At 25.9% G+C, this 262,345-nt stretch overlaps 5 protein-coding genes across 7 annotated transcripts; 2 read left to right on the top strand and 3 right to left on the bottom strand.

The window, feature by feature from the left end:
* Nucleotides 1-21,276: 21,276 nt before the first annotated feature.
* On the top strand, nucleotides 21,277-65,344 carry LOC136981766 (gamma-aminobutyric acid receptor alpha-like). The gene is made up of 10 exons (XM_067278140.1): nucleotides 21,277-21,706; nucleotides 52,135-52,289; nucleotides 52,374-52,471; nucleotides 54,240-54,307; nucleotides 54,464-54,684; nucleotides 55,479-55,561; nucleotides 56,953-57,087; nucleotides 60,971-61,123; nucleotides 61,275-61,558; nucleotides 64,955-65,344. Exons 2-10 carry the CDS (start codon nucleotides 52,213-52,215, stop codon nucleotides 65,261-65,263), a joined length of 1,428 nt encoding a protein of 475 aa, XP_067134241.1. The 5' UTR covers nucleotides 21,277-21,706; nucleotides 52,135-52,212; the 3' UTR covers nucleotides 65,264-65,344.
* Nucleotides 65,345-67,627: 2,283 nt separating this feature from the next.
* LOC136981768 (gamma-aminobutyric acid receptor subunit alpha-6-like) lies at nucleotides 67,628-80,820 on the bottom strand. The gene is made up of 9 exons (XM_067278141.1): nucleotides 80,708-80,820; nucleotides 73,151-73,323; nucleotides 72,388-72,455; nucleotides 72,086-72,306; nucleotides 68,781-68,863; nucleotides 68,577-68,711; nucleotides 68,357-68,509; nucleotides 67,998-68,281; nucleotides 67,628-67,924 (listed from the first exon to the last, which is right to left on the bottom strand). Exons 1-9 carry the CDS (start codon nucleotides 80,755-80,757, stop codon nucleotides 67,628-67,630), a joined length of 1,464 nt encoding a protein of 487 aa, XP_067134242.1. The 5' UTR covers nucleotides 80,758-80,820.
* Nucleotides 80,821-87,328: 6,508 nt separating this feature from the next.
* LOC136981743 (gamma-aminobutyric acid receptor subunit alpha-1-like) lies at nucleotides 87,329-111,841 on the bottom strand. Its single transcript, XM_067278099.1, has 9 exons — nucleotides 111,797-111,841; nucleotides 101,016-101,119; nucleotides 98,607-98,674; nucleotides 92,708-92,931; nucleotides 91,814-91,896; nucleotides 89,657-89,800; nucleotides 89,434-89,586; nucleotides 87,711-87,943; nucleotides 87,329-87,628 (listed from the first exon to the last, which is right to left on the bottom strand). The coding sequence occupies exons 2-9, from the start codon at nucleotides 101,092-101,094 to the stop codon at nucleotides 87,329-87,331; spliced, it is 1,284 nt and encodes a 427-aa protein (XP_067134200.1). The 5' UTR covers nucleotides 101,095-101,119; nucleotides 111,797-111,841.
* A 3,207-nt stretch (nucleotides 111,842-115,048) lies between these two features.
* Lcch3 (Ligand-gated chloride channel homolog 3) lies at nucleotides 115,049-134,686 on the top strand. 3 transcript variants are annotated; one of them, XM_067278095.1, is made up of 9 exons: nucleotides 115,049-115,179; nucleotides 115,326-115,429; nucleotides 116,584-116,651; nucleotides 116,747-116,967; nucleotides 123,327-123,409; nucleotides 124,681-124,812; nucleotides 127,309-127,461; nucleotides 133,755-133,975; nucleotides 134,084-134,686. In XM_067278095.1, exons 1-9 carry the CDS (start codon nucleotides 115,121-115,123, stop codon nucleotides 134,456-134,458), a joined length of 1,416 nt encoding a protein of 471 aa, XP_067134196.1. In that variant the 5' UTR covers nucleotides 115,049-115,120; the 3' UTR covers nucleotides 134,459-134,686. The 3 variants fall into 3 exon arrangements, with proteins under 3 accessions (XP_067134196.1, XP_067134199.1, XP_067134198.1); XM_067278098.1 differs by having other exon boundaries at nucleotides 133,755-133,979; nucleotides 134,084-134,144; XM_067278097.1 differs by lacking the exon at nucleotides 127,309-127,461.
* A 10,337-nt stretch (nucleotides 134,687-145,023) lies between these two features.
* LOC136981745 (gamma-aminobutyric acid receptor subunit beta-like) lies at nucleotides 145,024-236,051 on the bottom strand. The gene is made up of 8 exons (XM_067278105.1): nucleotides 235,613-236,051; nucleotides 234,529-234,614; nucleotides 232,346-232,413; nucleotides 226,014-226,240; nucleotides 201,956-202,038; nucleotides 167,461-167,598; nucleotides 163,343-163,809; nucleotides 145,024-146,366 (listed from the first exon to the last, which is right to left on the bottom strand). The coding sequence occupies exons 1-8, from the start codon at nucleotides 235,696-235,698 to the stop codon at nucleotides 146,103-146,105; spliced, it is 1,419 nt and encodes a 472-aa protein (XP_067134206.1). The 5' UTR covers nucleotides 235,699-236,051; the 3' UTR covers nucleotides 145,024-146,102.
* Nucleotides 236,052-262,345: the final 26,294 nt, after the last annotated feature.

The raw sequence follows: 262,345 nt of genomic DNA on the forward strand, positions 1-262,345 counted from the left end.
TAAACATTTCAATAAATAATTATCATCACTATAAATTAATTAATTAAAAAACTAATTTAACTTTATTTTTAATGACAATAAAATGGTAATAGATAGTAAATAAGTTGTAGATTTTGATTGTAAATTTTACAAACTAATCAATGTTAGTGTTTAAAAGTGCTTATTTTAAATATAAACATAAAAATTTACATAAGATTTATATAGAAATATAAATAGAAACATTAGCATTCATTTGCCTTCAGATGGGAATGTGTAGGAGTTTTTTTCCATCATAAACAATGAATTAAATCCAATTCGATCCATAAAATTCGAAATTTTATCAATTTGAAGAGGCAGAGGACTGGAAAAATAGTTAAATACCTCTAAGATTAAAGTAACTTTCCTGGTATATTACAGGAGAGCTTAACAATAGTATCCCTCTGCTTGCTTAAAGTAACATAATTTATTTTAATTTTAACATTATCCAATGCTTTAATTTACACTTTAACAGCTTTCTGGTGTTAAAAAAGTTTGTTTCATACCTCACATTTTACAGTTATTACACAATTAATCTACATACTTCAGAGTGAAAATATTCGAATTTAGAAATTGTGTAAATCTAAATTTATATGCAATCTTGTCTCATTAAATTAATAATTTTCATATTAGATTTTTCTATTGTAAAATTATCAAAAAATGCGTTGTAGTTTAAGGGGGATAATGCCATTTAGAATTATATTTATTTAAAAAAAAAAGTTTAAAAAATTCACTTGTACTCATCAACTCACCGATGGATCTGTTTATCACATAATAATTGTTATAACATAATTATCATGTTAGCACTATGACCGTTTTGTACTGTATTTTATACATTAAGCACCAAGTACTACAAAAATCATACTTTCGAAGAAAGGAGAAATGCTTGTTGCTGGACTTTCCCTAATAATTGCTACCACTATCTTTAAATGTGTCAGAATGGTTCGGGAGATATGAAGGAGGTAGGGCCATATCTCCCGAACAAATGGCCCGATTTTTCTGAAAATTTCTAGAAACGTTCCCCCCTAATACACAAACTTACCCGAAAAATTTCAGAAATTTTTGACAAAAGGCACGGGAGTTATTAAGCTTTGAAGTGCGTGAACAAAATCACCCACATACACTAATATCCATACATCTATTTCTCCCCTCGACTTTTCAAGGTCCCCTGATCTAAAAATATTAAAATCTTGGTCGGTTTTACTATACTTTCCCTCAACTGGGAAAGTATCAATAATAACTCAAAAAAATTTATTATAACCAATGAGGTTTAATATAATTTTTAAGTGTTGATCGATTTTTATAGTTTTCAGCAATTTAATAGTAATTAAAATACGATTTTTTAATGTTAATTAAGTATTGGATTATCTTAAATTGAATTTCTCTTTAATTAATTTTATTAATCGCTCTTTATTATTACGTCTATCGTTGATTGACAGCCACTCCACCAATCAGAGAAACAGATTTATATTTTCTACGAAGCTCCTAATTTTATTTTAGAACGTCAACCAAAAACATTTTACTTTTAAAATTAAATTTTTAAAAAATGTAAGTTAATTTATTAATTTTTTTTGGAATTTGACATTTTAAAGAATGAAACCAATTACTTTCTTTCTTTAAAAAAAACAACATAAATTTAGTTACTATTATTATTATTATTATTATTTTTGGGGGGATTTTTTTTCTTGTCAGTGATATAGTTTTTATATTAAATAAATGAGATATAATAATTTGTAAGAGAGATTATTTTTTGTAGTTATGGAGTTAATCTTCAATTATATGATTTTATTTTTGCAGGAAAAAATTATCGCTTCATTAAAATGCCAATGATGCATTCAACTGAAACAATGATAAAAACATCGACTTGCATCGATAAAAACTAATTCAGGTGATTTTTAGAGTTTTTTTTTTAAATAAATAGTTGCTGAAATTATCATATTGATATGAAGCGAAAAATAAATATTTTTAAATTAGATATCGGATTATACAGTGATGAACAGACTGTTTTTCAAATACCCTTCTGATTTATTAATTTATTAGTGCTTTTACCAGGCTTGTAAGACGTTCAATGATGCTATTTTTGACTAGTAATTTTGTCTGGTAGTATGTTAAATTTTCTCGCTTAGTGCTATGTACAGTTCTACTAAACCTATTAATGCTTTTGTCCACTTTTATGATGATGTATATTTCTAATAAACTTATTAATTTAATGATCCTGTTTACATTTCTTCACTATATAGTGTTCCTGACTTACAGAAAGTTAATGCTCCTGTATCGTAGAAAAACTATTAATGATCCCGTCTACTATTGCTGAATAGTAGATTTCTAGAATTCTATTAATGCTCCTGCCAAGTAGACTTACTAATAATCTTATTAATATCTTTGTAAAATACTATTTCTGCCTTGTAGTAATATTCCTCATGGGCGCCAACGTAAAATATTATTGGGGATCTGATAGATTCAGACCTTCCAATAATAATTTAAATAGAGTCGAGCATTGGCGTAGCCACGATTTTGTTATGAGGGGCCTAGTAGAGGCTGTAATTTTCTGGGGAGGGGCACCAGGTTAACTGGGGGGCCGTGCCCACTCATGCCCCTTCTTGGCTACGCCCATGGAGTCGAGCCTCCTAAAGTATAAACGAGTTCCGACCCCTTAAAGTTGGCAGCCATTGTTAATGATCCTATTTGCTTCACTAGTGCTATGCTTAGTTGAATATAACCCGGTCAGTTTGAGTTGGAAAAGTCTATGTCAAATGAAAGGGATGGGAAGAGACATATGGAAGTTGACACATGGACCTGATCTCTTCCAGCTGTTTTTTACAAATTTTATTACTGTGGTCCATCTGTCAACTTCCACATGTCTCATCCCATCCCTTTCATCTGACATAGACTCTTTCAACTCAAGCTGACTCATGTATACTCTTTCTCTGCGCGTACTGTAATTAGTTATCAATAAGTGTTGCTGTTTATGTTCTTGATAAGTGTTCTTACATAATATATTTATTAGTAAACCTGTTATTGCACTTTAATGGCTAATAATCCATCAGACAAGTGTACTTCAGAATAGTATTGATAGTTCATGTGCCTCCTCAGTTAACTACTAAAGAATCACTTGAACTACCAATAAGAAGTCAAGATGTGTACTAAGAAGCACAAATATTTCGCTAGTAAAATTTACTAATATTTTCTATTCATGATAAAAACCAGATATTTCGGTATATCGGTCAGGTTCTCCAGTTCAAATAAAAATTTACATACCAATTTATCCAAGAGTTAAATATGACAAATCTCCCTTGAAATGTTGATTTAGTAAATGTAAATGTAACGTCAGTAAATATATTATTTGACTTTACAACCTCGAAAATACATTGCGTAGAATAAACGATTATAAATGTCGAAATTAATAATTTTACTTCCTGTAATCGCAATATCGAAATGAATTATCACACGACTGCTTGTCTTCGGAGATTATTTTCAACCTGTAGATCGCGACTTCCGAGTGATTTTCGTAAAATAACATTTTTAAATCTTGTTTTTTTTTTAAAGAGAAGTAAGAAACGATTAAAATCGCATAAAGTAATTAAAATTGGATAATTTACTAGCATTTTGTAGCGCGAAAGATCAGAAAGTATAGATCGACAGACAGACAAGAAGTACCAATATAAAAGCGCTTTTTTTTTACAAATAAACTACTTAATAACATCATTATCTAGTAGATTAATTACATTAAACAATTAATTAGCGTTATCTCATCGAGGAAGAGTCCCAAAATCCCTTTTAAATGAACATAAGTCATTAAAGATAGATTGACAATTATTGCAGATAAATCTATTTTGCCTCCCTCTATTCATTTATTTTAGTGAACAGTAACGATAATTATGTACAACTGACTTGTCAGTTCAGTTAACTTAATAAAACCAAAAGCCAGTTTGACCTAATTTCTCACAATAGGACACATTCAACTAAACTTGGTCCTGGAATCTAGTGATTACTATAGATTCGATTCCCATATTGTTCTCTATCATATTCTAACCATTTGTGGTGTGTAGGTGGTTTCTAGTGGAGCAGTTTAAATTATTCTCTATGTGACGCGTTAATTAATTACATAAAATCCATAAAATATAATTTAATTAATTAATTTGATTAAAGAATATCTGAGAAGTATGCTACAAAAACTGGTGTACATCATACACATATATGTATATGAACTTGTGTAAACGCATGTACTGTGTATATATAAGAGCATGATTTTATTAATAAATGCATACGAGTAAGTGCATTCATGTTCATATACAGGACGGACGAGAGGGAGAGGTAAGGATTTTTTCCTGAAGAAAACTTTGGTGTCCAAATGGTTCTTTATTTCATTTATTCAAAAAACCCTATAAGCTCTCGACCCGCCTACTCATATTATGCATATATACTGTACTTTTGTATTCTGCATACAGATTGCACACAATTTAAAAAATTAATTTCTTTAAAGGTATATTATATACATATAAATGTATACATGTATACATTTGAATGGCATATTGACATTTATAGTTTTATATTACTTTGTGGCATGTTTACTAATGTAAATGAACCATATAAACTAGTAAATTCTATATTAATTTACTTGATACATTAATAATAATAAACATGTCACAGTGTGTACGTTTATATTATTTTGTTGTTTGCTGAACATCAGTACAAGTGTATATATGTATGTGTGTGTGTATATATATATATATACATATATATTAGTGAAGTATGTTTACTAGCACTAATGTATATAATACATTAATATAAATATATATACATCAATGCTATATAACACACTAGAATGATGACACGTATAATTTACAGTCTGATCCCACTTGAGATATGACACATGATTTCATCTACCGCCCCCCTACCCTTTGACTTTTAATTGCCAAAATTTAGTAGCATAAATGTCTCATATATAGAATATTAATCCAGAGAATCCCAATAGAAATAATTATCAAATTTCAAAATTTTGGTTCATTCCATCCTGAGATATAATGAAAAACATGCAGATATCACACGCACAAGTGCACACACCACTCAAGCAGGGCATCGAGAGCTTGTATAGGGCCAGTGCAGAGAGGCCCCCATTTAGCCTCTTGTTTTTGAACAAATAAAGTACATAGAATGTTTCTGTATTAATAAAAGGCAACTTTAAATATTTTATTTTCTGTTAGTAAAAATAACGTTATTTTAAATAGGAATCCATACAGGGCTCTAGATTTCTCCGGCCCGAGTAAAACTCCCCAGCATCCCATGATACAAATACAAAATTTTGTATGGAGTGCGAAAAAATATTATAAAGCTTAATTTATTCATTTTCATGTATTCTATGCATAGTATACATGTTAAACAAACAGCACGTATGTCAAATACAGCACGAGTAATTATTTATTGTAACATCGTCACAATGCTCTCAATTTTAGTCCCTGTACAATACTTACTTTTCCTGTTTACAATACAGTCATGCAGGTCATCTATCTAATTTAGTTCGGGAAAATTTCTAAATTAAAATCACGTGACTTCTGGTCTAAACCGGAAGTTTATGTACTGTTACTTGGGGCCTGCTACCGCTTTGTTTTCCGTATGTGGTCTCAACTTTTATCTATCTAACTCCGTTCTAGAGATTAAGGAAGGACAGACAGACAGACGGACGGACATTAATGGGAATTTATAGGTCTACAATTTTTGAAAATTTCCGCCCAGTTATAAACACAAGCACATACATTTACTTAAACATTAAAAAAATATATTTCAATCTAAAAAATTAGGAAGAGAAAGTCATTAAAACTTTATAATATATAAAATTAATTTTATAAAAACACTTCATATTTTTTATATCATTTTTTTATTAATAGAAATTACTTTCTAAGAAACTACATATTTCCTAAGAAAACAAGTATCCATAATGGAAAAAGATTTTTTTTTTCGTATAAATATTTTTAATAATTACTTTTAACTTAAAATTAAATGAATCTATTAAAAAAATTTATATTTTTTTCGAAGAAACTAAAAAAAAATCATTAAAAATTTCTCTAACTCTAAAAAAAAAATTATTCTTTCTTTATTGATTAGTGAAGTGGAGTGTATGATTCGATTTATTTAATCGATCCAAAAACTTTAAAGTGCCAAAGGTATTGTTCATGAAAAAAAAAAATGTTTTTTGAAGTTCATCATCTTGATAAATTCTATTGCCATTCATAAGTTTGTATACAGTCAAAGTATTTATATATTCACTTCAATAAAGCAAGTAAAAAAAAAAATGTTTAAAAATCTATATTTTATTTAATAAATCAACATTTAGATTATGCGTGTGTGCGATTTTTTAGAAAAAGTTTCTTGATATTTTTACAATAACTCCAGAAATTTTTAATGGGCGGTTCGTCTATTATAGGGCCGCCTTATAGGAACACAAGTCGTGAGTTTGCACCTCGCCAACGGGCTTGTCACATGAGGTTTTATTTAGATTAGTAACACCTATAGAGGGACCAATTTCCCATGGAAGGTCCTTTCAGGCGGCATCCCTCCTTCGGTAGCAGAGACGTCTTAACTCGTGGGCACGATGGACAGTTTCCCGGGGTCCCACGCTAATTTATGTACAGACCAGAATTTAGCAATAATTTTCCGAACATCCGCCGGTTGTGTAGGTAGGGCACAGTGCACTGCTTTGTCCGGGGGGGCCTGTAATCCTGTTAAGATGGCCCTAATTATCAGATCGCTCGTGTCACGTTATCATATACAAACAAGCTAATCGTCATTGGCGTAGCCAGGGTTTTGTTATGGGGGCCTAGTAGAGGCTGTAATTTTCTGGGGAGAGGCACGTGCCCACACATGCCCCTTCCTGGCTACGCCCATGCCAATCGTCTCTAATATTTCAGACCCCGAACCTCGTCACTTCGTCAGGTCCCAACGTGGGCCTCGTTGAATCTTCGATGGATATAAAAAAAGGACCTATTAGTGCCACATGGCGGTAAGAGTCAAAAATAAATTTTTTTTTACTATTCTAACATTAAGTTTTATTATATTTAATTTATTTTCTAATTTTTTTGCTTTCAAAAAATTATATTTAACATATAAAAACCCCCGAAATTGAATTTTTATTTAATAAATCAATATTTAAATGAATTTGTGTGTGTGTTTTTTTTAAAGAGAAATTTTTTTAAAAATATTTAATATTATAAAATTAATTTCTGGATATTCGTCTTTCAAAAAAACCTTCATATTTAACAACAATAGTGATTATTGAATTCTAAAAAATCAATATATAACGTTTAAGCGTTATTTGAAAATAATAAACTTGATCAATATTCGTGTGTTCAAATGATTTGATTAACGTCTACAATCTCTAATGTCAGAATAGATTAAATGCTCCCCATTCGAATAGAATTTTAATGATGCAATAAATTGAAGTAGACATCTTTATCATTCATGATGATTAGTAAATATAAATCTTACAGAACATACACTCACTCCTGTGTTTTTTTTTTGAAATTATAAATGAGGTGAGTCATGTTTTTTTAAAGGTGTAAACATAATGAATGATGTTTATGAAACTATAAATATACACATACTAAGCAATATTTTTTAATTGGGCTTCAATTTTTAAATTTCAGATCTATACATTCCCACTGTAGTTGACCAGTCTGTTTGTCTGTCCTTTGATAATCTCAAGAATGAAGTTAGATAGATGAAAATCGAGGACAGATTTGGAAAACTTGGGGGTTGGAGGTCCCGATTAACTATTCACGAACGTCTAGTCTGAACCAGAAGTTAGCAGTCGACTTATGCCGGTTATCTATCAGAAATATGATGTATATGGACATGACACTAATAAAATCCACATCATATATGGAAAGCTCGAAGGTTCGTTTAACTATATACAGTACGAACTTTCCGTTTGGACCGGAAGTAACGTGATTTTTTTTTAGATTAAAAGAGGATTAAAAATTGCAGTAGCGCATTATGAGAAGTCACAATAATTTTGTGTTTTTGAAGTTGCGAATACGTCGAGGGGCATTTATGAATACAGTACTTTGAATTAAGACCTTGTATGGTCCATCAATGGCCAAAGCGGTTCAATTCCCTAAACACTGGGAGTTCAGTCTTGGGTTCGTGCTTCTCCAGGACGGGCTGGCCATGTGGAGTTTTCCGGGTTTTCTCCACGTCTCTAACGCCTGAATAGGGACCAGTTACCCTTACAAAGACCTCTCGGAAGGCATCCTCCTCTAGGCGGATCGCCCAAATGTTGCGTTGCCATAACTTAATAAAAACAAAAACCTTGTATACGGGGTTTGGGAGTTTAATTCTTCCAATTAGGGAAAAATTAAAACTTAAATAAAATAAAAATTAGCATATTTTTTGCCCTCTCTACGCGTGTTTTATTATCAGTTTTGGTTCTTTTAGCTTTTTGGGCACTAAGATGGCCTTTTTTCATAACCATCGCACGTTCAGCCATGCCTGTAATGGTAGCGATCGGGTGGTGAGGACGAGGGATGACATATTCGGGACAGACTTTTCCCATGAAAAGTTTCTCGTTCGCATTTAATTGCAGATTCCCCAGAGCAATAGAGTGACGCCTTAACCGCCTACGTCAACTTCCATTCTTCCTACTCGGTGGTATTCTAAATAATGCAAAAACGTTCAAACCCTTGGGTAGCCAGTGCTAAATGGTGGGATACCATAAAAAATATGGACGAAAAAGGCTTGAGTTGAAAGAGTACAAGGGGCGTTCTTCTGTTTCTTTTTAATTTTTTTTTGATTCTTTCCACTCCGTGGGCACTAAAAAGGCAGTTTTTTAATAGCAAATCCAGCATGGGTTCGGCCAGGCGGCCCGTAATAGCGCAGCCGGAAAGCGAGGGACAGAGCCTGATATATCCGGGGAGGACCGCACCCAAAAAATTTGTGGGATTTTTCGACCTTCCCCTGATTTTTTCTGATCCCCAGAGCTATAGGTGAACGTAATTTAAATTTTTTAGAGTGTAAAGAATAAATAATTTAATTTGCTGTAAGGCCCCAATATGTGTTTCTTCCAGACCGGCGCACATATCTCCTATTAATAGAAACCACGGAGGAAACTTGTAATCGGCTGCTGGTATTATACTATCAATAACAACAGCTATTTATACAACAAGAGAGAATTATAACTCTAATCGTAATTTCTTAAGAATTACAAGAGTAATTAGAAATGCGGGATCAAATAACTCATTAAGCATAATGGAAATGGATAAATCTGACTGAAAAGCTGAAAAATGTTAGCAACTGATTATGATTATATGAAATAGCAGGCGAGTACAGCATCCGAACTACCAATACTAAAAAAAAGTGCACAACTTACTTTCACTTTCTTGTAGTTTTTTTCTAGATATGAAGGAACTGCAAGAAAGTGGGTTAATTTGTAATTAGCAAATGACTTAAAAGAGTGTTGGGGAAAGTGGCAAACATCATTCTTCTCTGATTTCGACAAAATTGGATAAAGCTAGCGATTACTGTCAATACTTGGGAATATCCAGGACGAGATGGTATGTTATCAGACTATTGCTATGAAAAACAATGTACACAATAGAATTCAGTTTGGTTATTCAGAAATTAATGTCTACAATTTTATCAATCCATTCTAACCCAGCTCTTATTTTAACTAAATATAAAAACACCTTACCACTGGGGTATTTAAATGTTCTTTACAAACGTTTTTCGGCTCTATGAGCCCTGAAATTTGAAGGTAAATTTGAAATGTTCGATGTTGTTCCGAATTCGAACACAGTTTACTTGAGGAGGGCTGTAAGATGTTTTTTTTATTTAGTTACAATTTTATCGTCATGATAATTATGGGATTATTGGATGAGATGCAAGCTGCACCACAGAATCGACGTATCAACATCAAATAATAAATCGTGCCGCCTTGAAAAGATTGAAACCAATGGAAGGATTCACAATGGCTCCAACAGGTGTCAAGATTTTCTTAACAATTAACAAGATCATCTTTGGAAATAAGAAAATCTTATTTACCAAGAAGAACAAACGAGAATAACTATAATCATAAGAAGGAAATTAGGAATGTAAAACAAGAAGACATGCACCCGGTATTCTCTAAACTCGAGATTGCTGTTTGAGCATAATACGAAGTATCAGTATTGACAACAGATAGCCAAAAAACTGATTATTGTTGTGCCACTGGCCATTGATAGGCTAAAGTGAATGAAAACAGTGTCTGGATGCAGCTGTGAGGCATAAAAATCATAGCTGTAATGCTTACCTTTCTTTATGTAAATGAAATGGAAACCTAGTTATCTTATAAAGAATTTCATATTTGAAATAAAGAATTTGATTTGGAGGTAATGCTAAATTAGGAATTAAAGAATTAATGAAAAATGGAATAAATATCATTGCCGAATGATCGAAGACATAGTCGTATCCTCAGAATATCGGGAAGAAAACTTTTATTTTAGTTCGAAACTCTGTATTGTACAATACATTGCAAGAATGCTCTCGTATGAAGTAACAAAAGTTGCGTATGAAGGTAGATAATTGAAAAATGTTACTTACGAAACTGAAAATGGACTTGTAAAACATCTGGAATTGCTAATATTTAAATTAAAATATTGCAGAAACAATGCTGTATATATTGATACACTTACACTATTGATATCTATATCTATTCTATTGGTATTCAAAGTATCCATACTTATTGTCTATCTTTTTGGCCAGAGGAACAAATGACAGGGTGTACCATAAAACAGTGAATGTACACAAAAAATGCTTAAGTTGGAAAAGTACAGAAGGCATTCTTCGGTTTGTTTTTCATTTTTTTCTTTTCCATTCATCCTGTGGGCACTCCATTCTCTTTTAATCACACTCAATCTGTGGGCGAGGCCACAATGGTAGCGGCCAAATAGAGGAGACCAAAATATTCGGGTAACACCACACACAAAAAAATTCACGCTTGCTTACCCGAATTCCATTCCGGATCCCCAGAACAGATAAAAAATAAAAAAAATAAATAATAAAAACTCTCAATTTTATCTTGGTTTATTACAATATTCTATAACTTATATTTATTTTGTACCCATTTAGTATCTCTTTAGTCTATTCTATTGTGTTCCTCTATATTATAAAAATGAATAAACTACGTAATTGTATATATTATTAAAACCTCACCCTTTAAAAATCCTATGGGTGGGCTTGCATTGAATGAATTTCTAGAAATTTTAGAATTGTGCACAATTGAATTGAAGTCGAAGAATACTGTCTAACTGCATGAATAAGTTGAATTATTTTTGTTAGTTTTGAAGCTATCGATTATTTAAGTGTTTTTTTAAGAGCTGCGAATTGCTTTGAATGGGTTTTTTTTTAAAGCTGAAAACATTTGGATCGACGTTTTAAAATTATAAATATATTGAATAATTTTTCCAAAACTGTGAGATAGTATTTGTAATTTTAGTGTTGCGAACACACACGTCGCTCCTAAATCAACCAGAGAGTAATTTAAATGTTTTTTTTTTTAAATTACAAACGTAATAAATGAGATTTTTGAAGCTATAAATAGATAAATTAAGCATTTCTTAGATTCACAAATACGTTGAATGATTTTTTAGAGCTGAAAATACAATGAGGAATATTTTCTGGAGTTGTGAGCACGAGCACGTTGCCTGATTTTTTAACATCTTAAACACAAAAGTAGTGTTTTTTGAATAAAGAAGCGTTATAATTGAAATTGACTTGACATTTTAATCATCGAAAACGTATAAAATCAATTAATTTATTTAATTCTTCAAAAAATGCTGCAGGAAAATTTTAGATCAAGCAGAAAGAAGTTGTAAAAAGAGCGAAATATATTTATTGAAAAAGTGTATTTTTAGATAAATATCTTGGATAGAAAGGTTTATTTGATAAACTCTTATTGGGTAACAAACCGTTCAGCTATTCCCACTTAATCAATATTATTTGATTTGGAAGAGCAAAGATTAGGATAGGATTTTGTCTTTTCCTAAGATTATTTGTAGGACTAAACGAAATTCACTTAATGAAAGAATTAGTTAAAGGATAATTAGGACAGTTGTATTTATTTTCTCGCTATTTATTAATAACGATAAAATAATCTTTTATTTTTCTGTTTGTTAATAAAATGGTGCCATGTCTTATTAAAATTAAGTTAATTACAGTACTTAATAATTTATGCTGTAAAAATCTATTCAAAGTTTATAAAATTTAGTAAAATTGAATTATTTCAAAATTCATTATATATGGTGGAAAAATTTACTTAAATAAATTCTTATTCAAGCTTCTGAAGAAAAAAAATTTGGCATCAATTATTGTAATGACTTTCGAAGAGGAAAACAATAGTATAAGCTATTGTAATGATCTTCAAGAGAAATTTTAACTATATTGAGTACTGTAAATGCTCTTTAAGGAGGAAATTCGATGGAATCAACCTTTACAATGCTCTCCGAGGAGGGGTAGTGGCATCAATTACTGTAATTCTTTGTAAATAGAAAATTTTAGTGGTCTCAACTATTGTAAATATTCTTCAAAATGGGAAATTTTAATAACATAAACTACTGTAAAACTATTAAAAGAGAGACATAATGGAATTAATTGTCGCAAAAAGTTAATCTAGAAATGTCAAATACTGTAAAAACACTGCAAAGAGAGAAATTGTAGTGGTATCAGATATTATAATGCCATTCAAGGATGAAAATTTTGGTGTTACCAAATAATACCAACTAATTCTTCAAGTAAAATCTCTTCAAGTAGGAAAATTTCATTGGCATCAACTATTGTAAAATCCATTTCAAGGAGGGAAAATTTACTTTAATAAATTAAATTAAAAGTTTAAATGTAGTTAAATGTAAAAGCTTTCAAGGAGGGAAATTTAGAAATAGCGACTATCACAAAATTAAACATTAGTAATTTATTTTCCAAAGTTTTAATTAAATAAATTATAATATTAAAGATTATTAATACATTATAATGCTTTAAAATTAGCTTCAAAACTTAATTTTAAAGTATTTTAAGTCCTCAACCAGTAATTTGCGACCCCAGTATATACGTATTGTTTTCTCAGGTTTTCAGTATATTTTAATGAAGTTTTTACTAAAAATCGGTTACGAAACGTTTAGAAAAAGTCATTATATTCGATAAAATAACATGATATATTCAATAAAGACATATTGCATGAAGTACCTTCCTCTTCAGATCAGCTATGGACAATGGAAAGATATATAATTATTTAAACTTAGTGTACTTAAAAAATTAATAAAATAAGAATATTTTTAATTGAAATTATTTAATTTCTTACATAAATTCACCTCAAATTATTTAAAATTTGAAATATATGTTTAGAATTGTGTGAATCATTATATGAAAAATATTGGAATAATGGAAAAAAAAGTACTTCCTATACTTTTTATATGGATATTCCAATATTAAGTTAAAAGAAATCGAACGTGAAATTTCGAACAAGTAAAGAAGAAATCCTTCAGTTTGAAGTGAATGGGACATCGATTGATGCTTGTTATTTCAAGACATGATTTGTCTTTTCACTTTGTAGGTATCTTTGAAGATATCGCAAAGTAATGTCAATCGAAGAGGAAATATGGCAGAAAATTCAACTTCTTTTCTACAAAAATTTGAAACCTTTTGAAGAGCATCTCTTATCTTTAACAATCTGATGTTAATCACCCTTTAAGGTTATCATCTAAAAAAAAAAAAAAAAAAAAAAATCACTATTAAAAATTTTTAGTAAATTTTTTCAAGGATATTTTTGAAAATTGGCTATACTTTTCTTTTAATTTTATCTAAAATATCTTCATAAATTTATTTTTAAAAAATTAAATATTCTAGAAAATAAGTTGATTTTTAAGTTGTTTAATAAGAAAAATGTAGCTTAATATTAAAACTTTTAAAGAAATTTTACTCTAAGAAATTCATATATTTTCAAAAGATTGGTTTCTTATGAATTCAAAATTTTCTAAAAAATCATTAAAAAAAATTGAATTCTTCGAAAATTTTTTAAAATTTACAATGGAAAATATATTTGTTTTCTTTGATAACTTATAAAAAAATAAATTTATTTAGGTAAAGTTTTAGGAACTTTTAGCAAGTCAATATATAGAAATTAGGAATTTTTGAAAGTAAAATTTCAAGTTTTCCTTAAGTATTAAGAATTTCTTCGTAAAAATTTTTCAACATTAAGATTTTTCTGAAATAGTTTGCGTTTTCTTTAAATTATTATGAAAAATATAAAGATTTATTTAAAGCATTTAAAATAAAGAAAAAATGCTAGAATTTCATAAAAATAGAGAATTTTTTCGGCTAATGTTACTCTTGGTGCCAAGATGGCGGCTCGTCTCTGATTCCAGCAAGGAAACAGTGGGACGCACGCTTTAACCTAACCTAACCTATTCTAATAATTTGGTTGCTAATAATTATGGTAATTTATTAGAATAGGTTAGGTTAGAACGTGCTTCCCACTGTTTCCTTGCTGGAATCAGAGACGAGCCGCCATCTTGGCACCAAGGGTAACATTAACCATTTTTTCTGTAAAAATGCCTTTCTACAAATGAAATTTAAAAAATAAAAATTCTACAAGTGAAATTTTTAGAAATTTTTAAAAAAAATTAAATTTTAAAAATTTCTAAAAACTAAAAATAAATTTTTCTTCGAAACCAAAAATTTCACTGCGAAAATTTCTTTAAAATATTTTCAAAAAATTGAAAACGACGAATTTATTTTTAAAATTTTATTTTGAAGGTTTATTGGCAATGTTAAGTTTTCTTTATAATTTTTTTTTTTTAAATAAAAGAAATCTTTTCTTAAAAGTTTATTGGAAATGAAAAAAAATTTTTTTCTAAAAATATATATTTTTTATAAAATTTCTAGAAAATGAAAAATGTTTTAGAGAATTCGAAAGTTTTCTCGTGTTAAAGTTTATTACAAAAAAAAAAAAAATTATAATTATTTTTGAAATTGTAGAAGATTTTATCTTAAAATTTCTTCAAAATAAAAATAATTTTTCTCTCTAGAAATTTCTTGAGAAAAATCACAAATTTTCTGTGAATAAAAATTTCATAAAAAATGAAAAATTGTTAAAGGAAACAAAGCTGAAAAAAAGACTATAAAAAATGTGAAATTTTAAAATAATATTGTGTTTTTAAACATAAAAAATGTTATTTTCTATTTTTATTAAAAGAAAAAAAAATTGGATTTTACTGTTTTATTAGAAATTTAATTTTTTAGAAAAAAAACAATAAAATCCTTAATAAGTAATGCGTAATTTTCTTTAAAACTTTCTCTAAAAATAAAATGAAATAAAATTTTATGTTTATTTTTACTAATAACATTTATCAGAAAATTAGGAACTTTTTCTAAACAAAAAACAAATCTCTTTGGAAAAAAAAACAAAACATTTTTTAAAATTTTATTTTGAAAATTTAGTAGAATTTTTCGAAATTTCTGCGCTAAAATTTCAATTTAGCACAAAATTTCTTTAAAGTAAAAGTAAGAAAATTCTTTTAAAAATATCTCCAGAAGAGTGAGAAAAAATTAAATGTATTTAATGTTATAAATTTCTTTTAAAAATTTCACTCAATAAAATTAAATTTAAAAAGTAAAATAAATAAATAAATAAAACGGTTGAAAATGCCTTAAGAATAAGCTTTTTTTTCCCAAAAAATTATTTCTATTTACAAGAAAAAATTTATCTGATTTCCAAAAAATTCTTTTTTAAAAATTTTTTGGAAATCAGATAATATATTCCTATTTATATATATTATATCGAGATGATATAATTTTATATTATCAAGAAATTTCCGCGAAATAAAACGAAATTTTCCTAGAATTAATTTACAAAAAAAACGAAAATAGTTTTAAAAATTAATTATTTTTTTTTTTTTGTTCAAAAAGCACAAAGAAAATTTCTATAAAAATATTTTAATAACTTTATATATACATAAATATATATTTTTAAAAAGAAAGAAAATTCTGTTGGATGCACCTGTTGTTGACAAGTAACAACTTCAATGACACAATCTAATATTTACTCAACTTACCATGTTTTTTTAAAAATCTTTTATTATTTAAAAAAATTCTGATTACTTTGTATTAAAAACAAAAGAAATAAAGTTTATTTTTAATATATTTTTTTCGATAGTTTATTATCTAAAAAACTTATCACCTACTCGAAAAAATCCATAAACAAACAATGGGAAGCAATAATTACTTTTAGTTATTGCGTTAATTGAACGTTAAATTAGAATGCCTTCTAGTACAATGGTTATTGATAAAATGTATTGTTATATACCCATTTATCTCTATCGATTGGTGTAACATGAACCCCCTAATTGGCTTTGATTAATGCCAACATGATCATTTTTCTATAGCAATATTGGTGATGCAATCTCATTTTATATCCTAAGGAAATGTTACTAAAGATGCTTCCATCATCCAACTTCCTTTTTAATAATCTTCCATTGCTACCCTAGGGCTAAGAATTTGACTCTTAATCGCTTACTTTTTTTCTTCTTATGTTTGCCTTTCCTGCTATTAAACTACACGATAATGAATATTTTAGTTGAAGAAAATTCACCCAATACTATTATTTCTAATGAGTACACGTACTTAGAAATGTAAACTTCATCCAATTTTATTGGGTCTAACAGATGACAATTTCTAAAATTCTAAGCAATTTTCACTTTCCCGGCTATTATATAACAGAGGTAAAGTATGGCAACCGGTTAAAAAATGACCCTCCCTCCAAGATTTTTAATTTTTGAACTAAGGAAACCTTAAAACGTGAGAAATTCAAAAAAAGCTAGGGTTTTTTTTCTCCTGTATGTAGGGGTATTAGCGTGTTTGTGTGAGGGACACTACTTTTTCACTCACTTTGAAGCTTAATAACTCCTGAGTGTTTTGTCGAAAATTTCTGAAATTTCGCACGAACGTTTGTATATTAGGGAGAAATATTTCCAGAAAGTTTCAATAAAATCGGAATATTAGTTTGGGAAATATGCCCCCTCCCCTCCCGAACCAACCTGAAGATTTAAAAGGTAATGGTAGCAATTATTAGGACAGAAAGGTCCAGGAATATTTTTAGAATTAAAATAATAATTTAGAAATAATATATGTGCTTAATTAAAATGTAGAATAATAAAAGATATTCTATTTTAAATTTATTTATATTTTTTGATGTTTTTAGAAGTCAAATATTTAAAATTTGAAACTTCGCTGCAATCCAACTTTATCCTATCTTGAAGCTCTCCAATCATCTTTCTTTACATAGGGGATGCAAAAATATGTAGGATTTATCTACACTGGACTTGAAAACTCTGTTTTTTTTTAATATGTCAAAAAAACACAACATTAGTAAGTAAAGAAAATATTTGCTATGCTTTATTTAGAGATGAAATGGCTAAAGATTACGTATAAATATTTTTTAATCCTTATAAAAAAACTTTTCGTATATTTTAAACATTTTTAGATGTTTTAAAATTAATTTTAGACTCTACTAATTCTCAAAAATAATCAAAATATACATAGAAAATTATATTAAAAAATTTTATTTAGAGTCTAAATGGTCGAAGAATAAATTTGCTCTTTAAATTCCTCTAAAAATTCTTAATAACCTGTATAAACCGGTCTCTTACGGTACCGAATATTTTATCCGTTTAGACAGGTTTCCGTTTTAAACAGGTTTTTTCCACAGAAAATTGCAGTAACCCTATAAATTTCCCTTATATAGCAGGTTCCTTTCATTAAGGTTCCGCTTTAGACAGGTTTTTACTATATATATATATATTAATTCTTAGATATTTTTAGATTAATTTTATATTTTTCTAAGCTTAAAAATACATCGAAAATCACGTTAACTATATCATAAAATTAGAATGTTTGAAAAGCACATCTTTGTATATAAAATATATAAAAATATATCAAACAAATTTAAAATATAAATTAATTTAGAATTAACGTAAAAATAAAAATATTTAAATGCATTTTTTAGTGATTTTTATGAGATATAATACTATAATAAGATGTGTTTAAAGCTGGAAAATCCTGATTTATTAAGCATAAAAATTATACATCTGGTCATAAAAATTTACAGATAAGAACAGTTTTATTTTTAGAATTTTTTATTATTATTATTATTATTTTCTAAGAGTAAAATTATTTAACTAAAACTATAATTATCATTTTATATATTTTGACATTTTATAGCTATAAAGATTTATAATAAATGTAAAGAAATATTTAAAAACTAGCGTTGAAATTGTATAATAAATGCTAAAAATAAAACTTAAAATTTCTAAAAAGTATTTTTTTAAAAAATGTAATTTTTTATTTTTTAAAATTATTTTAATGCCTTTTTTAAATATCAGAATTTTTTTTGATTTTGTATGCAATAAATTCTGGATTTGAAACATTTTTTAAATAATAAAATAAAAAAAATTATTTAACTTTTAAATTAATTCCAAGATTTTAATTTTTAATTTAAAAATTAATTAAATTATAACGTTAAAATTAAATGCTAAAATGTTGTAAGCGTAAAAAATGCAAAATTTTTTGGAAGAATTTTTTGGACTTTATAATTGAAAAATACAAGAAATGTTTTGGATTTTATAATTGAAAAAATACAAGAAATGTTTTGGATTTTATAATTGAAAAAATACAAGAATGTTTTGGATTTTATAATTGAAAAAATACAATGTTTTGGATTTTGTAATTGAAAAAATACAATGTTTTGGATTTTATAATTGAAAAAATACAATGTTTTGGATTTTGTAATTGAAAAAATACAATGTTTTGGATTTTGTAATTGAAAAAATACAATGTTTTGGATTTTATAATTGAAAAAATACAATGTTTTGGATTTTGTAATTGAAAAAATACAATGTTTTGGATTTTATAATTGAAAAAATACAAGAATGTTTTGGATTTTATAATTGAAAAAATACAATGTTTTGGATTTTATAATTGAAAAAATACAATGTTTTGGATTTTATAATTGAAAAAATACAAGAAATGTTTTGGATTTTATAATTGAAAAAATACAATGTTTTGGATTTTATAATTGAAAAAATACAATGTTTTGGATTTTATAATTGAAAAAATACAATGTTTTGGATTTTATAATTGAAAAAATACAATGTTTTGGATTTTATAATTGAAAAAATACAAGAAATGTTTTGGGTTAAAAATTTCTGTTTATTTAATATTTCAAAATACTGTTTAAACTTTCAAAAAAAAAATTCTAGTTCATTTTTAATCTTTAAATCATCTAAAAAATTGCTAAAAGCTAGGGTCCAAGTGTAATATTTTTGCCATAGGCTCTAGGCTTTTTAACTAATAAAAACAAATTTTTTTAAAGAAATTCTTCGTATCTATAAAATCTTCTGTCGTGTTTAAACTCTTTTCTTTATAACACATCAACACGACAGATATAGAAATTTTTTTTTTTTTTAAAGTAAGAAAAGCTCGTCCTATATGTCTGTCGTGCGTTAATTAAAAGAATTGCTTACATAATAGTTTAATAACAGAGATTATAGCAAATTAATGAAGAACAGGTTGTTAATAGGTTAATTGACTATATTATTGCGTAATGACTATGGTAATGAATGTACGTTTAATGAAGTTATTTTCAGTAATTTGATAACGAAAATGGAGTTGAAATTTAGTTCCGTTGGCAAAATAATAAGTTTATTAAGAAAAACAAGTAATAAGTAAATGTTATTACAGGATTTTATCTATTTTAAAATGTGTAAGCATTTCTATTGCTTTCGAAATTCATCACTTCTTGTTCGTTCGTTTGTCTATCCGAAACACCTTTTCGTAATTATGAAATAGATACATTAAAAAATTTTTTCATCTCTTTGTCTGTTTGTAAATTTACAGTAAAAGTATTAGACGATGGAATTAGTGACGATATATACAGAAATGGCCTTTATAAAGTCAAATATATACGTAATTATTTAGGAAGAGTTTAGCCATTATGTTTAAGAAGTTACACTTGAAAATTTGTCTATATTATTAAGTAGCCACGTGTTTATGTTAGTTTTTTGTGGGGCATCTCTTCCACGTACTGTGAGTGTTGCGTTTGTGTTTAGACCTTTTCTAACCATTAAAAACTATATACAATATCGACTTTAAAAATTATTCTACAATTAATTTAAATGTTGAGCCATGTTTTTCTTATTTCTCGGGGCATCTTTCCGTTCACTATAACATTTATTCATTCTTAAAAATGATCGAAAACTGCTAGAAAGTCACAATTTGTTTGTTTCCTCAATTTAATTCGACAACAAATAGTTTTCGCGCGTAACAATCTGACTCAGCTTATCTTGCTAGTGATTTGCATTATTGATGAATAATTTCACAACGAATAAGACTGTTCAATAAGTTTTAACTATTTGAATAAGACAAATATACAATTAACTATTGTGTCGAATATCCACTCATTTGAGAGAATTTGACAGGAAAAGATTTAAGTTGTACCTAGTTTCCTATCCTTATATATCTCACCTTTTATCTGTTAATAGTTGCATTGTACATTTAGTTTCACTTCTGATGTAATCAATCTGGCTTATCCTACTTTTCTTCTTCTCCTTGTTCCCAATATAGCATTATCTTATATAAAAAGCCTTTATGCTATCTCCATTCTCTTAGCTTAACATATTTAACATGTTATAAACTAAATAAATACATTTCTGGTTTGTTACTATGGTATTATAGTCGTATGATCCACTTAAATGCTACTCGAGGTAGCAATTTTTAAGAAATTATTATTATTATTTTTTTTTTTATGGAATGAATAAGACAAAACAGTAACAAAACGTACAATGAACAATATATTAATAACAATAATCAAATAATAATAATGTTCTTATTAAAACAGAGAATGTGCTTTTTACATGGAATAATGATAGTAAATAAGACAAAACAATAAAAAGTAAACAAAATGACACAGCTACAGATAAATGAACCACAGCAAAACAAAAAAACGGACAAACTAACAACGCGAAAACAATACAATAAATAAATAAACAATACAGCAACAACAATAAATAAACTACACAGAAACACTATAGCAATAACATTAATTTGCTATTTAAATTGTTTATTTATTTATTATTGTTGTGTTGTTTCCTTGTTGTATTTATTTATTGTTATTTATATACAAACGACAACAACAATTAAAGAAACAACACAGTAACAGACAAATAAGACAATAACAGAGAGCAACACAACAGTAAACGATACGATTGTGCACGTTATATTTATAGGTGATTACACTCTTTCATAACTTTCAGCGGTGTTAATAACACTTGGACTATTTTATCTCAAGAATTTCTGGAAATATCGAAAGGAAATGATTGCACGAGGAATTGACTTTATTTCTTACAGAGATTTTATTAACTTCAATAATTTGATATTAATAGTTAAGAGTAAATAACGAGCGAATGAATGAATGGCTGTTGCTTTCAACAGCACCTCCTACCGGATAAATTTTGCAACGGAGCAGTGCTGTGTCAGCCGCGGGACAGGGAACTAACAATTCACTATGGACATTATTGGAAAGGAATTACGCTTCCTCTACCTCTTTAATAATTTTTTAATTAATAAAAAACCTAACTAATGGAATAAATGGATTGATTTTTCAACAGATAGTTAATAAGTAAGTAATTAAAAATGAAAAAAATGTAGTAACTTAAATGTAAATTTATAAATAATTTTTAAATATTATACAATATATAAATATATATAATAAATTAAAAACAGTATATTTATTTTATATTTTATAGATTTTTCCTTGAAATTACCATTAATCACTAAATTCTTTACACTATAAGTAATATAAATGACTACCTTTCCACTAAAAAAATTTACTTTTTTAAATATTTTTCAAGTAAAATATATTTTTAAATATTATATAATATATTTATATATTAAAAATTTATTTTAAATATATTTTTTGTCGTAAACATCATTAATTATTGAATTCTTTACACGGTAAACACTATTAATCCCTGCTTTTTTTATACAGAAAAATGTATTATATATATATATATATATATATATATATATTTTTTTTTTAAAGTTATTTTTTAAATGTTATAAAATATAATAAATAAATAATATATTTATAGGTTAAATATTTAGTTTAAATATTTTTTAATGAAGAAACCTAATAAAATAAATAACAAAATTTTATTATTATATTGCATAATAATAAACTTATATTTATAGAAACTAATATAAATAAATATAATAAAATTTTAATTTAATAATTGCTTATTTTTATTAAATATAAATATTTATTTTATTAAAAATAATAATAAAAAAAGAAATAATGTTAACTTTTTATTTATTTTTTAAATATTACTTTAATTCTGATTAAAAATTTTTTTTAAAAAAACGTTAATTTAATTAATTTTTCGCTTATTTTATAGAAAAAAAATATATAAATTGAGTTAATAATTATATACAGAGCTAATTTAATTGATTTAAATTATTTATTATATCAATATTTATGCTTTTATAGCTACTATAATAATACATATGCAATAATGTATGAGCTGCTATTGTATAGATATTTATGTGCAACAGTAAGTATGCTACTATAGTTATTACAGTAGCATACTTACTGTTGCTTTGTTGTTGCATTATTGTACTGTACGTGCCAGTATAGATACTTATATTTCTACAATTATATATCAGTGACGCATGTGTTACTACACTGCAACAATACATATGCTATTGTATATATTTATACAACTTTATACGTGCTACCATAGCTATTTATAGTGCTACAGTGCAATAATATATGTGCTATTATGAATATTTACTCTGCTGCAATGCAATAATTTAAATGCTACTATAGTATAACATATTGTATTATACTACTATAATACAATAATTTAAATGCAACTTTAATGCAACGATATACAATGCAACAATTGATATGCTATTGTAAGTACTTATACTATCGTAGCACAACATTATATGTGTTATTTACTTACCTTTGAACAATGGAAACTGACGGGAGTATAAAAAATGGACGTTGTACAGTATATAGGTGGGCGTTATTGGAGGTTCGACTGTGTGTACCACTATAATATAACACACATATATACTTCCACAGTACAACAATATTTCACTATTGATGCTACTGTAGTAACATATTCCTAGTTTCGTGCATAGAATAGATTCATACACTAAAAATAATATTTACGGTTGCATGGTATAATGGGATGATCATGATGATTATATACTCTAACAATACTATTTAATATGACACATAAGCTAGTTTTATATTGTAGTTTATAGCAAACATAGTATACGGACGTATACAGATTTATTTACTGTAAATTACTTTACACACAAATAAACATGGGTTTATTTGTAATTATGATAATGATGCATATATCTGTATCAGTATCTGATATACTGTTTAAGTATACCTTAAGGATATTTTTAGAAACTATAGATTCCAAAAATATGATTTTTTTCTGAATTTTTAGATGAATATATTTCGATGGCTGTATATATTATTCATACTTTATACACGTCTGTTATACATATTTATAAACAAAAAGTTGCATAAAAATTACTGTTGAAGGACATTCAATAGTGGTTTAACTATGTAAATTTAAGAATGATTTAGACGGCTCATTATTTGCTCAGAAGTATATTTGCTAATAATATGAAAACTCTAAAATAATTCGGTTCATAGTACGAAATTTTATGGAAAGTGATGTGTTTTGATAGTGCTTTTCACTGTTTGAATTATTTTTGTGTGTGCTTTTGACGAATTTATGCTTTATATAAGCATATTTAATACAAAATTCATCAAAAACACGTACAAATTACTGAAAAAAAATCAAAAATTTACCAGAAATCACTGTCAAAAACACTACTTTCTATAAATTTTAGTGCTTATTCGATACTAATTTAGTTTATTTGAAGAATTTATGGATTAAATTAGCTTATTGAACATAATAATTTATCAAAAATTCAATATTTATAAAAAAATCAACGATCAAAAATACTAATTTTTAGGTAATCTTTTACCACAAAGTCTTTATGAAATACTCGATTTTTAACAGTTTAAAATACACTACACTAATAACTCTACTGTATTTTTTTTCTCACTGACTTTATTGATCACTGATTAAAATACTGATTTAAATATAGTTTTAAAAAAAGCATAGTTAGAAAGTGATTTGCTTTTCTACGATTGCTGATAATGCAAATCAGTTTTAAAACTGATTTGCATTATCAGCAATAACACCGGCAAGAAGTATGGAAGTTTAATTACGATTCAAATACTTTTCATTATGTCGTCAATTTATGCAAATTTCTAACATAAATGTAAATTTTATAAAAAAACATTAATAATAACTTAATTAATATTATGCTACTAAGGTAATAAAAGAAATCTTAACATTAATTTGTAAATTGTAATGAGATGAGTTTCGTTGCATGGCAGAGTAATTTATAAAGGATTGCTATTTCGTACGCACACATTTAACATTTTTATACTGTTATAGTAACAATATTTTTAATATAAAGTTTTAAATATGTTGCTGCAGGCTTTCAAAATATAACAGGATACTTTTGTGATGCTATTATTTTTGTAAACAGGGTTTAGAATAATGTTATATCAGTATAACAATAAAAATTCTTGATATATATGATTCAAGTCTTTTATTAAGGAATCGGATGCTCATATTTTATGAAGAGTGCAGTACTACGCTACTGTAATACTATATTGTACACTATACTATACTGTATTTTACGTTATACTGTACACTGACTGTTATATTATACTGTAAACTATATTACTAAATTAATACTACTTAGCAGTGGTTATATGAATTTACGATTTTATGCAAGTATTTTATAATATACTGTTAATCTTTTATGAGTCTAGCATTTATTGATGCTACTGTAGTAATAAAAATTTCGTATATAAATGTACCGACGTTACTAATACACACAAAATAATAGTAATCGTTAATATAATATAGTATTTTACAAATTACTTAGCTTCAGAGATACTATAAAAGTAAAATACTAATATAGTAACAAAAATTATTATGTAAGTTTACAGATACGCTGTAAATTCCTTACAAATAAAGAAGTGCTTATAAAATTTGAATTAATGTCGTTACTTATAAGATGATGCTAATTTTAACAGCATTAATTCGTACTTCTATCGTAACAGAATTAATTCATACTATTATTGTAATAAAATTGCTATTATATAGTTCAAAAATGAACAACAAAAAATAACAAAATTACTTTTAAAATGCCGTTAAAATCAACAGCACTTTATAGATAACAGCATTGTTTATACTACTATAATATCAAAATACTGCTGCAGTAATAAAGCCAAAAGAAAATCCTATCAGAAATATCATTTACAGACAATAATTTCTGTAAAACGAATTTGAATTGATCACGAATATAGGCCATATAAATACATACACTTCATATATATCTTTTGCCTTGAGGGAAGGTTTCTTAAATTGAATGCACCCACTCTTCTTACACATTTCTCGATATATTTTTTATGTTTATAGAATTATTTACAATGTATACTTCCTTTATAAAGATAAAAGAACATAAAAAAATTCCAAGATTTTTTAGAATCGTTCAAATAAAACCGAGAAACTGCCTGGTGACAGTGGGATGCAAATGCTTTTAACACTAGTTTATGAGCTTGAATGGCATGTGGGAGGTTTTTTTTTTGTAAAAAATGTATTTTTTTTTAGAGGATTTCTTTATTTTGGTATAACTTCGATGATTCAGCAGACAATTTGTGAGATCAGCTCTAAGAAAAGAATGAAAATTATCGATTAGGATTGAAAAAGATATAGTTGTAGATGTTGATAGAATGGTCTAGGATCAGGTATCGATACAGATGAGAACTTGAAATGAGCAAAATAAAATTTCAAATTCCGAATTTTCTATTGAAGTTTTCTTTTCCCTTTCTTCTAGAAATTTTTCTCTTTTCAAATTAAAGAAATTTATTCTAGAATCTAACGAAACTGAAATTTTATATTAAATAATGAATCAGTTTCTCACATACAATTCTTCTATTGTATTGTTTATTTTTCTAGATCTAATTCTAGATAATTCTTGTATTTTATCGTTTTACTTTTTATATTGAATTCTGGATAAATTTTTTAATAAAAATTTCTCTTTAATATCTATAAAAGCCGAAATTTTAGATTAAACAATCAACCTTTTTTTTTATATTTTTAACATTTTATTGTCTACTTTTAGATTTAATTCCGGATAACTTCTTCAGATGTTTGAAGAAAAAAAAAATTATTCTAGAATCGAAAAAGACAGAAATCTTTAATTAAACAATGAAACTTTTTATATTTTAATAATTTCTTTATTTTATTGCTTATTTTTCACACATTTTTAAGCTATAAGCAATGAAAATTTCTAATTAAAATAAATTTTTTTAAATATTTCTACTGTTGATTTTTACATTTTGAATAATATTTTAGAATCTAAAAGAAATAGAATTTCAGATAAGTAGTGAAATTTTTATATTTAAAATAATTTTCTTACGTTTTAACGTTTATTTTTTAGATTTAATTCTTGAAAATTTTAAAAGATTTTTTAATCAAACAATTCTTTCGTCGCATCTAAAAAAATGAAATTTTAAAGAATAAAAAAATAAAATAAAAGTAAGCTCTCTTCATTCTTAAATATTAAAAAAAAATGTTTTTAGAAAATAAATAAATAAATAATATAAAATTTAAACACATCGAAATAAATTTTAGAGGATTTTTAATAAATATATTTAGAGTTTTTAGAGCTTTATTTTATATTTAATTTTTAATTTATTTAAAAAATCTGATTATAAAATATAACTTAAATGTGTTTAAGTTTGTTTCCAAATTAAAAAAAAAACAAGCAGAAAGTTTTCAGAGATGATAATTTTTATATTATCATAAGTGATTCATTTAAACTCCAAAACTTTCAAAATTCTAAATATAGATATTTGGAATTAGAGCCAGAAAATTTCCTTAAAGATCAAAGAAGAAAACAATAAAATTGAATTTAAATTTGGTCGTAAAAATAATTTTAATATCTAAAGACTTCCCTTAAAAATATTATTAGAATTCCAAAAAAACACGATTTGAATTTTGGCTTTTGCTTAACGATTCTCAATACTTTCAATATATAAATACAGATTTTATCAAAAAATTCTAATATTTTAATTAAATATCTAAAAAAAACTTCCTAAAGTATTCCAAAAAATAGATTATAATCTTGGTTTTGTCTTAATAATAATTCTCCGTACACTTTCCTGTAAAATTAATAAATATTTTAATAAAGAAAAACATTAATTTTTTAGACTAATTAACAAGTGAAAATGGTTGAAACGAATGTAAAAAATTCTTATTATTATCAAAAAAATCTTTATTTTTTTTAGATATGTATTTTATAAGTAATTTTAACGACGTGTAAAGTCCATATCGATCGCGATCAAGATGGAAATCTGCCTCTAATCACTACACTTTTTAAAAAGGAATTATCTATTAAATTGATTTTTAGTAATAGTCAGCAATTCAGAGTTTAAAAAAAATCACCACTTGATTCAAAAAAGTCAGCATATTTAAGAGGATTTTCTTAGAAAGTGATGTGTCAATAGAATATAAGCTGAATTTTGCTAGAGTTATCTATTTATTTTTTATTTTTTCATAACTAATTTACATAAAGTTTGTGTTTTATGAGAAAATTTTAAGATTTAGAATTTAAAAATCTATTTAATTCGAATTTAATTAAGTTTTTTTTACTGATATAACGCTTTGTATATTGTCACTACTCACAAGAAGTCATCAAATATAACTTAATAAAATTTATATTTTTTAATGTATTTTTATGGATTATTTTAAATTTAGGACAGATATTAATTTGTTTTCTTAGATTTACAATCTAAAAAATTTATTAGAAGATTACTTAATTTAGATTTAATCAAGTTTTTGTACTCTTATATCGCTTTACATGTCATCTAGTTACAAGAAACCATGGAATAAAACGTAAAAAATTATTTTTGTAATGTTTATAGAATAATTTAACATTTATACATGATTAATTAGTAGAACTTGAGCATATAACTGCTTGTACCAGGATTGGATGAGAGATATCCTTGATGGCTATACCTGGTATCTCATACAATACTGCCTGTGTTCGAACCCAAAGGATAGATATCCTTGACAGATAATGGTTATGGCATCACAAGTGAATTGCCTATAGGCATATTTCGCAAGCCAAGAAAGTTGATGAAACGTTACGCTTCTTCTTTAAGTAACATGGATTAGCATTGTCCAGTCAGAAGATGGCGCCTAGAGTAAGGCAGAATTTCGGTTTCCATTATATTTTTCGTATATCACTAACTGGTCAGGGTTTCTGTAATGAGTACGAGTTTGAGCATGACTGAAATCCGATAGCATGCCATGCCATAATACTTGGTGCCAGAGCTGCATGGCATCAGAAATATATGTTTCCATCAATCCCCATATACATCAGACTAAACAGTGAGTTGTCTGAAAACACTTGACCAATCATTGTTCTAGTCTATATTTTTGGCACCACTCTGACGTCGATAGTGTAGGATCGAAATAAGTCACAATAACGAAAAGCTTGAAAAGCTTTCTTTGTAAAACAGGGCACACAGACATTTCCTGATGTACTGTTCTACTGTTGCCCTAATGTTAAAGATTTGACTCTGAGGTCTGTCAATGTCTTACAAGTGCCAGTCTTGTGCGACTCAAGTTTCGATGTCCTAGTTTTGTCATACTTGAAGTTCCAACATCTGTAATATACTATACGTTGGGTCTCTCATGCTGCAGTGAGACATTGTTAGTCACTTGCAATGCAACACACTGGTTCGGGTGATGCAGTTATAGACATACAATCCGTGCAAATTATATTTACACTTATGCTAGAATAATTCAGTGAATGTGACTCGCACAGGAATTTCGCGTATGGGCTGTAGCATGTATCTATGCGTGAATCTCTGTTTTAAACTATTCAGAATGCTTTTAGATTTAATATAACTATAGAATAATTATTAAAGAGTCTCGTTATATTGTTTTATCATTAAAAAATACTCAAATATTTTACATATTTAAGGTTACGTAGGACTCACTTTTCTCTTCCTTTCTCTCAAGAGCAAGAGCTTCTCTTCTTGCAAGAACGACTTTACTTTTTATAATTTGTGTTTTAAACTAAATATTCCTTAGAATCGAATCTAGAACGCAATATTCCTTCTCATAAACTTAAAATTTATTAAATTAATTAATTAATTCTCACAATTAGAAGTAATTTAACTTACACTCTACTGACGCAAATTATCTATAGAAAACTACTCTTTTAAGTAATAAAAATGCAAGAAAAAACGTGTGTATAAATGTTTATAAATTAAAATTTACACAATTATCTTTAAATTAAACTAAAAATAACATTTTAAATTTATTTAAAATACTTTAAAACTAGCGCTGAAGTTTATATCCAGTAAGCATACTCTAGTACTTACTGTCTACAAGCACTTAACAATAACTTAAACTAGTTAATAATTGTGTAATGGTGTAATTGAGTGTCATTTATTTAATTTGAAATTTTGACAATTCCAGACACGAACAAATTGAAGTAACTTTAGTAGAACTTGTCGCTCGGAGCTTCCAACAAAAACTTCTATGACGTATCTTAAGATTTTAATGACAAAAATAACTTCAAAAAAGTCACCACCCCTTACAAAAATATCCCGTTTGATAGCTTCAAATTATGTGTTATTTTGAAAATTAATTTTAGAAAATTAATTCATTAACTTGAGTGTTAAATTAACAGACTTTTTAGATTCTCTTTCCTTTTTTTCTTTAATTTTTTTTATTGATTTATGAATTTATTTTTCAGAAAATTATAAGTTTAAGTTGATTTTTAGATGATAAAACATCTTAAAAAATAATAATTTTTTCGAAATATTTTCTTAAAAAACACAAAATATAACTTTACTACGCTATTTCGAGGTGTCCATTGTTGGGAGGTGATCGTTATTGCAGGTTTTACTGTACACATTTAAAATAACTTACTACAGAAAACGCTTTGTGACAACGTTTATTCAGAAATATCTTACTGTAAACGTTTATCAAAAAAATATATTTAGAAAAAAAACGTTTTTAGTAGATTATTTATAGATTTATAAACGTTTTATGTCTGTATTTAGCGAATTTATAAACGTTTTTAGGAGATTTTACAGGGAAAATTCTTAGTAGATTTATTTCTGAATAAACATGAAAAAAAACGCTTTTAAAAAACAATTTAAGACGTTTATTTTACGAAATATTTTTCAAATAAAACATTTATTCAGAAATGTCTTTATAAAATATATTTGTTAAACGATATTTACTTTAAGAAATATTTTATTAAAAGCTTATTAAATATTATATTAAATGTTTATTAAAGCAATTATTTAAAAAGTAAAAAAATATAATTTAATAAAATTTGCTAAAATATTTCCAATAACGTACTTTGAAAATGCTTATTACGAATGTTTTTAAATACAGACGAACCTCCAATAACGGTCAAGGACCAGCTCTAAACAATGGAACGTTTGTTAAAAAAAAAAAAATGCATACAAAATAATATTTTGCACTTAATTTTCTTCGAAAAAGATAAGAAATTCTTGAAAATGGCCGCTGTTTGGAGGTTATTTTGTATATTTTTTATCCAGAAAAATTCCTGAAAATTCCAGAAAAATTCCAGAAAAAAGGACGATTTAGAAATGGTCGTTATTGAAGGTTTAACTTGTAAATAAATGTTTTTTAACATCGTTTTTTAACAGTTTTACTGAAAACGTTTTCTACAAACATTAATTAATTTTACAAAAAAAATCATTCAGTGAAATGCTTACTATAAACATTTATTTAAAAACATTTTTAAAAAAAATTCTTTCGAGTATTTTGTAGTAAATGGAAATTTTTTAAAAAAATTAATTAACCTTAAATTTCGAAATATAATTTTTAAAGAATAAACATAGAAATAATCATATTTAATTTAGTAAAATTATCAATTTTCTATGATTAAATTCATTTAAAAAATGTTTTTGATGATTATATTCTTAATCATTTAATCTTTCTTTCTAATAAAAAAAATTAAAAGTCTAAAAAAAAAATTTTTTTCTTACATCAAAATATAACTTTTGAAAGATTTTTTTAAATCTTCATGTCATCATTTTGACACTAAATTACATCAAAAATTATATATAAAAAAAGTACAAACATTTATTAAAAATTCATGAACTTTATTACATAAAAAGTTCGTCAATTTATGTAATAAAAAAATTTTTTGAACTTCGAATCTTCTAAAAAATTTGTAATTTCTAGCTTTTACGTATGAATATTAATAATATAAATAACAAGCTATTATTTATTATGACAATGTCACAATGCTCTCAATTTTAATAGTGTCTTGCCCCTTTACTGTACATCATACTTTTCCTGTTAACAGTAGTGTCATGCTGGTCATCTAACTAACTCCGTTTTCGAAATTAAGGAAGGACAGACAAACAGACAGACAAACGAATGACACTGAAAATTTATAGGTCTACAATTTTTGGAAATTGCAGCCCAAATATTTATATTATTATCTTTTCCTAGCATGTGACATGTACTGGATCTAAAACATTAGTTTTTAGTGGAGTATAAAAATAAAAAATGAGTTTTTAGAGTTATTGGGCTGAAGTTTTCAAACCTTGTAGACCTATAAATTCCCACCGGAATCTGTCTACATGTCTGTCCTTCCTTAATCTCAAGAACGGAGTTAGATAGATGGAAGTCGAGACCGAATACAGGAAACTTAGAGGCATGAGGTTCTGATTAACTGCACGAGAACTTCTGATTTTGAACGGAAGTGACATTATTTCAATTCAAAATTTTTTCCTGGAAGGAGTCAGATAAATGACTGGCATGACCCCATTGCTAACAGGAAAAGTATGATGTACTGTACAGGGGCAAGACTGTATTAAAATTGAGGGCATTGTGACGATATCACAATAAATGATTTCTTGTTTATTTTATATAATTTAAAACATCCAAAATTAATGAATGAATATAAAATAAACGTTAAATTATTATTTAAATGTTGAATAAATCTTATAAGCAGATAAATACCCTTCCTATGAATGCTTAAGGTTCAAAAACATATTTTACTGAACAATTTTTTATTAATATAAAATGTTTTGAATTTCTTAACTTATAAAATCTCATAATTTATAATTTACATATATAAATATTAATAATTAATAATGTAAATACATTGATATAGTTATTTTATACGATAAGGCACATGCATTTACTCTTAAAGGATCTAAAAAAACTAGTTAAAAATTACACGTCAATTAAATCATTTTTAAAACATTTATTTATAATCTAAATTCTTAAAATTAGTAAATAAACATAATTTCGTTGAACAAATCATATATAAACCTTAATATTAACAAGAGATGAACACATTCCTTATGCTATACCTAACCTAGGATAAACAAAATACTCCAAGGTATAATTTTGGATAATTTAAAGCTTAATAAAGAACAGAGTATAAATTTAATTGAAGTATTAATCGAATTTAAAACAAAATCTCCATCTAACAAGGAATTTCGTTAATCCTATTGTCCACCTGCTTCACGATACGATCAAATTAATTAACATTTACGTTATTGGAGTTAACCTTCTACTTCGACGCTAATTTCGATAAAATTAAGAAAACCAGTTGTACTAATTTTGGTTAAAAATGGTTCCAAAACCTGTAAAAAACTAAAATAAGTCAGTAATTTAATTTTCTAAATTAATTTTATTAAGATTTTCAACTGTTTTCTACATAATTTCATTAACAGTAGCATCTTCTTTCCAGCATCCTCTTGATCTTCCGCATCTTTTTTCCTACATCAGCTCTTGATCTTTAGCATTATTTTATGTTAAAATTATCAAATAAATAAGTAAACCAATTATATTTATATTATTTTTAAAGATTTAAGCTTTTTAAAGATGTAAATTATATAAAATTTGAATAATTATATATATTTAAATATTATTAAAAAGAAATTAAACTGTCCGATCCATCTGCGGACTATTAGAAAACTTGTTCTACTTTTGTACATTATTAACTTTTAAGTTTAAAATTTGTAATTTTTATATTATATACGAAAAATTTAAATAATCTAAAACTGAAAATAAACATCATTAATAAAATAATTTTTTAGAAGAAAAAATGTTTTAGAAAAAAGAAGCAATTATTAAGAATTGCTATAAAAATGAATTTTATAGGAATTTCACGGACCTTTTTTTTTGAAGTTTTGTCTATAACAAAAATGTACAATTTTATATTTGAAAATTTTACATTTAAAGTGATTTTTTTTGAATATTTTATATAAATGAAATTCGAATTACCAGTGTGATATTTCTATATAAACACTCACCAATCTTACCACTCTGTTTCTGTAAATTTCCGGTTTAGTTTGAGAATATACAAACAAACGTCCAGACAAACAAACAGCTAAATGAATACTAATAAAGAAATTTAAATCTCTGGTTTGAAATTCTAATAAAGCTTCAATATTAGAACTTTAAAACTTATCACCTTGAAAATTTTAGCCTGGAGGACAGACACACGAACGTAAAATCCATTAAAGTTTATTAAAAGCCAGTAATATGGTTCCTGATTGGAAAATAATATGTAGAATAATACTCTCCAACCAATAGATGGAGGATGACTTCTGTATACAAAGCGAGTGTTTACTTCTCTAGAAGTGTAGCTCGCGAGCTCTTAGTTGAGAAATTATTGTAGAAAACATCTCTAGAACAATATTTTTGACTTATAAACCCGGTTTAGTAGCATAAAAAGTTGTAGAATCGTGGCAAAGATGGATTCGCGAGCTACTTGAAAAAAATGTAAGCATATTAACTTGCATGTAAAAATGACAAAATTTCGAGATTTTTATATAAATTTTTATATTTTAATTATAAAAATCCTTAAAATTTACAATTTATTTTATAGATTTATTATTTGATAAGTATCAAATATTAAAGACAGACAAGCATACAATCAGACGAAACTTCAAACAGGAGAATGACAATTTCACGTGTTCATTATTATAAATTTTAGAGTAAATTTATTGTAATTCTCTAAATATAACCTACTTAAAACTTTATAACGTGTAATAATCAGGGTTAGGAGTTGAATATTAATTAGAATTAAAGAATTAAACTGGACCAATTAACTTAGAAAGTTACAAAATCCCCCCTTTCAAGTAACACAAAGCGTGTTTATTTTATTCGATTTTTTCAAGAATTATAATTAAAAACTAATCATTATTCTTCTAGAAATCACGTAAAAATCTTCTAAAAATAGCAAAAATAAATTGGAAACTTCAAAAAAGTTCTACAAAAGTCTCTTGTTACTCATTGTAAGACCCATTGGTACAGTCAGCAGCACAGATTTAATAGCAGATAGCACATAAAAGTGTTGAGAATAATGAGACCGTCCGGTTGTCTGAACGTGTTAAAATATTCGATTGTTTTATCTCAATTAATTTAATTAACCCAGAATACTCGAAGCATTTTATTGAAAGAGATAGAAAATTGTTTTTATTTATCATTAATTAATATTAATAAAATTAATAAAGTTTTAAATATCTCTTTATCTGAAAAAATACCTTGCACAACAAGATGGGATGTTATTTAAATTAAAATTAAAAAATTCGAATCTTTTTTTTATATATATATTTTCTGATGGTTAATTAACAAGCTGATAAGCTGATAATTGACTTTCGATAACGGTTTTTATCTTGGATAATTAATTTTATATAATAATTATACGACTTTTATAAAAATTTACATGTCATTTTTACAATTTTTTCATTGTTAAATATATTCTAGAATTAATTTTCTATTTTTCTTATATATATTATATACAGACACGTGTATTTAACTTAAATATATACTGTTATTCTTAGTTGATTGACTTTATAAAGCTCTAGAATAATGTAGTCTTCAGTAAATCGACTTTACGAATTTATAGTGACGAGCTGTCAACCTAATTTAGTTGCTGAGAAACTCTGTTCCATTCCAATCACCTGTACAGTACATCCTGACTGTGTGTCAGCTTATTTTATAACCTGAACGATCTGGAAAAAAGTAGATAATTTGAAATCTCGATTTAAAAAAAAAAATCTATAAAAATAAATTGTTCTTTCTACAATCATTTTCTGATAAAATTATTATTTTATTTTATTTTATTTTTTTCCTTTATAATTTATTTTATAATTTTATTACAGATAAAATTTGATCTTCAGTATATTTTTTTTGAAACGAGAAGTATTTTTTGATGTTTTATAAAATAAAATTTATTTAATTAAAATAAATTCATTTTATTAGAAGTGACGTTGGCTTATTTGAAATTTTTCTTTGATTATTTAAGAATTTGAAATGGTTCTAGAGAACATGTTTTTGGAGGTTTGAAAGCTTGAAGAACCTCCTTTCAAACCTAAAGATTTCAAGTGAAGAAGAGGTTTTTCAAGGTTTAAAACCTCAAAAATAAGGCTCAAAAGCTTATGAGGATGTTGAACCCAAAAAATTTACCTCTAAAAAGTATGATTGATTCAAGTGAATAAGATGCTAAACTAGAGAAATTTTATACCTCTAGAAATGAAGAGGAAACTATTTTCAAAAATATATTCTTTAGAATTTGAGTTAATTTCAAATAATTGTGTTTGGCATCCAAAAACATTACTCTTCTCTAGAATATAGATTTAATTCAACTTTAAAGAAGAATAACGTTTTTTTAAATACAATATCCTCTTCACTTCTAAAGGTAAGAAATTTTTCCAGTTTAACATTTTATTCACTTGAACCAACTAAACTTCCAGAGTTAATGAATTGTTCAGCTTCAGCATCTTCTTCATTCAAGCGAAAACAACATCTAGAGATTTATAATTTTTTGAAGTTTATCATCTTTACTTGATCTACATTAAAATTCTACATATGAGAAATTATTTTGAGAGGTAGCATTTTCGTTTGAACTAAATCTAACTTTAAAAACAAGAGAATTTTTGAAGCTCGCCATACTCTTCACTTTTAGATATAAGAGGTTTTCAAGTTTGGTATCTCCTTCCTAGTTAAATCCATCTTCCAGAGATGAGGAATTAATACGAGATTAATATTCGATTCATTCCTTCATTGGAGCTAAATCCAAATTCTTGAGAAAAAGAATTTTCTAGATTCAACATTCTTTTCACTTGAATTTTTAAACACAGAAGTTGAGCATCACTTGAAGTGAATCCATTTTTAAAAAATATAAAATTTTTTACGTTTACTACATATATATTTTTTAATTTATAAAACTAGATTTCAATTAAAAAAGAAATAATTTTAAGTAAAATTAATTAAGTAGTAACTCTGAAAACAATTAAAGGTAATTAAACAAATTAATTTTTATTAAAAATTCTATAAATCAATTAAAATTGTTAAGATTTAAATTTTTTATTTTTCAATTGAAATTTAAAATTATTTTAAAGATCTTAATTAATATAAATTAATATAAATTTACATATTATTTATTTATTTATTTAAGAAAAAATGTCATTAAATAGGATTAATTAAAAATAAAACTTTAAAAAATGATTAGGGAAAAATATAGAAATTTTTTTTTTATAAGAAATTAAAAATATATAATTTTTTTTTTAAATTCGAAAGTAAATTAATTAAAAATTAAATTGTACAAATATTAAATGAATTTTTAGATGTAAAAGAAAATTTGCATTAAGAAAATTATTTATATAATCTATATCTGAATAACGGACATTGACGTAAATATAAAAATGGCCGTTGTTTGGAGGTTTTTCTGTATACTTTTGTATTGTTTAAGTAAAGTTCCTTAAAAAATGGCGACTGTTTAGGTGTGGTCGTTGTTAGGAGGTGGCCATTGCCGGAGGTTCGACTGTATATTTATGTATGAATTACAATATAAAATTTATTTTAAAGACACAGGAAAGAGACACGTTGTAAATTCCCGCGTGCTTGACAAACAGTAGACACGTGCTTCAGGACAGAACGAAATTTCAACACAGAAGGAGCACATGTTTGTATCTTCCTTTTTGGCTGCAATTTTCAAATTGCAGACATATAGATTCTCACTATCATCTGTCTGTCCATCCTTCCTTAATCTCGAGAATGGAGTTAGATAGATGAAAATCGAGACCAGATATAGAAAGCTTAGAAGCCGGCGATCTCTATTAATTAACTATATAAGAACTTCCGATCTGGTCTGGAAATCATGTGAGTTTTTAAAATTAAATATGATTAAAAATTGCATTACTTGTTTGTATGAAGACGTGTTTAGCAGATGGAAGACATGTTTGTATATTCCTTGTTTGTTTGTATGTCATAAAAATATACAAGCTTCAATATTCCATGTGATAAAGAACATAAATGTAGTTTCAATTTTCTTATATTGGAGAATGCAGAACAAACACTACTAGTTGCTTAACTTTCCCAACAAAAACATTTAAAATTGTGGTGGCGCCATCTGTTACGATATTTTATTAAAAAAACTTTTTATATTATTAATTTTTATAAACTGGCAAAAAGCCAAATTATGAGGATAATGATGTATAAAAAATTGTAAATGCTAATAACGAGTAAAATCGCCATTAAGTCTGACCCCACTCGAGATATGACACGTGACCCCCTATATATTCTCCACCTTCTTGATCTTTACTTACCAAAATTTAATAGCATCACTCTCCCTAATAAACAAACCTCCCTAAATATTTTCAAAAATTTTCGACAAAAGACACAGGAGTTATTAAGCTTCGAATTAGAGGAACAAAAACAAAACCCCCTAAACGCACATTAACATACATACATACAGAAAAACTCCGAATTTTTTCAAAGACACCTGAGTCTAAAAATGTAAAAAACTTGGGTTGTCATTTTTTAACCATTCGCTATACTTTCCCTCTGTTATATATAACAGCCGGGGAAGTAACGAACACGTGCTTCATTGTTCTACATAAATTTAAAGTGTATTGATGTTTTTATTTATTAAAATACAGAAAATACTCGAATCAAGAAGATAGATCTACATAAACTATAAGTTCACTCGGTTCTTTTTTTACAGATATAAGTAAGAGTCAATACTTTAACTCCTTACTTTGAATTGTCAATAAATAACATACAAAAAGTAAATAAGCAATAAGAATCGAAAAGTTTACATTGTCCACAGATAAAGAGATTTGTAAACAGGATCAAGATAAAAGTAGCAAAAATGCTACAAATGAGATCACCTTTCCTTATCTGCAGCTGCGATTTTCACGTACTTATAAGACAAAATACATGATTTGATGGTCCAAATAACATTTGTTAATTCTCACCAATCTTTGCATGAGTTAAATTTAGCAAAAAAAAAAAAAAAAAAAAAATTATACTAAATGTAAAAATATATGTGTATGTTATGGGCGTGTTTATGCGGGTATACTTTTTGTGTTTTCATATGGTTTTCGTTTCTTCGTTTAGGCATTTGTACAATACCTGTGTTATGTTTAGGTATTTGTACTGTTCCGTATTGTTTTTAGGTGTTTGTACTGTACTGTATTGTGTTTAGGTATGTGTTAACCTGTGTGTACTTCTTTGTGTATAGATTTTCTGCAAAAATATCAATCTAGTATGAATAATATCAAAAATAGAAAAAAAAATCCAGTTTAATTAGTATTATTAAATTAGTTATTAATTACCTAATAAACAAATAATTTATTTATATATTTTATATGAAAAAGATTAATTTTAATATTATATAAAGTGATATGCTACGGCTGACTGATTAAACGATTATGTTAATTATTGAAAGTTTTCGAATTAAGCAATTAGAGATTGCATATTTTCAAATGCAAATTATAATTTGTTGAATAAATTTAATAAGTTAATAATTATTAAATTTATAATAAGATTAATTTTCGATTTTATTTTCTTTATAGAAAGAATAAATGAAGTGTAACTTGTTAAAATATTTTAAAACATTTTACTATATTATAAATTTGTTTTAAAAAATTTATTTTAATTTCTTCTAAAGTAGACTTTTTAGTTTAAAAAATTTAAATCTAGATTCGTGTTAACACGCAAAAATTGGACTGCAATTTTAAAATTGCTAATCTATAAACTCTCACTGGCTTCTGTTTGTCTATTGTCTGTCCTTCCTTAATCTCCTCCCTCTTCTGTCCTTAAGAACGAAGTTAGATAGATAAAAAATCGAGACCAGATATGGAAAGGAAAGGGGCAGGAGGTTTAGATAGATGACCTGCATGACTCCCTTGTTAACAGGAGAAGAATGATTTACAGGGGCAAGACACTACTGAAATTGAGAGCATTGTGACGATGTCAAAATAAATAATTGCTCTTATATTATTTAAAATTAACAAAACTTTCTATTATTATATTAAAAATATATTGTGAATAAAAAGAACTTCATTATAATACTACTGTAGATATTTAGGCTGCACAAAAGCCAGTTAACAAGGTTAACTTATTTTTCAATATATATATGCCAATTGACTTTTTGGCCACTGTGTATATATTTATTAACCATATATTAAACGTGTATTTTTTGAAACAAAAAAAAAATAATATTTTGGAATGTTTTACTTACTTTTTAAAATGTAAATTATTAAAAATAATGGAAAAATATATAAATATTTATATAAAAATAACGATTTAAACTACTTAGGATAATAAATGTGTGAAGTGTAAAAAGTATTAGTGGTTAACCAAAAGAAGAATAAGAATAAAAGATCAAATAAAGCTTTAAATAAGATTTTCTCAACTGCGTTCTTATCTCTCAATCACTAAAATATATCTTAAGGATTTATTGATTCATGATCTTGTATAATATCGCATTTTATATAAGCTCTCCTGAAAGATAAACTCGTTTGCTTTTTTAGATGTTCAGAAAATTCGTATTTTTCGAATGAATATAAAAATATATCAGAAAAAAAATTTTATATGAATTTAAAGATTTCAAAGGTTTATTTCCCCCCGATATTCATTTTTTGAATTCTAAAAAGTTCTACAAACGGTTTTTAAATCGTAAAATATGAGTTTTTAGAAACGAATTTTATAACTTTTTTAGGCGAATTGAGAAGAATATTAATTTTTACATATATGAAAGCATTATAGAGCTTTTTCATGTATATTTTTTAATTGAAATTAAGAGCTTTCCCCTGTACATCATACTTTTCCTTTAACAATAGGGTCGTGCTGGTGCATCCAACACCTTTCAAGGGAAAATGTTTGAATTGAAATAACTTAATTTCCAGTTTACACTGGAGGTCTTATATACAGTTAATCGGGCCCTCCTGCCCCTGAGGTCTTCACATCCGGTATCATCTTTCATCTATCTGACTTATTTCTCGTAATGTGAGTTGCTAGACGGACGTGACGGTCAACATTGTGGAAGTTAGCTGATACGTAGTATACTAAAATACAATTGTGTTAAAGGAAGAAGAATATGTACGACGGAAAAATAGTGAAATTGGCGAATAGGTTATCACTGGATTTGATTATTATATTGTTAATAATTGCTGGAGTTGAGCCCAATCCAGGTCCTTTCCCTCGTTCCCCACAGCAAACAAGTCATCAGGATATGCAAAAGAAGGGGCGTGGAAGACCTCGGAAAGAAAGCTCCAAGGACGAGGAGAAAGAAATCCAACAGATAGAAAATTTAAGTATAGATTCTCACCAAATAGAAGAAGAGAATAAACAACCGTCTGTATTCACAAAAGAACCAACAATTCATGATTATTTTGAACCAGTGAATGAACTGGAATCACAAACTGCAGTTAAATCTCCATATACATTGCAATCTATTTACGAGTTAATCCAGGATAATTTTAGTCGGTTAAACATTGAGATTCAATCAATCAAATCTGAGGTAAATACATTGAAAGAAGAATATAAGTGTTATAAAAAGGAATTGACGGAAATTAGAAATAAGTTACAAGAATTGGACAAAAAATCGGAAATTAATGACCATCTCAAAGGTATGTTCGAATTTGAGTTTGATAAATTAGCAAACGAAAAGACTAAAAAGAATATAATTATTATAAATTATCCATTTGCAACATCAGACTATTTACAAGAAATAATTTCATTTATTAATAACGAATTAAAATTAAAAAACATCGAAATAGAAGGATTAATTAAATTAAATAGCAGCAGCAATAAACCTATTGTTAAAATAATCTTAGAGTCTATAAATATAAGGAATTTAATTCTTAAAGAATTTTGGAGTATAAAACCGAACTTAGTTGGTGTAAATGAGAAAAAAATAATTTTCACGGCCGATTTGTGTAGAAGATCGAGGATAAGAAAAAAACATTTACAGGCCAGAATTAAATTAGAAAAGTCAAATAATGAAAAAATAATAGTACGAGATGATTATTATATAAAAGATAACTTAGTTTATACGTATGATATTGCCTCAGATAAGATCATCCAATTAAATCTTTTTTTAGGAGATGCTGGACTGCGGAGATAGGGCAGGAAGAAAAATTAAGGTGTAATATATCTAATCCTGATTCTATTGTTAATAATTTACAGTTGGTTCAAAATTCTACCATAAATTTGGCCGATAAAGTCAATGACGTTAATAATAATAATCTTACATTTATAAGATACACTAATAATGTTAGAAATAAATTACTTATTGGTTTTTGGAATATACAAGGTCTCCGGGGGAAAATGCATAGAAAATCAGTGAAAGAGTATATAAAAATTCAAACGATATGTGGCTTCACCGAAACCTGGATAGTCAACCTAAGTAAAGAAGATGAGGAGACGTTAAAACGTGAAAACATGGTGTTGTTCAGCGGAGCTCAGAGGAAGTGTAGAACAGGCCGTCCAGCGGGTGGATTATTGTTGTTAATTAAGAAGTATTTTGGTAAGCTATTTAAATATTGTATCACAGACAAGTTTATTTTTGTTGTAATTGAGCTTGAACATAATATCAGTATATGCTGGGAAGAGTCGCTTGTGGGAATTGTGTTAATTTATCTGGCACCATCTTCAGATAAAAAGTTAATATTAAATGAAGTCCAAAAAACTATTGATCAGTGGTCTAATGTTGTCAATTTATGGTTGATTGGAGGTGACTTCAATGCCCGTATAGGTGAGTTAATGGATACAAAAAGTATCAAAAGAAATAATATTAATAACAAAAGAATATCCAAGGATAAGACTGTTAATGCTGATGGTCGAATCCTTTTGGATTTTGCTCAAGTAAACGAGTTTTTTATATTAAATGGGAGGCTTATGGGCGATATTCCTGCCGAGTTCTCCTTCGTCTCGCCAATGGGAAAATCAATTGTCGACTACATCATATGCTCAGAGTTTTTGATAGAACAGTGCAATGCACTGTCTGTATTAGACAAAGACGATTCTGATCACTTCCCGGTCCGGTTGGAGGTAAGTGGGACCATAGAAGATCGAAACGGGGGGTGCAGAGCTTCCCAAGCTAGTAACGCTAATGAAGGAATAAAATTGTCGATCAACAAAGTCAAATTTTGCAATGAAATTATGAAAAATATTAATGATGTACTACTTCATGAAAGAGAAAATGATCCGATTGGAAATTACAATCTGTTAATGGCAATATTAGACTCTTATCGGTTTAAGAAAAGCTCAGGTAATAACGCAGCCAAATATAAAAACAAGTGGTTTGACAATAAGTGCTATTCTTTTAAAATTAGAAAACAAAAAAATTTACAAAAATTTAGAAAAGCAAATACGGAAGAAGCATTGAAAAAGTATTTAAACAGTAAGAAAGCATATAACAATCTTGTGAAGGCAAAAAAGAAAAGGTATTATTCAGAAATAAGTGATAAGTTGATTGCGACCAGAGACACAGCGTCGTTTTGGTCGATAGTTAATGGCTTTCGAGGTTTTAAGTCAAAACACAAAGATTCTATTCAAGTGTCCTACAGTGATTGGCTTCGCCATTTCAGCACTTTTTCAGAAGTGTATAAAAGTAAAAATAGTGCAAAGAAGGAAATAACTAGATCATTTCAAGGTACTGATTTTGAGGAAGTGATTACAGTAGAAGAAATACAGTACTGCATTGGGAAGTTAAAAGAAAATTCAGCTCCTGGGTCTGATTTAATTTCTAATTATATAATTAAAAACTTTCCAATTGAGATGGTTAGGTTTTTAACTCGACAATTCAACGGGTTTTACACCCGAGGAGTGATACCAGTCTCATGGAACGAAGTAACATTTGCTATGATATTTAAACATAGTGACAGAAAAGACCCAATTAATTACCGCCCAATTGCTCTGTTGTCAGGGCTGCGTAAAGTTTTTACGGCCGTTCTAATGTTGAAGTTTAACAAGTGGATAGATGAAAACAACTATAAGAATGAAACTCAATATGCGTATATTAAAAATGGAGGTACTCAGCTGGCCATCTTTATTCTGATAGCAATTGTACAGTTACAGCTAATGAAGAAAAGACGAAAGGTCTTTGCACTTTTCGTGGACCTGGAAAAGGCATACGATTCGGTGAGCATCACCGGCTTACAATCGAAAATGACATATTATCATGCAAGTGAACGACTAACAGAAATTGTCGGATTGTTGTTCGGTAGGTACAAAACAATAGTCAAACAGAACAATATACAGTGGCCATCGTTTGACTCAGCCAGAGGGTTATTGCAAGGAGACCCCTGGTCTCCTTATTTGTTTAATTTTTTTACGTTTGATTTAAATAATTGTTTTGAGAACGAAGATGATGGGTTTATAATAGGAGAACAAGTTGTTCATTCGTTATCTTACGCGGACGATATAGTCATCATTGCCCCAACTGCCGCGGCCTTGCGTAGGAAAATTCAACTAGTGACAAATTATTTAGATGGCTTGAAATTAAAAATAAACCCAAAAAAATCCAAAGTCATGATATTCAGGAATGGTGCTAACCTACCAAAAAAGTATATGTCGTTTTTTATTAATAATGAAGAACTGGAAGTAGTTCAGGAAATAAAATTTTTAGGTATCATCTTGTCACCCAGTTTGTCCTTCAACAAACAGTATAAAAAAGTCATCGCTGAAGCAAATACTTTAATAAATAATATGATTAGATTGTTTTACAGAGCAAAGATAAAGAACATCCAAGTTCATTTTAGGCTGTTTAACTCTATTATAATGAATTTTATTGGCTATGCGGCCCCAATTTGGAGCCTTACGAACTTTCAAAAACTAGAAGTGATCCAAAACAGGTTTATACGCAAGATTTTTTTGTTGGATTACAACACACCAGGTAGCGCGTTAAGATTGGAATTAAGTAGGTTTAAGTTGAGTGCTACCTTAATAAGAAGATACATGAAATTTTTATTTAAAATAAGAGATGCCCGCAATCTTTCCACTGTATTATTATACCAATTGTATCGAAAGTCTTTGATTAAAGGACAAAGCACAAACTGGGTGTCACAAATTGCACAAATTTTAAAGCGCTTTGGATATTCTGTTACAATATTCCTAGATTTACCTGAAATAAGTGAACAACATTTCCAAATGTTGATACAAAACGTGCTCGAAATCTCTTTATCACAAGACATAGAAGATATATTTATAAGAGAGAAAACTAATTGGTATAACGTAATTCTTGAGTATCCATTTATTAATAACTATATGTTAACTAACCTGGCGTTTAATGTCAAAAGATTTTTCATACAACTTAGAATAAATAAGGAATTAATATTAATCAATAATAATTTCATTGAGTTTTCCAAGAGTATCTGCCCTAGATGTCATACAATAATTTCAAAATTTCATATGTTTTGTGGCTGTAAAGATGCAAAGAAACTAGCACATAATCTTGACTTGCATATGTTAACAAGGTGCACTGATGAAAGAGCAATGTATGAAATATTCCATTCAGCCAAGATAGACATAATTTATAGATTATATAAATATGCTCACAAATTTTTTAACGTAACAATTCATTAAAGACATAGGTAGCATTAATTAATGCTATTTTATGTTTAAGAACCAAGTGTGTGAAGAAAGTTACAAGTTGCAGTATGAGTTGGAAGGTCTTTAAATTGATGGTATTAAATACTTACAATCGGCAACCAATGTGCTGTATAATGCTTGGTTTGATTTGTATTATTGGAGTATTTTTTAGTATTAATAACAAGAATTGTTGTCAAAACATCCTTTGTAACTGGCTCCTGCCTTATTACGAATAAATTTTGGATTATTATTATTATTATCTATCTGACTTATTTCTCGCAATTAAGAAAAGACGGACGGACGGACAACATTGTGGAATTTATTAGTCTACAATTTATTCAAATTGCAGCCAATAAAAATGGATAATAAATAGTGTTTTTAGAATGAATTTTTAGCGATTTTTATGACTTTTTAGAAGAATTAAGACGAAAATATTAATTTTTTTTACATATGAAAGCATTGTCGATATTTCATTTATATTTTCTGAATTGTAAAAAAAATTTTAAATCGAATAAAAATGGATATAAAATAAATCTTAATTGTAATTTATTAAATTTAATATAATAAATATTTTTTAATTGTATTTAATTAAGAATAAACGATACGTTTTTTAAATCAAGATTTTAAATTTTTATTTAAATTTTAAAAATGTTTAAAAAATGTTTTTATTATATTCTACACTCAATTTATAATACTTTTTATGATAATTTTTGTAGTGTTTTTAACTTATTGGATTCATTTCTTTGGATTAAAATATTATTTTTTATTAAATAAATCCAATTTTATTATTGAATAATTTCATTTTTTCTTTTTTTGAAAATTCTAAAAATTGAGTAATTGAAATTTCCATAAGATTAGCGTAAAAATAACTTAAAAGAATTATGATTTTTTGAGTAGATTTTTTGATAATATCCTTAAATTTATAAGAACATAAATTTTTTGGATGTTTGAAAAAACTTATTTTCTTGTTGGGCTGCAATTTTCAAAAATTTAAGCTCTATAAATTCCTACTGGCATCCATTTATTTGTCTGCCTGTCTTTCCTTAATCTCGAGAACGGTTTTAGATAGATGAAAGTGGAGACAAGATATGAAAAGCTAGGTGGAAGAAGGCCGCGATAAACTCTACATGAACTTCCAATGCAAACAAAAAGTCACGTTATTTCAATTAAAACATTTTTCCTGAACGGAGTTAGATGACCGGCCTGACTCTCTTGTTAATAGGAAAAGTATGATTTACAGGGGCAAGACAGTAGTAAAATTGACAGCATTGTGACGAAAAACTGCAGCCTGACATTGTGACGATGTCACAATAAATAATAGCTAGTGATAATTTCAATTAGAATTTATATTTTCTGAAGGTGCCTCTAGAAGATTAAATTAAACCAACAGTGCCCGAGTGGATAAAATCACTAAACACTTGTAGTTGATTGTGGGTTTGCGCCTCACCAATAGGGTTACCATGTGAAGTTTTTCGGGTTTTTTCACGTGTGTAACATTTATATAGGGATCAGTTTTTCGTAGAAAATCTTTACAGGATTATTTAATACGATCTTGTCTACCTGCAATAGACCATTTGTAGGTGAAAGGATTGGCTTCTATCCAGGTTTTGTACTTTAAATATGGTACCAAGAAAATAGAAAGTTTTGAGAGACGACACCATTAGATTTGTACACTGCTAATGTCAATGTTCCACTTTTTGTAGGATTTAGAAATTTTCAAATATTTAGCCGAATACTGAGTTCTCAAAGTACATGTGGCCCATAATTCAAATTTCTTTATTCAGACCCTTCTGTAGCTGTAATTAATGAGCGGATTGACACCAAATTTGTATGTAGACTATGCGAAGGATGCAAATTTCAGTTTGCAAAAGAAATTTAGTTCAAACGTTCTAGGGGACGTTTTACAGAAAACCAAACGAAAGAAAATAACAAAAACGCATCTATTCGTTCCGCAAGGGACATGCCTTTTGTAGAGGCTGTTTACTAATGTAAGAAATGTTGCACCCCCATTGTTCAGACTTAAAAGGCGATGAACAGTGAGTTGTACAGCTGACCGCAATTGCTCTTTAGTGATGCTTCGCATGCGCATGTTAATACGATCCTTTAAGTCTACCAAACTTGCACCATTTTGAAGATGAACCATGTTCCAAATCATGTGCGCCAAAGTGTTCCTGGCAAAAGTTTTGAACTAATTTTTTTACGAAATCCTTTTCCGCATCCTTTTCATAGAAATTGTGTCAATTTGCTTATAGGTTACAGTTACATCGTGTTCTAAATAGGGATACTTTAATTATGGCCACTCGATTTTTTATTTGTTTTATTATTATTATTTTTTTAATGTTATTGATGTCGCGTGAGAATGTTTGTCATTTCTGTGAGCTATTCCGTATGTTTTACTGTAATAATAACTGAAAGCCGTGTTGTAGATAATTGATGCTCAGTGATAAGCTTTTTCACGTTCCCTTCATCTAAACTGCCATTTCGTAATATGACAAAAATGCTTTATTTCGATTAGTTGGATTATTCAAGATTCTGAATATAGTAGAACAGCATTCTACATTAAATTAATATTCTTGAAATCAAGAATTCGAGAACAAAGCAGCTTGAAAACAAGTTTTACATTCAAGAAATTTTCTGCCTTGAGGCTTTGTTTTCTTTGAATTTCATGTGTTGTAAATGAAAATTGTTAAGTACTTAGAATTAATTCACATTAACGTAAATTATACAAAGCTTCGTTTATTAATTTTGTGTTTTTTAAACATTTTTTTGATATTTTAAAAATTTTTTCTATAAAGCATCAACAAAAGTAAAGCGCCCATCCCAAAACTCGTTCGGTCCATGAAGATAAATTTTGCAAAAAACCAAAATACTGTTCGGCATTTATCGTAGTATAAATGACACGTTTACACTTCTAACAACGGGTATAAGTTAATTCTGAAACACAATATAGCTCACGAGCTTTATATCGAGGACTGAAGCTCCTCGTGGTCAGATGCCTAATGGCATCATCTCGGTTTCCACGTATCTGCCGCCCTCCCATAACCAAATTATAGCCACGACAAATAATATCAGGCAAAAAAGACTAGGATGTTTGGCAGAATTCAAGTTGTGTCTGGAACAATGTCATAGGGAAATCCAACTGTTGATCAAGACAAGATACTTGCCACCAAAATTCTTAGACACACTTAAAACTCATTCATTCTACGGAAGAACAAGTTTTGATATTAAACTCATATATGATATAGAAAAACACATCAGACCATTATACCGAATACTCATTTTGGTGTTTTATTTACCCGTAGACGTCATAATTATAGAATTCATCGCACATATAGATATGCGAAAGCTGTTTATTTGTCTTTGTTTCAGCTAAAACATTACTATAGAACTGCTCAGATGACTCTACAGCGGAATATTTCATAAGTTTTTCTACACCTTCTGCCTTTTATTTTGAAACATGATTCTCCTCAGGCAGTGGAAGTGCATAAGACACAAATACGAAGTATAGAAACTTCTGTTTCGGTCCAGTTATAAAATGAACTGACATGGTGAAGTGATATTGTGGAAATTTTTACCTCTAGTTTTTAAAAAATACCTGTAAAAAAACCTTTGAATATGGTGAAAAATAACCCAAAAACCTTTCAATGCGATGAATAGCACCTCAAAAACCATTGAATATTGTAAACAGTACCTCCAAAAAACTTTAAACTACCATCGATACTGATTCGGATTAAACTTTATTTATATAAACTCCTATGCTCAGAAATCTCATAAACTAGATTTTATTTCACAATATATCGTTTATATTGTTCTCTTTTTTGTCAGAAGTTCTGTAATCGACTGCAAATCTTTGTTTTAAACGAATTAAATCTCTCTTAAAATACATGATTATCAAATTGAGGGATGTTTGGATGCGATATGGATAAACTCTAAAAAATTCTCATAAGATTAATGTTTATATTATTTATTTTTAATGCTTTATACTGTTAATTACACAATTAAAATGGTAAATAATTATAATTTTAACTTCAAAAATTAAAAATAAATTTTTTTTTGAACATTAAAAAACATCTAAATATTTTAATTTATACGAAAATATGTAAATACAAAGAGGAATACATTGGATTCATACATTGAATATAACATAGTTCCCAAAAAAATCACTTATAAAGTATTTTTTGTTACTTTTAAGGTTATTTTTTTGATAAATATAGAAAGTTTTAATGTTTATTTATTTAAATATAATCAATTTTTGTATTAATTTTCTTATATTTAACAAAATTCTGAAATGTACTTTTACGTAGGTGAAATTGAATTTTCGCGCTTGGAATAATTTTGATATTTTTTGAAAATTTTAAGCATATAAATTGCTCGAACAGATTAAATTTGTATAAATTCTATAAAAAATCAATTTTTTAATTAAAAGAAATATAAACTGAAAAGAGGAGGGAACACTGTCTTCAAACATAAACACCCAAACCTGTAAACAACGGCCGCAGATAGGAATATATATAAAACAAAAATGTGCATTGTTAGGAGGTTTTTGGTATGCTTTTTAAAACGAATGCTTCTGAAGAAATGGCCTTCGTTCAGAGGGTATTTTTAAGCTTTCAAAAAAGAAACATTTCCGGAGAAATGCTCGTTTTTAGAAGGTTTTTGGTATGCTTTTTAAAACGAATGCTTCTGAAGAAATGGCCTTCGTTCAGAGGGTATTTTTAAGCTTTCAAAAAAGAAACGTTTCCGGAGAAATAGTCGTTTTTAGAAGGTTTTTGGTATGCTTTTTAAAACGAATGCTTCTGAAGAAATGGCCTTCGTTCAGAGGGTATTTTTAAGCTTTCAAAAAAGAAACATTTCCGGAGAAATGCTCGTTTTTAGAAGGTTTTTGGTATGCTTTTTAAAACGAATGCTTCTGAAGAAATGGCCTTCGTTCAGAGGGTATTTTTAAGCTTTCAAAAAAGAAACGTTTCCGGAGAAATGCTCGTTTTTAGAAGGTTTTTGGTATGCTTTTTAAAACGAATGCTTCTGAAGAAATGGCCTTCGTTCAGAGGGTATTTTTAAGCTTTCAAAAAAGAAACATTTCCGGAGAAATGGTCGTTTTTAGAAGGTTTTTGGTATGCTTTTTAAAACGAATGCTTCTGAAGAAATGGCCTTCGTTCAGAGGGTATTTTTAAGCTTTCAAAAAAGAAACATTTCCGGAGAAATGGTCGTTTTTAGAAGGTTTTTGGTATGCTTTTTAAAACGAATGCTTCTGAAGAAATGGCCTTCGTTCAGAGGGTATTTTTAAGCTTTCAAAAAAGAAACATTTCCGGAGAAATGCTCGTTTTTAGAAGGTTTTTGGTATGCTTTTTAAAACGAATGCTTCTGAAGAAATGGCCTTCGTTCAGAGGGTATTTTTAAGCTTTCAAAAAAGAAACATTTCCGGAGAAATGGTCGTTTTTAGAAGGTTTTTGGTATGCTTTTTAAAACGAATGCTTCTGAAGAAATGGCCTTCGTTCAGAGGGTATTTTTAAGCTTTCAAAAAAGAAACATTTCCGGAGAAATGGTCGTTTTTAGAAGGTTTTTGGTATGCTTTTTAAAACGAATGCTTCTGAAGAAATGGCCTTCGTTCAGAGGGTATTTTTAAGCTTTCAAAAAAGAAACATTTCCGGAGAAATGCTCGTTTTTAGAAGGTTTTTGGTATGCTTTTTAAAACGAATGCTTCTGAAGAAATGGCCTTCGTTCAGAGGGTATTTTTAAGCTTTCAAAAAAGAAACATTTCCGGAGAAATGGTCGTTTTTAGAAGGTTTTTGGTATGCTTTTTAAAACGAATGCTTCTGAAGGAATGGCCTTCGTTCAGAGGGTATTTTTAAGCTTTCAAAAAAGAAACATTTCCGAAGAAATGCTCGTTTTTAGAAGGTTTTTGGTATGCTTTTTAAAACGAATGCTTCTGAAGAAATGGCCTTCGTTCAGAGGGTATTTTTAAGCTTTCAAAAAAGAAACGTTTCTGGAGATATGGCCGTTGTTCGGAGGGTTTCGACTGTATGTAAAAATTCTGCATTCAAATATAAATTTTAATTCTGTTAATTACTAATTTTCGAAATTCAAAATATATAATTTTTTTAAATTTAAATATTAAATTTACACTGTTAAATATAAGTTTTAAATCTATATTAACAATATAGAATGAATTACTTTTTCCGAATTTTTAGATTTGTTTTTTTTTCTGACTAAAAAAGTTAAGAAATTTTTTAAGAATTAAAAAAAAGCAAATTTATTTTATTCTTTTAGAGGAAAAAAATAAAATAAAAACTACAAATTTATCTTCTTATTAAAGATCCATTAAACGGTGAATTTTTTGATCATTTTTTCAGAAGATATTTTTATTTCATTTTTTGTTCCTTCAGCTGAAAAACTAAAAATAAAAAATAACAAATTTTATTGCAGATTTTTAAAGATAAAAATACGAAATAAAAGCATTACGAGCTTCATCCTCTGTCTAAAAAACACATGCTTAACTTCCTACTATAAATCCAACTAAACGATAAATCTTGATGATTTTTAGAAGATATTGTATTTTATTTTTGATATTTTACTTTAAAAAAGTAAGAAAATAGATTTGTTAAACGTATTTAAGAAAAAAAATAATACAAAAAATCGCAAGCTTAACTGCCTATTATAAACCCACTAAACAGTAGATTTTTTTAAATAGATTTTTTTAAAATAATTTTTTTAAGAAAATAATACAAAAAATTACAAGAATATCTTCCACTAAAACGGTAAAATTTGTATTGTTTTTTTACAAAATGTTTATGTCTTGTTTTTCGTTTTTATTGATTTAAAAAAATAGTAAGAAAAATTTCCTATTTTCCTATTCTTCTTTTATACTTATATATATATATATATATATATATATATATTCTTTATTATTTTATTGTATATTTTTTAAGGAAAAAATAAAAATAAACTTATTCTCCTATATAAATACAAATCACAAACCTATCTTCCTATTATACATTTACTAAACGATAAAAAAAATATTTTTTTGAAGTTATTTACTGAAGATGAAGAAAGGATGCACCTCTGATTCATCCAGAGGAGATCTCTCCGATTGATATACGTTTCTAACATGCTGCTGGCATCTAATTTTCTAGCTCTTTATATCCATGTCGTATATCTGATATTGATATCACTAGTTGGATTTAGGTAAATAAACCAACGTGTAAAAGACCTTAATATCTAAAAAAAACACCATATAAAAAGTCAATTAATTGTTGTTTTTTTTTTTAGATTGTGCATATCAGAAAGTGCATATAATCAAAACATATCCGAATTATTAGATGGTCTGATGCATGGATACGATTATCACTTACGTCCAAATTTTGGAGGTGAGTATAGAATTATTATTATTACTTTTTTTTGTATAAATTTCAAAGAAATGGCTGTAGAAGACGTCTCGAAGTAAATCAAATAAAGCTGATGTAGGCTGGATTTATTTTAAATGCTCTGTCAGCGATTTTCTATATACTTGTGTACCATTAAGTAAAATCAATCCCGTGTTCATGTACTCATGAACATTCAAAGTTGAATTTCGAATGAATTTAAAGTTCACTTGAAATCAAAGAAAAGCTTTAAAGTTTAAACTAAGAAAGTTGTTTAGTTTAGAACAGTTAAAAGAACTTTAAAATCGATACCGAGTTGAAATTTTCTTCCTTCTTTTTTTTTTTGGAAGAAAGTTGGTCAAGTGCAAGGTCAGTTTCTCTCCTGAAAACAGTTGAACCCGCTAGTTCTAAACAAGCTTGAATTTTTTAATTCTCTTCTAAAAGGAAACTTAAATTTCGATATTTTTCTTCTTAAAAAGACTTTAATTTGATAACTCGTTTCTAAAAACACTCAAAATTTATGTAAATCAAGTTTTAATTCTAAAATACTGTCGTCTATCCGTCTGTCTGACCTTTCTTAATCTCGAGAACGAAGTGAGATAGACGAAAGCCGAGACCAAATATGGAAAGCTTATGAGCAGGAGGTCACGATTAATTATATACGTACTGCCGATGCAAATCGGAAGTTACGCTATTTTAATTCAAATCTTTTCCCCTAAAAGGACCATGTGATCAATGGCCAAAGGATACATGACCAATATGTCTCTGTTGATAACAGAAAAAGTATGATATACAGGGCTTGTTAACAAAAAGGTATGATGTACAGGGCAAGATACTACTATTTGAGGTGGAGAGCATATAATATATTTTCTTCTAAACATTCTATTTTTACTAAATCTAAAAATCAATAGTTTTAGAAATTATTATTAATAGAAACTAAAAAAGCATGATTTTTTTATGATTTTAAGTCATGTTTACAAGCTTAATTTATACACAAACACGCCGTTAAAGTTTGATTTGTGTGAAATTTTGACTTTTAGTAAAGAATCTTCGAGATAAAATTTAATTCTTTTCTAAAATACTATATCGTTTGATTTTTTAGAAGAGAATTACAATATTAAAGTTAAGTGTTTTTTTAAAAAAATTGGTCAATTCTCTTTTAAATCAAGATTAAGATCAAGCTCAAATCTCCTCTAACAAAACACTTGATATTTTTAATTCTCTTTCTAAAAAAAAATTCTTGATCTTCTTCACCTTTTTTTTCTAAATAATACTCGATATTTTTAATCCTTCTATAAAAATACTTGATTTTTAAATTCTCCAAAATTCTTGACGTTCTTAATCCTTTTCTAGAAATATTTTGGCTGCAATTTTGAAAAATTGAATAGAGCTATAAATTTCCACTAGCAACTGTGTGTCTGTCCTTCCTTAATCTAGAGAACTGAGTTAAATAGATAGAAATCGAGACCAGACATGGGAAGACTTGGGCAGTAAGCCCTGATTAACTATATACGAACGGTTTGAAACGGAAATCACGCTATTTTAATTCAAAATATTCTGCTGAACGGAGTTAGATAACCGGCATGGCTCTACTGTTTACAGGAACAGTATGAAGTAAGGGGAAAGACACTAGTAAAATTGAGAGCATTTATGACAATGTCACAATAAATAATTGTTCGTTGATATTTCGTTAAAGTACCTAAAAATTGCATTTTTTCACATGTTGAATCAATTATAGAATGTTAATTCGAATTACTAGACTTAAATTTTTCAGGCCCACCAACAAAAATATTGATTGACATCGAAGTTCGTAGTATGGGACCAGTTTCTGAGATTGATATGGTAATTATTTTAATAATTTTTTATTCAAAAAAATTATTTTTAATTAAAAAAAATACGTTTAATATTTATTAAGCCTAATTTTTATATCTTTAATAAATATTAATCTTATTTTTTTTTAAAAAAAATCTAATTTTCTTGTTTGTTTTTATGTAACAGAGTTACTCTATGGACTGTTATTTTCGTCAGAGTTGGGTTGATAAAAGATTAGCATTTAAGGGCACCATGTCTACTTTAGCACTTTCCATTTCCATGTTAGAAAGAATTTGGAAACCAGATACTTACTTCTATAATGGGAAACATTCTTATCTACATACGATTACCACACCAAATAAATTCGTTCGTTTACATCAAGATGGAAGAGTTTTGTATTCTTCAAGGTTTGTGACGATCAATCTAAAAAATTTCCATAAAAATACATACATTTTGTTCTTTAATCTATAAAGAAATGAAGTGGTCTATGGCCTTTATGAGGAGCCATGAACGTGTCTGTAGGATCTTGCAATGGATTTACAAACGATCTTTTTTTGTTAAAATATGTATAACCGGAGTAAAACTTGTTTAAAATGTTTAGATAAAAAAAAGAAATTAGTTTTTGTGTAAATAAGTTATATGTTTGAGTAATGGCTTTACTAGAATTGCTATAAGAACTTCAGTATTAGCCATTAGACTTCTAAGAAGAACCATGAAGGAACCTAAATTTAAAGGAAACGGTTGTGATTATTTGAAGAAAGCCTGAACCAGGTGAAAGGAAATTGAGTTTATGGCTTCAATGGGCCTGTGACGAGTTATGGTCTATAAGACTGTGCCACGTGTCTACATGAAATAATCCCGAGTCAGATAAAAAATGAAGAAATCATGAGTCTATTGGGTAGTGTCTTCTGTAGGCTTATATGGAGTCGTGATCTATGGGGCTAAAACATAGTCTAATTTATATTAAAGAAAACCATAATCTTTTGTAAAGCTTGTGCGAAAAGCATAATCTTCATTATATATGCCCATAGTTTTCACGATTCTACGCACAGCAAACGAAAATTTACATAGAAGCTCATGGTCATGAGATTCTATGTAGTTAGGGAGAGATACGAGGGAGAAATGTGCCTATTCATTCAAGTTCATGGTTCCTTAACATTAAATAAATTTAAAAATGTGTTCAAAAGAATATTTTTTCTAGGTTAACAATTAGAGCAAGTTGCCCCATGAATTTAGAAAATTTTCCAATGGATAAACAGAAATGTCCTTTAGAATTTGGAAGTTGTAAGCAATTTATTCGACCTTGTTTTTTGTTAATAAATAAAATAATACTGATTATAAATTTACGTTTACGTTCTAAAATAAATTAAGTTTAAAAATTTATAAATTTATGTCTTAATGAATAAAGCAAACAACGTAAAAGCGCTTTTAGTTATTGTTATTAATAAATTTCAATTAAATATAATGTCTAAAAATGCTTGTTTTAATAATAAACAATGTGGAAAATATTGCTTTAAGGGATAAATTAAGAGTTGATGATAATCTTCGCACGTTTCATAAATATAAATTGGAACAAATTTCCTGTACAGCATAATCAAATTAATGATACTTTCAATACATTTATAATCAGTTTATATTGCTTTAGTGTTTGTGTATATTTATATATATATATCTTTATTAAATTTTTTACTAGTTTATGTTATATTTTTGACATTTTTCTGTTGGTTTTTATTAATTAATTAGCTATTTTTTGTATTCGTTTGTGTCACTTTTCCTGTTAACACTACTTCTTAACAGTTTGAGCTGTTTTTTTGTATTTGCGTTACATTTATTAGTGGAGTATGTTACTTTCCTTACTAGTTTTGCATTACTTTCCTTACTAGTTTGTGCTACTCTTTTTAACAGTTTGTGTTGCTTTCCTTATTAGTTTGCGATCTATTTTTTCCTACAAGTTAACGTTACTTTTATTAATTTGCACTACATTTATTGCCAATTTGACTTACATTCCTTACCAATTTACTTCATTAATCTCATCATTTTGCGTTACTTTTTTTTAGTGAATTCCCTTTAAATTTCTCGACAGTTCATTTTGTAAACACGTTAATGAAAACAAGTAAAAGAAAAATCACATATATAACTACAAAATATAATACTAACTTTACATTTCTTACCGGTTTTCATTAATTTTCTTACACTTCTGATTACACTTTTTGGAAAAAAATCTGCGTTACTTTTCTTATTATTCCAACACATTTCTTATCGGTTTCATCAAGCTTCTCATCAGCTTGTGTTACACTTCTTATCAGTTTTAGTTATAATTCTTATCAGTATGCACTATTTTCCCTCATCACTTTCTTCCGGATGCTGCGATTATGGTCAGGAGTCGCATCCAGCAAAATGAAAGAAGAAAGTGGATGACGTTAATGACAACATCCAACAGGTAAAAGAGAGTAATCTCTGCCAACTAACACCCATCACAATGATAAAAGACTACAATTCTCTTCTTAATTATCTCCATCTCATCACTTCATAGAATGCCTGCATGATGTAGTTTTCTAGCTTCAAAAAAAAAAAAAAAAAAATTAGATTTACTTACTCTTAGAACTTTCACTTGTAATTTTCACTCTTGTAACTTAAGAATTTCTTTTCTTTTTGTATAAATCTAATATTTTCAGTTGGTTATGCCTCAAAGGATGTTTTATACGTATGGAATCCAGCAAGATCAGTAGTGACAGCACCGGACATGAAAATGTCAATGTTTGACTTGATTGGCACACCTTCCGGGAATCAAACAGAAACGATGAGGAAAGGTGAGATTACCTCAAGTCATTTTTTAAACTTTAAACTTATCTCGAGAGAAAGAAAAAATCTGGCAAATTTGTTAAAGAAAGTTGGAAGTGAAATCTTGATGAAGATTTTTATTATCGAGTATTAAAAAAAAAGAAAATTAATATGGGTAATGGTGATTACGTGTTGCTAAATAATCACTATTATCATCATCAATCGTACATTTTCATTACGAAATATCACAACTTAAGTTCTACTAAAGAAAAAAAATCAAATGATGCATCACTAATCATCATTATAATTACAATTTTTACTTAGTATTTATGATGTTTAAAAGTAATTAAATGATTATCCCGTTATCTAATCACTACTCATCTAAATTACCGATAATAAGTACTAAATCATCACCATCGTCATCATATATTATCATGGAAGGACAAAACAAATTTGTTTATTTGCTTGTAAACCCCTTTTTAGTGAAATTATCACTACTTAATCATCATCGCTATCTAGGAAAAAAGAATAGGATGATACATCACTAATCATCATTATCATTACAGTTTTCATTTAATGCTTATGATGATTAAATAGTAATTAAATGGTCTACACATTATCTAATCACTATCCTAATTATCGATAATGTATGTTAAATTATCATCATCATCATCATCAGCATCAATCATACATTATCTGTGCAGTATATTGTTTTATTTTTCTTATTTTTTAAAGAATCATTTGTAAATCTTCATAATATATTCTATAATTTATTAAATTATATATTTAATTTATATATAATCGTCTACTGATGATGATCTATAATTTTTATAAATACAAACTATATTACTTAAAATTTATGCATTTATTCATATTAAATGAATAATTTAAAGGTAAAATATAACCTTTTTAATTATTTATTGTTTAATATTTAATTACTAAATGTAGTGAGTAATCGTAATTAAAGTGTCTCTTTAGCAACCCAAATGCAATTAAATCTAGTATGGTGGCATTTTAGTACATACAGACATTTCCGTAAAACAAACAATTAGTACAAAAATTCACCACTAGAGCACTTTTCGCACTACCAGCAACGAACGTTTCATTTGTATAAGACAGTGTTATACAGAAAACTTAGCGATGCATGTGATACTGCTCAATGTACCCATTCTGAGATATATTAATATATTCACAATGTACTGTACAGTACATTACAGTACTATCAGAATGGGTACAATAAACTGTATTACGGTATGTTTAAGGCCGGCCATAATTGATTCTCTGATGATTTTCACATGCACTATGATACTGTCTTTCAAGGCTGCGAAATTTGCATCATGTCTTCGATAAACTACAATTTTTAAGTCTTTCCACTAACAAAAATCACACACGGATTAAAATCTATAAAACAAGGTGATCGAGCTGATATTGTGTGGCAGAAACTGTCGTATGCAGCTCCATATGGCATGAAATTTAATCCAACTGTTCGCTGTTGCAGTTGAAGTACCATAAAAAGGTTGAGCATCTTTCAGTACATCTGGGTCTTTACAGAGCATTGATACTTTTAAATTTTGGTGGTTAAAAGTTAAAGGGATGGGAAGATAGAGGGGTGTCATGTCTCATATCTCTACAGATGTCGGACTTCACGAAGATGTTATTCGTTATTAACATTTACAACTTTTTTTTTTTTTATAAAATCCATAACTACCTCAAAATTAATCTTTTGCCATTCGATAATAATTAAAAATATAAAGTTTTAAATAAAGGTGTCTTCTTCCAGTAGTGAGACTAATGATATTTATCATGTCTTTCTTAATTATCCGCAATTAACAGAGACCAAGATTAAAATAGTTTACTTTATTTCACTTATTTAACAATGCATTTCGGATTGGTAATTTTCCAATTTCTTTTTAGGCACAAGCCTTTTGTGTCTAAGGTTTATGTCTACAATATAACGAACAAAAGATTAGTTCGTGTTAATATACTTTTGTTTTCCAAAATAATGCATATAGTGCACAATTTGTACACATCCTAAGGGTGCAGTTTCTACATATCAGTCTGTTTTACTTACATGTTTTCTTTGTCTATTTTTGATGGGCAAATGCAATACTTCTTTCATTTTCCACAATTAGTAGTTCCTTATTACCCCTTAGAAGGATTTTAACTTAACAAACCAACTATAACTATAATAAAAACACAAGAGAACTACTTATATTCTGCAAAAAGAAAAAACACTGTCCGAAAAAACGTACTGAGTATGATACGGATCAGACTGATCAGAGTACAATGAGTACACTGTAAATAAATATATATCATATAGGTGAGAGTAAAGCCCTTCAAAACCTGGCTCGTAATTAGATTATAAAAATATTTTTATATTCAGGGTTAAGTACTACACTTACCACTTTAAGGTTGCGGTAAAAAACGAACAAGGATACCGAAAGATTCCCCAAAAAATTCCTCCGAAGAGAAAGGTCTGAAGTCAACATTGTACACGGAACCTCCTAATTCAAAATTTGCCTGAGTCCCATGAAACTATAACGCGCCACTGCCCATATGGATAAGTATACACCAACTTTCTTAATACAATACCTTCCAGATTGTCTCGGGATATATCTAACTACCGTAACACTACACTTGTACTACTGGAGCCTGTAATATTATTTATTGACTACTCAGCAACTTGATAATTAATCTTCAACGACTTGTGAAGTGATAGAATTGACCTCCCAGACGTCCAGTTCCCTCGAATTGAGTGATCACTCTCCTGAGAGCTTGTTGAGTCAATCGACCATTGACTCAACAAGCGCTCAACAGCAAAAAGTGGCCATAACTGCTGAATATCATTCTTATCAACTTTCTATGACAATGGTCCTCATTCTAATCTTTGCGAAAGTTTAGGCTGAGGACCATTGATAAGAGCAAGCACTTTTATACACAGAACACACGTATGTTTATGCAAAACACCGCTTGTTCGAAGTGCTAAAAGTGCCATAGTAGCGCGTTTTAGTACTAATTTTGTTCTATTGGGGAAATGTCTTACACGTATCCTGAAATGTTACTGTATCAAATTTATTTTCATTTGGACTGCTAAATATCTGTTAAATAGGATACTTTAATTAGGATTACACGATATTAATTATTCTTAAAAGTTTTGTTTAAGCTTATAAATTTACTAAAGATTATTTAAATAAATATCAATTTATTCCTTAAATATATTTTTAGCTTAATATTTAAAAATATTGTATACGCATTTTAAAATATATTTATAAGTAATATAACAAATAACTGGTTTAATTTTAATTGCTTACTTTTTACTTTAATATTAATAAATTATAATTATAATTTAAAATAATCACTAACCAATCAGAGACGATATATACAAATTTTGAAATGAAGAGCTCTTATTGGTCGGCATAATTAATTAGATACATTTTTATAAAATTAAAAAGTTTTAATAATATAAAAACGTAAAATATATTATTTAAATGGTTAGATTTAAATATTAAAAAGTTTCCTTTGAATTAATTTAATTTGTATACACAAAAATTGTTAACATAATGCCAAAGATAATCGGACTATATAGAATAAACTACTCGAACGTCATTTTAAACTGCTCAATAATAAAATGTCACATTCACCTGGTAAGGAATCCTTCAGCAGGTTTCCATATTGTGTCATAATTGATCAAAACTCTCCAGCAATATAACACACCCGTGACAACAATGCCTGTCACGTACAGATATATTCAGAAAATGCAAACATAATCTTTAGATCTGCTTTACTACAAATCCTTCAAGTTCAAAGAGTTGTTTTTACAATGTTTTTGCATCGCTAGTCCTCTTGTAAATACTTAAAAGACAAAAAACCCTCCTCCCTGTACTTAAAAAGAAAACTTCCTTTATTTTACAGGTTCTTTCTCTGTTCTTCTGGTAAGCTTTCACTTACAACGTCACATGGGTTACTTTATCATTGAAGTGTACGCACCGTGTATCATGTTAGTTGTACTTTCCTGGGTGTCATTTTGGATAAATCGTGAAGCTACAGCCGATCGGATAGCTCTAGGTAAGTAAGTAATTATTAAATAATAAAATTTTGTATAAATCTATCGTATTAATATGAAAGGATTATAGTGTAATCCTTGAATTATATTGCCAATTGAATCTTATAAGATTATAATCCTACGAGATATTAACGTAAATTTTGCTATTCCCAGGTGTGACAACAGTATTAACAATGACTTTTCTGGGTTTAGAAAGTCGAAATGATTTACCTAAGGTGCCTTATTGCACAGCATTAGACTTCTATGTTGCTATCAGTTTTGTCTTTATATTTGCTACTATAGTAGAGTTTGCTATAGTTCATTATTTTACAAAAATTGGTAGTGGTGAATATTATTTTCCACCCGATTCCAGTTCGGAAGATTCCTCTGGTGACGAAGAACACATAACAATTGCTTCTCCGGGACCTCAAACCTCGAATGAATCTTCAGAAAAAATTGCAAGTTCAGAATAATAATATTTTTATTTTTAATTATTTAATTTTTCTACTTAATGTTAATTAATTTATATACTTTTTAATCGTAACAAGTTAAATTCCTGATTTAAAATAATCATTAACCAATCAGCAAAGATATTTTCAAATTTTGAAATGAAGCGCTTTTATTGGTTTATTTAAATTCATAAATTTATAAATTACGCGAATGTTTAGAATAATTCTTAACTTAAAAACTTTTAAAATGAATCTAAACAAATTTAAAATAATAATTAACCAATTAGCGACGATATTTACAAACTTTAAAACGAAACGCTATCTTATTGGTTAGTTGAAATTAATAAACTACGCAAATTTTTATAATAACCAATAAGATATTTATTTTATGTATTTAAATTTCCAATAACCAATCAGAAATGACATTTACAAATTTTAAAACGAAACGCTCTCTTATTGGTTGAACTAAATAAATATATTAATAAATTATGCAAATATGTCTGAATAACTAATTAGCTATTTATATTGAAAAATTTAGACAATTATTATTAATTAAAATACAATTTTTTTCAAGAAATGTATCAAAATAAATTTGAAAGAAATTTATGAAAACTTTTCCCAGGTTTTTTAAATTATTTTTTAAACATTTTTTTTAGAATTTTAGAATGTAAAATTCAGAATATCTTCTTTATTCTTTTATGATATTTATCTAAAACCTTTATTTTAATTTATTGATTTCAGCTAAAATCTAAAAAATTGATGATTAAAATTTAACTAATATTTTATCAAAATTTATTTATAAAAGTACAAAATTAAATCCTTCTTGATTTAAAATAAAACCTTGAAGCATCAAAGGGATTTTTAGAAAACCAAAAGTTTTGAAAATTCTTCAAAATTAAAAAAAAAAATTTGAAAATCTAAAAAAATCTTTTCTCAAGCTCAAACTTTTCGAAAAATCCTTTCGATTCTTCAAGAACTTTTAGCAAAGTTTGAACTTCAGGAAAGATTTTGAAGAAGATTTTCAGGATTTTTCCTGAAAAAATCTTGAAAATCTTCTTCAAAATCTTTAAATCTTTTTCAAAAATCGTCTTCAATCTTCTAAATTTTGTCAATATTTGTCTCTAAAAAAATCTTTTCAAAATGTTTTTTACCATAATTTATTTTAGAAAAACTGAGGAATCTGTTTACTCGAAAGTATTTTAGTTGATATTTGAAGAGATTTTATTATAATTTTATTAGAATTTATTAATATTTTTAGATAAATAGTAATTTTTTTATTATATTTATCTAAAAATTTTAATCTTATAAACTTACATCAGCCGAAATCTAAAAAATACACAAGTAAAATTCCAATATGATATTTTTTCGAAATTTTTTTTTAAATTTCAATATTTTTCTGATAAACTTCGAAATAAAAAAAATAAAAAACGTTCAAAAGTCTTGATTTTTCAATAAAAAAATTTTTTTTTAAGATTTCTTAGAAAATTGTTTTATTAGACATTCATTAAATATTTATTATATATATTATATTTAGAATGATATTAGTTTCATTATGTTCAGTTAGACGAACGATAATTCGATTTTAATTATAATTCAGAATATGTTTAAACGTTAGAAAATGACTTTGTATCTAGTTGTAAGTTTATGATTAATTAATGAGGCATTAATATAATTACATAACATGAATTTAATGTAATATTCAAATATTTAAACATAAACTAAGTTAATTTTATCTAAAATATCTTAATGTTCTTATACTAGTAAGTTTTATATATTTAGCGAAAAGATAATGTTATATAGTTTATATTTAAATGAGAAAAATTTATATAGAAATGGGAATTATTGTTGATAGATTTTAATAAGGCAATTTGATTATATTCAAGGCTTCTCATTTTTAATATATATTTTTTAAGGCTAAATTTTTAGGTAATAGCTTATTTGTAAGGTTAATTACTTTTAGTTACTTTTATATATACATAGATAATGAGCTTAATTACACATAGATTTATTAAAATTGCACACTATTAACTCTTGTACTCTTGTCTTTATAGACGTAAGTAAGTGTTCTAACAAGATAAATTAGCCCTATATAAATTTATTAAATCATTTTATATTACAAGGACTTAGACTAAAATATATTAAATCCTTCTAAGTTATTGTTCCAATGAAATTAATTTCTTAAATGCACACTATTAAATACAAAGTAATAATGTTAATTATGTTTAATAACAATATAAGTTATACACTCTTAAATATACCTATTAAGGTTACTTATTGTTATAAGTTATATAACAGATACTTCTTTAGTACAGTACAGACACTACCTTATAATACACGTGTATTGTAACTGTAGCCCGTTGTGCTGTACAGTACTGTACTGTAGTACATATAAATACTGTCGAGGTTCAAATATTGTCGTCGCTAGGTTGTATTGAATATGTTATATAACACCTTTCTTCACCTCTTCTTTCGTTGTAGTGACCTTATGTGTGTGCTCTTTCCCCTTTGTTACACTTGGTCTAGTGACCATGTGCTATGTAGGTATTAGTCTGGATGTATTTTAGAACTTAATAAACAACAAATACTTCTAGAAATATGTGTATGTGTATGCGAAATATGTTCTATAAAATTTCTAGAATTATGTACAGTACAGTACATATATACAGTACTTTAGACATACACACAGAGGGTATGTCTAGAAGTACAGTTTTGTGTACTTGAGCAAGGTGTTTTACACATAGACTTTCTACTCATAGATTTAATTATATTTTTTCTTAAATTACACTAAAATTAGAGCCACGCAGATATTTTTATTGTATAAACTTTGCTAACAATGTAAAATTAACGTCAGAATTAAGTAATGATAGAAATTAGCCATATAAATAACTTTATTGTTAGCAATTATAAAGAAATCACTTTGATGCTTTCCTTAATGACAAGAATCCATCACTCTCACTAGTCTCCTCAATATAATTAAGTTTAATACCCAAAATATCCACAAATTTATCTCATTACAACATATTTACACTCAATAAGTTCGTGATAAATTAATGCAAGACATGTCATAGGTATCCTCACGAAAATCACTTCCAAAAATGGCTCAATTGCCAGTTAGGTAATTTAGAACTTTGAAGTAAAGATAGATCAAATTATTAACTAATTGTACTTTCAACAAAGTTTATAACACATTTAACACATATGATAAGTTGCCAATTTCATAAAATTTATGAATTAACATCAATAATGTTCGTTGAACGGCCGAAGTAGAACTTGAGGACTTGAGGACATCAATCCACAAGTTAAAACTAAATCTTAAAGAGTTTGAACTATTAATCTAGGAACATTTTTAACTTTTCAAATGTGATAAACGTTGATTTTAATATAAATTTTCTATACTATATATAGATTTCCGTATATTGTATGGAAGGCATTCAACGAAAAGATTCTAGAGATGCAACAGGATACCATAGAAGGATATCTGATCCATCCGTTTCTCAAGGTGAAAGAAGGCAACGTTTATCAACAAATGGCCGAATTTTAGGTCGTTTATCATTAAATAAACGATCTTCCTTTCTGTTGAGGAGGAATTTAAGAAGTACAGCAGCAACTCAATTCCAATTGAACAGCGTTAGTAAAATTGATCGCATATCAAGAGTGTTCTTTCCAGTTTGTTTCATCATGATCAATATAGTTTATTGGCTCACATACTTATAGCACTCATCCGACATTAGATAGTTATACAAAGAACTATAATAATAATAAATATAATTAAAGAAATTAATATATATATGTGTGTGTGTGTGGCAAGACAGTTCTTGTAGAGAGAAGAAGAAATTAATTTTTGGCAATCACGAAATTCAAAGAAAAATCTGTATATATTTTTAATGACTACTTCCATCAACTGTGAGTTAATGTGAAGTAAAAATATAAGAAAAAAAATAATAAAATATATATATATATCTTTTAGTGAAATTGTTGGAATTTATTTGTGTTTTTACAATGAAAATTTGTGGTTTCTAGATAAAGTTATATAGATTTATACCTCAATAACTTGTAATCAAGTAAGAGTTATGTTTTTATTTTTTCAGGATCAATCAATTTATCTTAGATTTTAGTAAAAATATAGACAAACAATGCCATTATTTATGTTAAATGAGCCATCTCCACTGCCATTTCTACTGTTTTTTTTCTTTAAAAAATTCAATAGTTTTTTTTTAATATTGTACTTTATTTGACATCAAAATAAATTAATTCATTGATAAAAATAAGAAATTATAATTTAAACTTTGAAAATAACAAAAATTTCGAATTTAAACACAAATTATTTCAGCGGTGATCGCCAACCACTTGTTGAAAATTATTTACATATATTATGCCTTATTAAATTCTCAAACGTTCCTTTTAACCAATTCTGAACTTCTAAACGTAATTAATAAATATTTCTAAAGTTTCTTTCTGATTTAAAAACAAATTTGTTTTAGAAAATAACTAGTATATTTAATACGGCATTTAAAGGAAAAACTCAACCTTTTATTTAACTAGTTTCGATATTATGTCAAGGTATAGAGTTAAAATAATTATCTTAAGTCAAAGTTACTATTTCCAACAATAAAAACATAATTAAAATAATTCTGAAATTCTTGAACTTAGAACAAAGTAAATATTATATAAATTCTCATCATATCTATTTTGTAAGCATGGTTTTCATGATAAAGTCTCATTGAAGTATTTTGAGCTCTTTTCTCTTTTAAAAAAATTTAATTTCACACATTTAAACTTTAAAAATCCTTATTAATTTTTATTATTTAAATTAATTTTCTTAAATTTATATTTAAAAATTTCTTTATTTTAACAAAACTTTTCGTTAATTAATTTTTTTTTAAATTTGCATTACTAATAAAGTTTTTTTTAAAAGATTATTTAAAAGTTTTCTAAAGTTTTTATTTAAAAAAGTTAAATTATTAAATTTTAAAATATTTTTTTCAAATTTTTTAGAAATTTTTTACTTTATAGAATTATAAAATAAGACTTTTTAGAGAAAAAAGAAAGTTTTTAGATCTAAACTTTTGCATTTTTTAAAAATTTATTTGAATTATTATATCTTAAGTTTTTCTTTTATAATAATTTATTCTTAAGTTTATCTCTTATATCTTAAATTTCTGCATTTTTTAAAAAAATTCATTTGAATTTTTATATCCTAAATTTTAACATTTTAAAAAAAAATTATTTGAATTTTTATATCCTAAATTTTTGCATTTTTTAAAAAAATCATTTGAATTTTTATATCCTAAATTTCTGCATTTTTAAAAAAAAATCATTTGAATTTTTATATCCTAAATTTCTGCATTTTTAAAAAAAATCATTTGAATTTTTATATCCTAAATTTCTGCATTTTTAAAAAAAAATCATTTGAATTTTTATATCCTAAATTTCTGCATTTTAAAAAAAAATCATTTGAATTTTTATATCCTAAATTTCTGCATTTTTTAAAAAAATCATTTGAATTTTTATATCCTGAATTTCTGCATTTTAAAAAAAATCATTTGAATTTTTATATCCTAAATTTCTGCATTTTTTGCATGTTTTGAATTTTTAGATCAAATTTTTTACTGTTTTTGAATATTTTAATTTAATTTTTTTAAAAAAACATTTTGAAGTTTTTTAAAAAAATAATTGTAAATTTAAAATACAAAAGGAAAAATATCTGTTTTTTAAATAAAACAATAAAAAACAATGAATACGATTTAAAAAATAAAAAAGTTCAGAAACAAATTAATAAAACTCATCCATAATTAACTTTTTTAACACAAATTTTACGTTATATTTTTGTACTTTTTTTACATTAGATAATTGTAAAAGAATTGTAATTAGGTAAATGTAAATATTATAAAAAAATTACTTAACTTTATATATAAATCACTTATGACGTAGGTTTATACTGGTGTTTAAACGTAGATTTTCGTGTAAATTATCTATAGAACGAACAGACAAAGATTTATAAGCACTTTATTTATACATAATTAAATATTTTTAACATAGATTTAGTTGATTTAACATAGTCATACGGACCTATATTTGTTAGCTGCTTATAGAATGAAGTTCTCTATTAGTTCTATCGGTGGAATAAGTCTCACTTGTATAAAATAACCAATAGAAGATATTCAATAAAACAAAGGATAATGGAAACAATATACGTGATATCTGATCAATTTTGCTAACACTATTGATAGCATCCTTTCCTTGGACTCTACTCAGCATTTCTGCTCTGTATGTCTCACTCCCCAATATACAATTCCAGAACTGATAACAGCAATTTCTAGAATATCGATTGAAGTACGACAATTTAGCCGTGTAACGTGGATACTTGGAGCATTTCTACGTAAAAAACATGCGAAATTAACATGTTAAGTTTAATATTCTGTAAGGAAATCGTAACTGAAACCCTTACGTGATCAGTCTGATAGCCATAAATTGTAGGACAGTAGTGCCTTGTAGGGGTGCTCGTGTGCATCATTGTTATCTTCTCTTCGTTATCCGAGCTGTCTGCGATAGGAAATTCGCCGCTTCCAACTTTTGTAAAGTAATGCACACCTGCAAATTCTAGTAATGTTGCTATAACAAACATGAAACTCATGATAACGAACCAATCTAGCGCTGTCGGGTAAGGTACTTTTGGCAAATCGGTCCTCGTATCCAAACCGAAAGTAGACAGTGTCAACACTGTCGTAATACCTTAGAATGAAGAATTAAAGTTTAGTTTATAAATTTTAATGGAATTTACAAGAAGTTTAAAAGTTTTAAACTCACCTAATCCAATTCTATCCGATGTAGCTTCTCTATTAATCCAAAAAGACACCCACGATAGTACGACTATTAGTGTGCATGGCACGTAAACTTGTATAAGAAAATAACCCATTCGTCTCCTTAAGTTAAAGTTAGCTTTAAGTACAGAAAATTCACCTGAAAATAACCCCAAAAAATTCATAAAATTACGTAAATTTAATGCAATTTTATGTAAAGGACATACCTCTATTGAATGTAAGTGTTACATTTCTGTGTGGGTAATCAATAAGATCGTACTGAGAAAGGACCAAACCTTCTTCAAACGTGATGGCACTCTTCGTTTCCCAGCGATATATTAAGTGTTTTACAGTATAACCATCTAAATTAATACAAAAATACGTGTAAAAACGCAATTGTTTAGTGTTCTAAACTAGTTTTAGGTACTTACAACTCCCAAAAATTAGGGGACAAAACTGTCTATCCATAGGGAAATTCTGCAGTTGCATTGGGCAAGTTGCTTTCACTGTAAGTCTAAAAATAAATGTGATATTTTATATATTTTTCCCCCAAAAAATGTTGTTGGAAATCTGGTAAAAAGTGAAATTAATGTTGACAAGATTTCTAGTTGAGTAAATTTAGGATAGCTTAGAAAACATCGCGTTTAGAAATCGTGTGAAATGGAGAAACGAATCGAATTTTTCTTAGCCTCAGGTTAAACATCGTGATAAAGTGGATGCTGGCGTAGAAAGGTCAGAAGAATATTAATCATCTTTGCATCTAGTTACAATTAATATTGGAAAGATACAATTAATATAAACATACATTAGAAATACACTGTAAAACACAATACTTTTTTGCTTTTCTAGCATCAGAAAGGCGAAAATAACATTAAAGAAGGCTCGATTAGCTCTAGAAATCCATATCCAGTAACAGAAAGAAACAACTAATATTGGAAAAGTAAAATAAACATAGGCAATAACTCATTTCACACTTTAAACGATGCCACTTTACAGACGAAACTAACCGTAACTTAATTAAAAATATTTAATTAAATTAAACACCAATAAGTGAAAATAATTTAACAACATAATTAAAACTTAGAAAGTCTCCCCACTCAAAAAAGCACATAAAATAATTAACGAAATCATCGAATCTTCATCAATTTTCACAATTAAATTAAAAACGAATATTAAAATTTAATTGTAAAAACTCAATTAAACATTTTAATCGAGGGAAAAACGTTGAAAACGTTTACAAATCAACGTTCTTTTGGAAGATAGAAGCGAGTAAACGTTGCTTTTTTATTAATTTTTTCGTCTTATATCCAAGAATCTTCTCATGTTTGTTCAGTGATGAGTGGTTGAAAAGATTTCAGACGGAAACATTGTCATGTTTACCATAAAATAACAGAAAAATTATGAGAAAAAACTAATATAGTGACGTAGAATATGAAAATATTATACAATATCAACAAAAGAGAACATCCTTCTGTATGCTTGCATGTCTAGTGTTGAATATAAAGGAAATTGTCTTCTAAAAAAGGAAAATCAGGCTAAAATTGTATTTTAAATTGATTTAGTTTTGAATTTTTTAAAAAATCAATTTACATTAGGAAATTAGGGAAAATTAATTCTCAAATTTTCCCTAATTTTCAAAAATTCCCTTAATTTCCCCAATTTTCCCTAATGGAAATTTCCCCAATTTTTCTTAATTTGTCTAGTTTTTCCTAATGAGAATTAATTTCCCTAATTTTCAAACACTTCCCTAAATTTTCCCTAATGGGAATTAATCTTCGAAAAAATTTCTCTAAATTTTTTTAATGGGAATTAATTATAGAGTTTTTTGGAAATTTATTTTAAATCAGATGTGTGAGACTTTAAATTGCATAATTCAAAATTAAATTAATTCCAAATTTCCTTTAAAATTCGACTAATTCTAGGAAAATTCACAAAATTTCAGCACAAACGAAATTTAATTCCTACAAAAATCAAGAAAATTTAAAAAAATGACAGTAATTTTGGCATTTAAAGTGTAAAATTAGCTGTAAAAAAACTAATTTTTTCATTTAAAATGAAATTAATTCTAAATTTACCTCAAAATTCGAAGAAAATTCACAAAATTTTATGAGAATTAAATTCAGTTTTGAAATTTAATTCCCATAAAATCAATTTAAGCTATAAAAAATTCAGAAAATTGGCATGTAATTTTGAATTTTTCATCGTTTTATTTCGTTTTAAGTACAGAATTAATCGTAGTTTCGAAGGATATTTGGAATTCATTTCATTCCAAATGCCAAAATTTTATATTAAAATGTTATAATTTTGAATTATTTAAAATATAATTTAATTCTAAACGAATTAAATTTCATTTGAAGTAGTAAAATTGTATAAATTTGTTAAGTATTAATTGAAATTTGAAAAGAAATAATTTCACTTGTCAAAATCACGCCTATAAAATATTGAAATTCAATATGTAAATAAAGTAGTTTTGAAATTTTCTTAAATCTAATTTAATTTTAAAAAAATTTAATTTAATTTCAATGCCAAAATTATACGAATTTTCTTAGAATTAATTTAATTTCGAAGGAACTAATTTCACTTTACATATCGAAATTACATGTCAAAATCAGGCCAGGACCTTCTGTTTTTAATATAATTTAATTTTTAAATGTCAAAATCATGCTATTTTTATGTACTTTTTAAATTAATTTAATATTTTAAATACTTAAATACTTTAAAATTTCGAATTTTTTTGGAATAAATTTAATCTTAAAAAAACTAAATTCTATTTGAAATATCAAAATTATGATAATTTTAAACTAATTTTACGTTTTAAATATGAAATTTATGCATTAAAATAATAAAATTTTGAATTTTCATTCCTCTAATTTCATTTTGAACACTCAAAGTTACGTGAAATTTCGTAGAATTTGTTGATTCTTTGAGAAAGTAATTTCATTTTTCGTGCCAAAATTATGTCATATTTCACTAATTTAACCATCTAAATATCACAATTACATATTAAAATACCGAATTTTCTTTCTTATAACTTGATATTTTAATACGGTGAAACCTGTGAACAACGGACATTGATGAAGATAAAAAAATGTTCGTTGTTCGGAGACTATTTTCTATGCATTTTTGAAACAAAAATGCATACAAAATGATCGAACAACGATCGAGAATGTTCATGAAGTAATGTCCACTATTTAGAGGTTGCCGTCATTGAAGGTTCGATTGTAATATCGTAATTACGTATCATAATTACACGATGAGGTTATGTAGTTTAGAACTTACAGAAATGAATTTTTTAATACAGTGAAACCTGTGAACAACGACCAGCAAGAAAAAACTGACCATTCTTTAAAGGTTGTTACATTGTTGTTTTAGAAAATTTCCCGAAACAAATGGAGTTATTTAAGTCGGCCGTTCTTGAGAGGTGGTCGTTATTAAAGGTTTTAGTGTAATATTTAATGCATTTTCCATTAAAGAATTAAAAAAAGGACAGTCAAACCTCCAAACAATGGCTACTGACGGAAAATAGCCGTTGTTTGGAGGTTATTTCGTATACACTCTAATTAAAACACATGGCGATGTTTAAAGTGGCCGTCTTTGAGAAGTTATTTTGTATCCATTTTTATTTAAAAAATGGCGCTTTTTAAAGTGGCCGTGGTTAGGAGGTGTCCGTTGTAAGAGGTTCGACCGTACATTTCATAAAAATTAAATTTAAATCGATTAAAAATAATATACTTACCTCATCGAGTACAAGACTTCGCCATTTTGGAAGATTCTTAAGAGTTTATTTGGTCGAGTTATCGTATGTAAATAGGAACCTTTCCCATTATGAAAATACGTATCGGGTTTCCAAATTCGATCCAACATTTTTATATTTAAACTCAAATTTTTTATAGGACCATCGAAACGTAATCTTCTATCCGTCCATTTCTGACGAAAATAACAGTCCATAGAATACTCCTGAGAATTTTTTTTTACATGTTATAAAGGATTTTTATACATACTACAAGGTCTACATAAAGGCATAATTAAGGCCTTTACCATGTCCACTTCGGAAATGGGCCCCATGCTCCTTATCAAAAAGTTTGTAGTAACGACAGTTGGCGCTCCTGCTTTTAAATCAGAGAAAACAAGAAAAAAATTCGTGTGATTAGTAGCAAACAAACTTCCGTTTCTGTTCTAGTTAATGACTGATTAAACAGCCATCAAGATTAACTTGATCGATCATTAGCCACTAAGAAAAAAAAGGAAAAAACTAAGTAAAAAAAATACAAGAAAGTATAACCTAGATAGTGTTAAATGCCTGATTAAATTATACTGTACATTATTATGCATCATTTCTTGATGAGGTGTTAACGTAATAATATTACTTGTGCTTTGTACACATGAGTAAAAAACACCTACAACACGTTAAAAAAGAAGTAAATGAATAAAGAAAAGCTTAAAATTTATAAACTATACAACGTTAAATCGAAGTTTAACCCGATTTTAACATAAAAAAGGTAGTAAAAAATATTTAAAATGCTAAGAAAGTATTACCTAGATAGCGTTAAATCGAAGTATAATCGTGTTTTAGCATTAAAAAGTGGAGAAAAAAAACAGAGTTAAATCAAGATGTAACCTGGTGAAGTAAGTAAAAATAATTAAAAACAAAAAACTAATAAATAGTTTAACCCGAATAGCGTTAAATAGAGGTATTATACTGTTAAATGGGTAGTAAAAAATATCAGTAAAGCCAAGAAAATATAATTGAAATGTCTGATAAAGTTAACACTACTTGTATTATGTATACACGAAAACAAACCTCCATATCCAGGTCTTTGATTGCTATCGTAGTCACGTAACAGGTTTTCTAAAACAATACTCATGTTTTTACTAAATTTTAAAGCGTCAGAATATTGTTTCTTGTATTCTTCTTTACTTGTTACTTGTATATTCGTTGTCCTTTTCATTGATACAGGCCAATCCATTAAAACGCTAAAAATATTTTTTAAAAAAGAAAATACAAATATAAATCATTAGTTTTAAATTTAAGAGACAAGAACGTCAATAAAAACTATTTTCTAAGAAGTTATAAGACTCGTTAGATATTTTTTTTTTTTTTTTTTTTTTTTTTTTTTTTTGTATTTTGAGGTGCTTTAGTTCTGTCATTAAAATCAGTTGTTGGAAAGTTGAACGTGACATATTGATCAGTGAAAAAATATATATAAAATATAGATTGATGGATATTTGTTATTCTTCTTTGCAAATTTATTTTATAAGGAGGGAAATATATAAAAATATATTTGTAAATTTTCGAGGAGGTAAATCGTTATGTTTATTTGTAAGGAGAGGAATGTATAACCGTATGAGTATAGTCTTTTCTTATATCTTTGCTCCTATCTCCTATCTATGCTCCTCTTGCTTATGTTTATCATTGAATCTCTTACCTATGCTCCTCCTGTTTATCTGTATTTTAAAAAAATATAGAATAAATATTTTGCAAGAAAAGAAATAATGAAAAAAAGAATCAGAAAGTTTAAGGATGATTTACTAATTTGTAAAGAAGAGAATAAGGAGCATAAAAAGAAGTAGAGCAATTTAAAGAGTAATTGGTAAAAATAAATTTATAAAACATAAAATACAGATTTTTATACAAAAGAAAAGAACGAAAAATATTTTAAAAAGAATGAATAAAGAATGTAAGTAGTAGCGTGATAAGAAAAGTGATAAGGAGGAAGAGAAAGAGGAGAAGCATCCTTCTCCTCCTCCTCTTCCTAAGAAAAATATACAAAGATAGTTTCAAGGATAACCTTTAAATAAATTTATAAGGAAAGGAATAAGGAATAGAACAGAAAATAAAATAATTTGAGTAGTAAAATTAATAAATAAACGTTCCAATATCGAACAATTAAAATGTTTTAATTCATCTTAAACTCTTCCACCTAATTTACTTTAAAATTATCTTTAAAAATGTTATATTTACGACTCATTGACTCATTTACTTTAATTCGAAACGACTTAAAACTTTTTGAATATTATAAAAAAAATTTCTAAAGTTCATAACTACCTTTTTTTTATCCTTTATTACTCATAAATCTTAAGAGAAATGTACAACAGTAAATGCTTCCTGTTGTTATCTTCAATTAGAGGACAACCATTAATTTTTAGAATTAAAGAAAAAAAATCCAAAAGAACAAGTCTAAAAAAATTTTTTTTTGAAGTAAAAGGTGAAGAAATGATGTATATATTTTATAATTCATATAAATTTTTATAGCTAGAAAATAAAATGGATCTCTTGTAATTCATTTTAAAATGAATTGAAGTTTTTTTATTATTATTATTTTTTTTAATATTTAAAAAAATTTACCCGAAAATTGGGCAACAAAATTATAATTTTATAAATTAAAATGTCAAAAAATTCTATAAAAATACAATCAATTTAATTAAGATTTTTAGCTGCGTGTAATTATTTTAACGAAAAAGTCGAATGATGGGTTACAATTTTTAATCGTCATTTAATTTTTAAAAAATCACATGACTTCCGTTATAGACCGGAAGTTTAGAACGGGGTCGCTGGCCCCTAAACTTTCCATATCTAGTCTGGATTTTAGTGGCTTCTGCCCCTGTAAATCATACTTCCCCTGATAACAATCGAGTCATACCGATTATATATCTAACTCCGTTCTCGTAACGAAAAACAGACAAACAGACGAACGTAAGTGGGAATTTATAGGCTTACAATTTGAAAATTGCAGCCCAATTAGGAGAATTACAGCTGACCTAATTAAAAATTCTCACGAAAGAAGGAAAAATTCGCCTCTGCCTTTTTTTAAAGGTATTACTAGCTGAACTTCGTTAGTATTGAACCATAAAAAATTACTTATAGAAATACAAATTTTCTATAATTTTTTATCGATCTTCTCTATACAAAATCCAATAACTTAAATATAAGTGATGCCGAGTTGAATAACTCCATTAATTCTTCGAAAAATCTGAATCTTTTAGTAACCAATTGTAACTTTAGTTGGGCAGAAACATAGATGACACAATTAGTGACGAATTTATAACAGAATCGACACTAACCCAGAAACATTCAGGAAAATGGCGACGTAATGTCCTTCCGGAGGTTTATGTGTATTAATCAGGAAAGAACTAAGAAACATAAATTCAGTAATCCATTAATTATCAGGAATTTCAATTGGTAGTGTTTAATAAAATGAAATCTTTTCCGAAAATTTTAATAGATAACGTAAAGGGTGTGGATCTTCAACTAGAAAGATCCATGAAAGAATTTACTGGGTTACAAAGAGAAAATGTATGGAAGTTACTTGTATTTAAGAAACCGTGGAAAGGCTGTTTGCTATAGAGTAAAACAAAAGGCTCTCTTATAATTTAGGGGAAAAAACACAATAGAAAGGAACTTTACGGATTAAAAGAAGTGAGAAAATGTATTTTAATTTACTAAACGCTTTGATTTTTTCTAGAATTCTTCAGAAGAACAATTTTTTTCTGGTCAACCATTCATCATTTTCCAAAGAAATCCATAACTGATAAGGTTTATATTGACTTCGAATCTTTCTATAATCGATTTTCTACAATTTCAATTCCATTTTCTATTAGATAACTAAAGAATTTAAACAATAACGATGTAGATTCTATTCTCAATCTAGAATTAAATGAACAGAGTGAGACTTACTCGTCATCTTGTAAGGTTTGATCCCTATAAAATTCCTAACGTTTCTATATTTATTAAAAAAGCAAATCTTACTTAACTTATTTAATTCATTTTATTTAAATTTTAATTTATTTAATTCATATTAGGAAACTTATTCAGAAAGGTTCTGGAAGATTTTCAGTTTCAATTTCGAAATTATTTTGTACATACAAAATAATCAAATGTTTTCTGAATTAATTCTCGCTCGAGGTATCCATGAAATGATTTTTTATCTCTTTATCTATTTAATTTTTATATGCTGGACATTGATCAAATATTTAAAAAAGAATCGAAAGGATTCAAAGTCTAGATAAAGGCATACAGTTACTCTATGCAGGTGAGTTAGTTCTTCTTGCTACATTTTGTTGGGGCAAAAAGAACCAAGAAGAACCAAAGTGTTGAACCAAGAAGAACCAAGACTACATTCCGATACCCAAGACAATATAAAGAACTAAGACTCTACAGAATTTTGTATAGAGGATTCCATAGGAATAACACTAAAATAGAAGGAAAAGAGGAAAATACTTTAACTTCTGTTATTTCGAATGTTTTCATATAATTTTTCATTTCAAATTGTTTTGTGTCGAAAAACAGTTCCATTCGGTGTCAGAGAAATAAATATTAGGCTTTTCCTTTTTTATTTAAATAAATTAATTAAATTTTACTATAGACTGAAATATAATAACGATGGAAATATAAAGTTTCTTTACAGACCATGCTGAAACAATGTGATAAAGTGACAAACGATTAAAATCTTTCGGCATTTCATATAAATTATTTAGAAATTTGGATATACCTTATTGATGCATTGTCTCCATCTATAATAAATGAACAAATTTACTTAGCTCAATCCTTCATCCATGGTATCAAATTATCTTAATAATTCCTTTAAGATCCAAATAGATATTAATAAATAAGAAGACTGTTAATATTAATATAGTTAAGATTAAATAAATTCTCACAACTTATGAACAATGTTTATATCGATTTTTTGGTTTAATTCAAACCAGTTCGCTGTTTGTAATACACCTATAAAGTTTCACCGTCGTCTATCTATCTATCCTTCCTTAATTTTGAAAACAGTGTAAGATAGATGAAACTCGAGACCAGACATGAAAAGCGTAGGAGTAGCAAGTCCTGATTATTTATATGCAAACTTCTAGTCAAGTTCGAAAGTCACGTGATTTTAATTCAAACATTTCCCCTAAACGCAGTTACGTAGATGACCGGCATGACTCTATTGATATCAGGAAAAGTATGATGTACAGGGGCAAGACACTACTAATTTGAGATCGAGAGCATATATTTTAAATTAAATATATTAAAAACATGATTAAAAATTGCAGGCCGTTATTTTGAATATGTAGCAATAATTTTTGCTCGTTTATTGTCTAAAACACTAAAAAAAAGTTTTAAGGTGAGTCAAATCAATAGAATTGAATCCAGCTCAAGAATACCGATTGAAATTGAAGGAGTTGTCAAAATTTCAAATGAGTAGACTTAAATTACATTTTTAAACACATTGTTAAAGAACAAATCAGAAGTAAGAAGTAGAAAATTACTATTAATGTATCGAAAATGGCTACTTTTCGACAGTGAAAACAATTTATGTAACTAGTACATTTCCCTGTAACAGGAATTTTACCGTATTACTAACAAACAATTTGATTGATTGATTATTTAATATAATTAGATTGATCAATCAATCAAACAAAACATCATTGACTAATCTATGAAATTTTCTATTTATGATATACATTACTTAAATATTTTATATAAATTTTTCTATAAAATATTGAAAATTTACAAGTAAATTTAACGTATATATTGCTTTTATTTATGGGCTTTTTTAATTATTATACAGTTAAAATTTTAAAGTTTACAGCGATATGACAATAAATATTTTTATGTGCATGAAACGTTTATATCTTTCATTTAATTTAAACTTTTTTATATTAATAAATTAAAAACTATTTAGTATAGAAAATTAGTTTTAGGAAAGTTCTTTTATTATATAATAATTCTAATTATGGAGTTAAAATTGGTTTTCTACGTGAGAATCATTTACGTTAAATCCTTTAGAAAGTAAAAGAATTTTATGAATTAAAAAATTCTAAAATCGAATAAAAATTTTAAAGAAAAGTTAAAACTTTATTTAAATTTTAATTCTTTAATTATTTTAAAGAAATTTAAAAGTTATTTTCCGATTAAAAAAAAAAATCTATTCAAAAGTAGAAATTTTATCAATTTTATAGGTTAATAACAGTGTTTTAATTGTGTTAATGTGTAAAATAATTTAATAAATCCCTATTAATTAAGGATTTTTGAGGATTTATTAAATTATTTTCCTATTAAATGTTCAAAAATCCTTCAAGACTTTGCAATTAATAAGTCCTTAATTAGTCTTTTAAGGACTAATTAAGGACTTATTAATTGTTGTTAATGAACGATTATAAAAGAATAGAAAGTTTTAAAAATATATTTTTTATATTATTAAATAAAAATAAATTTAATAAAGTTAAAATTTATTTAAAAAATATTCGAAAAATTAATTTCCTTTTCAATGAATTTATATCTTACCAAATTAAATCATTGAAGCATACATATGAATATTTGATTCTTAATTTATATCATTTGAATTAATAGAATGTAGCTTATTATTGTTAAAATAGTGTTTTTAAATATTATAAATTATCTTGAACAGGGATTAAGTAACATATTTTTAATTTATAATCAAAATTAAACGTGATAAAATATCGATTAATGGAATCAAAATAGTTTTAGCTACTTTGAATCATTAAAAATAGCTTAAAGTTTGTTTATTATTTTAAAGGTTATTTATTATAATAATTCAGTTTTCAATATTATTAAAGCTAAGTTAACTTTATTAATAATTAAATAGTTAAGTAGTAGTTAATTAATAATTAAGTTAAGTAGTTAACTTTATTAATAACATTTTTAATATTTTCGTATGAAATTTATAGTTAAAATCAATTTTAAAAATTATAGTTTTTTTTAACTTAATTTAAAATTTCGTTTATTTATAACAATAATTTAAATCATATTAACACCAAAAAAAACTATTTTAAAATTAATAATTTGTAATGAGTTACATAAAATATAATAATTTTTATCTGTATGGTCACAATTACACTAAAATTTGGGTTTTTTAAAAATTAAAACAGTCCAAAATAACTAAAAATATAAAATTCCTTAAAAAATCTATACTTTTTAAAATGTTTTATACATAAAGGAATATGTTATAAGTGCTTATTTCTGTCAACTTTAAGGTCAAACTACGTAAGAAATGGCAGGGTTTTTTTTTAATTAAAAATAATTCAGGAAATAAAATATATCTATCATTATTATAAAAAGAAATTTCAAAGTATTTGTAGTAACTTCCAATAATTAATTTCATTTTTTTTTCACTACGCAAAATTGTAAAAGATAACAACTTATAATGAAAACAAAGCTAGTCCTTTCCAGCATATGGCAATGACAGATTCGCTTTCTCTATTCTGATGAGCTTATTTCCTCTTTTTTTTATATCATTTTAGAAAAAAATTTGAATAAATTGAACAATAATATTCATATAAAATACGTATATAATATATGTTTTTTTTTCTAGTTACAACTACTAAATTATTTTCTTCATTTTATATTTATATACAAAAAAAATAATAATAATAATAAAAATCATATTGAAAAATTGAACGCGTGTAGAAAATTCCAGCAACTTGTTGGGATTAAAGGAAGAAAATATCGATCCAACATGTGTTAATCTAATGATGATGTTCACAACCCGATCCATGTTTGATTAAATAACGTAAAGCAAATAAATAATCATTCTTCATTTCTGTTAAATCTTTGATTTGAAATTTGTTACCAATGAAATTTAATACTATTTATCAGATTTTTCTATTAAATATATTTCCAAAAGATGATTGAAAGTATGGAAGTTTATATTTGAATTACAACTTCTTACAAACGAAGAAAGAAAAAATAAATAAATAAATAAATAAATAAAACGTGTATTTACACACGAGAAAATTGCAAAAATTTAAATTTCTACTGATATTTAACCTTTAAGTAAGTAAAATATTTAAAATTTTATGAAATTTTCCTCATAAATTTACGCTAATTTCACATAAAATTCTCAAATTATATCTCCTTGTAACTATGTTTAAACAGTTATTTTCACGTGTTCAGAACATTGTAACTGTATAAATATAATTTATAAAATGAGTTTTATTTATAAAATCTATAAAAATATAGATTTTATTGTCATTTAAGTTTTAAATTAAAAGAAGAAATTTGTATAATCTCTTCTTTACTTATACATGAAAAACTTAAATTAACACTCCATAAATACTTATTTTAAATGAGAATATAAAGTTAGAAACTTTATATTTATACGAAAATAACTTCCTGTACTTTATTTAAGGTCGAGACTTTTATAATACCGGCAATTAACTATTTAAAACATTAACATTTAAAATGAAGTAAATGTTATAAATTATATTTTTCTTTTTAAAAAATCAAAATCTCTGTAGCATAATAATCAAAAGTAAAGCTTTATTTATATTAAAAAAACATATATTTATTTTTAATTTATAAGAAATAAAAGAGAGAAGATAAAGGAAAAAGTTATAAAAATATACTCACGTGGGAAATATAGAGATTAGAAAAAATAATATTGAAGATATACAAGTCATATTTCCAATAGGAACGACAGAAAAATATCTGAAAGATAAATAATATAAACATTTGTAGTTGGTATGAAGTCACAAGTTGAAGTGACAGTTGTGCCCATCGGACAGTATCTCAGTTAAAATGAATTCTAGAATAACTACTACACGTGGTGGTAGGTTTGTAGATAGAGCATGCTCCATGCTGGCAGGCAGAAGAGTGTGTTATTCGATAGGATGATGATAACGCGATGTACCATTATGTAATTGAAGTGTAATGTAATGAAATGCTGTCAGCCCTGTTAAAGTGAATTTAAAAGTTACTTAGTTGTGTTTACATAGCCTGTTTTCAGGTCAAACACTAAGTTTTCATTTCGAAAAATATTGTTACGACATATTTTTTTTACTGTAGGGCTATATTTTATTCATACATAAAGAATTTTTATAACAATAATTCGATTTTTTTGAATAAATTTGTTAAATTTAAAGTTTCTCAAAAACCACGCCCATTTAGATTTGTTTAAAAAAAAATAAAGACTAATAAAATTAGAACTTTTGTGAGTTTTTAACCAATCAGCGTTGATTGATAATTCAAACGATTTTTAATCTCATCTCATTGGTCAATTTTATTATTATTATTTGTTTATTTTTATACTTTCTACTTTTTTAAATGTGACCACGCCCTTTAGTTTTATGCTTCATTATAACCAATTTGTATAATATTTATTATAAGTTATTATTATTGATATAATTCGAGTAAACAATTTAATATATAATCCCTTTAGTATTAACTATTCAAAATTAATTAGTTTGTGATTCATTAATATGCACATATATGTTATAAAATTCAACCGAGACACTCCCATTTAGATTGCCATATACTAATAGCAAAATGCATGAATTGTCAATTAATAAATAAATAACCAATCAATGTTTGAGTTTTAAACGTAAAAAACTTTTAATCTTATCCTATTGGTTAATACAGTTTAACTCTAAATTTGATCAACAAAAAACATTTGACCAATCAACGTCAATTGATTGATTTAAATTATTTTTAACCTCATCTTATTGGTCAATTTTATTATTGGTTTATTTTATACTTTCCGCTTTTTTAATATGTTGATTGATCATAGACAATTTGTATAATAATTATTTTAAGTTATAGATAATAATAAATTAATTATTTATAAACATTTTTAATTTAAATTTTAAGTTTTAAGAGTTATACTATTAATTTATCAGGTTAAAAATCTTTAGTATAGTTTATATTATTTCTATTTTAAAAGTGATTTAAGGTTGAATTTATGGCTTTTTTTTTATACTGCTTTTTAAAACTCGTTTAATCTATTTATAGATTAAAAAAAACTTCATTTGAAAGTAGATAGAATATAATCTAAAGAAATTATCTTATTCTTTTGACTTTCGAGATGACATATTTATAAAAGAAAAAATATTTGTTAAAGTATAGAATTTCTTTATTTTATAATTTACTTCAACGTGTTTTTATATGGAATTTTAAAATGTACAAAGGATTAAAATGTTTTAAAGTTTAGGAAATTTAGAATTTTTTTCTTTTTTATTTTATTTTTTACTACTCGATAATGAAGCGAATTTTATTCTAATTAAGGTATTTTATATTCTTGATAAACCATGCATCGGTATTAAAATTCTAATCAACTTTTCTGTTATGGAAAGTTGAATAAATGTAGTTTCTCAATCGATAGATCGCGGTCAACAGCAATCTCGCACTCTGTTTATAGTATTTTATACGCTTAAACAATAAATATGCAATTAAAAATTGATTAGAAGTACTAAAAATAAAGCTAATGACGCTAAATAAATATATTTTTATATAAAAATAGTATATATAATTTGTTATAAGCATTTTTTTAAATGTTGCTAATGAGGCATCTCAACCAGTAAATCACGATTTAAACGATTTAAATCACGAAAAAAACGTGTATTTAACAACTTATGTATGTGAATAGTTTTTCCCGCAATGAATTTAGTAAAAATTAAAACAAGAAACCGGCTAACAGACACATGGAAACTAATTTAAAAACTAGCAGTGACGAATATTTAACCAAATATTTCCAATATATTACGTTTACATCAGTTCCAGAAGCTGAATTAAGTATACTTATGCTAATTTATAATTATATATGAATAAATAATTCTGATTTACCAACATTTTTTTTTTCTTTCTCTTGTATGCGGCCCGCATCAGTTCAAAAGTCTTAAAATGCGGCCCTTACATAGAAAAAGGTTGCCCATCCCTGATTTATAGTAAAGTCACCTAGTTTGCCATGCCTAAAAAGGGAATACTCGACTTTAAAATATGATACGCGTATTTATAAAAATATTCTAATCTCAGAGCAGTCGTAACTAACTCAAAAAGGAACCTTTTAAAATTTTGCCAACTCCTCCAAAGTGATCACATCAGTCCATATTAAATTCATCTTTATTATTAATATCTTTTTAAAATATTTATAAAAATATTAATAAATTAAGTATAGAAATAATTTATTAGAAGCATTATCTTATTAGTAGATCGCGATCTACAATAAGATCATAAATCTCATTTAAACCTCTTTTAATACGTTTAAACGGAAAATATCTAATTAAAAATGATAGAATAATTATGAAAATTAACTAATAAATTTAAATTTATTTAATTTTATACAAAAAGAAACGTAAATAATATAATATATGCAGTTTCTTTAATGCAACCAGCAAGCTTTTACTTTACTTTATGAATTTTATTATTACATTTTTAATGAAATATTTATTTTATAATAGTAAGATGCACATTAAGATGTATTATTCTCATTCCTTCTAATATATAACAAAGAAAAATTACGTTTATTTCACTTTTCAGATTATAGAACGTGACAGACAGACAAGTTTATCGTCATTTAAATAGCGAATAAAAGAATTAAAAAAAAGTTTTTTAAATGTTTAAAATATGATAATAAATGTAAATAAACATAAATCTACGTAAGAAAATAGCATATATAATTTATTAAAAGCATTTCTTGATGTTATTATGAAGGCATCTGAAACATTTCTGTACTTTTTTACTTAGTTAAATTAGTTATCAACTAAATAAAAAATAATAATAATAATTAAAGAAGATTAATTTATTTAAAAAATTAATATTTAATGACATTTTAAAGATAAATGTCATCAAAATTTACATTTAAAACACTTAATTACACTATACGTAAGCTTATATTTTATACACTTTCAGTATCATAAATTATTAATTTATCGTAAAATTTTTATTTATTAAATGTGTTTTACTCTATTATAAAGATAACAAAATTAAATTATTAATTAAAAAAATACGTGTAAGGAAAGATAAGACCTGTAATAGTTGTCATAATTTAATTTTCACACATTTATCTTGCACATATTCCAAGATTCGTTACTTTAAAGCGAACATTTTTAGGGTTTTAAAGTAGAAAAGAGTCAAAATACTTCGATCCTCTTCACAGTTTTAATATATTTGAAAATTCGATTGAATTCAATTGCAATAATTCAATTTAATTCAAAAGTAGCTTTGTCAAACAAATTTTAATATTTTTTTTTAATAAATATTTCATCGAAGAACGAATATAGATTAAAAAATCGCTACCAAATAAAATAATTTTTTCTTAAAAAATTCCTTTTTATATTAAAAACTATATACATATTGCTTTTATCATAATAATTTAATTTTATTAAACATTTTTTTACATGTAAAAACATGAAAGTTTTAAGTAATAAATTTAAATAAAATATTTTAAATTTTAAAAATATAATAAAAGTTATTAATTAACTGTAAATATTAAAAATATTTACAATTATTTATTTTAAAAAAAGTACTTAGTAAATACTTTTTAGAAATAATTTATAAATAATTTAAGAATTTATTAAAAAGTTCTTGTTATAAAATATTACTTAATTTAATAGTTTTTATAATTACAATATATATATTTTTTAAGTTTATAACATTTTTAGATTAAAACAAATAAGATTTTTAAGTAATAGTTTAAATAAATATTTGTGTGCATTTTTGAAAGTTAATATCTTAAATATTAACAATAATATTTTAATTATTAATAAATTAATTTAATTCTTAGTCTTAGTTGGAATTAATAGTTAAGAATTTAGTTTTAATTAATTAAAACTAAAGAAGCTTCTTTAAATTAGCAATTCTTAAATAAGTATTCATAAGTATTTAAATATAATAATAATATAATGTTTAATAAGCAATAAAAAATTTTAATTTAATTTTTTTATTTTAAAAATTTAATCTTTTATAAAATAAAATATTAATAATAATAATATTTATTAGTATTTAAGCAAAATAATATTTTAATACTTAAAAAAATGTAATAATAAATTTTATATTTTTTAAAAGTTTATTTATTGTAAAACAAATATTATTTATTTTTTAATTAATTTATTTTTTTATTTAAAAGTTGATATAAACATAAAAATCTTTTTTGATGTAAAAATCTAAATTTCTCAATTATTTTCGTTAGTCTGATTGGACCAGAATTATAATCAATTATTTATTTTTTTGTAGCAACCAATCAGATGAAACGGAGATAAAAAAAATTTAGTGTTGTATCTCAATTTTTATGCTTTGAACCGCTGATAAGATCATTTGTGCTTGATTTTATTTCTATTGCATCTCCTGTATATATATTCAACCGTATACATTTTTCTATAACAGACAAGAATACAAATTGTTTATAAAAAAAAATAGTAAAAAATAAATTGTCTTGAAAATTTACATACTTTTTTATTAATTTAAATGTTAATCATATATCTAAGAATGTAATAACGATACAAAATTATATTTCATGGAAAAATTTATAATTTTATTTGCATAATTTTTTTTTTAAATGCTAAAATATTTAACATAAATTTAATTTTTAAGTGAGTACTACAATACGCTTTTTTATTGCTAAAATTACACGTTTTGCTGTAAAATATATTGAAAAAAATTACTTTTTAAAATTAATTAATAACGATTATTGTTTTATTTTTGTTTTAAAAAATAAAAAAATTTAAAAAATAATTTTTGGGATGAAAAATACAAAAATATTTTATTTTATTTTATTTTAACATCAATAAAATTATTACTTATTGATTGTATGTTAATCCCACAAAGAACGGTGCGCCATCTGGCGATTGAAAGAAAAAACATTATTTTATATAAGTACTTAAAAAATATATTAAAGAAAAAAAAATGGAATATAAAAAAAATTTGTTCGAAAATTATATTTATTAAATTTTTAAAATATTAATTTAAAATAATTTCACACAATGTACTAAAATAGTTTTTATTTAAAAGTAATTAAACATAATAATCTACTTAACAATAGGCACATAATAGGTTTATAATAGTACAATATAACATAATTTATTTTTAATAAATAACATTAGATTAATTGTATTATTGCTTTGAGATGATTGATGAATTGGCATCGTGTCGGATACATTGTCAAAGTTCAACTAGCTGAAGAAAAATGATAGAATAAATCTTCCATTTATTCTTTTTCCTATATACAAATACTGTACAATATAGATACTATATACAGGATATAACATAATTTATCTTTGAAGTGTTCACAGATCTTTGTTAATATTAATTTCTTTATAAGTTAATTATAATTAAAACAACGTTTAATAAGTGATAAACGTCGTCGTTTCTGATTGGTGGACGTTTAAAAGTACTCGTAAACTTTCGGAAATATTGATTGTGTAATTGGATGAAAAGATTCGACCAATCCCAGCTCTTCGTAAATTTATATTATTACGTTTTTCAATTTAAACCAATCAGCTAGCAAACTTGTTCAATTTCAAAATATTTGAATTATTAGTAGCCAATCAAATGAACAATTTTGCTGTACTATACTGTACCGTACATACATTTCAGAATGGACTAATATATGCATAATTCACAACCGAAAACATTTTTCTCAGGAAAATTTCATAATTTAACATAAATCTATGTACTTTTTATGCTTCATTTCAAACTATGTTACACCCTGCATATATATAGGTCTAAGTGTAAACAATTATTAACATTCTAAAATTGCATATTTAATTAATTATTTTTAAATTCTATAAGCGCTTTAGTAGCGATTGTCTTGCTTTAAATTACAATATATTCGTGTCATTTTTAAAGATATATTGGTCCCTAATTTATTATATATATATATATACACACACACACATTAAATTTATATTTTAAAATTTTATAGCTATATAACATATATAATTTTAATATTCATTTAGGAAAAAATATGAAATATTTTCTAAAAAAAATTAATTCAACTCGTCTAAAAAAAATTCCTTAAATTATTCGAAGTGTTTCGCGATTCAGTGTATATAACATTTATTTTATGTGAATAAATTTCTTTAAAAAATTCATTAATTAAACATTTATCACGGTGAAAAATTTTTAGATTTTTTTAAAGAATTTTTGTGTAAAAAAAAATTAGAATTTAATAGAACCAATATTGGTGAATTTGTTTAAAGTAAGGATCGAATTATTAATTAAATAATTTTTAAATTTAATTAACTAATGAGGATTTTATTTTTAGTCATCTTCGATTTGATCGTCTATAAAATGAAGATATAACGTCCAATATATCACGTTGAAAAAGGTAAAAAATGAAGGGAAGGCGATTCTAGCGTATCTGTCGATCCGATAGGCAGCTGTTGATGGCGATTGAATCACAGATTGTGGTATGACTCTATAGTTTTCGATTTTTCTTTTCTTTGATTTTTTCCTTTTTTTCCATTTAGGTAGCAACACATGTCTTGTTTCCTTTTCCTCTTCTTCTATATTTAATTCTATAGTTTCTTCTTCTTTAATATCTTTATCACTTTCTTTTTCCTGAAAATTTTATTTTGTACAGTTTAAAAATACATTTTTACTTTTTTAAAAATTAAATAATTTCTTTGTTTTTTAAAAATACTTTGTTTTCGGCTTCTTCGTCGTTTTCTACACTCTTCGAAGCATTAGCTTTGTTGGCTTTGCGCGTATAGTAACGATCTGTTAAATTAACGCATGCATACTCTACCATAGCTGCGAAGACGAAGGTGAAGCACATGACTACAAACCAATCCATCGCTGTGGCGTATGCCACACGTGGCAATGCGCTTTTGCCACCAAAACCCATAGTCACTAGGGTCAGCACGGTCATTGCACCTGTAAAAAAAGTAAGAAAAATAGGATTGTTTTTAATTAAAATGTATTATGTCGCATCAGAGTGGATTTATTTCTAAGCAAAATATGATGTTTCATGTCAAAATTAATTTCGTCAGAAAAAAAATAGTACAGCAAAATGGATAATTTCTAGTCACAATGAGCAAAGAAATATGTTATTTGTCATTAAAATAATTAGCAAAATGGCTTAATTTTTGTTGGAGTTAGTCTACTTTAGACTTTTTGATAGCAAAATGGTGGTATGACTCTATAGTTTTCGATTTTAATATTCTTTTTCTGTCTAATTTTTATTAAAAATTAGACAGAAAATGTGATGTTTCTCATAAAATTAGTTTTAAAAAAATGGGTCAGCATAATAGATTTTTTCTTCCTAAAATGGAAGAAATCCGCGGGCATTCACAGAGGGAGGAAAATTGGATATTTTTCTCTTCGTGGAATCGAGTAAAAAATTTCACAAATTATACTTGTAAATGTGATTGAGATTTGTAACTTTACCACTCTCCGCCACTGGATGCTTTGATGCAATAGTATATTCTATAATCCACTTGTAAAAAATCCAGAAAAATTATAAAAAAATTTATTGGTATAATTATTTGTCTCCAAGTTTCGCCCCCTCTGAAATTTTCTGAGGATGCATGTGGTAAGAACAATGCATCATACGCATCAAAATGAATCAGTAAAATGGGTTATTTCTCATCGTAAGTTGTTCTTCAGCTTCTTTATTAGCAAAATAGTCTGTTTTTCATCAAAATGGGTCAAGGGAAATGTATTTTTAACATCAAAATAAACCAGAAATGTGAATTATCAAAAATGTTTTCGAAAGTTGATTTATTTTTTATCAAAATAGCTCAGTTCAATGAGGTATTTCTCATTAAAATCAATTCTTTCTTATGAAAATTGGCAAAGAAAATGTGTTATTTCTCACCAAAATATATCAGCAAAACAGAATATTTTTCATTTGTAAGTTTTTTCCTTCTTAATATTCTTTGTAATCGAAATAAATGGTAAATTAACTTAAGAATTGAACGATAAATAATGTTACAATGAAACTAAACGTGTAATTATGAAGTTTGTACTTCACTTTGTGTAAATTTTAATGTAAATATTTGTTAAACAACTAGAACTGTTTATCTACTAATTGTGTAAAGGTATGTTAAATAGTTCAAATTAGATTTAATTGATAGTTGAATAGAATCATAATTAAATCTGAGGTTCTTGTTAAATCTGTTATTTTTCGTGTAAAACCAAATGAAAAATTAACTGAAAATTCCATAAGTTTTCCAAAAAATTGACAGTTTTATATGTTTATGTTATATAAGTGTATATACTTTATATGCATTTTTTTAGACTTAAACAAGAGAAAATTGAGATTATAAAGTGTTTTATTTAAAAAAAATTAATTTATTGCTCTATTTTTGAAATTAATTCACCAAAAATTAGTAATGAAGTATGTATATAATGCATGATTTTACCAACAGCAACTCTTCCTGCAGCATCCGTAGGATTAATCCAAAAAGATACCCAAGAAGCTCCAACTATCATAGCACTTGGTGCATATATTTGCAAGATAAAATATCCACGTCTTCTTCTAAGCATGAATCGAACTTTTAAAGCAGAGCTGAGACCTAAATAACAGGATTATTTAAAAAGTAGTATATTTAATAACTAACTTAGAATATAATATTAATATTTTACCTCCAGCAGGTCCTATAATAGTAAAATTTGACATGGATATATTCAAAAAATCATACTGAGATGAAGTAACATCATCAGCTAAGATCACAGCTTTTCCCTTCGTTTTCTTCCATTCGTAAATAACATCCCTTGTAGTATAAGCAACTAAAAGTAAGAAAATAAGCTAGTTAATTAATAATTAATAAGTTAAATATAATTTAACCTGTAAAAAATTAATAAAATTAAGCAACAATTTACTATCTGTTGATTACGATGGTTACATTATAAAGTATGGTTCTAATCTCGATAGTAATCACATTAAAGTAAAAAAAAAAATGGTAATAAAAAGTAAAGAACACTTTTAGAATTGATTAAATATATTAACGAATCCAAAAAGTACTCAATCATTCTATAAAAAAAGGAAAAAATCGAACTTTAAGTTGCTTCAAATTAATCATGTATTGGAATATTCAAAAGTGTCTTTGGATATAAGTTATTCAGATGAATGTTATTTCCTTATTTTTTTCCCTTGCTCTTTAAAGGTTAAAGAGCCATTGGGACTACGAGGTCAGATGTTACATTACCGCCCAACTTGGTTCTATCTTATTAATTATGAAGATAGTGAATGAGTTGAAAAGTCTACTCGATCTTTTCGTGTCGAGTTTTGACGTTGATCGCTTCCATATCCTCTTAAAATGTTGATGAACTAAAAATAAATGAGGATTTTTAACTGGATCGATATATTTTTAACTTCTTAAAAAATGAAAAAAATGACAAAAAAATTGTAATTATAATAATTTTTTCCGATTAAATTTATCAAAATGTTAATTAATTATACGAAAAGTTTCGAAATTGCAGTATATCGCGTGGAAACTTTTAACGAAATTTTTTAATTTTTTAGTTTTACAATTATATTTTGTTTATAATTTTTTTTACTTTTGTGTTTTTTATTTAATCGTTATATAATTTTACTTATAAATTACTTAATTTTAGAGTAAATTACTTGGATAAAAAGTGATTGCGTTCTTAAAACATGATTTAATTGAATAAAAAAATTTACAATTAAATATGTATTTTACATTTAGAAATTTAAAATTTTGATAATTTTATAACTAAATTTTTCTTTATTTATTTAGTTTTTGTTGTATTTGATAGTTTCGAGCATTACATGGAGAGTGTTACAAGTATAGCTAACTTTACAAAGATTTAAACCATTGTTATAATACTTGTAACATGTGTCATACTTTACTTGTAACAATAGAATCGTTACAAGCATTACATGGGTACAAAAATGTCTTTTTAGAATTTATAACACATGTATCATTATATTAAGTACGTTACTACAACTGTTACAAGCATTACAAGATAGAAAATATCTCTGTGAATACTTCTAACGTTTACAATAATGCGTTCAGTGTTATATAGTAAGAGATTTTTAGATAAACTAATACTGCGTTAATGTTAGTAATTAGTCTATAGTGTTATAATATAAGTATATATTAGTATGCAATCTAGTGTTAATTAGCATTATAACCAATATAAATTAGTTTTACAATATACATTTGTATTAGTATTATTAGTGTAAAATTATCATTAATTAGATTAATTTAGTATTAATTAACATTAAATTAGTGTTGTAAGCATTATAAATAATCATCGTAATGTTCATAGCACTAATCTATATACCTTAACACATCTAACTTTACATCTATCTATAACACTTCACTACGTTATAAAACACTAGATTTAAATTATTTGTTTAATTATAATAAGAAAAAATAACAAGTTTTAACTATAAAAATAGAATATATTTTAATATAGAACAATAATTTTCAAAAGTTCTTCCTTACTAACAACTAATTTTCTGTATTAACATAATCTGACAGGAGTTAATTCAACTTCACTTCAAATTATTCGTAATTTAGATCAAAGATGAACATCTTGATTAATTAAATAAAAATTAATAATAATCTTTGTAATATTTTCAAAATTCCATTTGTTAAATTTCTAATTTTATACACTTCTTCAATATTTAATGACTAAGTCATTAATCCTCTACATGTCGAATCAGTTGACGGGTGGTACAGTACTTTAGAATAAAGAAAAATCATTTTTAAAAATTTATTTTATATATACACGGCTATAAATATAATTTAATTTAAAAGTGTTTACACTCACAACTACCAATTTCTAGTGGGCATGCTTGAATATCCAAAGGATATTTTCTCAGATGCATTGGACAGCTCGCTTTAACTGTTAATCTGTTCAAGAAAAACATTAGATAACTTCAAAATTTTATTTATATAATCGCTTGCTGCTAACTTTTATATTTATTTATTTATACTAGTAACGATCTAGTGCTAATTCCAATATCATATTATTAACTTCAATAACTTATCATCAACTTCAATGATTTACCATTAATTCCAATGAACCACTGTTAATTCCAAAATCCCGTTACTAAGTCTAATTGCTTATTAAACCTGCTTAATCCAATAGCCTACTATACTTCTAGACTATAATTTTGATGTATTATTACTAACCTCAACAATCTAACACTAATTCCTACCTACGTTATTAATTCCAAGTCTGTTACTAACCTCAACAACCTCTAGCCCATTACTAACGCCCACAACCAACTGAGAACTCCCACGACTATTACTAAATTCCACAACCTACTCCCACAACTACTGCTCCCACAACTACTGCTAAATCATACAACCTTCGGCTAAATCCCACAACCTACTGCTAAATATCACAACCTACTGCTAAATCCTATAACCTACTGTTAATCTCAAAACTATAGTTAACTCCCATAACATTCAACTAAAGTCCATAACCTACTGCTAACTCCAACAGTCAACTTCTATTCCAAAACTTCCTGTAAAGTCCAATATCCCGTTATTAACTAAAAATATTCTACTAATAATTAAAAATGTACATCTAAATAATATTAATAGAGCTATGTTACAACATAATTCTCATTTACAAGATACAAAAATAGAGACATTTCATATATTAACAGTATATTAATTAGTTTTAAACTGTAAATGCAATAACAAACTTCATTACCTCATAGAATATTGCATTTTTCCATCGGAGGCAATTCTTATGAACTTGTTAGGAGCGGATACTTTATGTAAATAGGATCCTTTCCCATTAAGGAAGAAAGTATCAGGAGTCCATACTTTCTGAAGGAATTTCCAATCCATTGAAAGGACGGTGAAAGTTTCATTTGAGTAAGTAAGGCGCTTATCCCACCATGTTTGACGAAAATAACAATCTAATGAATATACCTACAAAAAATATTTGCTTTCAACTTTAGAAATTAAAATCAAAATACTTCTCTTTGTTATAAAATAAGTATTCTAATTTCTAAACACTGGAACATACAGCATTAAATTATTGTTTAAAAATATGGCAAGTACAGTATATACTAATTGTTATAAGTACAGGTACTTTCTAGATATTAATCAATTCCAAGACAGGATATTGAAATTATATACAGGAATTTTATTGTTCATGCTAAAATATTATCTAGGAACAAGATAATTCTCTACAGAACGTTGAAATTACATATAGAAACCATAATATTCTGCTAGAATGTTATCTAGGAATAAGAGAATCCTGGATAGAATGCTGAAATTATGTATCGAAACTACATTGTTCCTGATAGGATGTTATTTGGGAATAGGAAAGTCCTAGATAGAATGCTGAAATTGTCTATAGAAACCACATAGTTCATGGATAGTGTCTAAGAACAGAATGTCGAAATTAATGTCTAGAAACTGCACACCGTATTTCCTAGACATTGATTTGAATATTTTACACTTACCAATACATACAATGACATAATTAAAAATCTCATAAAATAAGAGTTCCTATCAATTACATAAAAATTACATAAATTTTTAAAAAGATTTATGTAATTTTTAGCTAAATAAACTAAAAGCTTACTCATACACGTACATACATAAAATACAATTTTTTATTACTTGTTAAAATATTGTAACTAATGTTTGAGTAATGTTAATAATTTTAGTAAATAGTAAATTAGTGAGTTAATTAGAGCCATTAGTGAAAACATTAAGAAATTATGTACTTATGTAGTAAAAATGAATACAAACAAACCATAATTAAATACTGTTTAAAGTATTTTTCTAAGAAAAATGGATGTATGGTAACAATAAAACTCTAATTATTAAGCTTGGTAGATTGGTTAGAGTCAATTTAATTTCAACGATTTGTTACTAATTATAAGCTACAATAGATGTTAATATCATAAATATGTGTTAATAATAATGAAAAACAGTTATTAGGTAACATAATTTAATTTTCTTATAACAAGTATCTAGTGAAAGAATGCTCACTTAGCACAATTGTTAATTTAAGTTAATAATATATGACCCCATTAAAAGTTAATTATTAGACCATTATGAAAGTAGATTTTCAACGAATATTTGTAGTTATTTTATAAATATTTTATAAAATTCTCTCATAATATATTCATTGAAGATAATTATAAAATATTTTAAAAATTATTACATAATTAAAAATGAATAACTTCAATGAAGAACGTGTATATTTATAGAAAGTAAAGTTTAAGTAAAATATAAAAGAATCAAGAAAATATGAATATTTAATTGATTTATATTTTTTTTTATTAAATATTATATTATTCTTTATATAAATTAATATAAATTCTTCTTTAAAATGTGAAGAATAATTCAATTTTCGCAAGAAAGTATTGAATCAAATCAATTTTTATATTGGTTTTTTTTTTTTTCTTTTCTTGATAGTAAGATGTTTCAATACAAAGAAAGCAGGAAGTGAAAGTTTGTACGATCTTTTGACCTTTAAATTATTATTATTTTTTAAAATTTTATGTTAGTTTGAACTTATAACCTACTATAAAAAAAATTATTTATGAAATTTTTATAAATTAATTCTATATTAATTCGATGTTGCATATATAATAATTACATAAAGTCATACAAATTTAAATATTGTAAGTACAAAATTATAAATTTAATAATTATGGAGTTAAATTTTAATTTAAAAAATTAGAAACTAGAGTAAAAATTCTGTACACAAAAATAATAATATTTTTATAACATACATAAATATGTAAATAAAAAAATCTATTAAATTTGTTTATTTTTATTTTAATAAATTTTAAAAATGCTTTTTTGAATAAGTTTAAAACTTAGTTCAAATCTTTCCTTAGGCTATGATGAACTTTAACATCGCCAGAATTAATGCTGCTAGCAAAAATAAAGAAAAAGTATTGAAAGATTTTATTCTTATAATGCTTTAAAACGTGAAGTATCTTATACAAGAACTGAGAATAGCTTGAAGCAATTAAATTTTAATTTAATTACAGATTTAAAATAGAGTTGTTTATATATAAAGCTGGACTATCAATATTTCAGTTAATAAATATAATCTGAAACCATCGTGAATCATAAAACTATGTAAATTTATGCAAAATAAATTTAAATAAACATAGGTAGTAACCTGCTGTTCAAGCAAGATGTAAAAAATAAATCTGAAGAACGATTGGTTAAAAATTTAATTCTTAATGTGTGATTGGATATTAAAAAAATAGACACACTTACTTATTTTATATTTTAATTTCTTTAACTAATTGTTTATGTCATATTCTGCATATAAATGCCTATATTTAAAAATTATTTTAATTATGTTTGTCGTGTTTTTAATTTTAAATTTTAATTAATTATAATTACAAAATTTTTATAATATTTAATAAACACAATCTGAAACCCTTAGAAATAATCAAATATACAAATGTATACAAAATAAATGTAAATAAGCTCAGATTTAATAAAAAATGAAATATGTTAACGATGATTGGTTAAAAATATAATTGTTAACAGTTTCATTGGATATTAGAAAAATAGACACGCCTATTTATTTAAACTAAACTTCTTTAAAAGTAAAGAATTAATAAACGGCGAAATTAATAAGAACGGCGAAAAAGAAAGACAAAAGCAAAGTTTTTTTATCTTTGTATGTCATAATTATATTTTATATTTACTAAACTTCTTTAATACGTTGTTTCCGTCATATTTTACAAAGTACCGCGTATGTTTAAAAATTATTTTTTTATTAATTTTTATTTAATTCTTTAAAATTTATATGTATGAAATAAGATTAATTTGTATAAATATTCATTATAATACGCGATATTATATATATATATTATATATATCAATACAGTAATAAACTTTCGTCCATTCGCTTCAACTTAATTATTTCAGAAGGTAAAAATTTAATAAATATTCTTTATATTTAAGAATTTTTAGATTTAAGGTTGTTATTAACATTATTTTCTATGTGAAAAGTATAATTTTTAACGTAATATTTAATTAATTAATTTTAAAATGCTTTATTAAATTTCGCAAATTGAAGTTATTAAATTTAGTTTCAGAATATTTTTGTAATTATCATTTAGAAAAAAAGGAAATTTTTTTCCTATCGTTTAAAGGAAATTCTTTTATAATTAATACTTATTATTTTTATGATTGAAATCAATCTAATTAAATTTTAAACTTTCTTCTTGAACGAACCATCTTAACAATTAGCAATAAAGAACAATTGCAAATTTTCTCTTTTCAAGATAAGTGTATGATTTGAAATAATGAGCTTTTCCTTTATTTAAAATAATGGCAATTATGTAGATTTTGAAATAATAATCGAATATAAAAATTGCTTTACAAGTATAATTTTCAAGTAAAGTCGATTTAAAAAAAATTATTTCAGTTTCATCTTAGCATGGAGTTTTATATAGCCTATAGGAAAGTACAGTACTTGTGTGATCATCTTTTAACGATTCTTTTATTGATTCATTGATCAACTAATTAAGAAATTTAGTAGTAGTAGAATTCAAGCTTTTTTTAAAAAGATTTTGCAACTATAATTTGTGACTATCTCTTCATGGTTTATTTATAGATTTATCATCATCATCATCATCATCATCATCATCATCAATTAGGTCTACTGAAAGAATTTATTGACAGAAATTTGCAACTGGAATTTTCAAGTCGTTTAATATTTTGAAATCATCTGTTTATAATCTATTTACTCATTCCTCCTCCTCCTTATTATTATCATCATCTACTAAAGAAATTTATTAACGGAATTTTAAGACATTTAAACAATTTACAAATATAATTTCCAATTTTATTGAATAACTTGATATATTTTTTAAAAAATTAGATGTTTTTCTTAAATACAGGAGAATTTTATATACAACAGTACTTAGCCTAATGTGATCATATCTTATCACATGATCGCATTAGTAGTCATGTGATGATCAAGAGATGATCACCAGTTAATAACTAAAGGAATTTAGTAATATATATATATTGTGGAAGTTTACAGAAGTTATAAATCCTGAAAATTTTAGAATGATAAGTGGAGTATATGCATTAAAAATTTAGAAAGTAAATTTTTCAAATTAAGATGTAAAAAATTTTACATTATGATAAAGTATTTAATAATTTGCAAGAAATTCGACAATATTCTTCCATTGTTAAATTACTAATCATGAATAATTTATAAAGATAATTCAGAATGCAGGATTTCTCATCTTAGAATAACAAGAACTTCTGTTGCTTATTGTGCAAAATTCTAAATAGAAATTTAGGAATTTTTTCATTTTAAATTATACAAAAATGCAGAAATTATTTTAAAAAATTACCAGAAACTATCTAAAGTTGGAATTCTAAAGCAGAAGAAGAGGAGAATCTTGAAGATGGTCGGATTTTTATATTATAACCATACAGAAGTTGAGATTATCTCCTAATCTTTAGTAGTTCCTTAAAGGATTTATTGAGTAGTAAGAAGGATAAATGATATCTTTTCTTAGATTCTGTGCAAAGCTGAATGGAAACGAAGGATGATTTAACTGCGAAATGCGCCGTAAAAGATATCTTGATAGGTTCGCGTTGAATGGAATTATACAAGATGAATAAAAGGATTTTCTTACAACAGCTTGATAAAAATTCAAAATTATGCACAAGAATAAAATATTAAATGAATTTATATTATTTTTAAATGTTTAAACTTTATTTAAATTAACAATTTTTACTTTTCCGGCTGTTATATTGGCCTATAACAGACGGAAAGTACGGAGATTGATTAGAAAATGACCATCCCAGATTTTTAAAATTTTTGACTTAGTAGACCTTGAAACGTAAAATACAATAAATTTTGGGGATATTTTTTCTGTATGTATGGATGTTAGTGTGTGTATGTGTGTCGGGACACGATTATGCTCACCCAATTCAAAGCTTAATAACTCATGTGCCTTTAGTCAAAAATTTTTGAAATTGTGCAGGGAAGTTCGTGTATTAGGGGCATTGATGCGATTAAATTTTGGTGGACAAAGGTCGAGGGGTTGGCGAGATAGAAAGGGTCACGTGTCACATGTCGAGTGGGTCGGACTTAATGAAGTTTCTATTCGTTTATAAAACTCATCTCTACCTTCAAAATTAAGCTTTTTGCCATTTTATAATAATAAATAATATAAAATAACATCTCGTAACAGATGGAGCCACACATAATTTTAACTTTTTTGCCGGAAAAGATACGCAACTCGCTGCTGAATTTTTTAGGCATTCGATACTGCACTAAGCTATCATTTATGTGCAAATTGATGAATGTTTGATTTAGTTTGCATCATGCATTAATGCCATTTAGAGAATTTTCCAGCATAACGATATAATTATAAAGTGATATAGGCCTATATTATATATAATAAATTAATTCAGTAGTGATGAATGTAACTATATGTTGAAAGCAATTAATAATACAGAATAATTTATTGTGCAAGATAATATTTTCAATTATTTAATATAAATTTATCATCTAAATTAATGAAAACCACCTTGAATTTATTTTTAATTTAAAAAATATTAATTTTTGTCGAAAAATTCGATAAACTTACCATATTCTTTTCAGATATATGACCAAAACTTCTAATTTCAATGTCAGTATGGACAATCGTTGGAGGGCCTAATTTTAGTAGAAATTTAAAGAATTTTTATAAGAAAAAAAATGTAAATTTATAAATTATATTTAATAAAATCTTATAAATTTATAAAATAATAATTTTTTAGTGCTTTTATGGAAAAAAATTCAAAAAATACTGTAGAAATTGTATCACATTTAAGCTTCATTAAGTAAAGAAAATTATCGAAAAAATAAATTTTTAGGTTTATAAATTAATAAAAATATTATTAAAATTTCATAAAGTTGTTAAATATTTATAAAATTTTTAAAAAATTCGAAATAATTAATAAATTTGCCTTTAAAAAATTTAAATATGTAACGTTACATATGTGTAAGTCAAAGGAAAGTGTGTTTTATTAGAAGTTGCTTCTAAAACTTAACATTTATATTTTTATTAATTTAAAAATATATAAAATAAATTTATTAATAGACTAAAATTTATAGACTTTTATAAAAATATATTTATTAATTTCTTACTATAAATAAATCAAGTAATATTTTTTAATGCTAGTAATCAAACATTCATCCATTTTTAAATTGATGAGACGAATTTCATAAATTTATTTTCGATTCGGCCCAAAACGTGTTGTATGGAGTGTTAAACGTGTTGTATGAAGTGTTAACCGTGTTGTATGGAGTGTTAAACGTGTTGTATGGAGTGTTAACCGTGTTGTATGAAGTGTTAACCGTGTTGTATGAAGTGTTAACCGTGTTGTATGGAGTGTTAAACGTGTTGTATGGAGTGTTAACCGTGTTGTATGGAGTTTTTCGCTTCAAGTATACTTGTAAATGTGAATCTGAGTTAACTGAGTATATAATAAAAATATAATTAAGTATTTGAGTAAGATGGCAATTTAACCTTTACAATAGTAACTTAACTAACTTTTGAGTCACCTGTATATATATTAATAAGTATTAAAATTAATTATTATAAATATAAATATGTTTTAATATATAATTGCATTCAATTATTGACTTAACAGGAAAAGTATGATGTACAGGGGCAAGACATCACTAAAATTGAGAGCATTGTAACGATGTTACAACAAACATATACTCATTCTAAGTTATATTATTTTAATTAATTTAAAAAATAAAAACTTACTTTAGTTCTGAATTATTAAAATATATTTAAATATAAATAAATTAATTATATTAATATTTATAAATATATAGTGTTTTAAATGTTTTCTTATAAATAATTAATAAAATAAATTACACATTTACCTAGAAAATTAGTAAAATAATTCCTCTATAAGTAAAATTAATAATAATAATAAAAGTAGAATCATTAAGGGACATTAAAACCGTTTATAAAATATATTTTAAGATCATTTATTATAAAGAAAATCTTTACAAATTTCCAGTAAAGAGGAAAAGCGAATAGATTTACTCTTTATTTTTCTATGAATGTGCGTGTTTTGTACCATTTCTCTCGTACTTTACTCTAGTAATCGAGTGAATAAAGGAAAGTAGAATTGCACCAATGATAAATTGAATGCTAAAAATTTCACTACAATCAATTTTCTGTCATCAAAAAGATAGGAAGTCGGTCAAACGCAACCTTTCTCTAACATATCCATTAATTTGTCCAAGTTGACACATGACTTACCATTTTGCCTTGTTGCAATATAAACCGAGTGTGCATGTTCGCTTTTATGATTTGGCATTAATCCATTTGTATCATTAAAACTTATCTTAATTTAATATCGTGTTACTTACCTACTTTCTATTTTTTTTTATTCTTTATCAATAAGTGCTTTTATTCAAATTAACTTATAGAATTTTCGACTTATTTATTGAATTGGCTTGTACGGAAATCGTATCTGAGCTCACTGGAATCTAGAAGGGTATTAAAAAGCTAGAAAAAATAGCACTAAATATTGCTATTAAAAACCTGAAGAAAATATCAAAAATAGCACTAAATTTTAATATTTTCCAATAGGCTACTAAATTAATGCTGTTGTCATTCAATTGTTTCTTAAGTGCTTCTGGTAGTATTATTTTTTCCCCTTTAGTATTTCTAACATTTGAAAAATATCGAAAAACGCTAAAAGTAATACAAACAATACAATCTAAAAATATCCTGCTGTGTTATTCTAGAATTTCTAGTATATTTCGAAGTGGAATTTTAGTAAGAAACACCACTTCAACAGTAGAAAAATTAATTCTAATATAGACTGGTATATTCTACACCAGAATTTCTGCTAAATAAGACTAAAATAATGCATTTTTAAAGTACTATTCGTAGAAAATATTCAATAAACTTCTAAAAATACTAGAAATTACACTATAAAATAACCAAAAATTTTTCTAAATATAGTACAATATTAAAAATACTCACCACCAAATCCAGGTCTAACGTGTCTATTGTAATTCCTTTCTGATAAAAGATTATCAAGGAGAATCGAAGTATCATACATAATTTTACTAACTTCTTTAATTTGACTAGAAATAAATACAATAAAAATTTCGTTTAAAATAGCTTTTATTCATTAAAATTATTAATTATCTTTAATTGTCATAAAATCAAATTTAAATCATTAATAATAATGTCAATCCTATTGGATTTTAGAGGGGTTTTTTAGTTAAAAGTTTAAATTTATTTGGTATATTTAAGTAATTATTACTTTCTCGGCTATTATATATAGGCCCTAACATAAGTAAAAACCGGTCCCACTTTGAAGCTTAAGAACTCCTGTAACTTTTGTCTAAATTCTCTGAAATTTTGCAAGAAGGTTTGTGTATTAGGGGGCACTGATAATATTAAATTTTGTAGTTAAAGGTCAAGAGGGTAGGAAGATACAGAGGAAAGATCATATGTCATATATCGAGTGTGATCGGAGTTAATGAAGATTTTACTCATTGTTAGCATTTACAATTTAAAAAAATAAAATAAAATAAAACTCATCTCTATCCTAAAAACTAAGCTTGTTTCGTTTTATAATAATTAATAATATAAAATTTAAAAAAATAAAATTTTATAACAGATGGCGCCATATACAATTCTAAAGTTTGTCCGGGAAAGTTACGCAACTCTTAGCTGGATTTGTTTATAATTAAAAGCGTGACTTGTTTAAAGATGTATTTATTTGTTTTATATTTGTTTCTTTTTAAAGTAAATTTACAGTTAAGTTTAACCACATTCCTTACTCTCATTTGTTATTCATGAAAGAACTAACGTAAAAACATTAAATCACTTACTTTCTCATCAAAGAAACAATTCTTTTTTATTTTCCTCCTACTTTTCTTTTAGATTTTTTGCTTAGATTTTAGTATTTTACTTACTTTTTTACTTATTTATCAAGTAGAAACGGAAACGATCGGAGAGAAATACCGCATTTTTACAATCGATACCATGCATTTACAATTGAATATTTTAGATGTTTAATGTTGAAGAATTTAATGACATTTGAATTTTTTACAAAGTAAAGAATATAAAATTTTCAATTTTTAATATAACATAAAAATCAATTTTATTGTAATATATTATTTTATCAACAATCATTATCTAAATCGTTTCCTTTCAACCATTTTTCTAGGGTCATCCCACTCGTTGAAGATTACCAGAACTCTGCTTACGAAATTCGGCATACGCCCTTCTTATATATCAAGAACTGTCATTCGTTATGTTTTTAACCTTATTATTAATATTTTCAATACATAAAATGAGATTTTATTGTCTAAAAACACTAAAAATTAAAGGCAAGTAACGGAGAAATTTCATTTGGTAGTATCAGCTGCAGTTATCATTTGTAATGCATAAAAGCTATTAAAATTATGTAATATTCATACGAAATTCATAAGCTGATTAATAAGAAAGGTTGATCGGCACTTAAACTGATTGGTAATTTTCGTGTCTTACCTATTTTTTTTTTTTTTTTTACTTATATATTCTGTGTTAAGTGAGTTATATATATAACACACAGACACACATACGCATGTAAGCTCCTATTTTATTAAAGCGTTGAAAAGTATACGCTTTCTTCGATTTAATAAAAATGTCTTTCAAATATTAAAATAATAAAAATAAAAGAATTGAAGTTTTCAAGTTTTTAGATGTATTTTTTCCACTTTTTCTTGATACAAGATATTTTATTCAAACGTAAAAGCATGACAGATGTTTAAAATAACAACTGTTGTTTTATATATTTATAGTGTAAAAAAACATATAAATTTTTTGTTTTTTATAGAAAATATAACTTTGTAATTTAATAGGAAAAAATAAATAAATATAAGAATTGAAAAAAATTATAGATTTTTTTACGATTATCTTTGTATTTTTGGAGGGACTTAAAAATACTTTAATTTCTTTAAAATATTAAATTAATAGCTTAAAATATATTATAAAAATTAAATAAATAAACATAGAAAATAAATTTTTTTTAAATTTAAGATTGTTTTTTAAAAGATTTAAAAGAAAGAAAATACCCGAAAGGCGTTTATTTTTTGGATTTAGAGATTATAAAATGTTTAATTTTTTTAAAGATTATAAACGTTATATTCATGTTGTTGTTTAAAACTTATTTAATTACGCTGCAATTTAAAAATTATAGACCTATAAATTTCCATGAGTGTCTGTTTGTCTGTCCTTTTTTAATATGGAGAACGGTGTTAAATATATGAAAATCGAGACTGGATATAAAAGGCATGCGAAAAGTAGATCCCGATTAACTGTAAGTAACTTCGGGTTTGGACCGAAAGTCACGTAATTTCAATTCAAATATTTTACTCTAAACCAGTGGTTCTTAACCGGTGGTCCGTGGACCACTGGTGGTCCCTGAAAGCACCCGAAGTGGTCCGTGAAGTCATCCTAAAATTATTAAATAAATGACGACGAGTTCTGTCAGTTCAAATTTCAAATACATTTTGTTTATTTAGTGGATTTTTTTGCACAACTAAATAAATTGAACCTTCAACTGCAAGGTTCAGGAAATATGAAATTGGAAGGCACTAGCAATATATTTGCATTTGAAGATAAAATCAGCGTGTTTATCGCTAAAATCGACCTATTGATCAGCAAAGTTGAAAGAGAGAATTTTTCTGCGTTTGATACATTGAACCCTATTATTGACAGACAGTGTGCTGAGATGCCCACCAGTGGCCGAGCGGTTCTGTTGCTAAACGCTGGGAGTTTGGTCGCGGGTTCCCGCCAGGGTGGTCACGTGGAGTTTTCCGGGTTTTCTCCACGTTTGTAACACCTGAATAGGAGCCAGTTCCTTTAAAAGACCTCCCAGAAGGCATTATTCCCACGCGTAACATCGCGTTCCAGAGACAGCAACGGGAAACCTCTCTGGGTTTAACTTTTCCTAGTAAATACCTTGGCGCGTTATTAACCTTACTAACCTGCGCCAGGTGCCGCCGTAGTCCGGTAACGGATATAGAAAGCACAGAGAAGAAGTGTGCTGAGATTAGAGGACAAATACAAAAGAACATTACATTCCATTTGCAAAACTTGAAAAAGGAATTCAATCGCTATTTTCCTGACTGCAAGGACAAAGGTATTCGGAAACTGATCCGCAATCCTTTCATAGTCAATATTTCTGAGGTGCCGGATGAAACACAAGAAGAGTTAATTGAAATGCAACACGATAGTAACTGCAAGGATACTTTTGAGACAGGAATTAATCTTGAAGATTTTTGGAGCCAAAAAGCTATTGCTTCCTCTAAAATTCGAGAAATCGCTTTACGGTACCTAACTTCATTTTCAACCACATATTTATGCAAGCAAGGATTCTCAGTGCTTTTGATAATTAAAAATAAACATCGAAATCAGTTGGATGCCAGTGCCGACATGCGTTTGGCTTTGAGTAGCACTAAACAAAGAATCCAGCAGTTGGTAAACACTATGCAGTTACAAAAATTGCACTAAAATAATATAATTAATGTAACATTTTCGCAAATAATATAATACTCTTGGTTCCGAATAATTTTGTACGTGTTTAATTTATAGAACCACCTTATAAGCACTTATATTACTGCCAAACAGCTCGTGGTCCATGGCAAGAGAAAAATTTTGATAAATGGTCCCTTATCACTAAAAGGTTAAGAACCACTGCTCTAAACGATGACTGGAATGGCTCTTGTTAACAGGAAAAGTATGATGGACAGGGAAAAGTATAATTGAAGATATTGTGACGATTTCACAATAAATAATTGATTGTTTATTTTGGTTAATGTTACCTATGGTTCCAAGATGGCGGCTCATCTCTTATTCCAGCAAATAGAAAAAGGGAAACAGCGGGGACGCACGTTCTAACCTAACCTAACCTATTCTAATAAATTACCAAAATTATTACCAACAAAATTATTAGAATAGGTTAGGTTAGGATAGAACGTGCGTCCCCACTGTTTCCTTGCTGGAATCAGACGAGCCGCCATCTTGGAACCATAGGTAACATTAACCTTTATTTTTATATAAATAAATACTATTATTAAACGTAGAGTTTTATGTAGTAAATTTTAGCGTTAATATGAATTTAAGTGATTTAAATTATTAAAATATGTATATATTTCATTTATTTAATTTAAAATATATGCTCTCCACCTCAAATTAGCTCTGTACATCATACTTTTCCTTTAATGATAGAGTCGTGCCGGTCATCTATCTAACACCTTTCGAGGTAAATTTTCGAATTGAAATAACGCGAAAATTTAAAGAAAATAATTTACAATTGATAAATAAAAATGTCGCTTAATTTTATTTATTTTTAATTCAGTTAAAACTTATTAAGAATGTTTTAAATTTATTATTATTACATTTAAATTTGAATAAACTAAGCTTAAATGTTAAAGACTTTTAATGTTTTGTGCATTTGTCTATGGAAAATAATTAAGCTATAAAATGATTTATTCCTATACATTCCCACTGTCTGTCCTTCGTTAATCTTGAGAACATAAGAGCTTGAGACATCAATTAACAATATTCGAACTTCCGATCTAAACCGAAACTTGCGTGATTTTTTAAAATTAAAAGAAGATTAAAATTTGCAGCCTCTTTTATTAAGTAAATTTTAAGAATTAGGAGATTAATATTCTTAATTAATTGAATATTAAAGTTATATATAGTAACTGCTATAATAAAATTAATAAATAAAGCAAAAGAAGGGGAAGGAGAATTATAGAAGTGATATGCTTTAATCAAAAGTAAGATAGAAAAAAGTTAAAACAGAATTGAACTTCTATATATAAATTCCGTTTTTTTTTATAATAAAATTATTCTTTTGGCTCTTGAAAATATCACTTTTTTTATTAATACTTTATTTAATTTTTAATTTTTCTCAAATTTACATCACGTTCATTAACTTTAAAGATTACAGAATTAAACTGTACAAAAATTGCTACTTATTATATAACTTTTGAATTAATTTAGTTTATTTTTTATCCTTTAAAGAAGATTTTTAACTGTATTTTGGCTTATAATAACGAAAAATATGTTAGATTATTAAATTAATTTATAAAATACCTTACGTTTTACTCTCACCACAATCTACTGTACTGTGAAAAATAACTTAAATTTATGGTTACATAATTAACGAATTTAATAAAAAAATATATAAATTTATGTGTTTATAAGCGTTAAAACTTGTATATTTAATAAAAATTATATCGTTTTTGAAGTAAATAATTAAAATATATACTATTAAACAATAACCTTTATAATAAAACGGTTTAATAGTAGTTTATAATAGATGCATAATGAGCCTACAGTAAAAGTAAACATTTATGGTTATATATTTAATAAATTTTCTGAAAAATATAAAAATATATACAGCAAACCTCCAACAACGGCCACCTCCCAAAAACGGTCACCTTTAAACAGTAGCCAATTTTTAGGAACTTGTTTTAAACAAAATAACCTTCAGATAACGGCCATTTTAATGTTCCAGCCAAATGGCCGTTGTTCAGAGATTTTGCAGCATTTATATATATATTAAAAAATTCTAAAATACAGTATTTTTAGAATAAATAATTAAAATAAGCGCTGTTCTTATAGATTTCTGATATAAAATTATAACAGTCAACCGTCTATTAATAGCCACCTCTAAACCGCGGCAACTTCTTCAGAAACTTTCTAACAAAAATTAAAAACAAAACACCTCTGTACAACGGCTCAATCAGTGGTCGTTGTATAGAGGTTTGATTGCAGGACATTATGTATAAATAATCGAATTTTTACTAATTTTTCCGTATTATTTCGAGAAATATTACATTATAAAATTAAAATAAACTATAAAAATTGTATTTAGATGTAATAAAAATTTAATTTACAATAAATATAACGGAGATATATTACAGAGTAATAATTCCTTTCCTCTCTCCAAGTGGAGATAATGGAAAGATTTGAAGCGACCATTTCTCAAAAAGAAAGAACAATAAAGACATTCCCTGGTAAATTTCTCGATATATAAGGTATAAAATAGATTTTTATTCAAAATAGTTTATAAAAAAAAGCAGTAAAATTCATCATTAAACTTAGACACTTTAAGTATATTTTTAACAGCTGTATTCGTGCTGATGGACATAGAAAATAAATGGACATTTCCTTACTTAAACGACGTGACATAAAACAATTTCTCTTAAATTTATATATATATATATATAATATTCACTTTAAGATACTTTAAAACAGGAAAACAAAGTCCAATATTTCCTTAAAAAATAAAGAAAAATTCTTTCAAACATGAAAGAAGATCATTATCAACACTATTACATTCTTTTTTTTTTCCTTTCTTTACTTCCATGTTTCAAGAATCATCATCTTGGAATTTGATTTTTAACATCATTTCTCCATCATTTATTTTTATATACATAAAATATTAAGAATAATATATATAAAATTTTCAAATATTTAAGTAATAAAATTCATTTATAAGCGCGTAAAATAAATTTTTAGCTATTTTAAAGTAATTTTTTTTAAAAAGTATTTTTCAATGGAATTTTTGCGTGATGTTCGTGTTTTTTTTTAATGAATTGAATATATATTATGTACAGTGAAATCGCCATTAACGGACACTCCCGAATAGCGGACACCTCAACTTAACGGACATTTTTACAATCTCCAGATCCGTCAAATTAGGACATTTATTATATTTACTTGTAAATAGCGGACAACCTGCTTTTATATTTTGATATTGGACTCTAATTTTAATTCTATTGGGCTTCAATATTGGTCTGTACATCAATATTAAAAGCCCAATAGAATTTAAAAAATTAGAGTCCAAAATCGAAATTTTAAAGACAACATTATAGTTTCAAGTTACTTATTTAGCTTTAATTTATTAATTCTAAATACAATCGAACTGTAATAACGGCCACCTCTAAACAGCGGCCATTCTTCCGGAACATTTCTTTAGGAAATGCATACAAAATAACCTCCAAAAATGGCCACTTCCGAACAACGGCCATTTTGTATTTTTCCGTCAGTGACCGTTGTTCACAGGTCTGACTGAACCCAAAAAGAAAAAAAAAATCTAATTTACATTCCAATGGAATTAAAAAACTCCACTTTATTAAATAATAAATAAAGTTAAACCTGTAAACCACGGACACTGTCACGAAAACATAAAAAGTTGTCGTTAATCGAAGGTCATTTTGTATGCATTTTTGTTCCAAAACAAAAAAAACATGGCGGATGTTTAGAGGTGGCCGTTCATGGGAGGTGATCGTTATTGAAGGCTCGACTGTAATTTATAAATAATATATCTAGTTGTATATAAAAATGAATATAAAATAAATATAAATAAAAGCTATATATATATATGAATTTAAAATTTTTTAAAACGAATTTAATGAGATTTATGTATTCATATTGAATTTATAACGAATATATGTAGAATTTTAAAATAGATTTACTGCATAAAATATTGCTTTGATTTATTTTATATAAGCTACGATTTCAAATATAAAATATTTTTTATATAATATATAAGTATTGATTGACACAATTTACATCATTTATATCGCGATCTTAAATTAAATTATTTTATAAAAATTATATTATTTTATTACTTTTTAAAATAACACAAAAAATATTTTAATAATTATAAAATAATTATAGTTTATTACATTTATTCTTAAATTTATCACAAAATATTCAAAAATTTTTTTGTATATTATAATTTAAATTTGTAAAAATATTTTAAAAAAAATATATTAATATTTTTCCATATTTATTTTTAAATATAAGTAGTTACTTTAACATAAAAAGTTATTATTATTATTTTTTTTAATACACAGCTATATAGATTATTTCTTATAATATACAGTAAAATCTGTCCAAAATGGAAACCTGCCTAAACGGAAATAAATAGTTTGCACCTTGTGATTCCGGTTTACACAGGTTTTACTGTAATCTCGGTACAGATCGAATTCAATTTAATCTCCTGTCCGGCCCGAACCATTGCACCTTTTTTAAATTTCTCTTTAGTGCCATCAGGTATACACATCAATACCTTTAATTTGACACCGAATTGTATTATTGGCCCCAGCCGTTTACTCGAAGTCTTACAGACTCAAACACTCTTTCAATTAATATTGCTAAATATATATTACTAAACTTTATATGTAAAGTTACTTAAATATATAAAAGTACATTTATGAAAGGTAACTTAATGTAGTGGAAAGGTATACTTGGGTCTGAAATATTTGCCTTTTATTAATATTTTATTAAGCAAACTAAAAGTTTAAAAGAAACTTTATTGGGAACTTTTGTCACAAGAAGGAACAATGCTTCCGTTCAAGACAACTCTTCATTTTAAAAACATTTCGGTTACCTTTAGTAAGAATGAAGAACTGAATCTTCAATAGAAGAGGAGAAACCTCTCTCTAATTTTGGGACATTCAAGTGTATTGCCATACTCCATTGGGACTCACGTGAACACGGTTTAACTGTCAGAAATAATTATTGAATAATACAACTAACTGCTCCGTTGGTATATAATTAAGTTTTTTCGTTTCTATTGTTGTATATTTTAAGTTCGTTGTTCTATTGTACTTAACGTAAAATATACAAAGAATTGTTTTATTACTTTTAATTATGGAATTGTGTATACACTGCAGGGTGATCAAAAAGTCATATTATAAACGATACAAGTTAACTGTACTATGATTTTCCTCTATAATTTAAGTAACCCTTTTTGATTTTTCAACATACTATGAGCTAATCTTTTGCTGTATAATGCAGATCACTCTTTTTGATCCCCTGTATAATACAGGTTATCTTTTTGACAACAAGACATTTAAGCCTTTTTTATCATCCTATGCAAGACAAATCATTCTTCTGATTGTCCTATACAAAATTAATCATTCTTTTTGATTACACTGTATAATAAAATTTCATCTCTTATCATTATCCTGCATAATATATTATTATTAGATAGGAAGATTATATTAACCTCATTACAATTGCTTCCTATTAACAAAATTAAAAACTAAGTTTAATTGTTTTTTTTTATTAAATTATTTTATAAATTATCTATCTATAAACATATTTTTAGCCTTATGTATTTCTATATACAATATCGATATAGACTAAAGATTCTTAGCAAATTATAGAAACATATATTCGTTGATAAATATTAATATTGTATTAATGAATGTAAATACTGTATATTAATATAATATTATAATTTATAGAAATATAAATTGTTAAACAGATTTTAAAATAGGTATTTATGATTTTTTAGAAAATATAAGCTGATTTTTATCTGTTAAATTCCTAAAAATTCTAATGTTTATGGAAGATTTCATCCAAAATAACTTATCAAAGCAGTGAATCAAACAGCACAGAGATAAGTTATATTGTAGAATGATTTACAGACTGTCTGTCTGTAACTCACTCGACAATATAATTTATGACGTGACAATTGAACAATAACATAAATTTACAATCGAGAATATTGTAAAATATTTGAAATTCTCCAACAAAAATTGCTGTGTTAGTAAGCAATAGCTCTATCGGATGTTGTTACAAACAAATAAGTACAGCAAAACTTGTCTAAAACGGAAACCTGCCTGAACGGAAAAAATTCTTCGGAACAGAGCGATTTTCTGATTTAAAAAGTTCTGTTCTAAAAAGTAAACTTGCCAAATCAGAAAAAAAAAAATTTCACCGTGTGATTCCGGTTTACACAGGTTTTACTGTATCACGTGTTATCTGGGACACGAGACAGAGTTTCCGAAACGAAAGACATTCTCTCTATCAATAGCTCTTCCGTCATCAATGTTACATTCTGATTTTTTTTCTGTAAAAATTTATGGTGATGGATTGTAGAAATGATAAATTCATCCAATAGAAAGATTTACTTCCTCTCTATTTTCTCGAATTCATGAGTATAAGAAATTATTTTAAAGTCATGTTATAAAAATAAGAAGCTTACCATAGCCTTATTAGAAATAAGGGGCTGCTTTAAAGTATCAGAAATAAGGGATTTTCTATAAAGGAGCTTACACTGTTGTAATTTATTAGGAATAAGGAACTTGTCACAAACCACTAAAAACAAAAAGAAAAAAAAAAAAAGAAAACTCTGCTATAACTAGACTATTGAAACGTTTTAAAAGTAAGGAATTTATTGTAAATAAGTAATTAAGTTTTAGTCAACTAGAATAATTATTAGAAAGACGAATAAATGTAGTAAGCATTAAGAGTAAGGACAGTAAGTGTTAGAAGTATGTATAAACAGATAGAGAATATTAGCAGTAAGGTAAATAGAGTAAGCATTAAAAGTAAGGAAGTAAAGCAAGCTCTAGAGGTAAGGAAATGGAGTTAGCACTAGAAGTAAAGAAGTAGAATAAGCATCAGAAGTGAGGAAGTGAAATAAGCGCTAAAAGTAAAGAAGAAAGACTAAACGTTTAGAGGTAAGGAAGTAGAGTAAGCAATAGATGCAAGATAAAAGGATAAACATACAAAGAAAACATATAAAATTATACTCTTAAGCATTAGAAGAAACACCAATTACACTGATTCATTATCATTATAATGATTACACTCCAATTATAATTAATATCATATTAAACCACAAAATTATATAAAAATTCGACACGACATTCTAACAATAAAACAATAAGTTATTGATATAAAGAATCGCATAGCGATTTAATTGTTAGAAACAAAAACGAACTCACTTTGAAGTAGCGTTGATTCCTATAGCGAGGGTAATAATATTCCTTTGATTTCCGAACATTACAGTAAGCAGACAGTAAAATATTATTATATTGAAATTACTAGAAAACGTTCGATATCCTGAGCACATAACACGTAAGATATGATAGATCATATTGGAGCATTTTAACGCTTAAAATTAATTTAAAAAACCAGCGAAAATTTAAAAAATAAATTAGAAAATCTTCATTAAACACGTGTCAAAACTTTTGAGAAAAAAATTTTTTAGAAGCTTGTCAATGCTCACGCCATAGCAGAGAATTTGTAAAGGACTACATTAGCGCCACCATGTGATGTATTTAGTAATGATACAAGTTCTGTATGTTTAATACCTGTGTAACACGTAAAAAAAATCTTTAAATTTTGATGGGTTTTTTTTGAATAAATTATTAATGTTACATAATGTAATATGACTTAGCGAATAAAGAATTATATTTAAAAAAAAAATAAGAGAAAAGTGGAGAGAGAGAGAGAGAGAGAGAATATTAATCTAAATACAATTCAAAAGTCAATTTTTTATTTTTTTAGAAAATAAAAAAATAAAAAAATACAAATTTAGTTGTGTTAAGAATGAAGACAGATCGATTTTGCTTTAATGGTTTTTTTAAAGATAAATATTCAAAATAACTTTAAAGAATTTTTTGTTCTTTTATACATTTGATATTTTATGATTTTTTAAGATAAACATTCAAAAAAAATGGTTTAATTTTTTTAAATGTAGTAATTTTTGAGTTTTCTTCGTAGAAATGCGATTTTTCATAATTTTTTGAGCTAAATATACAAAAAACTTAAAGGAATTTTACTTTTTGTCTATATGAGAGGTGAGATTTTTTGATTTTTTTTTTGCGTTTTTATGCATTTGATATTATGCGACTTTTTAAGATAAATATTAAAAAAGTTTAAAGAAAGTTTAATTTTATGTTATTAAAGTGATGTTTTTTGAGTGTTTGCGTTTTTATAAATGCAGTTTTTATAATTTTTTAAGCTAAATACTCAAAAAAATAAATGTAAAGAAATTTCACTTCGTATACCGTCACAGGTGAGATTTTTTGGATTTTTTTTGGCCTTTTTAGATAAATATTCAAAAAAAAATTATGAAATTTTACTTTTTTGAGCTATTTAGAGGTCATTTTTTTCAATTTTTTGCGTTAATTTCATTTATATACCGTACCTTTATTACATTACGTTATTACAGTAACAATAAAAGATTAATGTAGAATTTTTTACAAAATCCTCACATCAATCTAAAAAATTAAACATAAAATATCTATAAAAAAATACAAATTTATTATCGATATAATATTTAATTTTATAAATTAAATATGTATTAAAATTTCGTTAAATCATAAAATATTTAACGAAATTTTCCCTCTTAACTTAGATAACTTTTTAACTTAAACGAGATTTATTTAATTATTTAAATTAAAGATTAATCAATATTAATTCTTTTATTATAGTATATAAATTGCGATCCAATTTAAGAGGTATTTTTTATAATAAAAAAAATTATCATAATTTTTTTAGAAATAGCTTTAAAGTTTGGAAGAAGTTTTTCCATATTGGAAAAATATTGGTGAGTCAGAAAAATTGATATTATTACTCAACAGGAAAAGCAATATCTCTTTTTTTAGAAGTGAGTGAATGTTATTGAAAAGCTTTTCTCGAATGACTTTTCCAAAAAATTTAATGGAATTTTTAATTTTCTTAGCCATAATCTTAGTGTAATGATGCTATTAAGTTAATGGTATTAGCTATAGTAACTATTCTATCATACATACTATATATTATATAAAATTTATGCAGTATAATAATTAAAACTTCATAATAACTATAAAATAAAAGTTGGAAACGTTTTAGCTGGACTTTTCAGGCATTCTTTATTTTTTTCCATCCCTAATAATTGCTACCTTCCCCTTCAAGTCTTCAGATTGGTTCGGGAGATATTAAGGAGATAGGGCCATATCTCCCGAACCAATAGTCCGATTTTCATAAAAATTTCTAAAAACGTTTCTACCTAGTATACCAATCTATCTGAAAAATATTGGAAATTTTCGACAAACAGCACAGGAGTTATTAAGCTTCAAATTGGGTGAACAAAATTGTGCTCCCCACACACTAATATCTATACATACAGAAAAAAATCTCAACTCGTTTTGCATTTCTCGACGTTTCAAGGTCCCCGAGCCCAAAAATGTAAAAATCTTGGCGTCATTTGTTCATAGATCGCCATACTTTCCGTCTGTCATACAATATAGTACAGGTAAGGTTATAGTCACATACCCTTCATAGTATAGGCAACAATACTTCTAAGCATAGTCTACTAATATAAATTAATACTATTCTTACCCTACATCAAAAATTAAATATAGTTATAAAGAAAATAATTATTTAAAGTAAATAAAATATAATTATTAGAACATAAAATTCTAAGAATGCGATTAAAAAAAAACAAATTCGCTTTAATGGAAAATTAATGTGTTGAGTGCATAAAATAGCACAAATGTGCTAATAGATATTATATTATTTTTAGTAAAATATATAAAATAAAATATTAATATGTGTATAAAAATAATTTATACTGTAATTAATTATTTTTATTATAAGATTTTTACTTTATATCGTTTGTTTACGCATATAATATTAATATAAAGTAAATACTCGTTTTATAAATATTCGTGTAAACATTTCTTGTATAAATTAATTGTGTACAGTATAAATTTCTCCTGTAAATCAATTATGTAAATCAAGGATTCCCCGTATAAAGCTAGCATTTCCCGTAGAAATCATCTATTTAAATCCAAAAAAATTCGTTGTATTAATCGATTATATAACAGCACGTATTTCCCGTATAAATCAAACATAAAAGAACCGAAAAATTACTTGTAAAGATCGAATACACAACGCAAGGATTTAAACGTAGAAATCAGATACATAAATCGAATAATTCTTTACATAAATCACTTAAATATACGAGTTTATTACAATAAAATTCCCTGTATAAAAATGACTTTTATGAAGTAAAAAATCCCCTAAACAAAATCAGAGATACGTAAAATTCTCATTTGATATATAATAATTAAACACGCGAGCGGTCATTGACGAAAATCGAAATCAGTCTTCAGCATCCCCGTTCAAGGATATGAGCTCAACCATCAGGAAGTTTCCCCAGGTAAGCAATTGCGCATGCTCACATCTTCCATTTGACACACTTGCCTGCCTTCCTCCGTCTCTGATAGAGGGAGGAATGATGTCGCTAGAGTTGCTAGCGACCAGAACAACATCTTTGCATGATGTATATATATACAATATTTTCAATATTGCACTTCGTCACTACCGATGTAAAGGGGTAAGTTAAATAAACGAAAAAATAAAAAATTCATTGTTTATACGTAAATTTTTAATGATTTCCACCCCTATATATACCGTTGAATAAATTCCCGTTAAATTTATATTGGTATAATTAATATTTAATTGATTTTTTTACGATTTTAGATACACTCAATATTCGGCCAATCCTGACCAGCTCGATAATGTAACAGATATTTTAAAAATGTTATTGGAAGGTTACGACATCAGACTGAGACCAAATTTTGGAGGTGAGTCTAGTGTATTTTCTTCCACGCTTAACTTAGCATTAGTGTTAAGGGGGTGCAAGTAGTTTAGTACAATATCACTAAACTCTACGTAGTTAAAGAGGTGCAAAATAAAAATATATATATATATATAGTAAAGATTGAATCTAGAAAATCAATAGCCAAGATGGTAGACGTTGAATTATAAACCTGCATTACGGGTCACCTGGTTTGACGTAATTTAGTAATAAAGGAACCATTTGTAAAGGTCTTATTGCTTGTTTACTGTTTCCTTCCTTTATCTACAGGTTACATCTATATTTTATAGTTTTACAATGGTTACTATTGTTCTATCTTCTTTTATATCTAAGTATACGTGTTAAACATTTACGTAACATTACGTATTTATATTATATTATTTTAAATTTTATCTAGAATTCGTTCTTTTTCTACGTATATATTATTATAGAATTCATTAATTCTGTATGTATGTTAGAGTGTAACATAGTGTGATAGGCCTAATATATTTGTATTATATCACTTTTAATGTCAAATTAAATGGGTAAATTACATTAAAATTTAAATTATTACAGTTTTATTTTAAAATATTTTTAGTTCCATACGAAAAAATTCCTTTTATTGTGGTACCAAAATATACATTAAAAGGGTTATTTAGGTCACGTAAACATTTACTTTTATACATTTTTACATATACTTTATATGTAAATCTGTGAATTTTTATAGACTTTTAAGTAATTTATGTCGTTATTAAAGGGCTAATTTCTTTATCCTTCATGTAAATAAGCCTAAAACATAGCCCCAGAAGCCCTCTAAATGTCTGCTAATATCTTGCCACGTTGAAACTCCTTAACGTAAATATTAATAAATAAATAAATAATATTTAAAATGGTAATAAATAATGTTAATTAAATTTTAATTATAATTTAATTTCAATTTAATTATTATTATATAACTTATAATAATAAAATAAACAGCTGAGTGATGGTCGATCGATTAGTGTCATGTGATGTTATTCAGTTGATAATTTAGTGGATTTTTAGTAAGGAATATGGAGTGATTTTCTTATAATTTAAAATTTATTGTTATATTTAAGGATAATAAAGATTAATTTTCTTATTTTAAATATATTTTATTTTATTAAGTTTTCATTCTTCCAGGTCCACCTTTACATATAGGAATGGATTTAGTTATTGCAAGTTTTGATAGCATATCAGAAGTTAATATGGTAATTTATCATTAATTATCATTAAGTTTTTTATATTTTTTAGGTGAAATGATAATCATTTTACATTTTTTTTCTCTTATTTTTTTCATGCTTAGGATTATACTTTAACGTTATATTTAAATCAAAATTGGAAAGATGATAGATTATCGTTTAGTTCGGAAAATTACGAATTGACATTATCTGGTGATTTTGCCGAAAAAATTTGGGTACCGGATACATTTTTTGCTAATGATAAAAATTCGTTTCTTCATGAAGTCACCGAAAAAAATAAAATGATACGTTTAAAGTCTGATGGGAGTATATCGTATGGTATGAGGTAAGTACGTTTTGCTATTATTCTTTTAGAAACTAGGCCTGGGGCCTAGGTACAGTACACATTAAGGCCCTGTGGCATAGGTACAGTAACATTCAGGCCCTGTGGCATAGGTAAAGTACACATTCAGGTCCTGTGGCATAGGTACAAGACATATTGGCAGACCCTGTGGCAAAATACATATTGGTGGTCCAGATCAGTTTGCTTCTTTTGCACCCCTTTCTCGGGGTGTTATTGTTTAGAAAATTGTATTTATTAATTTTAAAAATATTTTTTTAATATGTGGACTTGAAATAAATTCAAAAAATACACAGGATAAAGTAGATTTTTCTATGTTACAAAGTAAGTTTCTTGGATAGATCTTAAGGAAGTATGTCCTTGTAAACGGGCATTATGCCTTGTAATTTTAATCGAGATTAATTATTGTTAATTTTTATAACTATTTTTATAGAGCTTAAAGTGTATTTTGTGATGTAAAAAATATACATCATAAAATAGACTATTCCATCTTACAAAGTGACTGTTAGATATAGCTTAACATAGCACACCCTCGAAAAATGGACATTATAACTTATAAATATCATTATAATTATTTATTATTAACACTTATAAACACTTTTATAAGATATTTTAATATATAATCTTTAAAACAATTTAAAAAGTATACAAGATAAGATAAACTTTTTCGTGTTACAAAGTGTGTTTTTGAGTGGATCTCAAAGAAGCACGTCTTGGAAATTAATCATTGTGCCCTAATTTAAATCATAATTAATTATAATTAATATTTATAAATACTTTTATAAAGTTGATAAAAAGATTTATTAATTTATAAAATTGTAATAAATTCAAAAGAATACAAGATAGAATAGATTTTTTCCAAGTTACACAGTGTTTCTTGAATAGATTTTAAGAGACTACGTCCTTGGAAAATGGGCAATATGCCTTGTAATTTTCATCATGATTGATTATTATTAATTTTTAATGATATAATTCGTTTAATTTTAGTATAATAAAAGAGAAAAATTCATTTTTAATTAGTAATTATAAGTAATTTTTCTATATTTAAAAAGGATTTTTTTTTTCTGTTACATTAAACTATACTTGTGAACTTCAAATACAAGCAAAATTTTTTCAAAACATTCGTAAAAATTAAAATAAGATATTTAATAAAAATGAAAATTAGACTTATTTTTAAATAAAAATTCATTATTTATTTATTTATTTTAAAAAATTAAACGTTAAAATATATTTTAAAGCTCAAAAATGTCTTCTATTTATAGTATATACATATATGTATAAAGTTTATAAAATTAAATTTTTATAAACGTAAAAATTCATATCAGATTATTTTTAGAAAGGAAAAAAAATATGGCTATATATCTTCTTTTTTTAATGTTGAAACCTAAATTTATGGCTGTTTCATTTATCATTTTATTATAAAAATTTTATTACATTTTTAAATTAATTTTTTTCTATTAAAATCCAATCAAAATTTAAAAAAAAAAATCTTCAATGACTTTCGTTGGAATTTTCTTAAATGAAGAATTCGATATTTTTTCCATATTTTATTAAATGGAAGAATTCATTAAACTCTTCAGTGAAGAAGAATTCCATAAAACATTTTATTTATTTATTAAATTAAAGAAGAATTTCATGAATTCTATTAAAGAAGATTTCATTGTGGACAAATGCCCAAAAGTTTTTTTTTTTTTTATTTCTTTACTAAATTGAAGAATTTATTGAACTCTTCATTGGAGAAGATTCTAGTAAAGAAAAATTCCTTAAATTTCTTAATTTTCTTATTAAACTGAAGCAGAATTAATTGAACTCTTCAGTGGAGAAGAATTCCCTAAATTTTTAAAATTTCTTTATTAAATTGAAGAAGAATTTAAGAGAAAGAATTGAAGAGAATTTACTTAAAAGAGGAAAGCATTCAAAAAAGAAAGATTTTAATAAATTCCTCTTCAAAAATAAAGAAGAGTTTAATGAATTCTTTATCGAAGAAGATTTCAACGAAAGATTCATTAAAATGTTTTCGTATTCTTTATTAAATTGAAGAAGAATCCATTGATTGAAGAAGATTTCAATGAAGAAGAACTAATCGATTTTTTCCTCATTGCTTTATTGAATTAATAAAGAATTCAAGAGAGGAAATTGAAGAGAGTTCATTTTTAAAAAAATCCCCAAGAAAAATTCTTCTTGACGTTTTTAATTCTTAACTTCTTTCTTCAATTTTTTCCCTTAAATTGAAGGAATTCTTCATCCTTGAAACAAAATGAAGAATTCATTTAATTCTGTTTTAATTCTCTAAAGAAAAATTCAATGAATTTTTATCTTACTTCTAGGAAAAAATTCATTTTCTTAAAGGAAGAATTCATCTTATCGAATTCTTCATTATTTCTTGTAAGCATACAATATTTATTGTATTAAATTTATTTTATTTTCTTTTAAAAAGTTCTTAATTTATTTTTAATAGTTGATGATGATGATGTTATCTTGTTAATTTTAATTTGTCTTTGACAAAGCGAAGATTAATTTTGATAAGGATTCATCCATCCCTTCCAGCTGTGCAACTGGTTCCAATCAATATTTTGTTTGCACAAGCGAGAGAAGGTTGTACTTCATTTTATCTCTGATTACTTCCTTTTACTTTCCATCCTCTTTCATTCTCTCTCTCTCTGTTTGTCTCTCCTTCTTCCTTTGCTGTTTAATTATCTGGATATGTATATAAATTTTTTCATGAAGCTAAGAAATTTTTAATATATACTTCTGGCTTCCAGAAAATAAATTTTATCTATCTGCAAATTTATTAAGAAAAAACAAGTTTTTGATTATTAATAAACAATAAATTGAATAGCAGTGAATGAGAATTTTTTCTTACCAATGTATAGAGTTAGAAGAAAATTTTAGAACTAAGTTAGAAATGTGAGTTTTAAGCATTAATCAGCAATATTTCTAAGCATGAAACGTAGATTTTAATCATAAAATTTTGCTTAATCACGAAATCAAGTAAGCACTAAAATAGACGACTATTAAGCAAGATATATAAGCATTTTTAAGCGTTACGGAGTAAAATTTCTAAGTAAAAATACGAGTTTTTATCATTAATAACAAAAAAAAAATTTCTATAAATAAAATGAATTTTGATTATTAAACAAAAATTTAGAACAAATGACGAATTACGATAATTAAAACCAGAAATTCTGTAGGCCTTAATGAAATTTTTAACATTAAAATAAAAATTTTCAAGCAAGAAATGCGCATTTTAAGCATTAAAAAGTAAGATTTTCTATTAGAAAGGATAAAATTTTCAGATTAAACAAAAATTCCAAACAAATTATTATCGTTAAAACGAGAAATTCGAAATAGTAAATGAGAGTTTGATCATTGGAATAAAGAATTCCAAGCAAGAAAATACAGATTTTTAAGCATTAGAGAGCAAGATTATAATCAGAAAATTGTATTTTGATCATTAAAAATTGAGAATTCCAAGATAATAACACAAATTTTGATGATTAAAATCACGAATGCCAAATAAACAACACACAATTTTAGTCATTTAAACAACAAATTCTAAACAAACAACACGAATTTTAGTCATTAAAACAAGAAATTCCAAACAAACAACACAAATTTTAGTCATTAAAACAAGAAATTCCGAACAAACGAAACAAATGAAACCATTAAGAAGCAAACAAATCCAAGTTAAACACACAAACTTTTATAAGCAAATAATTCTAAGCAAAGAAAAAAAAAAAAAAAAAAAACGATTGTGATCATTAACGAGCAAACAATTGCAAGAAAAGTAGCACAGATTCTGGTCATCAGGGTTTAAGATAATCGATTCAATAGATTAACAATGTATTGAACCAGATGCTACACACAAGTATAACTAAAACTTTAATAACTGGCAAACTAATTAACTAGCTTAGAAATGAATAGATTTTTGAGATGAAAGTGTTATTCTCTGATTAAATTTGGCGAATATTTATTGAGGATTTATGGAAAATCATTATTGACAACTTCTATTAATTCCAATGAAGACATTCAACTGTTACAAATCCTAAGGATTTTCTAGCAAACAGCGTTACTAATTTATCAAATACTCTCTTCTTTCAAACATATTTATATATATTTCTTATTTAACAGGCAATTAAACATGTTTTAATGAGTAAAAATAGCAATAATTTGTAAATCTGTTATTGCAATTTCATAATTGGAAATTTTTTAGATGATTTATAAGTATTTTTGAAATTAAAAAAATTTTTTTACCCTTATAATCTCGTTAGTTCGTGTTCTTAAATCTAGATGGCGCTAAGTGCCAGAAATTGCATGCAATATTGAATTGCTTACTGGTTAATGCAATAATTTAAAGTAAATATTCTATTATTTTTGAAATTTTTTATAAAATATAAAACAATTATAAAACGTAATTTATTAATATTTTATTTTAATTTTTTTTCTTTTTTTTTTGCAAAAATCGTTTTATTAAGGGTTTGCATTCGTTTCCTTCAGAATCGTATACGTCAATTTGACGTCATACTCACATTTTTATTATGAAGACAGTCCCATAATGACGTCAATTTGAGGTTATTTTCACATTTTTATTACGAAAATGATACCATAATGACGTCAATTTGACGTAAAATTATATATTATTTTGGCAAACGAATATATTCTAAAGTAAAAATTATTTTAATAAGGTATAAACAATAAAATGTTTATAAGAAATAAATACATAAAATTAAAATTCCTGTATAATTTAATGTAGTGTATTATCATTAGAATAAAAATTCATGCTTCTAAAAACACACAAAGAAAAAGAATTGTAATTTTGTGTATATTTTAAATTAGAAATACTTCCTCAAAAAACACGTGATCAATGATTAAACTTGGTGAAATAATAGAAGACATAAATATTTACAAATCCTCATAGTTTAACACTTCAAAAAATAAAAAATAAAACTAATCTAGAGAAAACTTTGAAGTGTTTACAAGTATATAAATCGATAGAACTTGCATGTAATCTCATTGTTTTTACTTAATTGATCCTCTAACAAAATTCATGACTCATGTTTCATTCAATCAGACAAGAAAATTACATTTTACTCTGGAAAAAAGTTTATGCTTTGTTTAAATTTATACTTAAAAAAATATTTACTTTTAATTTACGTTTTACTCAAAAATTCTTAAGTATATTTTTAAGCTGCATATTTAGCTAAAATTCATACTTATTTAAACTTTTTTCCAGAATTTATACTTACTTAAATACTTAAATTTGGCGCTACTCAAATTTGGCCCTACTTAAATTTTTCCCTATTTAAATTTGTCCCTACTTAAATTTGTCCCTACTTAAATTTGTTCCTACGTATATTTGTCCTTACTTATATTTGTCTCTATTTAAATTTGGCCCTACTTAAATTTGGTTCTACTTCAAATTGCTTACATAAATTTAGCCTTACCCAAAAAAGCACCTAAATTTTTACCTGTTTAAAAGTGCTTACTTGCCTAAATTTATGTTTACTTAAAAGTACCAAATATTTATATTTGGTCTTATTCCAAAGTGGTAAATTACCTAAATTTGTACAGTACTTAAAATTTAGGTAATTTATCTCTTTCGAGTAAGTCCAAATATAGCTGATTACCTTTAAAGTAAGTATAAATTTATGTTAAGTAGGGATAGTAAAGTATACAGTACTTAAATTTATAATTATTTAAAACAATGGGGGCTTTATAGCTTCGCGAATTTTAGGGGGCCATGTTGACTTCAAACGTTTCTCTTAGAGAATTTTTTCGTATAAATTAGTTTGGCCCCCCCCGTAGATGGGACACAGGCAATTTCTCTTTTCGCCCATGACGTGCCATTGACTTAAAAGTACCCAAATTTTACCTTTTTGAAAGTATTCACCTAAATTTTTACCTGTATAAAAATGCATCCTTAACTAAATTTGTATTTATTTAAAACTATTAAACTAAATTTACGTTTAATTATTTAAGTATAAATGATTAAACCTCATAAATGTATATTATGTATTAATATATATACAGTAAAACCTGTTCAAAACGGAAAAAATTCTGTGCCGTACAATTCCGGTTTACGCAGGTTTTATTGTATTATGGTGACTAAAAAATACAGGGTCTATATTTATACTTAAACGTGCTTACTTACCTAAATTTGTTCTTACGTAAAGGTACAGTACTTACCTATGAGTTTATGCTTATTTAAAAGCACTTATCTAAATTTATATTTACTTAAAAGGTACTTAACTAAATTTAAAATTAATTAATTTGCATTTTATTTTAATTATTTTAAAATATTTTAAGTAAATATATACATATATATGCGTTATTTTTTTCCTTAGGTTCACTACAACATTGGCTTGTATGATGGACTTACATTATTATCCTTTGGATTCACAGAATTGTACAGTAGAGATTGAAAGCTGTAAGTTATATTTTAAAATCGAGTGTATATTATCATGACGTCATCACAACGCTAGGCTGTAATTTTTAATGGTGATTTAATTTTAAAAAATTGCGTGACTTCTGGTACAGACCGGAAGTTGGTATATAATTAAGCTTTCCCCTATGCTTTTCATATCTGGTTTCGATTTTCTGGTCTATACAACTCCGTTCTTGACATTAACGAAGGGCAGACAAACGGACAGTCGGACGGACGAACGACAGTATAACGTATAAGTCTTCAATTTAAAAATTGCAGCCCAATAATTATTAAATGTATAAATTACGTATTGAATTATTAAATTAATGTTTAATTACTTATAAAATAATTAGCTTATATTTATTATTTACAAAAAGTACACAAAAGATTTCATTTCTGATATTTAATATTAATTATAATCAATCGTAAAAGCGTAATAATTAATTACTTGAATAATATTTTATTATATTTTAATGATAAAAATGTGTTAAAAAATTCTTTAAAAAATGTAAAAAAAATATATATATTTTAAATTAGAAAGGCGTTATATTTAATATTTATAAAATTGTATTTTTAAAATAAATGAAATCAATAATTTAGCAATTTATAAGATAAAATTTAAATTTTTTATGTTACCCATTTGTATATATAAATATATAATTTAATATTAAAAATAATAAAATAAAATAAATATTTTATGCTTTAAATCAGCTTTTATTATAAAACCAAATTGAAATAAAGCAACTTTATAAGGAATTATATATATATATATATATATATATATTTATTTATTTATTTATTTAATAACAATAATGAAATATTTAAAAAAATAAAGAAACTTAATCGAATTTTATTATTTAATTCTATAAAAAATTCAATTATATTTATTTTAAATTTTATTCTTAAAAATTGATTTTATAAAATTTATTTAAATAGAATTATTTTTATATATAAATTTTACAAATCTAATCTTTAAATCTTTTATAAGTTCAGTTATAAAATTCGTTAATCTTCATACTTTAAATCTAAAAAAAATAAAACGAAATTAAATATATATATATATATATTTTAACATTTTAATAGACTTTTATATATTTATTCTTGGATTATTTACAAAGTATATAAACGTGAAGGTTGGTTTATTGAATAGAGATTTAAATCCCCCTTTTTTCTAAAGTCACTTGATGTGGATTTTCTTAGATTTTCTCCATGTTTTTTTGATTAAGTTATTGACTTAAGTTTGAGTGTTTAATCATATCATGTTTTTTTTTTAGATGGTTATACCGTTAGAGATGTGATTATGCACTGGACCGAAACACCTGTTGTAGGTGTAGAACAAGCTGAGTTACCACAGTTTTCTATTCTAAGATACGAGACTACTGATAGAAAAGAACAGTTAGCTACCGGTAGGTTAATTAAGGATTTTTATTAAAAATAAGGTGGAAAAATTAGGGAATAACGTGTTCTAAATAAAGTTTAAATAATTATCTATGAAATTTATTCATTGTTTTTTTGTTTTTGTTTGTTTGTACACGGCAACGCGACACGTGGGTTCTGCCACCTGGCAGGACCTAGTTAAGTGTTACAGATGTGAAGAAAACCCGGCAAATTTCACGTGCCAGCCCGTTGGTGAGGCGCAAATTTGCGATCCTTACCATTGTGAGGCTCGAACCCACGACTAGTGTTGAATGGTTTTATTCACTCGGACACTGGGAGCTATTTTTCTATTGATTTTATTATTTTTTAATAGCTTTTTGAGCTGAAAATGTACATGCATTACTGCCAATAAGTTCTGTTTAATATAAATATATTCTTTATTTATTAAAATAGCGTTATTTATTTTTTAAAATGCATTTTAATGTAAATTTTGATTTAAAATTTTATTATTATTGAAAGTTTATTTTTAAATATTGTAACATGAATTTTATTTATTTGAGTTGAAAAATTTATTTTTTGGGAAGAATATTCAAGAAGAAATGAAATTTTTTAATACTAAAAATAATAATAATTATAATTTGCGTTTTTAAACATTAATTATAGAAATTTATTCATTAATATTTTAATTAAAAGTATAGACTTTTACAGGAAATAGTAAAATTTCAATATAGCATTCTCCTAAATAGTGCCAACGTTGTTTGAGGCACTTCAGTTTAGTACCATACTCGATTTAGTGTCAAATTTAAAGGAAAAATGGTGGCATTAAATCGAAGTTCAACTATACATGTATATATATACATGTATAATGAACTACAACATACAGTAGGCTATAAGTGTATGATATTTTTCATACGCAATATATCTGTTCGTATAACTATATTATAAACAACTGTTCAATATATATTTATATATTGAATAGTTGAATTAAATACATTCAAACCTCGATGTAGCGCCACTATTTGCCTTTGAAATTGGTACTAAATCGAGTGTAGCGCTAAACCGAAGTATCTCAAATAATGAAAACTACATATAGTAACAAGGTTGAATTTGAGAATTTGAAAGTCACGTAATTTGGTAATGTTGCGGAACCCTCCATATACCGCTTCCTTTAAACAGGAAAATAGTATATCGAGATCTCTGAATATATACAGTACAGTACAATTGTTTAGTAAATTCAAACATGATGTTTCTTGATAAGATAAAAGCGATAAGAATTATCATCTGTATGACATCCGAAAACACTTATCATCATGCATCAAATCATAGATCATCAGTCTATCAATCATGGATTTGATAAGGAATATAGAAATTCAAAAAAAGTTTCTTATTAACAAGCTAAATACAGCGATAATCTTTTATTCTATTATAAAAATTTTCAACCAATCATTGATAAGTAATACATTTCGCGTTAAAATAAATTTACAGTGTCGCTATCTTAGAAATAATGCAGCTTACTACTTATGTTATAGGCCTATATGCGTTTTACTCTTTGTTTATTTTTATCTGCTTTGCTATAATTTATTTATTTACATTTATTATACTTTGGCATTTAGCTTTTAATGAGAAACAAATGAAACTCAATTAAATATTTATAATTTTTTTAAAATACATTTTAATTTTTAGCTATAATAAATTATATATTGTATGAACGAAACTTTTGTTGTAATTATTTTATTATACAGTTGTAAACTGTTATAACAAAAGTATTTTAAGATGTTCTGATGCTATTATAACGTATATTTTTATATGTTTAAAGTATTTTTGGAAAGCCACATGTATAGTACTTGTTTACAGTAATTTTACACGTAAATAAACTGAATTTTTCTTATATTTTCACCATTATACAAGTATATAAAATTGAAAAATTTAAATATTTTTAGATGTTTAGATGCCAAGATTACGTAGATTTTAAGTATATTTAGATATCTAAAAATCTCCGTAATCAATTTAAATATATTTTTATCCTAAAGTTGTCAAATAAATAAATGATAAGGAACATTATTTTTTAAATTACAGTCTATAAATTTATTTACTGAATAAAAACGAAAATCAATAAGCATTAATATAATTTACGATTTAATTAGCCATAAACAAATCATCAAAAAGATACCAAAGAAATAAATTTTTTACAATATTTAAATTTTTATAAAATTATATATAAATTAAATAATTTAAATCAGATTAAAATAACCATTAAGAATAAGTAATATATATATATATATTTAAAAAAAAAATAAATGTTAAATTCGAAATAGTGTGGTAATAGCATTACTAATTATTTAAGAAGGTAAAATCAGATAAGAAAAACTTTGTCGATCAGAAACTTGGTTGTAACATAACTAAGATAACTTGATAAAAAAGAACATTAGAGAATGTCTATCTCACTTGGAGAAAAGCATCATAAATTTATGGACTTTTTTCTCTATTTCTTTCCTTCCCCATTTTATTTTCCCCCTTGTTTCTAGGTACCTACCAGCGCTTGTCTCTGAGTTTCGAATTGAAGAGAAACATTGGCTACTTCATCTTTCAGACTTATCTACCGTCCATTTTGATCGTCATGTTGTCATGGGTATCATTTTGGATTAACCATGAAGCTACGTCAGCTAGGGTGGCCCTCGGTAAGTTAATCTGCATCACTGAACAAACAAATTATGTCTTTGCTCATAATTGTTAAGAAGAGTCGATTAAATTTAATAACACAGTAACAGTAATAATTAAACAAAAAAGAAAAACAAAGTGTTCCTCTCCTCTCTCAAGATATGATCTAAAGATTAAGTTAATAAAAAGAAAGTTGCTTAATTATTAAATTAAATGAGCCGTTAGATTTAACATAAGTTTTCTAAGTGTACGATGTGTTTAGAAGGTAAGTTATTACAAAGTATTTAAGGAAGAAAGAATTCATTTAAAAATGCGAAAATGTCGCGGAAACAGCGTATTTTATTGTTTTTATTTTATTTAAAGTTATAGTTTTATACACATGAAGTAAAATATAATTTAATGCATGTTTTAGAGTGTAAATTAGCATTGATTTAAGATTAAAATAGCAAATTTTTTTTATTGGTCTTCTACAAACACTAAGATACGCTTTTCGTTCGTTGATTGGTTAAATTGAAAATACGTAACAATAAAATTTTATTTTGAAAATACGATTCGACTTCCGATTGGTCAGTTTTTCGCAAACGACGAGGAAGTTATTACGTGTAGTTATTAACTCCGCCTATTAATACGTACGTTCAATTTCTAACCAATCAGCAGTAAACAAACTTATTATTTAACCAATTGCCTAACTTTATATATTAAAAATCTTAGAAAAATTTCGATGACATCTTAAAATCATTGATACAAACTTTTAAATGAATATAACTTATCTGAAATATGTAAAATCGTAAAAAAATTAATTAAATTTAATTAATTAATTATTTATATTTTCTAAAAAAGTCCATAATTAACAAATATATAAACAAGAATATATATTTTTAAATGTATTTTAGATATAATGAGACAAAACGGTATCGTTGTTTGATAAAAAAGAATTAATTTAATATTTAAAAAATAAATAAATAATAAGAATAAAATATTTAGTTTTATTAGAATATAAATTAGCTTCTAGATAAAAAATATTCTAGAATTTAGAATCTATTTGATTTATTTTTTCAGCTGATTTTCTGAATCGAGTTTTATTTACGTATATTAGGTTAAATATTTATAGTTTTAATTAATTTTTTTACGATAAAATTTATTTATAATTAATTAAAAATCTTATTTTACTTTTTAGGTACATATAAACTCTATATTTAATAAATATTAGATATATTTTTCCCAAATGAATCCTCAAAAAAGTTGAAGTTGAAATTACTTTCATCGCTTATATATTCGATTATATAACTTCAACGCTAAAATTATAAATAAATTTAATAAATTTATAATATTTTAAAGTTTATAAAACATCAGAAATCTGATATAAATAATTTAAATCAATATAATTTGATTAAAACCCGCCTAAAACGTGTAAAGTATATAACGTGTAATTATTAATTTTCTAATACTTTAAATCTAAAAAATATATATATATATATAAATAAATTTATATTTTACACTAATTTTTACAAAATTTATAACGTTTCTTAGAAAATTATACATTTTATTAGTTGTTTAGTTAAATTATAATATGTTTATTCTTTTAAAAGATGCGATTATACTTGTAACTGATCTTTATCTAGTTTAATGTATTAAAATGTCTTTTATGAACATTTAAGTTGATTTTATTATACATTTATATATAAATATGATCGTATTTTAAAATTTATAGCTAACTATTAAGTACTAAATTTGCAATAAATGTTTATATGATGTACTAGATAGGAAGTAATATGTTTTTGGATGATCCATTACGTTGTTGTCTGGGATTAACGATTTTCTTGTGAAATTTTTCAAGAAAATAAAATATAAAAACACATTAAACATGTCTTATTAATTGTAATTTCTTATGTAACATACAATTTTCTTGGAAGAATTTTTAGAAATTCTAAAAAAAAAAAAAAATTAAATGATGTCACGTAAATTCTTAATTGTAATTACTAAAATATTAATTAATAATATAAATAAAATAAATAAGAAAATTCTAAAACATTTCTATTTAAGTATTGATAGTTATAAATACTTTTGGTTTATAAAGATTTTTAAATTTTAAAAAATTCGTTATATTTTCTGTTATAATCGTTATAATATTAATTAATACATTTAATAACTAAAAACGAAAATAAATACATTAAAATTTTCTTTATAAATAAAAAAAAAATTGTGATATTTCAGTGTTTTTTAAACTTTAAAAATTAAATAGATACATTAATGTATAATGTATCTATATTTACAATATATTTTAATATACTAATTAAAAAATTACATACAAATTTGTAAATTATTAATATGTAAAAATACATTCTGAAGAAATTATTTTTATATAAAAAATTAATAATAATAATAAAATAAATTTTTAAAATGACAAAAATATATTTTAATTAATTAATTAACTAATTAGACTATAAAAATATATAAATTTTAAATGACGGAAACGTATTCAAATGCACTTTTTCCCCGCCCCTCTTTTTATTTTTTTCGAAATTGTTTAAAATTTAATTATTTCGGATGAACTATTTGATTTCGACGTTTTGAAATTCCTCGTAGGATTTCAATTGATAGAGTAGGAAATTAAGTACTTGACATCTTCGATTGAGTCGAATATGGCATCATTTCGTTTATATCGAGGAAAGACAAGTGTAAGTCTTCATGAAATACACTTCATCTAGCTACTTCACTTCAAATCGATTGCCTTCAGGCCCTAGGATATACCTTGGACAAAGCCTTGGATATAAGTTGTCACCTTGAAGAAGTGCTCTAGTCGTCTGTTTAATGATATTGCTGTACTAAAAGATTCTGAATGGAAAAAATGAGAAAAACTTTAGAAACGGAAACATCTATAAAAAAATAGGATGAAAATACTGTTTTTTCTTTACATTCGGGTATTTTTCTATTGTAAATAAATTCGACTTTGCTGTTATACTTGCAACATGGACAATGGAGAATTAATTGCTTTCTTTTTAATAGATTAATGTAAAATTTATGCAAATTTAAATGTTTATATAAGAAAATTTAAGTGATTTTCAATACTTAAAATTTAAATATACAATATTTTTTGTTGGGTGCGATTTGAAAAAATTGTAGACCTATAAATTCCCACTGTCTGTCCTTCCTTAATCTAGAGAACGGTGTTAGATAGATGAAATTCGAGACCAGATTCGAAAAGCTTAAAAGAGGGAGGACCCGATTAATTATATACGAACTTCCGATATACACCGAAAGTCATATTGTTTCAATTCAAAAATTTTACTCAGAACGGAGTTACATGGATGACCGGCGTGACTCTGCTGTTGTCAGGAAAAGTATGATGTACAGGGTCAAGATACTGATAATTTGAAATCGAGAGCATATATTTTAAATGAAAATAAATTTAAAATATGATTAAAAATTGCAGCCCGACATCGTGACATTATTTTAAAATATACTAATAATCATTGATATATCTTTATGGGGAATCAGACAACTAAATTTAAAGTTAATCAATTTTTGGAAATTGACAAATTTGGTATCATTTGGGGGTCATTTGGAGAGACAAATTTACTTTAAAACATAATAATAATTGACATATCTTTAAATTTTATTAAAGAAAATTCACAATTTTAAATTTTGTATTTGTTATTTAATTTTATAAAAGTAAGAATAAATTATAAATAAGTTTATAATGGGACTAACGAATTAAATCTAGTTTTGGAAAGGAGATCGACAAACAGAAAAGATTAAGAATCCTTGATGATCCTTGCTCTGTGTTATGTATAATTTGTAGTAATAATAATAATCTTTAAACTTCTTATTCAGAAACCGTGTCTTTTTTAATTATTCTTTTCTTCACAACTGGGTGCATAGGTAGACACAGGACAATTTTAACTGTTTATTCAGGAATATCTACACACCGATACGCGTTTCGGGCATACACCCCTATTCTGTCGGCTTTTTCTTTAAGACATTTAGTAAAGAGGTGCTAACTAATACACATATATTTTTTTTTAAATACATATATTTACAGTTAAAATTTCCCTACAATGCAGTGAACAACACTTAGCCTTTACTGGTTTAATAATTTCAAAACTCACTTTAAATTTTCTATTGTACCAATTTTTTTATTTGTGTAAAATCCTTACTTTTTCTTAGTTAATATTGCAATTATTTATTGAGCAATGATCGTGAAAGACTGAATTTACTCTTTTATATTTTAAATCGGCGACATGTTCTTTAACTCTTATTCCTACTTTCTTTTTTGTTTTCCCTATATAATTTTTGGGGTTTTCACAAGTGCATGGTATGGAATAAAATACATTTGTTGTGGTATATATATATTTCTATCTTATTACCTTGTTCGAGCTTTTTTTTTTGTATTATCGTTTGCAATTTTTCGTAGGTTGGAGTCAGTTTTATATTTACTTTATTAAAATCTTTATTTATTTCTTTGATATAAGGAAAAGCTACATATTTTATGTTGGTATCTTTGTTTTGTTTGTTCTGTTGATGTTTATTATTAATTCTACTTTTCCATTTTTGTGTTATTCTATTGGGGTAACCATTTAACTTAAACTTCTCTTCTAATTCTTTTATATACTTATTTTCATTTTGCTTTCTACTTGTTCTATTTATAATTTTTTATATATATATTCCATACTAAATATGTTTTCTTTTATATAAAGTGGAGTATTTGAATTTTAATTTATAACATTTTGGATTACACTTGGCTTTTTATATGGTTTAAATTCCAACTTCTCTTTTCTTTGTATTATTACTATATCAAGATAATTTTACTTATAAATTATTATAATTAACTATCTTATTATTTAAATCCAAATGTAAAAAAATTATTGATTATATAATAATCATAATTTTTTCGAGACTCGTAACGATGCTGTTCATTTATTACTTAATCGACATACATTTACAACATGATGTACAAGATTTCATGAATAATCCTGCAATTAAAAGGAATATAAAAAGATATATGTACTGTACGCTACGTATATATAACATGTCATCAATGGTTTAGTTAATTATTTCATCTATATAATTTAATTTTAATACTATCCTCGACTTAAATTTGACTGCTGCTTGTTGATGTATATATTAATATTATTATTACTACTAATAATAATACAAAAGTAACGTTCACTACAATTTCATAGCTACAATCGATGCAAATCATTGAACATTGAATGTGAAAATTGAGGGTAATCCTATAAATGAAGTCAAAATGATGGCAATTTTAATGATTCTCATTAGTATTCTATCATTATTGTAGGCCAGAAATCTTATTATACGTAATTACAGATATTTGGACTATGTTGTAATTATCAGTTACGATGTAATTGTAATATTTTAAATGACTTATTAGTATTCAGTATTATTAATTTATGGAAAACGTTTCATGAGTTGTTTAAACGTGGCAGCCATTTTTTACGTTTTTTGGACATTTTAGACGATTTTTTTAATGATTAGATGTAACGGAATCGTATATTATCCTTAAAACGGCGTAATATTTTTCTTAAGAAATTTTTTTCGTCTTGGAATTCTATTAGTTAGGATACTTTAAAATTGACATACATTTCTGCAATTGATTGGTTGAATGAACGACACGTAATAATAGGCGCTTTGAAATGCAGCTGTGATACGATTATTTAAATCTTTCTTAGCCAATATGAGATCATCATGTAGATTCAATAGCCATTATTCTTTAATTAAGCACCAATCATCAATAAAAACATTCTGTATGTTCAAATTGTGACATCTCCGCAATTCTGGGCTGAAATTTTTAATTATTTTTTTAATTTAAAAAAATCACGTGCTTTCAGTCTAGACCGGAAGTTCGTATATAGTTAATCGGGTTCGCTGGCCCCTGAACTTTCTATATATGATCTGAATTTTAGTGGTATCTTGCCCCTGTACATCATACTTCTCCTAATATCAATCTAGTAATTAAGGACATTTATCTAAGTCCATTCTCGAAAAAGATTTGAATTGAAATCACGTGACTTCCGGTTAGGACCGGAAGTTTGTATATAATTAAGCTTTTCGTATCTGGTCTCGATTTTCTCGAGATTAACAAAGGACAGACTGACGTGAGACCCATGACAGTGGGAAAGTATAGGTCTTTTTTGAAAATTGCAATCCAATTATAGATTTTAATTTCTTTACATGTTCAGACTTTAAAACAGTTATACGTGTAAAGAACAAATCAAAACATCAAAGATATTTATTTGTACTGTACATAAATAAAATAAAATTATTAATTATATATTAATGTTTCTACTTTTAGGGATCACAACGGTATTGACAATGACAACAATTAGCACAGGGGTTAGATCATCTCTACCACGTATATCATACGTTAAAGCCATTGATATATATTTAGTCATGTGTTTCGTTTTCGTGTTTGCTGCATTATTAGAATACGCAGCTGTTAATTACACATATTGGGGAGCAAGAGCAAAAAAGAAGACGAAGATGAAAGATAACAAACAGGATTCCATGTATACTGTAAGTAGGAAAAATAAAACAAAAAGGAGAGAGATAAAAATAGAGAGAAAAACAATAATCGTGAATAGCTTTTTCTAACGTAATAAAAGTGTTATTTTCTCCACACAGAATGAAGAAATAATAGAGTTACAAGAAATTAAAATGTCTCCAATACCATGTTTGAGGAACCGTCACAAATCTGTTGTAAATACCTCAGGAGACAGCGAAATGGTGTTTCCTCCATCATTTCGTATGAGTAATCCAGGACATAGACTACCTTATTCTTCGAGACCCACAGGTATTTATGGACGCAAAACTCGATCGGAGCAAAGTGGTGCAAGAAAACCTAAAGTGCTGCAAAGCATTAAGAAGGGAGCAACTGCCATCAAAGCTTCCATGCCCAAAATTAAGGACGTTAACAAGATTGATAAGTATTCTCGTCTTATTTTTCCTGTTTCCTACCTTATCTTTAATGCCATTTACTGGTGTTTTTACGTACTGTAGGAAATATGGTGGTTTCAATTATGGGTTTTATATACGAGGAAAATAAAACAAAGAACTAATAAAAAAAATAAATAAATCGCAAAATTAAATTATTACTATTTTAGAACTGGTATTTTATCATGGGGGAATATATATATATGTATATATACATCTATATATTAATAAATATATAATGTTAAATTAATTTTTTCGTGTGAGAATTTAAAAACAATAAAATTATGTATATTATCGAGTGTATGTTATTGTAATTAATTTATCTTGTTAGAGTAAATAAAATTATTCTTTAGAATATTTAAGAGAATATATTTAAAATATATTGTAAATAGTTTTAGGAAATTATTTAAATTTAATTCATTAGGCAAATTGTATATTTTAATTATAAAAAACAAAATATATTCATCATGTGTGATGATGTACAGTACGTTATATTTATTACTTTTTTATGTAAATTATTATATATAAAAGTAATGTATTATATTTTTTTAAATGTTTTTTGCGTTATTGTACTTTTTCCATAATATTTTTTCCTTTAATTCGAGATTATGTTATTGTAAATACTGCCCCACATATGTTGGAAAGTAAATAGTTTATATTGTTAGTCATATTGTGTGTTTCTGTGTAATTTATTAACGTTATTACAGTACAGAATCGCCTAGTTATTTATATATTAAACCGTAAACTTGATTTCCTGACCGGTAGATCACGGTATTTCGGTTGACTAGGTCAACATTTTAGGATACTTTCCTGGCTGTTATACGATAGAGAAAGTCTGTCTTAAATTAAGCCCTCAAAAAATTTTACATTTTGGACTAGGGGACCTTGAAAAATCCAGAAATTCAAAAAATTTGGAGGTTCTTCTGTATGTACGAATGTTAGTGTATTTGGGGAAGAGGGATAGGAGAGATTTATTCGCCTGTTTAAGCTTCAAAATGAGGGAGATTTTTTCCTTCTATTTTAAAGCTTAACTCTGTTGAAAATTTCTGAAATTTTGCGAGGAGGTTTGTGTTTTAGGTGGAAGCATTTCTAGAAATTTTTAGGAAAATCAGACCATTAGTTTGGGAGATATGGCCCCACCCCTTAATATCTCACGAATCAATCTGAAGATTTATAACTATAATGGTGGCAATTATTAGGTATGAAAACAAATAAAGAATGCCTGGAAAGTCCAGCGACAACGTTTCCAGCTTTTTTTTTTATCTTAAAAAATCAATTGAAACAAGCATAAATATACTTAACGATATCACGCGACCGTCATAATTTTAAATTAAAATTAAAAGTTCGTATTTATATATAAAATTTCAATTTAAGTCAATGTGCAAAATATTAATTAATAAATAAATAAATTTTTTTTATACACACAATAGCTGTGTAGTGTGTTTTAGATATTTATAAATGTACGAATATTACATCGGATTTCGATAGTTATTAAAAATAATCTTGTAAAAGTGTTTACGTAACTATTAATAAAGTAGAAAATAATTCGTACGATTAATAAATTTAAATTGAAAAGTCATTCGTCCGTCACAGTTTCATTAATTTTCAACTGTTAAGTAGAGTTAATCCGTATAAACGATGAAAGTTTCAACTGTACAACTGTGGTACCAAGTAATATAGAGAGAGACATAACAATCTAATTCGTACCAGATACCAGCAATTTGTGTTCGTCTAGTAATCATTGCCATAACGATTATGCCTTTCGAAGTTTATGCAAATAGTTCTCTTGAAGTAATAGATTCTAGTATGAATGAATGAACTAATCTTAATTTTACATGCAGGAACCATAAACAATGTCCGTTAAGACTTCAAACCTGTTAATTCCTCCAAGAATTGATGTTTTCTAGCCCTTTTTTTTTCAACTTGAGAATACCGTCGGTAGCGTAACCAAGAGGGGGCCCAGATCCCCCTTACCTTTATAAATAAATTAAGAATAAAATTAAGTAAGTACAAAAAAAATATTTGAATGTGACAAATGCATATTTACACGTATATCTACATTATTTAAGAATTTACTTTTCATCCACAGCTGTTCAGGGGTAAATTCTACACCCCCATAGATTCTAGTTAATCTAGCGAATACATTATAGCGAATTATATCCATTTTAACGTCCTCGAACATAAAACTTATCAACTATTAAAAAATAGTCAATTAAATTTAAAAAATAAAATAAAATAAAATAAAATTTCTCCTTATTAAATTTGATATAAAATTTTACTGGAGGCATTTAAAAATTAATTTAACAATATAATAACCATTTATATATTATTATTATAATTTTATTCGGCAGAGATTTATTATAAAATCAGAGCAAGTTAAATGAATGGAATTTTATTGTCATTACCTGTCCATCATGTGATTTGACAACCTGTCACCCGATCAGAAAATAGAATTGTGAAATTTGAATAGTTTTAAAATTTAAAAATTCAGGAAGTGAATATAGGAAAATTTATTATATTTCAGACAGAATTTGATCATACCTGTCAATATAACCTATATATAATCACAAAATTACAAATACCAATTTACTTCTTATATATAAAGATTCAAAATATAAAATAATATATTTCTACTTGGAGTCAAATTTATGTTAAATTATTATAATTTGTTCTTTTTTTTTATTAACTTACGTCAATATAATAATATAAAACTTATTGTACTGTACGTACTGTACATGCTTTGTTCCTAGACACAGGGCCCGAAGTTAAAAAAAATAGAACGATTTTACCATTTGTATTTCTTAATTTACATATAATTCTATAATTTTAATTAGACGTTATCAGTTTATGATGTAAAATTATGTAGAAAAGCCCCAAACTCCTGGGTCCAAAAACTCTGTGTCTCAGAGGAACAAGTATAACTGATGATACACAATTGCAAAGGTAAAAATTGAATAATTATATAATTTCTATTAGATTTTGCCAGTTTATGACGTAAAATTATCTAAAAGGACCCTAAACTTATGAGTCTAAGGGCTAAAGGGGCCCAAAATTGAAAAACCAGAACAATTTTACTTTTGCAACTGGTAACGTACTTTATAAATAAAGTCTAATTGAAAATATAGAATTATCAGTCTATAATGTAAACTTATGTAAGGGGCCCAAAACTCCTGTGACTAGTTGGCCTGTGTTTTAGAGGGGTTTAGGCCCCTCTGAAACACAAAAGTTAGAAAAAACAGAATAACTTTCCCTTTGCAATTGTGTTTCGTAATTTATAAATAATTGTCTGTTTATAATGTAAAAATATGTAGAAAGGCCCACACTTCTATGCCTAGAGGCCCTTTAGAGTCTTATTTCTCCACTAAGTACGAAACTATAAAAGTAGTAAGAATTAATATTAAAGGAAAAAAACATTTAAAAAAATTAATTATTGTACTTTTAAAAGATTATTTTCGTTATCACGGTTACAATTGTCTCCATTGTTAACGTGCTACTTTCATATTTAATAAATACACACACTGAAAAATATTTTACAAATATTATAGGGAAATTTTAAACATGTACAAATGTATAAAACAATAAAATATTTAAAAAAAATTGTTGTTTTAAAATCAACCATTTGGGAGTCATTTATGTGCCAATCCATTATCATAAGTAAGAAATAAATAAATAAATAATGTATAAATTTATTTATTTAAAGCCGAAAAATTAGAATAATTTTAAAACTAAGTTTCAGCAGTTATTTAAAATAAATATTTATATTATTTTCATAAATTAAATCTACTAAAACTGCAATTTATTCATTTCTATCTTACGTTAGAAAACATAGAAAATAAAACGAACAAGGGAGAAAAAAAAGGAGAGAGAAAGAGAGACAGAGAGAGAGAGAAGATATTAAATTTAATTTTTCTTCGAATTAATTATGTGGAAATAAATTAAAATTACATACTTCATCCGACCAAAATTATTGTCACATTATTAAAAAAAAAATTGCTTTTTTAATAATGTTATAATTATGCAAATGATCGCGATTAAAATTAATTCATTAAACATCGGACAGTTATAAATAGCTATTTTATAAATACTTTGGTATAATTTTACCTCGAAAATTTTACGTGTTTTATTAGAATGACCTTGATAAACCGGCTTTTTCAACCGGTAGTACTCGATTTACACGTTGATTATTTGTGATTTCCGTATTAAAGGAAATGTTTCACCCGTAGGAATCTTTTGCATTTCTCGATTTTAAGGTGCCCTGATTCCAAAAGCACCCCAAAAAAGAATGAATAACATAAAAGAAGGAACAAAATTTTGTTGTATGGATGTGTACTTGTTTATATTTGCATGGACAAAAGAAAAATTGCCTGATATAAAACATTGGTTTGGACCTCCCCCCCCTAACAGAGGGCTCTAAACCAATCTTTTATAGGAAAAATTCCTCCGAAGAAGTTACTACTGTACGTGGAGTCCCCTAATTCAAATTTTTCTGTGCCTCACGAAGTTATAATGCGTTATTGTGTTACTGTGTATTTCTGTGTGTTGGTCTACAGTTTTTTCTTTATATCTCAGCTCCCCACGGGCCAAAAATTTTAAAATCTGGCACGAATACTTCTATATATAAGGCTTTAGCGCTATTACATTTTGTGAATTATAAGTCAAAGGGGAGGGGAGATAGGTAAGGATAAAAAGTCACATCTCGAGTGGGGTCAGAATTACTCGTACAATTCAAAAAACGATACTTTTGGATTTTTTTTAACATTAATAAAATTCGCACGAGACATTTATAAATTTACTGTTTTGTGTAATAATTACATCAAAATTAAAAGCGTTGGAAATAATGTTAAATTATTTAAATCGCTTGAGAGAAGCGATACGAGTATTTTTAACACCTTTTTGGACATCAGATGGCGCCACTGGTCATTGGTAATTTTGTTGCATTAATAAAATGCACGCTTAATAACTTGATATCGATTCAAATTCCTAAAGTTGGTTGTCAAGGTTTCACATGACTCTATACAAGATCTATTTTCTTGCTATCCATTTACTTTAGTGAAGTTTTATAGTTAAGAATAAGTGTGTATAATATATTACTTAAAAAAAAAAAAAATAGGAAATAATATATTCGTCATGAGAAACTGATAATTTTTTCTTGAAAATAAACAGAAATATATATATCTGTTACGCCTGTGTGAAAATATAGTACATACATTCAACAGTAAGAGAAATGTCTTCAGGTAGTTTGTAATAAATAATAATTTTTATTACACTTCGCTTATTTTATTTTTTATGAAGGCTACAGGCATGGGCATAATGTTTTAGAGGACACAAGCCATATATATTTTTAAGCTATTTCTTAAATTATGTGTAAATAAATAAAGTTTTATTATTATTATTATTATTATTTCATATGTAACATACTAAACACAAAACTTTACTTATATAAGTTACAAAAAGTTATAAATTTCAAATTATACTAATTAAAGTTGTGACGAAAATTACTGATTTTTCGTCACGACTTTCGTCACTTCCCTGTGTTTTAAAATACGGGAAATTTTACGTAGAAATCAACCTGCTACAATTAGTTAATGAAACCGAGTACTTAGGCACTGGGATAATTCATTTAAAACACACGTTAATTATATATTTATTAGAAACAAAACTTTTAATAAATAATTAATTTTATTATATTTGTATCCTCAAAAATGACTGATATTCGTATTAACATGGGATTGTATAATTCTATAGTAAACTCACCCGTATATTATGCTAGCCCAATATGGGCTAGCATAGTTGGCATAGCATGTATTGTGCTAAAATAATGGGATAGTATAGTACAGTACATAGCAGTATTTTAAGCTATAACAATGAGCTCAGTAGTTTATGTTGTATCCCGAAAACTGATAGAGGAATGGATATATGTTCATGTGTTACAGCTGGATAATGCGTTTACTTCTATTAATAGAAACCAAGAGGCCTTATATAACTCGACTTCCCATCCCTGGTATTGGCAGATCTTAAATATCTTGTCAGTGCTACCCTATATAAGAATGAATATTAATATTTCAATTAAACGGTTAACAATGCGAATTACAGTAAATAAAATTTTGATTTACGTAATTTGTAAGTATATAAATTGTATATCATTGTCATGTTGGTGGTATGATAATTCTTCAAGTCATATTAGATTTTTTCTGACAAAACTAATAATTATTTTAACAAAAATAAGTGTGTTCAAGTTGTATTGTAAATGTTATTGGGCTGTTATTTAGTAACAGGGTCATAACTCTTTGTATAGAAAATAAAATAAAATAAATAATTTTGCAAATAAGTAAGCATAAATGTAAAAAATTGGTTTATACAAGCATTTTCAACACGAATTTTTATGAAAGTTCATGCTGAATGTTTATAAATTCATTAAGAAAAAGCATTTTCATGTAAAAATTCCCACAAAAATTATTATATTTTTTAAAAATTTTATATCTTTAAAAAATTAGTGTTTTCAGGAATTTATGCATACAACCAATTTAGTTATGCATTATTTTAAAAATTGGATTGAAAAGTATGGCATAAATTCCATAACCCCTTTTGGGCTTTTATATCCCAAAAAATTATATATCCCATTTCTTGTGTGTTAAAAACGCAAAAATGGGATATATTTTTTATAAAATACTTATACAAAAATTTTTTTATAACAAACAATGAAAGAAATTAACACAAAATGAGAAAGCAAAAAAAAATTTGTTTTTAATGTAAATTTTTTGTAAAATTAAATGAATTTATGACGTTAAAGGTTTTAAAAAATAATATTTAGTCTTTATATTTATAATAAACTTAATTTTCAATATTATTATTGAGTAATATTACATATATATATGTTATAAAGTTATATAACATGTTATACGTTACATATGTATTTTTCTACAATTTTTATTTTTTCTAAAGTATAAAACAAATAAAAATTATATCAAAGGCTTGTTTATTATAAATTTCAACGTATATAAAACTTGTAAATATTTATAAGTTTTATGTATTATTACTTTATAAACATACATATTTTAATACTGCAAACCTATTTAAAATGAAAGTAGGATTTTTCCGTTTCCGTTATAAAGAGGTTTACGTTTGTAGGAAACATTTTTCTTGTATTGTTACGATGAAATAAAGGTATTGTTTTAACAAAGGAAAATAACAAATGTTAGGCTACAAGTTACTTGATTTCAATAAACTTCCATTCATTTAAATAATTCCGCCTTACACAGGTTGTCTGATTTTCAATTTCCGGATTATGCAGTGGCGCGTTATCCTATAAACAAAAAGGGCCTGTAAGTGAAATTTTCTAGGGGACCCCGTGAAGTTATAACGCTATTGGTTTTGTAGAGTGTCCGTTTTAGACAGGTTTCGCACAATTGAATATATTAAAAACGGTTTTTATATACTTTGCTGTAGCAAACATGTTAATGAACTTCTCAAGTTTTCCTCCTCCCCTTAAGGAAATTTATATTTTTCTCGTTGAAATTACTTTTTAAAAAGTTAAAAAATGTTGTTGTTGTTATTATTATTTTTTTAAATAAATAAATCAAAACTTGGACAAAATCGTGAAGAGTAATGTTTTATTACAAGCAGCAAGATATAGTAATACAAAATGTTTTGAATACAGAACATTACTTAAAGCACCACATCAATTTCGCCAACACATGTAGTAAATATACAAAAAATAAAAATAAAAAAAAAGGACATCATCTTGTTTATTCTCCAAGTTAACATTTCTCTCAATGAGCTGACAAGTTGATGACGATGTTTAACATAATAAATAAAAATCTGACACATCTTTTCCATGACAACAATTATGATACACCTTCTTAACTCTCATTTAACATACAAAATTCTATTATTATTATTATTATTATTTTAATAATATTTTAGAATTTTAATTCTTAAAATAATTAAAAATAAATTACAATTACCGAAAATAAATTACAATTACCGAAAATAATATTTTATTTTACTATCGGAATTTTCATGAACAGCTTTTCGAACGACTAAAAATCCCTCATTTGCATAACAATTGTATACTTTATGCGGTATTATTTGCATATTTTAGTAATTATTTTTTCGTTTTATTTATTTATTTATTTAATTTTTCTTAAATTCTCAAGCGACATATTTAAAAAAACGAATTAAAATATTTAAGTAGATTTTTTTTTCTTCTTCTTTTGTATTTTTAGAATTTAAGGCTGTATTTTTATGTGAAATATCTAAAAAAGTAATCAGCAAAAATAAGAATTTGCCCATACATTTCTATGCTTTTTTTTATCGATATGAAAAACATAAAATGGGGTATTTTTGGATCTACTTGTTCCATCGGGAATCAACATAGTTGGCTCCATCTAATAGCCATTTATCTTTTTTTTTTCCTTTTGGATATAAGGGGAAAAAAGTAAAGTTAAAGCACATCCTCTTAAGATTTTGTATAGTATTTTTGCCTTTATACTGAAAAATTTTTCCGTAGCCTCAATACTTAAATATATATTTAATTTTTTTTTAATAATATGCCAAAATCTTGTTACGTTCCTCTGAGTAATTCATTAGATATCTTGTTACGCTTGTTAAATTTATCAAAAAAAAAAAAAAATTATTTCCTTATGATGGAACAATTCAGTTTAGTGGGACAATTTTTTAAATTTTTAATCATATCTTTCCGAAATATTTCCTAATATTATCAAACATAATTTTTAATTGCCTCGATTTTTTTTATTATGATATTCTAAAAAACACATCAGAACAATTAATGGGGTTATTCTAGAATATTATCATAATTAAACTTATTTTCTTTGAAATTTTTATGCAATATTGTTTGATAAATATCAGAATATCAAAAAAATTATTACTTTTAATTGCTGTATTTTTTGATTTTCTAATAGAAAAAAACGCATAAAACTTAACGAATTTTCGAAAATTAGTTACGTTTCTTATTGAATTACGAATTGTTTTTTTTTTCATATAAATTAACATCATACAAGCATTTCACATTTAAATTTACATGCCTATAATTTATTAAATTTTTAATTTTAATTATTATTATTATTATTATTTTAATTTTATTTTTAAACATACACACCATCAATTTACCATCATTGCACTTTACAACAACGAACATGACCAACTCGTTACTTTCAAAAAATTTTTATTTAATTATAAATTATTATTATATTATAGATTACAGTCGAATACACAACTGATCTATAATATTCTTTAATATATATATATATTAATTATCTCAATAACGATGCTTATATTCATCTCAATGACCTCGATGACAGACAGGTCAGTCGTTTAACATAATCGTTTACGTTCGTAGATACTCTCATAGTTAGGTTATTTTTAAATAAATAAATAAATAAATTATATAATAACAAACATAAACGATACTTTTTGAAAATTATACAACAAAATTTAAAAATTCTATCACCATTTTTTTTGTATCTTCGTCTCCTCTCGAGATACAATTCTCAGGAGATGCTCGAGAGTAGGAAAGATTTTCTTGATCAGATAATCCCATAAAACATATTATAAAATAATTATCATAAAACTTTTTATTTAAAATTCCTCTTAAAACAATTTACTAATTAAAAATAAAACGATAATTATAAATTAAAAAAATAATAAATATTCTTTTTTTACTTCATATATATAGCAAGGCATTATGTATATCATCATTGATAGATTCGCTTTATGTACTTCGTTCTGTATACATATGTCTGTGTATATATACATATACATATATATTTTTATATATGTATATGTATATAGATATAGGTGTGAGGAGAAGCGATAAAAATATTTTTTTGGGGTCTGTATAGATGAAGAAATTAATTTTCGGGGGGGGGGTATTTTTTTATGCTAAATATTACGCCTTTCAAACTGATAAATAAATGATTTCTAAATGTTAATAACTATAATGTGAATGTTTAATTGTTCAAATAATTTTATTTCTTCTTGAAATCTAATAATTTCTAAATGATTTTTCTTTGTTTTTTTTGAAATTATTCATTAAATTCCAAAGGCCCTGTTGATTTGCAATAAGGCAACTTGTTTCCCATCTTCAAAACTTGTATCAACTGTGAAAACTGCGTGTATTTTGAAAGGCAAATATATATATACATATATATATGCTTATCATATACACTTGTTTCTTTTTATAATATATTTCTTCATATACTTTATGAAGGAATATTATATTAGGATTATTATTAATTATTTATATATATATATATATATTTCTGTTAAATACAAATAGAAAATTGAAGGGTATATCAAAGATTTTGATGACGTCCTATTGAGTAATTTTAGGACGTTTGCTCCCTAGTTTTGTGTGCAAATTATATAATGCACTGAGCTACTCGAGTAGCCTTCGAATAGTTTCATATATATATATATATATATATATTCTTTTTATACAAGTTGGCTATTACACATAATATAGCTACAGTGGCAATATATCACCTTCTAAATGTATTGTTTTTTTGAGCAGATGGTTGGTTTTCTCTTCCACGAAAATTCGAAATTAGTTTAACTACCTAGATAAAATCATTTTTCTGTTTTACCTAGTGCTTATATTAATTAAATACCTCCTAATTCATCTATGTAACAGCGTGTAAATTGGGGTTTTTTTTAATAAGGCGTGTTGTTGTGTTGTTGTTGAGTTTTTTCTTTGTTTTTTTTTATAAAATTCATGCTTCGATACGTTCGTGTAAAGTACAGTTTTTACATTGCCACTGTTACATAAATGGAATATATATATATATTGTATTTGTATTCAAAAAATGGTAAATATCCTCTCGAAATAAAGGAAAAAAAAACAATTAGGATTTTAGTAAATTATTTTTTAACTTATCTTACATTATTTCTTGATGATAAATCGGCTGAAACACTGGATCAGGCAGTGCAGACCTTGTTGATAGTAAGCTTCTACAGTATATAATCATTTAACCAAATTCGTGTTAAAAGATTTTCTATCCTCCATTTTTTAAATATAATGTTATATATACAGATCGATCTCTCTTACTTCAAGAGAATAATAAATAAATTTACAGTATGTTCATCTGTAGCTATGTTGTTGGTTGGGTTTTTTTTTTTTCTTGAATGATGGAAAGTTCTCGTGACGAATAGCATGGTCTTTTCCCTTTTAATATTATGATTTTTCTCTATTTTTGATGATTCTTCTTCAGAGAAGACCATTTTTTTCTCCCCATTCTAAAACTACTCTACATTAGATAAGCAATATGCAGGTGATTCAGAGCAGAAGACTGTATCTACCTACAAAGGTGCAGGAAGGAATCAAGCATTAAAAGCAATTTTTTTTTTGTCAGTATATATACATATAAGTTCACTTCTATTAAGATTTCTACATCTACTTTCGGTGATTTGTTGGTTTTTTTTTAGATTTATTTATATTTTTGAATAACCAAAAAGACAAGGGTGCCATTTGAAGAGAAGGACACTGCCATTTCGGTTTTTCAGTAGAAAATATTAGAGCAAAATGAATTAATTGAGCGTGCCACTGTATTTTCTTTGTGTTTATTTTTTAGATGATAGTCTTTATAACTTGTTTTAGATGCTGTTTTTTTTTTTTTTTAGATCATCACTCCCACCGGCGGTTGATAACTTCTTCTTTTTCATTTTAACATGGTGGCGGAGTGGTGAATAAAAATCATCCTCCACCAACAGGTATTATGTTTTCTGCTAATACGTCGCTGATATGGAGGTAGATAATCCAGTACATTAAGTTGAAACATACGAAACATACCGGAAATACTACCCTGGAATATTTATCTATGTCACTTGGACTTACACCAAAAAGTTTATTTGGACTTTTATAAAAGGGAGATTCTAAATCTGGTATTCCATTGATGGTGTTTTCAAGTGTTGATGTTTTGGCATAACATTTCGGTTCTAAAACTTTCAATCGCACTTCCTACAGAAAATAAATAAATAAAAATACAATAAAATATTTTAAATACAATTAAATTTTAATTTTATTCCAAAAAAATACATAAATTACGGCTTTTAATGCTAAATTAATGACATACAATCGAACACAACCAAGAAAATAATGTTTTAGATTATATTTTTGGGTAAACTTCCTTTAAAAAATCACAAAATTGTTAAAAATTCACTAGAAAATCATGGAGGAGGCCTGACGTAAATATATATATTTTTCCCCTCCCTAAAAATACTGCATTAAATTTACTGGCTGATGATTTTAATTGACGATTTATTTTAACTTTGAATTTATTTTTAAATCATAAAAAGATTTAATTAATATCTATTATACTTAAATTAATTTTTTCTTTAATTTTTAGAATGAGAAATCTCTAAAAATATCAGGAATAGAATTATAGAAAGTCATCACTGACAAATTATCCATTAATAAAAACCATCAAATTTCAATATAAAAGTTATCCAGGAGGCGAAAAAAAGTCATTAAGAAATAAAAATCATCTAAAAAATCATCCAAAAAGTCGTTAGCTAATAAAAATCATCCAAAAAATCACTAAGCGATGATAATAAAATCATCCAAAAATCGTTAATTAATAAAAATTTATTCAAAAAATTGCTAATTAATAGTAATAAAATCATCCAGAAAAATCGTTAATTGCTAAAAAAACATCTAAAAAATCTTTAATTAATAGAAACGTGTTCCAAAAATCGCTAATTAATAATAATAAAATTTTCCAAAAACTCATTAATTAATAAAAATTCAACGGGAAAAAAAGCTAATTAATAAAACGCTCATTCAAAAAATGTTAATTAATAGTAATAAAATCATCCAGAAAAATTACTAATTATTTAAAAAAAGCAACTAAAAATATCTAATTATTAAAAATTTACTTCAAAAATCATTAATTAATAGTAATAAAATCACTAACTTTTAAACATATATAAAGCTTTTCTTAAATAAAATCACATAAAAATTACTCACTTAATTGATTATTAATTACTTCCTAAACTTTAAAACATATTTAATAAATAAATAAGTTTATTAACCTGTAATTTATTTAAGAGGATAAATCATTTAAAAAATCATCACCATCATCATCAACTAATAACACTCTTAGAACTTCAAATTACAAGAAAGTAATTAATTGATGATAATTTAACACATGATTTTCATTAATAATGTAAATTTTTATATAAAAATAATATAAGTTTATTAACCTCTACTTTATTTAATTTATAAGAAGAGAAACCTTAAAAAAATCATCATCATCATTATCATCAACTAAGAGCATTCTTATAATGCACTTAAGTTACAAGAAAGTAATTAATTGATGATAATTTAACACATGATTTTCATTAATAATATAAATTTTTATATAAAAATAATATAAGTTTATTAACCTCTACTTTATTTAATTTATAAGAAGAGAAACCTTAAAAAAATCATCATCATCATTATCATCAACTAAGAGCATTCTTATAATGCACTTAAGTTAGAAGAAAGTAATTAATTGATGATAATTTAACACATGATTTTCATTAATAATATAAATTTTTATATAAAAATAATATAAGTTTATTAACCTCTACTTTATTTAATTTATAAGAAGAAAAATCTTTAAAAATCATCATCGTTATCATCATCAACTAAGAGCATTCTTATAATGAAATTAAGTTACAAGAAAGTAATTAATTGATGATAATTTAGCACATAATTTTCATAAATAATACAAAATTTTTTAGAACATATTTTATATATTTATATATTATATATATATATTTTTTAATTAAAAACTTTTCTTATTATCCAAAGGTAATTTCCTAAAAGTGACAGCTTTCATAATTATTGTTTTGTAGGAAAATTGAGGCAACATCAGTAATTGAATATATGCGTGCATTCTTGCAATGTTTCTAATTATAATAATGGTTTTCACGATATCCTAGTAACATACTTTGCATCATCAAAATTGAATCTATAAAAGAATGACTCATAAATATATTTAAATATATTCATAATATACATAATAAATATAATTTTAATTATATTTAATAGTTTAAAGAATTAAAAACAATTGCAATTTAAATCAGTTTATTCGCTAATATAGCCTATATATATATATATATACATTTTATCAAGTTTTCTCGTCTTGTAAATAAATAAAGATAAAATAAACAATATTGAAAGATATTTTTTGAGTAAATATAAATAAAATTTATTTATTTTTTATATTTTTTGAGTGAATTTATGAGTTTTTAGAGTGTTTTTTTAGAGTTTTATTGCGTAAACTTGTGCTGAAAGTTTTGATGAAAAACGTACCAATTTCTTGTAATTTAATTAAAATATTTTAAAATTAATATACTGTTTATAAATTAAAAAATATACAAATATAAATTTTTAATTTTTTATTCTTATTATTATCATTATTTTTTTAAATTTAGATTTAAAAAAAAATTATAGCGTAAGTTGTCTCCAAAGTTTGCCTGAATTAGTCGAAAACGGGTGCATTTTCAACAAATTATCTCAAATTTTTAATACTTAAAAATTATTATTTTAATTAATAAAAATTAAAATTTATTAAATTATTATATTTTAAAGTAAATTTTATAAAATTAAATTTAGAATTTGGAATTTTATTTTGTGTTATGGCGCCGAGTTATGCCGAAAGTTTTGGCTGAATCAGTCGAAAGATGAGCCATTTTTTTCGATAAATTGATTAAAATGTTTTAAATTTTCATATTTTAATATTAAATTAAATCGATATGTTTTTATATACGTTTAAAAATTAAAGATAAATTTAGAATTAATTCTTCAAAAAAAAAATCTGGAACAAGACTCGAGTTATAAAGAAGACATTTCTATAGATTTTCATATAAAAATGAATAAGGTTTTTTAGGAAAAAAAAATTCTAAAAAAATCTCTTTACTCTGTGTGTGTGTCTGTGTGTTTTTTTTTCCTAAAAATTTCATTAAATTTCTCAAATTAGTATTTTATATTTAGAATGAAAGAAATTTAAGAAATTATGATGAAAAGATCTAAGAAAAGGTACTTTTAAATCTTGGTACGACATCAAAAGAAAGATTTTTCTTTATCATTATAAAAAGTTCAACTGAACTTTATTTTAAAAAAAGAAGAAGAAGATGAAAGGTAAAGAGAACGAGATTATTAAAAAATCATAACCATTTTCATATCTTGAAGAAGAAATGTTAAAAAATAAAATATTTAAATTTAATCTTTTAAAAGTAAGTTCTTCCACGGAGTTATGGCATGTAATTAAAAGAAAGGATAAAAAATAGTGTATTTTTTAAAATAAATTTGTGATATATATAACACATAGACGTATAGACGTAAATCACAATGTATAATTAAGAATACAGATCAAAATTATCCAAAGTTTTTAGTATATAATGAGTAGATCTGTGGTGTACAACGCTGCGAAGATTTCAAACATAACACACGAAGTACACGAGCGCAAAGTTACTACAGATATTATAATTATTGGAATGAAATTTGAAAAGTTGTAGACCTATAAATTCCCACTGTTATATGTCTGTCTGTCGTTTCTTAATCTCGAGAACGAAGTTAAGTAAATGAAAGTCGAGATATAAATGGAAAGCTTACGTGTAGGAGGCCCCGATTAACTATATACGAACTTCAGAGTTATCAGGAAAAGTATGATGTACAGAGGAAAATCAGTACTAATTTGAGATCGAGAGCATATATTGTAAATGAAATAAACTTAAAATTATGACATTGTCACAATAATTTTGGCTCTTTTAGTATAGAATAATATACTATATATCTGTAGTATACAATATCTATAGTGAGTTTACAGTATGGATATTTACAATACGTATCTTCAGCGTACAGAATAAATTAAGGAAAATATCAAAATGCAGATGCGTATTGCGAAAATCTGCAGAATATAATTAAGAATAAACTCAAAAATTTTAGTATACAATGCGCAAATCTATGATGCAAAATCGCCGTGTTATGTAGGAATATATAAGCGAATATTCACAAAGATTTCATGTGCAAGTTTAAGAAGAAACTGTAGATTTATATAAAATATCAATAGAATGTCTGTTTGTTTGTTTTCTATACACTTCTAAATCATTTGACTAATTGGAGTGGTTTTTGTGTAGGATCATGCAGTTATTTTATATGAATTTTTAGTTAAAAAACTCCCGAAAAATCGCCGCCGTTATTAGAGGTTCGAATGTAATTACAAAAAAAAAATCAAGCCCAATAAATTATAACTAACTGTAACACTATTGTGCGTAAACCAGAAAATATATAATATATAATTAAAAAAATAAGCTGAAATTCTCCACAATATAATATATAAGTAATAAAAATATCAATACCCCTATAAAATACATTTTACACAACTAAAAATACCCTTTATCAATAGAACTGATCTTAGAAAAGTAATCAATATAATTTAATGAAATTTGGATATTATCATGGAACAATTCATTAATTATTAAGGAGAAAACACCTCAGAACATTTATACTTTTTGATTTTATTCTTTAGAAAATTAAGACACGGAATTAATATGTCTTATTAATGATTTATATCTCCATTAAAGTTACCGAAATGAAGGTATTAATGCGAATAATACTCGAAATTTATACACAGAATTTTATAATTTTGATTTGGATCAATATTACAAATTTTATTCACTTTTTTCTGTTAATTTTGCCTTTAATTTTCTGGTAATTTTGGACACTATTTTATTAATTTTGGAGACGAATACACAATTAATTCTGGAGCAAATATTTAGTTATTTTAGAAACTAAATTCATTGAAAAATATTTTTCAAAATTAACAGAATACGTCCCCAATTAATGATATTTTAGACTCCAGTATTTAGCTGTATTCTATTAATTGCAAAATTAGTATATTTATTTTTTGGAGAATTGCATCCCACTGATTGTAGATATAATTTATCAGTTTTGGTAACTATATTTAATAAATACTCTGTAGAGGTTTGTCTGTCCTCTTTGAATGGCATCAAGCTCGAGCGAATGGCCTATGCAAACCTCAACAAACGTTTTGATGCCTTGTTTTAACTGTAATGACACGTGGATCCGATGGAAAGTGACAACGCTTAAGTTTATTGTCTAAACACAGTTTATTTTCCCGTTAAACAGTTAGCTAAATATATAATTTTTTCCCTTACACGAGAGAGAGAGAGAGAGAGAGAGAGAGAGAGAGAGAGAGAGAGAGAGATTGCTCCGTGCAGATCTCACCTATTTTCCTGTATTAAAGTCTCAAATGGATCAACACACATGCTTCGAAAAGTACTAGTGTATGGTCCCAATAAACACAAGAAAATGATCTTGGGAAGTCACAGTCTAGTCACAGTCCAAAGAGTTTTAGGAAATCATCAATTTTAAGAAGTCGTGAACCACAGCAGTCTCCTTTCCGACGATGTCAGGTTTATCCGACTGACTGACTTTCTGGGTTTCCATTAAATTCCCTAAAACCCATCGGATAATCCCTTTTGAAAGCATCTTTCTTGACTCTTTTGCTCCTTGCCTCTCTTAGCCATCCTTCTGAGTTCTCATTAGATTCCTGAAGACCTATTGAATAATCCCTATTGAAAAGATCTATCATGATTCTCTTCCTCATACAGTCTCTTGGCCATACTTCTGGGTTCTCATTGAATTCCCCAAAAAAACCATTCAATATTTCCTCTTGAAAGGACCTCATGTGGTTCCTTCCCTCTCTTGATCATTCCTTTGGGTTTTTAACTTTGATATTCCTGTTTTCTTTGTAGACAAATCGAGAGTGTTTGGTTGTTGTTCCTGATAAAAGGAAAAGAGTCAATTCGCTCTCGTTATCACGTGGCATGTTGTTGATAATGATAGAGAAATGTTTTCAGTGAAGGGTGTTAGACCTAGAATTCCTTTTGAAATTATATTTATATGGAGAATAAACGAATTTTTTACAAATTTGTATTGTATTTTATTAATAGTTTCCTTAAAATAAGAGAATCTTCACAGTTCTATTAATTTTAGAGAATAGTTTCAATTAATTTTGACTCTAATATTTCAGTAATTCTGGGGCGTATTTTTTAATTTTGGAGATTAATGTTCCGTTTATTGAAGACATATACCATTGATTTTTGAAACTAGTAACGTATTGATTAGAGACTAATATTTGAGAATATTCTCTGACTATTCCTCTATCTTTTTCCCTAAATATATAATTTTCATTTATTTGTTTGTTTGTTTGTTTTCTATACACTTCTAAATCACTTGAATTAAATGATTAAATTGACTAGATTTCAATTAACTGAGCTATAGTTCACCAGTTTTAAGGCTAATAATTTACTGATTTTGGAGACTAATTTTCTAATGGTTGAAGGGATTAATATTAAAGACTAATATCCTTAATTAGAAACTAATATTTTATTAATTTTAAAGAATATTTCTCTCATAATTTTCAAATATAACACCCGTATAACAAGAAAACAATTAAAATATTTCGCACATATTTCCAATTCTTTCCTTTGTACAAACAAACATACGCATACTCTACATGTTAAGCATTATACATTCCTCTTTACACGTTAAAAAATACAAATTTAATCATCCAAGAGGTTAAAAAAGTAAAACGGTAAGAAACTTTTACTTCACGAACTTGGATACACGATACTTCTTAATAAAATATAATAAAAATATAAACGAATGAACGTAATTACGTTATTTTTAAGTCTTAAGATTAAAAAAAATCCATCAATGATCTGTTACAAAACACAAATGATTTAAGATGACGTAGAAAGCGAAAAAAGATGTCAGAAAAGACAAAAGGGAAGGGACGTTATAATGGGAAAAAGAGAAAGAGGGTAAGGAAATTTTACAAAAGAGAAAGAAGGACGTTATAAAGAGGGAAATTATACATTAGGAAAAAGGAATGAGACGTTAGAAAGGAAGAAAGCAGCATTAGAGAAAGTGAAGTTAGGAAAGGGAAGATGTTATAAAGGGGAAAGGGACGTTACGATAAGGAAAGGAGACGTTATGAAAGAGGAAAGAAAAGTTAGTCTGCCCACAATTGCGTTTTCATATATAAACAATCTGTCAAAGGAGAGGCCTCCCGGGAGGACTTTCCTTGGGAAACTGGCCCATATTTAGGTGTTACAAGCATGAAAGAAGGGTTAGATAAAAAGGAAAGGGAACGTTAGAAAAAGGGAAAGAGACATTATAAAGAGGGAGAGGAAAGTTGGAAAAAGAGAGAAAAATATTAGGAAGAGGAAAGGAGAGACGTTATAAAGAGGGATAAGAAAGTTAGAAAAGGGAAATAGACGTTATAAAGAGGGAATAGACGTTTTAAAAAAAAAGAAAATGTTAGGAAGAGGGAAGGAGACGTAATAAAAAGAAAGAGGAAAGTTAGAAAAGGAGAAATAAGGTAAGTAAACGTTATAAAAGGGAAAAGGAACATTAGAAAGGAAAAAGCAAACATTAGGATAAAAGAAAAAGTAAGAAGAAGTTAGAAAAGGGAAGAACTCGGTAAAAAGGGGGAAAACTCGGTAAAAAGGGGGAAAACGCGCTAGAAAGAGAGGTATATGATCGTACAAAGAAAGTAAATTTTTTTAACTTTGAAAAAAATAAAATAATAATAATAAAATGAGAAAATGAAATTTAAAATTGTCCAATAATATTAAAGAAAATATTTTCCTTTACAAAAATCTAATTTGTAAAATTTTCCAACTGATAACATTATTATTTCAATTTCCGTCAAGGGCGATAGATACTGTTTTTTTGGAATAGTCGTTTTTAATTTTATTTTATTTCTTTTCTTCGATGAATGAAGGGGTAGAGGAATGCAATTTTTAAATTTGTTTTCCCCTCGATGTAAAGAACAAATAATCGTCATAAATTTATTGTTCAATATTCAAATAAAAAATCTAAAATATTTATTAAATATAATTAATATTCGAGTGAGTTTTTTAAATAGAATTTATACAAATAAAATAATAAAATGAAATTAAATTAAACGTAATTTTATAATAACGACAATAAAAAACTGTCACATTAAATTTAATTATTAAAAATATTATATTATTTACTTAATTAATTTTTATTAAATTATAAACTTTGTTCACAAATAAAATGTAAAGCTTTAAGAATTATTTTAAATACGATTAAAATGAAATTTAATTAACTAAAAATTTGTTAGAATGATATACATTTTTATTTTCATAGTATTAAAAATTAAATTCTTTAAATAAATAAATTAATTAATTTTATTTCTGTATTTTTTTATTTCTCGATGCAAAAGTATAATTTTCTAACTGTTAATTGTCTATGTATTCTAGAAAAATTCTAGATAAATCTAGAAAAATCAGTTCTGTAATTTCTAGAAAAATGTAGAAAAAGAAATTCTATAATTTCTAGAAAAATGAAGAAAAAATAATTATAGAAATTATAGACAAATGTAGAAAAACCAGTTCTAGAAATTCTAGAAAATGTAGAAAAAGTAATTCTAGAAATTTCAGAAAACGTAGAAAAACTAATTTTATACGTTCTAGAAACATTCTATAAAATCTAATTCTAAAAATTTTAGATAAACGTAGAAAAATTCTAGAAATTCTTAAAAATTGTAGAAAAACTAATTTTATACATTTTAGAAACATATCAGAAAATATATTTTGAGATGTTCTAGAAAAATGTACAAAACTAATTCTAGAAATTCTAGAAAAATTCTAGAAGACTAATCAGAGATTAAATTAAACGCTGTATAAGGTCGGACAACACAGCCATTTTAATTGATAAAAACTACTACTACACAACTTCATTAAGAGGTAGTAAGTAATAAACGCAGTTTAGAATTTTTCTAAAAGTAAATGATACTAATACAATAAAAAATTGAACACTTTTCAGATCAGACAAACAGAACGTATTTTACTATTAACTAATACTACTTTTACTATTACTATTACTATTATTATTATCTTTTCATTAAGAAATAAGAGTATTTAACATAGTTTTATTTATTTCTAGAGAAATTCTAGAAAAATACTAACAAATTTTACACTCTTTTAAATTTAGACAAACAGGATGTGTTGTAATAATAATTACTAATACAATCACTCTAATTAAGAAAATGATATTTAACAGGTTATTTTCCTCTAGAAAAATTCTAAAAAATAATAATTTAAAGCTAAATATTGGTAGCTTCCAAGGTCAGACACACAGGATCTATTTAAATAACAAATACTATTTTAATTAAGTAATATTTAACATAGTAGTATTCATTTCTAAAAAAATTCTAATACTCTAATAAACTCAACATCCTAAAGGCCAGACGTACAGAACGTACTTTAATAATAAGAACTGCTACTGTTCAATTAAGGAAACGGTATTATTTAACACAGTCTTATTTATTTCAAGAAAAATTCTAGAAAAATGTTAATAATCTAAAACTAAATCTTAGCACATTTAAGGTCAGACATGCAGGACGTATTTTAATAATAAATACTACTACTACTACCATCCTAATTAAGGGGGGGTTGTAGTATTTAACATAGTTTTATTTAAATTAAACTTCAAAAGGTCGCTAGAATTTGCCTTCAGGTATTTTTGTTGATCTTAAATTCTCTAGATGCTTATATATTTTCAAATTTTCTAGTAATAAAAGTTTCTATTCTAATTATAGAATGTGAAATAAAATCTTTTAAAACATCTTTAATGATTCATTTTATATTGAGTTTAATAGGAGTTTTAATTTGATTTTAAATTTAAATATACGCTTTTAAAGGTAAGAATTCATTGAATTGTTTTTAACAAATATTTAATTATTTTATATGTTTATTTTTCTTAAATTTTATTTGTTTATTTAATAATTTTTTAAATATAAATTTCATTATAAACAGGGGTAGTGACAGGGTTTACATTGTTTTTAACACGTGAAGTTATACATATTTGTGGAATTATACACGTAGATTTAATTATATTATTAATTTATTTTAAGAATTTTATTAAATTTTATATATTTTGTTTATTAATTTTATAATTTTTAAAGCTTTTTAAACGTAAATATCACTATAAATGTGCACACAGCGTTAGAAAGTTATGATCGAGCACCATATCAAATTACACACATTTAATGACTTAAATAATATAAATAAATAAATATTTTGTCTTTATAATTTATATTTTAATTATTATATATAAGTTATTTACAATTTATCGAGTTATTCTACTTGTATCTATTGATATCGACGTACTTCGCCTCTTATCAAATATATCAATTGTCAATGCAATCAAATTATAACAAGAGGCTATGTAATTATAATTAATTTACATCCTAAGTATAATTATAACAAATTTTAAATTTATAACTAGACTATATATATGTGTTAAATATAATTATTAATATTAACAATATAATTCCATATATACAGAGAATAACATGCTATATGTATTAATTACTATTATTTATATGTACCTTCTGGCATAAAACAATAAATAAATTAATAAATAAAAGGAAAAAAATAAATTGGGGAACGAACCCACATCTATAAGGATATACTTTATCGCCTATTACACATTAAAATATCCATACTGATATTTTAATGATTGATTTACGAGCTGGATATGAACCAATGACTCAACTGTACCTGTACATAAATGTAAGAGTTGAGGGTTTAGATCCAATTCGTATCAAAAAACGTACTCAAAGAGGCAAAATGTATAGTGTTATAATGCGTATTTTGCTTTAAAGAACAAATGAACAAATAAATGTAACAGTACCTGTAAATAAATGTAAGCGTTGAGGGTTCAGATCCAATTGTGGAGTACTAATAACGCATGCACAATGACAGAATTTATATTGTTTATTGTTTGTTATTATGTATATTGTATTATTACACGTATATATATAACACGTATTTTGTTTTAGAACTGGATCTAAACACCCGACTCTTAACCATATCTATATATAAGGGTCGTGAATGCATATCAATTTTACATATAAGTAAATTTCATTTAATATACTCAACTTTTAACTATTATCTTGTTTATATTTAACCATCAAGCCTCATATTTGAGTTTTGTAAACTAATATAGGTCACATGTACAACTAATTTGAACTGTAGTAATATATTACATTAATTTTAGTTACAATTTCTGTTATAACTAATTAGACATATCAATATATCTTAACTATAACCATCAATATAATATATCCCAATCTATATCTGGACAGAAACTAACTACATATGCAAATATTTACATAATTAACACAATTTAGAACACAAATCTTAATTATAATTATTAAAGTAATTAATTTAAAGTTATATTTTTTAACCAGCAGAAATTATTATGCTGGGCTGCAATTTTTGTCGCAGTGCTCTCAATTTTAATAGTGTCTTGCCCCTGTAAATCATACTTTTCCTGATATCAATAGAGTCATGCCAGTCGTCTATGTAACTCCGTTCAGGGGAAGTTTTTGAATTGAAATTACGTGACTTCCGGTTCAGAGACCTGCAAACATCCCAATTAAGCATAGTTTCTTCAAATAAAAGGGCATACTTTAAACTAATTATATATATATATATTTTATTAGAAACTGTTTAACAACACAACTCAAATCTCTATTGAAGTATATAAGGTGATACAGAAAAACACTGCTCTTATTAGAGATTGTGCAGTACTTTAATGCATATTAATGTTTTATTAATATAGAGTATTGTTCTGTATAGATGTACAAAAATAATATTTAACTTTATAACAATGATTTATGTCTTCAGCGACTATATTTTACATAAAATATAGCATTAATATGCGGAAATAATACTAATTGCATTTACATTTTCGATCTCATCCATCAGGCTGTTTGTCTGCCCTACGTTAATCTCGAGAATGGAGTTAGATAGATGGAAATCAAGATCAGATATGTAAATTTTATATGCTGGAAGTCTCGATTAACTATAGAACTTCTGACCTGAACCGGAAGTCAGGTGCTTTCAATTCAAAATTTTCTCCAGTACAGGGTTAGATATTTGGCCGACATGACTCGATGGTTATCAGGAGAAGTATGATGTAAAGGGGCAAAATAACCCCCACTAAAATCCAGACCAGATATAGAGAGCTAACCGGGGATCGGAGGTATATACGAACTTCCGGTCTAGAACGGAAACCACGTGATGTTTTTAAATTAAAAGATAATTAAAAATTGCAGGCTGGCATTGTGACCATGTCACAATAAATAATTGCACGTTAAGCATACTTCCTTCTAATTAAAAGAACATAACTTTAAAGTATATATATATATTTTTTTTAATTAGAAGAAATTGTTTAACAATTTACCACTAAAACTGTACAAAGCGATATTGTATTTTATGTAAAAATACAGTAGAACCTGTCTAAACTGGAATCGCTTCCGGTTTAGACAGGTTCTACTGTGCAGGTTTTACAGAGGTAAATTATTGGTGTAATGGTAAATACTATTGCTATTTACCTCTGTAGCAGAGGAATTAATCAATCATTGTCGTCATTAGGTGCTTACAAGAAAAATAAGTTTCCAATACTAATTATTATAAGCAGAGAAAGAATAAATGTACAGTACGTATGTGTGTCTGGCAGTAAAAAACCTCATCATTAATTACAACAATGTCATATCCCTCTAACGATTTTTAGAATTATTGAAGTTTTCAGTCTTATCGTTCCCTCTAATCTACTTCAGACATAATGTCAACTTGTGATGTCCGAATGCTATTATCCAAATTAAACTTCCCAACACCGTGCTCACTTCATTTATTACAAGTGGTTAAACACGAATTTATGATTCTTAATTATATTAATTTTATTGTTTTTTTTAAATTAATAAATTAAAGTTTGATTTACCTCAAAATTAATGATAAAAATGTTCCATAATTAATATAATTGTGCGCTGATTTCTGAAGAAACTGGATGCAGTAATAGAAGCAAATGTACCGATTTTTCAAGAAATAGGCGCAAAAATTAATGTAAAACTGTAGATTTTTGAATTAGTGAACAATTGAGGTAATTTTTAGAAGAAATAATGTGTAAAAACTATAATTTTTTAGCCTAATTTCTCAGCAAACAAATGTGCAATAGTAAAACAAATACAACAACTAAAATAAATACGATATGCCAATTTGTGAATAGGTTTAGCAATCGATACGTGTTAGATTCGAGGAAATAAGTGCAAAAATTGATTTAAATTTATGTTTTTTCATGTGAAAATTGGAGAAAAAATTAAAATAAATATTGGCTCAATAATAGAAGCGTGTTACTTTGTAAGAACTATGTGCAACAATTAATGGTAAACACATCAAATTTTTTGAAAAATACGTGCCAAACTGGAATTAGGTGCAAAAATTGATAGAAATATGTGCAATAATTTCTATAAACGCATCGATTTTGTATAGAATTTTCTAAAAAATAGATGCAAAAATATCATTTTTATCGATTATTTTACCTATTTTTATGTACAAACTTCCTTCCTGTATCGAACTTTTAACACACTTCTTACTTAGTGGCATTATTTCGAGGAGACAAAGACACTAATTCGATTAACGAAGGTAGGAAGTGATTAGCGAATCAACACGCAGTGTATTTTTTTAAAACCGTAATAAAAGAAATGGAAGAAGTAGGTGAGAACGGCAGTTGACGACCAGATCTAATTGAGTTACTTTTTCACGACAGAAAAATGTCATAGGTCAACGCCATGTATTCATTCAACATCTCCAGACAAACAAGGCAAAAATAATATTAATACACTACCGAATACATTCATAAATATAAAATTTCCTTGTCAAAAATCATAAATATTTTGTAGAATAGGCTTTAAAATTTCTAAAATAATTCGAGTTGCAGAAGTTAAAGTTTTAAAAAATCTATTCCTAGTTTTTATTCTTTTTTAACGTTATGCATATATTCTACAGAAACATAAAAATCTTCTATTAAAATTTCTAAAAATTCTATATTAAGAAGCGTAAAGTTTCAAAGAATTCTATTTTCGATTGCTCTTAACTTAAAATGTCGCATCATATGGAGAAAAAAAACAAACGTTGTTCACTATATTCTTTAAAAATACCCTTATTACCGTTAAAAATACCTTTATTAACCCTTATACCTTTGAAAAATACCTTTATTAACTTTTATACCTTTGAAAAATACCTTTATTACCCTTAAAAATACCCTTATACCCTTTAAAATACACTTACTGCACCTTTACTAAAATGATTATAAATTAGAAAATAAGATTTAAATTTTCTAAAAAGTTGAAAACTGTAGACATTAAATCTGATAATATCCTTTAAAGTGAGGTTCAAAAAACACCATTCTTAATTGTTATCATTTCAGCGCAAATTATACATTCAACGTAAAATTTTCTACAGTATCTTTCAAAATTTCTATTAAAATGATTTATAATTACTAGTTTAGGCTTTAAAATAATACAAAAATCACTATAGTTAGAAAGTTAATATAGCTGAAGGTACAAAAAAACCTTTGTCTAATTGAATAAATAGTATAATGGAATCAAAAAATTGATTCACCTAAATACCTAAAAAAATGTACAATTAAAACAATTGGTAATTACAAAATTTGAACTAAAATTTCTAAAAAAAATCATATTATATATTAAGTTGTGTTTAAGGTTAGTGTGAACATTCAAAGAAACACTCTCCAATTGCTATATATTTCACGAATAATGGATAAACAAGAATTTTTTGTAATAATAATAATTAATAATTAGAAGATATATTTTAAATTTATTAAAAAGAAACGCGATACAGTTAGTAATTGCGCTAAAAAATTTTAAAAAGTTCAATTATATGTTGTTGAATCAACACAAATTGTATAAAGTTCTATAGATTGGATAAGAATATTGGATTAATGGGATAAGGGGCAACAAAATTCATAGGCAATACGTAGACTTCTATGGGAAACTGGCTCCTGTTTAGTGTTACACATGTAAAAAAAACACGCGGCTAACACACGAACCCACGGCCTGACTAACTGTTCAACACGTATTGTGTGGGTTCTGTATGAATTTAATAAGGCAAATCAATACCTAGATTTCTATAGGAAAATGGTCCCTATTTAGATATCGTACACGTGAAAACTCCACGCTGGTCAGGCGCGAACCCACGCCCCGATCAACATGCTTCAGTGATGTTATCCATTCGAGCATGTTCTATATAAGAAACCCGAGAAATTATTCCAAAATTCTTTAAAAAAATCCCCCAAAATGGCCCTAAATTATCGAATAGCCATTTAAAAAAATACTCAGTTACATAAAGTTAGTAATAAACAGAAAATTGAAGATTTAAAGAAACCCAACTTGCAATTGCTGTCGGTTACAACACTGAACATGGCACATACTTTATATAGAATATATATATATATATATATATATATATTTCTATATATCTAAAAAATTTTCAATTCCACCGAAAAGTATAATATTAAAGTGTAAGAGAGGATAGAAAAAACAAAATGAAAAAAAAAATCTTCGTTGAAATCCAACTTGATATATCTGAAAGCTCACACAACTTTACTAAGAAATATGACAAACGCGTGTCAATACAAGTCAGTGTAGAATCAATAAGACATTCATCACCAAGAGAAAGAAATAACCAGATGCCAAGGTGCAATGAGACATACTCTCATTGTTTCTGCTTTATTTGATGTTATCTAAAGTTGAACACAAAGACTATATTGAAGTTGGAATCGAGAAAATCTGTTGATAATTGCAATTTTAGTTTCTCTAATTGCGAATTGTCCGTTCTCGTTTAGTTTCCAGATAATTAAGATGATTTCTACTTTCTCTCAGATGTGTGGAAATTAGAAATGAATTTAGAAACACGATCCTTTGATCTGTTAAAATGATTTCCTACCCGTTTGGGGAGTGTTAAAGTATTAATTATAGCTTATTTTTTTTTAATAAAAATTGATCAGTTTTCTCGGTTTTTATCGCTACTAAACTTAAATTTAATATATAAACAGCGTGTGTAATCAAAGAAGGACGGATTGGGAGGACCGAACCCACTCCTTTTACTAATTTTCAGAATGGGTACGGGTTATCACGCGAGAAAAGTTAGGAATTTAGAAATAAATACAAAAGATATTTAGTTTTTCATTTGGGGACTGAACCCACGTCTGCACTAATATTCTTGTATGACAAATGTTATCATTTTGTCGTATAAGATAAACTGAGTAATCGAGAATTAAATTTAAAAATTAGCCCTATATAGTTTTAGATCTGAGAGTCGAACCCACGTCTCTACTAATATTTATATTGTATACACGTACAGTACAATATAATGAGAAATAGATCGAAAACCTAAATATAGAATATAAAAAAAGAATTTGTTTCTAAATTGTATTTGGTTCTATACTTGGAACCGAACCCACGCCTTTACTGTTTCATTGAATAAGGTTATCACAAGAAAAAGTTCAGAAATCAAGATTTAAATATATAAATTATTATATATGAATATCATTTAGCATACGAGAACCGAACCTACATTCTTCTTTAATATTCATAATGGATTCGGTTCTTACCCGAGTATAACCATGAAACTAAGACACAAGCAAAAAACCGAACCCGCGACATCTTCTTATACTCAGAAAGGGATTTGGTTCTAATTAGCAATATAGAAATGAACATATATGTACTTTTCGGGGCCGAACCCATGTTCTTCGATAATATTTAAAAATTTATTTAATTTCTACTTGAGGACGAATATACTAAAAATTCAGATTTAAATAATAGTTCTGAATAGTTCCATTCAGAACCATTGTTTAAATCCAACGGGTTCGGTTCCCATTGGATTTAAACGAACATTACTGTATAATTTTTTGGATGAATACACAGTTCCTTCACGTCTCGCTTCAATTATCAATCGCTTATTAACAGAACATCACGATATTAATTGTTCTGAAGATAAAGGAAAAATGGTACTTACTGTTTGTCTGATCGCTGTTCTCATCAAGGGTATATCAGGATTGGCAAGCAAAATAGCATCGGCTCCAGAGTCTGCAGCAGCATGACACCTGTGACGATGTTGTTCAGCAATTTTCGCCATTAACTGAGTTCTCGATTTCTTCATGGCAATTCTCTTCCCCAAATATCCGACAGTGGCATATTCCAACAATGATGCAAACACCATCACAAAACACGTTCCAAGATATACGTCGATGCTTTTTATATAGGATATCTTTGGTAAGGCTGCGTTTGTGCTGGACATAAGTGTAGTCATAGTTAGCACTGTCGTAACACCTAAGGCTACACGTGCTGGTGTTGCGTTTCTATGGAGCCAAAACGACACCCATGATATGATGACAATTAAACCGGCTGGAATGTAAATTTGAATAAGATAATATCCCATACTTCGGACGAATTGAATTTCGCATGCTAAACGTGAATAATTTCCTGTTGAAAATGGGAAAAATGCACATTAGTGATGCATAATTAAACACATAAGAACACATATATATACTCATATGTCTAAGCAGTAAACACCTAAATATACCTAAATGTATAAGCACCTAAACATAGGTACGTCTACACACACATAAACAACTAAGGCAAATGTCGACACACGTAAACACCTAGACACATGTCTAAACATACATACACAAAAGCACATATCTATACGCGCATCTAGACATCTAACACATACAGACAAAATATTTACACATAGTAAGGACTGTATCAACATATTTTACATAAAAAATCGCAATGTTACATTTTTTGGATATTATGTAACATGTAAAAAATTTTTAGACAATTCCAAAATCTGTACATACACACGAATACACTCACGTGATATCGATATACAGTCATTTACGAAAACATTTTAGCATATTTCACATAGAAAAACATAAGTTTATGAACATGGATTTTCTGAATGCAGTGTTTAAATTTTTTGGATTCTGTGTTTGGATTTTTTGAGTTAATGTATAAATCTCTGTAGGGGCAGCATTTGGATTTCTTTACGTGCAGCATTTGGATTTTTTGGGTGTAATATTTGGATTTTTTAAATGCATGTTTTTAAATGCATCTCTTTGGGTACAGTGTTTAGATTGTTTGGGTGAAGTGTTTTTGGATTCTTTGAATGGAGTGTTACATCCGTTTGGGTTCAGTGTTTGGATCTCTTTGGGTGCACTGTTGGATCCTTTTCTTTATCCAGTGTTAGATTTTTTTCTTTGATCCAGTGTTGGATCCAGTGTAGGGTTTGGAATCGCTAGGCGAGCGATTTCCGCCCCGTTTTATTATAACGAACTTTCATAACGGAAAAGCCGTTAGAGTCGGCCGTTAGAAACGACCGTTGGAAAGATCCGTTGTGTTTCAAATCGACGACAGACGGACGATTGGCCGGCGGGAAGTGAACGTTGTCGGCCCGTTGTGGAAACTTTCAAATTTGATTGACGGACGATTCAAACGCCGGACACTATTTTTAGCAGTAGTTTCGGCGGGAACAGAGTTCGTATCGGGATCGGCTGGGTTCGTATCGGGGAGGATCGGATCGGATTGAGATCCGTCGTTACTTGAAGTGCTAACCAACTCTCTCCTTGGACGCCACGGAAATCCGGGATAAAGTAAACCCAAGTGTTTTAGTACGAACTTGTCCCGGACTCGGAGGTTTTGTAATTACAAGTCTGTTTGTTCGTAAGGAGTTTCTTTCGACGAACGTGTACGGGAATAGTCGGTTGTCGTTGGATTAGTGTTTGTGCATATTTAATTGTGACTCTAATTTTGTAGTATTTTGTACATTTATATTGTAAATATAAACCTGGTGTTTCGTTAAACCGACTGAGTGGTTATTTTGAACATTACTTCCAGTGTTTAGCTTGTTTGGGTGAAGTGTTTTTGGATTTTTTGAATGCAGTGCTGGATCCGTTTGGGTTCAGTGTTTGGATCTCTTTGGGTGAACTGTTGGATTCTTTTCTTTGATCCAGTGTTGGATCCAATGTTTAGATTGTTTGGGTGAAGTGTTTTTGGATTCTTTGAATGCAGTGCTGGATCCGTTTGGGTTCAGTGTTTGGATCTCTTTGGGTAAACTGTTGGATCCTTTTCTTTGATCCAGTGTTGGATCCAGTGTTTAGATTGTTTGGGTGAAGTGTTTTTGGATTCTTTGAATGCAGTGTCGGATCCGTTTGGGTTCAGTGTTGGATCCGTTTCGGTTCAGTGTTTGAATCTCTTTAGGTGTAGTGTTTCGAATTTTTAGACATGGATTACGTAAGCATATTCCACACCTAAAAACACAATTTCGAATTTTTAGGACATGGATTTTTTTTGGATATAATTTTGGACTTTTTGGACATGGAATCGGAAAGTAACTTGATTCATATTTGCATACAATTATTTAAGGCACGTCAACATAATTTTACATTCAAAAAATTACTTTCGTAGTTTTTGGATATTAAAAAAAATCACACTGGAGCATTTTCTCGCGACCACAAAATTATCTTTCAGTAACTTTAGTTCGATGTAGACGATAAACAATTTATGTGTTCAAAAAAAATCGTTTCAGGTTGATGAATGATATTATTTATTATTAAATTTTCATTACGTTAAATCCAAAGAATGAAAAAAATATATATTGTCAAAAAATTTATTTAAGATGATCAGCCACAACAATAAGTATGCGATAATATTAAAGTCATTGAGTTGGTGGTTAAAGAAAATTAACTGTCAGTCTTTCTGACTGACGTGACAGTGAATGAGTAAAATATATAAATATAATAAAAATTTAATTTATATACTTATTTTTTAAATATACAAAAAATAATTTTAATTATTTTATATTTAATGAAATATTTATTGTCGTGTTTTGCTCTATATTTTCTAGTGTTACTGAAAATTGTTATTGTTGAGTTGTTGTTAAGAGCTTCACTATTGAGACGGGAATTGTTGAGTTCTTAAAAGCTACACTATTAACACGTATTGGGGTGGTGTTGGGTTCGTGCTGAACAACACTATTGTCACGTATTGGGTTGGTGTTGTGCTCATACTAAGAGCTACACTATTGAAGTGGTGTTTATTTAGGGTGATGATGTTGAGACATTATTGAGAGTGGTTTCTTTAAGTGTTAAGAGCTATACTATTCAGACGTTATTGAGAGGTGTTGTTGTCAACAGTAACACTATTTAGACAATATTGAGTATGGTGTTGTGTTGTTGCTGAGGGCTACACTATTCAAATGTTATTGAGAGCGATAGTATTAGGAACACATTGTTTTTTTTAACTTTTTAAAGTTCATTGTTGTGTTGTTTAGGGGGTTTATTATTATTATTATTATTCTACCGTTGTCGTTATGTTTTCAGCATTTGTTACTATGAACCACACTGTTGTTTTATTATTTTTTGAGCGTTGAATTTATTCCACAAAATTCTTTTTATTAAATTATTTTATATAAAGATGCTACTATTGTGCTGTTTTTTTGGGCTTATAATGCTGCTATTAAATTTTTAAAAACAATTTTTATAACATTACTAATAACAAAAATCTTAAAAATGATATAAAAACAGTAAATTCAAAACACCAAAAAACAATTTTAATATTTATTACACACCAAATAAAATTTTAAAAAAACACAAAAAAGTTATTTAAATCTTCTTAAAAAAACACCAAAAAATGTAATTAATAAACCCAAAAAATAATAATAAATAAATACACTTTTAAACAATCATTTATTTGTAATTATTATCGATTAAAAATATAAAATAAAATTTAAAAAAAACATGTTTTAGAAGCTCTGACATCGGGAAAAAAGAATAATAATAATAATAATAATGTTATTGCTTTGTCGAGTGATTAATTATCAGCGACAAAAATATTTTTACAAAAGATACCTTTCAAAGAAAAGATAGATTAAAGAAAGATTTTGGACAAAGAATTAACAAATGGTCTTTTATTACAGATTTGTAAAACCCAACTTTCCAAAAAAAAAAAGAAAAACAGGATTTTTTTTTCTCCTTTTTTGATTTTTCTCCTAAAAACACGTCTCTAAACAAATGAGATTATTTTTAAAAGATCGATATTTAAAGGTTTAATTAATTTATTTTATTATTTATTTACCTGTTGTGAGATGAACTTCCTTTGAACTTTGTCGATGCCCTCTGACCTTAAACTGTGGCAGTTCGACTTCTGTTGACATTCCAACAGACTCTTCTCCCTTTTGCCATTTATATCGTATATCCTGCATCGTGTAGCCGACTGCAAACATTAGAAAAAATAAATTGGTTTTTGATGTGGTATAAATAGAATTTTTGTCTTAAAAATAATAATATTAAATGTTATACGCGATTTATTCTATACAAATTATGCTCATATTTAACCTAGAAACACTCATTCCTAGTATAATGTAAGAATTCTTGGTATTCTTAATATGTTTTTAGTGTGTTATAATGTGTAGTATTCGCTTTGTATTATTTATTACGTAGTTTTAGTGTTCCTAATATGCTCCTTGTAAACTCTAAATAGTGTTTTTTTAGTATTGTCCTATTATATATCTTGTGCTCTGTCTAGTGTACAAAACTGCTCCTAGTACATTCCTAGTATTTACTTCGTGGTGCTTAAGCGTGTACCTAATAAACATTTTGTGTTACTGGGTACACGCTTAATCGCCACAGATTGTGTTCCTAGTAGGTTGGTTTTTCTAGTATGGCTGTAATATGCGTTTTCTACTGTCCGTAGTGTGCACTAGTGTACTCTAAAACATTCCAATTATTCATTTTTTTTACTGTTTTAGTGTGTACTAACATAGTAGGAACACTACAAAAAGTGTTCCTGGTGTTTTTCTACTGGTTTTCCTAGTATAGTTATAGCTTGTATATTATTAGAATACTCCTAATATGTTTCTAGTATGTTCCAAACAATCATATCTTTGCATTATAATGTACAGTACATAATATATAAGTTTTACATATTATTAAATTATATTACATTCCTTCTATAAATAGTAAATTCAGATAAATTTATATTATTCTGAGAATAATTTACAGAGAGATTACAAATGTAGTATACAAATTACACATTTAAATCTAATTATGTTTATTCCAAATGTAATCTATTAATTAACTTATTCTCCAAATTATAAGTTGCAAGCTGTACTTATATTATATATTAATTGTACACTCAGTTATATTGCAAATATCCTTACAAGCTTAATTATACTTCTATTGTACTGTACAATGTAATGTATATACTTTTGTGCGTTAGCGCTTTTAACGCCATACTCGATTTAGTGCCAGTTTTAGAGGCAAGTAAATTATAGCGTTAAATCGAAATATAATCCGTACACAGATATTCATTGACGCTTTACGAGAGTGGCACTATTTAGTAGAATGGTATATCGAGACTTGACTGTACACATAACATTACCCTGGTATAAGTTCCTATCTATTTAGACGTTATATCGAGTCTAGACTGTATTCATCAGCACTTTTCAATGGCGGCCTTATTCGGGAAGCGCTATATCGAGACTTAACGGGAAGCGCTATATCGAGTATTCATTAGCGATTTGAAAGAGTGTCACTATTTAGGAAAGGGCTGTATCGAGGCTTGAATGTACACATAAACACTTTTACGAGGTTATTTAGTAAGATGCTATATCGAATTTGGTATGTATTCATAAGCCACTTTTAAAAAAAGCAACGCTATTTAGAAACTATGACGAAATTTGACTATATTCGTTGGTACTTTAACAGAGTAGCGCAATTTGGGGTGGCGGTATATCGAGGTTTTATTGTATATACAATACACAGACTTTAATATACACTAGTAAGCTTACATATCGACAATATTTCTACTACAACTTGCAAATTAAAATCTACTACTTAAAAATTAATTTACAAATTTCTTCATACAATTCCCTCATTTTTATGAATAAAAGTTTAAAAAGAAAATGATTATTATTAATTCAATTAAATCGATTTAAATGCTGTATAACATTTTACAATATATATATATATATATATTTTTTTTTTCCCATAAAAAAACCGTAAAATATCTAAAGTTATTACAAGTAAAAACTTATGTTTTCTTGTATGATTGAATGGGAATTTAAGGAATGTATACAAGATAATAAGAGCTTAAAAAACGGAAAAAAATAATTCAGATTTTGAGTAGTAAGAATTTGAGATATTCAAATCAAATACACGAAATATAAATACAAAGATAGAAATGTAGTAAACACGATCGCATACTGAACCCAATCTCCATAGGAATGTCTAGAAAAAAGAAATAGGGGAAAAAAATATCCTTTCGTATATCAACTTATTTCTTAATAAAATTGATTAAAAAATATAATTTTTCCCCAAAAATCTTTAAAAAAATATAATAAACTAAGTAAAAATAACTTTAAAAATGCTTAAAACTACAATACATAACTAAAGATACCTGTATTAAAATTACAATATACAAGCAAAGATATCTTTTTTAATGTTTAAATTTATAAAATGCCGAGCGAATTTACCTTTAAAAATGCAAATATATATATATATATATATAATATGACAATAAAAATTCATCAAGTGAATAGTAAGTGAGAGAATGAAAGATAAAACACAGAAAATTTTACTAGAAAATTTACAATTTCTAGATACAAGATAGTTTGTGTAGATAATAAACTTTTAATATTTACGATCGTCGAGGATTACAAGTATGAAAATTATAGAAATAATTCAACTTAACAATACGGAAATATGCTAAATAGCGTTTAGAATACAAAATACCAAATTACACGTGTAAAAAAGGCCAGTAAAACATTATATTGTAAATGTTAATCATTTATTTTTCTTAATGGGAGAAAGCTACTGTTGTATTTATAACATGCCTCAATTTTTATTGAGGTTTTATAAATACGACAGTAAGGTGAGGTAGATTTTTGTTTATGTATAAGTTAACTTTCTAACAATACAAATACACGCAATATATTTTTATAGAGACAGGTATTTCCTAAATACAAAATACCAAATTAAGAACATATATATATAAACAAGCCGAATATTACGTTTTAAGCGGTAGTAATTTATTTTTCTCAACAGGAAAGGTTTCGCTGTATTTATAAAATAATTCTCTGTCTATATATCTGCTGTATACAATAAATATTGCTAGAGTCACTTTCTAAAAACATTAAAAAAAAAAAAAAAAATGATTATCTTTAAACAAAAAATAATACAATCCAATAATAGAAGTAAATAGTTACATTGATTGCATGGATCAGTAGACATAGTCATATCTAAAAGTTGTGTGTGTCTGTATGTGTGTCTGTGTGTATATACTATCGGTTACCATAGCAATAACAGTATAGAAACACTCAACCTTACATTTACTATCTGGAATGATAAATTACGGATACAATTTTGATATCGGATAATCTACTTGTAGTAAATTTCTTTAACGTTTTTTTTAAAAAAAAAACCCCAACACATATATATCAAAAAATTTAATTTTATTTATGGTTATTAAAGTAAAGTTTACGTGTAACCAAGTAAATAACATTATTCAATTGGTTTAGTGTTTTTTACTTTGTAAATCAAAAAAAAATTTCTTTGGTTTACAAAGAGGATTTTTTGAAGAAAATAATGCATTTTTAATAAGAAAATTAACAGAAAAATCAATTATATTATCTATTTTTTTGTATACAACTCGAATTTTTTTGGGAAATATTTTATTAATTCAGATAAACTCTCATCAAATTTTCAATAAACCTAATCGAATAAGTAGAGTTTTTAGAAAAAATGAAGTAAAATTTTACCTTAAAAGAGAAATATCGAAACACAGTTTTCTAAAAAATCTATGAGAGTTTTTTAGAAAATATATATATATATAAAAATTCCTATATTTTCTATATAAAATTTTAGAAATATTTATATAGAAATTTTATATTTCTATAATTGTGCTATTTTTTTTAATAGAAAACCTATCTAACAATTTGCTTTACTTTATTAAAACAAATTCCTATGAGAATAATTTTATAGAAAAATATTTAAAAATATGAGAACTTTTTAATGAGATATATAATAATATAAAAAAAAGAAACATAGAACTGCTTTCACATTTTTTATACTTTCCTCGCATTCTATTTCATCTTTAAAAAACCTGCAGTTAATTAAAAATCTCATAAAAATCCAATCGAATAAGCAAATAGTTATCGAAAGCTCGAAGCAAATTTTATGTTAATAAAGAAGAAATATCTGGAAATACATAGTAAATTTTTCTAAAAACTATATAAAATAAGTAAATTCTTTAAAAATTGTTTCTATAAAGCAACGCATTTTGATAAAAACAGAAAAAGTTTTCATCAAAATGAAACAAATAAAACTTTTTCAGAAAACAGAAAAGTTTTGTAATTTTTATTTATTTCGATTTTTTAGAAGAAATGTCTAGCAATTTAAATTCATTAGGAACACGAAAACATAGAGAACTGTTTTTCATATTTTTCACATCGTCAAAGAAAATATTTTCGGTAGATTCTACGAAAAAACTCATCTAAAAACCCACAAACACTAATTGACTCAAGAAATCTCATCAAAATGATGAGGTTTTTCTATAGAAATTCTAATTGATTCAAATATCTTCACTAAAACACCAGAAACTCCAAACTGGTTCAAAAATAAAAAACTCATAGAAAAACCCTAGAATCTCTAATTGATTCAAAAACACTTCATCAAAAGAACCCTAGAAACTTTAATTAATTAAAAAAAACCCCTGCCAAAAATTCCAAATACTAAAATTGATTCAAAAACACCTCATCAAAAACACTATAAACGCTAATTGATTCAAAAAATCCTACCAAAAATCCCAGAAACTTTGATTGATTAAAGAAACACTACCAAAATACCCTAGAATCTCTAATTGATTCAAAAACACCTCATCAAAAAAACCGTAGGAACTTTAATTAATTAAAAAAACCCCTAGAAACTTTAATTAATTAAAAAAAACCCTGCCAAAAATTCCAGATACTATAATTGATTCGAAAACACCTCATCAAAAACATTAGAAACTTTAATTGATCAAAAAAACACCACCAAAAAACCCTATAAAGTTTAATTGATTCAAAAACACCTCATCAAAAACCCCTCGAAACTCTAATTGATTCAAAAAATCCCACCAAAACACCCATAAACTCTAATTGATTCAAAAAATCCCACCAAAACACCCATAAACTGTAATTGATTGAAAAACACCTAACCAAAACACCCAAAAATCCAATCGAATAAGCAGACATTTCTTTGAAAAGCGAATCAAATTTTACCTTTTAAAAAAAAAGGAAATAAAAATATCCGGAATAATTTAGATTTATTATTATTGTTATATTTATTGTTATTGCTACATTATTTATTTATTTATTTAGTTTTTTTTTTATTTCGCATTATTGGAAAGATGAAGATAAAAATTTTCTCCAACAAACCGAGTCATACAAACACAGTGACATTGATTTAACTAAGTCTGTTATGACTAGAATGATGGCGCCAGAAGTCTATTATGACTTGACCTGTTTTGTCACGCAAAAGGAAGGATTTAGGTGCGTGAATAATCGTACACTTACTTTAAATTTTATTTTCCAACGACATTCTAATATAACTAATTTACTTCGATTCTAAAAATTCATCTAAAACACCCAGAAATAAATAATCTTCAATGGAACTGAAGTATCGTAGGATTATATATATAACTCTAAAAGACTGGTTTTACAACACGAAAGTCACAAAAATCATGGCAATTTTATTTCGAAAACATTAGTAAAAGCTATTCTAAGCTAATTAATTTATTTGGCTTCTAAAAACACTAACCGTTTCCATTTTTTTAAACAATTATAAAATCGAATAAATGCCCTTCCTGTTAGAAAGGTATTTTCTTTCTGTTCAAAATCAGATTAATTTAATCAATTTTTAGAAAGTAAAATTGCTTCATTTGCCTTTTAATTTATTTTCTAAAAATCATCTAAAAGCCTCTAGAAGAAAACCCACTTCGTCTAATTTTCAGCACAAATACAATGAAACAAAAAATACCTTTATGACAGTTTAAGGACTGTTATATTGATATAAGTTTCAAAAAATCATGTTATTGTATTAACAATCTAAAAAAATCATTAATTTAATCAATTTTTAGACTGTTTATTTGCTAAAAAATCATCTGAAAACACCCAGAAGTAAATCTAAATTCTCCAATTTTCAGCAGCAATACAAAAGGAGCAATTAAGGTGATTATATAAAACTGTAAATTGAATGTACTGCATTGAAAACATCAAAAAAATCTAGTCGATTTGATTATTTTTTAAAAACTCGAACCAAAAATAATATTTAAAACTAATAAATATACTTTTTATAGTTACGTAAGTACCACTACTTTTAAGGGTATGGCATTCTTCTTTATATTAAAAGATTTCTAGTGAAGTAATGGGTTATAATCAAACTAGACTTTATTTAAAAGCTTATATATAAGGCCTATAGTTAAAAATAAATAAAAAAAATAGCAAAAATTCTTTTATTTCTTACACTTTTTAGTACAGTATCAAGTAGCTTTCTAGCTATTTTTTAAAAGGAATTACAACAGTGTCAAATATCATTTCGTACTTCAGATCAATTTCTCAGAGAATGTAAAAGTTTTCAGGGAATTTTTTCGAAGATTTATCTTTTTAGATACGTACTACTTTATAATATTCTGAATAACCGACGAAGGAATACATTTCCAACTTAAAAACACGAGGGAGAGTAATTCGTTCATGCTGGTTTCTTTTTAGATATCGTCTAAAAAGTGAGAGAAATATAATTGTAAAAGGCTTTCTTAGATGTTTATATTTCAAAAAAGATTAAAATCAGCTGTTATATATAACAGAAGGAAACTCGGGAGACCTCGAAAGATAGATAAATGCGAAAAAATTCGCTGGGGTTTTTTTTATACGCGTGGATGTTTGCGTATTGGATGCGATTTTTTGTCCACTCATTTTCAACCTTAATAACTTCTGTGCATTTTGTCGAAAATTTTTGAAATTATGCAAGGGAATTTGCGTATTAGGGAAATTGATGCTCTTAAATTTTGGAGGTTAAAGGTCGAACGGTTGGGGAGATAGAGGGGGTTGTGTGTCATATCTCTAGTGGGATCGGACTTAATAATAAAGAGTTTACTCGTTATTAGCATTTACAATTATTTACAAAACTCATATCTACCATCAAAATTTAGCTTTTGCCCGTTTTATAATAATTAATAAATATAAAAAGTGTTTTAGAATAAAAATCTCGTAACATATGGCGCTACACGCAATTTTAATGTTTTTGCCGGGAAAGTTACGCAACTCGTTGCTGGAGATTTTTTGAGATTGAATTTAAACAATATTCGTTACTTTTAAGTAATTTAATGAATAACAAGCATTTAAATTGAGCAATAAACAGTGTTCATTAATTTTGAACATATAACAGAAGGAATTATTGAGATAGAAATAAAGAGCACTGCTGTTTAATCTAAACAATTCCTATTGTTATTAAAAACTGAATATGGTTTACTACTTCTAAGATCACTATTAAGTGTAACGTAACGCATGAAAAAGGATTTATACATTGAACAGTGAACAGTGTTCATTATTTGTAAGAAACACAAAAAAGCAGCGAACAGAATTACATTTAAGTAACACAGTAAACAATTTTACCGTGTTTCTAAAAAAATATTTAATGTTTTCAACGTCTTAAATAGCAATTTTAATTTATTTAAATTATTAAATTTTCGTTAGACAATTTCAAATAAATTTAATGTTATACAAATAAACGATCAATTTTCTTTTTAAAAATATAACATTTTAACCTTGAGGAAGAAAATATTTGTTTATAAATAAAGAAAAATATGATATTTGCATTGTTACCATACAACAATGTATCAAAATAGCAACCTGCACACTGTTCAATACTTATAAACCTATTTTTCTATCCAATTTTACGTGATAAACACTCCTTTTGAATATTTTAAAATGATAAATATGTAAAGTTTTAAACGTGTTTTAAATACATAAATACCTTAAAAACGTTTATAAATTATTAAAATCAATTTTATTTATTATGTAATTAAGTAAACTGCTTAAACGAATGCTAGACTTTAGTATATAAATTACATTAAAATCAACAGAAGATATTTTGTTGCAGATGAAAAAAAAAAGTGTTCAATCAAATATGGAAATCGAACCCACGTCCTAAGATGTGGGTTTGAGTGCACCAAAATTTGCACATAAGATAAACAAGCTGCATCTTAGACTCTTCAATGTGAGTCTATAGCTTACGACTTTACATTTTTACATGAATTTTTATTTTATAGAGACGAAAGCCTATCATATAATAACTTTAAGTTCAGCCGTGGGTTCGAACCACTCTGAGATTTGTCATTCTAAGTAGAGACCGAACTGTTATCAGTTTATATATAAATTTAACATCAATTAAAACCTTAGTTAGCTTATTTTTAAATGAGAACCGAATCTTATTAAAGTTAGAATCCCATTTAAATGTAAATGACATGGATTCGGCTCTTGTATAAACCGCTGTTTTTAGTTTAAGAATATTACACTCAGACATAGATTGAACTTTAATATGTACAAATTACATCAAGATGAAAGGAAAATCGAAATTTAAATCATGAAAACGAACCCATGCCTTTTTTTTTACATGAATTCCAATACAAGATCAACACTCAAAGATGAACTGAACCCATGCCTTTATATATAAATTCCAATCTAATAGCAGTATTTAAAGACGAAATAAACCCATTTCTTTCTTCATTAATTATAATCTAAATTAAAACTGAGTTATTCTGACATCATCATAATACCGGGCTGCAAATTTCGTTACATTTTAATTTTAAAAATCACGTGACTTCCGGTCTGTACCAGAATTTCGTATGTATTTAATCGAGCTTCAGGTCCTTAAGCTTTCAATATCAGGTCTCGATTTTTATCTAACTCCTTTCTTCAGATTAAGGAAGAACGGACGGACAGACGGACGGCGGTGGAAATATAGAGGTTTGCAATTTGAAAATTGCAGCTCAAAATACATAAAAATATAATGCAATTCAAAAATTTAAGATATGTTTGAATGCTTGGTTACTAAACCCCTTTAAATTCAGTTCACATTTGTTGAAATTGAACCCATTCCTAAAAGCGTGGGTTCGATTACGATAAAATGCCAAACATTTACGATATATTACACACTTTAACTTTTAGATATTATCTATTTATTAACCAAATTAACCACTAGATTATGATACAAGCTTACGAATTAATCACCGAAAAAGAAATCGCCATTTTACACAGGAGGAAAAAAAATCACTTGACTTTTTTACTCAAAACATAAATAGATATTCGTTAATCACCTTACAAATAGATATTCTTTAATCATCAATAAAGATTTTTTTCCAATTTTTTTCCCTTCTCTGCAATTTAGAAAAACTAAAACAGAGTGGAAGATGGGGAGGAGAGAGAGAGAGAGAGAAAGAGATGAGGGAAGGAAAGAAATCGATAATACTTATCCATTAAATTAACCAGAAAAAATTTTATAAGGGAAAAAATATATTAAAAAAATAATAATAATAATAATGTTTAAAAAAAATTTAATTTCTTGTATTCTTTTTATTTTAAACTTTGAATAAAAAATTCAAAGATTTGAGCTCCGGGCATGATTATTCAATATCTATATCAATAATAAATCCCAAGTTTTCTGATTTTTAACATCAAAATAGGTATTCTTAATAGGAAACGGTGTTGAAATTTGGCCTTTAGCATTTCTAACGGGGACATACTAAATTAATTTCTCTAAGAGAGTATCTATTAATAACGTTTTGTAATAATTTCAATCAAGATGGCTTCTCTAGAAAATTTTGACATTTTAATATATAAAAATGTAATTTTAAAATATATATTTAAAAAATATAAAAATATTTAAATACTTTTCCATTTACCAAGTGAATTTTTGTAACACGTGAAAAAATTGAAATTTTTCTTGCATCTTTTATACTATTATACAGGAATATAACCTAATCTGTATGTAAAAAGTAAAAATTACATAACAAAAGGTGTAAAGTATGCAAAAATATAATGAAAGTAAGTTGAAAAGTTTATAAAACTAACGAAAAAATATAAATAATTAGATGATAAAATAGAAAAAAGTGCAGAAAATTAAGAAACAAAACACGAAATTTGTTTGTTTACTTCTTTAACAAAGTCCTGATATTTTTATATTGTGCAGAAACAATATAAATTTGTAATAACAACGATATAATGTATCGAAACAGAAACAATTATCACAATGTACAGTAAACAATATACAGCAATAATCATAAACAATAAAATAATCGTGCGAAAGAGTAAGAAACAATGTAGAAATATAGGAAACAAATCATAGAATAAACGAATAAGTTAAGAACAAACAAAAGAAAATCTATATTGATTCGCATTTAGTTTTCTTAGGTTTAATATAATCTGTAGTAGTATACGAGACTAAGAAATAATGTAAAATTTAAGTAAGTAAATAAGAAAATATGAAATGATACCGTAAACTAAAAAACTTTTATTGTTTCTTACTTCGTTTTTAAGGTTTTAGATTTTTATATTGTTAAGAAACAATATAATCTAAGTACAATGTACCAGACTTTAAAAAAAACTTAGAAAATAAATCTAAACAAAACACTAAAATGTAGTAAAAATTAAAAATAATAAAATAAGAAACAATATAGTAAATTGAGAAACAAAACAAAAATTTTGTATTGTTTTTTTCGTAGATTTTACATTGTTAGTTAACACTAGACTCTAAATATAGTATATAATATAAACAGTACGAAAATGACTAAGAATACCAGAAAATAGAAATAAATAAACAAAGTACTTTGTTTCTTAAATTTATCAAACATAATCTACAAAAAGTTAGTAAACAATACAAAAATTTCAAAAATAAAAAAATAAGAAACAATACAAAACAATTAAGAATAGAACAATACATTTAAATTGTTTCTTAATTTTTTATGCTTTTTCCCATTTGTATTTTGTTACGTTTTTGTATTGTTAGGTAACAAAACGATCTAAACACGTTACACACGAAAATCAGAAACAATACTAAATATTGTATTTTTATTAAAAGTAGAATAAAAATGCTTAAAAGAGCAAAAAAATCAAAAAATTAAGAACAAAAATAGTGTAAAAATATTAAAAATTAAATTTATATTCTTTCGTAATAATTTTTTTTGTTACTTTTAGATTGTGATTTTTCGAACCTTATTGTTTTTTCTTCACAAATTAATATTTTATTAAAGAGTAATTAAACTTCATTAAATAAATTCTATTAAAAAATCACTTCAAGAAGCCCAATAAACTGATTAATAATAATAATAATAATAATAATAATAATAATAATAATAATACAAAATACTAAATGTAAAAAAAAATATGTACAGTACATAATCAGTTTAGAATTCTTGACATTAAAAAATAAAATTATTTTAATATTAAATTATACTTTTAAAAATATATTTTTCCAAAAAAACTCGAACTAAACAGATAGACATCAATAGTAATTTTTGTGAGAAGATACTAATGGGATGCATCAAAGATAAAACAACTTTAAAAAATCCAAAAAAAAATATTAAAAAAATGAATTTTTTCGATATAAAATTTCAAAAAAAATTATTAAATTTCTTCTATAATATATTTACAAAAATATTATACATTTTAAACAGAATTTATTCTGTTTAAAATGTATTAGAATAGCGAGTATTTAATTGTATTTTTTATTTGTATTTTTTTTAAATTTTTTGTTAAATATACTTTAAAAAATAAAATTTTTTAAAGTATATTTTTATTATACGTATGCTTTATCAGTGACTAACGAAAAATAAAATAATAAGAAATGAAATTTCAACTTTATTAAATTAAACTGGTGCACCTGAATGCTCTAGAGATTTACCATTATTCAGTGAAAAAATATATTCAGGTAGGATTATTTAAGTTAACGATACGACAATAAAAATATACATAAATAAAAATATATATATATATTTATTAAATTCTTTAAAATATTATTGGTTATAAGTATTAAATTATTTAAATTTTTATTTTAAAAAATTATATTTTGTTTAAATAACGATTTAACTCAGTTAACACGCTGTTAAGGTTGGAAAAAATGATTTTAAAAATTTCTTTTTATACTAAATTAAACGGGTCTATAATTAAAAATTTTAATATTTATTTAGACTGAAAATGTTTTAATTTATATTGAAATGTTTTTCGAAAATTTATTATAAGAAAAATAAAGTAAATAAATATATATTTAATATTGTTTTATTGAAATTTTTTTTTCAGTAAAATATAATAAAAATTTTGAACACTGAAAATATGATAATTTAATTTAAACAATTATTTATTGTGACGTCGTCACAATAAATAATTGTGACGCCGTCACAATGCCGGGATGAAATTTTTAATCATATTTTAATTGTAAAAATCACGTAAACGGTTCCAGACCGGAAGTTCTTATATAATTAATCATAGTCTCCGGCCCCTAAGCTTTCCATATCTGGTCAGGATTTTAGTGGTGTCTTGCTCCTGTACATCATACTTCTCCTGATAACTATCGAGTCATGCCGGTCATCAATCTAATTCCTTTCTGGAGAAAATTTTGAATTGAATTCACGTGACTTCCGGTCCAAAGTAAAATTTCGTATATAGTTAACCTACTCTTTTCATATCAAGTCTCGATTTCCATCTATCTAACTCAATTCTCGAGATTAACGAAGGATAGACAGACAGACGGACAATAGTGGAAATGTATGTCTGTAATTTGAATATTTCAACCCAATTAATATTTATGTTTTTAATGTGTTTTTTGAAAGTTCGTATAGGGAAAAATGTATATTTATAAGAGATTTTCTTAGAATTGTTCGAATAAAACGTATCAAAAAATATTAAAAATTTTAAATCATCAAATATAAAATATGCTACTTTATTTTAAAAATATATAATAACTGAAATAATATTTGTGTTTCTTGAAGATTCGTGTATAGAAAAACGATATTTTATAAGCATTTTGAAGAATTAGAATTAAAATTATTCAAATGAAAATATAAAAAATTTAAAAAATTTAAGCTTTAAAATTATCTTTATTGGAAAAGTTTGAGCTCTTTTGAGAAATTATACTGTAGAATCACGTATAGAGGTATTAAGTTCAAAAAATTCAACAACTTTTGAAACTATTCTTAGAACTGTCTGCACGAAAGCCTATCAAAAACCAACAAATTTAGACAGTTAATTGATCACTTTTTATGCATAATAATTGTAAAATATTATAATTAAAATAATTTATTTGCACTTTTTATAGCCCCATTTAGAAGATTCCTTCAGAAAAATTCATAAAAAAATCAACAAAAATCTTTTTTTTAAGAATTTTTAAAACAAAATTAATGAATAAATCAAATCATAAATTAATTATAAATTTTTATAAATATACAAAAATTTTTTTAGAACATTTACAGAATATAATATTCTATTTTTAAAATATAAGTTTTTACATTAATTATGTAAATATCATTAAAAATTATGTATTAATAAAATTCTCTTTTCCAAATGAAATATACTTAGAAATTGTTATTTATAACAATAAAATCAAATAATTCATTAGAATTGTTTGATTTTATTGTAGACTTTATATTTAACATTATTTTAAAGAAATATGTAAATATGTTTTTACTATTTACAGTGTTAAATCATTCATTCTAAATGCATCTTGGCAGTAAATTAAGTAGAAAATGAATAAGAAAGATGAATGTTGATTCACAAACATTAAACAAAGAGAATTCTCTCTCTCTCTCTAAAGTCTTTATAAGATATATACTCGGAAACTAAACATTGAAGATTTTCATTTCAGGTTAGACGAAACTAAGAATTTCTGTAGCTCATTTGTGAAATAATGATTAAGTTTCAAAGGAGAACGTTTAATTTGAATATTCTAACAAGTATCCTTAGTTAGAAAATGAAAGAGTGTAAGAGGAGCTTATCTTTAACTTGCGAACAATACTTCCATCTTCAAACGAAAATATAAGAATATTAAATAATAAAAATATATTCTAATTAATTTCTATAAATAAATAAAGTTTACATCTTTAAACTTTTTAAAGTTTTCTTTTTTTACGAATCGAATTTGTTTATTGATTTATATTTAAACGCGTTAAAAGGAAACAGTTTATAAAAATTTTATTTGGCAGCAAATATATAATATTTTATACCAGATATATATATATAAAAAAACATGATAATTATTTATCGTTTTACTTAAATATATTCAAAAAAATAAAGTTTAGAATAGTTTAAATTCAATAATAGTCACGCAACTTTTAGTTTCTTTGTTTTTATTCCTTTTGTATATATAATATTATTTTTATTAAATTTAATAAATATTTAAAATATAAACGCATAAAAAACGATAATAGCTTTAAATTTCATCATAATTAAATCATTTAAACATTTAAAAATGCTTATTGTTATCAAAATCAATTGATTGGTCGTTATACGAGATGTTGATTTCAATTAGACCAATCAGCGTGAATTAATGAAAATTTTAATTAAAGATACGACGCCCATTGTATTTCTTGATTAGTTGTCTTTTAAAAAGACACACCCAATTAGATTATATCCAATAAATTGAATGGAAATTTTGTATTTTAAATTTAACGAATAAGAAAATGAGATTATTTTAAATTTGAATTTAATGATGCATTTTAATTATTTTTATAAAACTAATAAAATTGTTAAAGAGTAAATTGCTTAAATTAAATTTTTAAATTGTTTGAAGGAATATAAAGTATATATATATATATATACACTTAAAAAGAAAGTTTTGTATTGTATATAATGGCTGAATATCTTGATATATTTGACGTTATGACATAAATGAAAACATTTCTGTCAATATTCTTGGCATGAATGATATATAATGTAAGGTAGGTGTTTGTGACAGCTTAGCGAAGAAAGACAGCAATAATATTATATTATATATATATATAGAAGGAGTTATACTCAAATAAGTGATAATGATGAACAGACTAGCGATTTAATATTATATATGTATATATATATATATATATATAAAGTGAAAAAAAATCGAACAGAATTTCTAACAAATCTGATTTAAATCTGTTAAATAATTTATGAACTTTAGATAATCCACAATAACTGCTTTCTTTATATAGCTACTTACGTGATAAATTCTATAATTATTATACAGTTTATTATATTAATTTTTTTTTAAATTTTAATTTTAGAGTTAAATTATAAATTTTAAAACTTCTCTTGATAAGTGGATCAATAATTGTACTGTACATGTTTAATAAGTGCTATGTCTTTGGTATATTTGCATATGAGATATATTTAATATATACGAATAAATGATTATAAAGAGTGTAATATATTTAATAAAATTATATTTTAAGTGTTTATAAAATGTTATTTTAATTTTAGAAGCGTTTAGAAGTGAGTAAACAAGAATGTAAGTGGGAAGAAAAATGAATGAAAAAACATTTATACGTGTAATTTAGTTAGAAATTTTAAGCAGTTTTGTTAATTAAAAATAATTTTATGAGTGAAAAATAATAAAATTTAATATTTTATAACAAAAATATACTTATTTAGCTGTAATATTTGGTTTAAACCTATCTTTACCATACAAAAATATTTTTTTAAAATGAGGTTGTTAATACAATTATTTTGATTATAAAGTAAAAAATATATAAAATTTTAAACAGTTGAAAAAACTTTTACATTTTTTAAAAATAACATATCAAATTATATAACTTTTAAATAAGAATAATTTTATAAGATACCAGTTTATTAAACGAGTTTGATATAAGAGAAAAATCTAGTTTATGGTAGAGTTAGCTTCATTCTAAATATAAATTAATTGAAACAAATTTTAATTAAGTTGTGCTAACAAAGCTAACTTATAACTAATTAAATTTAAAATATTGTTAATGATTTATCTTAAAATAATTAGGGACTTCGTATGGGTCTTTTCATAAAGCCTTTATATAAGCATTACATTAATTATGAGTTGTTCCGTAAATGCGTTAAAAATATAAAAGTTTATCCAGTTAAATAATTTATATACTTTACAATTGAAAAAAGTAGGAAATAAATTTACAAAATTCAATATATTTAAATAAATTACAGAAAATTTGTTTAGTAGAAAAGCATACAGAATCGAGTGGAAATCTTTCGCTTAGAAACTACTTTGCATGTTGCAATTGTAGAATCGTACAATGAATATTTTTAATATTACTTTTATAAGAATTGATTAATAAATTTTTTAGAAAATTTATTAAATTCCTTTTTTAAAAATAACAATTATTATAATAGAACTTATCGATAGAAACTTCTAAAAACTATTAAAATTTGCAAAGTAGAAACATGCGGTTGCTGAGACAACCAAACATATGTATATACATATACAAACAAACACTGAAAATAATAATAAAAAAAATATATATATAAACAAAAATATTTTTTGTGCATGTTATTAACATAAAAGTGAATTTTTAAAATAGAAAATTTATAGATTTTTTTCATATTTATAAAATGTTTTATTAAATAGAAATATGGAGGATTGATTACGTAGTTTTAACATTGAAAATAAAATAAAGTTCGATTTAGGAAACTGTTATTTTGAAATGCGTGTTGTTGTATAATAAAATTTTTAAATCGAACTCGATTAAATTGCCAGGATTTTTATTTTTAATAATAATATAAAAAAATTCTTAGAATTTAATCAATTTTATCAATTATTCACGAATATTCGAGTAACGTTATCATATAATTTAATAAAATCGATTATATATTTTTTAAGTGGAAATTTTTTACAGTTTTATCCATAAAAGTCACACAAATTTAATGTCACTACGTTGAACATAATGTTAAGTATATTTTCATGTTTAATATGAACACATTGAACACGAACTTCCGTAGAATTAATGCATTAAAATGCTGTATAATTATGCTAAATACTAAAGAAAAAATAAATTTAAAGCAAAATATTTGACAAAAATAATAATAATATTAATAAAATTTTAAAATTTAGCTAAATTAAACTGTTAAGATTTTTATTTTATTAAAAATTTCCATGAAATTTAATCAATTTTATCAATTGTTCACGAATATTCGAATAACATTATTATACAATTTAATAAAATCGATTATATATATTTTTTAAGTGGTGATTTTTTAAAATTTTATTTATAATATTCTCACCGATTTACTGTTTATGATGAACATAACGTTAAATCTATCTTCGACTTCAATATTTTCACGTTTAACACACAAATCTCGTGAAATTTGCATGTTTAAGTTCTCCATATTAATGTTAAATATTAGAAAAATCGAAGTTCAAACAGAAATTTCGATTAAAAAATAATATAATTTTAAACTTGAACTCGATAAATTGCTAGGACTGTATTTTATAATAAAAAAGTCTGCAGAATTAAATCAATTTTTATTAATTATTTACGAATATTCGTGTAACATTATCTTAACAATCGATTATTTTTTAAGTGGTGATTTTTTACAGTTTTATTCATTGTGTTTACATTGATTTAACATTAATTTATTGAACATAACAGCAAAAATATTTTCGTGTTTAATATATTTACATTGAACATCAATTTTCTTAAAATCAGCGTGTTAAAATCCCATAGTCGTGTTCAAATTTGATATTGAAATAAGAGAAAAATAGAATTTAACAGAAAACGAAATAATATCAAAATTTAATAATTAAACATAATTAAATTACTAAGACTTTTATTTTAATAAAAAGAAATTTCCAGAATTTAATCAATTTTTATCAATTATTCAGAAATATTTAAGTAACATTATCACATAATTTAATAAAATCGATTATGTTTTTCAAGTGGTGAATTTTTAGAGTTTTATTCATAGTAGTAACACAAATTTAATGTCACTACGTTGAACACAATGTCAATTATATTTTCATGTTCAATATAAACATATTGAATGCGAAAATTTAGTAGAATTAACACATTAAAACGCTATATAATAACATGTTAAATGTTAAAGAAAACAGAATTTAAAGCTAAATTTTTGACAAAAATAGTAATTATTATTTAAAATCTAGTTCAATTAAACTGTTATAAGTTTTATTGTATTAAAAAAATCAATAAAAATTAAATAATTTATGAATTATTCGCGAAAATTTAAGTTATATTATGAGATAATTTAGTAAAGTTGATTGTGTTTTTAAATAGAGATTTTTAGAGTTTTATTCACAATAGTCACACTAATTTAATGTTAATGCATTGAAAATAATGCTATACAGGTTTACATGTTCAATATATCCTCGTTGAACGCGAAAATTCTATAGAATTAGCGTGTTAAATTGCCATACATTAACAATAAACTTCAATATGTTAAATGTTAGAGGAAAAGGAATTTAATGTAAAATTTTTGATAAAATAAAAAATAAAAAAAAATTTTAAAGTTGAAAATTTCTAAAAATAGTACATCACGAAAACAGGAAATATGAAATCAGAAAATTTCCGTAAAAATAATGATAACAATGATTGTTTCTAGAAAAGGGGAAGTTCCGTATAATATGCATACTAAATACTAAATTCCGCCTTAAATTTAGGTTAAAAATTTCGAAATAAAAATAAAAATCTAATTAGTAACGAAGGAAAATTTTAATGTCTTTTCTATTTTTTAAAAATTCTTTCTAAATATTTGAACACAAATAACTTAAAATTCGAATTTATTAAACTGTATTTTTCGAGCTTTCAACTCTTAATTGTGTAAACTAAAATATAATTTATGTATTCTTATCGATCAGATGGAAAGATAATTTGTAAAATTAATAATTAAAAATGTTTAATTTTTATTTATTCGTTTATACGTTAAAATATTCAGTATATTAATTAAACTATAAAAGAATATTCGTTAAATATTGTCTTATATAGTCTATCTATATTAAAATTTAATATGTACTGTACTAGACTATATATATATACGAAAAATATATTCATATTCACTATATTTAGTGAATATAGAGTGAATAGTCTTATGTATAGACAATAAAAATTTGATTTAATCCCGCCTTACCTATAAATTGTTAATCGAGATGCAGAAGAAAAATTCTCTCTAATATTTACTTATACTAATTATAATTAAAAATAAAAATAAATATTCAGTAAATATTCTCCAATTATTTATTTCATATAAATTTTATTTAATTGTAATTGTAATTTTTTATTTACTTATATAATTCACGTTTACATAAATTTTATTTATATAAAAATGAATATTTAGGTGATTATTTACTGAATATCCATTTTACTTTCAATTGTAATTAATGTAAGTAAATATATTTAGAAAATTTTTATTTCTCATCTCGATGAATAATTTATATGTAAAGCAAAAATTCAATCAAATTTTTGTTATTTATTCATAAGGCTATTCACTATATATTCATCTATATTCACTAAATATATGTGTGTGTATCTATTAAAAATATTACCGACTATTCTTATATATATTTATTTTTATTTGTATTTATTGTATTTTTAGTAGATATTCATTAATTTTCATGATAAAATTTAAGAAAATTAATAAATATCGGGGTCTATATTATTCATAAACATTTATAGAATAATAAATAAAATAAAATAATAAAAATCAAATTAATTAAATAAAATATAATGTAAAAATTTTTGTAAAAATATATAATTATACCTTCATATTATATCTAAAGGTTCTTAATTTATATACTTTTAGTTTATATTATAAATATATATATTCCAATAATTAATATTTATTAAAAGTAAGCTTATTTTTAAATAAATTTATATATATTTTTACATCATCATATTATCCAAGAAAATAATAGAAATAAATAAATTCTATTGATAAAAATATTGGATATAAAACTATCAAAACTGATAAATGCCTACTTGATAAAACAATAGATTTACTATTGGGTGCACATAAACAAGTGAATTACGAGTAGATTATGTATCGAAAGAAGGTTAAAGTTATCATATTGCCAAGTAAAAAAAAATGGCCATGGGTACCACAAAGGGTAACCAAATATCATATTACTTGAAGGAGGTATAGAAACTTTTCTCCAGAAGAAAATAAATTCTCCATCAAACTTTTCGACAATATGGCCAAAAAAAGATTGTTCAGATAATATTTCTTAGATTTAAGTAAATTTTATTTTGATCCCTATGCATTCTATCTAAAAACACTCAAAAATATATAAAAATTCGTATATTCTTCAAATATTCGTTGTTTGAATATAGAATATATACTTTGTATCTATGGAATTTTATGATTATAAGTCACTGTGTTTGCTAGTAACTTTTAAATCTTGGAGAAAATTAACGTAGAAACAATAGTAATTGTATTAATTAAAAGTATAGAAAGGCTTCCAGAAGAATAAATTTAGCACGAACTTCTCTAAAAAATGGCCAAGAAGTTTCAGATACTATTTCTTTAGGTAAATTTTATTCTTACCTATATGTATTCGATCTAAAAACACTCAATAGTATGTAAAAATGCGAACATTCGTCAAATATTCGTAGAATATTTTTCAAATATTCGCATTTTCAAAGCATGTTTGAAGTGGTAGAAACATACTTGATTTCTATATCTTATTATAATATAGAGAAGTATAGACTTATATTTACTCTAAAAATAATACTAATTTGCTGGAAAAAAATAAATTAAAGTTTTTATAAAGTTTGAAATACATAGAGTATTAGGCGAATGCATTGATTACTATAAAAATCATCTTGAAGTATGAAAGTCTTTCATAGAAACAAAATTTCTGAAAAAATAAATGACATTTAGATAATATTTCATTACGAAATTGTTATTCTAACATCTGAATAATGTACTTAAATATTGAAAATTTATATTCTTTAACTATTCATAATATAAATATAGAACGGATACTTGGCATTAATACCATCTCTTGATAATATGGACAAGTAGCCTATAGTAAATTATATTTTTATCCTGGAACCAATTTAATTAAATTTAACGAAATAATTATGCTAAAAACGAATAAATTAAGTTTCAAATATTTGTATAATAACAATAAGAAGGTAGGAATCACAGAGTATCCAAGCATCACTTTGCTTAGAAATTCTTTCGAGAAAGCAAGTTAAAAACAGAATTTCTCAAAAAGAAAGGCCAAGAAGTGATATTTAGATAATATATTTACAAAAATTTAATTCTAATATTTGAATAATTTAAATAAAAATTCAAAAGTTCTTCAAGCATTCTCAGCATAAAAATAGAACATACACTTGGCATCAATAACATCTTATGATAATGTATACAAATACAGCAAGCAATATTTTACTTTAGAGCCAATTTATTCGAATTTAAGCAAAAATAATATTCTAAAAATACGATAAAGTTAATTTTATATTAATAAAAAATATATAGAAATCACATAGTAACCACTTAGAAGTATAGAAACTCTTAAAGAGAGGAGCAAACATCTAAAAAAATAGCAAAGAAGTAACATTTTAATTCTATTTTATGAATAATTTCACCTAAAAATATAAAATAATTTGGTACTTATACCAAGTTATATACAAGTATAATGACTTATAACGGGAGACATAATTTACTTTTTTATCAATTTACAAACAGTAGTATGATATATATATATATATATATATTAAACGAATAAATTAAATTTTAAATATCCAAATTATAATATACAAGAATAAATATTTATGATCATTAAAATGGTATAATTTTACCTTATACTCAAGGGTATAAAATAATCGATAAAATTTAGTAATGAAGATAGGCAAGTGGCAAGATTTGAACATCATTACGATTATCAAATGTCCACTCAAAGGACAATGAACGACATTATTAAATTACTCAATATATAATGTCCTTAGTCAGTTAAACTTACTTTTACTTTAATAAATAACACAGTAACTAGTGACTTAAGTAAGATAAATATAATATAAAAGGTATTGAAGATAAAAATATAAATGATCTTTTATTTTGTAAAAGATTAGAAGAGACAAGTTAAGCGTGAACATTTAACAATACAAACTAAATTAGTATACTGCGTGTCATAATCTTATTCATTGTTAGTAATTAGCAAAATCACTTTAATTTTCTGCCTTTGCACCAATTTAGATTCATTAAATGTGATCAAATAAATGTATTATTTAATGAATTTTTTTAACGAATTTTTATTAGTATAAGCTTATATATTATATTTTTTGAAGGGAAGATAATAATAATAATAATAATATGTGTTTCTTTCTGTCTACTTAAGAAAAATAAGAAGGAAAGAAGGAAAAAAGGCAGTTAAATCGATTTGGAAAAGTAATTCTTCGTGTAGAAAATAGAAAAAGAAAAGGTGGATCTTAACAGGATGTTTTTGGCTTTCCTCTAACGATCTTTGACTTATTAATCTTTTATCAAATGGTATTTATGTACTTTCTACTATCTTCTACTAAATTCAAATAAATAAAAAATACTACAAGCTTTTTAGATACGTTTTTTTTTGGGGTTTTCAATGCATGCTCATTATTATTTTCGTTTTTTTAGACTCATCTTTTCCCTTCCATAAAAGAAATAAAATCACAAATAAGTTCAGTTTACAAAAGATTAAATAAAACAATATAATCTCCAGTATCTCTACAGCTTATGTTCTTTATAATATAAATATTTTCAAGATTAATTCAAGAATATTGTAGAATTTAAAGACTTTTTTTCCAAGACTGACCATTTCTGCTGTGTATAATTAAATATACTAATGCTAAAGATAGGTTTTATAATCGTAAACATTTCCAGAGTTTATACTCTTTGCAATGTACAAGCGTTCATGATTAATTGCAGAGTCTAATGATTTTTCTGGATGTTTATCTTGAACATATATAAATTTTATAAATACACACGTAAGAGCATTGTAAAGGATTTATAGGTTTTATCTAGCATTTTTTCTAAGAATTTCTTAAAATCTTGAACATTTTTAATTCAAAGTTTTAAATAATGAATAATCTTATAACATTCTTCAAAACAAAAAAAACTATTCAAGATTAATTCTAGAACGTTTTTATGATACAGTTTAAGATTTATAAAAATTATATCTAGATGTTCAAGCTTATAAAGATAGAAAAACCGAACACAAATTAAATGTATTTCTAGAATATTTTCCAGAATATTGAACATCCATAAATTCTATAACAAGAGATATTCAAGATTGCACAGAACTAAAGAATTTTACTAATCTATAATAAAATAAAATTCTCTTCACTTAATTTAATCAGTGATACAATTAAATCAGTAACAGCTATGACTATCGACTTCAAGTTAATAAATTAAAAAAAAATCAAAACATAAAATATGAAAAAAATAAATTTTTTTATATAATATATTACCACTACGTGACCAAGAACAATTTTCTTTGATACTAGAAAAAGAAAATAAAAATTCTAGAAAAGTTTGATTAAGTGCATTAGATAATTCTTTCTACATTGATGAATAGAGTATTAGAATAATATATAATATCCCATTCATGCTACAGTAATAATTAACAATATGACATATTATAGTAACATTTCCCAGCAATTAATTATATATATATATATATATATATATTTTAGGCAGATTTCATGTATATTTAACACCAGAATTCCCCTTAAAATTGGTTTATTTATTAATATAAAAAATTAATTAAACGAATTTTGAGAATGAGGATCCAATATACGAATCAATTATTTTATTTTCAAGCTTGGTTGAGTGTATTTGCTTATAAGGTTGAAGCTGTTTTATACGATTTCTGTTGCTTCACATCTTTCTAAGCTTCTTTTGTCATTTAATCTGAGACATGTTTGCATAATCGGACTCGCATCGCTACCTTTCAACTCCCAAGCTGTTTTCCAATAGACGTGAGGAGGTTAGCATTGGCTAAATATGGAAATCAAACAAGCGATGAACTTTATCCACATGCATACACGCACACGCACATACAGGCACACACACGGATACGCTAAAAAATTTAATTTTGAACTTAACTCTATAAAGGAATAAATAAAAAAAAAACACTACTAGAAAAATAGAGATAAAAAACAAGTTGTGTGTGTATGGAAATATATATATATTTCTTGTGTATTTATGTGTGTAAAAGGTTTAAGTGTTTTTGCTAGTGTGCTAAGTATGAAATTTTATGTTGGAAATAATTCTAGATTGTTTTTAATGTGATAAAATATATAATTAGCATATCAAATCACGTAAACTTCATTTGTTCGAGAAAATGTATTTTTCTAGGATCAGTTTTTTACATTTTCTTAATCTATATTCTAGAACGTACTTATCTAGAATTTATCATGTTTTCCTAGAATATGCTCTTTAATTCAAATTTTCCGGAAATGTATTGTAATTTTAATTCCAAAACAATTTTTTTTCCTAAAACTTTCAGCTTTCTTCTAGAATTTCTCGTGTTTTTTGTCCTAAAACATACTTTTTTCCGTTCTAGATTATACTTTTTAGGATCATTTTTTTAAATTCTATAATTCTAATATACACTTGAATTTTTTTAATATTATTGTTTAATATGTGAAAAATTTAAGACAATTTACATTTATTTTAGAACGTGTTTTTATTCTAGAATGTACTGTACATTTCTAAAATTTATTCTATATTTTTTCCAGAAAATAGACTTTTCTTGCGCTATTTGACCATTTTCTTCACTTCTTATAATGCTAAACATGAAAAAAGTCGAAGAAATTTTTAAAAATATCTAAAAATTTATTTTAAAATTACACGTTTCTAACATTTTTTATAGAGTAATAATTAACTATGACTAGAAACAAAGGTTTCAACACGAGCGCTTATTTGCATAATAATTCGTAAATTTTGCTTATAATTTTTTAATGCGCAAGTTAAAATAAACTACTGCATATAAATTTAGCCGAAAAACATAATTTATTCAGTACGATTTTAATAGAAATTGTAAAAATAATTTCTAAAATAAATTTATATATATATAAAAGTAAGCATTAACCATTATCTGCTATGGAACTTTGACATTAAACATAAAAACTTTTGCAATAAAATTCAATACATGTACACGACAAACAATATCATTCCTTTTAGAAGTAACTAAACTAATTACAGTATATTATACAGAGTTATTCACTATAAAACTACTTTTATTAATAATTAACCATTCGTAAAATGCTATGTTATATATATATATGGAACGTTGAAACTTTGACCTAAGGTTTGACCTTTTAAGGTCAGAATAACAAACGATGTTAAAAATACATCAAAAGTTTCTACTAAATTTAGAAAATTTCTAACAATTCTACAAATGAGTTTGCCTAATTTCCTAATTAAAAATCTATTTGAGCAATGGTTAATTGTAAGAGATAATCTTTTACAAAAGGATTTGTCATATCTAAATTGAGGATAAAATGCATACAATTATGAATTTATTCATCATTTTATTCAAAGATTTTTGCACAATAGTTTAAAATAATTATATTTTTATTGGTGAAATTATTAGATAGCTAATGCGCTTAAAACGTACTGTACTGTACGTCGTCTCTCTTAATTTACGTAAGATGTCAAATTTAAATAAGGTTGAGGTTATCTAAACGACGATTGGTTAGAGAAAATTTTGAACATAATTAATTTTCGAAGTTAATTCAATGAGTTTTAGAACCAATTATCGTTTAGAATTAATCGAATTTAAATTATTTTTTAAACTAATCACCATTCGGATAAACATAACGCTAACCAATCATTGCGGAATAATGTTTAAAATTAATCAAAATAATTTAAATATGATTGATTCTCAACGTTGGTTGAATAAATTTGCTAACCAATCATTCTTAAGATCAATTATACTTGAATGAGCACCTACCAATCACAGATTAGATAAAAGTAATATCAACCAATCACTTTGAAGTATTATCTACATAATGACTAGTTAGAGAATAATTTAGAAATGATTAACTCTGAAGACGACGATTGGTTAGAAACTTTTTTACTGACTTCACAGTGATTGGTTAGTTTTGTGTTTACCTAACTTGAAATTGGTTAGAGGATAATTCAAATATAATTAATTCTAAAAGACGATTAGTTAGAGAATACACTAATCAATCAAATTTGAATTAGTCTCTAACCAATCAACGTTTAGATAAGCATAACATTGCGATAAGCACATTGCATATAGCATATTGCATAAGCATAGCAACGTTGCGATGAGCATAACATCAACCAATCATTGTTAAATATTATCTGTACGATAATTGGTTAGAGACGAATGAAATGTGATTAACGGAATTTTCTAGCCAATCAACATTTAAAATCAATCATATTTGAATTATTTTTTAACATTGAATTTTATTAAACATTTACTTTTAAACATTTTGGACTGAAATTATCAGACTGATTGTTACAATGTACAGTACTTTATATGAATACGTAAATTTTTCAAAATATACCTGTAAAAATCAGCTTGATCAACGATTTAAATTAACAAAATTATCTGTAAACTAATGGGCTAATTATGAAATTTAAATCTACTCAAGTAACAAGATAAATTACCTTCACAATTCATTTGAAAAATTTTAATTATTGCTTAAGATTTTTGTAAATTTTTTTTTCGTAATTGATTAAATTTCATTTTCTTTATTACATATGCTCTTTCCCTTCTACATCAAGGAAGAATTAATTGAATTACTTTCTAACCAATCATCGTTTAGATACGTATAACGTCAACCAATTATCGTTAAATCATTATTTAAACTTTATATCAAGTATATATCGCACAGGACGATTTATGTTCGTGGTAAAAAAATGTTTAATAGGTATTACTTTAAAATTTATTTAATATATTATAATAAATATATTACCCTAAAATATTATTTACAATTCAATTTAGAAAAGAGTTTAGATAATAAACAATTTCTAGCTACTGAAAATACTCAGAAAATGTCATTTAAGATAGAGAAAATTTGATCTATATAAATATACATAAAATTTATTAAAAATATATAAATTTTAATAAAAAAAACAGTCATGATGTAAATGGAAAAAGTAAAGTTAACTTTCTTTTTTTTTAAGAAAGCAAACACACTAATGCATTCTAAAAGTTAAACACTAGAAAAAAATTCAAAGAAAATCCACAAATTATATCAACTTTTGATAAGATTTATAAAATTATTTCGAAATTTTTTTAAATTTTAAATTGAAAAATTCAAATAAAACTAGAAGAAGAAATAAATTTACAAATCCAAAAACAGTTATTTTTTATATTATTATTATTATTATTATTCTGAAAAAGATCACAAAGATAATAAATTGTAAGTCAGCAGAGGATGTGTCGATTTGTCATTTCGGTTTTTTTAGAATAGTTTGTAAGGTTTTTTTTTTTTAAAAAAAATATATATATTTTTTATTTTACAAGAATCATTATTTGCTGACAGTAAAACGATGTTAAAACACGACAAGTGATTCGATTATTTCGTGACTTATGTAATTTTTAGATAACGTAATATTATGTAAGTGAAATAATTGATGTATTTAAGTTCTTTAATGTTGTATAAATATCTTTATAAATTAAAGGAATTCTTCTTGAAAGGTGATTTTTTTAAGAGAATTAAAGATTAGATTTCCTGTTGTTTGATCGCGGAATAAGATTTAAAGAGAATTAAAAAATAAGGAAGGTTGAAAATGTAAAGACGGTGGAGGATGTGAAAGAGAAGTGTGTAGTGATGAAGTTAGTAAATGGCTGAAGGTAACGTCGAAAAAAGGATTGAAGATAGAGATGGAAGATGTTAGAAAGAACGTGAATGATGAGGTTAAAAAGACGAAACAAGATGAAAAAAATAGAAGATGAAGATGTAAAAATGATATAAGATGAGGTTGAGAAGAGGTAGAGATGAAGCTGAAAAGAAGAAAGGAAATAAAAAAGAAAGAAAGATAGAAGATGAGGATGTAAAGATGATGGATGATAAACTTTTTAACATCGTGTGATTGCAGGTAAGATTGGAAATAAAGATGAGAATGAAAATAGTATATAAGATGACGATGACAAGAGAATGGAACGTAAGGATAAAAAAGAAAACAAATAAGAAATCGTCATCATCAGATTTAAAGCTTTCCTCATCTTTTATCCTCGTTTTATAGTGATCAATCATGAAAATAGATGAGATTTACCCAATAACTTCTTCATTTCCACCATCTTTTATCACTCATCTAAATAATTTTAAGTTAAAATTTTAGAAAGAATTAATGTTTTACAACTTGCATTAGAACAAATTGTTTCAATCCATCTTCTAAGAATGATCCTTCAAAAAACACCATCAATGTTTCAGCAATCTTCGAAAATATGTTATTAAAGTATTACGTTTTTGTTAAAGTATTATTTTTCTTTATTTAAAAGCATGATTCGTAATGTACAGTATAATACTTTTATGAAATTTATTTTATTAAAAATATATTTATTAGTTTTTGATAAAAGTTGAGACAATTATTTATAAGATTAATTAGATTTTTTTTAGATGAGGAGGAGATCCTAATTTATATATACTCTATGTGAGCTTCACATACAAAACACCACATAAAATTCTAGTTAATTCGTTTAGTTTTAGATGATTCTGCTGTATTTTTTAGTTTTTTTTTCAACTTTGCTTTCTTTGAAGCACTTACTCTACATCTTCCTCTAGCAGTTTTTATATTTATTCTACGCATCTATAGCACTTTGACCTCACTTTAATGATTTTCAATCACCATTAACTCAGTATCTATGGCATTTTTCTAAAAATTTCTTTAAAAATTAACAAATTAAGCATCTTTTTTTATCTAAAAAATTTTAAAATAATCATTTAAATTATTATTTTATTATCTAAAAATGCTTTCTAAATTTAAACTTAAATTTTTTTTATTACTATTATTTTAAAGTGTAGTTTTTGGAAGAAAAATGTATAAAATAAAAATAGATCTATTTTTTATATTTATTTTTAAAATTTTATTATAAGAAATAATCGTTTATTTTTAGATTTATATAAAAAATTTATAAAATCACGTTTTAAAGTTGAGAGAAAAATAAAGGTTTATACATGAATTTTAAAACTTTTTTTTAGATTTTAAAGTAAGATATTTTTTATATAATATATTTTTTTTAGTTTCAAAAAGTTTTTTATTATTAAAATTGTATCTTAATAAAATTTTTTAAATAATACTTTTAAAGTTTATGTGTAGATTTTTTTAAAATAAATTATTGATTGACATTTATAAATTGTATCTACAGCTAAAATGTTGTAAAGCTCATGCTTATTTTTTTTAAATTAAAAGTGTGTGTTTTTGATAAAATAAAATAAAAAACTTTTTAAACACGGTTTATATTCATTATTTGATGATTCAATTTATTCTTTGTATCGTGTTCTTCTCCTAAAATTATTTATATTCGTGATTTTCTATTCATTTTATGGCTTATGTTCATGGTTTCCTGTTCACTTTATGGTTTATATTCATGGTTTCCTGCCCACTTTATGGCTTATGTTCAAGAGTTTCTATTCACTGATAGCTTATGTTCATGTTCTCCTATTCACTTTATGGCTTATATTCGTGGTTTCTTATTTACTTTGTTGTTTTCATTCAAGGCATTCTATTAAACTCATAGCATATACTCGTGATTTTTATACTTAATTTATTCATTGTATTCATATTTTTCTTCAACAAATTATATATATGTATGTCTACTTGGAGATTTCTATGCAGTTTATTATTTAATTCTTAGTTTATATTTATTGTTTTGTATTCACTCTACGGTTTACATTCATGCCTTTTATATATAACTTAGACTATATTCGTGATTTAGTATTTAACGTACAGTACAGCTCATTATTCATAATTTAATATTTAATCTATTCTTATATATATTCATATTTTTTTCTTTAATTAATTATTTATGTTGGTTTATTTTATACTAACTCATGCTTACATTACGTATTTAGTACATACTATTTGTGTTCTAAATTTACAATTATTTTGATTTATATTATAAAAATATTAAAAAATAATAACTAAATTATTTACTTACATTATATTAAATATCATTTTATAAACAAATGAATAAAAATTAAAGCAAAATAATACAAGAATTTCAATGAACTCAACGGTGATACGAAGATTTTTAATGATAAATAAATAGAGTAAATAAATTTTAATTTAGTTCAGTAAATAATGCAAAATTTAAATTATAAGAATTCAAGATTATTAGTTTCATAATTTTTATAAATACTTTTTTATATATTTATTTAAAAACATCAAAATTAATGTAATTTCTATCCATTGGGAATAAGTTCCATATCTTCAATACACGTACTGTACAGTACATATCTTTTACAGTGTAGATAATACAAATATATATAATATTTTAAAAAATTGTAGAATTAACTTACTTTTTCTACCAAAATATATATATTTTGTTATTAATTTTAAGTAATTTAATACTTGAAGCATAAATGGATCTTGAAACTCTTTCCATTGCAACTAAGATTGCTCAAGATGAATTCGTTTACAAGATAAAGTTTTAAACAAATAAAATCTTAAATTAGGAAAATTTTAATGCTTTAAAATCCATAATTTTCTACCAGTTTCAAGTGATAGTGTTTGAATCATAGTTGAATCACGAAACTTTTGTTGTCTTTGAAGCTGATTGCTTACAAGACAAATCCTTCTTTAGAAGAAATTTTTCTGCTTATAAAATCATGAATTAAGCCAATTTTATTGAAATTTTGATCACTTTAATGTTTTAAAACCTGCTTTGATATGATCAAACGGTATTCAAAGCTATGAATTTATTAAGAGTTGAGAAACTTTGGATCTTTTTTGTAAGAGGATCGACGGAATCCCCTGACTCTCTTAGGATCTTTCAATGTCTAATTTAATATCCTTAAATAAACCAATTTTTTTTTCTATAAAAATTCTTTTCTTATTTTGATTTAGAAGAAGATGAAGTAGAAAAATTAAGATTAAAATTTAAATGGAAAGAGGTTAATGTACTTAAAGAGAATTAAAGTGTACTTAAAGAAAGAATAATTTTGCAAATATTAAAATTAAAAAAAAAAACAAATTTTATTAAATAAATGAAAAATTTGTAAAGCATTTAATACAAATTTTAGCAGTAATTATCGAAAATACATTTATTTTGCATAAGAAGATTACAAAATAAACAGATTTTAATCATTAAATCATCTATTTTTTTCACAGAAAATACAAATTTTCAATAAAGCAGGATTGATGCAGGACCTAGGATCCTATATTAAATTGTATATAAATACAGGGTGGCCCAAAGTTAACCACCTAAAGACCATAAAAATTAATGAAATTATCATGCTTGAAAAATTTGATTTTGCAACTTACATAGAGATTATCTGAAATAAACTCTACGAATCTCTATGGAAACGTAGGGGATCCATACACACAGAGATCAATTACATAGAGATCCATAGAGATTATTTCCAGATATCGAAAACTTTTATATAAGTCTAGCGAATTTCCTACAGGATTCTGTAAAAATTTAATGCATTTTTTTTTAATCTTAAGATAAACAGAAGTATACATAAATTCATAGGACAGCTTGTGAAGTCTTTAAGTTAAAAACATGTCTAAGAAAATTGTAGTATAAATGTTGGCCTATGGAAAATCATAGATTAATTAAAAGCAGAAAATTTTAGAATAAATATAGGTTTATATTTTTAGAATAATCAAATGTTTATAATACATATGAAGCTTACTAAAAGTCTTTAATGCCATAAAGTAATCATTACTTCAGCTATTGATGCCAGAACAAACTACATTTTAGTATATATTTTCTAATTTTTAATTTTAATTTTTATATCTAAATTTATTTTAATACATAAATTAATAGAATATTTTCTAAAAAAAATTAATTTTTAAAAAAATATTTTAAGCTTTGATACTTTATAAACTTCATTATAAATGTTTAAAGTCATTACTTTTTTAACATAGCTTTGTGAACCATTGTTTTAAATCAATAAAATGTATTTAAAATTTATAAAAATTTAAAAATTTCATTTATTAATTAATTTATATAGTTTATAGATTTATGAATTTTTTTTTTAAAAAAAGTTATAAAATTTAATGTAAGAATTTAATCAAGAAACTCATCACTCTATGTACATTTTTACAATTTTTTACTGTGAAAACAGTTATAATATGTATTAACTTTTAATAAAAGGCCTTAAAAATACTTTTATGCTAACTAAAAATTGAATTTTAAAAAATTTTCTACTAATATTTTAACAAAAAAAATAGATAATTTAAACAATTAGGAATCTCTCAAATTCAATTTTTCCATCGACAATTTCACATCAAACAAACCTTTGCTTTACTTAATTTAAAAAAAAAAAAACTAGAGATTATAATAAATTGAATGTTATATAAACATTTTTCAGGATATTGTAAAAAGGTTAAAACTATGAGCAACAGGAAACATCATCTTTCAAGCTCTACTTCTCATCTATAGAAAATATGATTGAGCATCCCATCACAACACTGCTCACATATAGCTGGAAAAAATAAAACTACTCAATCATTGGTAGTAAATATAAGAAAAATGATAACTAAGATGAGAATTTAATCAATTTCCATATTTTAATTCAAATAATTTGTAAATAAATAGGTTTAATTAAGTAATTTCTGAAAGTAGAGCTAGCTAATATAACTACAAATCAATGCTTTAGATATGAGTCTACTACAAGTCTATGTTATACTAGAAGATTAAAGTACTATTTATTGATTAAATTAATACATTTTTTTAGTATAGAAATGTTAGTATTCTATGACTGTACCATAGCATTCTTCCTACCTCTTAATGTTGAGATGCTTCAGAGCTCTTCAGCATCACTTCGTGTTATACTGCAACCAGTGCAGTAAAGGTTATAAAATATTAAAATTTTGTTAGATAGCAACGTTATAAATAGTCATAACCATACTATAACAATAATATAAGTAAATTGACTCAAAATATTTATAAAATTCATACAAGTAGATTAAGTTTACAAGACATATAATGAATTATAAATATACTTAAATCCCTTAGAGAAAGAGAGAGAGAGAGGAGAGAGAGAGAGAGAGAGAGAGAGAGAGAGAGAGAGAGAGATTTCATATATTAAATTTATAAAAATTTTAATATTTAAAATATTTTATATTTTAAATAATTAAAGAAGATTTTTTTAGATTAAAATTTTATATATATTTTTTTAAGCACAAAAGTATAATATATAGAGATGATGAATGTTTTTATAGTAAAATTAATAAAAGTTTAAATAAAATATTAAATTAATTAAAAAAAGTTATGTAAGAATTCTCATAAGAAAAAGAAAATTATACAGAAATTTCATAATTTTTTAAATAAAAAAATTGTATTGTTTTTCTTATAATTATAAATAGATTATATAGGAAATTACACAGGAAAATTACACAGATATTTTATAATTTTATATGAAAATATAAAATTATAGAAACCAAGTTATCAATTAATGATGATGATGTTCAACATCCAATACTTTTTTAATGGTTTATTTTTTTAGATGTTTAATTCTTTAAAGTACTAAATAGTAGAAGAGTTAAAATACATTTTAAGCAAATAATCGAAGCAATAGGAATTTCAACCGAGAACCAGGAAGCAATAACATTTAATTGAAAGCAGCACTTCGGAGCTATTGTCAGTACAGAAAAGTGGTCTAAACCAATTTCCAATTTGTGAAAAAGTCAAATTTAATTTATTTGATTTTATAAAAAAATAAAAATAAAAAAATGAAAAATGAAAGAAGGACAACAGGCAAGCAGACAAATCATTTATAAATATATAATTTAAGTAATTACTAAGAGAAAAATAATATAGAAATTAGTTTATATTTAGTAATATATATATATATATATATACATATATACACAATTCACTAAATTATTAATTGATTAATATACTAATAGCATCACATAAATAATTTATATACTAACTACAATACATTTATGACACTTTAATGTTCACATATTCATAACAATTTTATCTTTATTAATTATTACTTGCTGTATATATTTTTCTGTATAGTAAACTATATAAGAATGTTGTTTACTGTAAATTCTTATCAAATCCTAAAAATATTGGTAGATTTTTAGATGTTTTCAGATCAAATTTAGAAGTAAAATACCATAAAAGAGACTAACTAAATCAACTTAAAACTTTCAATTGTATTAGTCTTTAATATATTTTTGTTTGTAGGAAATTATAGAGAAACATTGTATATATATTTCCCTACAAATAATAAAAATTTCTTGATTTTTTTAGGAATAAAATACCGACAGAAAGAATAATTAATTCAATATAATGCATAACATATGTTTCTGTAAATTAAACTATAGGAATCTCTTTGTATATAATCACCTTCAAATTCTAAAAAATTTTCTAGTTTTTAGATTTTTTAAAAAGTAAAATATCAATGAAAAAAGAGACTAATTAAATCAACTTACAACTTTCAATTTCCACTGTACAAAATTGTCTATCCATAGGGAAATACCTTAAGTCCATTGGACAACTGGCTGTTACAGTCAATCTGTTAAGAAACAAAACAGAATTAGAGACTAGAAACAAGACTAAATTTTAATAAACAATATCTAAAAAATCCCCCATTCTCTCTTTCTAAAAAAACAATATTAATAATATATGTGATGTAATAATTATGATACACTTTACTACTCTACTCCTTATGTGTAAATACTTAAGTAGAAAAATGTGTGTACATAATGTGTATGTATGTAAATAATAAATAGGTTAGAACACTTAAATAAGGTTATAAAATCGAAACGAGGTACAATAAATAGGTTATGTAGTGATTATTAACAAAAATGATTTGTCAGCCAGCCACCTGATCAGTAGTAACATATGGTGTTGTATCTTGTAGCGTCAAATGCTGTTTAGTTTGCTAGTGATAGCGAGGGAAAAGTTCATTGATTTTCTGTCACTGGGCTATCTACAATCCACAGAACATGCATGGAAGGCACACACTTACCTTGGATGATACCCTCGGACGTTTTACACATTCGCTTTTAAACCAATTTATTGTATCCAAAAGAAAAAAAAAATTATTTTCATTGTCATTTCTCGTGTTTACCATCCCCGAAAATTGTGTTTGTTACACACACGTATTGTGTTTTCAGTGTAGAAAATGATTATAAGTTGTTGTATTTATTAATCAAAACTTGTGTTAGTCGTTGTGTTTTATTTATTACACGAAACGTTTGTTTTGATTGGATTTTTGCGCTTATAATTCACAGGTTTATATTGTTAAATTTATTTATTTTAATTCGCATATACAATAGCGACAAAAAATTGCCATCCTCAGTGCAACAATAAAAAGGCCACAATAAAAGCTGAGCAATAAACATACGAGGGAGAGAAAGGAAAGAAAAAAATTCATTAAAATATGTTAAATTTACAAACAAAAAATTATTTGACTAGGATATTAGATTTATAATTCTAATTATAGTTTCGGATATACGTAAAAATCTAAAAACTTTAGTTATTTACGGAGATAAACTAGTTTTTTAATGCAGTTGTAAATATTTATACTAAAAAAAAAAAAATCCAGCAACGAGTTGCTTAACTTTCCAGGCAACATTTGGTAGCGCCATCTGTTATCATATATTATTTAAAAAATTCTTTTTATATTTTTAATTATTCTAAAATGGCAAAAAAAAAACTCAATTTTCAGGGTAGGGATGAGTTTTATAAACAATTGTAAATGCTAATAACGAGTAAAATCGTCATTAAGTCCGATATTGCTGGAGATGTGACACACGACCCCCTTTATCTCCCCACCCATTCGACCTTTACCCACCAAAATTTAACAGCTTCAATCCCACTAATACACAAGTCTGCTTGCAAAGTTTTAGAAATTTTCGACAAAAAGCACATGAGTTATTAAGCTTCAAACAGGGCGAAAAAATCGTGCCCCTCACACACATAATACACACAGTAACATCCATACATACAGAAATTACCCCCGAGTTTTTTGCATTTTTCGACGTTTGAAAGCTCCAGAAATGTAAAAATCTTGGAGGCCATTTTTCGCCCGATGGCCTTGCTTTCCCTCTTGTATAATATTATATTACACAAGTTAATTGTGTTTATTAATACAATCCAAAAAAGCGCTTCTAGCACAGAAAAATCTTCAAAAACTTGCTATTTTTAGAAGTTTCTTTTAGATTAAAATATAAAAATCTATGTTATAACAACAGCTAAACACTTTATTATAATATAATTATAAAATTTAACACGTAAATGCCATTAAACATTTTATAAATTTAATTTAATTGCAAAAATTTCATTATCATCTTGTATACATTTATATGATATAAATATAAAATTATGTATAATTTAATTCTAAAAATTTAATTATGAAAGTTTAATTATCATTGTGTAAATGAATGAAATGTTATATTATCTTATATCTTTTACATTTATATAATTAATTAAAAACTAAAGTAATTTTATGTAATCATAATTGTAGTATAATGTCATATAATTATGGTTTCAAGTAAATGTTATTTAACATGGGTTATAAATAGTAAATATGAGACATAAGCACTTAAATTTCTAGGATTTTAAGTAGCAAATATATAAAATTATTATTTATTTTAGAATATAATTATAATAATTTTAATTATTCTTAAATTACTTATTTAAAATATAAGAATTGAATGTAGATGACTGAATATAATATAGTATAATATGGAATTTAGAGACATATATGTGTAATTTCTTTGCTTAGAAAAGGGAAAAAATAGAGTTTTTTTTAAATTTAAAATTTTCTTTAAAAATGTTCTAATAATTCTTAAAATATAAGGGGATCTCTGCTTGTTTATATACTTTAATGTAATTTATTGAAGCAAAAGTATAATTTTGTAAGTTTATGAAATGGTTTATCTATAAAATAATTCAAGAATATTCTAAAAATTTCTAAAAATACAAAAGATTATCTGTGAATTTCATATTATTATTAAACAATTTTGTTTTTTGGTTGTAGAAATTAAATAACTTCTGTGTCTAAAAGTAAAGTTCTTGATTTAGTAAAGTATCAAATAATCTTTTTGCATTTTTATAAAAAATTTCTTTATAAAAAATTCAAAATTTTTCAAAAAATTCTAAAAATATAAAAAGAAGAAATCTGTTTGCTATTTTTACTTAAAATAATTGACATAAATTTCTCAAAAATACAATTTATTTCTTTATAATAATATAAAAAAATAAATTTAAAAATTTTCTAAAATATTTTTTAAATGGTCCTGAATATATTTAAAAAAGTTCTCTAATTATTGTTTACATTTAAAATATAAAATATTATTAAAGTTTATTTTTCTAAAAAGTCATTTATTTTTGGATATAATTAACAAATACTGAGTAATATTTACAATTTATCTCTAAGTATGTTAACAATTGCTTAGGATTTGAATTTATATCTCAAGAAAAATAAGTACATTTTCTAAAAAATAACAATACTCTAAACCTGTTAAAACAATTTAATTCCATAAAAAACTCTTTACAGATTTAAAAAATTCTAAAAAATTATACCAAGAAACATATTCTAAATTCAAGAGATTGAGTTATGAAGAAGAGAAGATGGACAATTTAAGAACATGTTTAATTATTTCTTTAGGAAGAAAATGATATTGTCTACAGATAAGAAAAATCATTATTTATTAAGTTCAAAAAAATGACATGTTGTAAGAATATTTTTTGATTTTTTTTTTGTTTTTAGAAAAGTATAAAAAATGGATCCACCCTTAAGCAATTGATCAGTCTGTTAGCAATCATATATCAAGTTAATGCTTCTTCTAAGTAAATATATATGTAGTCATATCTGATAGTAGAATTTTGTAATAATTTTCGATTTAAATTTCTTTTGTAATATTCTATTTTTAAAGTTATTTATTACAAATTTAATCTCCATTTTTCTTTTCTTTTTATTAATCATTGCAACATTACTAAAGTAAGAGAATAAAATATAAGCAAAAAATGGAAATTTTAGACTAGAAAATCTAGGTTTTTGTCTAGGGCCTCTTGATTTTACAGGCCTTAATCACATGTTTATCGGTGTAAGTAGTGAACAAATATGTAAATTATGGTATCATCATTTTTTTCCAGGCTCTAGACAACCTTTTCCTATAAGTACATTGCCATGAATATAAGAAAATAAGGAAAGTAAGAAGTGGCAATTTGAGATATATTTTGTCTAGGGCCTCTAAGATTTACAGGCCTCAGACACAGAAATGTATAGGCTACTTGTCGATATAGATCTTGATCTTACACAGAAAATATTACAAAAAGTAAGTAAGCAAGTATTTAAAAATAAGAAGATAGGGTGATATCTAGTGACGGTCTTAAACGCAGACAATCTTTATTTTTGCCTAGGGCCTCAAACACAGAAATATATATCTATGAATACCCGATCTTCTTAAACAAGTAAGTACTTACAAGTATATGGAAATAGCAATAATAAATAGCTCAGGCGTAATAATTTAGAAGGCCCCGTAAAGGTCTCACACCTTTAGGGGCCTTCTAAATTTCAAAAATTATGTGATATAAGCCTTATATTATTTGAAAAATGGTTTGCGGCTCCAGGCTTAGTTAAGGCCTCTCACAACTTACTGAAAGTAAGTAAATTAAAAAAAATAAATATAATTATAAATAATATATAATAAATATCTAAAATATATTTTATTTTTAGTTTGATCAAGCTTAAAAATGTTTTTTTAGAAGCTGATATATCTTTGTTGTATTCAGTTTTCTGTAGGTTGTTTCAATTTTATACACTACATCAGCTTCACTTACAAGTCGTGTCTCTCTAGAGAATCCCAAAGTCGCAAAGGGTGGAAAAGTATTCAAAAAATATATATAAAAACATTTTTTAGAGTCGAAAAATATTTAAATTTAATGTATATACTGTTAACATTAAAAAAACATGTGTGTGTGTGTATGTAGCCTATACATGCACACGTATGAAGTATGAAAGATGATGATAAAAGTAAGACTTTTTAGAAGAACTTTTTAAATATATATCTAATAAATTTAAGTTATAATATATAAAATATATTTGTGTACATTTAGATATTTATTAGAGAGGGAAAATAGGTTTGAAATTAAGAAAACTAGGATTGTTTTAGAAGAAACACACCAAAATATATGTTTAAAATTAAAATACAAGTAAAATCAGTAGTGCGTTATAGCTTCGTGGAACCCATGTAAATTTGAATTAGGGGCTCCATGTGCTGTGTTGACATCAGACATTTTTATTTGAAGAAAGTATTTTCTTATAAAAGATTGGTTTGAGGCCCCCTGTTGATGGGGCCCCTAGGCAATTGCCCTTTTTGCCCAAAGGATAACGTGCCACTGATATTTATATACATACCTATATATATAATTTTATTAAAGAAATAAATATTTTATTGACGTAATTAAAAAATTAAATATATAAATTTGACATTCGAATAATTTATTTTAGAAATTGTAATAATTAAAATGTGCAGGTGTAAGTGGCAAAATCTATTATAAAACTTCAAAAAATTGAATATTTTTCCAAAAAAATAAAAAGAAAATAATCAAAAATAAATTTATTTTATTTTAAAAATAAACTAAGTAAGTTTCAATTTTTAAAATAAAGTTATGCATGTATATATGTGTATAATAGAGAAGAAAGTTTTAACAGAGATTTATGATATGAATATATTAATTATTTTAAAAAATTCTTTATTATATATTTAATTTTTTTTTTTTTTTTTGGAAATTTCCCTCTTCTTCTAGTCAAAAATATCGATACAACTTCTTCTCTATCTTCACTTACATCGTTAATCACAGCACATAGCTTGTACGTGAACTGTTTTCTTATAATATTAAGTACAGGATAAAAGTTTGATGTTGAAGCAACTGTAAACAATCTGAAGTGCGTAATTCTGTATTAGGATAGCTTAAAAGAGTGACCTTATTTCACGCTTGATTAAGATAATCAAAGAAAACTCTTAAAAATTCCATCTTGATTCATCAGCATCATCTAAAAAAAAACACTATTATCAAATTTCATACATATAGAGAGATATCTCTTTCTCTCTTCCTTCCCTCTTTACAAATTGAATTTAATTATTTAATTAAATGAATTTTGTAGAGTGCTCTTATAAAGGCGGTTTTTTGGATTTTTTCAACACTTATTTACATACCAGTGACCACATTTTTCAACATGTCCGAAGCTTGATCTCGTGTGCAAATATAGAAGAATATATAATAAAGGAGGAACTTGTGTATAATAAATTACATCATGTTAAAAACTTGAGTTTTGTGTACATATTTATATCAGTTTTTAAACAATAAGTAAAATTTGATTTTTTTTTCAAAGTGGTGTAACTATATACAGTATGTAAATTACGTTATGTACTAGCTCCTTTTAAGAAGTGCATATATATAGGATGCTTAAAAAATGTTAACACTTAGCAGATTGTTCTCTGTGTAGTTCTCTATCATGTGCAAGAAGTCACGACCCGAGTATAAAGTTTTGAAAAACGTAAGGCCCTACTACCCTTTCCGCAGTGAGTGTACGCCTCCATATAACTGCTAATATTTTTGAAGCATCCGTACATCAATTTATGAAGTAAGTTTTATAGGTAAAAAATAATATTTTTTTTTAAAAAAATACGTTATTTAAAGTGTAACTTTAAAGATTTATATACAGACAGATTTAGGGGGTGAGCAGGACTCAGCTGCACCCCCTTCTGGAGATTTTTTCTGAGTAAAGCTAGTAAAAATTTTGTGAGATATATATTTTTCTCTCTGCACTCCTCTAAAGATTTCTGGATCCACAACTGCTTATATAAAGTACTGTACATAAAGTATAAGGTATATTCAGAAATTATAAAACATAAAGATAATAAAGATACCTTATAAAGTATAACAATAATATACATAAATATATCGTGTTTACAGGTATAAAAATTGAACTTTTAAAATAAATTAAGAGTAAAACATAAGAATTCTATACAGTATTATACGGTTTGCCTATAAATTTACTCATCAATCTTGAAGAGAAACGATGCACTAAATGTGCTTTAAATGCTCTGCAGCAACATTATATTAAAATTGCCTTTAGCAATTTTGGAAGTTACAACAGCAAAATTAATCTTAGATCCAGCTTTAGAAAGTGAAATTACATTCTCACTAATTTCTAAACTTTAAAAAAAGTTTAGTTAAAAATTAGAAAAGTAAAAAAAAAAATAATAAGTAAGTATATTTTTATAAGTCACTAAAGTGTATCGATCAGTATAGGGAGCGAGTAGAGAACGAGCAATTATTTATCGTGACATCGTCACGATGCTGGGCTACAAATTTTAATCATATTTTTTATTTATTTAAGTTAGAATATATGCTCTCGATCTCAAATTATTAGTGTCTTGCCCCTGTAAATCATACTCTACCTGATAACAATAGAGTCGTGCCCGTGTAACTCCATTCAGGAAAAAATTTTGAATTAAAATAATGTGACTTCCGGTCTATGGAAGTTAGTGCATACTTATTCGAGATAAAAGAAGAACAGATAGTAGGAATTTATAGAATTCTAGTTCTAGAATTTTTTTAAATTGCAGCCGAAAAAAGGAAATTGTTTATTACTATAATGGCATGGAGATCATTTAAAATTACAACTTTTGCAAACATTTCTAGACGTTTATTAAACGTTGAGCAATTTTTATACAAAGGAAGACTTAATCTTCAAGCTAGATATTGTGTTCCAAGGTGACTAATCTAGTAGAGTACATACAGTACTTGGCAATAACAAAACTTGTATGGAAGTTGTGCACGCAATATAATTTATTTGACACGAAGCGAATGATAGGACCAACTACCACACTGACAGATTCAGTTCTGACCTGGCTCTATGATGGATAAAGGCTTTATTTTGGAAGAATCCAATAAATGGTTGAATTATCTTGTCAAGTATGGAATAAATAAGAAAATTGTGAAGGTTTTTTCCTTTAAAAAAATCTGTAACAAGAAATCATTTCTGTGTTAACAGGACACGGTTATCGTGTATAGTAAGAACAGCTTCTATAATAATGACATCATTAACTTAATTATAATAATAGAATGAATAATAATTGCATCTTACTGCAGTGATATTACAAAAATTATAATAATTATTATGTTACTACAAATTATAAACTTAACAGAATTATTAGTAATTTAGTTATTGACAAGTCTATATGGTAATATGACTCATACCAACAATACATAAATAGAATCATAAGCAACAAGAATTATATAAGGACCATTATAATACGACCCATGATAATAATAATGCCATCATAAATAGGACTTTTAATAATCATTATAATCCTTATATCAATAATGACATTATTGTTAATTATATCGTACAAACAGGACAATATTAAGTTCGTTTTAAGTAATAATTATAATTAGGACCATTATAATGGGATTCTTTATATAAGATTCTATAAAAATAAGGATTATTGTAACAATTTTTAATTGTCTTGTTGTGACTCAAAATAGAAAGAAGAGCTGCAAAACTCACATTACTAAGAATACATATGTAGGAGTTTCAATAATCATATTAATTATAATACTAATTAGTACAATAAGTGGATTACAGTTATTAACAAGACTAGTAACAATAATTGTCCTGTTAATATGATCCATACAAACAGGAGTATATAAATAGAATCATAAGTAACAGGACTTTTTCTTGAATTAAATAAGGATCATTATATAATTCAATACACGATCCTTATCTTTCCATATAAGTATAAAAATCATAATAAATAATTGGGCACTGCAACAGTTAATATTTAGTGTCATACAAAGAGAACAATTAATAATTGGATCCACATTATTACATACTCAATTTTAGTAAAGCCATTAAGAATAGGATTATCTATACTAGAATGCACAGCAGTTATGCTTCTACTAGTAAGGACACTGTAATAATGAGCCCAAAATAACGAGCAAAATTTGCAGCCGGGGTACGATTTTTAATCATATTTTTAATTTATTTAATTTAAAACATATGCTTTCCACCTCAAATTACTGCCTTGCCCCTGTACATTATACTTTTCCTGGCAACAACAAAGTCATGCCGGTCATCTGTGTAACTCCGTTCTGAAGAAAATTTTTGAATTTAAATCACGTGAATTCCGGTCTATACCGGAAGTTCGTATCGTATAAGCTCGAATTTCATCTATCCAATGCCGTTCTATCTCGAGATAAAGGATCAATTTTATAGGTCTACGATTTTTTTTTGAAATTGCAGGCAAGTTAGATCATACAAATATTAAAATTAATTAATAATATGACCCACCAAAATTTTCAGTTGTTTAATTTTAAACACAATCCTTCGTGGTTTAGCTGAAAAATTAAAAAAGTTCGTGTAAAATAATAGAGAGTAGCTGTCTTGTTATGGGTCATATTATAGTTATACCTGTCAGAAAATGTTCACAGTGCAAGTAATAGCATGGCCAGAGGCTGTGCTGTGTGTATTACAAACTGCAGTTGGTATATAGATCATGTTGACCACTGTGATAGTCATTTGGGAACCAGTATCGTATACTTTACTTCCAGTCACTTTTCTATTGTAGCCACCAAGTTTCCTGTTCTTTATTGTCAATGCATAGTACGTCACTCCTTATAGAAATTGTATCACACTATTATTCGAATCACACCGAGTATTATATATATTAATTTTTTATATAAATTTAAGAGAAATAAACTAAATAATATATATAATAGAATGCTATTAAATTGAAACATGAAAAAGCGAATGATACTTTTAAGTATTACTGTCCCTCTATTAGTAATTCGCGAGCTACAGTTAACCAAATGTTCAGTAAAAAGAAATGTTAACAATTTCTTTCGGATAAATTTTTCAAATTATAAATTACTGTTACAGTATGTTAGCAGTAGGTCGTGACCTCTGATATGACGTTGAAAAATTACTTTCAACATGTAAGTCGCAAGGAAAGGTCTTACTCAGCCGGTGGATCGCAATTCCAAGGGTTAAGGGTTAAATTTTTTGACTCCTGCAATCGTGAAGCAAAAATCTACTCTATAAAGTTGTTTAAATTATTAAGAAAACAATTTATGTGGTTACTAAATATAATTTAATTACGGTACTTTTAACAAATACATGAGAAATGGAAGAGTGTAAAAAAATACAAATCTAGCAGAGAAAATGATATAAAAAATTTAAAACAATTTAAGATTATACAATAAAATTACGTATAAAAATAATTTCCTTCACGTTAAATACATCAATTTTTAGTAACTTGATTTTTTGACGTTGCCCTCTTCAAAGTTTCAGTATATCAGATCCGGTCCTCATCGTAATATGAGTTTTTACAATCATGTAGAACCTGATACTCGACTCTCCGAAGGATTCAAGTTATAACAACTAAAACAACATTTTTTAAATATATATACATATATACATCATCAAAAATATCAACATTTATTTCTGAATGTTGTACATGTACAGTACTACTGTACAAGATTAAAAATTAAAATAAAAGTGTTAGAAGGGTAATTAAACGATAAGATTTTAAAAGAAAATTAAAGGAAAAAATGTTTTACAAATGTATAAAATAATATTAAAAGCAAAAATTAAAATAAAGAATGTTTAAAAATTAAAGCAAAATGTTTAATACTTTGCATTTCATTTTCTTTTAAGAGCAATTTAAAAGTGGAAAATATTTTTTTAAAAATATGTTGAATGAACAATTAAGTGCTTAAAAAGGAAAGTATTAAAAGAGAATAAACGCAAAATGTTAAAATAAAAATGTAAAAAGGATAATTAAAAGCACAATTTTAAGAGAAAAAGTAAAAAAAGAAAAAAAAGTTAGAAAAAACAATTAAAAGCAATAAATATTCTAAGTGAAAATTAAAATAAAAAGTATTTAAAATATTAAAGAACTATTTAATATTTTTGCATTTAATTTTTTTAGGAGAAATTTAAAAACAGTAATAAATGAAGAATATGAAAGAAACAATTAAAAAAAAACTTAAACGAGCAATTATTTATTGTGACATCGTCATAATGCCAGGCTACGGTTTTTAACAATATTTTAATTTTAAAAAATCAAGTGACTTCCGGTTTAAACAAAAACAGTTCGTATACATTTAATCGGAGTTTTAAGCCCCTAAGCTTTCCATATCTGGTCTGGATTTTAGTAATATCTTTTCCCTGTACATCATACTTCTCCTGATAACAATCGAGTCATGCCGTTTATCTATCTAACCGGTACTCAAGAAAATTTTGCATTAAAATCAGATGACTTCCGATCTAAACCAGAAGTTCGTATTTAGTTAATCGGGCCATATCCGGTCTCGATTTTCACTTAAGCTTTCCAAATCCAGTCTCGATTTCTACTTAAGCCTTAAATATCTGGTCTCAATTTTCATTTAAGCTTTCAATATATGGTCTCAATTTTCACTTAAACTTTCAATATCTTGTCTCGATTTTCACTCAAGCTTTCAATATATGGTCTCGATTTCCACTCGAGCTTTCAATATGTGGTCTTGATTTCCACTTGAGCTTTCAATATGTGGTCTCAATTTTAACTTACGCTTTGAATATATGGTCTCGATTTTAACTCAAGCTTGCAATATCTTGTCTCGATTTTCACTCAAGCTTTCAATATATGGTCTCGATTTCCACTAGAGCTTTCAATATGTGGTCTCGATTTCCACTCGAGCTTTCAATATGTGGTCTCGATTTTAACTTACGCTTTGAATATGTGGTCTCGATTTTAACTTACGCTTTGAATATATGGTCTCGATTTTAACTTACGCTTACAATATAAGGTCTCGATTATCATCTAACACAAATATAGAGATTAACGAAGAGCGGAGTGTGCGAATTAAAATTGCAGCCCAAAATTTAAAATAAGAAGAGAAAAATTAAAAATAAAACTGTTAAAAGATAATTAAAGTAAAACTGTTAAAATAAAATTTAAAAAAATTAATGGCAATATAAATTTAAAATAATAATAATAATAATAATAATAATAATTCGCGAGTTTATTATTATTATATTAATTATAAATTAATAAAGTTTTAGATGATATATTAATGAGATCGAGAATGATTTAAAAGTTATTGAAAAGTATGAATTCATGTTACTCATTAGTAATCGTGAAAGTTGTATTTGATTATGTTACAAAATCATCATAAATCAGTTAAAATTCCACTTGGGATATTAAATAATAATAATAATTGTAATAAATTAAAAGAATTAAATAAACATTTTCTTAAAAGATTATACAGATTTACAATTTTACTGAAAGGATTATATAAAGCGGATTAAATATTATAAATTTGATTTTTAAATTAATGCGATTAAAAGTATCGATTTAATTCTATTTAATTTGTATGTTTGTAATTAAATTCCTGTAGGATATACAGGACTTTCGTGTGACATGGCATATACACGTGTGACGTATTTATATGTTTGACTATTTAATTTTTAAATTAATGGAATTTAAATTATGTATTTAATTTTTATTATGGGTTTTTTTTCTTTATTTGTTACATTCTTGTAGAAGATATATATAGAACTTTCTTAAGTGTGACGTATATATGTGTGACGTATATATGAGTGTGTAGCGAGCGTAGTGGAGTAGAATGTGGATTTTCTCATCGGAAACGATAGCTGTGCAATTTTAATCATATCTAATCTTGTAATAGAAGAAGTAGGAAAGTAATTGGAATTACAACAAATTTATTTCCTTGCTGAGAAATTTACAAATTCCTTCTCGAGAATTTAACAACGAATTTATTTTCTTGACGAGAAATCTGTCACTTACTTGTAAAAATTTGAATACGTTACTAAATTTAAACGCATTTATTTGAAAATTTTCTAATGTTTATAATTATTTTGTTAATGTTTTAAATTTTTGTATATAAATATATTTAAAATACAGTTTTTAAATTTATTTATTTATTTATTTATTTTACAAAAGGAATTTTTTTATGCCCCACACGCACATTCGCATTACGTAAAATGTCAAATAATGAAAAATATGCAAAATCCATCAGGTTGTAAAAATCGACGGAGTATAATCTGTCAATGTAAAAAAGAGGGACGTATACAGACGTGGTAGGAAGAACTAAAACATCCATTACAGCGTGGACGATCTGGAAAAACGAACCAGCAGACCGTTACCATTTCTAATGTAAACAGAATATCTAATACGAAACAATCTTAGAAGGACTAACGTAACGTTATCAGATTTTTGTCCATCTTAAGCTGAATTTTATCTTATTACTTTAAAAAATACTAAATATATGACTATTTTATTTAGAACACTACGTTTTTAGAGCTATAAACAATACTGTAGTGTATAAAACACTACTAGTAGTGTGTTATACATTACAGTATTGTACAGTAGTTTACAGTGTGTTATACACTACAGTACTTTACATAAATAAAAATTTATCGTAGAATATAAAAAGAATGATGTGTTAAGTACTATAATAGTATAGTTAATGGTGTGTTTTATATATAAACGGTATTATTAACTAAAGATTTCGTTATAGAAAAATATATAATAGCTCTTCATATACAACTAACATTGCATTATATACAAGTTGTTATAATTATTAATGCTCTGTACTAACGGTATTTTGTGTATAATGTGATAGATACGTCACATGTAACATTATAAACGTTATTAGTGTTTTATACACAAATAACAGTGTATCATAAATAATACTAGTGTGTACAAGTGTAAAAATTATAGAACTAGTATAATAAACTAATATAATATATAGAATTAATAATAATAAAACTACTTGTAAGTAACTATAAAGAATAGTAATAAGGTATTGTATACAAATAATAGTGTCGTATATTATAGAGCATCATACTTAGCTAACAGTGTGACGTATATAGAAATATAGTATATGCGTTATAAAAGTACGTCATATTTTAAAGAGTAGTGAAATGAGAAGTAAAAACGCCATTATGTAATATAAATAATAATACATTATACACAATTTATGCCAAACACTAGTAACGTTGCATTAGATACAACTGAAATTGTACCATATACAGTTAATGTACTGTACTATATACTCCTGACGTGCTTCATATAGAATGTGATAATGTATCATATATAATGGTGTGTCATACATAAATAATACTGCATCATACACAACTAACAGTATATATACGTATGTAATACTGAATAATACTGTTTTATAAAAACAATAGTACGCGACTAATATTTTATAAAAATAGTTCACACTTAATACTATAATTCACGTATTTCATATATAATTAACATGAACTAGTAATAATTATGCATACATAAAAAGTTTAGACAATATTCGTATAAAAATCTCTCTCAAGCATACAAATTCCGATAATAAAGCAGTAATTCTACATAAAACTTGATAAATAATTACTTTAAGCAAAATAAATTTTAAAAATAATTTTTAAACACGTTAAAACTAGCGAATAAATCGTACATTAAGTTATGTATACTTCATACACAATTAACACTACACCGAAATACATTACACGTAATTAATATGCATAGACACAAGTAAATTTGCGTCACAAATAATTAATACCGTGCCAAACACAGAAATAGTACACAAGTAAGTGTGTATAATACACCTGAAGTGGTGTATACAGCAGTGGTTTGTCATACAACAACGATTTTATTTTCTTTCTATAAATCAACATTAAATATTTATTCGTAGAAAATCTATATATAAGTTATAGGAGTGCAATTTTTCTTTGTCTTCCATTCTCGTTTGGAGACGTGTTAAATCCAGATGACAACAAATGGTGGAAAGTGAGAGACATATACAACATCTGGAAGTTGAATACAGAAAAGAAAATACTGATCAAAATATAGTTCTACTTATAAAATCCATCTTCCAAAGTGATTTGTTGAATCTATATTAGACTATTTAGTTTAATTTAGAAAAGTGGAATATTTTTTCCCTCCCTTCCTCATTTTCTCAATCCTCATTAAGAAAAGTGGTTGAGGATATTAAGGAAAGAATTTAAAGATGGAGCAATAAAGAATAAAAGACCTTTTTTATATATATATGTGTGTATGTGTGTATTTTTTAAGAATAATTTCTTAAATTTTACTTCATTTCTGAACAATATCAATGATAGATGTAATTTCTTAAACTCTACCTCGTTTCTAAATGATATCAATTAATAATACGTCATACACAACTATTGCTGCGTCACACGTAACTAATGGTGCACAACCGGTGCGCTACAAACAATGAATACTGCTTTATACACAATTAATAATGCGTTATAAACAGTCGACAATGCATTATTGACAAGTAGCAGTGTTCTGAAACAATGCTACATTGTTTACAACTAAGTGCTATACACGTAATTAATACACTACTGTACAACTTACTAATGAGCACTACAAAGTGTAATAATGGTGCTCCATAATAATTACTATCAATAGTGCAACAATACTTATTAGTGTACTATTATTTATTAGTGACGACGTACTAATAACAGTCGTCACTGATAAGAGTTTACTACACGTAGTGCACTATTCAAAATTAACACTACTTCACAAACAACCGTGCACCATATATAATTACTAGTGTGTCACAGATAATAGTGCTGTTTATAATTAAAAGTACTGACAGCAAGCCACAAATAATAATAAACTACTAACAGTGTTTTACACTGATACAACAATAAACAGTGCGTCAAAAACAATTAATAATGCACTTTAAAAGTGAACTATACGTCGTAAACAATTAAAGAACACTACAACTAATAGTGTGCTACAAATGATTGATACCACATCACACACCAATAACAGTGCTCCACAGACTATTAATAGCACACCATATACAGCAAACAATGCGTCACATACACAATTCGGTATATAATAGACAATTTAGTATTGTTTCAGACGACTGTTTTCTTTCCGACATTAACAATTGAAACACTTAATAATTATGACTTTTTCTACTTAACGACATGTATAATAAAACAGTACAACTGTTATAGATAAAAAGTACATCACTTTATGATAAATATTAATCGAAAATAATTATTTCATAATGTTAAATTGATTAGTTTAACGAATATTTTTGATACTTTTCCAAGAATTTATGTGATATTTCTCACATTTTATCATGATTTATATTATTTAAATTTTGATATTGATGGATAGGTATTGCTATTATCAAGTAGCCTATATCTAGTCCTACCTTTATACAGGTCTACCTTTTCGTGAACGTAATCAAATAAGTCTTTATGTCACGGATTTATACAGTTAATTCGTCACGATTATTGAATTTATGTAAATTTATTGTTTTTATATCTGTTTTAATTTATGTAAAAATCTATACTTATTTAATTCTAGAAAATAATTATAAAATCATTAACACCTAAATACTTATCGATAAACTATACGTGGCAGATTTATGTACCTGTTTCATCACGATAGCCAGTGCATAGCAACGTATTGGTTTTATATATTTTGATTTAAGTACTTGTTCCTGACACGTATAAATGTAAAAATATAGGTCTATGGGTGTTTAATGGGTATGTTTTATTTGTTTCGATACAGGAGAGATGCAGGCACACTGATACGTATAGATTTCATCATTAGTGATGTCTAACATTACATACAGATTGAAGATTTCTATTTCATTACAATAGAGTTAATAAGATACAAAGAGATTTGTGTTTCTGTTTAATTACAGTCTATAGAGCCATAAACAGCAAACAAACTCGACTTTTCGTTTCATCACAAGTTTATAGAAACATACAAAAAGAGCTGTATTTATGTTCTATCAAAATATTCTACAGAGCCACACACACATTTGTAAACATGAATGAAACATTAAACAGCTGTATAACCAGGTATACACACAAAAAACACTGCTGTATAACCACAGCTAAATACATAGCTGTATAACACAGGTATACGCATAAAAACACTGCTGTATAACACAGATAAAATTCGTTTAAATAAAAATAATTTCAGACAAGTTACTGTATGTATAAAAAGGTTTAAACATCAAAAAACATTTATTTTAAATCAAAAAACCTCGCATAATTTCATATAATAAATATTATATTGAGCAATTTAGCACGGTTGGCCACATCGATAGGGATTTAAACAGTAACATTATCTCAAGTAATATCATTCTTCTTGGTTATACGCGCATCAATGCATATATATACCATAATCAATATCGTAGTTGCGCTCAATATTATTAACCGATATAGATACTACAGACAATATAACATTAAATAAATCAATATATCTTCTAAAACTACAGGATAATTCTAATTTTCTTTTAATCAAAGAAGGAAATTTCGAGTACAGAAACATTAAAGAAATCTTCAATTTATATAACGTTTTCACTATATAGAGGTCCGAAAAATCTTTTTTTAACACGTTAAACATCATTATTAGTTATTTTTAATCGATTTTATATCCTTAGTAAGCAAATTTTAAGCGTAGAATCATTCAAAAAATGTATAATTTACAGGATTTTTTAAATTTCATTTAACATTTCAATCTTTTATCATTATTCGAGGATACCCACAGGTAGGCATTATGTCGGGCCCTAATTCCTGGTCCCCATAGGAATTAGGGGTACTACACAATGTGTTTTTCCTTTACTTACTTTAATAATCTAATTCGCTATATGGCTCCATTATGTGTTTTCCCCATTACTATGTGACCTACTCCACTATTACTGTATACAAATAATATTTTATATATATTTTATATGTGGTAAGAAGTTCCAGGCAAAAAAAATAAAAAAAATTCAAAAATTTCTGAATCCATAGAGATTTTTTTTTAAAAAATGTTTCATTTTTTCGAATAGAATTTTACGTTTGTAGCAACGTTGAGTTCAAGCGCATAAAACCACTCAAAAAATTACAATTTATAAACTCTGCATTTTTTTAAAAAAAGGAAAATATCTAATGTAATGTTTTCACCACATAGAATTACAATAAAAAATTCAAAAAAATACAGAAACAAAAAAAAATTCCCCTTCTTCTAACCTCAACCCATCATTATTACTCGGTCGGAACATCAAACATTCTATTAATGATTTAGAAATTCTTTAACTTGAGGCTATTCTTTATTCGTTTCTTTAATGAGTGACGCTTTTGTTAGAATCTTATCAACTAACTTTCAAAAAACATCAACAAATATATAAGACTTTATATTATTAAAAAGATATTTTTACAAGGACGAGTGTCTTGCTGTTGTTAGAATTACTTTTTTTTGTAATATTTTTATTGTTCTTATATACATTAAATGAATTTATGATTAGTCAAGAAAGATCACGTGGTGTTTTTTTTTTTTTTTGATTTTATTTCAATTTTATTCATTTTAAACTTATACTTTAAGTGGGAAATATTCAAAGAATCAACATCTGTTATATATATAGGCCTATATATAATATTTTTGCATTTGATGAAAAATGCAACATTTTTATATATATTTAATCTAAAAAACAAAAAAAATCAAAAACACACTTAAAAAATTGTTATTTTCCGTCCTCTCTCTCCATCTCTTCCTTCCTCTCTCTTCTACCTCTCTTCTTCCTCCTCCCTTCCCGATTATTTTTTACTTTTTTAGATTTTAATATTTATTTATTCAATTGTAACATAAAAATGTATTTACTCTTGTTAAAATTTCATCGATAGATTATCTAAAAATATATTTTTTTTTTGGATATTTTTAAACTTCAATAGTGCTTAAACTACTTATCTGTTAAAGTAAATGTGCGCTAAAGTTACGGTGTTTTAGATTCGAAAAATTCCTCTCTTTTTTTTTTGAATTTAAAAAAATACTCCCGAATATGATGAAAATGTTACAAATTTGAAAATTTCATAAAATTTCATTGTCGTAACATGTTTTAATTTTTAGATTTTTCCTTATCGGACTTTAAGAATGGGATGTCAAGAAATGATTGATTGTCTGTTCACTAACGTAACATTTTTGGATAAAGTTTCTGTTCCTGACAATCAAAAAAACCACCAACAAAAAAAAATATATGCCTAAGGATCGAATACACTTAGGCATATGTCTTATAGGTATTCACGATTCATAAATGACCCATATATTTTTTTAGTTTCCTTACTTTATCATAACGTTAATGTTCTAATGACTTGAAAGTCTAAAGAGCAAAATTCAGTTTAAAACGGTATAAAATTACCCCGAAAAACATTAAATAATAAAAAATATTACCAAAATAATACAAATATATTGAAATTATTTATTATTTTAATTATAATTATGAATTTTTTACAAGAATTGTAACACATAAACTCTTCAGGAAAGTGTGTTATAACTGGCTAATTTCAAAAGTATTCTTAAAAAATTATTAATATATGTAATATTAATTATAATATCCTTTAAATTTTTAACTTAAAAATTGTATAAATTTGCAAAAATATTATAATAATTTTAACTTAAAGCAAACAATGTTATACACAGCAAAAAGAGCAATTGTCTGGGGAACCAGAAACAGAGGGTGGAAAAACTTTATGGTTATGAGTTTATAGAACTAAACAAATTATACATTTCTTTAGAATAATTCACTATACCAAAAATATAATTCTAGGGATTAATTCATTATTATCAAAAAATTATTAATTAATAAATTTTTAAAATGTTGATTCAAAAATAAATAAATTTACAGAAATTAATGCAAAAATTGCATTAGTTACGAATTTCATACAGAAGACTATGGAATACTCACTTATTTCAAATAAATTATGACAATTAATTCATAAATATTTTGAATTCTAAGTTTAAAAAACATAAGTTTAAGAAAATAATCCAAAAATTTACATATTTATTAACTTTTTTTTAGAAGAAATGTATTAATTCCCACAAAGAAGAAATGTATTAATTCCTATGGAAAACCTCACTAATTTTAAAAAAATTATTAAAATATTGTTATTAATTTAAACTATTTTAAAATTTTAACTTCTAAGAATACAAATTTACAGAAAAATAATCTTCAAACACAATGTAATTTTCTAAAAAAAAGGTAGCTATAACTGAATAAAATAAGCAACATTTAAAATAATTAATAAAATTGTTTACTCCTTTAAAGCGGTATTAAACTTTTATATACATAAATTATAAGAAAATTTTTCACTTTAAAAACTTCTTAATATTGTTCAGTAAACATATTTCCACTTTTAAAAAAAGTAATAAATAGTTTTTAAATCTCAAAATAATCATTAATTAGATTTTTATTAATTTAATTATTATGTAATAGACACATTTATAATAGTAATTAAATAATTTATTTTAAAGTAAAATAAAATAAAATAAAAAAAAATTCTAAATTCAAGTATATAAAATTTTCTAAAACAGCAGGATAAAAATATAAATGCATATTATAATAATTAGAAAATTTAGTTTTAAAAAAAATCAAATTTATTAAATTAAATTAGTAAATATTTTGATTTTGAAATAAAATAATTCATTTTAAAATTAAAGCATCCAAGAATAAATTTTAAAAAATTAAAACAAATTATTTGAAATCATCAATCAATTTTAAAAATATAAAATTAAAATATAAATAAACATTAACTGTAATTAAATCATTTATTTTCAGATTAAAATGTTCAAAAAAAAATTTGCCAAAAATATCAAAATTTAAATCTAAACAGAAAAATTCAAAATAAATCTAGTAAAATGTAAAAAAAAAAAAGTAATAAATTTAAATAAGAATTTTCTAAAAATGCACACAAAATTAAAATATAAATGGACTTATAATAATTACATAATAAATTTCAGTCGAAATATTTTTTTAACTCAAAAAAAAATATTAATAATAATAAAATTAAGTCACATTATCAATTTTTATGTAAAAAAAAACCCAGAAAATTAAAATGTATACACCATTAAAATGTACACAAATGTACCAAAATGTACACAGAATTAAAATGTACCACAATAAAAATAAATTTACTCTAAAGTTAAAAAAAAAAATTAAAAAGTGCAAAATTTAATCATTAAAACTAAAAAATTTGAAATTTTAAAGTATCAAAATACGTTTATATAAATTAAATAATTTTTATTTTAATGTAAAAGTATTTTAAAAAAACTCAAAAGTGTTTCTAAAACACAAAAAATTAAATATAAAATTTAAAAATATAAATGAAAAAATTAGTATAATTGATTCCAAAAATTTTAATTAATTTAAAAATATTGATTATGATATTAATTTTTGGAATATGAATATAGAAAAATCAATTTTCTAATTATGGAATTTATTTTTACTTTCTCTCACTCTCTCTTTCTATATTTTTTTTGTTTAAAAAATTTAATTTTAATAAATTTTAATCAGGATTTAATTGCGAAATCCTATACTTGTTTAGATCTATTGTTCCATAACAAATTATAAAAGAGGAAAGGAAATTTTTGAAATGCTAAAAATCTATTGAATTTACAGTACAATAGAAGAATGCAGTTGGATAATCCTATTTCCAGATTTATGTGAGAAAAGAATTGCAAGAAAAATAAGAAAAAAAAAAAAGAATAAAAAAGTCTAGAAATCATTGACCATACGGTCAGTGAGGAAGCAAAAATCAATTTTAAATCACTATTACTACGTGATGATTTTCAAAAAAATATCAAAGAAAATCTTAGACTGAAAATGCTTTTCTTTGTTCTCAAAAATCTATGGATTATCATATCCAATAATACAGCATTATAATGCTGTAGAATATAAAAACGTGTGCATTAAACATTTTATTTTATTTTTTTCCCTACGTTAAAACGAGCTTAAAATGTAAAATTTATCTTACTTATTCGCCTGAAATCACGTTATGTTCGCTGTTTTGTAATATACACAATTAAGAATTAATGACGTTTAAATCAGCTTGTAATTGACATAATTAAAGTTTAATAACATTTAAGTCAGTTTGTAATTTACACAATTTAAATTAAACAGAATTAAGTCGTTTATTGTAGAGATTTCAAGGTCATTCGTTGAAAAATCATTTCCTACTCGAAGTCTCAAGTATAAATCTATATTACATCCAATAATATAATATTATAATGTTTTAAAATATAAAATTATGTACATTATACTTTTTATTTTATTTTTTAAAATATATTTTAAGATGTATTAAAAGAAAGTTTTCTTCCTGTTTGTGCGCGTTATGCATGTTATGCCTGTTATTTTGTAATAGACACAATTAGGGTTTAATGACGTTTAAGTCAATTTATAATTTATCCAACTAAAGTTAAACAGAATTAAGTATTCGGGTGATTTCAAGGTCATCAGTGATTTTTATTAGCTTTAATGTTGTGATATATTTTAACGTTCAGCAATTGCTAATTTTTTTTTTTTTTCCTATTTTCTATGCAAGTCCTGTGTTTGAATTCTATATTACAGCCAATAATAGGACATTATAATGGGTTAAAATAGAAGAACAAAAGAATAAATTTTTTCTTCGTGTTTTTTAAATTACGTCAAAATTCCATTTACACATTAAAAAATTTATTTCAATTATTCGTAATAAATACAATTAACATTTAATGTCGTTTAAGTCAATTTGTAACTTACACAATTAAAATTAAACTGAATTAAATCAATTATTATAATAATTTTAAGGTTATTAGAAAGTTTTGTACGTTAATGTGATATATTTTGATGTATTTTAACGTTAAATGTATGTTAAAAAATACTATTTTTTTATAAAATTCCTCGATTTTTAAATCCGAGTATCACTATAGAGGATTAAAATATAAATAAACACACTTATACTTTTATTTTTCTGTTTTTTTTTTAAATATGTTAAAATATAAAATAAACACAACGAGATTACATATCTTAAAAACACTTTCAAAATATTTTAAGTCAGTTATTTTTAACTCGTACACTTAACATTTAATGACATTTAAATCAGTATGTAATTTACACAATTAAAATTAAATGAAATTAAGTGAGTTATTGTAATGATTTCAAGGTCGTTAGTGAGTTTTTATAGCTTTTAACGAGATGCATTTTGACATATTTTTAACTTTTAAATTATGCTGAAAAATTATATTTTCCATCTTTTATCCAATAAAATATTATAATGAGTTAGAATGCGGTAAAAATACGTCTTTATTTTTATTTTTTCGTATTTTAAAATGTGTTAAATTCATCCTGTTTATATCCATGTTAAAAAAAATCATGCCATTTATTTAAATTTACACCGTTAAAATTTAATTGTATTTAAGTACACAATCGAAATTTTAAATGACGTTTAAATCCGTTTTTAATTTACACAATTAAAGTTAAACGAAATTAAAATCAATCATTTTAATAATTTCAATGTCATTATTGAGTTCTTATGGATTTAATAAGGTATATTTTGGTATAATTTAACGTTCAATATATGCTGAAGTATTGTAAAAATCTATATTTTCTATGCAAGCCTCGAGTCAGAAATACAATTTTTGTACCAGATCAACAGCTATATTTCTTGTTCCAAAATAAGAAACACGAAATAAACACTACACTATAAAATCCAATGTACAAGGTGTTGGCAATGTATTGGATGTGATAAAAAGAAGAGCAGTTTTGGAACAGAATAAATTTCAATTTCTGTTCTTATATATATTTTTTTTCCAGCATAATTTTTGCTTAAATTGCACTTAGAAGAGTAATTTTGATCAGAATTACAATTAATAATAATTTAATTTTAAAATTGTGTTGGAAAATAGTTTTGCTTAATTATTATTTTACTATTATTAAATTAATTATTATGCTTAAAAATTATTTTTCATGTTTTGTATGCATGTATAATTTAAAATATATGCTATCGATCTCAAATTATTAGTGTCTTCCCCTGTACATCATACTTTTCCTGATAACAACAGAGTCATGCCGGTCATCTATTTAACTTCGTCATGAAATTAGTCATAAAATTGCATACTTTTTAAAAAATTAGTTATTACATAAATAATTACAGAAGAGAAACGTCATAATAAAAACATATTTTACATACTTAAACGAAAAATTAGGTTAAAAACAGATTGACGAACACACCCTAAGATTTTTCAAGGTATGCTTGACTAAGCTCCGTGTCTGTGACTAAGTATATATATATATATATATATAAGTAAGACCCTTATGCATTTCAATAGAAATGAATTGAAGTTACACCCAAAAGTTATTTCCTGTCATTCTATTACTTCAAATCTCTCATTAATCATTTAAGTAATTCCCATACCACTCTATTTAACAGCTGAAAAAAAATCTTCAAACTCCCCCTCAACTTTAATTCAAAACAAATAAATCTTCGAGGTACACTAAGCGTTTCAATTTATAGAAGAGACCCTCAAGGGTCAAAAAATAGGAATAAAAATAAATAAATAAAAAAAAGAAAAGATTAGGTTACATTTAATAAAGTAGTGAAGCGAGTCTGTACTATTTTTCTTTTCTTTTCTTTTTTTTTAAGCAGGAATTTTATAGTATTGAAGAAATGCACTTTACCTGATGCTACGAAATACACTCCCTTTTGGACCAATTCGTAGGAAAGTATTGGGTGTGGTGGCCAGGTGAAAATAAGCGCTCTTTTCATTGGCTATAAATGTATCCGGTACCCATATCCTATCAGCTACTTCTGCTCCTACAGATAGGCTTTCCAGTCCAGCTTTCGCTTGAAATCTAAGTCGATCATCATCCCATTCTTGACGAAAATAAAAGTCTAAAGTAAAATCCTGTAACAGAAATTATTCGTGTATGGTATAAAAATAACTATACCCTAATACCATACTGCTATATTAATAATTTTTTAAAAAAGAATTAATTTTTATTAATTTTAAATACTAATATTAACTTATCTCTCTATATTACAGCATTAAGTGTATACAGTATACTCCTATATAATGTACTGTACAGTTACTTACTCTGTACTATACGTTGTGTAGGAGTTTACTGTGTTAACAAGTCTTCTAAAATTGCAATCTTTATTAACTTTAAACAGTATAATTTTCTTTGTTTTTATGCTTATATTATTACAGTCGAACCTCATATAATGACCACACACCTGTAAACAGCGGCCATATTTTAGTGCACTTTTTAAAAACAAAAATGCATACAAAACGTGAAAAATTATTATTCATGTTTTGTATGCATGTATAATTTAAAATATATGCTTTCGATCTCAAATTATTAGTGGCTTGCCCCTGTATATCCTACTTTTCCTGATAACAACAGAGTCATGCCGGTCATCTATTTAACTTTGTCATGAAGAATATTTGTTAATTGAAATCACGCGACTTCCGGTCTATACCGGAAGTTCGTATATAGTTAATCGGAGCCTTTATCCCTAATTTTCTATATCTAGTCTCGAATTTTATATATCTAACACCATTCTCGAAATTAAAGAGAAACAGACAGACAGGTAACAGACGGATGACAATACGTCTACAATTCTTTCAAATTGCAACCCAATAAACTACAAACAACGACCATTTCTTTAAAATATTTCCCTCGGTGTCCGTTGTTTAGAGGTTTGACTGTATGTTTGTTAAATACTACTACAGTATTATGTGTTGCGAGTAATACTGTAATAAAAATGATTTTTTTTTATTAACTGTAAACAGTAATACTGCAACATTAACACTAATTCACGTACTAAATTTTCAAAATTAATACCGTAAATACTTGTTTGTCGCAGTACTGCAGTACTACAGCTTGTTTATTAACACAAACAGCACTACAGTAGTACGTGTTACCAGTACTAACACGGCTTCATTTTCGAAATTAATACTGTTAATACTAGTTTATTAATAGATCATACTATAAATATTTATTATTAATAAACATTCATTACTTTAGTAGCGTATGTTGTGTTGATTATAGTGTATTTCTAATTGGTTTTCTTCTAGTTAGGTCTATTATAGTATATACGTATTGGAGGGCATTATGAGTGTAGAGCACTTGTCCACACTTGGGACTAATTCTAGTCAGTTGTGGGAAACTTCCCAGATATTGCTATCAACCAATCGATTGTATGTCCACTTCTAGCCAAGTTAAAACACTAATCTGAAACACATCCCCCCAGCTTATAAGATTAACTAGAATATTCTTGGTATATGAAGTGCTGTGAATGGAATAAGATAATAAGAATTCTACCTAGATTAACTCGAAATACAGGATAATGATGATGTTAATGCATTAGCTAACGATACTAAATTAAGAAACAATCTGAAGATAGGAACGAAATTAGCTGAATAAAAAACGAATAATATCTAGTTTAAATATTGTTTAATTCAGTTATTGTGTTAAAGAATAAAGGAATAAAAAATAGGGGAAAAAATACACAGAAGAAAATAAACAGGACAGAAAAAACAAGAGGAAACAGTAAGAGAACATAGGAAATTCTTTTAAGGATGCAGCTTCCTATGTGGTGTTCTTCTCAGAAAAGTTTCACTATTTGTTCTACTCCATTTATTTCTTCATCTTTTCCAACTGTTTGCTCTTCCAGTTGAATTTAAAAAACTTTCGGAAAGTTCCCATATAGAAAAATTTACTACTCATTTTTAATATTAAAAATAAGCGTTTTTAGGTTTTTCATATTTAAAATTCTACTTTACTAAAGAAGTAAATTTACTAAATATATACTGTTAAATATGCTGTAAACACTGACATATTTACACTATTGAAAAGATGCTAACGTTGTTGTTAGATTATCCTGGTATTCTTTATTTATTTTCATCCTTAATAATTGCTATTATTACCTTTAAGTCTTTAAATTTGGTAGGGGAATATTAAGGGAGTGGGGCCTTGTCTCTCGAAGTAATAGACCGATTTTTCTGAAAATATCAGGAAACATTTCCTTCTAATATACGAACCTCCCTGCAAAATTTCGGAAATATTCAACAAAAGGTACAAGAGTTATTAAGCTTTAAATTAAGTTAACAATGTTGCTTAGCAATTGGGTGAAACATTACTGAACAATATTTTTAATATTCTGTTAAAGAAAACACTGCGCTATTGTTAATATCACTCTTGAACAAATTAAAATGCGCCACAAACTATTCATGATTTTGTATTATGCATTTGTTATACACTATTTCTACTTTCACTATTAAATAAGTCAACGTCCCCTAAGCACTAACTTTAATTTTCTAATTAAATAAATCAGCAGGAGTTAAACAATATATTCTAATTTTACTACTAAACATATTCTAAATATTCTACTATTTAACAAGTAAATATGTACTAAACATTCTTTTTACTTCAACTTTTAACATATTATACACTATTCGTAATTAACTTATAGACTAGTTAACATCTGCTAGACACGTCTACGTGTTACACATCTCTAACTCTAGAAAAAAACATGTGCTACACACATCTAATTCTATCAAAAGTGTGCTACACACTTCTAATTCTACGAAACGTGTGCTAAATGCTATTTCCAAGTGTTAAAAACAGTACCAAATTACTCTAAATGCATGTCTAATTCACTCTAATTAGTCAACACACGTGTACAAAGAAGTATAAAGTCGTTTCATAAGATACAATGCATACAACAACAATAAGAAAAGAAGTTAACACGTGATTTTTTAACGTTTAAGTCGTCAATTTGACAGTAAAGTTTTGTCATCAAGTTTAGTATACAGTTGAAAAGTTATATATTAAAGTTAGTTAAATAACAAATTAGTTTTCTTAATAGTTTTGGATGAATACCAAATAGAGCAGGTGCGCTTTATTGATCTTAGCTATAGGAAGTTAACTTGTATTCGGAGCATGTGTTCGATACATTACATATGTATACTATTATATATTTATCTATATCGATATTTTAGTAGTAAAAGATCTAGTATTTTTTTACACGATAAACTGCGGCGAGTATATTTAAATTTATAAAATTAATCCGTAGATTAGAGAGGGATTTAAAACTCTGTTAACCCCCTTTTTTTCCTCCTCCCTCTCGACTGTGTGATGAGGTCAGTGTAGAAGTGTATAGCGATCTATCAGGGGAAAGGGGATTAAAGCGATTACTGAGTGAAGTCGTAAACAAACAAATAAATAAATTTTATTAAAATTACACGTTTATGACGTAAATTTACCGTTTTCGAAAGTAATATGAATGTCTGGTCGTAGGTTAGTGTCGAAAATCCCTGTAATGAAGTGAAATTCGCTTGTGTGTATGAACGTTCGCGTGTAGAAAAAAAGGGAAAAAAACTGTATTTATGAGTGTAGGAAACGTGATAAAATTGAGGTCGTGGATGTGTTATTGATATTTTCTTATCGTCACTTTTTATAGTAACGTTATGAACATTTTCATGGAGTTACAATAGAAAATTGGAACTTGTTAGTGGTTTCTGGGATAGATTGTGTAAACGGTGACGTAAAATTGAGAGTAGTGTACACTTTTACGTCATTACTACGTCAGTCCCAACGGCGGAAGTGAAAAATGACGTGACATTTATGCAAGTGTGCAGACTATTCTAATCGTAACGTACAGTTATATTCTTAATGGCTCTATCTATGTCACTGTATCTATGCCAAGTCTACGTCACTTACGTCTTTAGGTGGCTGTTATATATTTTTACACATAAAAGAAATAACATACATTTTTTGTATGTTGATGCTTATCGTAGATAAATAGTCAAAATGTATGCTGTAAAATGAATGCATACAGTATGTGAATTGTTGTAGTTGAATACAAGCTGTATGTTGAATGCATGAATCATAAATAAATGCAGTATATAAACGTGAAAATATGGATGAATCATAGATGAATTATAAATGGGATATCTGTTATGGTTGAATAAGATATACTCATATAAGATCTATATATTTATATTAAGGGATGTGTATATAAATCACAGATGAATAGACAAATCATAAGATGAATGTGTAAATGTGAGAATTATCAATGCTCTTAGACGAGTGTGTGGATTACAGGGTAAATATAAGTGAATATAAATCGTGGGGTGAATGTATGAATCATAAATGAATGTATCGATTTTAAAATATACTTATCTAAGATCCCTATATTTAAATGGATCATCCGTTTATGATATAAATAACAGACGAATATATAGGCCTAAATCATGTTATAAATGTATGAATCATAGCTGAATATGCAAATATTTTGATGGAAGATGAGTGCGTAACTCGTGGAATTTTATGTGGTAGGTGAGTACATAGCTCATAGAATTTTAGATTACATAACATAGCTCAGAATTTTATACATGGTAGAGTATAAATCAAGGCTTAAATGTATAAATATAAATTACCAGGTACATATATGAATCAAAGAAAAATGTAGAAATCAATAAGATAAGCGTATAAAACATAAACGAACGTACACAAGGGCGACACATGTATGAATCATAAGCGAATATATAAATTACGATAACGATATAAGGATCATGTATGAATCATTAAAAATCCTCGCGCCATATACTTTATTATTATCTAATTTTTTATAAACTTAATACTAAAAATAATAATAATTATAAAGATTTTAAAATAACAATATCAAAGTTATTTATATACTATTTAATAATAACAATAACAAAGTTTACACGAAGCTGCACTAATGCTTCATCTTGTATTAATAACAATACACAACTAGATTGGACGAAGTTAGTGAGTCAACCTTGTTTAAACACATCATTAGTTTCCAAGATAATCAACATAATATTGTATAACTAATTAATTTCTTAATTACACATCAAAATATTTTCTGATTTCACTTTGTTAAATTATTAGAAAGTGAGAATTTTATGTTTAATTTTTATTTTTGTTTTTTTCTCCTTAGTTTAATAAACGTTTCTTATTCCTTTCTGGGGTGAGAAAGAAACCTTATAAAATTTAAATTATCCTTCGTTGGGAGTGAGGATAACGTCCTTTTTAAGAGATGAGAAATGTAACCTTTTCACTCTTAAAAAACGAGGTGAGAAACATTCCTTCTTATACGTGGAAAGGGGGTGAAAAACGAACCTTCTGTTCTACTAATTATAAAATTTGAAAATCACACCCTTCTAGATGAGAGAAATATTCTTTCTCATCCTCAAAATAATGAGTAGCATCCCTTTTCACTCCTAAAAAACGAGGTGGGAAACATTCCTCTCATACGTGGAAAGGGAGTGAGAAACGAACCTTCTGTTTTACTAATTATAAAATTTAAAAATCCCCCCCTTTCTGGAGGTTGTAAATATTTTTATGGTCCAAAAATCGAGTAAAAATATACTTTTTCGTACTTAAAAATTGAATTTTTCGAACTTTCTACTAAATAAATTTGAAATCAACCCTATGTGGATGTTAGAAAAGCTCGTTCTCACCCTTCAAAAAGAAAGGAAAACAATCCCCTTACCTTCAGAAATGGGGTGAGAAATTAATTTTTTTACATTCAACTAATTATAAAATTTTTAAAATATTTTTGGAAAAGAACCATTCCTTCTCACCCCCAAAATCCGGGATGAGAAACATCCTCTAATCCCTAGAAAGAGGGTGATAAACGAACCTCCCTCCATTCTTCTGCTAATAAAATTTGAAATCATTCCCTCCTGGATGCGAGAAACGTTCTTTCTCATCCCTAAAATGATGAGGAGCATCCCTTCTCACCCCCCAAAAAACGAGGTGAGAAACTCTCCCTCACATCCCTGGAAAGAAGATGAGAGAACAAACCTTTATTTTACTACTTGTAAAATTAAAATAATTTAACAAAACTCAAATATTTTAGTAATTTTTTGGCCTATTTAAACAAAGAAATTTGGCAACATCCCAATCACATTCAGGTAATGTATACATACAACTAAATTGTTTAAATTTAATTTAAAAAAATACTAGACACTTACCATTTGTACTTCGGAAACTGAACTAATACTAAGAATGTACATCGTAACTCCCACCTCCACTGGTGGCCCTATCAATATATATAAATATTTAAAAAATATACAATTTTTTCTCAGTTTTAAATAATTTTCATACAAAAAATTAAAATAATAATAAATAATATAGTTAATTCCTTTATTCCGTGTTTAATTCTGTAATTTTTTGCGCAATTGTCATGTAATTTACTTGTTTTATTAGTGAAATGGAAGAAATCGTAACAATTTTGAAGATTATTACGTCATTTTTTACTGTTGTGTTTTGATTATTACGTCACGAGTATTATTTACGTAATATTTTAATTGTTGTAGTTTTTAAATTTATGTCAGTTTCTCTATTGTTACGATTTTAAGAGTCGTATTTCGTCTTCTTATCTATGATTGTTACGTCATATTTTGCGCATAACAATTTTTATTTATATACATTTCATGCTGTAAAATGTTACTAAATTTACAGGAATTTTAATATTATGACGATTTTTCTCGTTATATTAATGTTTTTCTATTTAGTGTTACGTTATGAGTTTGATTAGCATGTTTTTTGTCTATTAAATGCTTCTAAATTTATACAGTTACGCTTATTGTTACGATTTCGTTCGTTATTTCGATGTAGTCTCGATGATCGTTACGCTATTTTTAAATGTACGTACTTTCCCATGTTCGCATTCTAACAGTTACGCGTTACCATTAACATTATTGAAATTAATGTTGTCTTTTGCATGATTGTTACGTCATATTTTGCATAAAGTTGTATTTTACTTATTTAAACTGTCAAGTGTTTCCAGATCTACGTCAGTTTCATTATTGATACGGTTACGATTGTTATGTTGTTACATTCTTCACTATTGTTAAGGCATTTCACGTGTACTTTTTTCCGTGTTCATTTTTACTTTTATATATCTTTAAATTCACTATAAGTTAGCTTTATACGATTGTTACGAAGATAGCTGTTATGATTGTTACGTTATGTTTTTGTATATAAGTTCTTTTGCATGCATTCAAACCCATCAAGTGTTATGAAATTCATATTAGTTACACTATTGTTAATACATTGATGTACTCTTGATTACTGTTACGCATTTTTTCATGTAGATTGTTTAATATATATCTTAAACTAGCAATTGTTATCGTTACGTTTTTGATTGTAATATATTGTTGTATTTTTGAGAATTGTTACGCATTTAAATTGTTTTGTAAACACTTAAACTATTAAATATATTCAGATGTATATCATTCATACTATTGTTACGTTTTACGTAACGTATAGTTACATTATTAATTACCGTCACGCATTTTTTCATGTAGATTGCTTGTATACATTTAAAACTATCAAGTGTTACTACATCTATATCGCTTATGCTATTGTTACGTTCAGATCATAACATATAGTTATATTCTTAACGTCTCTATCTATATCACTGTATCTATGCAAAGTGTACGTCACCCACACTATTGTTACGTCTCTGGGTGCAACGTAATGATGCATTCTCGATGACTGTTACGCATTTTTGCATAATTAAGTATTTCCAAATTCACTACTGTTACGATTTTGAACATTACGTGTATATTTTTATGATATTTTTAACTTTTGTAAAAATTATACGCACCCCCTTTCTAAAAAAATACATATTTATATTATATAATTTCCAAAAATTCAGGTGCTAAAACACTTAAAAATCTCTCTCCCTTAACCAAACGTCAAACGTAACATTAAAACACGTAAAATTTATTAAAATATACAACCGTAACACACGTAAACAACGAAAAACAAAATTCAAAAACACAGAATTAATCGTTTTAATTGTAAAAAGTAACGTTGTTACGCTCAATTTTTTAGAAAATTCAATTGTAAATTGCAATTTATATTATAAATTCCTTCATATTATAAATATAAAACAAATACAAAAAAAAAATCTAAAAGAAAAAAATGCCCTTGTTATATTACAAATTATGCTATACACAAGCAAGAATTAAGTAGAATGTATGTTTAATATAATATAGTTAATTATATATTTTAATTATACTAATTAAATTTAAAGGGTTAAAGTGTTTGTCTGACCAAAAATTATCAGGAAAAATTTAATGTACATGTCTGAAAACATATATTATATATATATATATATATAAATAAAAATAAAGAGTTTACTCACCTCCATAATTGGGCCTTACTCTTTTGTCGTAACTGTTGTTTGAAAAGAAGCTGTTTAATATATGTGATATTTCTTTTCCTTTTTCTCTATAAATATATAAAATATATAAATTATAAATATTTATAATATAAATAAATGTATATTATAATTATTTTTAACGCTTAATGTGTAGAAATATACGAATTAGTTGAGGCATATATCAAAATAGTATCATCAATTTTGCCAATTAATTGATGATGGTATTGATGATGATAATATAAAAAATTGTGTAAATATATTAATTAAAATTGATTTTTAAATGTTTCTCCTTTTGTTTCTAATAAGTAAATAAATAAAATTTACTACCCAGCTCATCATTAACACCTTGCAACTCTTGCATACACATAGCTTTAATTTTTAAATTAATTAAATAAAAAAAATATATTAAAATAATATAATTTCAATATAATATTTTTAATAGGGAATAGTACATTACTTTATTCTTAGTCAGTAACTGACCTTGACATTTTATCTTGTAATATAAAATTGTAGTAAACAGGAATATATAAATTTTTTAAAATATTATTTTATATATTTATATATATGTATATAAAAATTAAGACGATAAAGATTTTAAAAAATATATATATATATTAAATTTATAATTAAAATGGGGTATGAAATTGATAAAATAAAAAGAAATAAATAAATAAACAAATAGAGTAAGTATGGAGATAATGAACTTGGTATGGTAACGCTTTTAATAGCATCAACTCGACCATATGCTGTATTGTTAGAGTAAGTAATATTACGAGATTTGATAAAAATGAAAAGGAATAAAAAATAAAATACTGCATGGAATATTGCCAGGGTATTCGATACAAAGAAAGATAAATCATGTGAAGAGAGAAAAAGATTATCAACAATTGTCTGCTATGTTGGCAGTAAGGAAGATACTGATGTTACAGCGGTGACCATGGCAGCCACCTGTTTAACGCACACACACTCTCTCTCCTTCTCGTCATCTTACCCCGCACACTTCAGCAAATATTCATAATATACCGATAAAAAAAACGTAAGTAAACACGTCACACGTCATACTTACTGAGAAAAAGCAAAGCATTGGTTCCATAGAAGTGGTAAAATGACCAAAAACCCACTGAACATCAGCAAGTTTCGAACATTGGTCATATCTTCTTAGCCATTTATTTTTCTTGAACTCGAATGGTGGTATACACCTCGTTACACAAATTAACTTATGCCCTTCTTATAGATAATCCAACTTCACACTGACGTATATCCTACGAAATAGTAGTATCCAGGGTTATAAAACTGCGTTTTGCCGCCCGTGTTGTCTATCATATCTCTTCTTATTTGTACACAAAAAATTTTCTATTCTTGTTGTATGATTGTCGCCGATACACTTGTACTTATTACATTCGATGGCTTGCAACAGCTTTGTAAATTCCTACGACGTGTTGAATTAGACAAGTGGGGCACTGTCAAAACGCACTGTCTACAATGCCTCGTATGGCCGCGATGGACGGTGGTGTTCACAGGCCGTGCGAATATCGATCGCAAAAGTAATAATGCGCATGCCATCTGCGCATACGTTCCCTTCTTCACCTTTCATCGTTTCTGATTCGTAATGGAATCCTTCTCGGTCGGAGAAGAATTCAAAACCAAAAAATTAAAAAAATAAAAAATAAATTCCCTCTCTCTCTTTTAATTTCTAAATATTCTCTACTTGGCACTCTTCAGCGCCAAGTACTAAGTAATTACAAATGTAACACAAGGTAAAAAAAAAATATATATATATATATATATATATACACAATATAATTCTGTTCTTTAAAGAATAAAATGTAAATATCTTATGATTTTTCTACTTGGCGCTTTCTCCGCCAAGTAAAAATTCATTTCATATCTACATATTACCCTTTTCAATTAATTTATCTTATTTTATTACCTCATATATAATATTTTCCAAACTTATTCTTACCATATTTATACGGCACTATGTGCCAAATAAAAATTTATTTCATATTTACATATTAATTTTAATTTATCGATATTATTTTCGCAACTTATTTCTATTAAAATATTAATTTTTTACATTGCACAAAGCGCCAAGTAAAAACTGTATAAAAATTATACAAAAATAATTTGTATTGTGTTTACACTTTTATTGACATTTCTTGTATTTTATTATTTAATAACATTTTTTTTTAATGTTTTTATTATTTAATTTTATTTTTTAAAAATTTGTACATGTATTTGTTTTATTTCGAATTTTTTTAAATTTATTTTCTTTGCGAAAAGTAAATAAAATTAGAAATTTTTTTAAAAAATTATCTGTAATTTATGCGCACTTTATATTCAAATAACTTTACACTTGGCATAAGAGTGCCAAGTAAAAGTTTTTTTTAAATTACGAAAGTTATTTTATTATTTTATTTTTAGTATTGTATATAACAACACGGAAAAATTAAGTAATATACAATAAACATAATTTCCTTGAATTTTTTTTCCTAAAAAAAAAGAAATTCTTCGGAAATTTACATCGATTTTTTTAAGAATTTTCATGCTTCAAATCCATGTTAACATACATCGCATTAAATTAAATACTAGGCGCTTTTTCGATAGTGTATCAAATAAGTGCTTATTAAGTGGTTTGCTGTGTACGTCACAGAACAGACGGCTACCGCTGTGATATATATTTAAGGATCTATTTATATATTAATTCACCTTAAAAACAAACGAATGTTCCGTGTTGTATCGTGAGGTGAACTTACAATTTTATTTTTACGCGCACATTTGTATATAACTGTAAAATGTAATTTTAAATTTCATTAGGGCACTTTTTCGCCACCAGATGGAGACACAAATTTTCTTACTTTTCTCATTTACAAGGAAGTATCTTTCAGGTTGTATCCAATGCCACATGTTACCGTAGGAACGTAACACATGTTAGCATTGTTTACCATAAACTTATGTTAAAATTAACACATAATGTGTAGTACACGTATTACTAGGAACGTACTCCTGATAATGTCAAATGTGGAAATTTTTAGAGTGATTTTTCTGTTAAAAAAAATGTAGGGCAATTAAGATATTAAGCTGATACATAATTTATACAGCACATCCAAAAGTTTCACGAATCGAAAAAAAAATGATGGATAAAAATAATGATGAGAATTAATTGAAGTCGTGTCTGAATTGCGTGTAATAGTTAATAAAAAAAATAAAATAAAAATTATTCAATAGGTAAAAAAAGAATTATTAGATTGAGAGAAATTAAATACATTTACAATACATTACTTTTACTTTTTATGTTTTGTTTCGTTAACACGATGATATCTCTTTCAATTCAATTTCAAATGATACAGAATGTGTTTTAATGTGTTTCGAACGTTGCAATACATTTGGCAGCAGCTGTGCAGTGCGTATAGCACGTTTTAACGTCTTTTAACATGTTAAAATACATCAAAAGTTGCTATTTACCAACTTTTTATTTGTTTGAGACATTCTAAAATATGTTAGAACGAAATTGAACATGTCCGAACATGTTTGAACACGTTAACACTCAGAAAAAAATGGCGCGTAAGATTTGATAAAAGTGCTCAGAAGTGTTAAAATATAAATTTTTTATCCATTTGTACGTGTTGAAACATAATGAAATGCAGTTTAACTTGTTCAAACATGTTTAATTAATTTTCGATGTGTTTGAACATGTTCAGATTTGTTTGAAAGGCCAACGGGTACGACATGAATACAAGATAATTTGGTATTTTGACATTTGAAACGGGAAAGTTTCATCTATAGAAACCGTATGTTTACCTCTTGACATATACCTTACTAATATTAGGATTTATCCTTTGAAAAGATAATTATAATCTATATATATATATAATGACATTGATAACTGAGGGGGGAACTCTTAAAACCAATTTACAGTATAGTGAAGAGCAATACACGAGACTGTTTAAAGTTAAATCAGCAATTATAAATGTACAGTACAAGCTATGTACAGTTAAAAACTATATACGGTATATTAACTATAAGTAATCAATAATTTATTAGATTTATTATAAATAACTGTGTTTGTTTATACTTGGCAGTTGTTTACTATATATTACGACAAAGTATATGATATGAGAAGTACTGTGCAGTACATGATATTCGCTTGTAACAATGGACGTTCTCAGAAAATTTTCCAGTGGGACAGGTGTTTTTTTACAAGTAGATTATATAACACAGTATTGTATCAATACAAACAGACAGACAAAGTGTACGAATATCGTGAGTGTAAGGCAGTGGCTCGTTATCCTATGGGAAAAAAAGGCAATTGCTTGGACCCTCACTGGCGGGGTGCCCCAAACTTATCTTTTATAAGAAAATATTTTCCTAAAGAATAATGTTTGAAATGAACACTGTATATGGGACCCCCTAATTTCGCCTGGACTACATAAAGCTGTAACGTGTAAGGTGTAAGGTATAACGTGCCACTGGTATTTCAATCACTTTTACGATTATAATTTGTGAAATTTTTAACTCTATCACAGAGCTGCCAGATGCTCTGTGTGTCCTCTAAAAACGCCTAAACTTGTAACAATAATTTGAAATAATTACAGTATACATTCCCAATCAAAATCATTAAAAATTTTGGAGATTTTGTTGAAATGAATATTAGTAAAATAGGATAAGAAAACTTAGTCATTGAGGATTAATTAAACAGAAGATAAATATGTACTCTAGTACCTCTCGTGTTTCAGTTTCAATTCTGTCTTTGTGCAGAAAAGATAGCTACTAAATAAAAGATATTATTTTGAAGCAAAATTGTCAATTTATGATAATTAATCGTGCAGTGACTAATGATATAATGTTTAAAAATTGTTTGTTGAATACGTCTCGTTATATAAATAAAAATACAATACTGTGAAGGCGATTAAGGTGTCAACCTATCGTTCTGGGGTATCGGGAATCGAATCCGGACGATCAAATTCAGGAATGTTTTATGGATGATAAGTCTTAGTTATGGTGTACCCCATTCCTCACATTCATTTATTTCACCAAGACCATGATGATTATGGAATAAAGCACACTGTAAATGAAAATTAAAATATTTACGATTATCACTCTTCCTTTTCTTATACCAGATAATGAAGTTTTTACTATTTATTACGTATTTCATATACTGTAAATAACAAGAATTTGAATTTAAAATGAACTCGAACCCGAATCCAGATCAGCTCAGAAATTTTAAACAGATAAGTTGATCCGGATATGTGGGCCCTTTTTCCATTATGGTATCCTCTCCTTTAAGGGCCTGAAGGCACATAATGAGAAGGGAAAAAATCCTCTTAGGCAGCAGCAAAAAATTAAAAATGAATAAATAACATTTTAAAGTGTTATTTATAGTAAGATCGGTATATATATATTTGTTACTATAAACATACGAGAACTAAATAATCTTTATATTTAACTAAGTATGTATTGATGGAAAAATATCAAGCAAAATATATTGTAGAAGAAAGATGAATAACCACGTAACAGCCTCAATGTTTGCCAATAGCTAGAAGCTATACCTGCATTTCTGAGTCAACATTCAAGACATTTTCTTTACAAAGAATAATAATAATAATAATAATAAATTCTCCTACAAGATATACACGAAAAAAGTATTGAATTTATAACTCGAAAAATTTCAATTTATCTAAAATTATACGAAATTCAATCTATTATATTGTTATTATCGATATAAATGCCAATACTTTATTATAGTAACTAATAAAAAAACTTTTTAAAAGAGAGCAAAAAAGAAATATTTTTTTAGCTGTACACATAACCTGTCTAAACCCGAACCTGTATAAAGCGGAAACCTTTAACAATGCTTTTAATTTTACTAGTGTTTTGCGCCTGTAAATCTTACTTTTCCTGTTAACAAAAGAGTCGTGCCGGTCATCTAACTCCGTTCTCGAGATTAATTAAGGAAGGGCAGACAGTCGGACCAGCTGGGAATTTATAAATGGGCAATTTTAAAACTGTAGCCCAAAACTATACTGGCTTAAAAATTGTGTGATAATTTTTTTAAAATGTATTTTATCTAAACATTCATTATTATTTTAAAATACAACAAAACCTGTATAAACCGGAATCGCTAGGTACAGTACGTAAGAATTTTTCCGGTTTGGCAGGTTATCGCTTTAAACAGGTTATTTTTAAAACAGAAAATCTCTCCGTTCCGAAGGTTTTCCATTTAGGCAGATTTCCTTTATATCCAGGTTCCGTTTTAGACAGGCTCTTTTTTAACATAGAAAATCACTTCGTTTCGAAGAAGTTTTTCAGTTTATGAAGGTGTCCATTTTATTTAGGTTCGGTTTTTAAACAGGTTTTACTGTATAACACTGTATTATTGTATAACACTATGTACTGTATTACTGTATTTTAAATTGTGTTTATAATTATTTTAAATGTATTAAAACGTTTAACAGATAAATTAAATTTAAAAAAAAGTATTTTTTTGATAATTTTAAAACTATTTTTTGATAAAATCACTGCATTATTTTTCTAAAAATTATTATTTTCTATAAGAAATTAAGTTATTTAATGAAATATAATGATGTTGATATCTATATTTAAGTATGTTCAACACAAAAAAATAAATTATACTAAAAGTTGTTTAGGACATTTTTATAATTTTTTATGATATATTTTTTTTGTTTTAATATTTTTATTTATTAATTTTTTTTTACTAAATTACATATAACTGTTTCCCTTGATACTCATTATACATCTATAGATAATGTTAAAAGCTACCATTTTAATGATTTATAACATTAAAAAAAATTTAAATATGAATAAAAAAATAAATAAATTCTATATTAACTAGAGTAAAATATATAATTAATGAAACTAAAACAGAAAAAAAATTATAATAATTTCAAGTTTTATTAAGTTATCAAGTGTTTCAATTGTGTATGATTAATAGTTATAATATATGTAACTTAAATATAGAATTTTATTATTTTTATATATATAAATATATTCTATAAGTAACTTTAATGTGTTTTTTTTTAGATTTTTGGCTCTGAAAATAAAATAAATATACATATATATATATATTATTATTATTTAATGTTATTGAAAAGTGATGTAAAAGTTCTATAATGCATTTATTACACTATTTAAGCGTGTTTTTATACATAAAAGACATTTACTACATAAAACATATTTTTCATAAAGCTATTTTATAATATTTTGATTAATTAAAATAATTAAATTAACATTTTATATACATTTTTAAAAACTAATTTATAGAACAATGAGATGTTAAAGGGAGTATAGGTATTTGCCTATAATTCTGAAGGTTCTGAGTTCGAGTTCGGCTCGGATCTTTAGAACTTTTTATAAAAGACTTGGCCTCATATTATGGGTTTAGTCTGGCCTATAATGGAGATCCTTCATTATGGGCAATCTTAAGTTCAACCAGGTCCACAATAGGGAATTTCTTTTTCAATGTAGATCAGGCTGAATTCATGATGTTCATGATAAAAGCCTTACTACTATTCATAGGGTTAAACAAAGGCTATGTTAGGTGTCAATGTTCAACATGAGCTTAACCAGGATCGCAATGGAAAAACGCCCATCAATGACCATGTGGACTGGCAATTGACGCCTCGACAAAGGTCTGGTTAAGTGAAGTTTCTCGGGTTTTCTTTACCTTTGTAAAATAAATAAGGGCAGGTAACGTGTAAATGGTTCAACTCATGAAGAGGCATTTTCTTTATTGTGGATGATGCTGAATTTATAATAAGCAAGAAAAGATTCCTGATATTACTGTAAGGCGAACAGTGATTGATTTATATAAGGGCTAATAGAGATTGATGCTTTACTTAACGCCTGCGACAATTAATACTGCGGTTAATAAACTGTTGCTTCATATATAAGAAAAAATATATGTTTTGTTTGAATTTTTTATTTAAAATATTTAAAAGGAGTCCCGAAGAAACCTCAAGCCCCAGGACCCAAAAACTTAGATTCCTACTGAGAACGAAGAGAAGGCTCGTTTAGCGCCCAGATTCACAATAGATAAGAAATTCTCTATTCGTGGGTTTGGTTTATTTGTATACAGCAAGCGACACGAGGGATCCCTCCTGGGAGGACATTCTACGGAAAACTGGCCCCATATTTAAGTGCTATAAACGTGAAAAAATCCCGGAAAACACCACGTGAAAGCTCGTTGGCAGGGCACGAACCCACCTCCAATACTACCAGTGGTCAGTGGTTTTATCCACTAGTAGTTTTCGTCACTGGAATCGGATAAACTACTGATTACCACGAAAAACGTCCTCTAATTGCTCCTAGAACTAGAAAAGGGGCATTTTATTCTTTCATAGAGCAGAAAAAAATTCTTTGAAAATTTGACGAATTTTTATACGTTAAAGAATTCAGTTTTTTGATAATATTTCTAAGAAATTTATTAAAATTTTTCCTATATGTTGTAGTCTTTATAAAAAAAATCCATTTTAATCTTTTGTCGTGGTTTATGTCGAACATTATCTTTTATAAACTTTAAGCTTTTTCAATTTAGTATAGAAAATATCTTTACTACTACTTCCTTCCCCATCATTTTTACTAAAATTTTGTGATTAGTAAGCACATATATAAGTAAGTAAAGAGCACATACAAACACACACACATATATACACATCCATCATAAAATAGCGTGAGGTATTCTATCACATCTTGTGAAAATAATGTTGCCAGTCAAGTTACTTGTTGATTTATGCTTGGTTATTAAAGTAGCCCACTCCATATTTCAGGAGATATGTAAATAGCCATATACTTTAACCAAGTACAGCATCTGGCTCCTCTTTGATTATATCCATAAGTTAAAACTTTACTTTAGACAAAGATGTTACCGTGATAAATGTTAATAAGTCGACAATTAATTTAAGTTTTTAGTCGTGATGTATTTGACATATCCATTAATGAATGAAGTTTAATGTAAAATTATAATTAATATGTATATATTAAACAAATATATATAAACTTTTTTTTATTTTTTAATGTGGGAGATTGCTTTAAAGTGGATTTTTAAAATAAAATGTAGAAGATGGAGGAATGAAGAAATTGTTATTTACGTAGAAAAGTGTTGTGGTGTGTGTGAAAAATTGTGTAAGCGTAGAGAAGGTGTTACGTGTATTGTTGTTGTGTGTGTATCGTTCGTATGTGTATTGTTGTATTTTTATGTATACTGTGTATAGTAAGTTGAAATAAACTTTGTAAGAATAGTAAAAATTAGTAAAAATAATAAAAAAAGCTTTTATAAATGGTATAAAGTTTTTATAAATGTGATAAAAAGTTTTCTGTTGGTAGTAAAAAGCTGGTATAGATAATGAAAAAACTGCAATGTATGGCAAAAAATTGCAACAGACGATGGAAAAACTTCCAATGGATGATAAAAAATTGCTATAGATGATGGAAAAGTTCGTGATAAATGGAAAAAATTGATTTAGAAGAGAGGAAATGCTTGTGTATATTAGTAAAAATCTAGCATAAATAATGATAAACTTATTAGAATATGGTAAATGTTTGTATTGATATATATAAGAGAGAAAGTTTTTCTTCAATAAATGGTAAAAGTCATTTACCATAGCGATAAGAAACGTATAATATATGGTAAATATTTTAATAATTTATAATGTGATAAATTATGGTAAAAACTTTTATAATGATAATATTATGACGAAAAAACTGTAAAAAACAGTAAAAACTTTCATAAAAAAAATAGCAAGAAACTTCTACGCTGAAGGAAAAACTCGTTCGGAATCGATTGATACAACTCCAACTGAAGTAACCATTTTCTTTTATTCAAAATTCTCTTATAAACTATAATATAAATGCAGAAAATGATTTTCAAATGTAAATGAGAGAATTCTTGTCGTACACTAACATTAAAAGAAGAAAATAATAAAAAATCAATCATTTTATTTAGGAAGCCAAAATTACAACTGCGAATCCTCTTCGATGTTTAAACAAGGAATGCCAACAAACAAAAATACTGTATAATAAATAAACTAATACATCAAACATTAATGATATGCGAGGTAAATTAGTAGTTAACACATAATGTTTACATATGCAAATAAACCAAGTGGATATTATGCAAAATATATAGGGCTACACTGAATAGTTTGCTATGTTTGTAATGAATTCCACTATGTACTTTTTTTATATTAAGATTTACTATGATTAAACTGTTATTTTACTTATAAAACCGTGCAAAAAGTAATTTACTTTCGTATAAGTGCTACAAGTAGTGTCAAAAATAAGATTTATCTATCTTCTGACTGATCTGTTTGATGCCATTAACAAGAAGGATGGACGAACAATAAGAGATACTTAAAGAGATGGAAAGATGATAGCAGGGATGTGTAATAAGCTACAAGAGAACATAAACCATCAGTCATTTTGAGAGTATAGACTGACCTTTCTGTGAAACTAAAAGTGTAAATTTTATTTATTCATTTATTTAAAATTTATGACAAGTCTGTGGAGTTAGAAGTCATGATAGATGATCTTAGCTTTCACCTCTAAGATGTTGTAGAGTAGATAGATGAGCAACTGTAAAGAATTTACACTATATTCAGAGAAACTATCAAAAAAGCGTACTGTGGTATCCAACAATATATTTTTTAAAAAAATTTTCAACTATTGCTTCTTAAAGGTCTATTGCAGCATACATTATGTGAGTATTCCATGTAAATACTCTTGTAGTGCATGGTAAAATGTATAAGACAGAAGTTGCTAGTGACGAGAATTATATATAAATTTTACAAGTTCTGAAAGAATGGCAAGTGTGGTAAATATCAGTTTGATGATCTTGGTTAAGCTTTGGGATGCTGTAATTTTACTTGTAGCATTTCGAGGATTTTCATGTATTTGGATTTCCGTGTAATGTAGTGTGTGTAACAATATATAAAGAATTTTCTATACATAAAATCAAGCGTTGGTGGTGTGCCATGCAAGATGCCTCGTGAATCTTTCGCTCTTCCTTCCTCTTTTTACATTCATTTCCATTTTCTCTTCTATGATCTATGTTGAATGCGGCCCCTACTCTCTACCACTACAATGAAACCTGTTTGAAACGGAAAGGCAACCCGCCCAAACGGAAAAAAATAGTACTGTGCTGTTCCGGCTTACATAGGTTTGACTGGACTACCATTACTGCTCTTTCTGGTGTTTTCTTTTCAAATCTTTGCATATCAAAAATGTCTGAAAGAAATATCCAGAATTTGCCCATTTTATAAGTTTTAATGAGGGTTTTTTGATAATATATTAACTATTTTATTGATTATGATCCGTTTTTTAATGAAGAATTTGGTTCGTTATCATATTAAAATGCGAATTTCACCATAAAATATGAATTTTAAAATTATTTTCAATAGGAATAATCGGAGGATTTCAATATATTCTCGAAAATAATTAAAGTAGTTTTCATTTTATTTAATTTTTTTTAAGTTTACTAATCAAAGAACCAGTTTTTACAATGGTTTTAAATATTCGCATTATGTGTATATTGAAAAAGAAGGATGTAATTTTGAACAAGTTTTCTGTACATCCTGCAATTAATTTAGCCCTTTACAACCGTGAACTATTGGTAAATTATTGGGCTATTCTATAAATGATAATTAATTAATTATAATTAGCTTAGAAAGAACTAATGAAGCATTAATTTAATTTAACTAATAATTGTTAACTGTTGAAATTCAGTCAAACCTATGAATAACGGCCACTGAAGGCAACGTATCCGTTCTTGGAAGTGGTCGTTGTTTGCAGGTTGGAAAAAATTGAAAAACGATGAAAATATATAGAAAAATTATAATATAAAATAAGTATTTCCTGGTGATATAACCTGTTGAAATTAGAATAAACTACTTTTCAAGAAGATCTTAGTCAGTGGTATGAATAGCTTTTGAAGCGTGGCATCTCGAAAGGATGGTTAAAATCATACTAGATTCTATAAAACATTTTAAATAAAAACAAAGTAAAAACTATTGAATTTCATAGAAAAACACATAAAAATGCTATTTGTTTTGTATTTTTTACGCTTTTACAATGATCGTAAGAGAATCTTTAAGAGTTATATTCAGGATCTTGTTATATGGAGTTATTAAGCTGAAGAATTTCAATATTACCATAAAAGATGTTATTGTAAGTAATAAAATAATACTGAAAATATTTTATAATTCAGTAGTAAATTAAAAGATTTTTACATTAAAAAACATGAATTGGCTAAAGAAAGAAAAAGAGGATGAGGAAGAGGATGAGTAAGTAGGCGGAGCAGATGGAATAATTGAAAAAGTATGAAAAATATATGAATTTTATATAAAATGTCACTGAAGTGTTTATTAAAACTAAAAAAGGAAGACAGACATTATAGCTTTTTTTTGTCAAAAAATGTTGTATTTAATCTAAAACAGTGTTTCTCATTCTGTGGATCTCATGCTTTAAGATGCTACAAAACGCATTTCAACTTATCAAAAGAGATTTTCTGATTAAACACAGATTGAAAATACAGTATGGAGGAACTTATCTCTGGAGAAAAATATAATATATGAGAAACTAATCCTCATTATTGAACATGAAAGCAAATTTTATTAATGTTTTCTGATGAAAATCAATAAACTTCATCTTTCATCTTAATAGGAAAAAATAAATAAATAAATTTTAACGGTAATTTTATCACTTCAAACGAGTTGTATTTATTTATTATATTTAAAAAAAACAAACAATTTAATACTAAAATATTTAAGAAAGAATCTTTACTTAAGGCAAAATATTTAGTCTGTTTATACGTGTATAAATAACATTATTATGATTGACAGAAACTCTGGAAAGTTACTCCAACCGTTACGAACAACCAGGATAAACTAGATTCTAGCTTCGGATATTGTTGTTATTACACGAAATCTTGAACAGAAAATTCTCCATAGATGTGCATCAAGAATATACGTCTTCAATTTGTAGATCGTCTAGTAAACTTTATATTAAATTTTTAAAGAGGTTTTCTCCATTTGTTTTATAACAGTTGTCAAGATCTTCTTACAAATAAAGTGAAAAGAATTCGTAGAAGAAGATATCGTGAATGGTATCTTATACAAAATTAAATCAAGTTTTGACCTCTTCAATTGTCTAGTTTCTTTCTTCGTTTTCTAATATCGATGAGATAATATTATCTTTTGGATGTACTGTACTTTCTGTTTATCTATATAGAAACCGAAAACTATTGTCAATTTAATACGGCTTTTTTTCTTTTAAAAATATCTTTTTCTTTATCTGTTGATAAAAACTTTATTCATGAAGTTTTTTACACACGAAACAATTTTTTTTAAGTTAAAATATTATATTTTCTTCACCAAAACGTAATTTTCTTGATATCAGAAATTTCAAGTTAAGGAAGAAGATATTGAAAGCAAGCAAGAAGCAGTTGTAAACTAGAGAGAGGCAATTGAAAGCAAGGATGAAGTAGTTGTAAACTAGAGAGAGGCAATTGAAAGCAAGGATGAAGTAGTTGTAAACTAGAGAGAGGCAATTGAATGCAAGAAAGGAGCAATTGAAAAACAAGAAAGAAGCAGTTGTAAACTAGAGAGAGGCAATTGAATGCAAGAAAGGAGCAATTGAAAAACAAGAAAGAGGCAATTAAAAAGCAAGGAAGAAGCATTTGTAAACTAGAGAGAGGCAATTGAAAGCAAGGATGAAGTAGTTGTAAACTAGAGAGAGGCAATTGAATGCAAGAAAGGAGCAATTGAAAAACAAGAAAGAAGCAGTTGTAAACTAGAGAGAGACAATTGAATGCAAGAAAGGAGCAATTGAAAAACAAGAAAGAGGCAATTAAAAAGCAAGGAAGAAGCATTTGTAAACTAGAGAGAGGCAATTGAAAGCAAGGATGAAGTAGTTGTAAACTAGAGAGAGGCAATTGAATGCAAGAAAGGAGCAATTGAAAAACAAGAAAGAAGCAGTTGTAAACTAGAGAGAGGCAATTGAATGCAAGAAAGGAGCAATTGAAAAACAAGAAAGAGGCAATTAAAAAGCAAGGAAGAAGCATTTGTAAACTAGAGAGAGGCAATTGAAAACAAGGAAGAAGCAATTGAAAAAAGCAAAGAAGAAGCAGTTGTAAAGTAGAGAGAGGCAATTAAAAACAAGAAAGGGGCAATGGAAAAACAGGGAAGAGGCAATTAAAAAGCAAGGAAGATACGGTTGTAAACAACAGGAAAAAATTGATTTGTAAGTATTAAATTGTGTATTTAATTTTTAAAAAACCTCAAAATCATGCACAGAATATTTGGTATTTGTGCTTTATTAACATAATTTCTTTTTACATAAAATATCATGCAAAATTTAGCATAAATCTTACAAGATTTTAAAGAATATTATTATAAGCATCGACTACATTGCATCCTAAATGACTTCATAAAGTTAAAGTTAAAATATTTGTAATATTTTGAGTACTTATAATAGAATAATTATGTAATATATATAATATAAATTCTATATTCAAAAGATTTTATTTTTATATTTTTCAAATTATAATAGAATTATATGAATAATATCAATAATGTTTAACTTTATAACGTAAATGTAACTAAGTTACAATAACAATATTAAATTTTCCATGCGAAAATTCACTAATAGATGATTCTAAATTAATATTATTAAATTATTAATATTATTAAATGTTGAACACAATATTATTTGAATAACATTCGTACAAAGACTCTTAATTGGTTACTACTGAATGTTTGTATACGAGTACCAACTCTTTCCATGCTTTTTACCATAAATTTAAAAGAATAAATTTCTTAAAATTTTCTTTTCTTACGCCACAGACATTCATTTTTTTAAAATAAAACTTTATATAATTGGTATTTTGTGTATAACTTTTATATAGAACTTGAAGCAGTAACGTGAAGAAGGAGAGCGTGTATAATATACAAGAAACTTCATAATTATGCTAATTATATATAAAAATATATTAAAACATTATCATAACATTAAAGGAAATTTATTTTCTTCAAACTTTATGTAGAAATGAGGTAATTAAATGCATTAGAAGTGTATGAAAATTCGCGTGTCTACGACTTCTTTAGTAGTCCATATCTTCTGTAAGATTACAAGGAAAAATAGATTTGACTTTTTTTTAATGTTATATTATAGGTATTAACATGAATGGTTTATTTTATAGTTTGAACATTTGCCAAACAGCTGCAAGTACTGTAAATCACGTCTGATCTACAACTTCAGAAGGAAAAAAAAAATCATCTTTTCCTCCCTCCCTTTCTATGATATTATGGACATCATTCCAGTTCACATACGAATCAAACAAAATTTTTCCAGGTGTAAATTAGTTACTATATTAAAAAAGCAACTTTTTATTTGTATAAAGATAAAAAAAATTATATAAATACATTTTTTTTCTAAAAAAATAAGCGAATTTATAACGAATCATAACCGAAGATGTAGTGTCATAATCCATTAAAGCATCGATTAAGCTTCATTAATTCCAACATTTTACCAATAATTTTGCATAAATATCAAACTTGCATTGATAAAGATTCAAAAATACTCGTAAAAATCCAAAAAAAACACAATTAAAAATTTATTTGTTTAATGATTTTTTTCCTTGTTTGACGTACAGTACAATACTTTTCTCCATCAATTAATTATTATTATTTTTTAAAAATCTTTATCCATCTTTTGGCATTTCGATTACTTTATAAATATAATCGATAATATTTTAAAAATAATTTCGAACATTAAAAAAGTTTGCATATGTAAAACTAATTTTGAAATACCAACTTTGAAAGTGAGAAAAACACAGCTGAATTAGACGTGGGAATGTGGAATATGTCACTTCCATTCCATTTATTGATGTCGAAGAGTGTGATCAAGTAAGAGAAAATAAAATAAAATAAAAATCCTGTAAAAATAAAGAAAAAAAGAAAATATATACATATATACATATATACATATATATATATATATAAAGTATTTCAATCGAAGTAAATATTCAAGTTGAATAAATTGAAAAAAGAGTATATAAAAATAAAATTATTAAAAGAAAATTACATACTTTAATACATATAAATAGCAATATTTATAAGCTAATTGTTTTGCAGATTTTTTTGGTATTTTTAAACATTTTTTTAAAGATTTTTAAAAAAATTTTTAAGATTTTTTAGGGAATTTAAAGATTTTTTAAAAGACTTTAAAAGATTTATTTAAAAGATTTATTAAAGATTTATTATGTTTAAATTTTTGAAGATTTGTTTAGGGATTTTAACGAATGTTAAAGGATCTTTCAAGATTCCTTCTAAAAAATCTTTATAGATTTCTTTGCAGATTTTTAGGGCTTTTAAAAAATTTTTTTAAAGATTCACAAATTTTTAAGGGATTGTTAAAGATTTCTTTTGGGATTTTTAGAGTTTAAAAAAAATTTATTTAAAGATTTTAATGAACTTTAAAGGGATTTTCTTTGAGAATTTTAATGAGAAGTTATAATTAAGTTAATAAATATTTATGTAAAAAAATTAATTAAAAAACACTTCAAACATTTTTTATGTAACTTATTAAGAAAGCCTTTAAAATTCGTTATAATTTTTAAACGAATCTTTAAAAATTCTTTAAAATACCTTAAAATTCCCAATAAAATCTTTTAAAATCTCTCAAAAGTTCGTTAATCTGGTAAATAAAATATTTTATGCACAAGTAATTAAAATTTCGAAGTTAGAAATATTATTATAAAATTTATTATTTATTAAATAAATTTTCTAAAAAATATATTTTAAAATTTAATAAATTACAAATTTTCATAAATGATGAACACAGAATTTGAAACGTTGGAAAAGATGAAAAATAACTTAAAATGAACATAAAAACAATACGTAAATAAAGTAAAAGTGATTAAATTTCAGTAAAATTTGATTTAAAAAATGTTTCAAGTGCCTAAAAACGAATTTTAGCAGTTGCGTAACTTTCCCAGCAAAAGAATTTAAAATTTTATGTGGCGCCATCTGTTATGAGATTTTATTTTATTAATTATTATAAAATAGCAAGAAGCTTAATTTTGAAGGTATCGATGAGTTTTATAAAAAAAATTTAAGTGTTAATTAAGAGTAATATCTTCGTTAAACCGAACCCATTCGAGATATGGCACACAACTTCCTTTTATCTCTCCACCTCCTTTACCTTTAATCACCAAAATTTGATGGCATCAATGCCTCTAATGTACAAACTTTCCTGCAAAATTACAGAAATTTTCGACAAACGGTACAGTAGTTATCAAGCTTCAAATTGGGTGAACAAAATCGTGCCTTCCATGCAATAACATCCATAAATACAGGGGGGACCGATTTTGTTTTCATTCCTCGACATTTCAAAGTCCCCTGAGTCCAAAAATGTAAAAATATGTTATATAATAACATCCAGGAAAGTAAACATGTGTTTCAGCTTTCAGAAAATGCTTAGAAAAGTTGAAAGATATAAGCTCAAATATATTAAAATTAATTTGAATGTTCAAAAAACATTCAAATCTGCAGAGTGTTTAAACGATTTGATAGAAAGATGCTCAAATTCTTATAATTTTCTTTAAAAATTGGCTAGAAATATCTATTAAAACTGGTTAGAACACTTAAGAAAGAAGCTTAAATGCATAATGTTCAAGAAAGAACATCGTGTTCTTTAAAGTTCAATAGAAAGAAGTTCAAAAGTATTGAAAGCAATTAGAATATTCAAAGTGGAATTACGAATTTTCAATTAAATTGGATTCCGAAAGAGTTTATAAAGCTATGACCCGTCCGTGCACAGTTTTTAACCAAATCTTGACCCCTTCCCTCTTTTCTTGTTATGTACAATAATGTACTTTTATCATTCCTCCTCATTAATTACGTGTACAACAGTTTATGAACTTCCTCCTAACGTTGAAGAAATGAATTAACTAATACTTACATGACTAGTAAGTAGACTTATATGAAGTTCGTATACCACTAATGCCACTAAAATTGTCCATGTAGACAATACCTCGATCTTCTCCGTCCCTACGTTAATGTAAGGTAAATTTCGTGACCCCCCCTCTCTCTCTCTCTTTAAATTGTATACGTAATTAATGGAAGACTTCTGGTAGAAAGTACTTAGAAAGTTTGAATGTTCAAGACAATGTTCAAGCAAAACATTTAAATAAATTCAAGCACTTAAATAGTGTTTATGAAGTTTAATAAATTGAAGCGTGTTCAGAAAGATTTAACACTAAGAAAAACATGGTTGGTGAGTAGTTTAAATAATCACAGTTAAAAACTCTAACCTGTGAACAACGGCCATTGGCGAAAACATAGAAAAATGGCCGGTATTTAGAGGTGAACTTTGCTGGTAGGTGGACGTTACTGTAGGTTTGACTGTGCAATAAAAATAAAGATATAGAATGAAACTTGTACATTTACGTAGAAACAATAATAGAAAAAGCAGGTGATGAGAAAATCCAAATAATAGAGAATTACTTTAAAGAAATTCCAAAAAAAAAAGAAAAAGAAAAAATACAAAAATGCAGGTGACACCATCAAGTAATTTATAATGCAAGCGATCAGGAATTTGGTAAAGTATGATTTTTGTATCAGTTCTTTATAAAGAATTCAAATCAGAATAAGAATATTTTATCAAATTCGCATCCAAAAAACCCATTTTTTTCCAAAAAAAATAATAAAACGTAAATTTATTTCACACAATGCTTACATTTAAACAATATAATGGAGTGTCACGCATTTAAACTTATCGTTTCAATCGAAAATAATGGTTATAGAATCATAAAATATAATAAATTCCATCTAAAAAAATTTACATAAATGTAACCATGCATAATTAATCACATTACATAACGAATTAAAAATATAGCACATACATATATTAAATTAGCGTGTTGTTAAACACTTATAAATATATTTAAAAAATAATTAAAAATAGAAATATAAAGCAAAAAATCTAAAAAGACAAGTACACTTTTCTGTATTCAATTATAAATTAACATGGCATGTCTGTCTGTCTGTTGATTTATAATTCATGTGTCTTTCATATTCTATCAGTTGCATTAGGTATACGACTTTTGTTCATATTTTTCTTCTTTTTTTTTTTAGTTGATTGTTATCGCATTTTATATGGAATTCTCTCCATTCCAGGAACTCTTTGGTTATATTTCTTGTGTTTAGAATCACAAAAATAGGCTGCTGAACAATTTCTCTCGCCCGGTAGCTGCCATGATGTTAATGATATATAATACACGATCGTAGAACCTGTCTAGCAAGCATTTATCCATTGTGCCAAGGTATATCAGCCACACCCAACACTAGTTTTCGAGAGAATAAAGTAAAAATTACTTAACAAAAATACCCATCGATCAAGTAAATTTTCTTTCCTTTATTTTTTTTAAATTTATAACCATTTAATTTTATTATAATCATGTACAAACTGTAAAAAACACTTGGAATATAATGTGTCATATGTTGATTATTTGTTACATGCCTCGTTAGGTATTGATTTTAATGATCAATATGAGTCACATTAATGTGAATTCAAGTAAATCACAGCGTAAAATACTTTCGAAAATTTAGTAATTTTTGTTTGTTTGTTTAATTTCAATGTATTTTCTTTTATTTTAAATTCATTAAAAAGAGAATTTTACTAATTAATTAATTGACAATTATTGAAATTAATGTTTTTTTTTTAAATTTGTTTTAAAGAAGTATTTTAATAATAAAATTAACAAAAAAATAATTAAAAGTAAATATAACAAATAAAATTTTTAATTATTTTTACATAACGTTTTTTCAAGTCGGATATTTACATTTTTTAAAAATTATTTTAGCATTTTTTTGGTATTCTGAAACGTGAAATATTTACAATTTTTAATTTTTTTACACATTTAATTTTAATTATTTTTACATCTTTAAAATTTTTTATTGTAATTAAATTTTTTTCCTGAAAAAATTTCTTATATTCATGCAAATGCTAAGTTTTTTCCAGTTTTTCTTCCATATGCCACATACTTTGTTGTGTTTTTTTTGTAATTTTACAATATAAAATTTAAAAAATAAATATTTAAAAAGATATTTTAAAAAATATTGTAAATACGCTACTTCGAGGGATGTTAAAAAGTCGCAAAAATGTAAATTTTTTGACATTTCAAGATGTAAAAGAAATGTAAAAGAAATGTAATGTAAATGTAAATGTAAAGAAATGTAAAAAAAAACATAAAATTCTCTGGAATTTTTATATTTATTGCTTAAAAAATTAAACTGTAAATACAGAATTTAAAACGATATTAAAATAATTATAAAAATTTAAATAATAAAGAATATAAACTCTATTTAACGTATTTTCTTATCAGTTTCTTGTAAAGCGTTAAATCGAGTTTATACAATATGAGTTTCGATGTAGAAAATATTAATGTATACAAATTTGCAGTGACGTAATATTTTGTATTGTGTGACGTAAAAATAATGCACGTTTATAGATTTTTCACTTTTCGCAAGGTAGAAAAAAATACTGAAAAACGTCAATAATTGTAAAAATATAATTTTGCAGTTTTTTAAAAATAAAAAAATAATAAATATTAAGAAAAACGAAAATATTTATGTGCAGAATGTAAAAGAATTTAAAAATAAATAAAAATGAAAAAAGTAAATATTTATTTACATGACTTAAAACGTTAAAATAAGCACAGCCAAAAAAAAAAAAAAAAAAAAAAAGGTAGAGGAAAAAGTCAAAATAAGCTACAAAAATGCACAGAAAACAAAAAATTGGCAACATTGTTGCTGGACTTTCCTGGCATTCTATGATTGTTTTCATCCCTAACAATTGCTACCAGATTGCTTCAGATTGGTTCGAGAGATATTAAGTGGGTGGGGCCATTTCTCCTGAACCATTGTTCCAATTGTCCTGAAAATTTCTACCAACGTTTCTCACCAACTCAAAAACTTCTCTGCAAAATTTCAGAAAATTTTCACCAAGGTCACAGAAGTTATAAAGTTTCAAAGTGGGTAAACAAAATCGTTTCCTCCCAAGCATACATCCATATATAGGAAGGAAAACCCAATTTCTTTGCATTTCTGGACGTTTCAAGGTCCTCTAAGTCCAAAAATGTAAAATTCTTGGTGATCACTTTTTGACTGATCGCCATACTTTCTGTAATAACAGGAAAGTGAACATAAAAACAAGCAAAAAAAATATGCAAGGAAAAAGTCAAAATAAAAAATGCAGAAATGTAAAAAAATAAAAATAAAATAATTAAAAGAAATAAATATAAAATATTTACTTGCAGGATGTAAAGTATAGTCAAATTTAACCAAGATAAATATGAAAAACTGCAAATTTTTACTTGCAAGACAAAGAAGAAATAAGAAAAAGTCAAAACAAACATGCAGGTTGGTAGATAAAGTTTTATAAAAATGTCAAAATAAAAACAGCAAAAATGTAAAAAAAAAAAAATGTAAAAGTTACATTAAAGTAAGTATCAAAAATACAGAAAATTAATTAATTATTAAAATTTATATTTATTATTTATGTATTTAATAAAGTATAAAAGAACTTTAAAAAGTATTGGAAGATGTTCATCTTCATCTTCAATAAATTATGCAATTTATCCTCATTCTCATCCATTTGAGCATCATTTCAATTATCTGTTAGGGGGGATTAGTTGCAGGTTGAGTCATACAGCTGATGATTAATATGATCCATTATGAATGAAATTAGTAAATATTATTAAAATATAATAATTTTAAAGTAAATAAATTAAGGAAAAAAAGTAAATATCAAAAGAATTTCATTTATGATCATTTAAGGATCAGAAATATCGTTGAAATCCAATAGATCTTATATTAACTATGGTTGCTAAGCAACAGTGGAGTAGATGTTGGATATTCTACTAATTAGTAAGACTATTTGGAGGATTGGAAGATAAATATATATAATAATTACATTTAAACTAATAGGAAAAGTTTTATAAATAAATAAGAATGAATTTTTTTTTATATTATACATTAATTTATGTACAAATAATGTCAATAAAGTGCTAAATAATTTTAAAATAAAATTCCATTTCGTAATAAAACACTTATAAATTACAAATCAAGTTTAAAATTATTATTTTTATTTTTATTTTTTTAAGAAAATAAAATATAAAAATAAAAATGCATTTTTTTAAAAATTTTAAAGTGGCGCCATCTGTTAGTATTTTATCACATTTTTAATTACTTTAAAATACGTATGAAAAGAGAATGTAAAGAGTTAAATTTAATAAGTGTTTTTTTTAATATAAAAAAAATCGCAACATTTTATATTTTATTTTTTGAAAATATCGATTTATTTTTTTAGAAAATATATTTTATCAAACAAGATATTTTTTATTTTATTTATTTTTCATTTATTTTACTTAACAGAGAAAGTGTCATATACGTAATATCTTTCTTGTATTTTTTGATGGTGAGCATCACGTTTTTAATAGGTTGGAATTTTGTTCAATACGTTCATCGACCGTGCAACAATAAAGATATGAACCGTAAATAGCTGTTTAACTGAAGCAATAAGTACTGATTGAAGGTTACAGTAGAAAGAATTTTGTTGATAACATCGACAGATATTTCCTACCTTTTTTTTTATATTTTTATTTCCCCTTTCCCCCATTGTGAAATATCAAAAATTTTCAATTGACTTGAAATGTCATGACAGCATCTTTTACTCTGTTTTATTTCTGTAGTAACTAAGTACACATTATTACGTCACTTTTTTCTTGTGTTTTAGAATACACTTAGCTCTCATTTTAATAATAAAATATATTACCGTTAATATGCTATATGATATTACTCGAATGTTTCCTCCTCTTCCGTATCTATATTAAGTTAGGTATATATTTCCTCTTCCTCCTTTTCTTCTGATAAATATAGAATGTGACTTTGAGCTGAATTAAGATGACTTTATGAGCTTTTTTTTAAAAAAATTCCTTCCGTTTCGTGGGCAAATTATTTATGCATTATGTTAAAATAGGAATATACTAACTGTATACTAATATATATAAAGGTGTAAGGTGCTATGTAACTTATATATAATAATGTAATTTATTCTGTTTTATTTATATTGTAAATGAATATATTTTATGCCAATTTTTTAATAATTTAACTTAGTTTTATTTTAATAATGAACTGTATTATTGTTATGCTGGATATAAAAATCAAGCAACGAGTTGGGTAACTTTTCCGGCAAAATGTTGAAATTGTGTATAGCGTCATCTGGTATGAGATTTTATTTAAAAATTTTTATATTATTAATTATTATAAAATGGCAAAAAGCTTAATTTTGAATGTAAAGATACATTTTCTTTATTAAAAAAAAACGTGTAAAATCGAGTGAAATTAGTAAATCCGACCCCACTCGAGATGTGACACACGAACCTGTTTATCTCCCCACCTACTTGACCTTTAACCACCAAAATTTAACAGCATCAATCGCCCTATTATACAAACCTACTTGCAAAATTGTAGAAATTTTCGTCCAAAGGCACAGGAGTTATTAAGTTGCAAATTGGATGAACAAAATCGTGCCTCCACAAGCACTAAGTCATACATACAGAGAAAAAACCCGAAATTTTTTCATTCCTCGACATTTCAAGGTACCCCCAGTCCAAACTTGACCGATCGCCATACTTTACCACTGTTATATTTAACAGCCAGGAAAGTAATAATCAAATCATGATCTTCAGGAGAAATGATAAACTAAAGAAAACTGATAAATTTTTCTCAAGTTTCTTAAGATATTATCCCTTATCTTAAATACTTATATGCTCTGCGTATACTCTGCAGTGTACTCTGCTTCATCTTAGAAAAGAACTAATCACTGTATTAAAACATTAAAAAATAATTTCAGCTCCTCTGGTACAACATGCTAATCACTTTATTTTCGAAAAAACAGCAATTCTCACACTTTCAATTGATACTCTACAATCGACAAACAGTTTGGTGTTGCTGTTGATACTCTATTAAACTGGAACCTTTATTTATTCCTAATCATTATCGACTGTACCTGAATCAAGTCGATCATCGAAGACATACAATGACTTCGTTACTCTAAACATAATTTGCGATACCATCAAATCCTTTCAGAATTTTATCCTGGACCGTAAATCTTTAGTAACCACAGCCACCCACATAAAGATCTCCTAATGCAACTCCGACTTAACATCTACTCATTAAGATATTCCAAGATTATCTTCCTTGAACAGCACAAGATCTATCAGTTCTTTCATATTGAACTGTCCTTTTACTTCCACAAGATCTCAACAATTGGTAATAAGGAGTGCCAACTATCGTAACAACGTCGCCAAAAAATTATAATCAGCTTAGTTGCTACTTTATTTTCCTTACCTTCCATAAACGTAATCGACCTGTTTCATATTGCATTGTTAAACCCAATTACCGTGCCTACGTTCGACTTCTAATAACTCTTTTATTAAACTTCTGTAATTATGGCTGCTGAGAGCGTGTACGGATCCTGGGTAAGAGCGGGTCCCCTTTATCCCCTTAGTGAGCCATTTTTGCCATTTAAAAATATGAATTACGTAGGTTTATTTTAACAGCAGAAAATTGCCCTGTTCCTAATAATCTTTCCTATTTAGGCAGGTTTCCGTTTTGAACAGGTTTTTTTTTTAACATAGAAAATTGCAGAGTTTGGAAGAATTTAGAAGGGTTTCCATTTTATTAACGTTCTGTCTTGAACAGGTTCATTTTAAACACAGAAAATCACCGTGTTTAGGAGAATTTGTTCCGTTTTGAACAGGTTTAACTGTGATAAAATTTTTAAAAGTTTCTAAAATTTTTTTATATAAAAATAGTACTTATAATAGTACACAATTTAAATTTTTTTAAGAATTTAACCCCCTTTTTGAGTAATAAATTACTTCTTAGACACTTTTAAAAAGTTTTTAGAAAATTCTATTTATTTTTAGTAACGAAGCACATTTTTAAAAGAATTTTTAAATTATCTCAATATTAAAAATAAGAACTTAAATGATATTAAATTTGTATAATTTAATCAAATATTCTATTATCATTCGATACAATTACAATTTTTTTCCTCTAATACTTTCAGCTGTCTTTTAATTTATTGTGGTTTTTTTTTAAATTGAATTTTTATAAAAATGGCAACTGAAATGAAAGAAGATAAATGATTTGTAATGTTTAACTGTAGCCTTGCGTGAGATTTATTTATCATTAATTTTAATGTAAAGAAATATTCTTTATTAGATTTTACAAGCATAATGCCAATTGTTATATTGAAGGGAAACATTTCTACAGATTTTTTTCCTCTCCTCCGTGATTTAAACATTAAAAAAAATAAATTTTTGTAGATATTTATCTTAATCATAGGTTTATAAACGTCGAAAAGTATTAAGGTTCTTTGATATATAATTTATTTTATTTTATTTTTGAGAGAATGACATATGATGTTGTTAACAACTAACAACAGATGGCGATAGTTAAAAATTTTAATTTTATTTTAAAAAAAAACACAGATATGTTCTGCTGTTTTTAATTTTTTAAAAACAATTTTATTTTAGTTTTATAAAAATATAAATTTATTTTCATTATTCATTTTGTTTTTTATATATTTCAAAAAACACAATATGGTGTACTTTTTACCTATATTAATTATACTGAAAACATATATGAGTTAAATCAATTTTCATTTTTAAAAAATGTTTTTTTTTAGAAGTGTCAGTCATAAACAAGTGTTCTGTCACTAGTTTACACAGAATTATTAATATAGAAGTTCGTTGCAGATCCCACTTCTACAGGTAGGTGCCCGGCATCAACTACACCCCTTTCCTACGGTTCCTCTTCCCAGGATCACATCTTACACATCACGATCACTCTACCCTTTATCATTTCCCTATCCTTTCGATCACCACCCTATCCTTTCGATCATCACCATACCTGTTATCTACAATTGGGTTAAAGCATTACCAGGATTATAAATCGGAATTAACGGAGCAGATATTTCACCCGTCGTCCACTAAGCATAAATTGCTTATTTAAGCTTATGTACATGTACTGTACAGTACCTGTATACACGTTATAAAATAATATGTGCATTGTAAAGCTGTTCCTTTTCACTTGTGTTTATTCTGTGACAACAATATCCCGTCACTGGCTGTGTAATAATAAATACTATATATTATTCTAAAAATGCAGAAGTGTACTAATTTTTTTTTTCAATTCTTAATTGTAAAAACACACAAATTACTTTTACATTTTAAACTTCTATAAGCATAAAAATATATTTGAAATTACTTTTATTTTTGTTGTCTCTCTAAAAATACAAATACGTCCTAAAATTATTTTAATTTTTACTTTTGCATTTTTAGATAAAAAAATAAAAAATGAAAGCAACATTTTAGCATACATTTGAATTTTGAATTTATTAAAAACACAATATATACTAAAATTTGTTTTAAGTTATTATTTTTATGAATTGTTTTAATTTTCTTTTGTTTTTAAAATTGTTAGTTTTGCATTATTATCAATTGTTTTAATATTATAAAAACATAAATATGTTTTATTTTTGAACGAAATTGTATTTTTTTCAAATTGTAAATGTATTTATAATCATTTTTATCTTTTCTTTTTCTAAAAGAATAATTATTTTCTTGTTTTAAAATTTCTAAAAACATAAAAATCTGTTAAAATGACTTCGATTTTTTGAAATAGAAAACACATATAAGTGCCTCCAAGTCCATTTAAATATTAACAAAATTTCTAAACATGCAAAAATCTGCTAAATTCATTTTACTTTTACATTTTATAAAAATCAAAAAGTATGCTAAAATTTCATTTTTAAATTTTCTTTTCTAAAAAATACAAATTGTTTCTAGTTTCGAAAAACGCAAAAATGTTTTATTTTCAGTTTTGTAAAAAGACAAAATTATTTTCATTTTGTAAAAAGACAAAAAATTAGTTTTAGTTTTGTAATGTCAGAATGTAGATATGATGAAGGGTGATGTCCAGGTAAGACAAAGAATGAGAGGACTAAAAAGGAACGTACAGTACATCACAGCACAACACACGTTTAAACTGTAGTGAGGACCGGACTTCCCCTTAACAGAATTAACATAACTCCACTCACTTCTCGCATCGCAGAGAGAGCGCGCGACGATTTCAAGGGTAAAGGTCACATTCACAACTTTCTAACACCCTCTCTATCGGTGTGCCCGGAGTCTGCGTATACACTGAAACTAATCATATGATAATTTTCCCCACAAGTACTCTCTTATCCATTGTGATATATATATATATGCTGTTATCTGTCTTCACTATTGTAAATAGTTACCAGTGGTTCTATCTAGGCTTTGTTTAGTCCAAGCAGCTTGGCGTTCGCTTCATGTTGGCTTCTCAGGAGAGCCTTCGTTAGCATATCCGCTTTCATTTCTGTGGTAGGGATGTATTCTGTTTTAATTTCGCCCTTTTCTTCAGCTTCACGAAAGAAGTAATACCTGATATCAATGTGTTTACTTCTCCCATAATGAACGGTATTTTTGCTCAGCTGAATAGCGCTCTGACTGTCGCAGTGAACTATCGTCAGTATATTCACATAACTTTCAAATCCCATTTCTCTTAGTATCCTTCTCATATGGATGACTTCCTTGGTCACGTCGGATAGGGCTATGTACTCCGCTTCCATAGTCGAAAGTGCAACAGACTTTTGTTTTTTTGATTCCCAACTAATGGGTCCGTTCGCTAGA

This window comes from Centruroides vittatus, unplaced genomic scaffold, assembly GCF_030686945.1.
Source record: "Centruroides vittatus isolate TY-2023 unplaced genomic scaffold, ASM3068694v2 contig_790, whole genome shotgun sequence".
Lineage (NCBI taxonomy): Eukaryota > Metazoa > Arthropoda > Arachnida > Scorpiones > Buthidae > Centruroides > Centruroides vittatus.

Coding starts and splice junctions, on each gene's coding strand:
- LOC136981745 (XM_067278105.1), bottom strand. CDS start 235,698: ATGACCAATGTTCGAAACTTGCTGATGTTCAGTGGGTTTTTGGTCATT. Junction 232,414..234,528: donor AGTAAGGCCCAATTATGGAG/GTGAGTAAACTC, acceptor ATATATTGATAG/GGCCACCAGTGGAGGTGGGA. Junction 146,367..163,342: donor GAACAGCGATCAGACAAACA/GTAAGTACCATT, acceptor TATTTTCTGTAG/GAAGTGCGATTGAAAGTTTT.
- LOC136981743 (XM_067278099.1), bottom strand. CDS start 101,094: ATGTATGATACTTCGATTCTCCTTGATAATCTTTTATCAGAAAGGAAT. Junction 98,675..101,015: donor CGTTAGACCTGGATTTGGTG/GTGAGTATTTTT, acceptor TACTAAAATTAG/GCCCTCCAACGATTGTCCAT. Junction 91,897..92,707: donor AAAATGCAATATTCTATGAG/GTAATGAAGTTT, acceptor TTTCTTGAACAG/ATTAACAGTTAAAGCGAGCT.
- LOC136981766 (XM_067278140.1), top strand. CDS start 52,213: ATGCTGCTGGCATCTAATTTTCTAGCTCTTTATATCCATGTCGTATAT. Junction 54,308..54,463: donor CAGTTTCTGAGATTGATATG/GTAATTATTTTA, acceptor TTTATGTAACAG/AGTTACTCTATGGACTGTTA. Junction 57,088..60,970: donor AACAGAAACGATGAGGAAAG/GTGAGATTACCT, acceptor TTTATTTTACAG/GTTCTTTCTCTGTTCTTCTG.
- Lcch3 (XM_067278095.1), top strand. CDS start 115,121: ATGATGTATATATATACAATATTTTCAATATTGCACTTCGTCACTACC. Junction 115,430..116,583: donor ACTGAGACCAAATTTTGGAG/GTGAGTCTAGTG, acceptor TCATTCTTCCAG/GTCCACCTTTACATATAGGA. Junction 116,968..123,326: donor AGTATATCGTATGGTATGAG/GTAAGTACGTTT, acceptor TTTTTTCCTTAG/GTTCACTACAACATTGGCTT.
- LOC136981768 (XM_067278141.1), bottom strand. CDS start 80,757: ATGACTTGTATATCTTCAATATTATTTTTTCTAATCTCTATATTTCCC. Junction 72,456..73,150: donor TCAAAGACCTGGATATGGAG/GTTTGTTTTCGT, acceptor ATTTAAAAGCAG/GAGCGCCAACTGTCGTTACT. Junction 68,712..68,780: donor TCCCCTAATTTTTGGGAGTT/GTAAGTACCTAA, acceptor GTATTAATTTAG/ATGGTTATACTGTAAAACAC.